Source organism: Sinohyriopsis cumingii, chromosome 11, assembly GCF_028554795.1.
Source record: "Sinohyriopsis cumingii isolate HCF-2022 chromosome 11, ASM2855479v2, whole genome shotgun sequence".
In the NCBI taxonomy this organism is placed as follows: Eukaryota; Metazoa; Mollusca; class Bivalvia; order Unionida; family Unionidae; genus Sinohyriopsis; species Sinohyriopsis cumingii.
Genome location: NC_142971.1, coordinates 87,813,341 through 88,057,245, shown reverse-complemented (window position 1 = coordinate 88,057,245; position 243,905 = coordinate 87,813,341). Strand labels below are relative to the sequence as shown.

At 36.8% G+C, this 243,905-nt stretch overlaps 4 protein-coding genes and 1 long non-coding RNA gene across 7 annotated transcripts; 3 read left to right on the top strand and 2 right to left on the bottom strand.

The window, feature by feature from the left end:
* The first annotated feature begins 13,627 nt into the window (after nt 1-13,627).
* Nucleotides 13,628-124,011, top strand: LOC149788929 (serine/threonine-protein kinase Nek4-like). Of its 2 annotated transcripts, none has more exons than XM_089975071.1 (11): nt 13,628-13,839; nt 86,883-87,152; nt 89,964-90,064; nt 90,687-90,783; nt 91,952-92,059; nt 93,971-94,108; nt 101,258-101,698; nt 102,115-102,148; nt 103,246-103,297; nt 111,636-111,726; nt 115,959-124,011. In XM_089975071.1, exons 1-11 carry the CDS (start codon nt 13,735-13,737, stop codon nt 116,103-116,105), a joined length of 1,584 nt encoding a protein of 527 aa, XP_089831197.1. In that variant the 5' UTR covers nt 13,628-13,734; the 3' UTR covers nt 116,106-124,011. The 2 variants fall into 2 exon arrangements, with proteins under 2 accessions (XP_089831197.1, XP_089831196.1); XM_089975070.1 differs by lacking the exon at nt 13,628-13,839 and adding an exon at nt 73,199-73,337.
* Nucleotides 124,012-148,803: 24,792 nt separating this feature from the next.
* LOC149788928 (serine/threonine-protein kinase nekl-3-like) lies at nt 148,804-212,767 on the top strand. 2 transcript variants are annotated; one of them, XM_089975066.1, is made up of 11 exons: nt 148,804-148,971; nt 171,405-171,674; nt 176,235-176,335; nt 176,978-177,074; nt 183,083-183,190; nt 184,397-184,534; nt 193,873-194,214; nt 197,681-197,714; nt 201,517-201,568; nt 206,968-207,058; nt 208,524-212,767. In XM_089975066.1, the coding sequence occupies exons 1-11, from the start codon at nt 148,867-148,869 to the stop codon at nt 208,668-208,670; spliced, it is 1,485 nt and encodes a 494-aa protein (XP_089831192.1). In that variant the 5' UTR covers nt 148,804-148,866; the 3' UTR covers nt 208,671-212,767. The 2 variants fall into 2 exon arrangements, with proteins under 2 accessions (XP_089831192.1, XP_089831193.1); XM_089975067.1 differs by having other exon boundaries at nt 148,885-148,991.
* A 2,984-nt stretch (nt 212,768-215,751) lies between these two features.
* LOC149788927 (uncharacterized) lies at nt 215,752-222,178 on the bottom strand. The gene is made up of 5 exons (XM_089975065.1): nt 222,090-222,178; nt 220,977-221,452; nt 220,472-220,639; nt 219,814-220,077; nt 215,752-219,575 (listed from the first exon to the last, which is right to left on the bottom strand). Exons 2-5 carry the CDS (start codon nt 221,424-221,426, stop codon nt 219,051-219,053), a joined length of 1,407 nt encoding a protein of 468 aa, XP_089831191.1. The 5' UTR covers nt 221,427-221,452; nt 222,090-222,178; the 3' UTR covers nt 215,752-219,050.
* Nucleotides 222,179-222,438: 260 nt separating this feature from the next.
* LOC149788925 (uncharacterized) lies at nt 222,439-243,530 on the top strand. The gene is made up of 3 exons (XR_016424459.1): nt 222,439-222,551; nt 231,981-232,127; nt 243,131-243,530. It is a non-coding gene; the product is annotated as an uncharacterized LOC149788925 (long non-coding RNA).
* LOC149788926 (uncharacterized) lies at nt 227,337-231,769 on the bottom strand. Its single transcript, XM_089975802.1, has 5 exons — nt 231,663-231,769; nt 230,581-231,056; nt 229,941-230,108; nt 229,309-229,572; nt 227,337-228,983 (listed from the first exon to the last, which is right to left on the bottom strand). Exons 2-5 carry the CDS (start codon nt 231,028-231,030, stop codon nt 228,462-228,464), a joined length of 1,404 nt encoding a protein of 467 aa, XP_089831928.1. The 5' UTR covers nt 231,031-231,056; nt 231,663-231,769; the 3' UTR covers nt 227,337-228,461.
* Nucleotides 243,531-243,905: the final 375 nt, after the last annotated feature.

Below are 243,905 nucleotides of genomic sequence, written 5' to 3'. Positions count from 1 at the left end.
TGTGAGTTTCAGATTCACAACAGAACACTTTTGACAATGATATAAATACAATGTTTAATAATGGATGACTTGAATGAGCAATTAATTGTGGATATGTGCATATAGTTATAATCCAAATATTGGATTTAATTAACATAAGAATGCACAGACTTAATGATGAAAAATACAAAATATATTAATCTAACAAATACATAGACAAGGGGTGAATGGTTCACAACGATTTGACAATGAAACAATGGATATAGTTTGCTCAGGTAGTAAACAGTGTAGAGTTTTACTCATGTAGTAAAATTAATTCACTCAGGTAGTGAAATTATGGTGATAAAAAAGGGACAGATATACAACTTAACTTTACAGTCCCGAAAGAGACACTGGGTTTTACGAACCCCAAAATTAGCCCACAGCTAAAGAATTATATGTAAGGAGATACACTCCATCATCAGCACACTTTATTTCAGCTCCACGGCTGCTACAGTTCAGCTTCACAGCTGCTATGGTTAATTCCTGTGGTTGGCTTTACAGCTTACAACACATCGACCCTGATCACTGATAACTTTGAACGCTCGGGTCACTCTAGACACCCTAGATACTCTGGACACTCTACACACTCCGGACACTCGGAACACTTTGAACACTTAGAACACTCAGAATACTTCGAACACTCGGAACATTTCGGACATTAGACACCCTGGACATTAGACAGCTGAAAATATATCCAATATTGTGTACTATACATAACATGGGCATATAAGGTCAAATGTAATGACGTTATACACAGTAAGTTATATAGATTACATTATTAGCACAATAATTACAAAATGACAGGTTCAAAAATAAACCTAACTCTGCTCGATAAGAATCCTACTATATTAAACAGTTCTTAAAAAAATTTAGATTTACATTACTAATATAAATCCCTTGCTAAGTTGTAAGCAAGAATAGAAATATATGCATTATACTGTGTAAACCAAAGCTACATAGCAAACATTCAAAAATAAATGTAATACAGTAGTTATAACTTATAGTCTAAAAATTAATAAACTTACATACCTCTACAGCTGAAGATGTGCAAATCCTTGAAGCAGACTGCAGGCTGACAAGACTTATCTGTATTGTAAAGAAATGTACGTACAGTGAGGTATTTATCCACAGACATAGTCTGTGCATTGTAGGCATTCAGTTTGTCCCATCGAGAGCATTTCACACGTGCGGCATATGATGAACCGAACTCACTATTATGAAATACGACACCACATACGTAAATCACCCTCGGGTATCGTTGTACACAAAAAACGAAACCCGAGTACATGTATTCAGTAAATAACAAAATTTAATTCCGTGACAATATGAATGTCATAGTTCCAAAGAGATTTCAATATACAGTTCATACTACTGGATATTCTTGTCATCATTGAGAATACATATTTTCTCATTACTTCATCAAAACTGAATACATTATAATTTACAAAGTTGATGGAGGCACTGTTCCATCTAGGAAGACCTAACAAAAAATGAAGACAGTTATTATAACCAGTAACTAGTTTTCTTTTCATACATTCACTAAAGTTTTTCCACAGAGGAGCACAATATATAGTGCAGCAATAAGATTTGAATAATCTAATTTTGATATTCAATGAACAGTTCTTAAATTTAGGTAGAAGCATGTTTGTTCGAGTAGACAAAAATTGATAATGTCTCATCATATCTTCATTATCTGACCGATTGGATTTCAAAATGTGACCCAAATACGTATAACTGTTGACATGCGTAAGAGCATTGCCTTTGAGATGTACAGGGGGAGGAAGAGGGTAATTTAAAAGAAGTTGGCTGAAAGACCGTGCATACTGACTTTTTTTGTTTTATATATCATTCTCAAATTCTTATTGTTTAAATTTCTTTAACAATTTCTTTAAACCTGTGATAGAGGAACTTATCAATGACATATCATCAGCAAATCTAAAATTGTTAAGAAACAACACATTTGGTGGCAGACGTAACACCACATAACACTGACCCAGCTTACAATTTAACTTGGTATATATATATTAAATAACAAAGGGGAAAGAATAACCACCTGCCTCACCCTATTGGTTACATGGAAAGCACTGGATATTACACTTCCCCATCGCACATATTACAACTGTTTGCCTTACCAGTTAACTAAAATATGGACTATGTAGACAGGTATTTTAATATCAATCAGCTTTTTAAAGAGTGTCCAATGATTGACCTATCAAATGCTTTACTAGCATCCAAAAAGCATGCAAACACTGGGTTGTCATGTTCTACATAATAGCTGACATTTTCCTTAAAGGCATATAGGCATAAATCTGCTTAATGCTGCTTCTTAAAACTAAACTGATTATGGGAGATTATGACTTCACATCTTTCAGTATGATGCATTCAAATATTTTTGAAATAATAGTCGTAAGAGCTATAGGTCTGTCTTTATTTTTGTCCACCAAGTAATCAATTTTGCTTTTTAGTAGCGGTGTAATTGTAACTTTTGTGAAATCATCTGGTACAAAGTTATGGACAAACATACAACTAAATAAAATCATCAATAGCACATGAAGTCTAGTATCTGAAAATTTCAAAATGTTCCACAAATAAAAATATCTGATCCTGGATATTTACCACCTTTTTGTCTTGTTATTGCACTTTGGATCTCAGATATTGTGATTACCTCAAGTACAAGCAGAAGGGGTATTCAGTGCTGAAAGCACATGCTTCTTATTTGATTAATTTTTAACACTTCTGAGTAAGTCTTCAAAATGATTTTCCCCACACGTTGCATATATTATTCTGACCATGGTTCCCATCAATGCAGATTGGTAGTTTATTGGAAGTTGTCATAGTATTTTGTTTAACTTGCTTCCAGAATTCACATTGGTCAACATTTTTAAATTTTTGTGCTAGTGAGTCTGCTCCATGTTTTACTTCCTCCTTCTTACATAATCTAAGAGTATACTTAAATTGTGCACTTGCTTGGCGCATTTGGTTACTGAGATGGCCATGACGAGGTTTACCGTTATTTTGCACAGCTGATTTGTGTTCGTAAAGTGTTAACACCTGAACTGGACAGAGTTGTTTATTAATGCTGCATTACTTGTAAATCCCCCAATAAACTTGAAAACTATATCTCCCCTCTCCAATCCCCCTGCAAATGAAACAGGTCAAAACGTGATGTATGTTCATTTTTCTAAAGAGGTAAGCATATCTCATGGTCAACCTCAATTAGATACAGTTCTAACAACAATAACATTGTGGTCATTAAGAACAACTCAGTTCTGACTTGGATTTGCTCAGAGAATCCAGCAGGGAAGTTTTAACAGTACCAACCAGTTGCTAGTGAGTGCAAAATTGAACACTAATGACACTTGTATTACCTTCAAACACTCTATTGAACAACCGAAGACAGCAAAGACTGTATCTAATTAAGCATATATTTCACCATCCAGTGGTTGTTGTTGTAGGGTTTAATGCCATTTTTCAGAACACGGCGGCCAGTATTAATGGTGGAGGAGAACCCGGAGAAACCCCAGAAAGAACCACCGACCCACAAGAAGCTACTGGGAAGCTTTCTCACATACCCACATTGGTTGAATCTGAGACTTGAACCCACGCAGGCAGAGGTGAGATGGCAGTGATCTGTAACAGAGAGTGCTTTATACCACTCGGCCACTCAGGGCCCCGACCATACAGTGGATTTTAGTGACTAAAAAACTTGGTGTATGATTTTACTTAAGGTCCGTGTGGTTCTGATTATGTGTTTGTACATATATGTACGTTGATAGTATTTGACAATGCTAAGTCTGCCAACTATTTCTTTCTTTGTAAGTGTGTGAAATGCTTTGAAGAAAACAGACAAGTTATTTTGTTTCATTCAGATTTAAATTTTCAGTCATTTTCTATATATTCTTAATTGATGACATCGCTTCTTTGGATTACAATCACTGACCCATTTGGGTTCTCAAAACACTTTTTTAGTCTAAAAAAACACCCTAACACTGTCTGGGCATGTGGCAGGTATGCCTTACGTAGACTAAACTGATTAAAATTCTTTTACTTAAAGTTCAACATTGTATAACTTTGTGCATCATAAACACAAGTGAATGACAATTAAGACTTAATAAAATGAAGAAATTTATCTTTCTATTGAATGATTACTGCAAATGGCATGATAAATGTTACATAATAATAATAATAATAATAATGAGGACTTTGTATAGCGCCTAATCTGTAGAAGCTCTAAGTGCTTTACAACATTAGACAACACCTATAAGATAAGAAACATAATAATTTTATTACAAAAACAAACAACATGAAGTTAGAAAAACATTAAACAATAAAAAACATGCTGAGAATATTTCATGTAGGAAACATTATTAGGTCTTTAAGTTTGTTCTTGCAGTCAAAATAAGTGAGTTTTGAGAGCCCTCTTGAATGTGATCACTGTGTCTTTGTGTCTAAGTTCAGTGGGCAATTCATTCCACGTTGCTGGGCCCTGGTATGCAAAAAAACGCTATCCATATGACTTTGTTTTCATAGTGGGAATAATGAGTATACGATTGTCAGAAGAGGAGCATAAGTATCATGCTGGTGTGTACACATGGGTGTACAGAGAACATGTTAAAACGAGGGTATTTCATATAGTATATAATAATTATTCCCGTTTCAACAACCATGAAATAGTCATGAAACATGCGATGTGTTTTTTTATATTGGGTAAAATAATCGTCATATGACAGCTATTTGGTCAATCGGAAGCTTCTATCGTTGATGGATGTGGAAATTTCTCTAATCAAAGATCGTATATAATAAATATGGAAGATTTCACAGTCAGAAAATAATCATGATATAACATTTATTTGATCACTAATTTTTCTATCATCGATATTGTTCACCGTCAAATATTTTGAGACTTATTGCTGAACGGAAATAACTGTTTCTAGCTAAGCTCTCTCCGGTAGAGTAATACAGTAAGTAGTTATTTCGCTTGCAACTGCGTAATTTACCTCAGTGATTTATTTATTTTTTGTGTTATCATAACTAATTATATAAATATACCATAAATTAACTATCTGCGTGATAATTAACACGAGATAGTTTAAGAAAATATTTCACTTACCTCTGTTCGCTCCAGAATACACTTCCAGACCTTTTATAGTCCACGCAGAGCTATTCTTAGTTTGTCCGTATTAAATCCTGGTATTATAAATGTTGCTAGGTCTGTTTCGGTTATTTCATAATGATTGAGAAATATTTCTTTATAACTAAATATTTTTTCTAGTGATGTAATTCTTGGATTACTTTTTTTAATATCAATAGTTGTTTGATTAATATACTCTCGGGCTGATGTAATTTGATTTAAATGTTGTATTGTTTCAACGATTTTGTTTTTAGATTGTCATTAGGATGCTCCAGAATATAATTTTTAAATACCCGCTCTAGTGCTGCTGATATAATTGCATGTTCATCTTTAATTTTACTAGATAATGATGTGAATATTCTTTCATTAACAATATACACATCGTTGTTATCTATGACTAAAGAACTATGATAGAGATATTGAAAATTAGGGTGTAATAGAGATTCTTCTTTTCGATATTGTGGTTCATTTATTTAAAAAAATTCGTTACTTGAGAAATCATCTCGTTGAGGCAGTCTTTTATACTCTGGTACTATTTCAGACCACCATAGCACACTTCTGATTGATGATTGATAAATATCTACAACATAATCTAGAGAGTTTATTTCTATTGCAGATGATAAAGTTTGTTCGTAAACTGTGATAGCTATTTTTTAAAATTCTTTTCCTGTTATAGATTTGCTTCTGCGCTAGAATTCATCGTTGATTTGTTCAGTCTGATAATTGCCTGTTGGAATTCCGACAAGTTGCCAGTCAGGAGTTCCTTCATCTTTATTTATATTTGCAAATACCAGTAAATTATTTGCTGGTAATCAACTGAATGATTTTGATCTAATATTTGGCCAGCTGTAATGTACTCGTAATTGTGCTAGCTCTATTTCTTTCGCTGGATTTGTAGTTAGAAAATTAACACTAAAGTTTGGATTAGTTGAGCTCACTGATATCATCGTTGTTTCTGAAGGAGTTGTATTAACGACAATCTGCTGAAGTAGCACGTTCGGAGTTGACATTATTATTTAAATCCTGATTTTCTAAATCAGGCGTGGATTCTATCAAAGTCATTACTTCCTTGTAAATTTTAATCATCTCCGTGAACTCAAAATCTGATATTTTCCCATCACTAAGACTTCTTGATAATAACGAGGATAATTTGAAATATGCGAACATCGCTGTGTGTAATTTTATTATATAATCATGAAATTTTATGTTTGTACACTTGCATATTTTTTGCGATGATATTAAGAATACAGGCAATTGTTGTTGCAGCTGAAACACAAATTGTTACAACTGCTGGTGATGTCATTGTTATTGTTGATAATAATACGCCGGTTCCAGCAAGAACAGCAGACGCCGAATATACAATTATGTCAACAACAATTACACGTCTGCGATATGTTTTTTTACTTTTACTGTATACTCGTCGATATTTTTTAGTTTTGTTTGCCATTCACGTGCTTGATTGTATCTAAAACGTTGAACGTTGATTGGGGAGCTCATTATATTTAAGAAGGTGGTAATTTACAACTAATTCAAGACACCAATAATACAACACGGGGTTGCCCTTTTCTTCAGGTTCCACCTCGAATATCCCCTCGCCGTTTTGATCTAACATCACTAACATACATCCAGAGGATCCAGTTTAGTGGAAAACGCCGTGAAATTGTAGCAGATATCGTATATAGTGTAGTGCCGAGTATTAAAAAATATGTATGACCCGGTAGCCTCAGCGCGATGTTTAATGGATTTGTTGAGTGGTGCCCATAATACTGATCCAGATGTTACCGTATATACTACACGATCGGAAATACTTTTTATATCAGAGAGTTTAATGTAGATGCCCGGTTGATTTATACAAAAAATCGTTAATGGCTCTATTTATATTTCTACGAAAATTTGTAAACGCTTGTACACGATTAGAATATTCAGATCTAAATGTGGCCATTCCACTATTGATTGTCATTAACAAGTTCATCATCGGAATGTTGCTGTCATCGACATGTTTCTTCGTTGCAGCGTCATGGCATGATTTTGGTTCTCCAAGACCAGTAATTGTATTATTAGTCATATTGAGAGAACCAGTCATTGTATCACCAGTGGTTAATAAACGATCATTGACCTCAGTTCTGATCATGTTGTTGTTGCTGTCTACGTATCTTTTTGTTACCACATCATCATCTAATTTTGCTTCTCTCATATTAATAATTGTATTTTTTTACTCATATTGAGATCGCCATACATAATATCTCCAATTCTTCTGATATGTCCAGGAATTTCTCCCATGATTGATAGAATTGATTCATCTGATTTTTTAATTTTACCGTTTTTAGTAAACACCACTAAGTTATCTTCTGTTGCATCTGGAACCCGCATAATAATATCTGTCAACGGGGTATTACTTGTCTTTAATCGTCCTTGTTTATCCTGAAAATCGACGACTTCATATTGGTCTACATTTGCATGACTCAAACGATTAGCGAGTTCATCCCTGACCTCGTCAAGGCTTGCATATTTAGATAAGTCGCCTTGAGGTTTGCCTTGAGGCTTACTCAGAGAAGATCTTCCGTAAATATCTACCATTATACTTTTATATCTGTTTACAGCGATTAGCGGCCACTTGTGTACTCGTGCACGACTATATGAGGCGGTAATGTTGATGAAGATATAGCGTCAGTACAGCAATGGCTTCACGCCCGCTTATTGACGGATCGATTATTGTTTGTGTTGGTAATATTGAATACCAGCCTGGAGTTTTTATTGTGTTTACGTAATTTAAAAATTCTTTTTGGTGTAGCCAACCCATACGAATCAAAATAAAAAAATTCCACGTGGATCAATTGCGTATGCAACCCAATGAGTGCCAGGACCAGAACTATTATCGAGATTGACAATACCTGTTTCAATATTATTTGGTTGTTTTGGTAATTGATCACGCATAAAACACACAAAAAAATTTATATTTAATTTTTAGCAGCATAAAGTAAATCAAATTTTGACATTGGAAAGATTAATGAACTGTTCTTGGAAGTCTCAAACATTTTCCGTATCGATGACGAGTTCCTGGTAATATTAGACCCCTTCTCCTTTTTTTTAAATCCTTGTCCTGTTGCTTTCTTTAATGCCACTCCAGCAGCATTTCCAACAGCACAAAGTGCAGCTGTTTTTTTGCTACAGCTGGTGCTGCAGCGTCTATTAACGCTGGTATAGCTGCGAGAAGTGGAAATATACCACCTGTTTTTATTGAGTTTTTAACATCACCAGCAGTAAGATTGAGTTTAATGCCTTTTTTTTATTGTTTGGCGCAATTGAAATGTATGAGTTGACGTTCTGACAATGACAGTTTATTTTGACCACCTGTGATCTGGTCTTTTTTTAGTGATATTTTTATTCCGCAGTTCTTTGATGGATTTGATTGAAGCTTTTTAATCTGACCAGGAGTCAGAGTAACGCAACATGATGATATGACTTTATAAATATCGTGAGCGATTTAATTACATATTTTCTACTGGAGCATCAATAACTCTCATTCGTCCACCAGTACCTTCAAGTATCATTGCTTTATCTCTGAGTATAACTGAAATTGCTCTGTAATTAACAACACCAGGGTTTACACGAGCTTTAAAATGAATATCAACGACAGATTGTTTAAATAATTCTATATGCTCCAGCAAAAAGCAATAGATCGGATGCAGTGTTGTAAAATCTAACTGTGATATTTGCAAACCAGTATCTACATTTTGATCACCTCCCATAAACATCATTCAATGAGTATATGCACAAGCTACATGATTCAGATCAAAATTTAACAATACATCTTCAGATGGTTCTTGATGTCCGTTTATCCTTAAATAAACTAAACTAAAATTAAATTATCAAATATCATATGGCTATGTGTTTGTGAGTTTACTCGTGCAGCATCTTGTAAAGCAGTAAATATATGTCGTGGTGCAGAAACCCCTTGCTGAGATGATATATGCCATGTAAACAAACCGTTAACATTACTTTGAACGCTATTTGTTGTCATTGTCAACCATGATAACAATGATTTTCCACTTGAATTCATAAAAGTAATTATTTTTTCTTCGTCAGAAAGCAATGGGGTCATTACTGGCATCCAGAACAAAAGTTATGTTATTAGTACTTTACCAAATTCACCGGTAGAACGCCAGAGTGCATCATCATCAGTAGCTTTTATCACAAGTACAATTGTGTGTTTCGCCCCAAAAATAAGTTTTCTGACATTTCTACAAAATCAAAAAATATGTGATTGTGGAATTGCGCATGAAAATCTTCTACGAGCACCTTTTAACATTGATTTATGTGCAGCAAATCCTTAAATTAAACTCTGTATTAGAAACATGAACCACCGGCCACACATCAGCGTCATTGTTGTCGGCAAAGTTTCTTGGTCGTCTTTGGTCAGAAGTGTCTTTGGCCAACGTTATTGACAGACCAGCTGATCTTGAATAATCATATAAATACCTTGCTAGACCCACTATCGTTGTAGCAACATCAACGTCTTTTTGGACTGTTTCAATATTTCTTCCGTCGATAATATACGTAGCGTTGTTAAACAATGTCATAATACCATTATTAAGAAAACCAACTGTAACATCAGCTGCATATTCAGTATCATCTGCTGTTATAATTTCTTCTTCTACTTCAATAAACGCTTCAGCTGTAAGAAATATCTGTTTGTATCTTGAACTTGCAGCTCAATTCGACCATACTGATTTGGTTGTCGTGCGTCGTAAGAATAATGTTGATAATCGCGTATAGATTCATCCTTAAGAATTGAGGCGTCTATATCAAACGCTGGATCGGATACACGTTTGAACATTTTTATTATAATTATTATCGTCTAACACGAAGACCACTTCCTACTATTAAACTTGCTGTTATATCTTTTTCCTTTTCTGACTGGGGTATATTCGCCAACTCTTTTAGTGTTTTATTTGCAGCTTGATTTTTTTCCACTGATATTTTCAGGTATAACTTCAGTGCTGGGTAATTTTAATGGCTATGGTTTTTTTTTTGGTACTAATCTAGCTAATCTTTCTTTGATTGATGAAAATGCTTTACCGGCAACAGTACCAACAGCACCAATACCTTTATCGCGATTAGCGTCAATAGCTTTCACTCCTAATTGTTTTACAATCGGTTTTGCTTTTGGAGCTATTCTCTTAAATAAACACTGAACAGCATCACCAAAGTCCATCTCCGTAAATCGCTTTGTACGTTGGCAATCGTGAGTTTGCTACCCTAACTATTACAGGCCTACGTTGAGCATTGTGTATAATCATTTTTTAAATTACATTTTGATTAATTAATTGTTTTCAGTCACTGTAATACTCATCGACAATTTCATTAATGAGAGAATGATAAACATTACGATCCATAACACCTACTGTAAACAATCTTCGGCAAATATCCGATATTTCAATAATAATATGTGGAGAATTATTTCCTGCACGTTTTCCTCCGATCAGAATTTCTAAGCGATCAACATCGGCAAGAACACTGTCATCACAAATTCCTAATCCACTTCCGGTTTTTGGTTCAGGTTTTCCAAACAGTTCAGTAAGAACATTTTCATCTTCTTTTTCCTCTTCCCTTTGTTGTCGTCTTTATTCTTCTCTCTTTTCTTTATATTTTTACTGCTTTTTGAAATTGTATTAGTTTTGGGTCATTCTAATTAATTTTATCTAAATCACCTAAAGCTCTATATACCTCAGCGAACCATTATATATTTTTCTTTTTCAACATATCCATATGAAGCTATATCAATTAATTTAGTTGGGTCTTTAAGTTCTTCAAAAATTTCAGGTTTAAACATCCTCCTAAAAGGACCTGGTTGACCATCAACTTTTCTTGAAATCTCTGATGCCATCTGAGCTTGCTTCTGCGTTGAAAATCCTCGCATATTTCTTTGAAGTTCATCTATATTAGTTATATATTTTATAAATTCAGGATCATTATCTCTAGCCTGGCTAGTACCTTTATATGCTCGATATACCCATTTTTTGTATCTATATTTTCATACCCTGGTTTTAAGTATTTTTTTCTGTAATAATAAGAATAAATTTAGCTAATTCAATGTCATTAAGTTTTTTTTATGTTATCAATAATTCCTGGATTAAATTTTTCACTTATGCCAGTTTTATCATTTTATGGTTTAGGTTCTGGTTCTTCACCAACAGCACCATCAAGTATTTCTTCATCTTCATGTTCTAGTTGTGGTTGAGCAGCAGCTATTTCACCTGGAAGAACTCTTAAAATCTGTTTTGTCTGTTTAGTTCTTCTTTCTATCTTTTCAGTTTGCTCAGCAGTTTGTTTTAACGCTGAAAGAAGACTCTCAGTAACTTCCGCAACCCTCTCATTAGCCTTTGTAACAGGTTTAAGAGATCGTTCTTTTTCTTCTGCATATTCAACTTGTGCTTCTTGACGTTCTTGTAGTTTTTGTTTAAGAGTGCCACGAGCAGGAAGATATCTTCTAATTGCTTATATCTTTCTCTATCTAATCGACTAGTGTAAGATTCCATTATTGATATTATTAATGATTTAATTACTCACGCATTTGTAGCAGCAAAGGATGTGCGACCACAAAAAAAGAGTACCGACAGGTAAACACAAATTTTGAAAAACACAAACGACAAAAAAACTAACCCAATTGGAGAAACTCTTGGTAAGTTAGATGCTTCGGTTTAACGTTATTGACCTTTTTGTTTTGTTTCGTTTTCGTAGTAAGCTTTATTTTTTTTCAAAAATGACGTTCCAGCAAAAAGGTCTGTTCACACTCTCTGCTAGGATATATTCAGCATTACGGCATCTCTCTCTCTCTCTCTCTCTCAACTAAAACAGAGAATGGTCTATCTAATCATACAAATAACGATTTCTTTTTTAACTTTTTCTAAAACACTTTTTATTGATTGACACAAGACCTTTTAGTAAATCATAAAACCTTCATGAAAACGGGACGAAAAATGTCTACGATAAAATATCTATAATAGCATGTTATAATGAGAAAGTAAGTACAAAACACTTTAGTAAGATGTAATTACGAGTCATATTTGTGTCGACTCTAATTCAGTTGTAGATCGTGCCTAAATGACAAAATCTCATTCTCCAATTATCAGAGTCGATTGGTCTCATGTGCGCCTAATGATCCATTGAAAGGACCTTTAAAATAAAATCCTGCGAACTTTTAATCTGCAATTCATCGGCTTGATTAAATGGGTGTAAAGGAACTCTTAAATTTAAAGGACGTGGGAAAGAAGACTAAACTAATCCTATTTTTAAAAAAAATAAAATATTATCCGCTCTTTTGTGGATGTGTTGTGATTGATGATTTCCGTCAATCCGTGTGTCTGTGCGTCTCTCAACGTTTTCCTTGTAACCTGAACTCTATCCATACTGATTGAATCATGGTTGTCACATCTGGTATTATATTTTTCAAGGGGGAGTAGATGACAACGAAGGTTTAGAACCATAGATGCTGCTCAGGTGGGAGGAGAAGATAGGTGTCAAAGTTTGAATTTCATAGGTAATTTTAAACTCTTTATATAACCTGAACTTCATCTATACCATAACAGTGGGGGAATAATAAATAGTTGTCATTATTTTTCATTACGATGAGTGGATTACAACAATGTTGAACCGAGGCTTAGGGGCTGGGGTGAATAAAACATAAAAAGAGCTGATATTGGTGTTTTTGCGTAAAGAAAGAATAGTTTTTAAATGTCTCTGATAAATGCAAGATAATGTATTTAAGCCACCCGAATCGCACATTATATCTATATTTAACTTGAACTAAATCTGCCTGGTCAAAGTCACGACTCTCTGGTAAGATATGTATGAGGTGTCGAGGATGAGGTGTCAGTGATTTTAAAATAAAATGTGTGTGTGTGTGTGTGTGTGGTTTGGATTTTTAACGTAGCTTTAAATATGTTCTTGTCATATCGCTACGATGTTGCAGTGTGATAGTTTACACTGATGTCTAGCACTGGGGCATCATGCCGCAAACATGTAGCATCATGTTCCACCCAGTCCCATAATCCTATGTTAGAAACTCTAATGCTAATGATTGTATTATTTATAAAGGTTTTGACATAAAATATCTTGTGACCTATTTTAATCAGTAACGGCCTTTGCAAACGCGGGGCCCGGCTTGGATCAATTTGGCTAGGCCACCTATATTTACGGGCTGGGCTGCCTGTGAGCACGACATGTGGAAATATTCTTTTAAACAAGTTTTATGATATTGAATTTAAAATTTTCTTCTATCGCTTTAAAATTACTTTCTCTCTATAGATTACTTTTTTTAACAATTACTATGGCGCAAGGCCCCTGTGAGCGCGGGGCCGGCCAAATCAGTCAAATCGGGCTAAGGCCGGCCCTGATCGTTTTCTTCAAATCGAAACATGCGAGTTTTGCGAGATAGCAAATGCGACAAAACGATTTCTCCCCGATACGTGATAAAACAGTTGAAAACGCGCTTAGTGTATTAAACCAGGAAGAAATAACCCCACCCTCAAAAGGATTTCCGCGGACTTGAGTGGCAGTGAAGAAATATTTACTCGAAAAGAATGGCAGATGATAAAGAGGAAGAATTTATGAGAGAAAGGACACTTGGTGAGGGGGCATTTGGCAAGGTGTATTTGGTGTCGAAATCTGAGGACAACGGCGACAAGGTATTAACTTTATGTACATGTACGCTGGTTTATATCCAGTGCAAAAAGCATACAATACATTATTATATTACGCCTGCACATCCATTGAACAACTAATTTATATTGATCTCAAATATCGAAAAATGTATTATGACATACCATTACTCGCTCAAAGCCTTTAGTAAACAAGAAAAAAGACGGCTATGTACTTTGCTTGATGTAGGCCTATAAATAACTCGACTCTACGATGTGAACTATGTAACTACGATAAGTCATCGCATCAAATGTATCGATCAAATTACAACTTACCTGGCTGGCCAGGGCTGTGTGTTTGGGTCGGGGTGTGGGGGTGGCATTTCCCAGGGACTACGTAAAAGGGAACTAATTTTTGATGCCCCTCTGACATATACCGTGAACAAAGTCATGTAAAACTCACGTGATACAGCTATAAGAAAAACTTGTATTTGCAATTAACCGAATCAAGCACTTCAACAAATATAATATGATGCATGAAATACAACTATATTACTTCATCAAATATAAAATAATGTATGAAATACAGCAGCAGGGGGGGGGGGGAATCCTACAAGCTACTTTTCCGAGACACCCCTTCCACTGAAACTTTTCCCGATAGAAGCGTTATTTCCATGAAATAACACTTTTATTCAGAAAACGAGACAAAAAAAAATGTCCCCGATCCCTCGAAGAGTTTTCGCGGGGAAATTAAATCGTGGACAAATAAATAATGGCAAATATTGGAGAAGCATTCACAACTAGATTGGCACGACAACGACTAGCCGCGATTAAAAAATTTCTTCCGGTTCGTGATTCCGTCAAAGAAAAATTAAAAGCAAGACAAGAAGCGCGAGTTGAGTTTGCAACATCTGCGGAGGAATTATTTAAGCCTATTACAGCAGCTACTGGTGAAGTTAAAACTGCAATTGTAGGAAAAACTGATCCTGCTGACCCTACCAAAACAAAACGAGGGTTACTTCAAGCAATAGAAGAACTTAAACAGCAACAGGCAGATGAAGGTGCTGTAGTTGATCCAGGTGCCGCCGGAGTAGTGACAGTTGCTAAGGAAACATTTATTAATAAATTTACCGAAGATGGTATTACTGAGATAAAAAATATTCCACTTACTAGCGTGGATGAACTTAAGGAGTTTTCTGCTTGGATTGTCTTAAATTATCCTAACCGGCAAGATTTTCTAAAACCAGGAGCTGCCTCGGGTATAACCCAGGCTGATTGGAGGGATTATGTTTACAAAGTAAACCGAGGTATTTCTCGAATATCTAGCACTGATGATACCTATAATTTTATAAAAACTGGCGTAATTGGGGTTAATAAGGAACTAAGAGACCAACAAATGAAGGCAAAGGAAAGGGAAAGGCAGGCAAAAATACAGGAAATGGAAATGAAAAGGCAGGAAAGGGAGGAAGAAAAGAAGAAAAAAATACAGGAAAAGGAAATGAAAAAACAGTCGAGACTACAGGAGAAGAAACCACCAGCTCTAAAAATAGACCCCGCAATGACACTGCCTGATCCAGTGCTTGAAATTTCATCACCTGAACAAATGGGGGCTAGCGCTCCTGATGATGATTTTACCACTCCTGTTTCGTCACCCATCCCCCACGATATATCAGAAGAGGAAATACTGAAAAGCAAAATAAAAGAATTACAAAATGAATTAAAAGATTTAAGGGAGGAAAGAGAAAAATTACAAAAAGGAATACCGAAAAAGGGTACCTACTCTAAGGTAGAAAAGATAGAAAAAAAGGAAAGATCTGTAACTGATGAAATTGTTAAAATATCAGCAAAACTAAAGAAAACAGGAAAAGGTTACACCGGTCGCGGATATAACAACCACATCTGTCCTGATAATATCATCAATGACGTATCACGGTTGGAAGTTCTCATAGGAGGAAAACGAGCCGGAAACAACTCTCGGGAAATTATAAATGAAGCCGCAGATATCTGTCAGAGACTATTTCAGCGTGGCATTATGGATATCGGCGTTTACCGGGGACTTATTGATGAACTCGCGGATGGTTACTACAGCGACTAGTAAATTTAGTTAGAGAAACAATAATTAAATAAAATGATCGTGCACAATTCTCAACCCGGACACGCTCGTGTGTTACAAGTCCGCGTAGTAAACTCGCGATTACCAGTCTACAGAGCAACCTACGGAGATGGTCTCGGTGATACAGTTACTGGTTTGTTTTCAAGAATAGCCCCTAAGGTGTTACCGATTGCAAAACAATTGTCGATGAAAGCTATTGATGTTGTCAAGGATAAAGCCCTTGGATCTGTTGGTGATCTCGCCGGGAAGGCATTCGCGTCAATCAAGGATAGACTGTTACGGTTAACTCGTAGATCAAAAAAACCGCCACCGGTGAAACTGGCCAGTACTGAACTTATGCCCGCGGACGTCAGTAAAGTAATAAATCAGGCTGCCAATCAAAAACTTGCAGAGCTTGTAACCCAAACACCCGAACAAATAAATACAAGCCTGATATCAGGAAGTGGATTTCGTTTTAGAAGACAATAATTTTATATAAAATGTTTAAACCTATATCTGATCCAGCGTTTGACATGGATGCACCAACACTAAAAGATGAGTCCGTGCGTGATTATCAGTATTATTCTTATGAGGCAACAGTACCTAATCAACGCGGACGAATTGAATTACGAGTCCAGGATACAAGTAGATATTTCCTGCCCGCTGAAGCATTTCTTGAAGTCACGGGTGAACTTGTAACAGATGTTGTCGCTAATACAGCATACGGAGCTAATGTTCGAGTTGGTTTTGTTAACAACGGTATCATGGCGCTGTTCAAAAGTGCTTCATACAGCATTGACGGAAGAGAAATTGAAATAATTCAGGATAATGTTGACGTTGCTACAACAATCCTGGGATTAGCGAGATACTCAGATGATTACACTAGATCAGCTGGTCCGACTATGATGTTCGCTAAGGATAATTCTGATCATCCTGAACACAGATCTGCTATTCAAGTACAAACAGCACAAGGCACTGCTGTAGACCCACAACCGGCTGGATTTGCGGCCAGGCCAGGTGCTGCATTTCCAATATTAAGGCCTAGTCCAGATTACAATTTAGGTTTTGCTACGCGTAAATTAATGTTATCAGGTGAACGTAGGAGATTTTCATGCGCAATTCCACTGTCTCACATCTTTGGATTTTGCAGACATGTCAGAAGGGTTATTTTTGGAGCCAATCATACAGTTGTACTTAACCGAAAAAGTGATGACGTTGACGCCATCTGGCGAGAAGACGGTGTTGCTGGCGGTAAAGTAATATTATTCAAGCTTGCTTTGTGGATGCCAGTGATGTCTCCATCACTCGTTGAAGAGCAACGGTTACTCTCTTTCATGGACACAGGTGGTAAATCACTGATATCGTGGTTAACAACATCAACAGATTCCATTCAAGGTGCCGGTCTCGGGCAGTTTACGTGGCATATATCATCACAACAGGGAATATCAGCGCCGCGACATATTTTTGTTGCACTCCAGCAAAATGCGAGGTTGACTTCCCAACTACAGAGTCATATGATATTTGACAAACTTGCTGTCTCTGAAGTTTCGCTGCGAATAAACGGACATCAAGAACCATCCGAAGATATAGTGATAGATTTTGAAAATAATCAAGTTGCGCGTGCGTATCATCGTTTGATGACATTTATGGGACGTGATCAAAATATTGATACCGGCTTGCAGATATCACAGTTGGATTTCACAACGTTGTATCCGATTTATTACTTTTCGCTGGAACATTTGGATCTAACCAAACAATCTGTCGTTGATATACACTTCAAAGCTCATGTAGGTGAGTTTCCCGCCGGCCCGCCTGCTGGTTTTAGAGCTGTCGCGGTTATACTCTCCGATAAAGCAATGCTGCTTGAAGGTGTTGGCGGACGAATGAGGGTCATCGACGCTCCAATCGAGAATATGTAACGCAATTAAAATCAAACTTAGGATATAATGTCATACAATCACGTGAATGTTACTTTGTCGCCGTCGCAAATAAAAAAATTACAATCAGCGGCACGCGCACGTACCGGTGTGACTATCACGCTGTCGCATAATCAACTCGGTGGCGGTACAAATAAAATATCACTGACAAATACGCAATTTAATCATGTCAAAAAGGCCCGTGCAAGTGGTTCAGGAGCACGAATAGATTTTTCTGCTGCTGCTGTCGCCGACATGAGTAAAGCCGGCGGAATATTTCCTCTCATTCCAATACTCGCCGCAGCACTTCCCGCAGCGTTAGGAGCAGCAGCAAAGGCCGCAGCGTTAGGAGCAGTTGGAACCGCAGCTGGTCTCGCTGTAAAGAAGGCCGTTGGTGGAAAATATAAAACTCGCACAGGCGGAAATATATTCCCACTCATGTCCGCGTTGACGGGAACTCCGATACCGATTAAGGAATTAGTTAAAAATATAATATTACCCAAACTTGCCGCGGCGAATATTCGCGCGGGATCCGGATACAAAAAAAAGGGAGATCCGCTCGCGGATCAGGGCTAAGACTACCAGGAACTCCGGCATCATGGTACCCAAAACGGGTTTAAAAACGCTTCGTCAGTCTCCAATGAGCAATTTTGATTTATTAGATGCTGTTAAAAAATTGCGTATAAAACATTTCAGAGGTGTATTCATGCGAGATCAATTACCGCAACAACCGAATAATCCAGAAACTGGCATTATCAATCTCGACAACAAAGACGGTCCTGGAACTCACTGGGTTGCTTACGCGATCGATCCACGCGGAATTATTTATTTCGATTCGTACGGTTTAGCACCGCCAACTGAGTTTCTCAGGTATGTCCGCGGAGTGCCTCGCACTCTCAACAGCAGATTTTTTAATGTTCCAGTGTGGCAGTCGACGTTACCAACACAAACATTAATTGATCCGCCCATTTGTGGGAGCGAGGTTTTAAATGTTCTTGATGCAATCTCAAGAAATCCAGCAACTCCTCCTCATAAAGTAGTGTATGAATATACCGCATCGAGAAATGCTAGCATTTGAAAAACAGCAATAAGAATAATGGTGGATATTTACGGAAGACCTTTCACAAGAAAAGTAAAACCAGGCACAGATGTTGATCTCTCAAAATATGCGACCCGAGATGAAGTCGATAATCTTTTGAATCTAGCCGGAGTTGACCCAGATGAGGTTGCTGTTTTTCAGGACAAACAAGGAAAACTAAAAACTAGCAACATCAAGTGGAATGATTTAATCCGTAATGTTCGTACAGCTGTCCCTGGTAACTTTCCCGTTTTTACTGACCGTGGTAGCATCAGGGATTCAAGTATATCGAACAAAATCATCAAAGACATCAACGATGAAATTAAAAATTGTGTGAAAAAAACCGGTGACACAATGACCGGCGAACTCAGCATGAGCGGCAACAAAATAACCGTTCTAAAAAATCCGGAAGGTCTCGAAGATGCCGCAAATAAACAATACGTCGACGCGCAGTACCAACTCGTTGCTGGCCTAGTCAGCGATAAAGTAACAAAATCCGGCGACGTAATGACCGGAGAACTCAGCATGAACGGCAACAAAATAACCGCGTTAGCGAATCCCGAATCCGACCAGGATGCGTCAAACAAACAATATGTGGACATCGTCAACGGTAAACTAAATACGCTGCGGTCAGAGTATGATGTTCACGTGAACGGGTTTAAAAGACTCCAAAGAAACTTCGTAAAAACTGATGAGGTCGTGGATAAGTTCTTTGGGACTCCTCCAGTCGTCGACACGAAACTTTCTGAAATCATACCAAATCTTACTAATAACGCCAACGATATCAACAAAATTAATACCCGGTTAGGTGTAGTCAGAACGGAAAAAAGTTTTTCAGATCAAGTTCAGATAATAGAAAATAACATTAACACGATCAAACAAACACAGCAGAATATAGTATCGGGTATTCCTGAGATCGTTAACAAAACCAGTCTGATTAAAGTTCCCACTGGAGTTACTCCCGGGCATATCACCAACATCGTATTCACGGTATCATCGGGATTCGCAACATGGTCACGACAAAATAACACTATCAAATATACAGCAACAGCCACCGGTGTTTACAGGTTGTCTGTGTTTTCAGCCGCTAAATTTGAAATCTTCACAACATATCCTTGGAGACATTCCACCGATAAGTATTCCGGGGTTTGCACTGTAATACTAAACAGCAACGCCGAGGAAACATTTATGCTTGAAGCCGAGGACGATAGTTTAACAGCAACATCTTACTGGTTTTGTTTGGAATTCGTCGCTGCAACGCCTCAATTGGTTACCGCGTAATTGAAAATCGGCAGCGATTTTTAAATAAATGTCAACGACGCCAGATGCTCAACAATATCGATACAATCAAGTCCGTGAGTGGCAATCTGAGTTAAAAACTGTCATCGAAGTAACCAGTCAAAAAGTAAAAAAATACCGCAGACGCATAACAGTGTTAGACGTTATGGTTTATTCAGTATCCGCCGTTGTTGCATCCGCGGGAGTAATACTATCAGCGGTCACTCCGGTAACAGCAGTAGTCGCTGCCACGATCTGTGTTTGTACGACCACTACCGCGGCAGGAGTTTTCGGCATCATAGCAAAAAAAATATCCTCGTGTGCTAACACAAAATTACACGATTACACGACAAAATTAAATACAGCCACGACCGCATATCAGAAATTATCATCGCTGATATCATCATCGTTAGACGTGCAATCCAGCGACGCTACGTCGATATCAGATTCTGAATTTAAACTAATGTCAGATGCGTACAATGACTATTTGAAAACTAAACAAATAAATAATGTCACTGATGGCAACGCCACAGGAACTGCTTCAGCAAATAGTCACAAACACAACACCGGTAAGGACCACAATGATCTCAGTGTCCTCGACGACACCAGAATTCAGCATTAATTTTCGAACTCCAATTGCCGTGAACGAAATCGCGTTGTCGAAGCTCAGTGTGTATCACAGCTGGCCCAATATCAGGTCGGAATCATTTTCCGGTCAGCAGCCGAATAATTCGTTTGTGTTCGGGAAACCCAGCGCGGACCCACAACAACGTGAACTTGAATGGGATACAATTACGCTACCCACTGGGAGTTATCAGATCGAAGAAATCAACAATGAGATACAACGCCAAATAAAACGAATCACCGGCAAGGAAGCCAAAATATCTGTGACCGCGCACGAACCAACGCTGTCTGCGGTCATTGAAATCTCAACACCGGGATACGCCGTGGATATTTATAGCAGCTCAATCCGAACAGTATTAGGATGGCCACGAGAACGACCCGAGGTCCCCCCGAGTCCACCCCCACCATCAAAGTCGGATTTTGAGACCACCAAGGAAGAAATACACGACCTCGCGTACAGCAATTATTTTTCCCTTGCAAATAGATTACTAACAAAAGAAGAGAAAAGAAAAGTAAATCTTAGACCACCAAATGATATATTTAATTTTTGGATTGTCCAGGTTCCACGTGATGATGGAACCAACATTGCAGATAATTACAAATTTGATGATATAGAATCTAAATTTTTTATTCCGATCAAGACCGAACATCAACAACAGCTACAATTGTTGCGGGGATATTTCCAAGATTATATTTCCGATTTAACAAGTGGAACTGCAAGCAGTTCGGGAACTGGAAACGCTAGCGTTTCTACAAGCAGTTCTCGCGATAAAATTATCACAACCATAGAAAAACTAAACAAACTCGCATCCGCGATGGAAATCATAAATCTAAAAATAATTCAGATGTTGCTGGATCTCGGGGATCCGGATGCGTTTAAGGAGGATCCTCGGAATGTCTTTGGGGAATATGGACAGCAAACTAGATTAGAATTTGCAACTAAATACGGTATTCAAGTGAAGGATATTCCAAATTTTAAATTTCCTGGGTATAACGCACCCGTGCTACGAAAATCAGTCCAGGATCTCATCGCGGAATCTTTCGAAGATATTTCTGCCACGTACACGCGAACAAAACCGCAGCCGGTTATTCTCAAGCACGACAACAGTACAGCATCCGATGGCAGACACATCTCACCCGGGATCGTTTCGATCACAGATGTGGTCGCGGTCAATCTTGTATGTGACGTCATCGACGGTAGCTACAGCGCTGGCAGCGCTAGCGCTGCCCAACAGGGGTTTATCCTATATACGTTCACACCAAAAGATCCACCGGGTTTTTTGATTGTGCAAGAACCAATCAATGTGGTCTATCTACGGTGTAATAATCCGTGGTTGTCAACGATAAATTTCAAACTCGTCGACCAACGGGGAAATTTGTTGGACCTGCGTGGCGAGACTGTGAGTATAAACCTGTTGGTGAAGTCTTAGGACTTCTCTGGAAATGCAAAGCATTTCTCACGCTAGCATTTCCACATTTAAAAAATTACAGTTGTGTATAATGCACGAGTATATCCATGTCCGAGTTCGCGTACATGACAAACAAATTCTCAACGCGGCAATCAGGACCGCATTTGGAACCGCTGGCGTTTCTGGAAACTCAAAGAGTTTCTCGGGACAGTATTCGGAACTTGACACTGTCGAGTTCCCCGTCGGAATAGTCGTTGACGAGTACGGCAACGAAGACTTCTTGTTGACACGGCCACAACAAGAACAGTTACAGAAGTATCACACGATCACAGTTTTTTGTGACCAAGAACACATCATGAACTATTCTCATTCGTGTATTGATGCTGAAACACTCAAGCAAATCCTGGAACTCAAAGAGTTCTGAGAAATCTAAGGACTTCCAGAGAAGTCCCTTGGACTTCCATGGCAATCTCAGAAATCAGAGATTTCCACGATTGCTCAGAAATGTTTCACATTTCCACAGTAGAATTTCAAAGACAAAAAAAAAATAATACTTTTTTTTTTACCCTTGGAAACTCACAATGGGGGGATCAAAGCATTTCTCAAGTCAAAGACTTCCAACGCTAGCGTTTTTACGTTAGACTTGAGAAATGCTTTGCATTTCCTGAGAAGTCTCTTGGACTTCTGGAAACACTAGCTTGGATGAGAAGTCAGAGACTTCCAGAGAAGCCCCTTTGACTTCTGCGTCGGAATTCTTTATTTGACTTTTTAACAATCTCACTCGGGAGTTAATTAATTTTCGAGTCTCATACTCGTGTGATAGTGTAAGACGAATACTTTCAACTGCACGCGTCAACGGAATAAATTCAGATACCTGTTCGTGGGTAACTGTGGCAAGTGATCTATAAATGCAATTTTGCAGCATTTTAATGAACCTGTATCTCGCAGGAAGAGTATTTTTCTTCCCTGATAGCTCATTCAAGGATTCAAAATCTGACATAATTGTTTCAGCGTCTGTTAAAATATTAAAACCCCGCTGCTTCAATTTTTGAATTTCATCAATTACGATATTTATATTTTCGTAATTCATATATTATAACCATTTTTTTTATCTAACTGAGAAGTCCCTTGGACTTCCAGAGAAGTCATTGACTTCCATGGCAATCTCAGAAATCAGAGATTTCCACGATTGCTCAGAAATGTGAAACATTTCTCATGTTTGCATTTCTGCGTCTTTGGAAACGCTAGCGTCTTTGACTTCCAAGTTGTCGACGTAACAAAATGAGATTTTTTGTTTTAGTCGTTTTGAAAATGCTGTTTTGCGGATCCCAGCTGCGACATTCTGTACAGAAGGTGGACAAATATCGAAATACCTACTGGCGGCGTTTATTGATGGAAATACTATTTCGTCACCGGTAGTTACGTTCATGGATTTGATAGCTCTTACAGTTTTTTTACCACGTCCTGTTTTACCCGACCGGCAGTTCTTGCGTTGAGTGACCACGCGAAGATTATCTATAGAGTTATCAAGTATGTTACCATTAATGTGATCAATGACAAAACCCTTAGGGATCACTCCAAAGAAACATTCATAGACGAAACGATGACATAAATACCTCCCTTTGGTAACAGTAAATCTTAAATAACCAGCATTATCAACTCCACCAACTGGTCGTCTTCGCGTGCAGTGTCGTACTATGCCATCTCGGTTTGCCTCATAATTTGGAATAGTTGGATGTGGAACAAATTCTTGTTCGGGGACGAATTCTTGTTCGGGGGCGAATTCTTGATTCATTATACTATAAGCAAAATCATTTGTCTAATTCATAATTTGTCTGAAAACTTATTTATATAATCACGCTCCGAGAGAGTGTTATCACAGTTTTTTTTATCATAATACCGTTTTAGTTCTCGATAGCGTTTTCCACCACACGCTGAACATAATTGCGTTTTTCCTCGTACTCCAATGCCGCATCTGATACACGGTATCGGTCCTAGACTCCCACCGCGGACCTGTTGAGCATGTTGTCCACAGTATTCGCCTCTGCAACGTCTGTTACACGGCGCTGATGAATTTAGTTTGATCCACTTGCATGAGAAATGCTTTGCATTTCCAGAGAAACTCTTTGAGTTTCCGTTCATTATATATAATATTTTTGTCTATTTAAATACTTGTCTTAATTATAATAATGAGTTTCTCAAGACTATCCAGAATAAAACCTGGAAATCTCCAATTTCCCCGAGGTCGATTCGATCTTGACCGGTTAACCACTGATCGTCGACGAAGAGAGTTAAAGGAACTGCTTGGTGTTATCAAGAATGCCAAGGAAGAGTTTCGTCGTGATGGTGCCGCACATGTGTGGTCGACATATAAAATTATCCCCGACGCGAGCGTTATCATTGATGCTACCATGAACGATACAATCGCGCGTAACATAATTGGGTATCTCGACGATAGAAGATATTTCATACAGATAAAATTTATTGTCAAAGTGGTCAACGAAAACGACGATGACACGTGGATTATCCGTGATAAAAATGATCCTATCCTTGACATTAAAAGGAAAACTATTTTGTTGAGCAATAATTCTAGACCAGGAATGTTGACGGGGGTTGATATACCGTATTACGCCAGATCGTATCCAGTAACTGCAGTCGTTTACGGAATATATCCGATAAAAAAACCAAGTGTAGATAAACTCACGCCAATGAAAACATCAGTAATGTTAAATTGTGTAGCTGAGCGAGTAATGGAACATTTTAAAAACGCAGCACGTGGAAATGGTCTAACTGAGATCAGAAAAAATAAAATAACAACATGGGCTAATCGAGTCAAAGATACAGGGGCTACAATTAAGGATGTTGCCGCGCTAGAAAAATTATTAAGATTTCCTATAACGGTATTATCGCTAACAGGCGAGGAATTGTATAAATCGAAATACAACCGTAGTGGAGCTTCAATAACAATTATTGATCATAACAGCCACGCCTGGACGGAATCAGTTAAAATATTTCCACGCGATCGTGTTATAAGGTATTATTCCGCGGGTATGTTTGATTGTATTTATCAAATAAGTAAAACCGATCCGGTATCGGTATGGTTGTTTAGAAGTTCTGAAGTTGGTGATTATGACCAGTTCGTGACCCCGAACGGAGAAATATATAGAACTGCGGAGTTACAAAATGAAATGAAAGCGCTCACAGAAAAATATTCAACTGAGCAAGTTGATCAATTACTAACTAATTGTTTTACTGTTCCAAGTGTTGCCGCACATATAGCACGACAAAAAAATAATTGGAAACCAACCATGAAGAGTTTTCTCGAGAATGTTCAGCAGAGTTGCATCGAATACGGACACGGCGGTTTATGGAATAGTGTATTTGTTAGTGATAATATGGTATCGGTGGATATGATTGCGTGCTATCCAGGAAGTTTTCTTGGCTATGGCGAATGCGCTGAATACTTTAAACGATTTGGACATCCCACAAATTTAATGACAAGAGTAGCTATTAACGGACCTTTACCTGATTTTGACCTGACTGGATTTGCTCGCGTGGAATCGTTCGAATTTGCAACACGGTTACATCCTATTAATTATGCTTGGTTTGGCAGACATTTCCACGAAAGGAAGTGGGTGCCGTTTCCGTTGTTGCGGTTTATGGTTGACAAAACAATACTAACATCTGTTGTTGTCAGTGAGGGGATTATTTGTTACTCAAAACAAACCTCAGTTTGGTTACCAACTCCAACTGATACTGCGTGTTATTCTGACTTAAAATTAAATTATCCTACAGCGTCTGAAGAAGAATTACGCACACTGGCGTATAAACATGATGAGCGCAACTGTAAAGATCTCGGCCGAAGATTGATAGGTAAATTTACTCAAGGTGGAGCATATGATCATAAACGACATCACAGTCGATTAATTATGGATGAAGAAGAATTAAATTTCATTATCGCTGATACTACTGCGAAAGATACATTTTGTAGCCGCGAGGATATAATAATATCATTGCCGGGGATGCCTGGAAAACGATTAGGAACAGTTGTTAGTTATATCGACGGTGATTCAGCTCAGTACACTCATTTGAGATCCTCTATGCTGGCTTATGTTTCTATAAATTTATTGTCGATGGTGAATAGAGTTCCCTTCGCGGTAAGGGTTGCAACAGATTCGTTTTATATTAACGAAGACGATTTAACAGCGTTAGATTTACCAACATCGGATGATCAATGGGGAACATGGCGAGTAAAAAAGGAAGAGTTGCACGCGTACTGTGAATCAGCTGATGTTGAAATTAAAGATGAATATCGTAAATCAACAACCTTGTCGTGGACAACTTTGTCGTTGCCTTCTGTGTACGATCCAATTGCTAGACACAGAACAGTTTATTTGAACGGACCTGGAGGCTGTGGTAAGACAACTCGTGCAATCGAACTATTTCGCGGTTCTGATTTGGTCGTGCTAACACCAACACACAGACTTGCCAGAGAAATGATACAACGCGGAGTAAAGGCCTGCACTTATCACGGCTTTTTCAAATACAGCGGCGGTACATGGACTCCTGAGCGAATGGGAACGAAGTATATCCCGGAGAAAATCATCTGGGATGAAATAGACACTGTGCCGCTGGATACATTACAACGGTTCCTGACGTGGTTGTTAACGAAAAATACCGCAGTTGTGATGTGCGGCGATCATGGTCAACCACCACCATTTGTCGGCGAATCTCCCCACGAATGGTTGAGAGGGTTTGTTGATTATTACGAGGAAATGCGTGATGACATCAGAGCGCTTGATGACACATTAAAGGAGTTTAAAAAACTAATTAGGCTACAAACCAATAAAGTCCAATGTGAAATAATGCGTGAAATAATTCCAGAGACTTCATTTGATAACTTTTTAACGGCGTGGAAACCAGATGATTTAATTGTTGCAAGTAGAAAATCAGTCAGAGATACACTTCAGCGGCGACTATTTCAGTTACAGCGGCAGAAATTTCCAACGTTGGAAGTGCCGTTATGTTATAGACCAGATGATACACGATTGCAGAATATTGATGTTGATATTCCCGGAAAACCAGAGAAACAAAATTTAGTATTGAATGATATAGTAACAGTTAACGTCGATGCGGTCGAAGATGCATTAGCAATAAATAAATCACCGTGGACACTAGGATATGCTATGACGATTCATTCAGCACAAGGATTAACTATTTCTGATACAACTGTTTGGATCGTTGATGACCGCATCGAATGGTCAAATTTAGTTTATTTAGCCGTGTCCAGAGTAAGAAAGATGGCTCAGTTACGAAGAATTGTATTAGATACGTCAACGAAGTCAGCCGTTGTTGAGTTAACGCAAAAAGATCAAATAAGAAAAAAATTAGACAGTTACCGACAAAGTGACAAGAAAAATAATAGAGAGTTTAACCTGGATATCAACGCTGTGTTGTCGTTACGTGAGCGTCAGAATAATCACTGTGCGAGTTGTAATTGTTTATTGCTGTGGCAGTATCCGAAAAACGACCCAAGACAATTTACCGTGGATAGAATAGACAGCAATCTCGGTCATACGCGTGAAAATGTAATGCTGACCTGTCTTGAGTGTAATCGACGCAGAGGTGTTGCTGCAGTTATTTAAGTGATCGAGGTGGTAATTGTGTATCCGTGGGAATCACCTGAAGTTGCTCGCGTGTGAATCCACGCTGAGGAGCAGTCGAATCTAATCTGTAGATTGCGTTTCTCCCAGTTGATCTGGTTATGCTGGATATCTTGTGTGTGGTAACACTCCATGTGGGATCGGTTGCTCTTTTTTTTCCTCCTTCGAGTTCGCCGGGTTCGTATAAATACCTAACGGTGACATTACCCAGCAACGGGGACGCTAGCGTCGTTGGCTGCGTTGAAACACGTTCACTGACGCGGGGTATATATTTTTTTGTGATTGCATTTACAGGTCTCATGTTTGTTGTTCTGGTAATTTCATTATTCAGTGCGGCTATCACGTTTGGCAGTCTTGCAACCCATTCACGAGATCTCGTATCGTAAATGAATTCCCTCGCGTACTGGTATCCGAATAATCTCTCAGCGAGTGTTCTATTAAATCGCTCAACAATTGCCTGATCCCGATGAATTTCAGTATGCCCTCGTCGTATAACAACGTTATGCTGCTTTGTCAGTGATGACACCGCGCCCTGAAATTCCTTGCCAGGATCAACTTGTAATAATCGTGGCCAGTTTAGAGGTCCTCGTTGATAAATTCGTTTAAACGCAGAGGCGACTTCGGACGCTGTTTTAGTCGCTAACGGTTCTGCTTCTTTGTATCTACTGGCAACATCAACTACTGTTAGCGCGTATTTGTATATTTTTCTACGGACAGTATCATGAGGCAGGAATAGTATGTCAGCCTGATGAACTTCATTGGGGGTACTAACATCAAAATGTGCAAAGTTGATTTGTCGAGGTGGTGGTAAGTAGATTTGCCATATTGCTTGTTTTGATAGCCAATTTTTGGCAACCTTGCGTGTTACTTTTGCTGCGCTGGCGAGTTTATTAATTGCTGAGTTACCTCTCCAGTATCCGATTGGGGAATAATAAATCGCTTCCATTGTTATTAATTATCCAGAGCCTAATGCTAATTTAGATTTCATCGCTGATCTTATTAACCAATTAGCGAGTGACTCCTTAAATGATTTATTTTTTATGGCGCTTAGTGCATGAATTAATTTCACATCCGCGATATGCCTGTCTTGTAGATCTTTACTTCGATAAGCAACATCATGTATGTGACACGCTGCGTCGATAGCGTTTATCGGATACTCTCCCGGTTTTGGTTTAGATTGTTCATCAAGTCTGATATCTAGTCGTGTCCCTGGACCGCAGTAATTGTATCCTGGGAGATGCTTTTCTCCGGGATATTTAGCCCAAGGGGTACCTGGAAGTCGTCCGAGGGTTGCTGCGATGTCACCTCCGCTGACTTTGTCAGGCTTTTTTTTTGAAATCTAAATTTTTTTGTGCCACATTGCGCACACTTACCAGAAAGTGCTTGTCTGTTATTTTTTGTTGTAATGGTTGTTATGTCGTTTGTAGGGGTTCGTGCCTTACACTTCACACAATATAGATCCATAATTATTATTCTTTATATACAAATGGAAATTACAGATTTTTCTGCGACGCGAAGAAAGGAGCCAGTTAAGCATAATTCAGTGCTACCAAACTCTATCCGCGCGATTATAATTGGGCCATCCGGTTCAGGTAAAACACAGCTGTTGCTGAACTTGATAATGAAGTGGATGAAATGGGACAAACTATACTTGATAGCTCCGTCTGTGGATGATCAACGTTGTTATGATGTTATAAAAGATTTTAATGAGAGGGCAAAAGCGCTGAGTGAAGACGGCGAGGATGTTGTTGAATTTATAACTGATATTGAAGAAGCTCCGTCCGTGGAAGACCTTAACGGGGAAATAAATAACCTAGTAGTGTATGATGATGTGATGCTGGACAAGCAAAAAAATCCTGCAAGAATATTTTCCCGGGGTCGTCATAAAAACACTGATGTGATTTATGTTACTCAGCGTTATACACAAATTCCTAAAGTAATCAGGGATAACTGTAATCTTCTTGCGGTGTTTAATGGAGTTGATGTTCACACGCTGAGAAATATTCATCAAACCTGGTGTAGCGGCGATATGGATATTAATAAGTTTAAGAATTTCTTTAGTCGCGCTCAAAGAACCCCGCATGGATTTGTGACAATAAATTTACACGATCCCAGAACAAGATACCGTATCGGACTTGATACATTGTATGGTTAACATAAAAATGTTTCCTTGGAAATCTTCGTCTTCGTAGAGCAGCAGGGGGGCGCAAACTACACCTGATTTTTCGATGATACCTCACCGTGGAAATTATGTCGGATACGAGTCGGATTTATTGAAGTAACTCGCGTTATATCAGCGGAAATACAAAGCATTTTCAGGGACATTTTTTTTTGTCTCGTTTTCTGAATAAAAGTGTTATTTCATGGAAATAACGCTTCTATCGGGAAAAGTTTCAGTGGAAGGGGTGTCTCGGAAAAGTAGCTTGTAGGATTCCCCCCCCCCCTGCTGCTAATACAACTATATTGCTTCATTAAATATGATATGATGTATGAAATACAACTATATTGCTTCATCAAACTTTTTGATAAAGAAATACCATATAAATGCTAAATAACTAAGACTGTAAAACTGCAACAAAATTCTACCAGAAATTTCGATCGATCGAGAGAGAGAGAGAAATTAGCAGCAGTAGATCAAGTTAAATAACTTCTTGTAGTTATCAGTCACAACTTGAACTAGAACCATCATATCTAAGGAATAACAACCCCGAATTTGAACATATAAACCATATGTTAACATACTTCATAAAGTAAATATATAAAACTGATAAAATAATCTTTTTCTTTCGATAGATACGCAAAATATTACGTCTATTATATTTTCCTCTCATTTTCTCTTGTATCTCCATAATATTGATAGGAATATCTCTTTGTTTTTCCTTATTTATCCGTTATGTCTCTACCATTAATAGCTTGTATTTTAACTTAACTTCACATGTATGTTGCTAGACCTGATTTGGCATTTAAGTTGTGTTCCGATCAGTTCTAATAGATAGACAGAGAGACAGGTGTAGATAGGTAGGTAAGTAAGTGGGCGTCGATAACTTAACGAAGATATCTCCAGATGAGTTAAGCATGCCTAAATACGTTTATGGGTTGTGTCATAAACGTTATTTCTCCTTTTTACATTACTCATTATGATAATGTGGCGAGTCCTAAAGGGACTCGCCTCTTAGTGGTCACACGGGTTTCGTTTACCAGTCGTTGTTAGAAGTAGTGAAAGGGGATACCCTACGGACAATGGGAATTAGCATTACAGAACCCCTTGGGACAATCTACGGACAATGGAAATTTAACATGGCGAAAAATCGTGGGACAATCTACGGACAAGGGGAATTAACATGGGAATAAATCGTGGGACAATCTACGGACAAGGGGAATTTAACATGGCGATAAATCGTGGGTCACTCTACGGACAAGGGGAATTTAACATGGGATTTTTTTTTAAAAAAAAATTTTTTAAAAAAAAGGGGTAGGCAATTCAAAGACTATCTCTTTTCGAGAAATATGGCTGGCCCTGAAAAGGGCCTTTGGGTTTTCTTCTTCTAATTTCTTCTTTTCCTCCACCAAGTTCTTATTTTATCTCCTACACTCTTCTTCTCTTTCTTTTTTTTCTTCTCCTCCTCTTCTTTCTTCTTCTCTTCCTCCTCTTCTTTCTTCCTCTTTTCATTTTCTTCTTCTTTTTCAATTTTTTCGTTCCAATTGCGTATTCTTATTCTTTCCTCTTCATCCTCCTTCTCCTCCTTGATCTCTTTCATTACACCACTAATCTTGTCCTTTGCTTTCCTTAAGTTATTAATTTCCATCTTCACACGATGGGGACTATAGGAATAATGGTCTTCAACCAGTCTTAATAGCATCTGTTCCATTATTCCTAAGTTGTCTAAAACGTCTTGCAAGGTTTGTATTTTGTCCATTTGGTTTGACGCCATCTTCTTTTTATTCTTTGCAGAATGGTTTGAACGACGAATACTGTGGGTTATTATAGTGAAAGCACGGACGTGATAGAAAACATCCCCTAAAAACATAAAATTCATCTTACCTTGATCATGACCCATCAACGCGCGTACGTGAAGGAAAACATCCCCTACTTTTCTCATTTCATATAATATAACCCTAACTATACTCTTCAGACACGCTAAGAAACCCATAATCTACTATTCACACAAACATACCTTAGCTCTTAATAACACAAACACACTAACACACAAACTCATACCCTCTCACTATCTTAAAAAAGAGTTAGTGTTTATATACACACTACTCTACCTACACACATTGGCAAATTGATCGTTATTTCTTTTCTAGAGTATTGGGTAGCCCTGAAAAGGGCTGTTTTTTGAACTCCTGATGCACCTATCTAATGGTTGCACCGTCCTGGCCTTGCGCCACACACGCATCTTCTTCCCCAGTCTTCTTTCACCTTTCTTCTGGGGAGCGCAGAGGGAGGATGATTCGCTTCAACACCCCAATCCTCTGTCTCGGGAATATTGAACGACATCCTCTCTTCTCTTTTCTTTTCCTCTTCTTCCCTCTCTCTTCTCTCCTCCTCTTCCTTCTTTACTCTTGCTTCTTCTACTATAGCCTCCGCTGATAGTTCGTTTACTATGCGTCTGGCATATTCCAGGTGCATCTGGAGTTCTAACAGTTTCACTATTCTGCTAGTCATTCTTCTGGCTGTGTTGATCAATCAACAAGGGTAGTTGGACTGCCGAACGAGTTTCAATTTATACTGAAAGCGCGGACGTGATGGAAAACATCCCCCTAATAACATAAAATTCATCTTACCTAGATCATGACCAAAAAAACAACAACGCGCGGACCTAAAAGAAACACTCACTCACTTTTTATGCTACCCATCACTATTTTAAAATTTTTTCATAAATCACTTCAATAGACTATCCACATACGCAAAGCAATCCAATCTAACCCCAAATATACACCTCTTACACCTAAAAAGACATCATTTTAATCTACTATCCACACCAACTTACGTTAGCTCTTACTAACACACCATCACACTAACACATACCCTCACATTTTTAAAAGCAAGAGTTAGTGTTTATTTTCACACTATTCTACCTACTCACATTGGCAAATTGATGGTTATTTCTTTTCTAGAGTATTGGTTAGCCCTGAAAAGGGCTGTTTTTTTGTTTTGTTATGGCATTCCTTTTTTAGTTTCTAAGAATGCGATGTCCTCTGAGGATAGACTTTCTGGCGATAGGTCTGCTTCTTCGGAAAGAGAAGAAGAACTCTTTGGTGTCGATACGGCAATCGACAAAGCCTCTGTCAGCTTCAGGTTGTTGCTGCTGTTGTTGTTGCTGCTGTTGCTGCTGTTGCTGCTGTCTCTGAAGTCTGTACTTCTCTGTCCATTCTTCTTTTTCCCTGTTCATTTCTTCTCTGAAGAGCTCTTCTATCAGGTCTTCAGTGATTTTTAACATTCTCACATTCTCTATTTCTTCTGGCTTCGGTATCAGACTGTGTCTGACCCTATGCAAATTCACGTAGGCTTCGTTGAGTTTAGCTAGTTTGGAGCACATCTTCGTAGGAGGATGAGTCTACAATGGATGGTTAGACTGGGAACAAACCGGTTCTTAAAGTCAAAGCGCGGACGTGAAGGAAAACATCCCCACACGGTTTTCTAGTCTCAACGTTTCAGTGAGTGTCATGAGAGGGATAGTAAGAAATGAAAGAGCATCAATTCAACATTCTTATAGCTAAACAAACCACAAAGGCATTTTTTTCAAAACACAACATTTTTTATTCAAAAATCACTTAACACTAAACAACAACAACTCTAACATTTTTTTAACAATAATCCAACACTATAACATTAAACAATTTTTTTTCAAATTACAAACATTTTTTTCTCAATGGACAATTTACTTTGAACAGGGCTGACAACGTTGTGAATGAAATTGTGATTTCCACTGTTGGAAATCATTAGGCCATTGATGGACACTACGTTTCCTAGCTTGAGACAAAAGATAAGCATAATGGTCACAAAACCATCGATCTACTTTCACATCGTTTCTAGCAGAAGAACGAGGATCGAAATGAGTCACTAAATGTTCTAAGGAATAGCCCAGGCTGCGATGATGCAGAAAATACACACAGTACTGTCCACACACCAAGGAATCTGTGCCTTGTAATTTCACGTTATTGAATCGGGTGGTTTGAGCATTTCTTCTCATAAAGTCGATGATATCGTCTTCCAAAGGGGGCAATCCGTACGAATCGAAATATTCCACACATCCTTCTTGAGGAAAGTAGACGGCTACCCAGTGGGTTCCTGGGAGATGACTGTCGTCCGTGTTGATTACGTAAGCTTGATGGTCTTTAGGTTTGCGATGAGGGAGTTCATCTTTAGCACAGACAACAGGATTCCAAGAAGCCGTATACGAACTGTGGTTCAAAAGATAATAAAGTTCCCAGGTATCCATTGATTTGTGTGTGTTTTTTTTCTTCTTCACAGGTAATAATAAGTCGTCAATTCGATCCTGACTTTTTGCTTGAAAATGTCTGACGAATAAACGGTTATTCGTTCTGTTTCCTCACTCTGATTCAGGACAGCTTCGATACGATGGATCTCTTGAGTGGTTAATGGTGGACAAGAATGTTCACGCAAGTCTTTATACCACTGGTGCAACACCTCTTTGTTCGAGATGAGACTCCAAGCTTCGTCCAGATACTCGTCCAATTTTTCTTCTTGACTTAACATCAGGCATTTATCGTGTTGAATTTGACTGGGATGATCGTTTTGACATCCATAGCAATTTTTCTTGATCAATTCCGTTATTTTGTCGACCAAGTGTTTGGCAAAACAGGAGACTAAATGGGCTTCTTGTTCTGGCCATCTCGACTTCATTATGATATCTTCTTCGTCTTTGTCTTGAGATTCTTCTCCTTCCACAGTCTCCTCACATTCCATGTCCAAAGTTTCTCCACTAGGTAAAGAGGGATAACAGTCTTCCATGGCTTTCTAATAATCTAGAATGACTTCTCTCAAACTGTTGATTTCTATGGTATTATCGAATTCTGCATACAGGATGACGTTCACTGTGTCTGGTAGAGCACTCGCAAACTGAAGTTCCACACGAATCTGGCCAGATTTTATAGGGTGGAAATGTCCCTCGTCGCTGCCCTGGTCAGGAGTGAAATCAAAAGCCCACAAAGCATAGCCTCCGTCATATTCGTCGTACGTAATGCCGTGACTGGTGTTGGTTCCTAACTGACCGGTGGCTTCGTACAGGGACAAGTACGATCTCAAGTAATTCGACTTAGTCCTATCGGCGGTATTAAAGACAGGTTCGAAAGGTCGGGTACACAAGGTCTTGCCGTCGCGACTGACTTCGATCTTGGACACTTTGTAATGTTGAAACTCAAAAGGATTTTCGTTATAGACACCATTGAAAGCTGAATTCTTGACGATACCAACAATCAAACGTTTGGGTAACTGTCCTTGGAACAGATGATCTTCGATCTTGGATCGGAGTCCAGAGGCAATGGTGAACGTTTTCACTTCCACGCGTCGTATGGGATACTTGGCGGTTGTTCTGCTCAATGTCTGACTGATGTCGTTACCTACTTTAGGCAACACTTCCACGCGACGCACGTAGAGCCTGGCTTCTTGGATGATGGTTTTGTAAGTGGAATTTTCTGCAGCCATCAAATGGAAAGCGGCACTGCTACGATTCAGTCTCAGGCGGATATCCACCCCGTTCAGCAAATACTTCTCTTGTAACCACATGTCCAAATGCAAGCGATCCATCAGTTCTAAACTACGACTTTTAGCAATTTTCGCTCGTCGGTCTACAAATCCCTTTGAATGTGAAGCATCCGTAGCAAGTACAATAGTGTTGAACTTAGTCGCTAGGTCAGGTTTCCATACCACGCAAGCATCCAGATGACTGTCCTTGGCGTTTTTTCCGTACGTCAAGAGATTTTCCAGGTAGGCTCGATAAGGGTAAGTATCCATGCTGCTGCTGACCAGTTTGTTATTCAAGTACAAGTCCACTTCGCTAAACAAGGAATGCATGAAATTATTGACGGGAGCTACTGCATCATCATCGGCTAGGTCATCGTTGGGTGATTCGATCACTTTCACTTTTAAGTATAGGTAACTGCTATTCAGATCGATGTAATCTTCGGGCTGTCCTTTGATTTCGAACTCGATGGGAGCAGAATCGGTCAATGAGGAGATGGGATTAAATTCCACCCACTGGGATTCTTGCATGGTCATCATGGTGGGGGGCATGGCAAACAGATCCAGTTCCGTCTTGGAACAAGCGCAAGACTCTCGGTGCATCATTTTTTTCTCTTTCTCAATAATCGAAAACGTCTAAGTCTCGAACGGTTCTTCTTTTCTTGGCCTTTCTCGCTTGAAGTCTGGTGAAAGGGTGTTTTCTTCGTCGTCTCTTTCTGCCTTGTCCTTGCTGAATGCCTGACTCGGTAGCGTGCAGGGCATTTATAGGTGTGTCTCGTCGACCCAAAATGTCTTTTCCCGTTTGCAGCAAGACATTTTTGCCAGCCCTCATGAAGGCTTCTTTAGGGTTTTGTTTGTCGATGATGACATTTTGGAGAAATTCTTTGCCTTGCGTCAGTGCCGCATCTTTCAAGGCGTGCAATCCGCGTGTCACCATCGGTTTCAACACCGGAGCCACCGAAAGAAAGGCCGATTTTAACATGTCTCCTAAACCGTGTCCTCGCTGTCGTGCAACCCCTCGGTACACTGGATACATGACTTACTTACGAGTCGTGAGAGAACCGTTTTCGAAAATGGAGTTTCACCGTGACTTTTCCTTTGGTGAATGGAATATTTTGTCCCAAATCTCCTTTTATAGTAATGTTGACCGTGTCCAAATATGACTTGTTGACCGGCAAATAGTGAGGATGGACAAATTCGCGGTGGACGTGGTAAGTGTTACCACCTTCCTCGTCAGCGTTCGTGGCAGAATCTACTTTGAAAGGAATGACACGCAGTAACGGCACGGAGGTGTGTCCCACCACGTTGTATTCCACCACATCGGAATACACAAACATCAAATTCAGTCCTTGGTTCAGTTCTACCGGGGTACGAAAATACTTGGCAAAAGAATCGTTGTCGTGAATGATGGCTTTTTCTTTTAGTGTTTGTTCTGTTTTCTTCTTCATCTTCACGTCACCACCCAACATGTCAAACAATTCATCATCAATAAAATGGAAACCCATGATTTTGTCCCCCTCAGGAAATTTGATCAGGAAGCGACGGGCTGTTTTGTGGTATTCCATGGTGACAGCTTTGGTCTTGACATTCTTAAAAGCTTCCCCAAACACGCCATTAAACCTGGTGGCTATGGTGTTGATCAAATGTTGACCACTAAAATAATAGCCTGAGGGAATGGACAACTCATAGTCGGTCCAATTTGGATTGACTTTGTTTTGTTTTTTATGGGGATATTTGCTATTGTCATTCATCCACTTTTTCAATGGTTCGTCATAAACTTCCACCACAAATTTATTTTGATTGGCAACGACATTGAGGACTTGGGTCGGGTGAATCATTTCTACTAAAGCCACTTCCCAATGGGCTTCGTGATCTAAGGGGATGGCCTGAGGTAATTTGGCCGTGTAACAGCACAACGTGTTGTTGGGAAACACCTCCATGGAACTGTCACTGGGTAAAGTTAAGTAAAATTGGTTTTGGTGACTCATAATTCTAGAGTTCTGTGGCTGTCCGAGGGGATATTACTGGACGTCAGAGGCGTGTCTCCGCCCAAAATGGGGTTCTGATTGTGGTTGGACTGGTGACTGGCACTGACACTGGCACTGGACACAACGTTCCCGTTTGAGGAGAATTTCAGGGAGGGATTGGGAAGCAGGTAACCGATGCAACTGCTCAATAAAATGGTCCACAATTGTTTGTCTCCTTGTTGCAAACTCAAATTGGCAATGGCTGCCCCGATGACACAGTACACCACGAAGATTTGGCAGAAAAAGACGATTTGCGTTTTAGGCACACGTTCTCCACACCACACCCACAAGGGTTGTTTTTGTAAATCTTGCACAGAAGAACTAGGGGAAGAAGGAGTGGTCGACGTAGCTGCATCTGCTGTGTGAAAGGGCATGATGGTCACTTCTTCTTTTTATAGTCGATGACTTGCGAAGCGTCGATCCAAGAATCGAAACTGGGTGGATATCCTTTCCAACGTACTTTGACTTCTTTGACACGTCGTTTGCCCACTTTACGGGTTCTGCGTTCGAGAATGCTTTCGATGTCGTACACGTCGTCTTCTTTTTTGGTGACACGTTGTAACTCGGGCAAATAAAACGTTCCTTTGAGCACTTCTCCGTTCATGTCTTCCAATTTATAGACGGCAGGACGACGGCCATGCACTCGTCCAGTGACGCGAAACAATTCGGTCGTCCAGTTAGGTAAGTAACCTTTGTCGAAAGTGCGTTTGGTTTTGCCAATGCGCACCCAATCTCCTACGACCAACTCTCCACTTTTCTTGGGGACAGCCCTCGTCGGGGACGTACCAAACAGGCGCTCAAACACCAACACTTCGTTGTCGGGAGTCACGTCTTGCGGGGCACGTCCGATGCTTCGATGGTAAGATTGGTTGTACGCTTGCACCAGGTGCGGTAAGATGTCGATGTACTTCAGAGTGTGGTGATGCGTAAAATATTTCCACATGCGTTCTTTCAAAGTACGTTGAAAACGTTCCACGATGCTGGCTTTGGTTTCGGGATTCTCGGTGGTAAAAAAATGAATGTCACGTTTCTTTAATTCTTTTTGGAAAGCTTGGTTCAGAAATTCGGTGCCTTTGTCCGTTTGCCATCGAAGAGGGTGACGACCGCTTTGTTTCAACACCCGTTGCAGGGCTCGCACTAACTCGTTGCTCGATTTGGAAGTCAAGGGCACGACCCAGGCAAATTTGGAAAAGACGTCGATGACACAAAACAAATATTTGTAACCACGATTGTAGCTGGCCAAATGAGAGACATCGGCTAAATCGGCTTGCCATTGATGATCGATGCCTTCCACTCGGGTGCGACTTCTGGCAAACTTGCGTCGAATGGGTTTGTGCAAAGTGTAGGTAGCTTGTTCTTGTAACCATCGTTGCACTTGAGGTAAACGGAGACTTTTCAGTCGCGTTTTGGCAGCACGATACAATTTTTGAACTCCTGCGTAACCTGCAGGATGCGAGGGATCGTAGTAAATGCTGGCTAAGACTTTTTCCATTTTTTTGTGTTGGTTGGTGTGTTAATAAGTCACCCACTCTTCGGTGATGCTACTTTGGGTGGGTCGAAAGGGTGGTTTGGAAACGGATTTACGTGTCCGATGGGCTACGGGAGTAGAAGTCGAAGGTAGTGGTGGTGGAGGTGGAGGTGGCAATGGAATGGCTTTGGTTTTCTTTTCTTTTTTCGCTTCTGGTTTCCCTTCTTTCTTTTTCACTTCTGTCGAAGGAGGTGTGGACATCATCTTTTTAACCCAAGCTTTCATTTCTTCTCGTTGGGGTGTGGGGGACGGGGTCAACAAGGATGCTGCAATCTTACTCGAAATGGGAGCTGCTGACGGTGTTTGAAACACTTCGCGCGTCTCTTCTTCCTCAGCTCTTTGTGGGGTAGCATCTCTGGTGACGGTTGGGGATGACAGTAGTGGTGGTAATGATGATGATGGTGCTGGACTTTTCATCAAGGTCTTAAAATCTTTCAGAGTGGGTAAAGCTGTTTCGTCTAAAGCTTTCTGGTGAAAGAGTTGCAGTCTTTGCAAGAGTTGACCGTACTTTTGCGATTTTTCTGTTTCGGACAAATCTTGGCGATCCATCAAGGATTGCAATTCGTGTTGTAACTGGGACATCTCGCTCAAATTGGGATTGGGAGGTAAATGCGGGGTGCGTTGTTCTTGCCACCGATGGTATTCCATCCATCGTTTGTAAGGCACTAAAGCTAGTTTTCGTCCTTCCATGGGGTTGTCAGGGGTCGATTCTGAGATCTTGGGACTTCCGAGGGCCTTTTTATCTTGCTCCCACCAGTCCTCCCAACATGGTTCCCAAGACTCCTTTCAGTATGGGGCCTAACAAGAGAGGTAAAATGCCTCCACGTTGGACCAACATCTTCTTTTTTTGACGAATGGGAATTTTCTTTTGAACCATTTTCCGAAGAACGTGACGATGTTTGCCTAAGCATTGTTTCTGGTGTTTGGACAAAGGGATCGTGCCTTTCAAGACGTTCAAACAACATTCGCACACGGTATCGATGACCTCTTTGGAGGCCGTTTGAATGAGTTTTTTTCGTAGGGGTGGAGAAGCTTTGGACAGGACAGATAACATGTCCCCATGTTTGGCTAAACGTGGTGGCAGTCCTTTCCTTTTCTTTCCTTGGGGTTTTCTGGAGGGTGACATCTTTGAGTCTTCAGGAGCACCAAAAAAACACTGATATCCTACTCGGTCACAGGCCTTTTTTATACTGGAACGCGTCGCCATTGATTGTCTTTACGTCGTATCAGTTTGAGGACAGGCATGACACGTCGTGCAGGGGTACGTAACGGACTAAATCGAGCCAGTTCTTGCTTGGACAAATCCAGTAAACTTTGTAACATGCCCGATCTTTCATGGACTTTGATTTTGGGAGAAGGTACTTTGTGAGCAGCAGCCACTGCCGCTAAATTGGAAGGTCCTGCCACTGGGGAAGTTCTTTTGGGGGTCATCAACGGAGAAGTTCTTGGTGTAATCAACGTCTCCAAGTACTCTTCAGTTCCTGGTGACATCAACGGAGAAGTGGACAAACGTGAGGCTGTCGGAGACGCTGTGGCAGGTCGTGGTTTGCGAGTGTAAGGCTGCGTCCTGGCCGCAGTGCCTCTCTTGCGACTAGTTTTCTTCTGTGGACTTTTCTTTTTCTGAGGACTTTTTCTCTGTTTCTTTTTCTGGGGGCTTCTTTTCTTTTTTCGGGGTGGTGTCTGGTAAGAGGAGGGTCCCGCCACTGGAGAAGTTCTTCTCTTTGGGGACCTGGTCTTTTTCTTCTTGGGGCTTCGTTGAACTTTTGTCTTAGGGATAACTTTGGGGGCATTAGGATCCCATCTTAAGAGTGAGCGAATGATGACCCCTCCTAGAGTACCGCTCCCTCCAGGTTTCAAAATGATTTGTTTTTTGGTTTGAGTGTCGACGCGGGGATCGGCCAGTTGGACCAAAGCGACTTTGTTTCGATCGAAAAAGCGTTGGGTTTGATGAGGAATCTGAATGATTCCTTGGAGTAATTGACGTGCCGTCACCGTGAACCATCGTAAGACTTCTTTGAGACTAGCTTCTAAGACACGAGCTCGTGTTTGTGGATCTTTTTCTCGACTGATGCCATACAAGGCACGAATCAATTTGACGGGAAGATGCGACTGAAGGGACGTCATGTTCGCACTGAGTGTGAGACAGACGAAAAAGGGTCTGAGGTTTTTATAGATTTTTTTCATGGGGAGTGAAATGAAGTCGAGGACGGAGACGTGTACAGGACAGGCCCTCCGTCTTGGCACCAGTGGTGAAACAAGTGGGTACGAAATCGCAAATCCTCAGGAGTCGTAGGTTTCAAATCGACGAGTAAATAGGCGTGTGGCGTTTGAGTGGCATCGTCGTACGCCTGAGTCAGCCAAGGCGTTCCTAACTGTTTGGCTAAGACTTGCACTTGCGATTTATCTCGAGGGCTTTTAAACAAGACCACGTAATGCGCATTGAGGCTGATGGTGCGATGGGCTTTACTTTGTTGAAACAAATTTTGGGTGATGTAAACGACACTGGCATTACGGTGATGCCCTTTGCGCGTGAACCACAATTTAATTTCTTCTTCGTCTTCTCCTAACATGTCGTCGAAAATGACCAAATGGGTTAGACGGGAGTCAGAGACGATGCCGTCGTCTTCTTTAGGAATGCCTTCCACAAACACGATGGAATCGCCTTGACTTTCTCGCAAAAGGCTGTACGCCGATTGCCACTCTTTGTAACACCACACGATCCGTTGAGGGGGCCGATCGATCAAATGATGTTTATGCTCGATCAAACGTTTGACGAATTCGGTTTTGCCTGAACCGCTAGGTCCAGCAATGAGCATGTTAAAGGGATGGCGAAGATACAAAGCCTCCCAACTGGCACGATCTAAGTGTTCGTCGATGACTTTGACAGTAGAGGAAGAGGGAGCAGAGACAGCAGAGGTAGCCATGGTGTGAGAAATGTCACTTGTGACACGAAAAACAAACAAGAGTTTATATACTTTTTTCAGAACACGTTTATTGAATGTTTCAAATATGAACACGAAAGACAAAAATACATACAACCCAAATAGTGATGTACAGGAATATAAAACACAGCAAAGCGATCAAAGTGGAATATAAACAAGTGTCTGTACAACATGTTTTGGTTAACCAAGATGTCCTAGGGACAGTGTGTAATGTTCTTACAGTCTCTACATGAGGTATTGTCACACAAGTGTCCTCCCGGAATGACCTTTCAGGAATGTCCATGACAGTCCTGTCCTGAAGCGAGTGGTTGTTCTCGGTGACGGGTTCTTCTGGCACCGTCACTAACACAGGTTGAAAAGTAACTTTTTTCCTTGAACAACTCTTGTGCATACTGGGCCACTTCTTGGGTCCAAACCTCAAAACCCCCCTTTTTCCAGTCACGAACATCTGTCCAATGAGGGTGTAAGTCACAAGCTACACACACATCGTCATACACGTCTTGGGTAGCTAAAAGTTGACGAATCTTTTTTTCCTGTTGAGGTCGAGAAGTATCCAGATGAAACCGCAAGGCTTTGAGCAAAAGGAGTTTTTCGTGACCATTTAAGGCCATGGAGGTGGTAAGTACTGATCGTAAAGAGTCCACAAAGAATCGGCTGGTAAACGAAATCCCAGAAAACAAGTCACTAAGACACACACCACTTGTCGTCCCAAATTGAATGGATACAGTTCTTGCAATAATCGATGGTAATGATCCACGGTTTGAATATGGTCATTGAGTTCCTTCCACGGAATCTGTTGGATTACATACGACATAAGTCGTGGCATAGCTGCCTGTTTTTATAGTCTCTTTGTTTCGAAAAGAATACACGTACTTTCTAGCCAGTGATGTTCGTTTTCCAGTGGGTAATGTAAATCTTGCATACTGTAACCGAAACGTCAGAGTTCGATTAGAAGTTTCCTCTTCCGCTAAGTAGATTCCACGTAAAATATGTTGGTAATCCTTTACCTCGTCTTCCTCAATGGGTTGCTCTAGGTGAATCTCGAAGTAACCAAAATGATCAACACGTGAATCATCGGGGGCCTGGAAGTATTGAACAAGGTCTGACCACTGAAACAATTTCTGACGAATCAGTTCTCTTATACCCTTCAGGTACCAGTGGTTAAAGATCTGGTGACGTAACGGATGCAATTGTTCTTTACGTTTCACTTGTATTTTGACCAGCTCTCGGTAAATGCGTTCTCTCAACTCCACAGGCAAAGCACGAATGTTCTCTTGTAAAGTATCCATGAATAGGTCATACTAAATCCTCTTTGGTCTGACACAATAAATGTACTCTTTGCACAAACATGGTTTCACTTCAGTGTCGAATTTAAATCGTTGAGTCACTAATCTACACATTACAATTCGTTCAGAAGTTTCCTCTTTCACTAAGTTGACATTGTGTTCAAGATGTTGGTAATTCGTTAACTCTTCCTCTGGAATTCGATGCAGTACGTTTACAATGATGTAACTACAATCGTCCCTACCAAACCAATCCTTTTGAAAACTAGAGGATCGTTGATCAATGTCTGTTCGATGGAACACTTTCAATTGAATCAATCCTTGTATAGCTTTCAGGTACCAGTGGTTCAAACACCGGTGACGTAACGGATGCAATTGTTCTTTACGTTTCACTTGTATTTTAACCAGCTCTCGATAAATGCGTTCTCTCAACTCGACGGGCAAAGCACAAATGTTCTCTTGTAAAGTATCCATGAACAGATTATTATGGTAAGAAGTTACTTCAATGTCTCGGTCCCACTAAGGGTAAGTAATGACAATTCGGTGACCATCGAGCATGTTCTACGTAGGCCGAATCTTGCGGTTCCCAGTGGTGAAGTGACACACCGCAACTGAAGCACTTGACTTTATCTCCTTCGCCCAAGTAGAAAAATCCGGCTCTGGCTAATTCTTCGGGGGTCGGTCCTCCCAGATACTTAGGCCATTTTCCTTTGAACGATTGAAGACGATTTTCAAAGTCACAGTATTCCGACAAACGCACAGGGAACGAATATTCGTCTTTCACAGGTTCGTTTCGATGAGGGTTGAGTGACATGGGTAGGAGTTTGCTCAGGGCTGGATGACATCCGTAGGGGGGTAGACGTGAAGGTGAACATTCCCCTTTAAAACGAAACCCAGTAAAATGTCCAAGAGGACGAGCGGCATCACTTTCGCATCCCACAGGTTTGACACGCACAGCATCACTTTCCATGATAGGGGTAGGGGCACTAAAGTTCCCATGATGCTTTACGGCATCGCTCAGGTCACAAGGTACAGCATCGTACCCATCGCAAGGCTCACAATCGCATTCCACTTCCGAAGCCTCACACTTGAATTGTGCCCTTCTAAACAACTTGTTCTGTGTTTCTCTGAAAGTATTCATCTTGTTCGCTCGGTCTTGGTAGTCACAATGAACTATCGATCTTGACCATAGCCCCCTTTTTATACTAGTCGCAATGCAGTCTCCAGTTTGTACATCTTTCCTTTTTTACGTTTTTTATGTCTTGTTTCGGAAGGTACCGTCTCTAAGGTACCGTCAACATTGTACCGTAGTGTAATGGGTGGAAAGGCCATAGAAAGGTAAGGGCAGTGCGGAGACCATCGAGTATGTTCCAGAATAGCTGAATCTTTATAGATACATAGATCCATTCGTAACTTCAATCCACAAGCGAAACACTGTACCTCGTATCCCAATCCTGACTCAGGTCCCAAGTAGACAAATCCTGTTCTAGCTAAAACATGCGAAGAAGGTAATCCTTCCCTATCCGTAGGCCATTTCTGAAACGTGTCCAATCGACGGGCACAATCACAATAGTCAGGTAAGAAGACTGGAAAATGGTAGGGTTTGAACTTGGAGTTCTCATCGGGTTTCTCACTCGATTCTTGCTGTGGCGAAGTCATCTTTCTGGTGGGTGGCTATCCTCTTACAACCAATGTTTTATACCAACGTGTCCATACGGTAAGGTGAAATGATTGGGAAGTCGAACTCGCTTCTGGTACACGATTTGATAAACTTTTTCCAAAGGTCGACTGACGATGTGGTGAGTGGGTAAACGTACAATCTTGTTCGGTTGGTGAGTGGTCACTTTAAAGTTTCCATCCTCTCCCGATTGCAAGGCTTCTTTCAATACCCCAAAGTTGACCACTCGACTGGTACGATAATTCAGAGTCAGTCCTTTCACTTTGCACGTCGTGTGCACTTCTCCTTGTTTGTCCCGGTATTCGTAGCCGTAATTTTTGGGACCGCCACTGACGAAACTTAGAATCTTGTCGTCGGGATGCTCGTCTGTCCAGGCTCCTAAACGGTCTCCTTCGATGTCAGGGTGATGTTGAATCGGGTGATGGATGTAAATGCAACTGTCCGTGTCAAAGTACAGGACGCGTTCTTCTAACAGTTCTAAAGCTTCGTACAATTTTAAGCGAGCATGAGCTGTCACGTAAGCCGCAATGATGACATTTCCAAAAGGGTCGTCTTGTACAAAGTCCAGATCTTCTTCGTAATTGACCAAGATCAAATTCTCTCGAACGACGTCCACGTGTTTCATGTATTTGGTTTTGTCGTGAATCATCTGGAAGTAGCGGGAAGGTTCTGTCAAATATTCCGTCTTGGGTAAACACGGTCGTTGTGCCATTTTACCCCACAAGCAATTTAACATCACTTTGGCAAACGATCGCCTGCCTTCGTTTTTCTCGATGTGGTCTAAAGTGATGCCTTCTTCTTCGTAGTATTTCTCTTTGAATTGTATTTGGTCTTCGGGAGTGTGACACCAGGAAGGATAGCCGCTGGCTTCTTGCTTCAGTTTCAAAAAGGCATCCACCTAGTCGGCGAAAATGCCTTTCTGACTGGGATCACCCTTGCGGTACTGTTGTGTCTTGGGAAAGTGGCAAATTTCGTACATTTCTAACAGTTGGTATCCCATGTCCAGAGCTTTGAACAATTCTACGCTGACCCAGGTTCCCGTCAAGGCCCGTTCTTCCTGGCTGTGATGGCAAGGTTGGTCTTGGTTGCACGTTTCGGCACAAGTACGGCACAAGGGAAACATCAGTTTGCCTTGACAATGGTGAGGTAAGACGGGATGGTATAGGTTCGTGGGAGGCAAAACTTTACACTTGATCAAGCCTTCGTATTGTCGAATGTTTTTCAGGTCGATGTGTTCCGTCAGCAATTGCGGGTGCCCTACAGGAAAGCGACAATATTTGCACACGTAGGGATACAGCGAACACACGTCCAAGTATTTGATTTCTTCTCCTATCTCTTCGTCGGCTTGGTACAGCAAACAGGTGGCATTGGTCCTTCCTCCGTACAAACTATCCCTCGGGTTCAGTGGGTCCATGAACTGGTAACTTTCCACGGCACGTTTAAACTCGGGATCGGTTTTCATACGGTGATCGTACTCGTGTTCCCACATTTCCACCACTTGGTATCCTTGCTGTTCTAACTTTAGGCGTCGCTGACAAGTGTCCTGGTACAAGTCTTCCATGGTTCGTTGCAAAAACTGATTTTTAGTGCCACGGTCAGGGTAACAGACGGGACATCCGTGAAATAAGCAACCGTTAAACTCGTACACGATCTTGGGGTTTTCTAAGTCCCAGCCATCGACCGAATACGTTCCGATGGTCTTTTCGCCCCCTCCGTTGCGGGCATGCTGAATCCACTTGTCTTCCTTGTCGCACAAGTAATGTAACCAACGTAGGGCTTTGACCGAGTATTGACGTTTGACAAAGTGGGTCGTTTGAGGACTGATGACAGCCACTGTCTTTTCAGGCATGAATCGTTGTCGATACACTAAGGAACACGCTTTGGCAATGGTGCAAGCTTCTTTCAAAGGATCGACCCCTCCGTGTTCCATGAACAGTTCTCGAAATTTTCCACAGCAACGCCGTAAAATGTCCACGTCGGAACGACAATACTTTAGCATTTCTTCCTGAAAGTCGAAAGGGTCCGAGGCGTGAATCTGGTACCAAGCGTAGAAAGCTTCTCGTTGTTCGGTACGCATGTTGTCGGGGTCGTAATAGTGAGCCTCTGGTAAATGGGGTAGAACGACATGTTGATTGGCTTCCGTATTGAAAAAGTGTGGAAAGTACCCTTTAGCCATTTCTGTCATTCCAAACGTTTTAGGCATTCGACTCAAAGGCATGGCCAAATAGCTCATCGAATCTTTAAACTGTACTTGTCCCACTTGCATGAAAATGATTTTGGCTCCGTTCAAAGTCACTTTAGGACGCTCGGTGCCTTGTTCCGTATAGTATCTGAGAAGAAACTGTCCATCGTATCCGGAGAAATTGTGAGCCATCACCGTGGCATGACGATGACAATCTCCGTAACGTTCGATGTCCTCTTGGCTCCACGTCTTGTCGACGGGGTCTAAGACCCATTGGGCAAAATCGGCTAACGTGTTTGGTCCCCGAAAGATTTTTTCACGCCCTCCGGGAATCTTGCTGCAGTGAGGGCAATGACTGAAGATAGGTTCTTGAATGCACTTCTCGCACGCTCGATGAGCCACGCAGAAATTAGGAATGTGAATGCCGGTCTCTTGCATGCATTCGAAATCGAAAAAGATGAAATTGCCTTTCTTCTTGTGACCGTCCTCTTTCTCTGGTGGGGGTTGGTATTTTTGCACGTAACATTCGTGTTCCAAGTCCACGATGTGGTGACAAATGTGACATTTTTTCTTTCCTGAACATACGTGTGCCTTGGTATTATTGGTACGTATGCCTTGTCCACACGTAGGGCACAATCTCAGGAGTTGACAAGCGCATTTCTTCTGTGAACCTTGCGTCTTCAAATGTTGTTGGTAACAGGTAGGGCTGACAAACGTGCGCAGACAAGTGGAACAAGGCACTGGTTCTTCGCTCAGACAGGGTGGAGAGGCCAAACATCCTGAGCATTTCCATCCACAATGTTTGTGTTGCTCTCGATTATTATAACCATAGTCACATTTCTCACAGTAATAACCGTATCCCAGGAATCCGGTGATACTGGTAATGGTATCGAAATGGTCATCGTGATGATAAACATGAATGTATTTTCCGTCCTTAAAATCTTGGCCTCGAAACAATAGAGGCCCGCGCATTTCTTGAGGGTGCACTTTCAAGGTGTATCGTGGAGCTAGGACATCTTGCAATTTTTGCATCTCAGGAATGCCGCAGGGTGTGTCTTTGGGCAGTCCGGCTTGTTGCAACAGGAGTTCTGCTTCGTTTCGTTGTTTGGCTCGGTCGGAACGTTGAATAGTGTCCCAGGTTCTTTTCCATTCTACCGTGTCGTTCTTGTTGGCATAGGTTCGTCCCACCACGATGGCACGGACTAAGCACATCTGGTCATGAGGGTTGTCAATTCGGACGAGACTTGTTTTGGTGTTGCGAAGGTCGTCCACCAATAACATCTTTTTGCGTCCTGTCCCTTGAGGAGGAGAGACGTGGGTCATGTCCAGTGTGGCTTTACCATCGGTGATGTCAAACTGGTCATTAGATTGTTGTACGTGTTGAATCTTGTCCATGACTTTGGAAGCAGTCAATTCTGCAGGGGTGCTAAACTCGATCCAAACAGGGGATTTCAAACCGTCGTGTTGTATGGAAAGTCTCAAGCGATCGTCTTCTTTGGGTTGACATTGTCGCTTGAGTGTGGTGAGCAAAGAATCCCACACCTCGGTGATGAACACTTCTGCTTTCTCTAACGGCACTTCAGCCTTGAAATCTTTAACCTTCACCGTGTATTTGTAAGCCGTGGTTCTAAATTTTCTAGAGGAGCGCTTTTCCGTCTCTCGAATGGAATAGTACTTTTCAGGGTTGACTAAGGGTGGTGAACTTGGTTTAGAGGTTTCGGATTCTGGTTCACTCATGTCCTCTTCAAAATCACTGGCATGAATTTGTGCCAAGATTTCAGCCCTGGTACGAGGCGATAGATCACGTTTCTGCCTCTTACTTTCTTCTTCTTTCTTCTCGAATGAATGGGATCGTTTCATCTTGAAAGCAAAAAGTCAAATGACTCAAGTTCAAACACCATAAACTACTTTATAGTCATAGCAGACCAGCGTATATAAAAGGGTGTGTGTCTTGTCCTTTCACTATTCATTTCACTCTCAAGCCGAGCACAACGATGGAAGAGACTAACCAGATGGAACGTTTCGTCAGAGCTTTGCGAGGGGTCATTAGAAAATTCTCTTCAGACCAGCCGACGGACTACTCTCCTTCCTTTAGAGATAAAAGTCAAGATACTTGCTATATCTGTCAGAAGAAAGGGCATTGGTCTTCAGAGTGTCCAGACCGTCAAAAAAGAACAAAAACAGGGACTAAAAAAGACAAAAGTCAAGATACCTGTTATTATTGTCAAGAAAAAGGACATTGGTCTCCAGATTGCCCAAAAAAGAAACAAGAGGAGTCAGAAGAAAAGAGGAATTCTTCGGAGGAAGAGAGGGATTCTTCTGAGGAAGAAAGAAGACAGGTGAAGGAAAAGAAACAGGAGAAAAAAAGAAGAAGGGAAGAAAGCGAGGAGGAAGAAGAAGAGGAAAAGAGTGTGACGGTGAAGAAATTCAAAAAACAGAGAGACTAAACAAGGAGAAAAGAAGAAATCAATGAACTTTTCATTAAAGTGTTGTGTTGTGAATTGTGAATTGGATTGTAAAAAAATGGAGAAAAGAATAAATGAATGATATAAGGTAAGTGTCTTTGAGTTTTGATTTTAAAAAAATAAGAAGCTACACTCACGCACTCATACATAGACACGTACTATAAGGGTAAAATGGGTGAGTTTTTTTGAGTTATTGGCAAATTGAAATTGTATTTCTTTTCGAGAAATGTGGGTGGCCCTGAAAAGGGCCTTTTTTCTTCATGGTGAAAGGGTGAGTTTAAGCAATCAACTTTAACTGCCTTATGCCTTTGCCACGGCCAAGGCCTACTTCTGGACTGCGTAATGTTGATGATGATTGAGTTGAAATCACTAAGGGTGGTACGGTAGGCTTAGTCACAGGGTTGACGTGTTTAGCTCGGGAAGGTCGTATTCTCTTCGGTCGTGATAAAGAAGTCTGATACATTTGTTTCAGACTTCTTAACTCTGCTAAAATGTCCAACAGTACCGTGACCGTTTGATTTTCACCCTCTTGTTTCTTTGCTGCTACTTCTTCTTGCTGTTGCTGTTGTTGTTTTTTTCTTACCTCTTCTTCTTGTTGCTGTTGCTGTAGGAGAAAAGCCTGTTCGGCTTCCTTTTGTCGTTGTATAAATTTCTCCAATTCTTCTTTCTGTCTCTGTCTAAAATTTTCCACTTGCGGTATTGAAGAAGGTAACGAAGGTTCCGGAACAAATTCTTGCGAGGAGAGAAAATCCACAAAATCCCAATTCACCTCTTCTGAAAGTAAGTCCGAGTTCCCTTGGGCAGTCTCCCCTGCTGGTGCACCCCAATGGATCGTTTTCTGAGTTTCCGTCATGTTGAAACCCTGTCGCATAGATTGACTGCACACAAGCGCTAGCGAATCTATATCGACTACGTGACGTCACAGACTGCTCTCTTCGGATTGGATGCGGGCTGACTGAATTCTGTAACGCGTGTTAGGATTGGTGAATGAACTCAATCCGTTTCAATCCTTCCTATCCCTATAAATAAGCGCCGTTCACTGCATTGATTCACCTATTCTCGGAGCCTCAACATGTGGACAGACGTTGAATCTTCAACCCTTGTGTCAACGATGATGTTCAGGACGGACATGCTCATGTATGTCCGATCCAAGTGGACCGTTGTCCACAGGACCAACAGCAGCCTGTGGATAAGAAGAGTCTATATAGAGAGACAAGGTTGCCTCAAGAGGACTCTGATGTATGGCCCTGCTGTAAGACGAAGTTTGAGGACAAGAAGATGTCGCAAATGCCCTTTATGTTAAGGGCATATTAACATAAACCCAAAGGCCCTTTTCAGGGCCAGCCATATTTCTCGAAAAGAGATAGTCTTTGAATTGCCTACCCCTTTTTTTAAAAAAATTTTTTTTAAAAAAAAAATCCCATGTTAAATTCCCCTTGTCCGTAGAGTGACCCACGATTTATCGCCATGTTAAATTCCCCTTGTCCGTAGATTGTCCCACGATTTATTCCCATGTTAATTCCCCTTGTCCGTAGATTGTCCCACGATTTTTCGCCATGTTAAATTTCCATTGTCCGTAGATTGTCCCAAGGGGTTCTGTAATGCTAATTCCCATTGTCCGTAGGGTATCCCCTTTCACTACTGTTAGAGTTTGTAACTGATCGCAATTAACTGAATGGTAGCTAACTTCACTTTCAACTGAAGCACAAAAGAACAAAGACTATTTCTTGTTTTTTGTTTTGTTTTGGATGGTCTGATGGGGGTGGGGTGGAGTTTGCTGCAGGTCATCTTTATTTTGTGGCAACACAGAGAGTTCTGTCTGAAGAAAAGCTTTGCCATTATAGTAGTAAGTTTACTGTGCCTTTGTATAGTTATTAAATTCCGTTTTATATCTACATGCAATCTTGATTGAACGTCACTCAAAGAGGCCCGCATTGACAACCTTGGTGTATGCTATTATTGCATCCTTAATTCTGAAGCTTATTTATCCTCAGCTTGCAGTTTCATTCTTAAATTCAATTATCTATCTCGCAGGTATTGTTGTCCTACCTGATATACACAAACACCTAACAATAAAACCACTGATAGTTGAAGATAGATGGACTTCAGAATTAAGGATGTAAAAACTGCATACTATATGATTGTCACTGCTGGGAATAAACAGAGGAAAAACAAAAACCCACACCGCTTTTTTTCCACGTGTCTCCGGAATGTGGTCATTTGTTTCTAATAATGAATGTGTTGTAATTAACTTCCGGGGGGGGGGGGTCACCAAAGTGGACAATATACAACTGGTATAATTGTTTAAAACTTTGTGATTGATATGTTTCATGCTTTAATACTTGGAACGTACGCTGTTGATTTTAATATATGCATACATGTTACATATTGAAACAAGTCAGGGGTCTAACAGGGGTTAGTACAAGTTTGAACATACTGCGCAAGTTTGGCTTGAAATCGTTATATCCTCTATTTCCAAGGACGCCAAGACAACAGTTATTTTCAAATGAAGGGTTCTTGAACGCACTAATGCCACAATTTATTTTTCCTGCATCAAACTAAGGGACAATACGTTCACGAGACACCCATTTACAGAATGTTTGTCTTGCTGTACACTGCTAAAGTAGAATTTGTTAGTACGGAGCTACGGTATTTGATGCCACATACAACGAAACATGAAGTAAACAACTAATACGAAGAAGTTATTCATATCTCAAACTACTAAACACTTACACATGAGAGTATCCCAAGAATTCATTATAGCATTATAGTAAGACGTGTCAGGGATCCTTTTACGAAACTAATCCATGATACCGTAAAGTCATGTAAATTCGGTTCAATATAAATGACGCCTCTACCCAACAATTAACTAATTACTCGGTTTGAAAAATATATTCCCAACACCGATTCTCCATAATGAAACACAGAGTCACTAAAATCTAACAAATCTATAAATGGAGACGTCAATAAAAAAGGACAACATAATTCAGTCTTGGTTTTTATTTGAACTCGTTTATTTAAAAGATAAATATATTGATGACGTCATGAAGCATACGTATCAAGAGATCAGTGTAAGAGGCAAAGAACGTTTTTTTAAAAAAAAGAAAACAACAACACACACACACACAAAACATTTATTTACAAATATACAAAAAAATTCTGAATACTAATATATTCTGTCTTTAGCAGTTTCTGACACCTATCTAATTAATGTTGTATTGAAAGATGCTATACAAGTTACTGCTGTACTTTTTCAATCTTACAATAGAACAATTGTACTTTGCTTATTCACCACTGCATTTATCCTAGACACACCATTTATATACGATTATTCACGTAGCAAATATTAGAAAACGAATGAATTTGTGAAATCACGCTGTTCGTATAACAGACATTGGCTTATGGTACATGTGAAGACGTTTTGGTACGCATGTTATACTGTTCATATAAAAAACGCTTTTGGTACGCATGTTATACTGTTCATATAATAAAATGTGCTTTTGCTACATGTTTTATACTGTTTATATAATAGAAATGGGCTTATTTGGGCTTAAACGTGTTATTTGTGATGAAGTGTATGTGAGAGGATAACAACATTAAGGAGGAAAGTAAGAATTTGAGCATAATGAAAAACACTGAAAACGATTTGTTGATGCAGGCCACATAAGTGACAATTGTATTGAAAATAATAATATATTCATATGACCTAACATGCATAAGGTTATTTACAAAATTACTTTAACATAGTATGTGATAAACTACATAGTTTAAATTCAGACCTGGATGTAAATTTGTAACCATCAAACCAAAAAACAATCCATTTGGGAGCTGAGACCGCCATAACACAGGAACCATGCAAGTCACCCACTTTGCATGGGGCCTGTGCAGAACCTCTACGAAGTTTTTTAATGATTGCAATAGCATGTTCCACAGTTTGATATCGAACAACACTTTTTTCCGGGGATATACCATCATTTATAGAAGACCCTTGAGGATGTGATAAATGGTGAATCATGCGAAAAGTACCAGGTGTTTTCTTTGGAACCAAGCCAAGTGGTGATATCTGAAATAGCGAGAAAGCGTGGCTCTTGAAAGGCCCTGCAAACCTGCCAGCCTCAAGTTCTTTGTCTATTTTGTCTTGCACGATCTGTGGATTTTGTATGGCTGATTTTAGATTATGTGATTGAATAGGGGACAGAGAACCCTCGTGCCCCACTTTAAATCCAAATGTAAACCCATGTATCAAAATTTGTATCATGGCAGTGTTGTACCCTTTCAACCAATGTTGTAACCTTTCAGCTTTAACAGGAGTAGGAAGCTTACTGTTTTCGCAGGTCCCCTTTTCCTTGCTGGCTGTGTTATAGGGAGTTTGATGTAGGTCCTTGGGACTGAGTAGGTTTGTAGCCACCACGAAAGGGCTGCATGCTGTCAGTTCTAGCTTGTTTTGGGGCATATTTTGGCAACAATTTGAATGGGTGTTGAATGGGCAGTTTGCATTTGCTGAAGGGATGGGCTTCCAAGCAATTGAAACAATTATGCTGGTATTTACAAGCTAGCCCTGCCAAACACTGCGGCCCCCTATGGTAGTTAAAGCAGGCCCCTTTTGGGGCATTTGATTTTGAGACTGAGGATGGTAATATGGCAGTGCTGGTGACCATCCTGTCACCAATGCTGTCCAGAACAGATCGCATGTGAAGTTCAAGGTGGGTGGAACCCCACTTTGCCTCTCCCCTCTCTATCATGCGCCGAAACTGCTCATCGTAGTATCTCCTATGAGCCCTGCGCTCTGACAACTTCATGACCATTTCCATGTGGTGAGATAGCACTGTGCTCAGCCTAGGGGATTTCATGCATATTATTGTAGCAAATCTGTTCTATGCTGTCAACCACTGATTGATCGAGAGTGGGGACTTCCTGGCCATGGGGACTAGGTTAAATTCAGATGTGTTTGAAGTGATATTGCACTGTAATCTATATGTATTGTCCATGGATGTCGAAAGGAGAGTTTGAAAATCTATGTATGAGCAGCAGGGAAGTTCTACAGACCAGATGTTCCAGACCAAATAAAGCTTCCTACGAGAACTTTCTCCGTAGAAGCCTCAGATTTCAAAAATAAGCCTTCCTACGAGAATTAATTTGCGTAAATTCACTCCCGACTGCAATTTTTTGTGTGCAAATTCAATGATTCCAAACAAGTATTTTAGGGGGGGGGTAGGAGAATTTTGAAGTTTGTGAAATGGAATTTGGCTGCTAATCCTAATTTTACCTCGCATTAAAACAATATAGTTGAAAATAATATGAGTCGGAAAGCTAGCAGAGTCGGAGAGCCTCATTCTGCCAAATTAGCGCGAGAACAATTAGCGGCAGTAAGGAAACTCATCCCAGCAAAACAATTATTTAAGACAAAGGTTCGTGATTACGAAGACTCGCAATATCATCTTGGTGAGATATCGTCAAAGTTGTTGAGTCCAGTCACTGGAGCAATCGAGCAAGTAGCATACGGCGATGAAAAGAAAGATAAGGAACTTAGGAAGCGCGGGCTTATCCCCATGACGAGAGATATTGAGCAACACACTCGATTATTGCCGGAGCGAATAGTGCAAACACAAACACGAGCACAAGCACGAGCACGAGCACAAGCACAAGCACAAGCACAAGCGCAAGCACAAGCACAAGCACAAGCGCAACGAGAGCAAGCGCAACGAGAACAATTACAGAAAACACAAACAGAATTGAAGATGAGTAAACTTATTGGAGAATTAGACGAAGATAAAAAATTACAACAAGAACAAACGCAACAAGAAGAGAAGGAGCGGTATGTAGAAAAATTAAGGGAAGAACAACAAAGGAGACGGGCACAACGAGAACAAATAAAAGAAGAGGAAGAAGAACAAGCACAAGAAGAAGAAGAAGAAGAAGAAGAACTGGAAGAAATACCAAAGGAAGAAAAGAAGGAAAAAAGAACTGATCCTGTTGCAAATATAAAGGATAAATTTAACGAAGGTGGAATTATCAAAATGAATTTGGAATTATACAAAATTAGTCATAATAATCTTGATGAACTCGGATATTTTGCGAGGAGCAGCTTTGATGATCGACATCAATATTTAACGGATGTGGGATCAAATTTTTATAATTCACGAGAAAAATGGTATAAGGCAATATACCGATTAAAATTTGGTAAATCTCAAGCCAGGGGGGATGATGTGAATTTTGTCCAATTTGAGAAATATGCATCTACTCAAATTACTGGACCGATGGAATTTTCTAATATCGCTGGAAGAAGACCCGAGGAAGATTTTACGAATACTGGAATTCAAAGATTAAATGAAGGCGACCTGGTCAAAATTGCAAAATACGGTTACGACGAAAAGGGCAAATATTTACGTCCCGCAGCCTTTGAAAAATATACCCGCGAGGAATGGGTTCCCGCTGTGTATTTTGCCTCATGGAGAGAGAAAATCGATCCTGATCACCCCGGATTCAAAAAATTTCAAAAGGCTGTGAGAGAATTACCCGATAAAGAAGAAGAATTCGAGGACGCGCCATCGCAATTTTTAAAACCAAAGATAGGAAGTGGATATACCGTTTGCCCTGACAGCGTTGTCAACGATGTATCTCGCCTCGAGGTATTAATCGGAGGAAAACGAGCTGGAAATAACTCTCGCGAAGTAATCAACGAAGCCTCAGATATTTGTCAGCGATTATTCCGCGGTGGTGTCATCGACTCTCACATTTACAAGGAACTTATCGATGAACTCATCGATTAAAACAACACAATTGAAATAACATGATTGTTCACAAATATCAACGCAGACCCAGACAGGTCCGCGTAGTAAACTCTCGATTGCCCGTATACAGATATATCCACGGTAATGGATTCGGCGATATTGTTGGAAGTCTCTTTACGCGAATAATACCTAAAATTGGACCCATGATCAAACAGCTCGGGTTAAAAGCAATAGGAAAGATCGGCGAGACTGCCGTTTCTGGTATCGGTAATTTGGCCAGCAAGGGCTTCAATGTTGTCAAAAGTAAAATATTAAATTTAATGCGCAAAAAACAACCCGTCAAATTGCCTATCACCAGAGAAATGCCGCCCGAAATCAGTAAAGCCATAAACGACGCAGCAAATAAAAAAATAAATGATCTAGCGCAGGAAGTCGCTAAGACAAATTTAGCGCAGGAAGTCGCTAAGACAAATTTAGCGCAGGAAGTCGCTAACACAAATCTAGCAAAGGAAATTGCTAAGACAAATCTAGCAAATACAAGCTTCATTTCAGGTAGCGGTCTTCGTTTTAGATGATATTCTTAATAATAAATGTTCGCACAAGTGTCAAATGAAGTGTTTGACATGGACGAGCCTGTAGGCAGGGATACATCCGTGCGAGATTTCCAGTATTTCTCGTACGATGCAGTTGACCCAAATACAAATAATCGCTTGGAAATTCAAGTCCACGATACAACAAGATATTTTCTTCCATCTGAGGCATATATCGAGGTTGTTGGGAGAATTATTAGGACAAACGATACCAACTTTGGCGAACATTTTAAAGTCGGATTCGTCAATAACGGCATCATGGCTTTATTCAAGAGTGCCACTTATATGATCGACGGAAGAGAAATCGAATCAATTACGGACAACGTTGATATAGCAACGACGATTATAGGCCTAGCGAGATACTCGGATGATTTTACCAGGTCGGCCGGTCCTAGTATGATGTTCGCCAAAGATAACTCTAATACCGCTGATCATGTCCAGTATGAAGCCAGGAGACCGAAAAAACATACTGTCAGTGCCGATGACGCCGACGTCGAAAGTGTGATGATAAAAGCAAATCCCAATTATAACCTTGGATTTGCCACGAGAAGAGCTATGTTGACTAAGAATGAACTAAGATTTTCCTGTGCAATTCCGCTATCTCACATTTTTGGATTTTGTAGGCATTTCCGAAAAGTTATTTACGGAGCAAAACACACGATAACTTTCGTTCGAGACGCTGCTGGCAGTAACAAAGCCATCTGGCGAGAAGCTAGTGCGGATGCCGCTAATGTCGGTAAAGTTGTCCTTGAAAAATTTACCTTGTGGATGCCAGCGATAGTTCCATCGATGCTCGAGGAAGAAAAATTATTATCATTCATGAATCAAGGCGGAAAATCCGTCATGTCCTGGTTGACAACGATGACCGACTCCTGCGATGTTAATATCAACGGAATATTTACCTGGCGAATTGCGTCACAACAAGGTGTTTCGGCACCTAGACACATCTTTGTTGCTCTTCAAGCCGCAAACATATACGATCAAGAACACAGTCATATGATATTCGACAAATTTGCAGCAACAAACGTTTCACTGAGAATAAACGGCCAGCAAGAGCCATCCGAGGAAATAGCCATCGATTTTGAAAATTTTTCGACGGCCCGCGCGTATCATTGCTTGCTAAGTTTCATGGGCCGCGATCAAAATATCGATACCGGATTGCAAATATCACAGTTGGATTTTAATACTCGCTATCCTATCTATTACTTTTCCCTGGAGCATCTCGATTTGGTAAAACAATCCGTTGTTGATATTCATTTCAAAGCCAGAATTAACACAGCCGGAGCAGCAAGAGCCATCGCGGTAATCCTCAGTGATAGAACAATGATCCTGGAAGGCCTCAGCGGTAAAATGAGAGTCATCGATGCTCCTGTCGAAAGAATGTGACAAATTCTAAATTTAGATTAAGTGATTATTAATATGCCATACGAGCACGTCAGCGTAACTCTGACCCCGGGTCAGATAAAAAAACTCCAAGCAGCAACAGCAAGGCGAAGTGGCTTGAATTTAACCCTGAAAAATAATCAAATTCATGGTGGGCCTAACAAACTATCGCTAACTAGAAGACAACGTGAGCGATTTACCAGAGCCAAATCAGCGAATTCTGGTGTTCATGTGAATCTCTCAATAGGCGCAATCAGAGACATGATCAAAACAGGCGGATTCCTTCCTTTTCTTCCTCTGATAAAAATGGCCCTTCCGATTATCGGAAAGACATTAGGATTAGGCGCGCTCTCGGGCATAGGTTCCAAATTAGGAGAGAAGGTGGTGGGAGGGAGATACGGTAAAAAAAAGGGAGGGCAATTTCCCTTCTACTCTCTCCTGTCGCAAAAACAACGAAAAGGATCCGGCCTTTATCTAAGACGCCCCCCATACGGATCCGGACTAAGTCGCGTCTACCAGCCTCAAATTTAGATCTAATCAATGAATCAAAGAAAAAAAAAATAAAATTTTTTAGAGGCGTATTTATGCGAGATCAACTACCGAACAAACCAAACCCTACCGAGACAGGAATAATAAACCTCGATAAAAATACCGGCCCTGGTACGCACTGGGTTGCCTACGCGATTAATCCTCGCGAAGTCGTTTACTTTGACTCGTACGGATTAGCACCGCCAAATGAATTTATCAGCTATGTGTCAAAACTAAAAATTCCAATTTGGTATTCGACACTTCCAACGCAGACATTAGCGGATCCGCCAATATGCGGCCGGGAGTCAATTAATGTTCTTGACGCAATTTCAAAATCGTCCGATCCTTATCACAAAAAAATTGTATTTGAATACACTGTAGATAAATATCATGGTTGACATTTACGGTAGATCGCTCTTCAGAAAGGAAAAGGCAGAAGTGACTGACATCGATACATCAAAATTTGCAACTAAGAGCGATATTAACAATCTCCTATCACTGTCAGAGGTGGATCCTGGCGAAGTTGCTGTTTTTCAAAATACCGAAGGGCGATTACACACCAGCAATGTCAAAATAGCTGATATAATCAAGCGAGAGGAATATAATGATCATATCAGTCAATTTACTCGCCAATCGGAGTTGGTATTAAAATCCATAGCTGATATTACTGATTTACTAGCGGTATTGCCACTAAAGGTCGATAAGACAGCCTATGATGATTTTCAGGATAGAGTGACAAAAAGATTTAGCAGGCTAAATAATGATATTAAAAAACTCGAGGAGGTATCAAAAAATCTCAATAAAAAACTCGACGAGGATATAAAAAAATTCATCGATACCTCCTCAACCACACACGGCGATCTCAGCGATAAAATAAAATCCATCAACGAGGAAATTACCAAAATCAACAAAGACATCGAAGCGATTAGTGGGGCGAATCAAGGCACCAACGGTGATTTCACCGAGAAAATCAAAAAACTAAACGAGGAAATTGCCCAGGCCAACAAAGACATCAACGCAATTCGTTTATTTACGCATCAGAAAATCGATGAGAAAACAAAATCCATCGACGATGAAATTAACACGATACGCCAAATAGTAAACGAAAAAGTTGATAAAACATCGCATAATGATCTCAGTGAGAAAACAAGAAAAATCGACGAGAATATTACTAAAATTAACAATGAAATTAACACGGTACATGAATTAGCGCGTCAAAAGGTCGATACATTAGTGTATGATGGAAAAATTCAAGAAATCAACGAGAAACTTCTCGACGCAACTACAAAAATTAGCGATATTAACACAAAAATATCACCACTGAATCTTCCAAAATTGGCGCGTTTTTCGGTACCTGATCAGGTGGTAACAAAAAATCTTAACTGTAATGTGCCATTTGTGCTGCTTACACATAATTATACTTGGGACCTTGAAAACAGTGTCGGGTTTATTTTCACTGTGCCAATTACTGGCGTATATCGAGTATATATTATCTCTGAGATAAAATTTAAGATACAAGAACAACACCATAAAAATCACTATTTTTATCCTGGATTTTTTATTGTTTCGCTAAGTGAAGATAGCGATATAGTATGCGAACTAGAACCATCAGACAGAACCAATACAGGACCAATTCCCTATTTTGTAATTTTCGAATATTTATCAAAATGGAAAACAGACGGTATTCCGGGATAAAAACAACAATTGGTAATCCGTAATTGTTATCGTAGATTAATAAATGACCGCATCGGATTATCGTTATAATCAGGCGCGATCATGGCAGGATTCGCTAAAAAAACTCCTCGACGAATATCAAACAAAAATAAAGAAATACCAGCGTAGATTAGTTATCATTGATGTTGCTGTGTACACGGTATCCGCGGTAGTCGCTGGTGCGGGGATAATTTTATCCGCGGTAACAACAATCGCGCCGATCGTAGCAACAATAATAATCTCGTCAACAACGACAATCGCTGGTGTTCTCAATATCGTAGCGAAACAAATCTCATCATGCGCGAATGAAAAATTATCGTTGTACAAAAACAAACTATCCAAGGTCAATGACGCGTATTCGAGATTATCATCGTTGCTTTCGGAGAGTCTCAATGATGGCATTATCTCCGATCTAGAATTTTCGGTAATGATCGGTATTTACTCGGAGATTGAACAAATGAATATTAATAATGTCCGAGCTAGCCCAGATAGTGACAAACACGACACCGCTGACAACGACGCTAATATCGTTAAGCTCAACGAAGCCAGAATTTAGCATCAATTTTCCAACACCAATCAGCGTCAAAGAAATTGCGTTAACACAATTGCGTGTCTACAATAGCTGGCCCAATGTTAGATCGACGTCATTCGGTAAATTATTATCAAATAATTCGCTTGTTTTTGCCAACAAAAGCAAACCCGATGGAACACCTGATTGGATCGTCGTTGGCATACCAACAGGCAGTTACGAAATTGATCAGCTGGATAAGGAATTTACCACCAGAATATCAAATATAACCGGCGATGCTACTCCGGGAATAAAAATATCTGCTCACGATCCAACATTGTCATCGATGATAGAAGTGAAATCGCCGTATATTGTTGATATTTACCAATCATCGATTAGGACCATATTAGGTTGGCCCGAAATTCCTCCTCCCGAAAAACCAATTCCCGCAGAACCAAAAAAGGAAGATTTTATCAATGACAAAAAAGATTATCACGGCGTCATTCCAGGTTACAAGGATCGTTTATCCGAACTTGAAAAAAATTCAAATTCTTCATATTTGTTATCCGAATCGGATGTTAGTCTACTTATGTTGCCAATGGTATTATTGTTATCGAAAAAAACTAAATCTCAAGTTTTCACTGTGAATGAAATTAACAATTGGCTAAAGGAAATTAATGATATTCATGAAAAACAACTAAAATTATTAAAACAATTTTTTCATGAATGTATTTTTGATGTGTCGGGCTCCTGCAGCGAAGTTATCAAAAACACAGAGCGATTAAATCAATTGGCATTTGATATGGAAAAAATAAACGAATTAGCGATTAAAATATTAACTTCCGTTAGATTTGGTGATATTTTGAGTAATTCTAATAGACTAACATTTATGAGAAACAACAAATTAACCGAGGAAACGCTACCAAATTCCAAATTTCCCGGTTACAACGTTGATAAACTGAGAAAATCCGTCGTTGATACCATTGATGAATTATTTCCGAAATTACACGCTGCGTGGACCAATAAAAAATCACAATCAGAATTAATTCTCAGACACGATAATGATCCGACCAAAGGCGGGCGACATATCTCGCCGGGTATCGTTAATATAACGGAAGTTATCGCGATTTATCTTCACGCGGATGTTGTCGAGGGAAGTTACAATGTTGATTCGTCAGAGTCAAATCAAGCACAACAGGGATTTATCTTGTACTCGTTTTCACCTAGCGCTTCTCCGGGTTATTTGATAATAAAGGAACCAGTGAATCCGTTTTATCTGCGATGTCATAATCGATTGTTGTCAAGGATAAATTTCAAACTGACGGACCAGAAGGGAAATTTGCTTGATATACGCGGGGAAACTGTTAGTATCAATCTGCTGGTAAAATCATAGATTTTCAAATCGTGAGAGTCTCTGACTCTTGAATCTGTACACCAAGGAAAAATGGGCCAAAAAAATAAATAAAATCCAGGGAAATTTTCATTTTTTGTTTTTTTTTTAATTTTTTGATGGGGTAAATACCCGTCAAATCAAGTAATTTATGTAAATTTCATGAATCTGCTGGGGTAAATACCCGTCAAATTGTGAAATTTGGATAATTTCGTGAATCTGCTGGGGTAAATACCCGTAAAAACAAAGAAAATTGGATAATTTCATAAATAAATTTATTTTGGTAAATAATAAAAAAAAATAATAAAAATCAGAAAAATTAGGAAATTTGCGTAATTTTATGTTTTTTATGGGGTAAATACCCGTCAAATCAAGTAATTTATGTAAATTTCATGAATCTGCTGGGGTAAATACCCGTCAAAATTATGTAATTTATATAATTTCGTAAATCCGCTGGGGTAAATACCCGTAAAAACAAAGAAAATTGGATAATTTCATAAATAAATTTATTTTGGTAAATAATAAAAAAAAATAATAAAAATCAGAAAAATTAGGAAATTTGCGTAATTTTATGTTTTTTATGGGGTAAATACCCGTCAAATCGAGTAATTTATATAATTTCGTAAATTTGCTGGGGTAAATACCCGTCAAAATTATGCAATTTATGTAATTTCGTAAATCTGATGGGGTAAATACCCGTCAAAATTACAAAAAAAAATAAATAAAATCCAGGGAAATTTTCAAAATTAATATTTTTTGTTTTTTTTTTGTTATTTGTGGAATTTTTCAGGAGGATATTTCCTTGGCCTTGCTCTCATCGACAAGTTTTTTCAGTTGTCTGATGCGCGAGCTTGTAATTTTTCTTGATTCATATTCGTCGGATAAAATCAATCTAGCTTTTTCTACCAGCGTCGATAATTTAACGAAATCCTCGATGCGATCATCGCTGACTGTTGCAAGCGATTGGTACATTGCAATTTGGATTTTCTTTATTAATTTATATTCGGATGGTAGCGTGTATTTGTATTCAAGTTTCCCTTGAATAATCGTCTCGAATTCGGATCGGATTTTACTCGTGTCCAACTCCGATGGGAGATTTATATTTTTTTTCTTAAGATCATCGATGGCTTCGATAATATTGCTTATATTTTCCTCGTTCATGTATATTAATTTTGTAATATTCAATTAATTTTCGTCGAATATTATTGGAATATAGGAGAATTTGAGCCAAGTGCCGAGATTATATGAAAATGTTGCTTTATGTTTTTTTTCTGCTGCAAATTGCACCGATTGTGAGTTAATTTCATAATATTTCGCAGCTGCGCTCATCGACGTGAATATCATCTCCTCGCCTGTTTCCTGATTTATCGACTTGACGGCCTTAGCTGGTCGCCGTCCGCTACCGGTATTGCCGGATCTACAATTTTCACTCTGTGTTACTGCGCGAAGATTGGAAAGTTTATTATTGAGTTTGTTTCCGTCGATATGGTCAATGACCAAATTATTCTTGATAAGTCCGTGATAACACTCGTATGCGAATCTATGATTGGAATACGCAATTCTTCTCTTTACTGGACCGAAGGTGAACATGAGATAACCTGAATTACAAACGAAACCAACACGATTCTTCGTTTTTGCATTTCTGACAACACCATCCGATGAAGCCTCGTATCCATCGATGGTTGGATGAGATCTATACTCGTGTGTGATTTTCATTGCAGGAACCATTGATTTCATTTCCATTATATAATAATTATCTGTCTAAATCGTAATTTGCCTTGAATCGATTAATATAATCTTCTTCGCAAGTTATTATCGAGGAAGATTTCTTTTTGTAATACCTGAGTAATTCTCGATAATTTTTCCCTCCACAGGATAAACACAATCGGGTCTTTCCTCGCGTGCCAACTTGACAAACTAAACACCGCTGTGGTCCTTTACTGCCTCGTCGAATCGCATATATGTGAGCACCACAATATTCGCCTCTGCAGGATTTGTCGCATGATTTTGTTGATCCGATTGGTATCCACGAACATTTATTCATTATAATTTAAATATTTGTCTAAAATATAATAATGGATATATTTGATCTTGATGAGGTAGAATATATTATACCTGAGGTCGATCGCGCCAAGAGAGAATTCCTAGATGATGGAGCGATTCATGTTTGGTCAACTTGGAAAACTAACGCTGTTGACGCTACGATGAATCTGGAGCGGGCCAAGAAGATAATCGAGCACATAAAATTCGAACACAAGGAAGAGCGATTTATCTTTGGAATAAAATTCATCGCACAAATGCCTGATGACACTTGGATTATTCGCGATAAACGAGATCCCGTGCGTGGCGGTAAGAAAAACGTCATCCTTGATAAAAATTCGAAGCCAGGATTATTATTGGGAATTGACGGTCCTTATTATGCCAGGGCGTACCCATCTAGCGCTGTTGTTTATGGAATTTATCGGCTAAATAATAATCCGGATGTGAAAAATCTACCTGCGATGAAAGAATCACCGATGATAAATTGCGTGGCTGAGCGCGTTATCGAGCATATGAAAAACGCTCGTCGTGGATCCGGATTGACTCAATTGAGGTTGGATAAAATTAACGCGTGGGCGAAGACGGTTGTTGATGGCGCATCGATTGACGATGTAGCTGTGTTGAGCAGGAAACTTAAATTTCCTATCACGGTGAAAACGCTATCAGGAGAAATATTATATTCGTCGCCATATAGATCTCGAGGAGTTCCAATCGAAATTGTTGATCATAATTCACATGCGTGGTCACAGTCGGTAATGATATTCCCGCGAGATAGGGTTGTTAAATTTTATCCTGTGGAAAATTCTGCGAAGGACAATTCCGATGCAATGTTCCAATATATCAAAATATTAGCCGCGTCTGATCCGATATCAGTTTGGTTATTCTCGAGTGAAGAAAGGTATGATCAGTTTATCTTGCCTCGAGGGGATATTTACCGAGATGAAAAGTTACATGAATCTATGAAAAATATCGCGGTGAAATATTCGTCAAATCCTGATCAGTTACTGACAAATTGTTTTACGGTTCCGTCTGTTGCTGCTCACGCTGCCAGAGAGAGAAATTCGTGGAAACCTACAAGAAACGAATACCTCGCTGATATTCAACTTAGTTGTATCGAATACGGCCATGGCGGATTGTGGAATACCAAGTATTATTTCGAAGACATGATCTCCGTTGATATGAGCGCGTGCTATCCTGGAAGTTTCCTCGGATATGGCGATTGTGCGGATTATTTTGCTAAATTCGGCCATCCCACCAACGAAATGACAAGGGTAGCAATTAACGGACCGTTACCTGAATTTGTCATGACGGGATTCGCTTGTGTCACTTCATTCGAGTTTGCTGAAAATTTACATAAAATTTGCTATATTTGGTTCGGTCGGCATTTCTCTCAACGCAGATGGGTCCCTATAGTGCTGTTGAGATATATGCTGGATTCGTCAATGTTAGTATCGTTGACGGTTAGCGAGGCGATTATATCATACAGGAAACAAACTGAAGTGTGGTTGCCGACGGATTGTGAAAACGCGAAAGATATTGGAGGAAAAATAATCGGCAAATTTACTCAAGGAGGATCCGTTGATCATAAACACCGACACGCTAGGTTGTTTATCAACGATGCCGAGATGGACTTTATTATCGCCGATACAGTATCGCGAGGAATATTCTGCAATAGAGAGAATATTATCATTGATGGAGTAAAGTTGGGTACCGTAATTAGCTATCTCGATGGAGAATCAGCGCAATATACTCATTTGCGATCGTCGATGCTCGCTTATGTGAGCATAAATTTACTGTCGATGATAAATAAATTTTCTGATATCGCGGTAAGGGTAGCAACGGATTCGTTTTATATCGATAAGAAATATCAGTATAGGCTAGAAAATTTAATCTCCGATGGCTCCTGGGGCACTTGGAGGATAAAAAACGAGGATATTCTAGATTATTGTGAGGACGCCGATGTCGAAGATTGCGATAAATTTCATCGAGATAAATTTGAGGAAATATCGACGGCTGCATCCGCATTTGACCCGATTTCGCGTAACAAATTCGTTTACCTAAATGGTCCTGGTGGTAGCGGGAAAACAACGCGAGCGATAAATTTATTTGCGAAATCTGATATGATAGTATTGACTCCAACTCACAGATTAGCGCGAGAAATAAGGCAACGCGGTGTTGATTCTGGTACTTATCATAGTTATTTCAAATACAGCGGTGGATTATGGGATTCGGCTCGCATGGGAAATAAATATATCAACAAAATTATAATATTTGATGAAATTTGCACAGTAAATTTAGTTGTATTACAATCGTTCCTGGCATGGCTGGAGGAGAAAAATACCGCCGTGGTAATGTGCGGAGATCATGGCCAGCCTGATCCTATTGATGGAGAATCTCCTCATGAGTGGCTCAGGAACTTCGTTGACTATTATGAGGAAATCGACGCTGATTACAGATCCGATGATATTTTACTGACCGAATTTAAGAAATTAATTCGATTGCGACCGAATAAAATTCAATGCGATGTGATGAGAAAAATAATCGACGAGACTCCGATGGATATTTTTCTTAATTTATGGCGTCCCGATCATCTGATTGTTGCTAGCAGAAAAATTGTTCGCGATACTATTCAGGAAATGTTATTCAAACTGCATTGCGAGAAATTTCCAACATTACAGGTGCCGTTGTGTTACAGGCCCGCTGATACCAGGAAACAAAATATCAGTGTTACTTTACCATGCGGAGAGGAAAAGATCTTAGTCTTGAATGATATTATTCTTGTTGATATTAATCTTGTCAATGATGCGATAAACGCAGAAAGATCGCCATGGAAATTAGGCTACGCAACAACGATACACTCGTCGCAGGGATTAACCGTGGATGGCCAAGTTTGGATTATCGATGATAGAATTTCCTGGTCAAATTTAGTTTATTTAGCCGTGTCGAGAGTAAGAAAATTATCTCAGTTAGGTAGAATTCGATTTCACATTAATGACGTTGGCGGTAGTTGAGTATCTTTCGGTATTATTTGTAATTCTTCTTTGGTAAATCCGCGCTGTGGCGCTAGTGAATCTAGGAAATAAATTGCCGGTCTCCCTGACGATCTTGTTACGGCTGATATTTTGTGTGTTGTTACGCTCCAGGTTGGATCGGTTGCTCTTTTTCTTCCTCCTTCGGCCTCGCCTTCCTTATATAAATACCTGACCGTGACGCTACCTAACACAGGTGAAATTGTGGAATCTCGCTTTAGTGGTATTTTCGATCTTGTAATCGCAATTGCGGGTTTCATTGCTATCGTTCGAGTTACTTCGTTATTTAGCACGTTAATCACGTGAGGTAATCTTGTTACCCAATCGTGAGATCGACTATCTTGAATGAATTCACGCGCGTACTGATATCTGAATAATCTTTCCGCTAGTGTTTTGTTGAATCTTTCGACGATAGCTTGATTACGATGAACACCAACTATGCCACGTCGGATTTTGACATTATTCTTCTTCATCAATGTAGTAACCGCGCCGAGGAATTCTCGTCCTGGATCAATTTGAAGAAGCCTCGGCCAGGTCAGCGGAGATCGTGAGTAAATTTTCTCAAACGCTCTTGAAATTTCTGTTGCTGTTTTATTCGATAACGGTTCGGCCTCTTTGTATCTGCTAGCGATATCAACAACCGTTAATACGTATTTGTATGTGACTCCGTTGACGGTATCATGAGGAAGAAACATAAGATCAGCCTGATGAACTTCATTAGGGACGCTGACAGAGAAACTCGCGTACGGTATTCTCTTAGGCGGAGGAAGATAAATTTGCCAAATTGCCTGTTTCGATAACCACGATTCAGCGGTGGATTGTTTTACTTTTGCTGCTTTGGCGAGTTTGGCTATTGCTGATTTTCCTTGCCAGAATCCTCGCGGAGAATAATATATCTGCTCCATTATTATTTACCAGCGCCGAATACTAATTTACCTTTCATCGCGCCTTTTACCAGCCAAGTTGCCAATTTTTCTTTGAAATTTTTGTTAGGAATTGCGTCTATTGCATGAATTAACTTGACATCAGCGAGATGCCGTTGTTGTAAATCCCCACTGCGATACGCAAGATCGTGATAGTAACATGCGTTATCGATGGCGTTTACTGGATCTTCGCCGGGATTTGGTTGATTTTTATCGTTGAGTCTTATATCTAGCCTTGTGCCGGGTCCGCAGTAATTGTATCCTGGCAGATGTTTTTCTCCGGGATATTTTGCCCAGGGAGTTCCGGGTAATTTTGACAAGAGGGATGTGAAGTCTCCTCCGATTTTTCTACTTTTTTTTTTACAAATTTGAATTTGCGTGTCTTGCAAACTTCGCATTCTCCTGTAATTGCGTTCCTGTTATTGCGTGTGACGATTTCGGTTGGATTTATCGTAGCTGTGCGCGTGCGACACTTAACACAATATAGATCCATAATATTCTAGTAACATGAATGTAATTGATTTTTCGGCCACGAAGAAACGTGAGCAAGCGAAACACAACGCGGTATTACCGAATTCGATAAGGATGATAATTATCGGCCCATCCGGTTCTGGAAAGACGCAATTGTTATTAAATTTGATAATGCGATGGTTAAAATGGGATAAATTGTATTTGGTTGCACCGTCCGTTGATGATCAGCGTTGCTATCAAGTACTAAAAGAATTTAGCGACAATACCGACGAAGGCACGATAGAATTCATCACAGACATCAATGATACCCCATCCGTGGAAAATTTAGATGGCGATGTTAATAATCTTGTCGTTTTCGATGATGTTATGCTGGATAAGCAAACTAATCCGGCTAGGATATTCTCGCGTGGCCGACACAAGAACACCGATGTGATTTACGTTACGCAGCGATATACGCAAATTCCAAAGGTAATTAGGGACAATTGTAATATCTTATCGGTGTTCAATGGCGTCGATACTCACACGCTAAGAAATATTCATCAGACTTGGTGCAACGGCGATATGGACATAAACAAATTCAAAATTTTCTTCAGCCGCGCCCAGGCAACACCGCATGGTTTTATCACGATTAATCTTCATGATCCGCGTAGTAGATATCGAATCGGTCTTGATCAAATTTATTCATGAGACTCGCAGCCAAATTCCATTTCACAAACTTCAAAATTCTCCTACCCCCCCCCCCCAAAATCATTGTCTAGAATCATTGAATTTGCACACAAAAAATTGCAGTCGGGAGTGAATTTACGCAAATTAATTTTCGTAGGAAGGCTTATTTTTGAAATCTGAGGCTTCTACGGAGAAAGTTCTCGTAGGAAGCTTTATTTGGTCTGGAACATCTGGTCTGTAGAACTTCCCTGCTGCTATGTATGTCCCATCCCAAATCTGCTGCTTAATTTTATTAGTTATAGAGGCAGTTATATTAATTGATGTGCTTACAAAGTTGGACTGACTGTGTGTATCTAATATATTAATAGGTGCTAATAAATCACTCAGAGTACCTATACCTGTATGAGAGACTCCAGTTAAGGCTGAAGTAGCCTGTGCAATGCTTCCCCCGACGGACGTTTCAACATTTCTTTCTGTTTGGGCTCTTGAGGAGGCAGATGGCCCTTGCTCTGTTTCCTGCGACAACATGGCAGGTTGTTGTGGACTAGTGGTCCCATGCAGCATCTCCAGGATGTGGTCCAGCTTTCTGTCCACTTGAGCAGTGATCACAGGTGTAATCTGCTGTACCACCTGCTGTGCTATCCGGTCAACGGTAGCTTGGTCTACTGTATCTGCATGTGTTGCTCCCGCTCCATGCTGCTGTTTTTGGCGATCAACTGCTCTAATCCGTGAACCAGATGACTGAACCCTCTTTACAGCCCGTTCAACCCCCTGCTGATGCTTTGCGCTTGGGTGGCATGATCTGGTTAAGTTAGAAAAATTAATGTATTAAACATAATAGTAAATAGTAAGAAAGAAGTAATATGGACTACCTCGTATGGTCCTATGCACAAGGCATGTTATTATTTAATGAAAAATGCACAAACATATTGTCATTGGCAAACCAATGCATGCAAGGTTACCTGATATAATTTCTTCATTGACAGACACAAATATACCTACATATATATATAAAACCTTTTGTCCTTAGCAAAATGGCTTATGTATAGAAGGTGGCGGTCTGGTATGCAACCAGACCTGTTATCAGGCCAACAGGCTGATGCAAAAGTGCAAAAGAAAAAGAGGACAGGTACGGGACCTGGTCTGTTATCTTCTAAAGTGAGCAGATAGCAAAAGGTATTGAAACATGTTCCAGGAAGCCACTCATAAAGGACCCCTTGTGAAATAATTAATACTTAAGAACAAGGATTTGGTATATAATCTTTTAACTTGAGGGTGGGGGGGCACCAAAATTATTATGGGGAACCCCTATTATGTAGACCAGAGTGGCTTGCCAGGAACAAGTCCCAAAAGGATCAGGTACCGGACCTGACCCAGTGCCTCCACAATGGCAGACACTAAGGTTGTTTACGAAAAACAAAGGAACAGGTACGGGACCTGGCCTGATATCTCCCTTTATGGGCAGATACAAATAAAATTGAAAGCAAAATTAGTATAAGAGCTAACCTACCCAAGTTATCGTTGAATGATTGTGCGTTATTTTATAACATGCATTGAGAAGAGCTCCCCGAAGTGACTTATAAAGGTGCCACTGTCCTTTATGGGACAAATGAATGCCATCTGAGCGAAACTTCTCCCTCACATGAGGCCTATCGAAGGCAAATTTGCTATTATGGTCCCAAAATGTTAAATAAGGATAAGCAGACACTTTAGATCGCACAATATCATTGACTTCCTTTGCTAAGTGACAGTACATATCCTTATAGTTTTTATCGGCTGCTTCATTGTTATGGTTTAGTATTTCCGCGACCCCAACTTGGTGTAACGTTGCCGGGAATCTAGGCATAAGCTGACACAGAATGATCTGTTTAACCTTATATTTCTTATGTAAAAGCGTAGCCAATGCGACCATCTTATGTGCAATTACCTCTGGCGATGTCTCTGCGTTTACATCGTTGTCCCCAATCAAAGAATTACAATATCGGGGCTTCTTAAGCGGACTTCATTCATGTCAAGGCGCAAAAACTTGTCGATTGTGCGCCCACCGATACCCTTCATGTTTATATTACAAACTTCCGTTACATTAAAAGACGGACTTAGTTTAAGATCCATGGGGGTAATCTAGGGTATTTTTGTCACTCTGTATGAATTTTTTTTCTTTAGATTATTATTTTTTTTCTTAACATCAAGCTCGCGTCGAGCACCTGTGATAATAAGTGCTTTTGTCATTGTCTTTCCAAAAAATAAACGATGGCTATGTACATAAAGAAAATTCTACTAACCTTCTTCTTTCCAAAGTGCGAGCAAGAAAATGATCCTCACAATTATGAGAAATAATTGTGCAAATAAACAAGAACAATTAAAAGGATCGAAAGGAAAAAGAAGAAAAATGTAAAATTTATGATCTCTAAATATACTACCCGTATCTCCAAGAATTCTTTGCAAGTGACGCTAAGGATGCTGACCCATATATTCATACTCCTAAACTATCTTCCATTGGCTGAACGAGTCATGTGACCTCATTCCTGGGTTCGGCTGGCCCCCCAATGGTCAATATTGCTTTGTTTCAATTGCATAACAAGGCCCATTTACCTCTCATCACAAATATCCTTATTATCGGTTCATATCGTAGACATGTGCTTATAAAATTATGACGGTCAAGGAACAGTAATCAGATTAATGAATTATATGTTTTATTAATTTTTAATCTCTATTTCTTCCGTCAGGCACTTTAAGAAAACACATACATACTAATATGATGAAGTATTGTTGTTGTTGTTGTTGTTGTTCTAGGGTTTAACGCCCTTTTCCAGCACAAGATAGACTATACATGGCGGCCAGTATAACTGATGGAGGAAGAACCCTGTAAAACCCAGGGATGAACCACCTACCCACAAGAAGTTACTGGCAGGCATTCTGACGTACCCACGTTAGCCGAGCCTGAGACTCGAACCCACGGAGACAGAGGTAAGATGGAAGTGATCCGGAACGCTTTAGACCACTCGGCCACTCAGGACCCCATGATGATGTATAAAGTTACACTTAAGTTCTAGTATCATATGTAAAACATTTCTGCAGCAAATTGCAATATGCCTTTTCAAATGCATATAGGTGTGCACACTAAAGAAACAATGACAAGTGCTATGTTCCACATTTATTGTGCCAGGTAAACAGTCATTTGGTAGTATAAATAATAACACACTCAAATTCCACATTTTGATGGGACCAACACCATGTTTTACAGCAAAAATACTTTGAATTTCAATGTCAATAACCACAAAAGGAAACAATGCAATAGGAAAATAAGGTTCCAGGGAGGCACTACCTTACTGAACAATAGTGCTGATTAGTACAATGAAGACATAAGCCGTGTCGTTGAGATACAATATATCAGTGTGGTAATATAAACTAATCTTGGTCACTTGGTGCAATGGATATGTCTTAATAAAACCTTGGTATCACAACCTGACAACTGGAGAGCTTCCAAACCAAAACTAATCCAACTCTTCCACCTTGTTCCAGATACCAGGACAGACCTGAATAAATATAGCATTTTCACTTGATCATATTCATCACTAAGATGAAGGTAAAAGATGTTAAAATGTGATAGATATGGAAATTTCAAAATGGGATTAAGAGCACAATTCAGGGGGAAAAACACTCAACTTGACATAGTGACACTCAGAAATGTGAAGCAATGGGTATGTATTGAATTGACAATTCATCCCCAAAATATATGAGGTTTATATGAGAATGTTTATCAGATTATGTTCAGCCATTTACAGACTTAATAATTAATAAGGAAGAATATTTCTGATTAAGTTTGACCGCTACGGTGACCAAATGTTTAGAACGTCCGCCTCCGGAGGTCGCGGGTTCGATCCCCGGCCGAGTCATACCAAAGAGAAAAATGGTAATAACAGTTGCCTCGCTAGGCGCTGAGCATTAAGAGGTTAGTGTTAGGGCTGGTCGGCCTGTTGTCAGGATAATGTGACTGGGTGGGACATCATGCTACATGTCTGCGGCATGATGTCCTAGAACTAGACATCACTAAACACTGGCACACTGCAGATATCGTAGCGATATGACTGAAAAATTGTTAAAGCTACGTTAAAAATCTAAATCACACGCAGTCACATTCTGATTAAGTTTATGGTAATGTTGGGATGGTGAGATTTGACCATCGGTACAACAATTATTACTTAGTACAGAGGACGCTAGGTACCAATGTACTTAAAAGATATTTCCACAAGTAAGCTCATTCATGATGGAAATAACAATTTTGGATATTGCAAGTGAATACAGCCAAGTATATGCCCCACAGATCAACTATTGGAACCAACAGATGCTATATCATTCAACTAAATGCGAAATTCTGATCCATAACACATTTGCCTATGTGGGACATGTACCGTGTATTTATTAAGATCAACTCTGCAAACAGAATTCAGATGGTCTGTTTAAACACTTCTGTTATATTTTTAAGAGTGTCGGTTAATACTTATTAAATTGAATGGTTCATTGGGTTGTGATATCAGGTGACGCGACAATACACCACTCTGTCAAAGTATTAAAGAAAAATATATTGCCATACATAAGCATATGCACGATGGAAACAACATTTAGGATATTTTAAATGCATGCAGCTAGATATGTGCCTAACAGATCAACCATAGTTACAGTGAAATTCAGTATTATGTATTGAATGTGAACTTCTGATCCCAAACATTCTAAAATATATGAACATTTGCTCATGTGGAACTGGTAACCATGTTAACATCAATTGTACAAAAATTAAATTCAAATAATCTGTTTGGACATTTCTGGTCTAATCACTAGAGTGTCAGTTAACAATTATTATTAGTAATTAATAATGCATAAAGTAAAGTGGTTCATTACATTGGGATGTCGGTTTATGCCATAATACCGAACTACGTCAGTCAATGTCCTAAGCAAACTAAACAATAAAAACGAATGTATTTTATATTAAACATCATTTTGCTGTTTTCCTACTTCCAAGGGTACATAGACTTGGGGAAAGTACATTGTATCCCTTTGAACTATATTTATCTTGATACGTTTCATTCGTAAACAACTCAAAATGGCTTAGTAGCCAACCTGAGTAGGTTGTTATAGAGTATTCATATTCATCCTCGCAGTAAGTACCATATAACTATGTTTATAAACAATTACTGAAAGCCGTAAAAAGCATATATGTGTTATTCATTTTGTCACCCCATTATAAACACATCAATTAACTATTTTTTAAAGTCAGTTTACACGATATATCGGAATGTCATGTGTCTAGCATTAACAATAAACATTTGGGATACCATTTTATGGGTATGGAACAAAGAGGACCCATATCACAATTATTTTGCATATATGGTTTCTACATTTGTTTCTATGTACTAAACTTTCCACTGTGTCCAAATACTGTCAAAAGCACCGTGCACGGGGTCACAGAGTTCACTTCCGGATCAGCATCAGTACCTCATTACTCACTGTGCACACAGGCAACCACACATTCATTCTCAAATTCTAAAGAATGAACAATTACCTTTAAATCAACACCAAGAATGCCCAAATCTAACTCTTGTATCACCACCACAATGAGAGGAAAAACTGCTCTAAAAATAGACTGAGACTTTATTCGGGCACTGAGCCATTAGTCCACACCAACAAAATTCGTTCAGATATAGTTATCTGAGGCGGCGATTTACACCCGAGGTTTCTTTCTCAATTTGGAAGAAATTGCCGAGCAACTTCCAGTTGTGTGTTAGACCGTGTTTCAATGCAAATTTCATAAGTTTTCAAAACTGATTACTTATATTTAGGCATACTGGGTCTGCCTGGACCTATGGTAAATATTATAAATGACCTAACGGCGCAGTACACATTTCTTTTACTGACCTTTATAAGAGCTTGACAACGTGCAAAACTTACGCATCTCCGAAACTGAAGATCTGACACAGGAAGTGCTCCAACGAGCATGGGCAAGTTTACGTTTTGCCCCCCAAAAACCCAACAATACACGTTAGCACATTTTTACAAAGAAATTTGCTTAATTCAAATTAGAATTAATACATACAGTAGACTGACTTTAACATGTCATCACAGCGAAATATGTAAAGGGATCACGTGTTTCGGACAGTTTGGTTAGACTCTTAATATACATGCGTGTCGACTCTTAATATACATGCGTGTCCGTCAAGCTGGTCGGGAACAATATCCGAAATTGGATAGTAAATTTCCAGACACCAGAGGGGCGATGGTGCATAGTGTATTCCGCTGTGATAACACCATAACGTAAATGTTAAAGGGTTTTGACCAGGGAGCAACTAATCTTCCCCCATAAGGTGCTACCACATTGGAACACACGCGTTCTTATTATCTTACTGATTAATTGGAAAGCTGCACCGAAATCTAGTGAAAATAAATCATAAACAATCATTTTTTATGACGAGAGCGTCATCTACGGTCAATCACATTTCCCCCGATGGAACTTAGTGGACACATCTCCATTTCTTAGCCAATCATTGGATGCCGCGCTCGTGACAGTTTATTCACGGTGTTCAGTCAGCCCCAGTACAGGACATGTCTGTGTTTGATAAAGTGGACGATCTAATCACAGGGTCTTCACTTAACTGAAAAATCTTCCAGAGAAATGCTGTCCAGCGTTTCAAACATTCTGCACCCCACAGGTCAAACGTTTAAAAAGGAGGAAACAGGTCCGTACGTAGTGTCGGAAACAATTGAGAAAACTATTATGACATTCATTGACATGAACACTTAGACTTGCACGACAATCAAAGCCCAAATTGCAGAAAGTGACAGAAAGACAATACTTAAAACTTCATTTTTCGAACTGTAAGTAGGATAAATGTTGAACTCGCGTGAAAACATCGTGGATATATTTTTGCCGACAATTTCAATTATGAATTTAGAAATATAAACACTGGATAAGAGGATACCTTTTTCCCGCTCTTTATATTTTAGAAGAAAATGGCAGTTCTGCGTGAAGCTAATTTACAATATATACGAATAAGAATGTCATAACTTTCATTGCTTTGCTAGATCACGATATGAACCAATGGATAACTATAATTTGCAAGGTACTTGCATATAATTTGCTTTCATTCCTTTTACATTTTTTTTAGCTTCGGAACGAAATCTTTATCAAATATTTGCCTTAGATTGGTTTATCTTGAACATCTGCTATCCAAACTTCACAAGTTCCAGTGTTTTAAGAAAGCAGATCACTTCTGTTTAGACATTCTTGGACTGTGGACTAATGCAGGATAGCATGGTACCCTGACCTCCCATGATGCTCCGCACACGAGACCAGGCACGCACAGTTGACTGGCCAATATGGGTAGAGAACATCAAGATGGCGAACTTAGTACAAAAATACGTTGGCAATAACAAAAATGGCATTAAATCAGTTATTTCCAGCTGTATCTCCACCGGCCTTTTCGTTGTACTAGTCACAATTTTGTCAATTAAAGAAGCAGACCTAAGTATTTGCTTAAAGTGTCACTATGCATTACTGTAATTTTCTGCCATTGTGTAGGCCTAAGTCTTAAAGTGGGGTACGGTAAGAGATTGCGCAATTGTATATATGTTCTTTGTAGTGTAAGAAATGCTTTATTCAAAAAAAAAAGTTTGAGCGACTGTGTTTTACCTTTATTTTACTTCAAATTTAAACATTTTTAATAATCCGATTTTCATGTCATTGAGCATACATTTCTTTTAGAATAGATAACGTGGTCGGGTGTATGGAATTATGTTTATAATACAATTGATACCTATTTATGCAGTGTTCGTTTTGGAGAAGAACGCTTGGTCAGAATCTTTGCTGGCAAGAATATATATGCAGTAAAAAAAAATGGAATAATAGCGCTTTAAAACATTCAACACCTGTTGAGTTTCAAGAACATTTATTTCATACGTGGCATACCCAAACAGAAAAGATCATTAATTTAGAAACCGTACAGGTACATTTGGTAGCAGCACTATTTGAGTTATAATTTGGGTATAGATGGATATATTTTGTATACATTTTGTATGGTAACTGTTTATACAGGTTAAATGTTGCACCTGCAGAATTGTGCAGTTGATTCATGTAATTTGATTTGTTCAGTGAATTGTGCAATTGATTACTGTAATTTGATTTGATCACCTTTAACTCGAAGAATCAATGTTACCATGACGATAAAATACCCCATCTGGCAGGAATAATGAATTAATAGCCATCAACTTTGCTCATTTTTTGGTACATATATTTAGCAGTAGTTCCAAAAAGACAATGTACATATGTTAACAACAAGCAATATTTAAGCTAGCGAACTGAGCCTTAGACGCTAGTTGCATTCTTTGAAAATTCTCAGAGCTGCATGAGTCATTTTGTGATACCTGAGTTATCAGACCTTAAGCAGCAGTAGTTCTAATACATCATAGGCATCCGTAAGATTCCTGTATATTTGACTAATTATACATTATACTGTCGCATTTGCAAAATTTTGCAATTGATTCGTGTCATTTGGATTTCATAACCTTGAGCAATTAAAATCAGTACATCTATGATGGTAAAATGCACTTTTTAGCACAAATGATAGCCGTCAGCTTTCTTCTTTTTTTTGTACATATATTTAATACGTACATATTTGAACAACGAGTAATATCCAAGTCAGTCGATTTACCCATAAACACAAATTTTATGGTTAGGTGTTTGTTTATAGCCCGAGGGAAAGCAAGACTGTGGACACAGATAACGGAATCAGGAATGATACTGCAAGGCGAGCGTGTTTAGTGTTCGGCCCCAGAGTAGAAATAATAACATACTTCATGATTGTTGCTGCAGGCCACTTTTGGTGGCTTCAGTATAGATTTTCTATAGAAATAAACATAATTCAAGGCAAAAGATATACAACTGCAGATCAAAGTTACTGCTATGATGGTTTACATACATAATGAAGCTCAAGTGCTTGAAATTTGGGGCTCAGACCGCCACACAATATAAATAAAAACCACGTGAAATATCAATAATGAAATACACAATGCGAAAGAACGATTGACTATTGAGCCAGACGATTATATTAATGGACAGTAACAAAATTCGTTATTGTTCATGAAGTATGATCCATAAAATTCACCGTATCTCTCTCTCTCTCTCTATATATATATATAAACACATCTATATATGCAACATCATAAAACCTGAATGCCTACACTCCAATAAATACACATATATATATATATATATATATATATATATATATATATATATATATATATATACACGCAGGATTCACATCCGTATGAATGAAGAAGAAAACAATGAGAGAAAAAAGGGGGGAGGGTGTAGGGGCAGCGGTGGGAGTTAAAATTCCACACCAAATATTTTCTGAATCCAGGATTGCGTCTCTGCTCTCCTGCAGTTCAGTTGAAAGTGACCATAATTACCATTCAAGTAACTGTGCGCAATTGCAAGCCCTGACAAATGATTGGCCAGTGAAGCCCATGTGATCACTCCGGGCAATTCAATTGGCCCTTCAGGGCTATGTTCACTGTCATAACAGAGAAAGGTAAAAAAGTAGACCCAACCTCCTCACACCATTCATAAATGTACTTACGCAGGCGTAAGTAGTTTTATGGTTAGGTGTTTGTTTATAGCCCGAGGGAAAGCAAGACTGTGGACACAGATAACAGAATCAGGAACGATACTGCAAGGCGAGCGGGTTTAGTGTTCGGCCCCAGGGAAGAAATAACATATTCCATGATTGTTGCTGCAGGCCACTTTTAGTGACTTCAGTATAGATTATCTATAGAAATAAATACAATTCAAGGCAAAAGATATACAACTGCAGATCAAAGTTACTGCTATAATGGTTTACATACATAATGAAGCTCAAGTGCTTGAAATTTGGGGCTCAGACCGCCACCACACAGAGAGTGCCCGCCACATCTAGCGCTCTGTGTAGCCCCAAAATGAATAAAGGAAGCGGAAAGAAGAAAGAAAGAAGAAAAAAAAAAGGGGGGGGGGACTGCAGCAAACACGCGAAGAAAACATGTAATGAAAAAAAGCATAATAAGAAAACAAAATAATTCTTTATTCCAGACTACCTAGGCCAAACGTCTAAATCACGATATAAAGTAACAACAATGTAAACATAAATGAACATATATCCCATGTACCAGTATACAGATAATGCCGAATTGTGCACCCGCCAAAAGGTGTTTATAACCTGTGAGAATTGCTCTTCAATGAACCCATATGAAGGGCAGTGCCCACATGATGTGGATGGCTGTCTCGGTCTGTGCACGTACGAGACCTAGACGAAGAATTGAAACGCAGAACCATGTAGTAGTTAGTGATATGATAACGTGTACAACAACGGAAATCCATAAATGAAAATTAAAATAAAAGTAAAACATTGTAAACATATCGGAACAAATATATCATGTGTACAGGTATACATATAATGCCGAATTGTGCACCAGCGAAAATGGGTGTATTACATGTGCGAAATGCTCTTCAGTGAACCCATATGAAGAGCAGTGCCCGTATGATTGATAACGTGTACAACAACGGAAGTCCATACATGCAAATTAAAATAAAAGTTAAACATTGTAAGCATAATGGAACATGTATATCATACTTACAGGTATACAGATAACGCTGAATTGTGCACCCGCGAAAAGGGTGTGTATTACATATGCGAAATGCTCTTCAGTGAACCCAATATGAAGAGCACTGCCCGTATAATGTGTATTGCTGTCTCGGTATGTGCACCCACAAGACCTAGACGAAGAAATGAAAAGCAGAAAAAGACAGTAGAACGTGATTAGAAAATATGTACAACAACGGAAGTCCAAAAAATTTCAAATTAAAAGTAAAAACATTGTAAACATAATGTAACATATATAGCATGTGTAAGGTATACAGATAATGCAGAATTGTTAACCCCATGTCGCGAAAAGGGTGTTATCCAAGTCAGTCGATTGACCCATAAACACAAATTGTATGTCTTTGAAAATTCTCAGAGCTGTTTGACTAGCAGCGTGATATACTCTTGTGTGTCACTCACGCAGAAACAGTTCTAGTAGACCATATATAACTATAAGATTCCTGCATATTTGAGCAATAAACATTTGAAGTCTCAAGTAAACACAAAGTTAATACCTAAACACTTTGTTAAATATTGCACCACAAGTCTTTGCATGGTGAGTTAGCTCAGTTGATTCATTGATGTCGTAATTTATTTGGAAGAGTTTTTAATTTTGCACTACGAGGGGCATATAGACATTCATGTTTCATAAAGTTTTAACCAGGGCCGACAAGGGATATTTCTCCGTGGCCTGGCCCTTAAAGAGTCCGGGCCGAATAACACCTTTTAAATTTTGTTTGAACAAGAACTAGGAGAGGCCCGGGTGTTTCTTACCCCAGGACCCTTGATCGCTCCCTACGGCCCTGGTTTTAACTGCATTGACGCATTTTGCATCTTGATGGTTTGTCTTCAACATACCATATTATCCCTATTCGAAATTGCATAAAACTCTTGGCATTGCTTTACATCAAGTAATATCTATCCTGAAGTCAAAATATCATCAATGCCTGGCCAAAGGGAAAAGGAAAATATTCAGTTATTGTAACAGAGATCAGGTAAGTCTAGAATCTACCTGACAGCTGTATTACCACCTTAATCTCACCCATCCCTATCCCTCTATCTGTTTCAATAATGCATTTTAAAATACAGGTATGCTCAATAACTTGAAAATAGGTAAATTCGAATATGTAGGAGCATAATGTAAAATCACGATAAAACACAGTCGATAAAACTTTCATTTAAATAATGCATATACAAATAAAGTACAGCCATACAAGTGCGTAATCTCTCACCGTCCACGACTGACAATGACTGTACTGCCGAGTGACTCTTAAAAAGACCCAGTGAAGTCACAGCTGGAAATAACTGATTGGATGCTATTTCTTTATTGCCTGCGCAGTTTTATACTACTTGCGCCATCTTGACTTTCTCCACTGGTATCGGCCATTAAATGCGGTGTGCGTGGCCTAGTGTGTGGAGCAACATGAGAAGTCAACATACCATGCCATTTTGCAAGATTTATTGACCTCTGAAATTGAAGAGTTTGAGGACGTGCAAAACCTAGGCGCCTTAGAAACTGAAGATTTGACGACGGACATGGGCAATTTTATATTTTATAAAAAAAAACTCATGGTAGCATATTTTTGCGTAGAACTTTACTTGGTTTAAAGTACAATATCAATACATATTATTCGATTGACTATAGCAAGTCATCACATTAAAATACATAAAGGGCCAAGTGTTTAGAATTATTTTGTTAGACTCTTGACATACATACGTGTCAGCCAAGCTGGTCGGTGTTAGGATAATATCCAAAATTGGATAGTTAATCACTAGATAGCAGACCTTCTTACTTAGCGACGACGGTACTGAGTGTCTAGCATCCGCGGATGTATCATGTGATTTTCACGTTATAAACATTTTATCATGTGACTATTGTCACGATTCAACAACGCGACAAATTATAAAATCGATGGATCAAATGACAGCGTTAAAAGCAATGCAAACCAACAAAATAACATTACAGAATTGGGGGATGATTTATCAGACTAGTCCTTCACAAGAAGCTTGTTAGCAAAACTGAAGGAAAAAATAAAAAATAAAACAAAACAACAACACCCCCTAACCCCAACCCCATCAGAAACCCGCCTTATATTTGTATGCTTCGGTTGGTGTTTTAGGACACGGCAATACAAGTAGTTAGTGCCGAGGCAGTTGTAATAAATGGCCTTGTTGATCCGTTGCAAGGAATCGAATAAGCATCCATGTGGTGGTGATTTCCTACATGCAAACCACTTGAATGAAACCAACAAGATCTCCGCTTTTTTTTTTTTGTTGGTTTTTTTACATCACTGGTTGCGGAGACTAAACGGGCGAGGCAGTATTTCACATTGGATCTTTCCGCAGAAATACTTTGATTATATACTTTTTAAAGTAAAGCGACGGAATACTATTCACACACACACACACACACACACACACACACACACTATTATATACTACTACTACTGCTATTAAAGACATATGCGTTGATTCTTTTTATTTGTTCAATTATTATAATGAATTGTTATTGTTGTTGTTGTTATTGTTATTATTATTATTTTATTATTATGTCCTTATATTATTTTTTATTTGTCGTTTATTATTTTATAAAGTCTATTAAACTAGCATGAATTCGTTTGTAATGCTTTATTTAATGATAACTGGAATATTCAATCAGAACTGTTTTATTTCTCTGTGGTTTATCATTGTGATATTTTATTCTATCGTTTATTCAGACGTGTGTATATTACGAAGTACATATATATTTAGATATCTGGAATATTTTTTTAATATTATATGTCCTCAAGGCATGTGACACGCTTACAAGGAAAGAAAATCACTATTTTTTTATAAAGTATATCTGAAAGTAAGTTCAAATATATTTTAAATGGTGCAAATCATTAAGTAGTATGAAAATAAGAGATTTGGCTCCTTTGGTCATGCATTCGTCACAGGCTCTATTCCCGCTGACTTTTGCCCATTTTAGTAAGCAGCCACACAAGTTGTGCAACTTGTGGATTATTAGCATTATTAATCAATGAAAGTGAAGTGGCCCAAGGAAGAGCCATACAGTGATGCAGGCAGTGTTATATATATATATATATATATATATATATATATATATATATATATATATATATATATATATATATTTTTTTTTTTTAAATTATAAAGTCATTTAGTTAATGACATTTTTATTTTTAAGATCATTTGAATGGGTTGTGTATATGAAAAGAGTACATGTGTATAACTAGTACTATTTCAATTCCTAAAAGCTCAAGGTTGATGCACCAAGTTAAAGTAAATATGATCACTTGGTCTATATAGGCCATTAGCGGCGCGAATGAGGTCAAAATAACATCACGTGGTCCAAGAGGGCATTTTTACTATAGGAAGATCAAACTGCCATAGTTTTTGATTGGGTAAAAACTTGAACAACAGTTGTTGATGTGATCATTGAAAATGTATTTCATAATATTAAATGATTAATTCTAGAAAGTCTAATTATTGTTTTTCTACTGGGTATTAAGTGATTATATAAAGAGATATTTGTGCAGCATTCCTCATTCTGGAGAATTATATCTGTCTTGTTAGAGATACATTGAGAGCCTTGATTGATTTATTTATTTAAGCTGATAACCATTCATTGGAATTGCAGAGTTTAGAACATTTATTTTAAACAGACTTTAACAAATACTGGATTATTGTGAAATTATTCAGAGACTTGGATATATTAATATCTTTGGATTTTACTGTGAAGCATTCAATAACATTTTTGAAACTTAATATTCTTTGGATTTACCTTGAATTCAAGTAAAAACTAGCACATAAGCACATTAAAATTTTCATTTGGAATACCTTTGGAGGATATTCAGACTACCCTGGAATTGGGAGAAGGTTTGGAAATTTTAGGAATTTATACCATGCTATTTAAAAAAAAAATTTCACTTTATAGTTTAGGGAAATAATTTATATTTTAAATTATAGATCACTTGTTGGCTTTGCCCTTTCTTGCTATGTGGTTTAAGCACCTATGACAACAGAGCAGTAACCAGCCAAAAAAAACAAACAAACAACCAACAACACCCCAAAACAACTTTTGTCACTCCACTCACATTCTCAACCATAATCCACTTCCTATTGCCAGATTTTCACTCACTGAATCTGACAGTCATTGCTGAGTGGCTTAATTAATAATTTGACTAACTGCAGTCAGCATCATTTCTGTTGATGTTAGCATAACTGCTTTTAATAATAATAATAATGAGGACTTTGTATAGCGCCTAATCTTTAGAAGCTCTAAGCACTTTACAAGATTAGACAGTACCTATAAGATAAAAAACATATAATGATATGATTACAAAAAAAACAAAACACCATGAAATTAGAAAACATTATATATATATATAAAAACATGCCGAGAATATTTAAGGTAGGAAACATTATTAGGCCTTTAAGTTTGTTCTTCCAGTTGAAATAAGTGAGTTTTGAGACCCCTCTTGAATGTGATCACTTTTGACATGAGGATTTCACCACAAAAGACATCTAACGATGTCTAATCAGTCCTGATTGAAAATGATGTCAATATGACATCCAATTAATCCACAACAGCAGCTAAGTTGAATATATTATTGTCACTGAAGAATATAAGAGATGGTTTCAACACTCAACAGTTAAATGGAACAAATAGTCATAGTTTGATTTTCTGGAAAAGTTTTCCACTTGGTTAATCATCAGTTCATTTGAGGGACTCTTGTTTTCTTTTGTTTGTTGCTTTTATTTTCAATTTTTTTCTCTTTTATTTCATTTTTTAATTTACCTTTTAAACTTTAAGCAAAATCCACTTAAGGTAGAAATGAAATTATATATGCATGTTTTTGTCTATTTGTAGATGGCAGCATTCAATTGGCAGGCCATGAAAGCATTTTTTTCCACATATTTTTTAAATAACGTTTTGGACCTTGTTTGTGTCTTTGTGTCTTTGCTCATAAACACCATTTTAGCATGATTAAAAAAAGTCACTCAAAGAAGGCAAATTAAATTTTATATTTGTTTATAGATGTAGGTTATTTGATTTAGTTTTCAGGCCATCATAGCAGCTTTTCTCATCTTTAGACCTTTTAGTTAAAAAATCATGGTAACACAATTAAACGAAAAGTACATGAGACAGAAATATGTAACTTTTTTCAAAGTCTGTATGTAGTTGTATGTAGATGACATGATTACATTTTTTTAATTATTTCTGCAATGTCTGAAATATATGTTTGCATTTTTTAAAATATTTTTGGACATCATTTGTTTTAATGAAAATGTTTTAGCATGATTAAACAAGAACATCATCAGGTAGGCTACTGAAATTTTGTATGTATGTTTGAACTTACTTGTGGATGACCAGATTGATTTCATGAAGATATTTAAGTATTTCCCAAAAGAATTTTAATCTGTTAATTTGTTTTACATGAAATTCTAGTTCTGCATATCTACAGTTTGGGTATATATGTTTTCCAAACATAAATCTATTTCAGGTTTTTATATACATTTTTGAAATGTATGGATTTTGTAACCAAAACATTTGATTAGCACCATTAAGCAAAAAAAATATGAGGTTGAAAAATGAATTAGACATTTGTTTTTATATGTACATGATCTGATTAGTGTTTTGACCATTACAGCTAGCTTAAACATTTTTAAAAACATTTTTTAAAGACTTTTTGACATTTATTTTGCAACTTTAGGGGCAACAACCACTTTAGGTGGAATAATTAAATTTGGCTTGCTTGCTGGTACATATACATATCTAGATTTTGAGGCCATTTCAGAAATGGATTGATTTTTCTACACATATTTTATGTTTGGTCTTTGACTTTATGACAAAAACCTTGTTACCTTCATCAAGCAAATACCTCTTGTGGTCAAGAACAGGAATTTAGTGTTTTTTTTTTGTGTGTGTGTGTGTGTGTGTGTGTGTGTGTGTGTGTAGACAACCTAATTAAGACTTTTATATCATTAGAAGAATTTTTCAATTTAGAAAAAAATATAAAAAAGCCTTTATGATTTACCCGTTTTAATCTGCAAGGCTGAAAGTGGGTTTAAATGTTTAAAGAAACAAAAATGTAATCATATGTTAATAAGATGATCAGGATCGTATTTGACTGAGTTTGTTGTCACTATGATGATAACATATTGTTGAGTTTCATGGAAAAAAATGGCCTATATTTATTTTGCAATCAAATGATATTTTTAGTTACCAATTTACCCTACATATTAATATGATACATTTCCATCTTAATGCCTTTATCACAGTATAGAGTTCTTGGTCATAAATAGGTCACATTATAGAGTTCTTGGTCATAATTAGGTCACATTACAGAGTTCTTGATCATAATTTAAGGTCAGTTTATAATGACAAGATTTAAAAACTGCAAGGTAGTTTCCACGGATATTTGTTAGTTACATTGCCAGCTGCATTAAAATTGCCCATGCTAGTGATACCAGACATACCTGTTCCGCATTTTAAAAATCATTAATTTATTTTCATAGTTGAATAGATCTCATTAAAAAATATTCAGCAATATATTTGGACTATTTTTCCAGTATGCCATGAAAGTTATGGACCTCACAACAAGTAAACCAGAAGAGAGAGAATTGGCTTTGCAGGAGGCAGAAGTATTGAGGAAATTCAGCCACCCTCATGTACTACACTACATCACCTCCTTTGAGAAGGCTGGGTTGCTGTGCATTGTGACAGAATACTGTCCTAATGGTGACCTTGCAGGGTATCTAGAAACTCAGCAGGACAAAGGTGCGAAGTTGGAGGAAAAACAGATCCTTACATGGTTTTTCCAAACAGCCCAGGCTTTGAAGGTTTTTTTCCTGTTCTCTCCCTCTTGCTCTCACTCTCCTTCCTTCCCCCTTTCTCTCTGTCAAAATTTTCATAGCATGACCAATCAAGTTGATTTTTAATCAATCATTGAACCAACTAAAGGACTGAGAATGAAATTATCTTTATTTTTTGTACATTGTTTTAAAATAAGTACTTTTTTATTGCCATTTCATTGATAGAATACTAGTTTGATAGATAGAATACCACTATATAGCTTCATATTAATGGGAAAAATATCTTCATATATATTTATATTTTAATATACAGTCCATGAGAAAAGTTTGGATTTTTATTGCACCAAAATATTCAACATTTATTAATATCTTTAAAATTCCAAAGAACTGAATACTTTATGGTAAATTATAAAACATGAATCATATATTATTGAAACAAATTATGTCTATGATGACATCAACACATGAGAAAGAAATTGACATGCATTGACCTGAAATTCAGAGGATATGGTTCATTTCAAAGGCCACAAAAGAAATTGACATGCATTGACCTGGAATTCAGAGGATATGGTCCATTTCAAAGGTCACAAAAGAAATTGACATGCATTGACCTGGAATTCAGAGGATATGGTCCATTTCAAAGGCCACAATAGAAATTGACATGCATTGACCTGGAATTCAGAGGATATGGTTCATTTCAAAGGCCACAAAAGAAATTGACATGCATTGGCCTGGAATTCAGAGGATATGGTTCATTTCAAAGGCCACAATTGACATGCATTGACCTGGAATTCAAAGGATATGGTCCATTTCAAAGGCCACAAAAGAAATTGACATGCATTGACCTGGAATTCAGAGGATATAGTCCATTTCAAAGGCCACAAAAGAAATTGACATGCATTGACCTGGAATTCAGAGGATATGGTTCATTTCAAAGGTGCTCGAAGAAAAATTGCTGCTGATAATATTCATGAATATTGAAGAATGTTGGGGCATCTTGATGTTTATCAAATTGAGAAAGACATGAATTGTTTGTGTTTTAGACTTTAGTTTCCTTACATATTGAAATAGATTATATCATTTGCATGCCATGCAAATTAACATAAATCACCCCTGTCTCTATGTTATGATTGCATCAGGCATTTATTTTGTTTGTAGTATAGTATTGTGATTTTATATTTTGCATGGACTTGGTAACTATTAACTGTATGCAGTAACATTTTTCAGCCATTTTCCTAACTTTGATTTTGCTGTTATGACAACCCATTATGTACAAAATATAAGCATTTTGTTTTATCAGAAAATTAGTTTATATTTGCATATTAGAAAATTGATGTATTATATTAGAAAATAATTTATAATATCAGAAATTGATTTGCTGAACTAAGCAAATCTTAGCAACTTTTGTCTTGTATTAAAATTTGATTTTCTTTTATTAGAAAATGATGCCATAATAACAGAAAACCATTTTCTAAGATTGGAAAAGTTACTCTGATTTTGTTTTCATATTTCAAATTATTTTCAATGACCAGAAATCATTTTCTTATATAAAAAATACATTTATGGACCTTTTTCAGGTGAATATTAAGTTTTTCTAATCAGCTGTAAATCTCATATGGACCCATGCAAAGTAGAGTTTAATATAAAAAAGTTGATTGGGTCATACACTCATATTCTCCAAAACAGAGGTATATAATTGTTTTATTGTATTATTCAAAAAGTTGTGATTCAGATTGCTTTGGAATCCTTCAAATGCTTAATATAAATTACGGACTTTGCTTGAAGTAAATATAAAGTTTTATGAACTTGTAAACCTATTATTTACTGCCACAAACTGGATGTCAATATAAAGGTCTGTAGAATTCCATATTCATTGAAACAATAGTATGTACTTTGTTTTATTACATGATCGAAAGAAAACCTTTCAGTTTAATTTTGCAGTTTCATTTCATCTGCATGATACTAAGAATTTAATGTTATGATGTCACATAAAATTAATGATGTCATGACTATCCAGAATGTATAATGTTTGACACTGACTTAATGTAAGATGTTTTTCATTTGACTGTCAATTCTTAACCATGGCCATGATCTTGATAGTACATAAATGTCTCAGTTGATCCAATACCTTGAAACATTCCCATATTATAGTCCATTAAGAATAACCCCACATGTCCAGCTTATCTTCGTTTGTTTTGGACAGTAGCTTCAAAGTTTATTTCAATTGGTCAGGCCAATGTGACAGACCCATCATGTGAATATTTCTGCTTTTAGAAGCAGATGATATTTCTAAATAAATTTCTGTATTGCACAATCTGCATACATGAAATAATAAACCATTATTCTCATTTACATAACCTGCTCATCTGCATAAAATGACCATCAGTAATATGTTAACAAATAAGCAGCTGGATTGGATAACTTTGCACTCAAACAACCAGTGGGCATTGATGTTACAACCACAGCAGTGCATCTTGGTTCACAAGCCACTTGATTGGTAGTCTAGTGAACTTGAGGCAAGCAGCTGGTTGATCATGATCCAAATTTGCATATACATGTACATGTACAAATGTTATGAACTTTATCAATTTGTGTGAGAAATGTCTTTGAAGATCTATATTTACCTAAAAATGATATGTAAAGAGCTTACCTAATATGTATTCTTTGATTTCTATATGTTCATGCATGTAGTCATTGTTAGAAATTGATGCACACATGCACAGGATTTGGTATGTGAATGATGTAACATGTTACTTGAATAAGAATGCTGTATAATATTAAAATAATGATTTTTTAAAATATGTTTCAATATAGTTCTTAATGTCATTCCATTTTCAGTATCTGCATGGACTGAATGCTCTCCACAGAGATTTGAAGTGCCCTAATATTTTCCTTGATGCCAACTATGATGTTAGACTAGGGGATATGGGTTTGACAAAGTATGACTGTATTACTTTTGTTATTAGGTCCTATTTACAGTTAGCTTCTTAATCTGATTACAGACTTATTTAATCACGTATTCATGTTCAATGGAAGTAGTTCTTGTTAATTGTGACTTTCTGGTTCATTCACCCCTTGCAACAAGTTAATATTTGTATTGTTTATATTGAACACTATGTCCATTATGGAAGTTTATACAATAGTTACCACAGAACATATCAGCTAGGACTGGAGTGTTCATTTACATGTCAGAAGGGATGCATATGTGTGTGGTGTGTGATTATGGTGAAAATATTTCCTTAAAAAGAGACAAACAAGAGAAATTTACTAGTATGTGTTACACTATGTTAGCATGGCTTATGGTGTACATCAACACTAAAATACAGTGATGCATGTTGTCATGTACTTGTTGTGTGATTAAGGTAAAACATTTCTGTAAAAAAATGCACTGACACCAAAAGATTATATTTATGTTAGTGTGCATAATGTACTATATTTTGAACTGGTCGTTATTTTTCATTTTCTTGTTACATACATTCTGAAAACAGTATTCACTTCACATAATCGGCAGCTTGTTTATGTAAACAGATATGTAAAATTACTTTTTGTATTTTATTCCAGAGTTCTAGAGAAACCTAATGCCAAGGCAGTAACATTCTGTGGAAGTCCATATTACATGAGTCCAGAGATATTTTCTTGCAAGCCCTATGACAGCAAGGTATGTATAGTATCTCAGGGCATTTAACTAGTTTTTCCTTATAGATGGTGGTAAATGGCTAATACTGTTATTTTTCCATAGTAGCTTTGTATATGACCTATTTGTATAGTAATAAGCTGAAAATACTTGAATAACAGTGACTATTTGACCTATTTGCAAATTAATGACTTTGCCATGCTGGGCTTGTTCAGACTGCATCTCATATTTTAAATTCTACAAAAAAAACAATGATGACAGATCACATCCATGATGGAATGTAAGGGGTGTTATGGTTAGACTACATGTAATGTCATAACTTTAGCAATTTTCTGAACGGGTTGCCACTTATGTGCTGGAATCCATGGAAAATCTTTGTAGTCTCTATTCATTTCACAGTATGGATTTACTCAAATTATGGATGAAATCTCTTATAGTGGTACATGTAATTACTTTGGAAAATATTGAGTTTTAAGGTTTACAAATTGGGATCAGGATTTTTATTAAAAAAATAAAAAATGCCTGTACATGTACTAGCTTGTCTTGCTTAAACTTTAGATATCTCAAATGTGATATGAGATCTTATTTACTATAAAGTACATCTCATTTGACATATAAAATATCTCGTTTTAAAAAATTAATATCACAGTTTTTAAATTCGATATCTAATATAGAAAATAATGTAAGATATATGTTATAATAAACAAGATATCTCATTTATTTAAGATTAACTTAGTTCTACAAGTCCCTGGTGGATATCTTAGATATCATCTAAAGATGCATGAAATATAAAATGTTACAACTCTATGGTCTCAAACTAAGTAACAGAAAAAAGTACAACCAGCAAGTTTAGTAAAATTCAACAAATAATTTATTTCCCTAGAATACGAATTGAAAATTTACAAGGAACTTAACACTATAATGAATTAAGTCCAAAATGATCCTAAATGTTTTATCAAGTCCAAAAGTATAGTGTTCCCAATAAATTGCAGCATTTAATGCACTGATGTGTCTGTAGTCTTGAATGTACTAATGTGTCAGCAGTCTTGATATATCTCAATGATATAATCCAGAATGTCCTTGAATAAATTCACAATAATTCCAAAGTAGCGATTTTGTCCTAAAATCAATGAGCACTTTGTATGTCTGATGAAACTGTCTAATATGTTCATACAATCCTGTACTATTTCAGAGTGATATATGGGCCCTGGGAGTCATTGTATATGAGATGTCTACCCTCGAGAGGCCCTTTGAGGCGATGTTGATGCATCAGCTTGTCTTCAAAATCGTCCATGGTTCTGTAAGTCTCAATGTTTCCTTCACTCTCTTTCTCTCAGTCTTCTTGAAAATATTCAATTTGGTTCCATAAAGTCATTATTGCACAGAAAATGGATGGTTCTGCTGTTTGCTGACCATGCCACAGTCATTTACATAAGAAAATATTTCCTTACTGCACAAGCTTTTACAGACTTCTCACTATACTTCTTATCAGGATAACACAGTTTATGAATTCAATTGCCTTCCAAATGGTTTGTCGTCTGCTCTTATATTCATTGTTATTAAGGTCAATAATGAAACCAAACTATTTTTAACTGAAAGGTCCCTTTTCAGGCAGAGAGCAGGGATGCTAATTTTTCAAGATTGCTCGAATCCACCTTGCAAGCTGCTGGCATCACCACAGGTCTTTTTACCCCACATAGCACAAGAATGGCATTCACTAGTCCTACTTTTTTCAGACAGGTTACCTGTGGCTACAGCAATAAAAACAGCTAGCTTGAGCAAAGCTTCTATGTTCTGGAAATATCGGAAACCTATAACATCAGACTTGATATTCAGTGAAGAATAGTTAGAATCAGCCCCAATGTATTGCTAGCAAATTCATTACATGCATTTACCATGCGCAGCTAATTTTTCTGCATAATAAAAAATTCTCATGATGTATGATGCATTCTGATTTGCCACTTTAACCTTCTATACTTCTGTCACAGGACACACTCAAAAGATCTCATGGGGTCCCTTAGGGTACAGAAGTTCAGTAAAGTTGGAAAATTAAACCATACTTACCAAATTGAAGTTTAATGATAATTTTGTTGATCCTGCAGAACCCTGGGGGAACACATGCCCACCCACCATCCCTGGGTCTCATTTTGTATCCTGTGACCTTCTTAAAGACTTACCAGTCCTATCATCTATGCATCATCATGTGTGATCCCTGTGTGATCCCTAAGGGACCATGTGTCCCTATGATCCCTAAGGGACCCATATGTTAAATGAAATTATCATTAACTTCTGTGATCCCTAAGGGACCATATGTTTAATGAAATTATCATTAACTTGTGTGATCCCTAAGGGACCATATGTTTAATGAAATTATCAGTAACGTGGTAAGTATCCATTACATTTTCCAATTAACATCTATGATCATTTTCAATATTCAACATTTTCCATAACTGATTTACAGAGGTACATGTAATAACATTGTAAACTTTTAAGCAATGAAAGACATTATTACGGCAAGGTCATACATTAAAATTACATCACAAATTATGGGAGGGGGAGGAGGGGGATGTAGAGTAGGGGGATTCTCATCAACACGTAAAGCTATGTCATGCTGAGCCAAGTTAAGAAAAGTGCTTTGCCCAGTGACATGCCATGGCAGCTGACCTGGATTGATCTGATCGCAGGATTCAAACTTGAACCCAACTAGTCATGAGTCAGACATGCTAACTACATGATGTCTAGCTACCACAGTCCTATTGTTGAACAATATATACTAGTGCTTATTTGCAGTGTGATTAACTGAAGTGAACAATTTTATGTGTTTTAATTTGGTTGATAGCACATAGGCAATAGCTGAAACTTTGGTTTTTAGACACAATTATATTCAGTACCAACATTATTATTTACATTACTTGCTGACACCTCAAGGTCATCAGTTACCCTCTGTAGTACACAAACCATTTTTATCACTAGAAGGGGAACCCCTAAGTCTTTTTCTTCAAAAATTCCAGTCTCCATTATTCTTAAAAGTCATTTTTCTTTCTTTTGTATAGCAGATCCTGGTTTGGTATTATGAAGCTAAATTTCATTCTTTAATGAGGAAAAAAAATCTAGGACTTGAAGGAAACTCGCAGCCTTCACACATGCCCTCCCTTCCCCCTTCCTGAGATTAAATGCTTCATGTTGATATATTTTGTTTTTTTTAACCCAGCTTCCAAACATGCCAACAGGATACTGTAAAGGTCTGGTGGACCTGATTGCGGCCATGTTGAGTAAGGAGCCTGACAATCGGCCAACCGCAGCTCAAATTTTGGAAAATGCCATTTTCAAGAACATGAAACCCACTAAAGTAAGTGATGTTAGAAAAAGATCAAGTAAATCTTTTTTCAGATGCTGTGAAAATTCAAAATATGCAAAAGTGTTATCTGAACAGTAGCATCTGTGTACACCCAGTTAATGGGACTTTTAATGTTGGCAATATTTGTCATAAACAAACTTTATGATTACATTTGAAAAAGTTCTTGCCAGAATACTGTATAAAAAGCCAGTGCCAGTGCTGAAAGAAAACAATACCAACACACATGCCCAGGGTCAAACAAGCACATAAGAGGGCCTGGGCTGAACAACACTTTTTAATTTTATAAAAGACAAATTTTGAACAAGAACGAGGAGAGGCCAGGTTGTTTCTTATTCCAGGGCCCATGATCACTCTCTGTGTGATTGCTGTCTACAGCCCTGCACATGCCCAGGGCAAGTGGCTTTAAAAAAAAAGTACTTGTTCAGACACCAGTCCCATCTACCCGAAAGTCTACCTTCCCATTCTTTTACCTTGTACTCAGAACTTGAGTACAGGCAGTTTCCTTGACTGACCATCTAAATGAACACTCCAGAAATCATCATATCATATTAAAATGAACCAAGGTTCACACATTTTAAATATTTTTCAATCATCTAACATTAAGATAACTCTCTGCTACCTCCAAATCCAGTCCTCCCTGAAATATGAAAAAATATGGTTCAATCTGTTATATAGAACAAGACAAGCAACTCTTATGCATTACCCAACCACCATTGCCACCTCTGCATTCTACCTGCTTGGTGTCTACCTCTATACAACAATGTGTCATTGACCAGATTTTAGTTTTTGCTTAAAACTGTAAACTTTGATCATCAGGAATCCAATTCTGTTTTTAAAGTCAGTTTTCTACATTTTTATTTCAATGGTATAGTAAGTCAAAACAGTTATAAGATACATGCAACATTTTTGTAAATTTTGTAAATACATTCATAGCTTTGCAGTTATCATAGCTTTAATTTTGTGTCCCAACATTTATTGGTCATAAAAATATTATTTTTGATATAATTTAGGATGTCCTAAGACTTATGGTATCCCAAGACTTACAGTATTAACAGTAAGTCAATGTTTTATAGGATACATACAACATTTTTGTAAATTTAGATAAATTCATTCATATATTTTGCAGTTATCATACCATTTTATTACTGTTACATGGTTTTGATCAGTAATATACAATTTTTACTGCTGAAATTGTTTAGGTACTATGCTTTTCAAATATTACACTTTTAAGAAATTTTGATAATGTGTTTTACAGTTAGTACAATATTTGTTGCATGCACTTGTTTCTTTTTCTTATTCGTTACAGAGATGACATCCAAGTGCAACAAGTGTAGATGATTTAAAGTTGTCGAGGATGGACAAATACATGTAATGTGTATGCACTTTAGTCATAGTCGTATTTGATCCAGCATTTAGAAGAAGCTCAGGGCTTCAAAAGGGAGTACACTCTAGTATGTTGGAGCAAGAACTTTTAGACATATACATCACATCCAGATTCTTGATTAGTCTCATGGGGGATGTCAAGATGCCCTTTCCACCACCCCCAACCCCACACACGTTGATGATGCAGTAACAGCACCAGATCATGTTGCATCCATGAATACCGCAGTTTATTAGATAATGATGAACTGCCCTCTCCAGATACCCCATAAAGGTGCAGAAACAGCACTAGAACTTACTGTATTTATATTCAACTGACAGGTAAAAACTCACATACTGAGATATTTTGTCCAGATAGGACTGTCTTGATGTGATAATGTGTACAGACAAGTCCTTAATGCCATGTCAAAGACAGCCAGGAGCTTGACTTTACAGATCTGAATGATTTTTCATACAGCTGGAAAGGCTGCAAATGATCATAGCTGGGTTTCAATGCACTCCCTCCCTTTGGGTTATCCACTACCATTTGGGCATCAAATAACAGTGGTGAGAAAGCAAAAGGCACTAAAGTTGGCCCAGTTTAGCTTTCAGCACAAGTTATTCTCTTTGTGTGACCCAATCAGGAACATAGAAGAGATGATTCTCAACAGATAATTTACTGGCACAATTTCTTAGGGCAGTTTAAAAAAATGTTAATGCTATTTTCACAGGCAGACATGGAGGGGTGAGAGAAATGCAGTTACTCCTTCCCCAGGCTTTCTGCTGATTGTCAATGACACACAGTAATCCACATCATTTGGTGACTAACCTGAGGTGCTAGACCAGTGGTACTCCTTCTTTGTCAGTTTTAGCTCAAGCATTCTTGTAAAATGATTGGGTGATGCAAGCTGTGTCAGAGGGTCTCTGGATTTCTGTTTAAGACCCTCCTTCCACTTTTGTCATTTTACCTTCATAATGGAACTTCCATGTGATCCCATGAATGGGTATGCTTTACAGAAGAAAATATAGTTTTTGCAGATCTTGTGCTCCAGATGGTAATAAAATTGAATGGCAGATTGAGACCCGATTTTGAAGCTGGCTCAACTAGTTTATTCTCTGCCCCATTTCAAGATGGAAATGAGAAAGTACGTTCATCATTCAGTGAGACATGATGAGTACATGATCAGTCTTGGCATGTCTGATGCAATACTCATATAATGATTCATACAGCATCATGCAAAGACTTCACAGTGATCAGTACACTACAATAGAAAATTCTTCATGTTATCCTCTTGGAAATGAAAGCCATTCATAATGCCTTCCACACTTGGGTGGAATGCACCCAAAATTTTTTTTATTTGTAGTGATAATGTTGGACAATTTGGTTGAGGTGATGTACCCATTCAAAAGGGGAGACAAATCACTGGATCTTTGACAGACAGCATTGGAATATCTTTGTTGTTATCCAAGTATCAGGTAACATTCTCGTCTAAAACATTCCTTGCCAGCTTAATGTCATGGCCAACTCATTATCCAGGAGAGGACAACTGTTCCTTGTAGAGCTGTCCCTCCATGAATCTTCTATTGGGTCTGTGCCCTATGGGACCATCCATTACTTGAGTTTTTCTTGAGACCCAGAAGCATGGGCCATTGATACTCTTTGAATCAGCTGGAATACTCTTGCCACCATCAGTCTTGACAATGAAGATAATTCAGAAAAGGAGGGGCACTGACTGCAAATAGTTCTAATTGACCCCTCCACTAGTGAACAATGTTTTTAAAATATTCTGGGTCAGCAATATGCTTGATTTAGCAACAGATGGACCACATGCAGACAAATCTCAACAACCTCCACTCTGCTCAAGCAGTTGAGATGGCCACAATTTCAGCCATATCCAGAGAAACTCCTTCTTCATGCTTGACTCTTTTCAGGGATGTCCTGATCAAAAAAATAGAGTTTGGAATTTCAGTCGTAGAGCAAGACGCAACAGCTGAAGATCAGCTACTCTGATGACATATGAGGGGAATTGTGTATTATCAGTGACTCCCAGCATTCATTCTCTGACAGCTAATATTTGTTTCATTCTCTCTGAAGACAAGAACTTAACCCAGAGATACAATTCCATTATCTCAGACTCATTCAAACTTCATGGAATAAACAGCGTTGGCCACAACAAGGAAATTTCCAACTTGCACTCCAGTTTTGACATATCTGGACCACACTGGCTGACATTATTCCCAGATGAAATCTCTCCTGGGTTTTTGACATGGTCAAACTCATCTTAACTTTGAATGACCATCTTCAGCCCCACTAAAGCTGGACTTGCAGTTTATGGTAAAGCTATCTTCAACACGCAGAGTCTGTGAAATACATCTGATATGCAGTTCTGTTCTGTTATTCCAACTTGGTTGCTTTCCATGAACATATTGCTATCACTAGTTGACCCAAAAAATATTCATTTGTCTCCTTGATTGACCTATCAAGAGAAGTAATGCTGCAGGACCCTGTATGTATCCTCAGATGCTACTCTGGAAGCAGCTGTAAAAGACTTAGCACTACTGAAGGCAGGAATGCAAGCCATAAACCCCACATGCACTGGTCACTTGGCTAATGGGAGTAATTAAATCAGTATACCCTGAACTTGTTCATGAAAACAAAACGTTAGACCCAGGAACAAATTTGCCTCTGTCAATAGATTTCCCTGGGAAACTTTTGATGGTGAGACAATGATGAAGTGTAGAATCCCACAGGGCTCTCCCGTGCACATTATAAATAAATTGTCTCTTGTTGTGCTAAACTAACATTAGGAAATAGAACAATCATTCTCCTCTTGGGTGACACAGGTAGAGGTAGGATTCTTAGCATTTCCTCTCCCTCTGATGGAGAAAGCAAATTTTTTTTGTATATTATGTTTGTCTGATATTACTTGATCACGTTACTAAAAATCCCTCCCACCCTTTCCCACAATGTGAGCATCTTATTATACATTTTGCATAAGTGAAAACTGGCTACATCCAGACATACTAGTAGCCACCTAGTGGGTAGAAAGGAAAGTGTACCCATAAGAGTTTCCTCCCATTGTCTATAATATATATACATGGGGTGAAAGTTGGGGAAAAACACAATAATGAAAAGTCAGGAGAAATAGTTATGCTTTGAAGTTTGAACTCAGGAGAAAGGAGTGTGCTGTCCTTTTATACATTTGTAACTGTACTAAATTAGAGAGAAAAAAATAAATGCAGTTCTTGATTTTAGAATTTAGCATGAGCAAATTTCCAATCATCGTGAATGACAAACAACCAAGCCAAGATAATACAATTTTTAAAAAAAAAATCTTTCTATGAAGTGAAGTGGATGGAGTCTGAGGGTAGGATAGAGAAAACAATGGTAGTATGATATACATGAATGTATAGAATCAACCAAGGTGTCTCATGCAGCACCCTCTATCCACTCTCATTCCTGTGAAGCAAATGAAGGAATTGAATAACAGTGGAATAGGGTTTCCACAGAGAGCACTGAATTTTTGGAGTGAAGAATGAATTTCATGATTCAGCAGAACACATCCGAAGAGCCTTGAGTTATGCCACATGAAAACTTCCATTCGCTCATATATACGGTGACTCAACTGTAAATCATAAGTTTAAAATGTAGTATCCATAAGCATTGTTATTTCCCTAATAATTACTTTCCAACCACTTTAACCACCTATCCTCCCCCCCCCTTTTTTTTTGCTTTACAGATTTGCACGATTTGTATGATCATCTTGTGTGGATATTCTGACAATGGAATTTCTGTCACATGATGAAAAGTTTCACCCATGTATATAGACAGAAAGACATTTCTCATCTTTCAGGTAGGGCTGGATTTGGAGGTAGCAGAGAGTATAGTAGAAGTTGTACATGTGCATTTACACATCATAAATATAAATTGTTGTTTTAAATTTTAATGCTAATTTTGATTATCCAAAGTCTATTGAATGCTCAGCACCTTAAATGTCATCAAGAAACTTCCAGACAAAAATTACTGATTGGTGGTTAAGGTACCAAACTTGGTCAAGAAAAGAGTACATTGAGTCTAATCATTACAATATAGGATTGTATGAATTTGATTATCAGCATACATTGCTTTCAGTTCGACATCACAGCACGAGACAGTCAATCCGGGTTGTACTGGGTCACACCTGTATGTTGATCTTGTCCAAAAATGTCTCTATATTTTAACATTGATTTTACCATAGATACTTCTTGAGGTGTGCAAATATTAACCTTCCTAAGGAATATGGAAGTATGGGAATCCAAATACAGTGATTAATTGCCATTTAAAGGCATGTAGAGTCAGATTCTAAAAAAAGACACCTATTACTGAAATAGTTGATGTTGAACACATACATGACCTGTATGAATTTACTATAATTGTAATGTTAGTGTGATCAGACATTACTAAAAGATTTGCTTTTCATGAAAAATAAGTTTGGCTTTTATGTTAAGTTTCATAATGTGGACCTATAAGAATTAAAGAGAATATGGTTGTACCCAATTTGTATCAAAGGGGAGATCACTCAAATAGCCACCTAGGTGGGCAAATAACTTTTAGCTTTTTAGCTAAGAAGTTCTCACCTGGGAGGGCTGGATTTGTTATGTAGTAGTAATTCTCATAAGGTATTTTGATTGGGTAAGTATTGTTGAAGTACATCGTAGCAATATGACTGAAACATTATTAAAGCTATGTTAAAAATCCAAATCACACACACAAGTACACATTGTTGAAGTAACATATTTTACTAGAAACAAATTGGTTTCATAATGTCATGGTATAGTGGACTCTTATGAAATAAACAGATATGGTCCTACCCAGGTCGTATGTAAATGGAATCAGTGGCCAGGACTTATATAAACCAGATTCATTAAAATAATGATGACAGTTGTCTGTATTGTAGAACATTGCCACTAGTGTTTTGACAAGTTTCTAACCCCCCTCCAGACTAGCTATCATAGAGGAACCAGTACACAGCCATTTCATATTTTCACTACCTTCATTTTCATTTCATTATCTCTCAGATTTTAGGAGAATTCTTGCCACCTTAAATTAGCATAGCCATTTATTTTAACTTTGCATTTGTCTCACTGAAAATAAAATCATGGTCATTGTCATAATAAATTTAATCAAGTTAAAAAATTTGAATGAAAAGTATAAATGTTATAAAGATTTAAAATTATATGCAATATAGTAAAAATGCATCAATGATGCATTCTAATGACAAACTCTGATCTGGCCACCATAAAACACTGTAAAGGGGCCCCGAGTGGCCGAGTGGTCTAAAGCATTCTTCGTTATGGATCACTGCCATCTCACCTCTGCCTGTGTGGGATCGAGTCTCGGATTCGGCTCATGTGGTTATGTGAGAAAGCTTGCCAGTAGCTTCTCGTGGGTCGGTGGTTCTTCCTGGGGTTTCCCAGGTTCTTCCTCCATCATTAATACTGGCTGCCATGCATAGCCTATTGTGTGCTGAAAAATTGCGTTAAACCCTACAACAACATAAAACACTAAATGAATTCACAGTGGTCAAATTCTCTTGTTTGTTGCAGAGACATTGAAGAAGTCATGACAATCAGCATTAATACCAGCATTTTGTCACATTTGGGCAATTTAGATGAAATATCATAAGTACTTTATTTGCTCTACATCAAGGTGTGTTCATAATAGGTACAAAGTAAATATAACTTAAGTTCATGCTTTGCTGCCTGGTCTTTTTTTTCTAAATTTCTTTTCTTTTTCTGTAGCCATCTCTTCCTCCAAAACCAACTAAAAATGGAGCCAAAACTGGTGATAGAGGTGCCTGGGAAACCGTCATTATGGGGAAATCTGCTGCAAAGGATCGAGATGCAGACTTCCATATGGCGGACCTGCTGAGTACCCTTTCTAAGAAGGAACACCAAGAACGCTTCAAACCTAAGCCAGAAGAGAAGCGCAGGATCTCTAAGTATGAAGATGATGATGCACTGGCAACTATAGCTGCAGATAAATATAAAGCTGCTGGAAATGACAAATCTAAGACTGTGAAGAGCACTAACTGGAATAAAACATTAACGTCGTCTCAAGTTGGATTGGAATTTACAGAGGAAGATAAGGAGAGAACTCTAAAAGCCAATCAACAGACAGAAGCCCAAGCCATGGATGTCCTGGCACTGGTCGTAAGAACCCTTACAGGAATCTTCCCCAAGGTTAGCCAGTCAATATTCAGTCAATGAATTAATGAATAAATAAATAAACAAAATGGAATGGTGAGCAGTTTTCTCACATAAATATACCTCCACCTTTCAAACCTCCCACATCAACCCGGATGGTGGAGTTGAGTATTAGTAAAAAAATGTGTATAACTCTAATGAAAATAAAACAACAACAGTGATTGGTTGCTTATGTATCTGATATGTTAAGTTTCACAGCAGTAAATTGATAACAGCAAGAGTATTTTTTTTGGTATTAAAAAAACTTTTTGTTAAATTTTAGCTCATTTTTTACACATGAAAATGTTAATTAATTTTTTTCATTTCAAATATTTGTAAATATTGAATAATATAATGAATAACATAACATGTGTATAAAACACTACAGATAATATTCTTTTTTATCATTGTAGGGATACCCAGGTAGTCAACCCATGGATGCAACTCGTAAGTATTTTCATTATTACCTGTATAAAATGCGAACAATTCTTTTGCCATGCCACTTCACAATGTCAAACTGGACAATATACCACTTGTAACCTGGATAGTTAAGTGGCAAAACAAGTACACTTTATATTTCTGCAGTCCTGGGCTTAATTCCTAGTTTTGTCATATGCTTGGGTCAGTTAGGTTGTCCATCCTGTGTTGGTCATTTTTTCAGTATTTCTGGTTTCGTCCAGGACAAAAGACTAAATTGTGCTGATAAACGAGTTCATATACATCAATAGAGCTTGCTGCACAGTTAAATAAAAAAAAGCAGCTTTAAACTTGCCATTTGTACCTTGAAATTAAATTAGTCATGCTTTAAACACACTTTTGAAATAAAGGTAAAATCTGCATTTTCAACACCTGTTGCCTTAATAGTACTACATGACAACTACCACTTTAGCATGGAGGGTGTGTGTGTGTTCATGTGTATGTATATGTGTGTGTGTGTGAAAGACCAATGCTTACTAATTACATATCCTAAGCAGGAAAGCAACTTTTTAAAAGATTAGGGACTTCTGACAATATCAAAAGACTGTAAGCAAAACTGTAACTGATGTTGATGCCTCGTCTATCAACATTATAATGAGTGATCACATTCTGTCATTGGTCTTGTAGATCACTGAATCTAAGGAGGGCAGATTGATTCGAGGCAGCAGGGGGTATCCTGCCCTGTAATTTTCTTAACCTTTATAATTCATATAGCCACCTAAAGATGATGGGCACTGGAATAAAAAAAATACAGGTATCTTTTTTTTTTAAAGGAAGGTAACTTTATTTTATCTTTACTCAAGGAAATTTTTCATCAAAATTACTTTCTTCCCCAAAATATTTGTCACTGTTTTCTTATGTATGACATAGCTTGCCACATATGTTGAATTTCTTTCTCAAATTTACCTCTGAGCCCAGTATAGAAAATACATAGAATGTACAGTGCTGGAATATTTGCAGAAAAACTAGAAACAATGTTTTTTTTAAAAAAATTTTTTATAAATTGTAATTTCAGCGATATATTTATGGCAGGATAAATTAAGTTTTCTGCTATTAATTTTGTACAGGTCCACATGAAAAGGAGGCCATGTTGCTAAAAAACATTGAACAGCTCCAGTAGTGAGTATTAGAATTTTTTTCTTTAGTTCAAAGCAGGTATGACAGGGTATTTTGAACCTTCAGTGACAGGTTAAAAATCTAGACTGCTCCATTGCTATAGCACACCCGATAGCTTGTGTTTTTTAGCATGTAATGCAAGGGCAGTGTAGATCCCATTTTTATTTAAATGCCAAAAAATATGTCCCTGTTTATTGAAAATAAGTAAATATTGCAATCAAAATTAGTAATCAATGCCTTGAAATGTCACTTCTTTTTGTAGTCAAAAGCTGGAAATTTGAACATCATCAAACAAATAACTTTTAATAAAAATTCTATTTTTTGTTAAGTTTTGTTAAAAATATTAACTGTCAATACACAGTAAATAACAATACAGTGAATATGACAACATTTTCATGAATTAAAAAGTTAGTAATGCCTACTGGTGGCAACATTTTAATAAATAAGTAAAATATACCAATTAAATTTTGTCAAGTGAAATTCGTGTTTTAGTTTTATTTCTTGTTCAGTTTCAGTGTGATTATCATAAAGGTGATATGCCCTTTTGTAGTCAGACACGAAAAGTGTCAATCAACCATCAATGCTATATTTTTGAGCATTTCCCTCAAAATCTAATTAATTTAGTACCAGTTGTACTTTGATCTCTGACTAGCAAGAGTGTTTCATTGTTGCAATCAACTAACGAGCTGGACTGCTTTTGCATTTTCGCATTTGTTACATCAAGTAAATGGGTTAGAATAAAGTTAAAAGGCATGCAAATCCTACAGTGTCAGGTCATCACATTTAAGTTGACCAATCAAGCACTGTTTTAGATATTGTTATGCAATAAACATAATAACGTATCTGTCATTAATCATTTGTTTATGCTACTCATTTGGAAATGTGATAAAGGGTAGCAAGGAACCAAGTGAAAGGCATAATCGGTGCATGAAAAGACAGGTATGGTTCGTTATGTAGAAGTAAATTCAATATTACTCAAAACTTTGATTAAGGATGAGTGGAAGTGTCACTATTACTTGCAATGAAATCAAAGCATCAGTAGTTTACTAATAGAACAATAAATAATCAAATTTCAAAATTGTTTTTTTAATGAAATATATGTCCATCATATCTGAAAGAAAATAACCTTGTTTTGCTGTGAATTGACAGTAACCTTAGAATGTATCCACATACAGTTAACTTCATTCTCAGCGTATACAAATGAGACATTTTATGGAATCACAAGTTAACTTAAAGATATTTTTAACATCTACCTTAAAAGATCAACTCTAATGTTAGAGCAAAATTTAAATCAACTCCAGTGTAGCAACAACAACTCAGTGGGCAGTTCATCAGAATCCAAATCCAAAGATGTGGGTTGGACACATGCCTAGGTCAGCTGCTTCTGCATTCTTGAGAATGGCACATAGCTCTAATTTTCTCTGCATGATATAGCCAATAATGTTTGAAGGTACTGTATAAAACAAACAACCATAAATTCAACCACTGTCAATCTCAACAAATTCCATATTACAGCAATGAAATTTATGTAATGTTGCTTGCATTTCTTAACACATGTAAGAAACAAGTCAGTTAATGAAATATAAACCCAGATTTGTCAATAAATATCCTCCGTGGGATATTTCCACAACTAAATATGGCAGCTTTTGGATACGCCAGAAGTATCATTCCAACAAAATGTACGCTTTATTCCAATTTTGACAGGTTTAAATTATTCCCATTTGTTTCCGCTTATATAATTATTAGTAGTAAATATAACTTGACTCTTTTTTATATATAAATTTTGAAAATATTTTGTAGCGTGGTAGTGATATTTATTGCTAAGAAAATGCAAAGTCTAAGTAAAAATAACCAAGTCCACTGGCTTAAGAAGCATACCAAAATCCTAGCAAGAATCAACCTAGATGCTGGAAGGAATGTAGACAGAATCCACCTGAAATTTTATTTTCCATCAGTAAGGTAGGAAACTCCTGCCAGGAAAACAGTTTCCTGCTTGGCCAAAATCCTGCCAGGGTAAGCGGAATTCAGTTATTAAGGCAAGAATTTTGGGTTGTGGATGGATTCTGGAATATTAAACTTCGATAGAATTTGAACAGAAATTTTATGCTAAGAACCAGACGGGATACAGCAGAATGAGAACATTTCAGAAGGAATTAGTTATAATGACTTGAGTATGGTACGTTGAAAACTTTCAAGCAAGTCAGTTTTTGAAACTTAGGTAAAACAGCTAATAGATAGTGGACAACATTGATTAAATGTTCTTAGAAAGAAATAGAAATGTGTTCATGGAATATTGTAATGTGTCAAGGTCAAATAAATGGAATAGCTGGATAGCTCATGCCTTTTTCAGTTACTAGATCTCTGCAGTATATTGTAGTGTCAAGAAATGGTGTGTTCACCACAAAGTTATTATTTAGATGATAAAAGCACAAAAGAAAACAAATATAAATAGTCAACACAGCTTATTATATGACTTCCAGGCTTGTATGTGTTTTCTCACAAAATTTAGTGCTCAAAATGGTAAAATAGAATGTTTGCAAATATGCAGAGCAGATGTTTGATAAAGCATGTTGAAATGACAACAATAGTTTCAGTGGTAAATTGCATGAAAAAATCAGCATAAATGTTCCATTTTTCCAAATTCACATAATCTCTAACTCATACAATCCCAGTTCCCAAACTAATCTTACACAGAAAAATAAGTTAATAGTACTCAAAATTTGTTCATATGATGTACCAAAGTGGTAATGATTTTCTGCATCCAATCAAGGTTTGGAACTAACTGACTGACTAATTGGATTTAAGTGGTTTTCATACGTAAGTACATGTACACTGATTTCTGCCTGCAATGCAGGCTATTTAATTACTCCTGGGGGAAGGAATTAGTGCCACATCCCCCAGGCATATTTGTGCTTACAGAGCACTATTTAATTTTTTATCCTTCAGGATGTGGGACTAAATATCCCTAATAAGCTGAATGAAGGGCTTTCATGAATGGGAATGGACCCAACACACACTCATGTTAAAGTTAGATGAATTTCAGTCTGCTATCGACTTGTCCAGGTGTCAAGCAAAGGAGTATGTGATGCCTGTTGCAATTGGTTGCTACTATGATGTCACAATGGCACACCTGGGTTTGACTGGTGGAAATGGTTCCACATCTTTGTCATGGTACAGGAGGTCCAGGAGAGGCAAGGGAGGAAAGGTACTCGGCAGCAGGTGCCAATGCACAGAGCCTTGAAACGCCAGCCTGTACTTAACCAAATTTAGTCCAGTTATTTTAATGGACGATAAAAATATCAGAAGTGTGTAAGCCACCTGTGCAATTTGATCAAATGAAATGAGCCATAAAATTTTCTTACATCCTGACTGCTCTAAAAATTCTAGTACATAGTGTACATTATAAATGCCCTACAAATTTCTAATTACTTTAATGTCAAAGTGACATAAATAAAGTTTGGTCAATATTAGGTTAAATAAGCCTTTAATATTAAAGCAGTGGATGAAAGGATCAAGTCAGTGTAATGGTTTTATGGAATTGCGATACCAAGCCAATATGGTTCCCTTAATAAGAGGTAATTTTGTAGCCCTAAAAAGGGCTTTTAGGTCAGCAGCCTGAAGGTATTCCAGTGGTTTTCATAGTCCCATGTTTCTGCCGCCGTGTGCTGTTCCTTATATGTTTCAGTGGGAAATGCCTCATACCCGGACATTTGAGACATCTCGTTGGCATAGTCCACAAGGACAGTGAGCGGGTATTCCTAATAGTCCTTTGGGTAGTACTGTGAGAGGATACGCTATGCAAATAGCCATTGCTGGGTGCTAGGTTTCTTCTTTGCCCTTAGTGACCTCCAGGCTATGTACTTGATTGAGCTAAAAAAAATCTTGGCCTTTTTGGGGTCAGTTAGGGTTTCCTGTATTCCTTGTTCTTCATAGTGCAGGTCTAGTATAAACTCCAGTCACTTTTACTGGGCTCTATAAAATCATTCTCTAGCAAATGCTGAATTTCTTTTTTCAAGTATTCCTGTTTGAGAGGGTTCATCCTGTATGGGTGTTGTTTGACAGGTTTGGAATTTACAATTTTGGCGTCATGAAAATTTTGCTCTTTCTTGTAGGAACATCTGGATATAAGTGCTCATATTCAATTAATAACTGCTTACATTTATTTCTTTCTTGCTCTTGCAAATGTGGAAGTCTCTGGTCCAGATCTTTCATCATTTCTGAATTCCAAATATTTGACACTCCAATATCAGTAGAATCTGATGATATTCCTTCACTTAAATCTTCACTGAGTGGGACAGGTACACCTATACTAATTGCATGTTTAACCTGGCTCTCTGTTTCAATATACTCCTTTAGCATGTTTATGTGGTAGAGTTGTTTTTGCTTTCACCTCCCATGAGTAAATATGATGTAATTTAAATCAATTATTTTCCTGTCAACTGTGTAGGGACTATAATACTTGGCCTGAAGAGGATTTTGTGGTATGGGCAAGAGAGAGACAGGACTCTATCAGCAGGTTAAAAACTCCTTTCCTTTGTGTTTTTATGATATCTTGACCTCAGTTTTGATAGAGTGCAGATTTACTCTTGTGACCTCAAAAGCCTTTGACAACGTAAAATTGGAAACATAATCAAGAAGATTAATTTCAGTATCTTCATTAGAAAGAAGTTCCTCTTTCAACAACTTAAATGATCCACACACAGTGTGTCCAGAAACCAGTTCAAAGGGACTGAAGCCTAAAGATTCTTGAATTGATTCCCTAGCAGCAAACAATAGTAAATGAATGCCTTCATCCTAAGCTTTACCGGTATCAAAACAATATGATCGAATCATATTTTTCAAAGTCTGATGAATTCTTTCTAATGCTCCTTGACACTCAGGGTGATAGGCAGAAGATCTGAATTGTTTGATGCCTAATTCGTACATAACTTGCTGGATAATTCCAGACATGAAATTTGAGCCTTGATCACACTGGACAGATCTGGGAAAGCAAAACTGAGTAAAAAACTTTATCAAAGCTTTTACTATTGTTTTAGATTTAATATTCCTTAAAGGAATTGCCTCTGGAAACCTTGTTGATGCACAAACACATAATGGTCAACAGGTATTGGTTACCTAACTTAGTCTTAGGTAAGGGACCAACACAGTCTACCATAATTCTACTAAATGGTTCATCAAATGCAGGAATAGGTTGCAGATGAGACTTAGGTACCTTCTGATTCGGTTTTCCAACCATTTGACAAGTATGACAAGATCTACAATATTTACCATCACTTTTGATTTTTGGCCAATAGAAGTGATTCAAAATCTTGTGAAAAGTCTTATTAATCCCTAAATGACCAGCCAAGGGAGCTTCATGGGCCAGACTAAGTATTTCCTGTCTGTAAGGTTTTGGAACTACAGTTTGATAGTTCACTGACCACTCATCACCAGCAGGTACCTCGGGAGGTCTCCATTTTCTCATTAGAATTCCATTTTTTATGAAATAACAGACAGGAACTTCAGTGGTTTTGGTTTCACTAATGGCCCTTTGAAACAAACAGGAGATCTCGGGATCTTTTTTCTGTTCGATGACAAATGATTGTTGTTTATCACCCTGATTAGAATAAAGAGAATGAGTAGTTAAAAGAGGATCACTGTGATCAATTCCTTCTGATTGATCCAAACAAGGAGTGAAAGTGACCTCATCAAAAGCTGACCAATACATGTGTCATGTAAAGGAATACTTTCCTTATCAACATCATTCTCAAGAGCTTTCTTTGCCTTAGCTGCACGAAAATAATTCTGGAACAAACCTGCATACACTTTAGACACATACTGGTAATTGGTAACAGCCATATCAAGCGTGAAATTCAAAATGGCCACAGGACAGATGGTTTTGCTATTCCAGGCGGATTTACAAGTCACCAAATATATGATTTGCTCAGGAAATATAATCTACCTGTCACCAAAAGAACTCTTCAGCTGATGGTAGCTGCATAGCCACGAGAAATACCAGTAAGTGTATAAAATATAACAGATGTGTGCAGCCAAATTTGGATGCAGATAATTGCAGCTTTTAAAGAATAGGCGATATCAGCCCCTCACACAAAAATCAATATCATCAGGAGTGAAGGGCTGATATATTGGCCTACTTTCCATCATGAAGGGAGTGTGTGTATGTGTGTGTGTGTTTGTGTGTGATTTGGATTTTTAATGTAGCTTTAAAAAAATTTCAGTCATATCGCTACGATGTCTGCAGTGTGGCGATTTATAGTGATGTCTAGCACTGGGGCATGATGCCACAGACATGTAGTATGACATTCCACCCAGTCACGTTATCCTGACACCAGACTGACCAGTCCTAACACTAACCTCTTAATACTGAGTACCATTTTTATAAGTTTTTGGTATGACTTGTCTGGGGATTGAACCCACGACCTCCAGCATCTGAGGCAGATGCTCTAACCACTAGGCCACTGGAGCGGTCCCAACATGAAGGGAATCTAAACGATAAAAGATTATAAATTATCTCCAAGATTGATGCACTTTATAGGAATATAAGTTGACAGGTAGTCAGGATTGTTTCATTATGAAAGCTCCACAACATTACCAGAAATGACCTAAAATTAAAAACGTAGCCAAAGTGTGATGAATGGATATACAACTGGATGAATAAAGGTAACTATATAAGCCCAAGAATTTATGGTGTTCTTTCGATGGCATTAAAATTCCTGCATGAGGACTGGAACAATGCTGCATCAGCCAGTTGGATAGGTTGTTTTACTGGCTATGACAATAAGAGATATGAGTATTCATGGGAAATTTAAGAACAGTGCAATGTCCTACATCCATAGTATCATCACTGGAATGTTTAGCTTTTTAGTACCACATGTCTAAATGAATTTCTCATTCAGCATTTCCAGTATAGCTCTGTATTGTATTTTGAACCCATATTGATAATGATCTGTATTTATGAGGCTGTTTATAAAGCCAAACATAAAGGTAATCTGCATTATAAGTAATGGAGTCATCACAAATGTTGCATCCTGATTGTAAAATGCATTAAGCCAAGAATGTATAGTATATGATGAGGTGAAATTACATTATAATTAGTTCTTATGACCCAGTTTCTGAAATAAAGTTAAATAAAATAATTAGCAGTCCTAATAGACAATCCTTGACCAATTCATTTTGATCCATGACCATACCTGATCCATAACCATACCTGAATTAAATGATCCATGACAATACCTGATCCATGTCCACACCTGATTTATAAAATCTATGACCATACCTGATCAATGACCATATCTGATCCATGACCACACCTGACTTATAAGATATATGACCACACCTGAATTATAAGATCCATGTTCATACCTAAAATACAAGATCTGTGACCATACCTGAATTATAAAATCCATGACTATACCTGAATTATAAGATCTGTGACCATACCTGAATTATAAGATCCAAAACCATACCTGAATTATAAGATCTGTGACCACACCTGAATTATAAGATCCAAAACCATACCTGAATTATAAGATTCATGACCATACTTGAATTATAAGATCCATGACTAATCCTGAATTAAAACATCAATGGCCATACCTGATCCATGACCATGCCTGAATTACAACATCAGTGACCATACCTGATCCATGATCACATCAGAATTATAAGATCCATGTCTATACCTGAATTATAACATCAATGACCATACCAAAATTGTAAGATTAATGACCAAACCTGATCCATGACCATACCAGAATTATAAGATCCCTGATTATACACCTGAATTGTAACACCCATGACTATACCTGAATTATATCATCAATGACCATACCTGATCTATGACCATACCAAAATTATAAGATTAATGACTATACCTGATCCATGAAATTATAAGATCATTTGACCATACCTGAATTATAACACCAATGACCATAACAGATCCCTGATGGTTTTCACCATACCTGAATTATATGAGGGACAGCAGTATACTGAGGGGCTTTATAGTGAGGAAGCACTGTATGTGTCACATGTAATTTCCTCCATTATAGCTTTACTGAACGCATACCATATATGTCTGTTTATAAGTCCAGTGGCAAGTGGTTAGCATGCCAGATACACTGGTCTGTAAATCTGAATGCTGCTCATACCAGCCTGTGTCGTCTGCTTCAGTGTGAGTCTTGGGAGTTAATGCATTTTATTAACATTGCCTTAGCGCTAAATAGTCTTTCATGTACTGGTGTGCTCCTTATTCCAGAAGATAAAATGACCTCATAAGAGTAAGGTACCACTGCACAATGATGATGTTCTTTTGAAATAATCCTGTATTACAATTCCTTTTCAGTTACTGTATGAAGGTACTGGATAATGACCAGGCTAAATTCCAGAAAGCATATGATATTCTTGGTACAGAGAAACAAGAAGTCAAACTAGAGGTAAAGAATTCTGACACATAAGAGCCAATACAAGTCTAATGATTAAGATTAATGAGAAACAATGAGAGAACAATTTTCTTTTTTCTAAATTTTTCATTGTACAATAGAGTTTGTTCCTAAATACTTCACCAAAATCAAATGAAATGTAATATATTGAAAACAAATACAGTAGTCTCAAACTACAGTGTTGTTTATGGGAGTCATAAATTGACCCATGTTACAAGTGAGATCACCTAACACTAAGGTATGTTGCAACAAGACTGTCATTACAGTACAAAACGAACTATACAAACAGGTTATTTCATGATGTGAAATGATATTTTGTTCACTATGGCATGGAACTGAAATGAAGTGAAATAAATTCAACCTGACAATGCAACCAAAATTTAATTAGTGTCATGTGATCCACAACCATACTGAATTATAAGTATTGGTACTTGTGGACAAACTGCATCAGACCATTATAGAACTTCATGAAACAGCAGTGGAATTTAATGTTACGATTCCTCCACGGGCCACATGGGCCAAAATTGCACGTACAATTGCTGATGAACCAAACCATTATCATATTGCATATGTTATTGCCAAGGAGGCTGTTGTGTGTACGGTCCTTAAAATATCAAGGTTCTAGAATTCAAGTTACACAAGCACACTCATACTTGGGCAGAGACATTGTGAAGCTTGTATTGAATATGCCTCTGGGAATCATATCAACCTGAGCAAAGCCATGTAACCCTTTCATGAATACTCTCTACAATCCAAAACCACACGCTTATGATTCATCAACAATTTTTGCAGATACTGATCCATGGATAATTGCTCCGCATGTGTACAGTTGAATCATTCCACGATGGCCTGATGGCAATGCATGTTGACATGTCCATGACATGTCCATGATGCACCAGTACATGTTTTGTCAGCACAGCAATGGCTCCAAAAAAATTTCTCTACCTGGATCCATGCTAGAGGCAAACATGCATAGATGCATTTGATTGCGTCTTTTGCACTTGACAAATCTTTGGATGTCAATAACTCGGCATCCTTGTACCTACTTTCAGAAGTTAATACATATTGTATGTATGTAGATGTACATGATCATGTGGGAGAAACATGATATACACCAGTTGAACTTCACTCCTGGGGTCCTCACATCAAACCATCCTCTGGAAATTTGCTTTAACAGTGGTATTGAAATCTGCCACAACATTTGTTTGATGGCAACACTTGAGAGTCTCAGTAGGTAACTTTTGCCACACTTGCTAACTTTCAATGGCTGCTTCTCCCTTCCAAAAACCGTGGAGACTGTAGTATGTCACAGTCAGTTTCTTATCCATGTTTATTATATTGGGATTTTACCTCCAATGAATTGACTTATCTGCCTAAAAGTGACATGCTAGCGACCATCAAGTACAACATTGGCCTTCATGCCTCCTTTGATGATCTTTCCTCTGGCATTGGATTGATCAGATTCACCTCATGGTTGAGACCCACACTGGCACGTTGACACACTTGATGTTTTATAAGTGAGGTCATCTCAGTAACATCAACATTGTTTACAAGTTTTTCTCTGGGCTATGTTCAGTTATTGTTGTCCACTAGTATATCCAGCCATGTTCCAGGCCCACAACAGTTGTATCCAGGGATATATTTTATAGAAATTTAGAAAATCGAAGCATGTTAAAACAATGGTGATATTGCCATGAAAAATATCAGACTTGCTATATACAGCGGGAATTGTGCAAAATCCACTGGCCCATCTATGATGACCCACAAGGAGGTAAGCAAACATACAGATCATGTACTATGTATAATACATTGACATGTACACTGCTTATATATAGTTCCACACCAGGTTGCTACAACCGTAGAAGCTTTAGCATTTAATAATCCTAATTACAGTCTTGGATTTCAACAGAATACAAGGACAACTGCATGCAGACTCACTGTTGTTTGAATGTGTAATTCCTGTCAGTCACATATTTGAGTTTGCAGGTTTGCAGTGATGTTCACAAGGCTATTTTTGGAGCCAAGCAGATAGTTATGTTATACCAAAAGGACATCATGGCTGATGTAGTTTATGCACTGATGGTGTTGTCAGTTGTTAAATCAACATTGTAGATGCCTTTAATAACCAATTCAATGGCTGTAGAAATACATTGTTGTTTATGGTGTCTGGAGGCACATCACCTCTGTCATTTCTCATCACAAACTCATGATTGCACTGTTATGGCAAATAACTATCCTAAAAGTTGTCAGTCCACCAAGACGTTTTTTGTGGCATTTCAAACTATGGCTTGAGTGTGTGATGGATGGATCATTAATAAAATGATATTTGACCAGTTTGGAGTGTCTGATGGTTATAAATGGTCATGTGGTTAAATGGTCGTAATGAACTGTCTTAAGAAATTTTGCTTTACTTTGAAAATAACAATCATGACACTTGTATATCACAAGCAGTGGTTGGACATGAGCCAATATAAAAACACTGACACAGGTCTGCAGATCTCCCAGAAAGATTTAACTAGTTTTCATTGGACTACCTGGACCTTTCTAAGTAATCTGTGGTTGACATACACTTTCATTCACATGTTACATGGTGTTCTCTCTGGCAGTTACATATGCATTGCTATGATTCTTGTAGACAAGATGTTGTTGGATGGCATAGTGGCCGGATGAGTCATTGATGCCAGTGATAAACTTGAAAGGGCATGATTAAAATTAATATCATTTCATGAAGTTAGTCAAAGAGAGCAATAAAAAAAACTATTGATGGCTCACATTGAGGCTTTCTCTGATAAAGTTGACTGTATATGTTCCCTTGTGGCTAACTCAAGCACAATTTACCATGCTGACAAAAGAACACCTCAGTAACATTAAAGTTGTTAATGTCAGAAGTGACACAAGTGCAAAATTGTAGTTGAATATTTCCATTCTTTGTGTTGATTCCAGCGCTATTAGTAGCTGTGACACAGTTGCAAAACAAGCTGTGTTAGGTGACATCGGAACCACATCTGGTATGAATCTGAAAAAGCTGTCAGTGGAATAAAATCTATGATAATTCTCAAGGCTTCATATTCACCAAAGACACACTTGTCCGTCTAACATTTTTTGGATGAAAATATTAGGCACTATGATAAGGAATTGTTGACATATGTCTCTGCGTACATGGTGCCAAACCTCTGGAATGCATAATCACCAGAGACTTAAAAGACTTTGGAAATGGATTCTAGCTTCATTTTGTCATGTTTGATTAACAATGATTCTTTCAGGATTACTTTGGAACTATGATCCTTAAAGTCATGTTACCAGGATGGATGAATGATTAGCATTCATTATTTTTGGGGAAGTATAATTTGTAACAAAATATTTGAATTGCATCAAAAATAACTGATGAATTTTTAAATTCATCCCTACCTAACTAGGGTCTACATTGCCAATCTTTCTTTTAACATGTATGTATGTATGTATGTATGTATGTATGTATGTATGTATGTATGTATGTATGTACGTGCCTGTGTATGTGTGTGTGTGATTTGGATTTTTAACGTAGCTTTAACAATTTTTCATATCGCTACAATGTATGCAGTGTGACAGTTTATACTGAGCACTTGGGCATCATGCCGCAGACATGTAGCATGATGTCCCACCCAGTCACAATATCCTGACACCAGGCCGACCAGTCCTAGCACTAACCTCTTAATGCTGAGCACCAAGTAAGGCAGCTGTTAGTAACATTTTTGTAAGTCTTTGGTATGACTCAGTTGGGGATCAAACCCACGGCCTCCCACATCCGAGGCGTACGCTATAACCACTAGGCCACTGGAGATGTCCATGTATGACGTTCCTACTTCCCTCACTATTCTGCCATTTTCTTACTAGAGTGATAGAATTTCAAAGCCCTGTGCACCAAGAAAACTGTTTCACTCACAAAATACAAAAATGTGTGTTTGGTCATAGATAGTATTTACCGAATCGACCAGGGAAAATGCTAAACAACACTGTTTATTTAGGCAGTAAGATGTCAACCAAAGCAAAATAAATATCAAGGTAGACATCTTGCAATGTAGAACTACCAGTGTCCCCACCCCCACAAATTCATCAATCATTATCAGGAGACTGAGGTACATAAAATACCCCTTATAAGCACCTCCAAGTACAACACTGTATATTTAAAGACAGAAGTGATTATAAATAAGAATGACTTCATATTTGTTCTTCTACTTGTATTACAGGAAAGTCTTATTAAACTCCTAGGAAGTGAGACATGGGCCTTAATTGGAGTGCAGCTGATGTACTTGAAAAATTTTGAGTACAATATTCTGAAACTTCAGCAGCAAAAGAAACCAAAACCAGTAACGACAACAAAGAAGGGCAAGTGAGATGACGCAGATACAAGATTGATTCAGTATATGAAATACATTGTACGATCAAAAAGTAATGGATAGAAGAAGGAGAAAAAAATGACAAAATATTTATGTGGCTTAGAAAAAAGACATTATATGAACAAAACAATAACAAAATTGAAAGATGAGTCACAGCAAATATTCATGGATCATTTCAAAATTTTGAATGAGGTGAGAAAGTTCAATGATACATCATTTTGTAAACAAGATAATAATACAAAAAAGTCCAATAAAAATGGATGATACACTATGGAGATTTGAAATTCCTAAATTGACACAAGATGAATCAAACCAATTAGAGGGTGAAATAACTCATTTGGAAGCTTCAAAATGCCTAAAGAATACAACTAAAAGTCCAGGAAGTAGTGGCTTCACTATTGAATTTTATAAATTCTTTTGGAAGGATTTATGACATTTTTTGATCAATTCAATAAATCAAGGATTCAAACAAGGGATTTTTTCTGTAACACAGAGGGAGGGAATTATTATACTATTACCAAAGGCAAATAAATGTAGGGAATTTTTAAAAATTGGAGACCAATTACTTTGCTAAATATTTCATATAAAATAGCATCATCAGTTATAGCTTGCAGAGTAAAGAATATTGATCAAAACTGATACATGAAAGTCAAAAAGGCTTTATGAAAGGTAAATACACTAAATGGGAGAATTAGTCAGACTGATATATGATATTACGTGCTTTACAGAAGAGAAAAATATGAATGGTATTGTTTTACAGGTTGTTCAAAATGGATTTGCATCACATTTTTTATATATTGGACATGGTGTTCAAGGGGATCAACTCTCTCCTTATTTGTTTTTATTAGCAGAAATGTTAGGAATTATGGTTCAGAACAATAATGATATTAAATACATATGCATAAATGTATATGAAAATAAAATGGCACAATATGCCAATGACTAATGACGTATCATTTCTGTTAGATGTTTAAGATAAGTCATTATATGCTATTAGATGAATTTGCATCAATGTTGGGACTGTAGGTGAATATTAACAAAGCATGTCACATGTATACAGTTTCTGAGATGAACCATTGTTCACAGTTATCACACTTTGCTCTTCTCTGTATCCTTCAGATCTTCCAAACCTTTGCAATTATAACCAGGTTTGAGTACACTGTAACCAATTTTGAGTAAATTGTAACCAAGTTTGAGTAAATTGTAACCAAGTTTGAGTAAATTGTATCCAAGTTTGGGGTGCCTCAGGCAATTATCTATTTCAAGAAACAAATGTGATTCAGGTGGCCCTGATAAACCTGCAAAAGAGAAAGCACCTTAAATCTGACAGTGTCCAGGTGCCAGAAGATGGACAGGGCCCTTCCTTATTGTCTTGGTTTGAGTTCTTTACTAGAACAGTGGAAGTCTGCTGACATGCTTATGGTCTCCCCCACAGTGGTGTGGAACAGGGCCCAGCAACTCTTATCACAAAAAGCAGTTTTCAGATATGCCAGTCCAGCTCATGTATCACCCACAGGATACCTGGCACTAAAATATCCTTGTTCCAGGGACCACTGAGCAGCAGGAGCTTCTGCTAAACAGTATCATCGAAGTGACAGCTGTAGCCATTGAGCAAGATGTCCTTGCTTCAAAAGACTGGCATTTTGGCTATGCAATTACTTTCCACAGCTGCCAGGAATTTACTATCAGAATCCAGCGTACAGTATGGATTATTGATGTACAGTGGTCCAGTCTCATATACCTGTTTTAACTGGACACACATGTGTCTCTGTGCCACTGGCTTAGGAGGATGGGGTTAAATAGGTCCCAACCAAGCAGCACTCTGCAAGGCTGTCCAGAAGAAGCTTGTTGCTTAAAGGCAGCACAATAAGGCCCCTGTCACCTTGGAGACTTTGTCAATGTCAATGACATACTCCTGGTCCTTATGCATTAGCATAATAATTGCTGTGCTGCCTACAATATTGAATTGCTCTTAAAGACACACAGCAGTTTATGTTCGTCAAATCGACAATGTGTAGGTGTACATTAAAAGCAATGTGAGGTTGTCCTTTTTGGAATGCAACTGCAAAGGTGGGGCTGTGCTGCTTTCTCCCACAGCCAGGAGAATATGCAGGTTAGTAGTTTTTATCTCATCAATGTGTTTATTGGCTAGCAATTATAAGTCAGGGGACACAACCCGCAGCTCTTCACACAAACGAGTGCTTAGGCCCTGCACTGTCCAGATAATATAGTGCCAGCAAGCTGGCCTAGCAACCTTATGTCCTGTAGACCTTTTGTGACCACACACGGTCAGTGACACGGCGTTGCATGTCTTCAAGCTTTTCCAATGCATATAGATAACAAACCAAGCTATTTGAGTGCAGACATTTCTCTTCCAGATTGACTGGTCGCAGCTCTGATGTTGCAGACTCAGATAGAAGCACCATTTCATGAATGGCATCAATACTTTTTTGCCTGTGAGTAACATTACCTCACTGTTTAGGGATGCCATTGGCAGGCAAAAACAAACCCATTCAGTGCTATGCTTGATCCTGGAAGTCAGAATGTTTGATCTTGGAACAGAATCCAGATACAATTTTGAAAGTCCTGACTACTACTCATAGAAATGATACTTTCCTGCGTTTTTGATAAGAGCTTAATTTACTGGTGTCATTTCTGACTTTTGTAAAAATTAAACATCGTACGTAAAGTCTGGCTTCTTCAGTGTTTTGTATTGGTTAACATTTGCTATCAAATGGAACACTTTACTACTTCGTTTAACTCTCAGATGTAAATCCACACCATTCACAAAATGCTTGTCTTGAATCACATGCCCATGTGCAAATGATCCATAATTTTTAAACTATGTACTTCCTTCATTCATTTTGTTGTTGTTCAATCGATCATTAAATCCTACATTGTGAGGATCATCAGCATCTGTTGTTGGTGATTCTCTTCACTGAAGGCATCCAAGGTACCAGGTTTCCACACAACTGATGCATCAGGATGTATGTTCTTGACTTCTTTTCTGTGAGTACCATTGGAGTAAGCTTGGTATGGGTAAGTGTCAATGCTGCTGCTGAACAGTTTGTTTTTTTAAGTACAAATCCACTTTGCTAACATTGTCAGGGGGGCCCCGAGTGGCCGAGTGGTCTAAAGCGCTCACCGTTCCGGATCACTGCCATCTCACCTCTGTCTGCATATGTTCGAGTCCAAGGCTCGGCTAGCGTGGGTACATGGGAAAGCCTGCCAGTAGCTTCTCGTGGGTCGGTGGTTCTTTCCTGGATTTTCCAGGGTTCTTCCTCCACCAGTTATACTGGCCGCCATATATGGCCTATCTTGTGCTGAAAAATGGCGTTAAACCCTAAAACAACAACAACAACAACATTGTCAGTGCTTGACATGGCTGATGTGAGCCACTTTGACATTGACACCATTTTGAGAACATTGACTTTCAAGTATATGTAACTGTTATTTAGATCAACGTTCAGTTTGTCCTCTGATTCCAAACTTGATGTGAACTGAGATGGTCAAAGACAACACATGATGAAATTCTACGGACTGATTTTTGCATCATCCATCATCATCCTCATCATCTGAAGTCAACAAAATAGCTCTGTCTGGAACATTCACAAGAATTTCAGTGCATCATTTGCTTTTTGTCATCGTAATGTCCAAATCTATGAAGATTCAATTCTCATTGTTTGTCTACCCATGTCTGTAAGGTATGATGGATTTCCGATGTCTCTTTATGCAGTTTATTTGCTGTAGCTTGGAGGATGAATCATTGCCTTCAACATGAGCTATCAAGGAGTTATTTTCCTGTCTGGATGACAACATTTTTGGTGCCATTACTGATGCTTGTCTGGGACATTGTTGGTCAATAAGTAATTTTTGGAGAAATTCTGTTTTTTTTGTCAAGGAAGCATCTTTGAAACCATGCAGTCCTCGAGTCTTGATTGGTTAGATGATGGTTGCACTATACAAAAAGCCAAATTCAACATATCTCCTCAGAGCACAAGTTACATCAGTTACAGTTTAGTCAAGAATCGTTTTCCAAAATGTAGTTTCATAATGACTTTTTCTTTAGATAACAGAATATTCTTTGCCAGATTTCTTTTAATACTAATTATTCACACTGTCCAAATACTAATTATTCACACTGTCCAAATACTAATTATTCACACTGTCCAAATACAATTTACTGACAGGAAAATAATGTGGATGCACTAATTCTCTGTGAATGTGATACATGTTTCTTCCTGCGGCATACAAAGCTATATTACAATCCACTTTGAAAGGAATGACCCCCAGCAACAGAGGGCTGTGTTTCTCTTCTCACTGCACTGTACACGATGATATTAGGCTACACAAAGATCATGTGCAGTTCTTCATTCAATCTGATTTGGTATTACAAAATTCTTGTTGTTCTCAATGATGTTGATAGGATAGTGAGATGTATTTCCACTCGAGAAGGGAAAGGAAACTGGACAGATTTTTGCCATCGGAAAAATCTAACTTGAGATGATGCAAAAAGTTGGATGATCTGAAAGAGCACACTTGGTGATATTTATTGAGCACTTTACCAGACTCAAAATAGCTGAAATAGTTTCAACTTGATGTCAAGCATTAAAATAATGTAATGAATTAATTCTGGTATAAATAATCAGTTTCGAAAAGCCAGGAATATTTTTGTCAAAATGTTCTTGATCTTGATCGTTGTGTATATATACAAGAAAACTTGTTTGATCCTCGGCAGTATTCCAGGTTTTTGAATAGGATCAAAGCATCTTAAGGATGATTTCCGTGTATGGACAGAGGTAGTTTGTCCATGAAACATTAGGACAGTCACTGGGTAATGTTAAATAAAATTAATTATTCATTATTCAATGGCTGACCTGTTCTTAATCTTCACAATATATCGTTAGGTAGTGACACATTGATCCACTGATAAACCCTGTTGGGTTTTCTCCTCCCTTTTAGAGGTGAAACGTGTGTTATGTTCATTCATTTTAAGTTTATGAAGATGGAAGAACCACAACAGATCACACTTACGTACAGAGACTTGCAGAGTCATTTAAAAATACACCTCCAACAAGGCTAATGGAGAGATAAGAGTCTAATCCTCGTAAGATGAAAATGAGGATACCTGTTATGTCTGTCAGGAAAAAGGACATTGGGCTCCAGAATACCCACAACATGAAAGACAGAAGAATTTGGTTCCAAGATAAAAGTAAAGACTCCTTTATCATTGTCAGAAAAGGACATTGGTATTCAGCATCCCATTAAAGTGAGAAAATGAGAATAACGGGGTAGCATTTAGAAGCCAGAAGCAGCAAAATAAAAGAATCCACTACACTGAATACATTTAAAGTAATACAAGCAGAAGGATAAGCAGAACCCATACCAGTAAAATGATTTAAAAAACCAGGAGAGCAAGAAAAATAATTTGCGAGGTTAAGAAATCGCAAAATACTCAATCCAAATCAAATCTTTGTGTGGAATTATACTCGCTAAAGCATACATTTGTTGGGTCTAATAAACCCCAGTCTGATTTTATTATGGAGAATTATGAACCATTCATATCGAAGGGTTCTATATCACTCTTTAGTGATTTGGCCAATCCTATCCTTATTAATATTTTAAGGGATACAGGAGCCTTTCAGAGCCTTTTATTGTTAGGTACCTTGCCTTTTTCTGAGAAGCCTTCTTCTAATGAGTGTTTTTATTCAGGGAGTAGAGTGCGGCTTTGTTAATGTTCCTCTCCGGTAAAATTGACTGGAGTTCACCATGCATACTTGTTCCAAAACGAGATACAACTTTCCATATGTGTACTGATTATAGGAAGGTGAATAGTATGACACAATAGATTCATTCCCATTACCAAGAATCGATGACTGTATTGATGAGATCGGGAATGTCAAGTATGACACCAAATTTTACCTGAAAGGATTTTGTCAAATTCCACTAATGGAAAGGGCAATGGAAAATTTGGCTTTCGTGACTCCAGATGGACTTTACCAATATAAAGTAATGCCGTTTGGGATGAAATGGTCGCCAAGTACATTTCAACGGGTCATTAATATGATTACTTCTGGTCTAGACAATGGTGATGCTTACATCGATGATGTCATCATCTACAATGACAATTCGGAAATTCTTTGACAGACTCACAGATGCATGTTTGACAATTAATTTATCTAAAATTGAGGTCTGGCATGCTAGTGTAACTTTTCTAGGACATATTGTGGGACATGGACAATTTAAACCAATATATGCTAAGGTCAAGGCTATCTCTGATTTCCCTACGCCTGTAAATAAAAAGCAGCTGATGTGATTTTTGGTTATGGTTGGCTACTATCGAAAATTTTGTTCCAATTTTTCTATAATTGCTGAACCCCTGACAAAAACGTTCGTTTGGACTGAAAAATGTCAGGAGGCTTTTGACAAGTTGAAAGCCATACTTAAAAGTGCGCTGGTTCTTACAGCTCCAAATTTCAGCCAACCATTTAAACTGTCTGTTAATGCAAGTGATGTTGGGGTTTGAGCAGTTTTGATTCAAGAAGATGAAAATGGTATTGATCATCCAGTGTGTTATTTTTCTAAGAAATTAAATAAGCACCAAAGAAATTATTTAAGAATCAAGAAGGAATGTTTGGCTTTGATATTAGCATTGCAACATTTTGAAGTTTGCCTTAGTTCAGCTCCTTCTTTGATTATTGTGTTTTTTGACCACAACCCCTTTACTTTCATCGGCAAGATGAAAATGAAAATCAAAGACTACTAAGGTTGAGTTTATTGTTACAGGAATAAAATCTTGACATCAGGCACATTAAGGGAAAAGATAATTTAATATCAGATGCACTTTCCCTGTATAACAATGTATTATTTCATGTACACTGTGTGTAATTCATAAGAGTTATTCTTATGTTTTTCTTTAATGTATGGTATAAAAAAGCTTTATTATAAAAAATCCTTCTTTTTCTTTACGGGGTGGGTGCGGGGAGTGTTACATATATTTGATTTCATTTATATTTGATTTAATTTGTATTTGATATTTTGTTTGTTGGTTTTGGAGTGTTTTTATTTTCTTTACTTGTCAATATAATGTAATTTTGTTTACTAGGAATTTATATTTTCCAGAAAATTCAGTTTAACCTGAGTTTTAACTTAGATACCTAATAATAGAAACAGTTGATTCTATTAGTGACCTAGTTCCTGGTCGTGATTGAAGGTCAAGTAAACAACGTTTTCTAGGAGTAAAATGATTGGTTCTTATCAAGGACTTGCAGTAGCTATGTGACTTTTACATGTAAACATGATAACGTAATCCACTATTTCGCAATATATTTCGCAAATAAGCATTTCCGAAATTGCGAAATACTTAGTATTTAAGGTGATGTTGAGAGAGAGAGAGAGAGAGAGAGAGAGAGAGAGAGAGAGAGAGATCATAGTCCAGGGCTTTTAAACAATTGATGTCAAGTTGTTTTCTTCTATTGTGACCAGAAATTAACTTTTGTGTTTTTGAGTTATTAGTTAATTTTTCTCCAGATTATTTGGACTCTCAAAGATTAATTAGTTTCTCTGGAAATATTGTATTCATACAGAATTCTTGAACAAGGACATTTATTAACAAATCTGTTTGATTTTCCAAGACCGGAGGATAAATTATGTGTTTGTACAAGGAACGGTAGACATCAAACTAATACAGGCTACAGGATATGTCATCGCCATCCATGTTGGAATCTTCGTCGGAATTCAAACTTGAAATCATTAGAACATTTTAATATTAGGACTGCAAAAACTTTATTCGTGGATTATTCTAGTATTATCTTTGGATTTGACTCTGGAAACCGTAAGTCCTCATATCTTTTTCATTTTTACAGTATTTTTCCAGGGAAATAAATTATTTATATTTTTCAAAGCTTGTTGTTTTCACCCTTTCTTGTGTTACTGTTTATTCGAGCCTAAACACGTAACAAAATCGTATATTCGAGAATCGAAATTGCCTATTTGAGCCTCAAGTAATGTGAATAACTCGACGAATATGCGATCTCAAGAGAAATCATGTGATAAAATACATTTCTGAATGGTTCTCTTTAGATCACATATTAGAGTTTTGAAATCTCAAATTTATGCTATCTCAATACATGCGTGAAGATAGTTATGGATGGGGTGGGGTACTCCCAGTATTTTTTAAAATTATTATGGAAGACTCAGAGAAGAAATAAGAAGATTCCAGCTCTTTGTTTCGCAAGGTGGAAGATCAGGACCATGTGTCCTGGATTCACTGCTGACCTGCAGCAGATCGACAATGCACGGAAGACTGCCGTCATTGACAGAAAACTCCCCTGACTGAATGTCAACATTGCCTGCCTCTGCGAGACCCGACTGGCTGGTGGCGGCACCATCAGGGAAGTCAACTACACCTCGGGCCCAGCCAACACCTTTAGCATGCACGTCCCAACCCTCTGCTCACCCACGAGGAGAAAGACAAGTTCTACGATGCTCTGGATCAAGCAATATCCAGTATTACCAACACTGAAGGCCTCCACCTACTTGGAGACTTCAGTGCTAGAGTGGGAGCTGACCACAAGATCCAGTCCACCTGTCTCAGTTCTCATGGAAGGGGCAAGATCAACGAAATTTTCAGCGACTGCTGAAGATGTGCTGCTTAAACAGACTGTGTGTGGTCAGTGTTCACCATCGTCTCCTGAAGACGGACGGATGCCGGATAGCGTGTAGCGTAATCTACGACCGTTAAAATATACCAATTTCCTTGCGACGACGCGTGTTTTATCGGTCCGATCGTCTCCTGAAGACGGACGGATGCCGGATAGCATGTAGCGTAATCTACGACCGTTAAAATATACCAATTTTTCTTGCGACGACGCATGTTTTATCGGTCCGATCAAATCCATCGCGACGCGTTGAAATGGTTTGTCGATAATGGGTGTACTCCCCAAGGGGACGGGTCGATGATCCGTTTTCGGTGCCATTTTCTGACACCTGTCACAGGTGAGACAGAACGGCTTAACATCTCCTTGGACCCCTGGCCAGTAGAATCCCTTGACAAGACGATCACGTGTCTTGGCAAATCCCATGTGTCCTCCCATGAGACTCTCATGCGTGGGTTTCAACACTTCACCTCGCTTCTCCTTGGGCACGACGACGTGCTTGAAGTTTTCGTGTCCTTTCATGGCGTGGCGACACAAGATCCCATTCTTGTATACGAACTTCAATGCGCCATTCGGAGTTTCTTTCTCCGTTCCCGCTGCAGGGTATTTATGCAACTGCGTCAGAATTGCTTCTTACTACTGAAACGTCCTTCACTCGGCCTGAAGTACAGTACTGACCTGTGTTGACGTATCTTCCATCTGCGTCGGTTTCTTCTGGCGACTCTTGGTTCTGGTTTCCACAGCACTCACCGGCGTCAGTGTGCAGGTTTCGGAGTTCGGTTGTGCAAACAACAATATGACTCATATTGGATGCATTCAAATGTTTTCATTTGCTAGGTTGAATTCGGTTATGATATATACCAGCTCTAACAAGCTAATGTCAAGGAACAAATCTACACCACTTCCAACTACTTTCTCTCCGGTCGACCTTCCGGACATGTTTGCAAATTTCTTCCGTGACAAAGTACAAACCATTAGAGATAAGCTTGACATCACAATTTCAATTGACTCGTCGTCACCATATAGTTGGGATACAGAATTTGAGCGGCAACCATTAGCAGCGTTTGAACCTGTCTCTATGGATTTCGTACGTAGAATCCTGATGAAGAGTGCACCAAAGTCACGTGAACTTGATCCAATTCCAACATCACTGCTGCTTGAGTGCTTAGATCCAGTATTGCCTTCACTAACTGATGATATTAATACCTCTCTCTCATCCGGGGAATTCCCATCATTTTTCAAAACTGCCATCGTAAAGCCTCTGCTGAAGAAACCAACACTTGACCATGACGATTTAAAGAACTACCGCCCAGTTTCTAATCTCCAATTCATATAAAAAAATCTTAGAAAAGGTTGTTCTATCCCAGCTTGTATCTCATCTAAATTCAAACAGTCTTTATATCAATGTACAATCTGCATATTGCCCTTGCCACAGTACTGAAACTACTCTTCTAAAAGTAGTTTATGACATTCTCTCTGCGTTGGATAGCGGAAAGATGACAGTCCTCACCCTCCTTGATTTGTCTGCAGCATTTGACACAATAGACCATGATACATTACTTCACCGTCTCCAGCATGTATTTGGCATTCATGATACAGCCTTACTGTGGTTCAAGTCCTACTTGGTCAACATGACACAAATTGTATCTGCAAATGGAATACACTCCAGCCAGTTGATCTATGTTGTGGTGTTCCAAAGGGGTCTGTTCTTGGACCTGTTCTCTTCATTCTGTACACTCAGTCGCTTTCAAGTGTCATAGATCATCATCCAGTGTCTCACCAATTGTACGCTGATGACACCCAAATATACAAATCTAGCCACACAACTGAAGTTGATGCTAACATCCAAGGTGTAGAGAGGTGCATTTCCGATGTGAAATCATGGATGACATGTAACAAGCTGCAGATGAATGATGATAAAACTGAGGCCATTCTGATCACAACACAAAAACTTTCTCATTTACATCCTTTACCTCAAACAATAAATATCAGCAGCACCAACATTAAATTCACACAATCAGTACGAAACCTAGGTGTTACTCTGGACAGTACTCTCATATTGCACCACCATGTCATGAACATATGCAAGGCTGCATATCTTGAGCTGAGACGCATCAGCTCAATTCGCAAATATTTTTCGCTGATGCCACTAAAACACTTGTGTGTTCAGTACTTTCAAGACTGGACTATTGTACTCAATTCTGTCTAGTTCATCTCAATATCTGCTCCAGAAACTTCAAAAAGTTCAAAACACAGCTGCTCGGAACACACTTAGATCAGAGCACACCTCCCCGCTGCTCTGTACCCTACACTAGCTATCCATTCGATCCAGAATCAAACACAAAATTTGTTCTCTGTGCTACGTTTCACTGTCGGACTCTAGTCCAACATACCTATCCGACCTCACCCATGTGTACACACCAGGAAGATACTTACGCTCCTCTTCTGACAATCGTATACTCATTATTCCCACTATGAAAACAAAGTCATATGGATAGCGTTCTTCTGCATACCAGGGCCCAGCAACGTGGAATGAATTGCCCACTGAACTTAGACACAAAGACACAGTGATCACATTCAAGACGGTTCTCAAAACTCACTTATTTCGACTGCAAGAACAAACTTAAAGACCTAATAATGTTTCCTACCTTAAATATTCTCAGCATGTTTTTTAATGTTTTCTAATTCCAAGGTGTTTGTTTTTGTAATCATGTCATTATAAGCTTTTTATCTTATAGGTGTTGTCTAATGTTGTAAAGCGCTTATAGCTTCTAAAGATTAGGCGCTATACAAAGTCCTCATTATTATTATTTAGTCTGATTCTTTTTAGCATTCCACTCCAAGCAAAATATCGGCGATATAGTAGATATCAACTCTTCTCATTTGGACCATATTTGAAATGGACATGAGAGAAATATATTATGAAACAACCGTATGGGGGAGGGGAGAGGGATTAGGGACAGTACTACCAAACTACTGAAATCATTAAAGCCTGTTTTCAGATCTGTTATAGCCACCTAAAGCAAACAATCAATTAAAATAGAGTTGGTTCATTTTTCTTTTAATTTCATGTATTTCCTTCATTCTTTCATCTAGAAGTATCAAGGTCACGCCCTTCTCGGAATTACACACGGCGAACGCGTTGAACCACATGACCTTACCAAAAAAAAAAAAAAACACACACACACAAAAAAATCATACATGTATAGCTAATGTTTTCGGTCCCGGTGAAGAGTTAGCAGAGATCGAGATATTAAATTGGTAACAAGTAGACATGCGCAGTTGTTATTATTCACGTTTCTTTCATATTTCTATATCTATTTCTGATGCTTGTTTCGAAGTATCTCTTGTTCTTGAACATTTTGCGAGATGATTGACAAATTACAGAAAAATATTTTCAAAACTTTTGAATACGTCATTTAATTATATACTTAAGCGTGAAATAGTGAGGCATATTGGTGAAATAATTTTCTAATTTTTTTCATCCCTACAATTTCATATGTAAAAAATATATTTATATTTTCACACGTGAAAATATGATTTCCCATCATGCCATGCGACCATTGCTATATGTGCCTACCAAAGTTGTGCATGCAGCAACTAAAACTAGTTCTTTGTGAGCTAAAACAAATAAATAGAAGCTGCCTTACATTACGACGTGAAAATTAATCGTCGATATAGAAGTGTGAGCAGACGCCGTTCGCGTCTTTCTGGAGTTATTTCACTTACTTCTTTGACAACAACGATAAACCAACTTTGATGTACTGCTGAATCGGGCTTTGTTTTCAGATAGGATCCAATAGTTTACAAAATAAAAACAAATGTAATTTACTGTGACAGATTAGGTCAGCCCAATCCTACCGCTTCTTAAGTCACGTATGTTTTATATGATCAGCCGGGGCCCTGAGTGGCCGAGTGGTCTAAAGTGCTCTCCGTTACGGATCACTGCCATCTCACCTCTGTCTGCGTGGGTTCGAATCTCTGATTCGGCCAATGTGGGTATGTGAGAAAGCTTGCCAGTAGCTTCTCGTGGGTCGGTGGTACTTTCCGGGGTTTTCCCGGGTTCTTCCTCCACCATTAATACTGGCCGCCATGTATAGCCTATCGTGTGCTGAAAAATGGCGTTAAACCCTAAAACAACAACAACAACAATATGATCAGCCTATGAAAGTAAGGCGATTTTACGAAAAGGGGCGGGGACGAGCTTTCTGTGCCGAAGAATGATTTTTAACAATTGACCCCAGATTGTATTTATTTATTTATTTATTTATTTATTTATTTATTTATTTATTTATTTATTTATTTATTTAAATATATGTGCAATTACAATGATTTAGCTTACCTGTCCTCGAGAAAGTTTGAGAATGAATTCCACTCTCAGCATATCAGAAGCTATTCCAACAAAAGTATAAAGTTATTTTGCTTCAATTTACAATGAGTTTCAATCTCAGCTAAAGTTTATAGCGGCTATCATGAAACAAATGATATGCATTCAATTTTATCTGACATATTGGAGTCTTCCTAAAAACATAAGTAGTATATGAGGGAATGATAAAGCCCTATGGAGAATATAGTATGGCAACTTAGGGACGGTATAGAGCCCAATGGAAATTTAACATTATCGGTTTTGCGCCTGTATGGTGATATTTTGGAAATATTATCGAAAATCAGAGACAAAATGTTGACCTATGGCAATTTAATATTTGTGGTTTGGAGCTGGTATGGGACAAGATGGAATTTAACGTGATCAGTTTTGTCCCGTTATGGGCCACCACGGGAATCTGGTGCTATTGGCCTCTGCAGGAATTTAACCGAAATGGGACGGTATGGGGATTTATTGGTGGTTAATGGCTTCCTGTGGAAATTTAACATTAAGATAATACCATCTGGGGCGGATATACTACAACAGATGAACGTCCCTGGGTGTGATAAATACGTAAGTTGTGACAAACCAGCATATCATTGTCACGGTTATGGATTCTATGGGAATTTAAAATTATTGCAAAATTTGTGGTAGTTTAGAGTGTTCGGGAATTTAACATATGGTACGTAATAATTAAAACATTACGGGAAACTCTCTTTCTCTCTCTCTCTCTCTCTTGGACGGTTTGACTTAACTTTACCATCATTCATAAGTCCAGAGACATCGTCGAATGACACAAACGAAAATCCCCAACGATCGTATTTTCGTGGATTTTCGCCCTTATCTAGCTACTTGAATCGGGGGGGGGGGGTAAGACCAACTTCAGCGCATTAAATACGTTACAGGATGTGTACCTCGTAACCGACAAATTTACCTTAAGGTATCGACAGGCTATTGGAACTATTTATCATTCATACTATGAACGCTGTAGTTAGATCCAAAGGAAAATGAAAACATACGGTTACGACAAACCATATTCTTGTAGGTTACTTGGTGGGTGCAAGTTCAGTTTCATTATTTTCGTCCAGTGCAATTTGTTTTTCTCTCTCACTCCAGATTTTTGCATAATTTTTCCCTTACGTACGAAATATTTGCGGGCACCATCGCGTCTATACCAACTGAGAGGAAGTTCTAACTGGTGGAGGAGAGTGTAATACAGTTTTGCCACTAGGATGAATAGATGACAATGGTTTCGGATCCTTCATCAAGCCCTCAGGAGTGAGAAGGGGTACAAAATATAGAAAGTGATCTAGTCTTGTTCGTATTTCAGCCACTCTTTCGTAGGAAGCATTCAAATGTGCATCAACGAGAAGTTTAAATGGCTAACCATACATTCTCCATACTCCGTCTCAAATCAAAGATGAGAAAAACTTTTTTCGTTTTTTATTTTGCCTCTAAAAACGCGTTTTTTAAAGTTTTTTTTATTTTTTTGCGTTTTTTATATTTGGTACTTCCATTTTTTTATCATCGGACATACAGGTTATAATATGGAGGAAACCATAGAGTGGTCAGATCAGTCAGATGGTGATAGCGACATTGAGTGAAAAAAATTTAAATGTTATTTGGACTACGGTTTAAAACTTTTGACATTTTTTCATATTTGTATCACTGAAACTTTAAAACTGGTATGTAGCGTGTAAATAAGTAAAATATTGATTTTTGTGTTGCCTAAAAACTACTTGAACGCTTTTTCTTTCGTTTTTTATTTATTGAGAAAAAAATGCGTTTTTTTACGTTTTTTATTTTAATTTTAACGTTTTTAACATCTATGTCTCAAATAAACAGGTAGCAGCAGAGAGGGTGAACAGACCACTTAGGGGAATGGTCACCCTTGTGTTTTACCAAAAAAAATAGTGACCACTCATAGAGGTCAATTACCACGTCTACGATTATTGTTTGTCCCAAACAGAACCGTAGACGCCCCTCTCTGCTGCTATCAATATTGTGAATCATCATCTGAATCATGGGAATCTTCATCTGTTTCATCTTCATCTGAATCTTCGGAATTTGTTCTATGTTTCAAGTAATATTCAAGTTCTGATGGTGGTTTTTCTATTTTTGGATTTATGTTCTTTCTGTGTTTATAATATATCATCAAACTTCTGTATTCCTCTTCTGCTGATATTAATTAAATTATCATGTTATAATAAAATGATACATCCAGAACAGCTCGAGAACGATTAGAAGCAATTAAAAAATTTCTTCCTGTCAAAGACTCATTTAGAAAAAATCTACAAGCGCAGCAAGAAGCAAAAGTTGAGTATGAAGAGGACACTAAAAAACTGTTTAAGCCCGTCACTGCAGCTACTAAGAAAGTTAGAACTGTCATCAAAGAAGATCTTCTTCCGGTATCAAAACAAACTGCAGCGCTGACTGAACAGACAATGGAGATTTTACGAAATCTTCCAACTAATATAGCTGCGGCTCAGCCTCCACCTGTTGGTGAGGAAATACTTGAAGGTATTGGAAAACTTCGTACTGAAGTCGCCGATGTGAGAAAAAAACTTGCATCTGAACCCAAAACAGTAGAAGAGAGCTTAAGATTAATTGCAAGATTTAACGAAGGAGTTGTTGAGGAAATTAGAAACACTGAAAGAGAGAGATTACCTGAGTTGATATCAAAAAATATATCTAATAAATCTAATTTTTTAAAACCCTTTTATGGAAAAACAACTGATGATGATTTCATTAAATGGATATATCGCGTATATTACAATAAAAAACAAGCTAGAGGTCAAGAATTTAAAAGACTTAAAGAAGAAGTAGAAAGATTTAGAGGGGGACGGGAACAACCAAAACAAGGAGAGTCCTCCCAGTATCAGCTTCCTCCACCTCTGCAACAAATAGAACAACAACAACAATCTTCTTCGCCACAGCAAAGGTTGCTGTCGAAAATTAAAAAGGCTAAAGAGTCACTTAAATCACCCTTCTCGAAGAAAATTTCTGCACCGAAAATGACATTTACACCGACAGGTTCACCACATGGATTTCGAGAAGGTGAATCATCCCCGGACACCACTGAAGTACCTACTCCGGTAATGCAACCACCACCCCAAGATGAACCTAAAACAGGATCTGGTTTATGTCCTGATAATATCATCAATGACGTGTCACGGTTAGAGGTTCTCATAGGAGGAAAACGTGCCGGAAATAATTCACCAGAAATAACCAATGAAGCAGCTGATATTTGTCGGCAACTATTTCAAGGTGGTATCATGGATATTGGCGTTTACCGAGAACTTATTGATGAGCTCGTTGATGACTAGTTGTTAGATAAATGGTAAATAAAATAAGATGATTGTGCATGATAATCATCGTAAACCCACACAGGTTAGAGCGGTAAACTCACGATTACCAATCTATGAAGCAATTTACGGAGATGGACTTGGTGATGTCATTCGAGGATTATTCACGAGGATAGCTCCAAAAGTAGCACCCGTCGCAAACAATTATCGATGAAGGCTATTGATATTGTTCGTGATAAAGCTCCTGGTGCAATTGTCAATGTTGCTGGTAAGGCGTTCTCGGCGATCAAAGAAAGATTATCACGATTATTGCGACGAAAACAACAATCACCGGTGAAACTGGCAAGTACTGAGGTGATGCCTGCAGATGTCAGTAAAATAATAAATCAGGCTGCAAATCAAAAACTAGCGGCGATATCTGAAGAAGCAGAAAAAAATATAACAGCAAATTTAATAGCAGGGGGCGGTCTTCGTCGACGATGATCATCATTTGGAAAAATGGTAACTATAATAAAATGTTCAGGCGCGAATCAGACCCAGCATTTGATATGGAGGCACCTGTCCTTAAGTACGAGTCAGTACGTGATTATCAGTTTTATTCTTATGACGCAAGACAACCAAATCATCCGGGGAGAATCGAATTACAGGTTCATGATACAAGTAGATATTTCTTGCCCGCTGAAGCGTTTATTGAAGTAGAAGGTACACTTGTAAAGGGGGATAATACGGCATATGGTGCCAATCTGCGTGTTGGTTTTGTCAACAACGGAATTATGGCACTGTTTGATAGCGCCACATACATGATTGATGGAAAAAATATTGAATCAATTCAGAAGGATGTTGATGTTGCTACAACAATAATTGGTCTGGCGAGATATTCTGACGACTTTACAAGATCAGCTGGTCCAACAATGATGTTCGCTAAAGATATCACCGACAACGCTAACCATAATCAGTATATCAAGTTATACACGCCAAGGGCTACTGCAGTTGATAATCAGGCAGAAGGTGCCAACCCAGACCGTGAAGGTAGACCAGCTGCTGAATTTGAAATCATAAAAGATATTGCCCCGACTTTCAACCTAGGATTTGCAACACGCCGATCAGCGCTGTCGGGAAATAATAGAAATTTTTCGTGTGCAATTCCATTATCTCACATCTTTGGATTTTGCAGAAATGTTAGAAAGGTCATCTTTGGAGCTAAACACACAATTGTGCTCGTAAGAAAAGGTGATGATAATGATGCAATCTGGCGAGGTGCTGGTGTTGCTGATGCTGGTAAAGTAGATATAACAAAACTTTCATTGTGGATGCCAGTAATGACTCCATCTATTACTGAGGAACAAAAATTACTATCTTTTATGGATCAAGGCGGCAAATCATTGCTATCATGGTTAACAGTAACCACAGATGCTGCTCAAAGCAATATTAATGGTTTATTTACATGGCATATAGCATCACAACAGGGTGTTTCTGCACCACGACATATTTTTATTGCACTACAAGATAATGCTCGGACGAATAATCAACAACGTTCACATATGATATTTGACAACCTTGGAGTTAATGAAGTTTCCTTACGGATAAATGGACATCAAGAACCAACAGAAAATATACAACTAAATTTTGTTCAAAATCATGTAGCGCGCGCATATCATCGTTTAATGTCATTCATGGGACGTGATCAAAATATAGATACCGGCTTGCAAATATCACAACTAGATTTTACAGGTCTATATCCGATTTATTATTTTTCACTAGAACATCTTGATTTATCCAAACAATCTGTTGTTGATATACACTTTCGAGCTCATGTTACTAACCCTCCTCCTGATATAGCTGGTCCGCCAATTGTTCGCGGCGCCTACAAAGCGATCGCGGTCATACTTAGCGACAAGGCCATGTTACTTGAAGGTGGTAGTGGTCGAATGAGAGTTGTTGATGCACCGGTGGAAAATCTTTAATCGTGCTATTTAGAAAAATATATTTTATATAAAAATGTCGTATGGTCATGTTAATGTTACTCTGACCCCGGGTCAGGTAAAAAAGCTTCAATCAAAAACCGCCAACAAATGCGGAACTAAAATATCACTAAAACGAGATCAGATTGGTGGTGGTCCAAACAAATTATCGTTGACAAATAATCAGATTAAACATTTCAATAAAGCCCTAGAATCAAAAACTGGAGTTCAATTCCATCTCTCCCCGAGCGCCATCAAAGACATGGTTAAAACGGGTGGTATATTTCCATTTCTTGCGGCCATTCCGGCATTAATAGCTGCAGCTGCTCCAGCCTTAGCAAAAGCGGCCGCGTTAGGTGTTGCTGGAGGTGTTGCTGGAGCGGCGGGTAAAAAAGTTTTCGAAAAAGTTACTGGTGGACGATATAACAAAAAAAAGGGACGCGGTCTAAGATTACCGGGATCTCGTTGGGGGAGAGGCCTAAGGCTTCCAGGGTCACTTCGTTAGACGCTCCAGCATCAAATTTTGATTTACTTGATGCTGCTAAAAAATTAAAAATATCTGCCTTTAGAGGTGTTTTTATGCGAGATCAATTACCGAAACAACCAAACAAACTAGAAACAGGTATTATTAATCTTGACAAAGGTTCCGGACCTGGTACTCATTGGGTATCATACGCGGTTGACCCGCGTGGAATTGTTTATTTTGATTCGTACGGGTTAGCTCCACCTGTTGAATTTATCAAGTATGTCGCACCACTCCACGCAACAACTAGCGGTTATAAAGTTTGGTATTCAACGCTACCCACACAAACAATGACAGATCCGCCAATATGCGGCCGTGAAGTAATTAATGTACTCGACGCTATATCAAAATCATCCAAGCCGCCACATAAAGTCGTGCACGATTATACAAGCAACCGATATGTTGCGCGTAAAGCATTTTAAACAACGGATCTTATTATAATGGTTGATATTTACGGAAGATCTTCTACTGGTAAGAAAATAAAATCCGACGTTGATCTGTCAAAGTATGCGACTAAAGATGACCTCGATGATATTATGAACCTTGCTGGAGTTGACCCAGATGAAGTTGTTATTTTTCAAGATCGATATGGTAAACTAAAAACCAGCAATATCAAATGGAATGATATAGTCCGGCGAGTACTCGGTGCAGTTACGGATAATATTCCCGTGTTTACTGACGGTGGTAGAATCAGAGATTCAAGTATGTCACTTAAAACCATCAGAGATGAAATTGCAAAAAGTGTTGCTAATCGCGTGAGAAACACCGGTGACACGATGACAGGTGAACTCAACATGAGCGGGAACAAAATAGTAGCTGTAACAGCTCCAAAATCTGACAACGACGTCGCAAACAAACTATACGTCGACGACGTGGATGGAAAACTATCCACGCTACGGGCTGAGTATGACGTTCACACGGGCGCGTTTACAAGGCTTCGAAGAAATTTTCAGAAAACCGATGATGCCATAAATAAGTTCTTTGGAACTCCTTCCGTCATTGACATGAAACTCGTTGATATCAAAAGTAACCTAGACACGATCAAACAAAGACAGCAAAACATCGTAGCGGGAATTCCTGAGATTGTCAGCAAAACCAATTTGATTAAAATTCCAGCTGGAATAACTCCCGGGCATATTACAAACATCGTATGCACGGTATCATCGGGATTTGCAACATGGTCAAAACAAAATAATACCATCAAATATACCGCAACAACCACTGGCGTGTACAGGCTGTCTGTGTTTAGTGCTGCAAAATTTGAAATATTTACAACGTTTCCATGGCGTCATTCCACCGACAGGTTTTCCGGGGTTGTATCTGTTGTATTAAATAGCGGAACCGAAGAAATATTTATCCTGGATGCAGATGATAAGACATTAACCGCAACATCTTACTGGTGGTGTTTGGAATTTGTAGCTGAAGCACATCAATTGGTTACTGTATAAAAATATATATGGACGGTGCACAATACAGATACAATCAAGCGCGTGAATGGCAGGCGACGCTAAAAGATCAAGTCGATCAATATACAGTAAAAGCAAAAAGATATCGACGACGATTGGTTATCGTTGATGTGATTGTTTATTCAGTATCCGCTGTTGTTGCTGGAACCGGTGTAATATTATCAGCGTTGACAACGATGGCACCAGTAGCTGTAACTATCTGTATTTCAGCAGCAACAACTATTGCAGGTGTGCTTGGTATCATCACAAAAAAAATATGTACTTGTACGAACGAAAAATTATCCGATTACAAAATAAAATTACATACAGCGACGGTAGCATACTCGAAATTATCCTCGTTGTTATCAGCAAGTCTCAGTGATGGAATTATATCTGATTTCGAATTTTCAATGATGACCAAAATATACGATGAAGGTATTAAAGATACAAGTATCAATAATGACAGAATTACTCCAGCAGATCGTGACCAACACAACTCCGCCAAAGATAACGATGATCTCGGTAAGTTCAACTAATCCTGAATTTAGTGTTAATTTTCCTACTGCAATTCCAGTAAAAGAAATAGCACTAGCACAATTACGAGTATATTACAGCTGGCCAAATATCAGATCAAAATCATTTCATGATACACCAGCAAATAATTCGCTTGTATTTACTAACAAGAACAAATCCGATGGAACACCTGACTGGGTTGTTGTTGGAATACCAACCGGCAGTTACCAGATTGAAGAGATCGGTGAGGAATTTGCGCGTAGAATAAAATCAATAACGGGAAAGGAATCAAAAATATCAATAAACGTTCATGAGCCGACGTTGTCCTCGACGGTTGAAATAAACTCGCCTGATTATGCCGTTGATATTTATCAATCTTCAATCAGATCAGTGCTAGGATGGCCTGAAATTCCCCCGGTGCATAAAGGACCACCAGAACCAACTCGGGATGATTTTACGTCAAAGACCAGTCTTCGTCATGATATTAAAATGAATTCAGAATGGCTAGATTACATAGAAGTAAAACCAGGATGGAGGGGGGGAACACCTGTATATGATCCTAGAGCTCTTTTGTATAATCTTAATGAACGTGTTATTGCTTTGAATATTGATTCTATATTTGCTTCAATAAACTTAGACCATGAAATACAGGTAAATAATTTACGTGATAGTTTTCAAGAGTATTTATTTGATTCAACATCCGCGCGCGATAATATTATTAGGTACATAGAAGTTTTAAATTATATAGTTAATTCTTCTGAAGTTATCTATAACAGAATTAGAGATATGGTTCTTAAGTCATCAAGCGATTATAAAAAATCCTTCGCAGCCAAGTACAAAATACCCGAAGCTGACATTGTAACGTTTAAGTTTCCTGATTATAATCCGGATAAATTAAGAAAATCTGTCAATGATGTCATTGATGAGTTTTTTCCTAAAATACTCGATGCATGGAAAAAACTAGCACCATTAGCAGTTGTTCTTAGATATGATAATGATCCACATGGCGGCGGAAGACACGTATCCCCGCGGATCGTTAATATAACACCGACGGTCGCGGTCAATCTAGTTTGTGACGTAATCGATGGCAGCTATCAAATAGATCTCGGAAGATCTAATCAGGCTCAACAAGGATACATCCTATACACGTTCACACCACAAGTCCCCCCTGGAAATTTAATCGTGCAAGAACCAACTAATCCCGTGTATTTGCGGTGTCACAATAATATGTTAACACGAATCAATTTTAAACTCACAGACCACCTTAATCGCTTGATTGACATACGTGAAGAAGAGCTTGTAATAAATCTGTATGTAAAGTCGTAAAGACTTCCGTCTTAAGGATTTCTGTCGTAAAGACTTCCGTCTTAAGGATTTCTGTCGTAGATCTTCAGAATCAAATTCGATCAACTTAAAAAAATATTTTATTATTACTGGCACAAATTTGTGTTTGGTACAAATTAATCGGCCCAGGCAACTAAAAAAGCTAGTCGATGAAAGTAAAATTAAAATTTCTATCACAAAAAAAATAATATTTATTAATTTTCCTGATTTTTACTGAAATTGTACAAATTACTTGATTTTGACTACCAACTACCCCGTCAGAAACATAAAAATGCACGAACTACTTGATTTTGACTACCAACCCCCCCGTCAGAAACATAAAAATGCACGAACTACTTGATTTTGACTACCAACTACCCCGTCAAAATCAAGAAAGTTCTAACCTTGTCAAATTTGTTCCTAATAAATTTTATTTATTAATAATATTATTTTTACTGAGATTTTTATTTTTTTTTACTAAAATACAACGAAATTGCTCAATTTTCCTGATTTTGACTACCAACTACCCCGTCAGAAATCAAGTAATTCGTGCATTTTTCTTTGATTTTGACTACCAACTACCCCGTCAAAATCAAGTAGTTCGTGCATTTTTCTTGATTTTAGTAAAAAAAAAATAAATTAATTCAGTAAAAATAATATTATTAATAAATAAAATTTATTAGGAACAAATTTGACAAGGTTAGAACTTTCTTGATTTTGACTACCAATACACGTGGTCAGCGTTGACTTGGACCCCAGTTACCAAAACTTTCATTTTCATTATCACCAGTAACGAAGTTACCTTGGATCGTTTCACCAGTAACGAGGTTACCTTGGATCGTTTCACCAGTAACGGGGTTACCTTGGATCGTTTCACGATCTGACATTATTTTTCTTAATAGTCTTATGCGAGTACTAATCGTTTTCTTTGCCTCATACTCGTGGGATAATAACGACTTAATTCTTTCTACGGCGGTAGAAAGAGGAACGAACTCCTTCACATGATCATCTTCTACGGTAGCTAGCGACTGAAACATTGCCGATTGAATCCGTTTCATGAGCCTGTATTCAGATGATAGTGTGTGTGTCCCCTGGGTTTTACGTTCTTGTAAAATCTCAAAGTCAGAAACTATTTTTTCAGGATTAAGTTCATCAGATATATTAATTCCATCTTTTTTTAATTTTTTAATAGCGACAATTACATCATTGATATTTTCATGGTTCATTATATAATATATAAATCTTTAAAATAAAAAAAATATCCCTAGAACACCTATCGAGTGTATTAGCGAGTTCGTCGGGATGTTTCAGGGACAGCACAGCCAAGAACTCGTAGCTTGCCACCGCAATCTACCAAGTTCATTAGGCAAATATTCCCTCTACGAGAGCCCCTAACCCGCCAAACAACGGTCTAGAGGCCCAAGAGGGAGGACAGCACAACCCTCATTAAACTCGTAGCTTGCCACCGCAATCTACCAAGTTTAGAGGATATACATATAACATATAACTAACTAAGGACAGCACAAGGACAGCACAGTCCTCATTAAACTCGTAGCTTGCCACCGCAATCTACCAAGCTTAGAGGATATACATATAACATATATACAATGAGATGGTTATATACAATGAATGAAGAGCCCCTATCGAGTGTATTAGCGAGCTCAGATTATGAATGAAACGGCACTAACTAAGGACAGCACAAGGACAGCACAGTCCTCATTAAACTCGTAGCTTGCCACCGCAATCTACCAAGTTTATCGGACATACATATAACATATATACAATGAATGAAGAGCCCCTATCGAGTGTATTAGCGAGCTCAGATTATGAATGAAGTACAAACATATAACTTAACTAAGGACAGTACAAACATATACGCTCAGCAAAATCACACCCACAATAATTAATCCAGTGGGTGATACGAAAATATGTATCAACCACAAGTCAATATTGTGGTTTGTGAATTTGCTGAGCGGAGGGGTTCTTGCGGTTCCCCCCACTATTATAAAAATCGCAATTATGCGCACCACCGACAAATTGTCAGCCATGGGGGTTTGATCCTGGACCGCGAGCGCCACAGTCCAATACCATACTGATCGAGCTATCAAACATTGTTACGAACATATGTTTCGGAAGTTAATATATAGCTAAGGAACCAATATTTACAGTAAACAGCGGTTTCTGAATAATAACAGTTTCTGAATAATAACAGTTTCTGTATTTGTAGCGGTTTCTGAATAATAACAGTTTCTGAATAATAACAGTTTCTGTATTTGTAGCGGTTTCTGAATAATAACAGTTTCTGAATAATAACAGTTTCTGTATTTGTAGCGGTTTCTGAATAATAACAGTTTCTGAATAATAACAGTTTCTGTATTTGTAGCGGTTTCTGAATAATAACAGTTTCTGTATTTATAACAGTTTCTGAATAATAGTTTCTGTATTTGTGGCGGTTTTCCTAAGTAGACTGAGAATCAATAAACAACAGTTTCTGTATTTGTAGCGGTTTTCCTAAGTAGACTGAGAATCAATAATAACAGTGGCATTAATGCACCAGTCAAAGAACTTTCCAGAATGTAAGTTCAGTGAACACACAACTGCAGGTCGATTACAATGAGCAACGGTTTCTGTTTCACACACAGCTTCCTACGGATCAATAACATTATCATGTGTTGTATGATGTGGAAATATTTAAAAAACATAAATAATACTTCTACGAATAATTAGTTACGATGTAATTAGTTACGATGTAATTAGTTAAACTGACTAATTACGATCATAAAAAACCAACCATCTACGAAGAAAACTATATATTACAAAGTAATCTCCCCTTATGTAATCAAAAATTCAGTAGTGTATGGAGGACCTACTGTGACATAAATTAAAAAAATTAATTCAATGTGGTGATGATAGTTAATAATGTGGTGATGATAGTTAATAATGTGGTGATGATAGTTATTGATACTTAAAGATAATTTTCTGTTTATATTTTTTCGATAAAGCTGTTTTATATATATTTTCTGCGACTTTTTGTACTGATTCCGGGTGAATATCAAAATATTTCGCAGCAGAAGATATTGAACGAAACATAATTTCTTTGCCAGTTTCTATGTTTGAGGAAATTACCGCCCTCTTTCCGATTGTCTTACATCTTCCTGTGTTACCGCGTGTATTATTCTCGCTGTGAGAGATAGCTTGTAAATTGGATAAATTATTGTTTTGAGTGTCCCCGTCAATATGATCAATAATAAGACCATCATTGATCACTCCGAAGAAACATTCATACGTAAATCTATGACACAGATAATGTTTCTTTTCCCCCCCCCCCGCATGTGAACATTAGATAACCAGCATTAGTAATATAACCAACTTGTTTCTTCAACTTGCAGTGTCTGATGATACCATTAATATTTGATTCATAGTTTGTTATGACAGGATGTGGGACAAATATATTTTGCTCCATTATAATAATATTATATGTTTAAATCATTGTTTGTCTGAAATCTTGATATATAATCCCTCACGGATTTTATAGCGTTTTCACCGCTATTATTTTTTTTGTCATAATATCTTTTAAGCTCTCTGAACCGTTTCCCGCCGCACTTCCCACATAATTCTGTCTTTCCTCGCACTCCAATACCACACCGTAGACATGGTATTGGTCCTAGACTTCCTCGTCGTATGTTTTGTGAGTGCATCCAACAAAATTCCTTTCTACAGGATTTGTTGCATCGATTTACTGAGCCGATCATCAACCATCTGCATTGGGACATTGTATATATATATATAATTTTCTTTATTTAAATATTTGTTTTAATTATATGAACGAGTTTGAGAGATTATCCCAAACTAGGCCTGTTAAGTATAAATTCAACTTTGACAGATTATCTTCTGACTTGCCAGTACGAGATCTGGTTGATCCGAAAAATAAAAGTTTGATCTCGAAAATTCACGACGCCAAGAAAGAATTTTACACGGATGGTGCATCTCATACATGGTCAACGTTCAAGATTATACGAAACACTGACTTTGTCACGGACGCTACAATGAACGACAAACGAGCGGCAACTATCATTAACTACATCGCTGAATACGAGGGCAATCAAAAATATTTCTTCAGAGTAAACTTTATTGTATTAACAGAAACAGGTAGTTGGATTATCCGTGACAAATATGATCCTGTCCTTGGCAATAATAAAACTATCATATTAAGTAAAAATTCCAGACCGGGTCTACTGACAGGTATTGATAAACCGTATTATGAGCGAGCGTATCCTGTAACAGCAGTTATTTATGGAATTTATGAGATAAATAAAAAACCTAACGTTGATAAACTAGCGCCGATGAAATTTTCAAGGTTAAATTGTGTAGCTGAACGAGTAATAGAACACTTTACAAACGCGATGCGTGGAAATGGATTAACTGATTTAAGGCGTGAAAAAATAAACTCGTGGGCTGATTCAGTTAGGGATACCGGTGCTACAATAAAAGATGTTGCTGAGTTAGGAAAAATATTAAAATTTCCAATAACTGTGGCGACAATAACGGGAGAAGTACTGTACCAGTCGAAATATAAATCGAAAGGAGCTCCAATAAATATTATCGATCATAACGCGCACGCATGGACTAACGCAGTAACAATATTTCCACGTGATCGAACTGTTAGATTTTACCCCCCAGATATGGGGGCAGATATGTTTGATTTTATCAACGAAATAAGTAAAACCGATCCTGTATCGGTATGGTTATTCAAAAGTAATGAGGAGGGTGAATTTGATCAGTTTGTCAAACCGAACGGTGAAATATATCGCACAGAATCCCTCCATGACGAGATGAAAAATCTCGCGGATGGGTTTTTAGAGTGCAAACACGCGGAAAATACTGACAAATTACTAACTAATTGTTTTACCGTTCCATCTGTTGCGGCTCATTTCGCCAGAGAACGAAATTCATGGAAACCAACACGATTTGATTTACTCGAGGACGTACGCGCAAGTTGCGTCGAATATGGACATGGCGGATTATGGAATACCAAATACAATTACAATGATGTTATTTCGGTTGATATGGTTGCATGTTATCCAGGAAGTTTTCTGAGATACGGAGATTGTTCTACGTACTTTGAAAGATTTGGTCACCCTACAAACGAGATGACGCGTGTGGCAATTAATGGACCATTACCTGATTTTGATCTGACTGGATTCGCCTGTATTGAGTCATTCGAGTTTAACGAAAATCTTCACAAGATTTGTTATGTTTGGTTTGGCAGACATTTTTGTGAAAAACGTTGGGCACCTATAGTCCTGTTGCGATATATGCTAGATTGTATGATACTGACATCGTTGGTGGTCAGTGAGGCAATTATATCATATCATGCACAGACCAAAGTTTGGTTGCCCATGTCAGATTCTGAAGTTATCAGCGAGTTTAAGGATGATATTCCTAATAAACTCAAAACCGCAAAAGATCTCGGTAGAAAAATTATAGGTAAATTTACTCAAGGTGGTGCATATGATTATAAAAGACATCACGCACGATTAATTTTAGATGATGCCGAGTACGATTTTATAATCGCTGATACAACGGCGAAAAATACATTTGTAAATCGAGAGAGTGTTTATTTATCCGACGGAACAAAATTAGGTACGATCGTTAGTTACATAAATGACGTATCCCCGCAATATACTCATCTAAGATCTTCCATGTTGGCTTATGTTTCTATAAATTTATTATCGATGATTAATAGATTTCCTGAGACCGCAGTCAGAGTCGCAACGGACTCGTTTTATATTTCAAGTAAATATTTAGAACCTGTTATGAAATTTACAAGTAATGATGAACGATGGGGTTCGTGGAGAATAAAAAAGGAACTATTACACAATTACACAGAATCAGCAGATGTTCCAATGAGAGATGTTTATCGTGAGGGTAATAAAATATCAGAAATGTCGAAAGCACCATCGTTGAGTGATCCAATAACTAGATATAAGACAGTATATCTCAATGGACCTGGTGGATGCGGCAAAACAACTCGAACGATTAATGTTTTTAGAAATTCAGATATAATCGTGCTGACACCCACACATAGACTTGCACGTGAGATGAAACAGCGGCAAGTACAATCGTGTACGTATCATAGTTTCTTCCGATGGCGCGGAGATACATGGACTCCTGAACGGATGGGAGAAAAATATATACCTAAAATAATTATTTGGGATGAGATATGCACGGTGTCATTGGATACATTAAAAATGTTTCTTGATTGGTTGTTGACGAAAAATACCGCCATAATAATGTGTGGCGATCATGGTCAACCGCCGCCTTTTGTTGGACCATCTCCACATGATTGCTTAAAAAATTTCGTTGATTATTACGAAGAAATAGATGATGATCATAGAGCTCTTGATGCAAATTTGAAGGAGTTTAAAAAATTAATCAGATTACAATCAAACAAAATTCAGTGTGAAATAATACGTGGAGTGATCTCAGAGACATCAATGAGTGATTTTTTGAACTCATGGAGACCCACCGATTTGATCGTAGCAAGTAGAAAAATAATCAGAGACGCTTTACAACAACAGTTATTTCAACTACATAAAGAACAATATTCAGAACTACCCGTACCGTTGTGTTATAGACCATCAGATACACGAAAACAGAATATTAATGTTGATATTCCAGGACCCTTGACAGAGTCAAGGAAACAGAATCTCGTATTAAATGATATTGTCGCCGTTGATATCAGTGTGGTCGAAGATGCATTACGCGCTGACAAATCTCCATGGGTGTTGGGATACGCTATGACGATCCACTCGTCACAGGGATTAACTATTTCTGATACACGAGTCTGGATTGTAGACGATCGCATCGAGTGGTCAAATTTAGTTTATTTGGCGGTATCGAGGGTCAGAAATATATCTCAATTACGTAGAATTATAATTCCTGAAATCGTTGATAAATTTAACATCATCGATGATGATATAATAAGAAAAAAATTAATCGGATACAAACAATCTGATAAAAAAAATAAACGTGACTTTGATCTTGATGTTGAATTTATTATTGAGTTAAAACAGCAGCAGAACAATCATTGCGCATGTTGTAATTGTATAATGTTATGGCGGTATTCGAGTAATGATTCAAGACAATTTACCGTAGATAGAAAAGATAATAGTCGCGGTCATACACGAGAAAATACCATGTTAACCTGTCTTGAGTGTAATCGACGTAGAGGCGCTGGCACTAGTGCTAGTTAAGTGATCGAAATCACCGGAGTGATCGCGGCGGTAGTTGTGTATCCGCGGTAATTATTTGTAGTTGTTCACGTGTAAATCCACGTTGAGGAGCGGCCGAATCTAATCTGTAGATTGCAGGTCTGGAAACGCCTACATTTCTTCCAGTGGATCTTGTCACGGTAGATATTTTGTGTGTGGTAACACTCCAAATAGGATCAGTTGCTCTCGCTTTACCACCTTCAAGTTCACCAGGCTCATATAAATATCTGACTGTGACATCACCTAATATTTTTTGTTTTCCAGCATCTTTTCGTTGTGTTGGTATATTTATTTTTGTGACCGCGCTAATGGGTTTCATGTTGGTTGTTCGTGTGATCTCATTATTTAATGCAGCTATCACGTTTGGTAATCTTGCAACCCATTCACGAGATCTCTTATCCTGAATAAATTCCCTCGCGTATTGATATCCAAATAACCGTTCAGCAAGTGTTCGATTAAATCGCTCAACAATTGCTTGATCACGGTGAATTGCAGTATGACCTCGTCGTATTTTGGTATTATGTTGTTTCATCAGCGATGATACTGGACCAAGAAATTCCTTGCCAGGATCAACCTGTAGCAGCTGTGGCCATCGTAGACCACCTTGTGGTCCACCACCTCGTGGTCCGAGTCCTCGTTGATAAATTCGTTCAAACGCATCGGCTACTTCAGATGATGTTTTCGCCGATAGCGGCTCTGCTTCTTTATATCTACTTGCAACATCAACTACGGTTAGCGCGTATTTGTACGTTTTTCCACGTACAGTATCATTCGGTAAAAACAGAATATCAGCTTGATGAACTTCATTAGGAACACTGACATCGAAATACGAGTACTGAATTTGTTTAGGACGTGGTAGATAAATTTGCCATATTGCTTGTTTAGATAACCACGTTTTAGCAGTAGAATGTTTAACCGATGCTGCATCAGCAAGTTTACCAATTGCTGCTTTGCCTCTCCAGTATCCTCTCGGTGAATAATAAATTGATTCCATTATTAATTACCAGCCCCAATCGCTAATTTACCTTTCATCGAGGATCTTACTAACCAATTAGCTAATGATTCTCTAATATTTTTATTTTTTATAGAATTTAATGAATGAATTAATTTTACATCTGCGATATGCCTATCTTGTAGATTTTTACTTTTATAAGCTACATCATGAGCATGACAAGCTCGATCAATAGCATTTATTGGTTCCTCGCCTGGTTTTGGTTGATCTTGATCATCGAGCCTGATATCAAGTCTGGTACCAGGACCGCAATAATTATATCCTGGTAGATGTTTTTCCCCGCTGTATTTAGCCCATGGAGCACCTGGAAACTTTGACATCAAATTAGCAATATCACCACCGCGCTTATTAGGTAAAAACGAAAATTTCTTTCTACCGCATACAGAACATTTTCCACCGTACGCTATTTTTTTGTTTTTTGTTGTAACCGTAGCTAAATCAACAGTTGGAGTTTTAACTCTACAGCGTAAACAATATAAATTCATGTTATAATATATATGGATATAATTGATTTCTCAGCAACTCGGCAACGAGAGACAGTTAAACACCATCCTGCGCTACCGAACTCCATCAGAATGATTATCATAGGACCATCTGGATCGGGTAAGACGCAATTATTACTTAATCTGATAATGAGATGGTTGAAATGGGATAAATTATATTTAGTAGCACCATCCGTTGATGATCAACGATGTTATGATGTACTTAAAGATTTCAATGAAAACGCGCGATTACTGGATGAAGATAATGATGTCATAGAGTTTATAACCGATATTAATGAAGCACCATCCGTAGATTCCATAGACGGATTTATTAATAATTTAGTTGTATACGACGATGTGATGCTAGATAAACAATCAAATCCAACCAGAATATTTTCCCGAGGGAGACATAAAAATACAGACGTGATCTATGTTACTCAACGATATACACAAATACCAAAAGTGATCAGAGACAACTGCAACATTTTAGTTGTGTTTAATGGCGTAGACATACACACGTTGCGAAATATTCATCAAACTTGGTGTGGTGGTGACATGGATATAATTAAATTCAAAAATTTCTTCTCACGAGCGCAAGCTACTCCGCATGGATTTATAACAATAAATTTACATGATCCAAGAACAAGATATCGTGTGGGTATTCATAAAATATTTGGGTAACAGGGGTGATGATAAAATTAAATTTAATTAAACAGATATCATTAATATAATGAACAACTGTGCGTGGCTGCGTCAAGGAACAACAGATAAATGCAACAAAAGGTGCCGTGGAGAATATTGCAAGAAACATAATTATCTTATAAAGAAAAATCCTCATGCTGGTCCACGAAGATGTGTTGGATGTAACAACGGCGTTAGAGGATTATATCAGATTTGCAAAAATTGCGGTGGAGATCGATACAGAAGTTTGATGATATATTATAAACACAGAAAGAACATAAATCCAAAAATAGAAAAACCACCATCAGAACTTGAATATTACTTGAAACATAGAACAAATTCCGAAGATTCAGATGAAGATGAAACAGATGAAGATTCCCATGATTCAGATGATGATTCCCAATATTGATAGCAGCAGAGAGGGGCGTCTACGGTTCTGTTTGGGACAAACAATAATCGTAGACGTGGTAATTGACCTCTATGAGTGGTCACTATTTTTTTTGGTAAAACACAAGGGTGACCATTCCCCTAAGTGGTCTGTTCACCCTCTCTGCTGCTCAGGTGTTTATAAATACGCGTGTATTTACGTGTAACTTCGCGCACAAAATTTCTATCCCAAATAATCTGTGTTCACCTAAAATTCCCAAACAAATTTCAGATTTTAGAAAGGCGAGGTGTGTGTGTGTGTGTGTGTGTGTGTGTGTGTCAGACAGACCGACAGAGATTTTCTCATATTCACACTTAAGTCACATGAGTCCCACATTAAATACATATATATTTATCTTGAACTAAATATTAGCTTCAGTTTATGATTTGGTCAAATTTATAACTTTATGGCAAGATATTTCCGATTAACTTAGAGGATGAGGTTTCAGGGATTTTTGTAAAGGTTACGCTATTGAATTGAATATAATACAACATATGGTGTGTAATTTTTAAAGGTTTTGATATTAAATCTCTTGTCGTCAGTATATTACTATATTTGACATTGTTTTATAAGACTTTGTCTATTTGATTCCTATGGTGCAATCAAAACCAGTGACAACTGCTTTTTTTAAAATAGCAAAATGCTGTACAAAGACCCACCCACTCACCCGATACAAGCTAAAACACAGCTAAAATCATTCCTAGTATTGAACCCGGAAGAAATAATCACACTTATCAAATCAAGATTTTTACGGACTCCACTGGCAGATAAGGAATCTTTTAGTCGAAAAGAATGGCTGGTGATAAAGTGGACGAATTCTTGTATGAAAGGACTCTTGGTGAGGGGGCATTTGGCAAGGTTTATTTGGTGTCGACATCCAAGGATAACGGCGACAAGGTATTCCTTTTATCGTTCATGTACGTGGTTCATATTCAATACACAGGTATACATTTCTCCTTACACCTTCACAACCGTTAAACGGTTATTCGATATTGACCTCAAATATTATAGAGTATGTTAAAACATAGCATTACTTGCTCAAACCCTTTCTTGAACAAGAAAAAAAATGAGGATGCATTTTTAATTTGCTTGACATATAAATAATTCCAAACACATGTATTTACTGATGTAACTGCGAAATTGAAGTCCAATATGCGGATAATGAAGACCACGAAAGTAGACTAAATATTAATGATCGCGCACAAAATGTCTCAAGCAATTATAACTTACCTAGCCAGGCCAGAAGGAGGTGTTATGTGTGTGTAGTTGGGGTGCAATTTCCAGGGTTGCATGTCGGAGGACAACTCTCTATTGACTTTTCTCTGGCATATACCGAACATTGTACCTGTATAGCACTCCAAATCTTTAGAATGATGTTTAAAAACATGCTGACTTTTTAGGACCTATTCTGTGTCGGTGGTAGGTTGTAAATATATGCTCAAGATAATAATTGCAATGCAGTAAACTAATACCAATTTTAAAAAATTACGTGCATTGTATGTCAAATTTTGAAACTTATATTTGCAATTAATTTAATCAAACATTGCAACAAACATAAAATGATGCACGATATAGAACATAAATTCCATGAAAAAAAGTTCGTACGAAGTTCAATTGATACAAGTCGGAGAATTAGGTACATGCCTGCCATTCATAGGGTCATCTCTGACATCATATTGTTTCATGAAACTGTTGATAAAACCAGTCACTTAAGACTGATTTATAAATTATTCCAACATGGAAGCAGCAAAACTCAACCCCTAGCTGAAGCTTTCATAGAACAATGTAGTCAGACAGTCAGTAAGGTTGTTATTGTGGGGTTTAACGCAATTTTTCAGCACACGATAGGCTATACATGGCGGCCAGTATTAATGGTGGAAAACCCAGGAAAGAACCACCGACCCACGAGAAGCTAATGGCAAGCTTTCTCACACACACCCGTTGGCTGAATCCGAGACTCGAACCGACGCAGACAGAGGTGAGATGGCAGTGATCCGTAACGGAGAGCGCCTTTGACCACTCGGTCACCCGGGTTCCCCAAGTCAGTAAGGTGAATCCGCTTATAAAATATCAGAACAAAAGTGCTGTGAAGTTCATTTCCTGGTTCCATCATGTTTCTTCTATACATGAATATGAATGAACGACCTAAAAATATTAATTCAACCATAAAGCTGGTTGTATATAATACAGCTCGATAAATCACTGTTAATAATAACCAAGGCTGTAAAACTGCAACAAGCTTAAAAAGACCTTAGTACTTTTCAAAAATAGCAGAAATTGTAGGAAATATATTTTTAAGTCCCAAGTGCGGTGTTTTGCAGATCTCTGGATTTTTCTTATATATATATATATATATATATATATATATATATATATATATATATATATATATATATATATATATATATATATATATACACACACACACACACACACACACACACGATAGGCTATACTCTTAAATTACGTGTTTAGGCTCGAATAAACACTAACAAAAGAAAGAGTGAAAACAACAAGCTTTGAAAAATATAACAAATAATTTATTTTCCTGGAAAAACTCTGTGAAAAATGAAAGAAAGAACTTACGGTTTTTTAAGAATCAATTCCAAGAATAATCCACGAATAATCCACGAATTAAATTTTAGAAGTCCTAATAATAAAATGTTCTAATGAATTGAAGTTTGAGTCCCGACGAAGAATCCAAGTTGTAAGGCGTTGACATATACTTATCCTTTGTGGTGTTGGAATGTCTACAGTTCTGTGTTGTTCACAAACAATAATCCGGTGTTTGAATTAATGAAATGTCTTTGTCCAAGAATTCTATATGAGCACTCATATATTTCCAGGAAAGAAATTAATCTTTTTGAATCCAAATAATTCGAATAAACATTAAAATAACTCCAAACTGATACAATAAAAGAATATCTTTACGTCTCAGTATTTTTAAGCCGACTGAGAAAAATCTCTATAAACAATGATTACAGAGTAACTCGAAACGCAAAACAAATATCCGGATGAAGGTCAACTGTCCAGAACCTTCGCAATGTATTTACGTATAAAGCAAGTAATCCTAGTACGACCTTGACAAAAACCCATCATTTTACTCAAAGAATAGGATAAAAATAAAAAGTTGTTTACTTCTCTCATTGATATCTGAATTAAGTTCGGGAACTAGGTCAGCTTTTAGTGTTCACAACTGAAGAGTCAAGATCAAACTATTTTCTGGAAAATATCAAACACTTAGTAAACAAAATTACATTATTTTGGCATACAATAAAATTAAAAATAAAAATATTTTATAACTTACAAACAATTAAATTAAATCAAATCTAAATTAAATCAAATATACGTAACAATACATATCGGCCAATATGTTGCGGTGGTGGCACTCAGGTAGACGCTGATAAGAACCAACGGCCTGTGGGATGCCGCTGGCAAGCTTCCTCACATATCCTTGTTGGCCGATCCGAGACTTGAACCCACTTGGATAGAGGTGATATTTCAGCGATCAGTAAAAGAGGTGATCTGTTAGTTTTCGGTAAAGGCGAACGCAGAAACGTATTGGTTACCAAGTGCCCATCTATCTATCTATCTATCTCTTTCTCTCCTCTTATATATATATATATATATATATATATATATATATATATATATATATATATATATATATATATATATATATATATATATATATATATATATATATATTCAAAAGAACTATTGTTATTATATCTTCATCTCATTTTGTCATGTATATCCGTAATATTTCATAGAATATCTCTGTTAATACCATTTTCTTACATACATGCATACGTACAGACAGACAGACACGTTCGTACGTACATACATTTGCTAGGAAGGGTCATGTGGATAGATGGATATATTCATCAGTCTGTTTCGACATTTGAGTCTGCTTCGAATGGTTAACGTAGGTATCTCAACATATACAGTACACTAATGACGGATCTCATAATAAGAATGGCTATTTTATTTTGGTCATGTGCTCACAACATACCTGCATCACTACAAAAAAGATATGGATTTTAAGCACAGCTTATCTGTTTTACCTGTTACGAGTCTTGGATTAGGTCTGTTTACACAGCGTTGTAGAGAGCTTTACCTGTTTATTGTTTCATGCTATATTTTGTATAAGTAGTAAATATTAGATAGTTTAGATCAAATACGATATAGACTCGACTCTACAGAATTTGAATGTGTCTGCATGTATAGTCCACTGTCATTATTCAATTTAGCTATCATTGTTATACGTCTAGAATTAAAAAATTCTTAAATGCAGATAAGGCATAAAACCCAATAATTTATTTGCAGCTGGACTAGACTGATGAGTGAGTATATAAAGGTCATAATACCTAGTATGAATATATGAATCAATCATTCATTCTATATATTGTTTTTATCAGTTGACTTTCTATTTCCAACTATCAATCATGTACAGACCCGGCCCTAGGATGTGCGGTGCCCAAAGCAGCATGCTGGGCCCTAAACAGCAAGCGATGAGCGCGAGGCCCCAAACAAAAACATTGCATTGCCTGAAAGCGTGGGGACCAAGGCGGTTGCCTCGTTCGCCTTGCCCTAGGGCTGGGCCTGATCGAGTACATATTGACGAACCATCTTAAAATTTAATTCGCTTAAACAGATTTCGCGGGAAGTAATTAGTACTGTCAATTACCTGGGGAGCGTTGACCTTATCGTTTATGGGGGGGGGGGGCGGGGGGAGGGGGCTATAGTGGACCAACGCCCAGCAAGATCACATATATCCGTTAACATATTGTGAAATTAGTGTTTCGTGAATGCGGGGCCCTTAGTGTGATTATATACTAAATGTGTGGTATTAGTGCGTTGAAGAATCCTTGAGTTGACAACAAAATATTTGTCTCGACATCCATGGAGGACACACGGTACTAAGAGACATTGTTTGTTTTTTTTGTGGGGTTTTTAAATGGAATTTCAGTCCTTTAACAGTCTTGAGTTTGGAACACTCATTACTAAAATTAGCACCTTACTCTTAGATGCGGAATTGAAAGCACATGTTTCAAACACATGCAGGTCCAGAAAATGCCGTGGCTCATATCACTGGTCAACAGTGAAATCATTACTGACTTGAAAAGGCCCTAATCTGTAGTATTTTGGTGTGCCGAACACGAATATAACCGTGAAAAATTTGTATTGGCTCTCGTTTTGAAGATATTCATATACCTCATTTTCTATGTTTCACTGTGTAAATTTCTCCAGTAGGACTGCAGCAACATCCGGAATAATGATGTAACATTGCATAATACCATCATGCTCACATCATCCACAGTTGATTGCATCATTTTCTGATGCAATGCAATACTAATGCCATGCGGCTGCTGAAGTAAGTTGACGTCAGCAGTGTACTATACATGTGTAGGCCTATTATACTAATGCCAGGCGGCTGCTGAAGCTGACGTAAGCAGTGTACTATATAAAGCCCAATCAGATAGGTTCAGCATTTAAAATATTTTAGACGTTGTGCGAGACAGTTCAAGCTACTGTTACATAAAACTTATTATTTTATCCATTTACGTACAATAAAGAACAGTAATGCCTCGAAAGTGTGTTAATACCGCGGACAATTTTTGCTATATTTGTGGGGAAGTGACATTTGCCAACCAGAAGAAAAGTATCAATTCTCAAGTGAAGAAGGCATATCATCTTTACTTCGGATGCAAGGTTGGTGACCAAGACAAGCCTTGGGCTCCGCATATATGCTGTGCTACATGTACAACACAGCTTTCACAGTGGTTGAATTGCAAAAGGTCATCAATGCCGTTTGCAGTCCCAATGGTGTGGAGAGAGCCAAGCAACCACCTAAATGACTGTTACTTCTGCTTGGTTCCTCCTCTTTCCGGCGGAATAACGAAGCGAAAGAAGTCGAGAATAGTCTACCCAAACATTCCGTCTGCATTGAGACCAGTTCCACATGGTGAGGGACTTCCTATTCCAGAACCTCCAGCAGAATATTCTCTTGATTCATCTGACGAAGACAAAGGTGAGTCGACCTGTTCTTCTCCTGGTCCATCAGCATGCAGTGATCCAGATTTTCACTGTGGTGCATCATCAACCCCACACAGAATAACACAGGAAGAACTAAATGACCTGATTCGTGATTTGGACTTATCAAAGAACAAGGCAGAATTGCTAGGATCAAGACTCCAACAATGGAATCTTCTAGAAGAAGATGTCACAATTACTGCATATCGAAAGCGCCACCAGCAATTGGAGCCTTTCTTCAGAAAGGAAAGTAATCTGATATTCTGTTCCGATATTGAGGGCCTCATGAATGCTTTAAAAATCACTCATGACCCACAAGAATGGAGACTATTTGTGGACTCTTCGAAACTGAGTCTCAAGGCTGTGCTTTTGCACAATGGAAACATTCTTCCATCTATTCCAGTAGTGTATGCTGTCCACATGAAAGAGACATACGATAACTTAAGGCAGCTACTGAATTCCATTGAGTATAACAAGTTCAGCTGGCACCTCTGTGGTGATTTGAAGGTAGTTGCCCTTTTAATGGGACTGCAGCAAGGATATACAAAATACATGTGTTTCTTATGCGAGTGGGATAGCCGAGCAAGGGAAATGCACTACATGAGGAAGGAATGGACTCACAGGCAGAATGTAGCCATTGGAGAGAAGAATATCCAACACCCAGCTCTGGTTGAGGCTCAGAAAATCTTGCTACCACCCCTTCACATCAAACTAGGTTTGATGAAGAACTTCGTGAAAGCCATTGACCGGACTTTGCCAGCATTCCGATACCTGCATGAAAAATTCCCTCGACTCAGCGAAGCAAAGATTAAAGAGGGAGTTTTTGTGGGTCCTCAGATTCGAGAGCTTTTCAAAGATGACCGGTTCAACAACTTGCTGGAAGGTGACGCGAAACAAGCATGGAATGCTTTTCGCCTAGTTTCTACAAACTTCCTCGGAAATGTTAGGGCAGAAAACTATAAGGAACTAGTAGAAGACATGTTGATGAAGTATAAGAAACTTGGCTGCAATATGTCTCTAAAGATTCACTTCCTTCATTCCCATTTGGATTTCTTTCCTAGCAACTGTGGTATTGTTAGTGATGAACACGGCGAACGTTTTCATCAAGATATCGCAACAATGGAACAAAGATACCAGGGAAAATGGTCCACTACAATGCTGGCTGACTACTGCTGGACACTCCTCAGAGATGCTCCCGAACAGCTGTACAAGAGACAGGCGAAGAAATCTAAGATGTAGTCAATGACTTGATTTTTTATAGGTAGGCTATTACAGTTGACCTTTTACTATTGGAATGCATTTCGTTATGTAAACATTAATTTCTTGCAGATTACAAAAAAACTAGAGCCAATTTTGTAATTTGACTGTCATATTCGTGTTCAGCACATAAAAATTGATAAGAATTGACTAATTTTATTTCAGTAACATGACTTTTGTAAAAATTTGTTGTCCAGTGTATCCTTTCCTCAACAGCGAAGCTGGCATCTAGGTTTCATCTGTACTGATAAATATAGGTTTGATCATGAGCACTCAAATTTTTTTAAGTTATTGAATTTTTTAATATCATAGTGTTTGCATAGGTTTACTATGGATACTGAATTAGATAGCCACAGCAATACAGTGACTCCACATATGCAAGTGCAAATAACTTTACTATAAATGCAATCATATGGTTCTATTTGTGGATAACAAGTAAAATTACTACCTTTTGTAAACCACAGCGTGACTATCAGTAGGATATTAAACTCATATTCAGATGTATCAACTGTTGCCAAGAAGTGGGGAGGGGGAATATTGTGTACATTTGACTATGTTAGGTGGAGTGTATAGCGATTTGGTTTATATCTAAGCGATGCACATATAAAAATTTATACAATTTAACATTTACTTTAGTTTTAAATTATATGTCTTCTGGGGGAATTTTAGGTAATTTTTGTCATTTAAATCTCTTTTTATGTAAGAATACATGTACATATAGATGGTCACCTTGACCTTACTCATTAATTACATAATATTACAAGGCTGGTAATATATTTCAGCATTAAATTGAAGAGCGATAAATGGTGATATTAAAATAGATGATTCTTATTAGGCAGCTTTATTTTTATATTTTTTCTGATTTTCTTAAATAAAGCTCAAATATTTAAATGTTGCCTGAAATGCATTGGTCTTTAGGGGAAGATGAACTTGCAATATAATGCAATATTCACAAATGTAATCTTTGACAAGCAGAACTATTCACCTTGTTTACTTATGTGTTGAACCACTATTCCTAGGACAATCAAGAAAATCAAGGATACATATAGGACACACGGTATTAATGATATGGACAAATGGGAACCAGCCTGGAAATGGGTGAACCTAACATAGAGTATATATGGGTTTGGCTGACCAGGATTGGTTAATAATGTACGTTATATTTTAGGAAAAAGATTCTTTTGAGAGCTTATCCTAGTTGTAACTGAATGTTTTTTAGAGACATTGTTTTATTGATGGAATTTCAGTCCTTTAACAGTCTTGAGTTTGGAACACTCATTACTAAAATTAGCACCTGACTCTTAGATACGGAATTGAAAGCACATGTTTCAAACACATGCAGGTCCAGAAAATGCCGTGGCTCATATCCTTTCCTCTACACAGAAGCTGACATCCAGGTTTCATCTATGCTGATAAATATAGGTTTGATCATGAGCACTCAAAAATTTTAAGTTATTGAATTTTTAATATCATGGTGTTTGCATAGGTTTACTATGGGAACTGATTTAGTACCGTGAGTCCAGGAAGTATTGGAAACAATGACCTCAAGCCAAACTCGCGCAGCGAGTACAACATTATTTATAACAGAATATTTCGCTCGGTGTTTAAGTGAACTTACTGCTGTTAGACCCCGAACGTGTTACAATATATGTTATATGTAAACCTACGTTAGGATAAAGAGCATACTCCAGCTTAAATCAGAATTATTTTGTTTGGAAGCATGAAAGTAGGAAGGAAATATCAATTACGAATTATTATTATTATTATTATTAGTTAGTGTATATTGCCCACTTTGTTAACCCTAAAAGGGCATGTGAACGCTCTCATTATGAGAAACTCCTTACCGAATTCTAGAGATTGTGGATGAGAAAAGAATTGTTCTTGTTTTTTCCTTTTTCTATTCCAAACATTCCACTTTGCATGCAATAAAATGTCAAGGAATTGCCCAAAGAGGTGTTAGCAGTGTCAATTTACCAGATAAGCTGTAAATGCCATCCTCTTCGCCACCCCTCGCATTCCCTACTCCACCTCTGAGGAACTAGGTTTCTAAACTATATAATTTTAAATGATAGTACTAAGTTAACAGGAAAGCAAATTTAGGCTGCCATTGTTAGACTTCTGTTAACCATCCTAGGTTTTTATCAAGCTTAGCTTTTCTAAAGTGCTGTGGCTATCATTTCTTGTATAGTTGTTTTACAACAAATGTTGTCATATAAATTTTATTTAAAATTGAAACTCAAGTTTGATAAGTTCATCAAGAACATTTTTTAAGAACACTTGTTAAGTTTTACTATCATTCACATCTGTAGGATATTTATTATCTCAAAATACAGAACTGTATTAATTGATTAAGGACGAATACTATCATCTGCATATCTTGTTCGAGGCTTGTTATTTTTTAAATTTATAATGATTGTTTTAAAATGAGAAATAAATACGTCACTTACTTATCTGTCTAAAGTGCAAATTAAATGAAGTAATGAATATACTACATTGGCAGTTGTGTGTGTTTTACATGTGAAATATGTTTTGTATCAGCATTGTTCATTTTTACGGGAATAGTTCCATTCTGAATATTGTATGCAAGACATAAGACTAGTGTTTTTCAACCTCGAATAACATATATCCGTTATTCGGTTGAAACAAGCAAATTTTCTCTCATGCTCAAACGTTGTTGGCTAGTTAATGTGTACGGCAGCTGTTTATTCCCAATGTTATGCCGTGTTTTGTGTACATTTACATAGAAAATATGAGAAGTAACATAATTCTCTTTAATAAATTCAAATTTTGAAGAAGAAAAAAATACTGGGATAGAAAACTGAGAAATAAAAATCGGAACATCGCTTGGCCATTTCCGTCAAGTCGAGAAATAGACCTTGATGTGGTTGTATGGATACATATCAATTTGATGGATTTGGTGGTTTGCATTGGGCGGAGTGCATCACAAACGTTAACACAGAAAAGGCCAACGGTGTTCTGATGGCTGTATAGTGCCTTGTGAACAAAAACAATTAGTTCAGAATATACTTCTAACGACGGCGAATTACATCTGAGGTTTCTTTTTCGACTTGAGGGGAAATACCATATATGTTCCGATTTTCATTTAGAATGTGTTCCAATGTGGTTACACCACTCTTGAAGGGTTTTGATAATGGAAAATTATCTTACGACGTTGGAGAACACACGCGAACTCACCGTTTAACTTTTGCATAGCTGCGACGAAATCAGTTGAAAATAACTAAGTGGTAACACATATGTGTATTTGAATGAGTTTTTCTTTCACTTCTACTTCCCTATAAATTGAAGCATATTCAAATGGTAACCAGACAACCTCAGTCACGAGGTGCTTTAAATTGGCTTCATTATGCAATACAATTTATCTCTGGCTACGCCTTGAATGTAAACAGAATGTGGTGATACTGAGCGTAACCCATAGCAAAAATTGTGATCTTTAAAATTCAGTTTACTGTTATCATCCAAGGAATTCGCAGAAAGGAAAATTATATATGCACTAGATTTCCTTCCTCTAATTGGTTGATTCTAGTTTCTAATTGTAGTTACACGTTGGGACTAATCAGGTGTAGAGGAAATATAATTCTGACCAGCTAAACCAATTTTGCAAGACACAAACATGTCTCGAGATATGATCCATAGGACTGACCTGGACGTTTTGAAGGGGGGAAACCTTTTGAATGGGGGAAACCTTTGCAGATGTCAACCTTCATCTGTTATCGTATTTAGCTACAATGTTGTGTCTCTGACATAGCTGAGCGAGGTTGAGGTACTAATATTATTACTAATATCGTCTTATTTGAGACGATGCATAGTTTACGCAGTGGCATTTATTTATTTATTTAAAAATGTACGTAGCTTAATACGCCAGTATGTACATACTGGAGCAGCAGTCAAAATGTAGTATACGTGTTGGATTTAATCTATAAATATGTGAAAGCTTTAAGTGAGAATTATCATCCAATATGACTTGACAGAAGGGAAGAACAGAATCAATTGTCGTCCTTGTCTTTATTACGAGGATACGATGGAATAAAACATTTTAGCACTGCCTGTCGTCAAGCTATATGACTGACTGATCTTGCTACCGTCCTTACATATCGGTGCTCATTTCACCAGCATTTTACTTAAAGCCGGGATCTCACGCAGCTCTCGAGTTACGGTCGACTGAAAGGGCGTTTGACAATCTGTAATGAATGTTTCCTCATTAAATCCGACATTTCACAGTGGAATCACATAGGTCAACTGCCAGTTAGCCATTTTGAACTACACGGTTACATCGTTAGATAAATAGCAGTTCCATTAATAACGAGCGACCAACTAAATGCAAGTTGCAATCATTCGAAATACTTTGGTGTCTTGGTTATGTGACTCGTTTATTTATGGATTTGTCACGTGATTTTCAGGCTCGGTCGCTTCTGTGATGGTGATGATCTGGATTGACTTCTACACTCAATTATGGCTTTATGTTTTTATTTGGCAGAGGGAAGCAGACGTGGTAGGGAATGGCTGATATTTTAGCTTCTGAAATTTCAAGGTGCATTACCATAACTATCAAAAACTATAGCTATCAAAAAAGCTTATCAGTCCCTTACCGATAGGAATCTTTCATTCATGAAGATTAAATCACACGAGGTAAAAGCCATGGGTACATCATGAGTAGATTTTATTCGTCTCTGGAGGGTGCCATGAAAGCCGCGTTTTGGCGGTCGCCCACAAATTTGTCCTCCTTCTACCTTCGCCCACTGGTTCAACAAAGCGAAGGCATATTTTCTTTGGTGGCGATAGTAGTGGCAAAAAACAGACCCTTGCGGATACCATCCCGAAGTAGACTACACTTAGTAAGGGTGAATATTCCTACCTTTTTTCTTCACCAGTTTGTGGGATTATCAGCACACACACACACACACACGCACGCACACCAGACTGGCAAATTCAAGCTACACAATAACAATAGATTATGTACTACTGATTATTACAATGTATTTTTTTCCGGGGGGGGGGGGTAACTTTATTGATGTATTACATATCTGAGGTTATTGCCAGATTCCCTCTCATCCCGCACTGTTATCCAACTAGCTTTAAGGCTACGTCCTGAAAAAAGAATGATGGGTAGTGCACATGGGGAAGTTCACTTGTTAGATATGAAATGTCTCATTCTAAAATGGGGTTTTCACCGAAACACTTCTTATGATGTCTACTTGTTCCTAAATGAAAATAGGTTGATTTAATGTCCATTTTGGCCGCCAAAAACAGCCACCTTGAACATATTGGTATCGCTACTTCTGATGAACAGAAAATCATATTGACATTGAGTTTTCTGCAGAAGACTTTTTATGATGTCTAGTTAATCCCAAATGAAAATGGTGCCTCTTGCACATCCAGTATGGTTGCTACTGATTTCATTGTGAGAATATTGTAATCGGTACTCCTCCTGAAAAGATGGTAGTATCAACACAGGTCTTTTAACTAACAGATTTCTTATCTTTCTGCTTGGTCTTAAATGAAAATGCTGCTGCTCACACATCCACTATCGCCACCACAGTGGCTCTCTTGAAACTCCTATTTTACTACTTCTCCTGAATAGATTTTGATATCAGCATGCGATTTTCACTCAATGACATTTTACTATATCTATTTACTTGTAAATAAAAATGGTAGTAGTCTGACCTCCAACATGCTTGCCACTATGTCCACTGGTTCTCCCATATGACTGGTTTTATGGACATTGTGCCGTCACCAAAAGACCTCTTAATATACTTAGTTGGTCCTAAACGAAAATGGTGTTTATCTAATATCCAATATGGCCGCCAGGGCAACACCTTGAAAGTCTTGGTGTTATTCCGGCAAAACGGAAAGTCACATCAGGATAGAATTGTCACTAGAGGACATCTTATAACATATTATTAGTCCTAAATTAGCATGGTGTGACTCTGACATCCAATATTCCCACCTTGAAAATCTTGCCATCACTACAAAAAGTTTTTACACTGGGGATTTTCAAAAGAAGAGTTATTATGGTGTATAGTTAGTCCTAAATGAAAATGGATGCAAACTGACTCTCAACATGGTTACCATATTGTCCATCTTTAAAACAGAGTTATCTCTACTCTCCCAAGTGGTTGGATATATCAACATTGTTTTTGTTTTTTTACCGATAGACTTCTTATGCTATTTTATTGGTCGTGAATGAAAATGGTGCCAATCGTACAATCGTCCAATATATCTGCAACAATGGCAGTTACGAAAATCTCGCTATCGCTATTTCCTTGTAATTAATATTGTTATGTGCTTTTCACCAAAAGACTTATAACGATGTCTGCTTGGTTCGAAATGAAAATGTTGCTTATGTGACATCTTTTATGTCAACCACAGCACGTAGTTTGAATAGCTGCTATCAATGAAGAATTTCAGAGATGGTTCACCACTCATCTGTTAAAAGGAAAATTGGTGTTATCTTGATTTGCTGGAAATTATATTTGCCCAGTAGAGTGTTAGTCCCTTTGAAGGATTAGAGCATCACTCCCTTAAAGTTATTCTTGTGTTATTTGTTTTTCATTATTTATTTTTTAAATTTACTTTTTAAACTGTATGCAAAATTCACCTGAGGTAGAAAAGTAGCTATATAGGCATATTTATTGCTCTAGATAGATGACCTCATTAGACTGTAAGGACGTTACACTAATTGTATTTTAGACATATATTTTTTTCAAAGACATTTTGAACTTTGTTCTTTTATTGGGCTTTTTCATTTTACAGGCACCTTTTAGCTTGAGTGAGTAAAAAACAATTAAAGAAGGCAAAATAAATTGTATAGGCTTATTTGTTCTCATATGTAGATTACTTGATTTAATTTTCAGACCATTTTAGGCATATATGTACATGAACTGATTACATTTTTGGATGTTTTCAGTAAAGTTTCAAATTTGTTTTATAGCTTTTAACTATTTGGACTACACGTTTTAACGAAAACTTAGCATGATTAAACAAAAGCAACATCAGGCAGACAAATAATATTTGGATTTTCATGAAAATATAGCAATATTTCCAATTGTTGTTATATTTGTTGCACATATATAACACACACATATGCACGCACATGCATACACACAAACATACACGCAACATGGTATCAGGGTGTTCCAAGTCACCGACAGTAACCATGGGGAAGCAGACAGAGAAAACCATCGCCAAAAGTTGTCAACAGGAAGAAAGTTTATATTTGGCAAGTTCCAATCTACCTGAATATATTACCTATAGTTACATTTGATACGACTCAAGAATGTCCTGAACAAAATATTTTAGTTCGGTGTGTCAACGATAAGTGTGGGCATTACCATTTTGCCCAAGTCACTGAAATAACCAGTGTATTTCCCTTATCGGCACACCAACCCAAGTCGCTGAAATAACCAATGAATTTCCCCTATCGGCACACCAACCCAAGTTACTGAAATAACCAATGCATTTCCCTTATCGGCACACCAACCCAAGATATTTTGTCTAGTACAATCTTAAATCATATCAAATGTTAAGAAAATAGGAATGTGATATATTCCGCTTGATTATACCCTGCTTAACATAAATTTACTTCCCATTAGCAACTTATTGACAAATTAAATTTTGGATCCTTCCCAAAGGTGAATCGAAATACCTTGAACTTGTAAAAAGGACATGAAATTTTGCTTCTATACAGTAAACAAGGCATATCAAGCTGTAAATAATTATCAATTTAAATTTTTTAAAATCAAATTTGATTTTATTTTTCTTCTTTTAGTCTATCTAAGTTGATAATGGAATGCCTAAGGCCTCGTAATCAGCATAAAATGTACGGACTTTGGTTGTTAAAGAACTCGATATTGTGGCAAAGCAAAGGTTTGTTTAAACAAATTGTATTGTCACAATATGATGCAATGGGATTGGGCACAATTTCTAACAACTTAAAATTAGCCTTCTCCCTACATAATACAAGTATTGCAAGTTATTTCAAAATGACAACAGTGTGTGTTGGGTTTGTGTGTGTGTGTTGTGGATTTTTAACGTAGCTTTAACAATTTTTAAGTCATATCGCCCCAATATCTGCAGTGTGACAGTTGATAGTGATATCAAGCTCTGGGGCATCATGCCATAGACATGTAGCATGATGTCCCACCCAGTCACATTATCCTGACACCAGGTCGACCAGTCCTAACACGAATCTATTAATGCTGAATGCCAAGCGAGGCCGCTGATAGTACCATTTATATAAGTCTTTGGTATGACTTGGCCGTGGTTCGAATCCGCGACCTCCCGCATCCGAGATGGATGCTCTAACCACTACGCAACCGAAGCGGTGATAACAATGACTAATAACGAAAAATTATTAGAGAGAGAGAAAGAGAGAGCATCGATGGCATTCACTCGGCCGGGGTTCGAATCCGCGACCTCCCGCATCCGAGATGAATGCTCTAACCACTACGCACCCGAAGTGGTGATAACAATGACTAATAAAGAGCAATTATGAGAGAGAGAGAGAGAGAGAGAGAGCACATCGATGGCATTCACGAGTTATTTAAATCGTCCGGTATTAGTTATACATTTGCATACATTTTGTAGAATTCTATAGTATTTATTTGCATCGCCCTTTCCCCAGAGCAGTAAATCTAAGCTAATAGTTGCGTATGACATCGAAAATAATTTTCTCATCAGCTCAGTTCATTGTCTATTGTACTTGGGACAAAACATAAAGAAATGCATAGTGGTTCCAATCCCACCGCAGGAACAAAAAGCTATGTCAACTAGTTGAACAATTTATGGATCGGCTTTTAACGAGCTTACATTATGTCGTAATCTAGTATGGATAAATCTAGGATTTGATGACTAAAACTCGGAATTAATACGATATTTCGACATAAACACTTTTTCCAAAGCACTGTAAGACATGCTATGCTACATTGAGTGTCTTGTTAAAGATTGTTTCTCAAGGCCACTTTTGAGGGTATGAAAGATAATTTGACAGAATTTAGCAACAGTTTACTCTGCACTATTAAATCTTTAGAAAAACCAAAAATTTATCAGATAATTTTTTTATTACACAGATTCAAGAATGATCTTGAATCTTTTGAAACATTGTACCAAAGAAATCAAGAGAGAGAGAGAGAGAGAGAGAGCATGTATGGAGAATTGTAGGATCACGTTTCCGCAACATAAACCAACTGAATACCAAATTGGTAACTGTTGAAACTTAACCTTTTTGAAGAAATTTTGATCCGTACAATGTTAAACTATATGGTCATAAATTAAATAAAAGAAAACAGCAAAAGCAGCAAGTTTTGTAAAACTTAACAAACAATTTTATTATCGATGTTATGAAATAAAACTGTAAGTGGAACGTACAGTATTATGAACTGAATCCAAAATAATCCTGAAAATGTGCATTTAAAGTCCAAAAGAATAACATGTTCAGTATAAATTTAAAATCTAAGAATATACTGGTCCGCCAACAGTCTTGACATGTCAAAATGACATCATCCATAACTCCTTCTAATACCTGACATAAGTTCCAAAATAAAATATTGTCCAATGAGCACTTTCTTTTTTCCCGGAATAATCCAAACAAACGTCTTTCCTCTCAAATAATATATAAATACAATATAAAATATGTTTGTAGACTTAATGTTACAAGAACACAGAACAAGAAAACTGCCCAGTCCGAGTCATGTATACACAGAGGAAAGGCTCGACGCACGTATATTATCACTATTCCATCGTGATAAATCACAAAATTCCAACATCGTTAAAGAACTCAAATGATTTAACCCATCCAATGGAAATTAACTTAATTCTTGTAAGATACCACCTGGCTGACCTGTCCAATGGGAAAAAGCCAGAAACTTGTTGATATATTTGCTAATAGTTTTATCGTTAATAACTCTCAACACGTGCGTAAGCATCTATTTACAGATCCTATGCAATTGTACCTTCTTTAGTATCTTAATATATGACCTATGCACGTACGAAATTTAACTAAAGATAATCACAATTTCCAGCCATGAATACAATTTTAGGAACACAAGATATATTGCGATCGGCATATAGTGGATATGGCATGACCAGATATCTTGCAGTCGGCATATAGTGGATATGGCATGACCAGATATATTGCAATCGGCACATAGTGGATATGGCATGACAGAAGTGAATGGGGTCGGTCTAGGGACAAGGGGACTTGCCATTAAAAACAGGGTTGGGTCACTCTGTGGACTATGTAAATTTAACATGGGAGATATTGTTGGATCACTCTAGGGACAATGGGAATTTAACATGGAAATAGAGTTTGGGCTTGTCTAGGGACAAGGGGAATTAAACAGGGGAATAGAGTTTGGGCCTGTCTAGGGACAATGATGGTAGAGGGCCAAACACAACAGAGACAGAGACAGACATACACTAGTACAAGCCTGAGATTTATATATAAAGGATTACCAAGACCTGAAATTTTGCTGGGGTGTTCAAAAATTTGCATAATTGTAATGATGCTGTAAATAGCTATAATCAAGGAAAAGCTCAACGCCAAAATGGATGTGAATAAATGTAACGCTAAAATGACGAAATTGTCCCAGAATTTAAAGGAGAATAAACATATCCCCGAAAATTAAGTTATAATGGTTTAGACTAAAATGGATAAAATTAGTAACTACTTACAATATCAACTTGTGTGACGATCGTGGATAAACACCCATGTATCTTTTTATAGCTATAATCAGCTGAAATTCCTATGAAATCTCACTATCTATTTATAGCTACAACTTGCGGGTTATTCCTTTGGAAAACCCCATTATATTTTTATAGCCTCAGCTTGAGTGACGTTCCTGTTTATGAACTCTAGTACATATGTATAGCTACAACCTGTGGAAAACCCCAAGTCCATATTTATAGTCTCAAAATTTCCAGAGTTAGTGATGTCACTGTACTGGAAACTAAGGGATAAATGGCAAGAGTGTTGCAAGTGGCTGACCTGAATACGCGTTACTGTAGGTAGGTAGGTAGAGTGTATTTGATAGGGATAAAGTGAGTTTTATAGGGACAAGCAGAGACCAATACACACACACACACACACAACGTACGCGCAGACATACGCACACACACACACAAACACACACAAACAACGTACGCGCGCAGACATACGCACACACACACACGCACACACACACACACACACACAAAGAGGGAAGAGGAAAAAACAAACCCCAAATATACTATCTACACATGAAAGAGGAAGAATACAAATCCTTACTACTATCCACACAGAGGTGAGATGTAAAAACATAAACCCCATACATAAAATCCACGTAGAGGGAAGAAGAAGCTGCTTTCTTCCCCGCCTTAGATTTGTGAAAGCTCTTCAACATTGTTAGTCGCGTGTGCTACGAAACACAGGACATCTCTTAAATTTGAGATATACAGCAAAATGTTAAGCAGTCAGTTGACAATAGATATCACAATACCTTTTTTTATAAAACTGATGAATGAATGAAAACAATGAATGTGAGGATGTCTTAGTTATCTTTGTCCTATAATACCGCAAAAAATAACAAACCAAAAATGGTGACCTACGTTTTTTTCTTTACCATTCTTTCTTTCTCTCTCCAATGTAATGTTAAGTCTGCCAATTTCTCAAAACACTCCAGACTATAGTACTGCCCGTTCTATTGTCACCCAATGCAGTAACGTGTGTGTGTGTGTGTGTGTGTGTGTGTGTGTTAGTTTCGCTTACATACATATCGTTTGTACAAAAATTTAATTACAAATAGAAACCATTGGCATAAACCATTAATTTAACCGTGCAGATCGCTAGAACAAACCTCTAATAATACATTTTGAAAAGTGTTGTGTGACACGGATCGCCATTGTCGCTTGGTGTCTACCATCATTGTCCCTAGACAGGCCCAAACTCTATTCCCCTGTTCAATTCCCCTTGTCCCTAGACAAGCCCAAACTCTATTTCCATGTTAAATTCCCATTGTCCCTAGAGTGACCCAACAATATCTCCCATGTTAAATTTACATAGTCCCCAGAGTGACCCAACCCTGTTTTAAATGGTAAGTCCCCTTGTCCTTAGACCGACCCCATTCACTACTCATGACCATACCAAATACTATTGCAAACACTTCAATTTATCATTAATTTGGAGACCAAAATTGGCCCTTATTGAATCCTGTCCTTTCATAATTTGTTTAAAGTACACTGTTACGTGTTTAGGCTCGAATAAATAGTAAAATAGAAAGAGTGAAAACAGCAAGCTTTTTAAAATTTAACAAATAATTTATTTACGAGGAAAAATTCTGGAAAAATGAAAAAAGCAGAAGAACTTGCAGTTTCAAGAATCAAATCCAAAATTAATCTAAGAATAATCTACGAATAAAAATTCAAAAGTCCTACTAATAAATGTTCTAATAATTTCAAGTTCGAATCCTGATGGAAAATCCAAGATGGATGACGATGATGTATGCTGTAGTCAGTACTGTGCTTATCTACATTTCCTTGCAGAAATACAAATAATGGCACTCTGGTGTTGGAAATCCAAATTAAATTTGTAAGCAATGTCTTTCCAAAATTTCTGTTTGAGCACTTCTCAAAATATTTCCAGAGAAAAAAGAATTAATCCTTTTTAAATCCAACTGATCTGAAGAAAATTATAGCTCAAAATCTGGCTACAACAAAACTAACGTCAAGTGTAAAAAGCCTCAAACTGAGATCTCTGTCTCTAAAACAAAGGTTATATTGTATTATATGATGCAGTTTCAAAATTGCAAAAACAGAAGGGGGGGGGGGGCACGTGATCATGTTTACATCACGTACACAGAATATGACCTTGATTAGACCAATAATTTTCTCTAAGAAATAAAAAATATAAAAGTTGTTTACATCTTAAACCCAAAGCCCCATCATGACCTTGACAACAACCAATCATTTTAAAATAAAAATAGAACTTTGTTTACTAATTTTGAATCAAGGTCAGCATCCAGGCCAACACCTGGTGTTTATGAAAAGAATGATTCAGGTCAACCAATTTTCTGAAAAAATATCATCTCCAGTGAATAAATTTACATTATAATAGCATATAATAGAATACAAAATTTAAAACTGACAAACAATTAAATCAAATTAAATATGAATTAAATCAGATATATGTAACAACACCATTTGGTATATCTGCATATATGTAGCGGTTCCTGCTGGGTGGTGGTGGTGAGGTTGTTCTTTCTTACAAGGTGTCTGATCTATTTTGCTATCATTATATAGAGGGTGATTGCCCTCAGTATTGTTGCCCGGATCGAGTAAATATTAAAATAAAGGGTGAAACTTACAGATAGAATAAACAGAGATCAAATCAGACATATAGAACAAAATGACACAAGACCCCATACATGAAAACAAATAATTTAATCAATTTCATAAACAATTGTGATATTACATTAAATTAGGAAGATAAACTTCTTATTGAAATAAATCATTCAGCAAATTTCAAACACATGTATTTATATAAATAGCCAATCTCTCTTAAACGATAGGATTGGTTCATCATATAATTGAGTGAACAACCAAAGTCATTGCCTTGGACAACTTCATAACCTGCTTATTTCTGGTTCACTCCAATGTCACTGTGTCTGTTCTTCTCTGTCCTTTTGCTTTTTTCCTTCTCCAAATTCCCTATTGTCTCGCCTCTTTTCGGTCCTCAAACTCGGTGTGGGTAGGTGGATACATAAGTATGTAGATACTTATAAGTAGGTACATGTATGTGGATACATCAATGGAGTTATTTCCCCTTTCAAAATAAATGGAGATGCAACCTAAATCTTCTGTCAGATAACCTAATGGGAATAAATCATTACTCCCCTCTCGTTATGTCTGTTATCCTTTTATCGAAATTCAAACAGATACCAAAGGCTATCTGGTCAAACTAAACATAGCAGACCATAAACAAACCCAGTTTCATAAGATTAGCGTACTTCTTAATGGCTGTTCTATCCTGACTCACATTAACATCACACGAGTTAACAGTTCCTTTCTCATCTCAATTACACAAATGAATCAATGAAATTCATTGTATGGCTAAACTACATTATTTTCAGCAAATACACACATTCAAGTCTTTATCATACGTGAAATCATCTAAAATCGGAGAATTCACATGGATTCTTGTAACTCATATTAACTAAAGTAATGCATGAAATTCTTAGATTCCTATAACAATCAAGATGACAAATTGAAACAATTCGTCAAACTTATACAAAGAAGATCATTGTTCGAATTCAGATAGATGAACTCAAACACAGTTATACTCACATCAAGAGAATTGATCTAGGGATTTAAACTAATAAATTCAAGCAAATATAAGTAAATAAATTTAAGCAAATCATTATAATGGTATCAACAAATTACATGAGCTTGACGCAGATACCTTGTGCTTTCAAGCTTTGTTCACTTCTACAGCTGAATTGTGTCCGTTGACTTTCCAGACATCCAGCTCATTTGACAAATGTTTTACGAGAGAATTTCTTCCAAATTCAGTCTTGGAGTCTTTTATATTTTCACTCTTGCAGGAAAAATGTAGACTGACCAGATTTTCAATGGAGCAATATTAAAACCAAGAAATTTCGTGTGGGAAACATGCCCCTTATTTAGCGTAACCAATCAGGATTAAACGTCTCTACCGCCTTTTATAACTCGCCATCAAAATTGAAGTGAACCTGACTTCTAGATTTCCAAACAACTGATCTGGAAAAACTCAACTCTGACAGTTTCGATATAAAATCAAGGCTAACCTTCCCTTTTCTAATCTGTCTGACAGTTAAATAAAGGAAGGCTCAATTAAGAATCATTTTCCCTTAGGACACAGACATTAGAAATCATTGCAATATAGCAATTTAATGAGGACCTGTCCCCATAAATCTAATTAATTGTTCTCTTGTCCAAATTAATGTGCTCTTTATAGATTGACATAAATTTGCACTCTTATAATATCTTTAGCATAGGCATACATGTTTACACACACAAATCTATTTCGGGTTTGATGCACACTTTTGAAAATGATGGACATTTCTTTTGCCCCCCCTCACCTATTCTCACAATTAAACAAAAAAATAGTATTAGGTAGACAAATTAATTTGAAAGACTTATTTGTATTCATAGGTAGATGATCTGATTATTGTTTTGATCATTACATCCAGTTTTAAATTCTTTACATATGTTTTAATAACTTTTATACTATTACCATTTTGACAACAGTTATTTTAGCAACTTTAGGGAAAACTCTTGAGGCGGAACAATTCAATTTGGCTTGCATACTTGTATGCATATGTAGATATGCTATTTAGATATTGAGACCATTTCAGCAATTGTTTATTTATTTTTTTTAAACATTCTGTCTTAGACTTTTGTGGGGAAAAACATTGTTAGCTTTACTGGGCAAATACCACTTGAGGTCAAGAAAAGAAATCTGGTGTGTGTATAAAAATGTACATAAAGTAATATAGACTTTCATATTATTAGAGGAATTTTTTTTTTTTTCAAGAAATAAAAATGTATTTTGACCTCACTTTTGATCTGCATGTTTGGAAAGGGGTTTATATGTAAAACAAACAAAAATGTAGTCACATATTAGTGTGATCTTCATCATCATATTTGGCTGAGTTGGTCACTCAGAAAATGATAGAGTTTCATGTAAAAAAAATGGTAAATATTTGATTTGCAAATAAATCATAATTTTCATAACCAATTTACCCAACATATTAATACAGTATTGACTGAACTCATTTCCATATTAATACCATGATCCCAGAGTGGATTTCTTTATCATAATCAAGTCAGATTACATTGACAAGATGTAAAGATTGCAAGTAAGTTTCTATAGAGATTTATCAGTTATTTTGTTAACTGCAGTAACATTACCAAGGTGAGGGATACCAGGTCTACATATGCATAAATCATTAATTTATTTTTCTAGCTGGTTATATTTTATGAAAAATTTAGTTTGAATATTTTTCCAGTATGCCATGAAAGTTATGGACCTCACAACAAGTAAACGGGAAGAGAGAGAAATGGCTTTACAGGAGGCGGAAGTATTGAGGAAATTCAACCACCGTTATGTGCTACACTACATCACCTCATTTGAGGATGAAGGGATGCTATATATTGTTACAGAATACTGTCCTAATGGTGACCTTTCAGGGTATCTAGAAGCTCAGCAGGACAAAGGTTCCAAGCTGGAAGAAAAACTGATCCTTACATGGTTTTTACAAACAGCAGAGGCTTTGAAGGTCTCTCTCTCTCTCTCTCTCTCTCTCTCTCTCAAATGTTTAAACATGATCTATCAAGCCAACTAAAGAACTGAGAATGAAACTATACATTTTTTGTTTACATTTTAAAAAACCCTGCTTAATGCATGGCCCCATTGAATATAACATGCAGCTTCATATTAATGGAAGTGTGTGTGTGTGTGATTTGGATTTTTACCATAGCTTTAACAATTTTTCAGTCATATTACTATGATGTCTGCAGTGTGAAAGTTATAGTGATGTCTAGCTGTGGGGCATCATGCTGCAGACATGTAGCATGATGTCCCACCAGTCACGTTATCCTGACACCAGGCTGACCAGTCCTAGCACTAACTTTTAAATGCTGAGTGCCAAGCAAGGCAGCTGCTAGTACTATTTTTATCCATTTTTGGCATGACTCAGCCAGGGTTTGAACTTGCAGCCTCCCGCATCCGAGGCAGACGCTCAAACCACTAGGCCACCGGAGCGGTCTATTAATGGAAGAAATATGTGTAATATATAGTCCTTGAGAAAATGTTGGATTTCATTTAATCAAAAGTTCTGTTCTGCATTTCTAAACAGTTTTTGAATTCTAAAGAATTTTTATTCTTAATGTAAACAAAAATGACCTGAATCATCTCTGCAAACAAACTATGCTTGTCACCATGAAGACATCAAGACACTGGGAGAAAAAAAATTGACATCATTAATAATAGTCCATTTCAAGGGTCAGTGAAGAAAATGATTGCAGATTATATTCAATAATATTGAAGGATATTGGAACATTTTGACTTTTATCAAATTGAGAAGGATATGAATTGTTTTTGGTTTAATAGTATTCATATTTGCAGAAAACAGATTTTAATATCTTTACATTTTCAAATAGATAATATATCATTTGCATGCCATTTGAATGGACATGAACCTTTCCTGTGTCTCTATGTTGTTATGATTGAATCAGGCATTTATTTTGTTCATCGTATTGTGACTTTAGCTGTACTGAGTTTTATCTTTATATGGATTTTAACTATTTTGTAGTAAAGGCTTTGAGTAGTTTTCCTAAACTTTGGTTTCACTTTTATAACAATCCATTATGTACAAAAATAAGCAGTTTATAATATTAGAAAATTTTCTTCTACTATAATATTAAAATATCATTTTATGGTATTAATAATTGCTTTGCTAGTATATAAAAAATGTTAGAAAATTTTGCCATGTATTAAAAATTGATCTTCAGTTATTAGAAAATCATGCTGAAAAAATAGAAACATTATAACACTAGAGAATTATGAGATTTTTTTAAAAACAAAATATTTGAAAAGAATTTCTTCAATCAAAAATTATTTTCTAATATTTTAAAAAAAACCCAACAATTATTTGCCTTTGGTAAGGTGAATATTAAGTTAAAAATCGGCTATAAACCTCATATTGACTGATGAAAAGAAGAGCACAGTATGGTATTTTTATTGGGTCATACAACTTCATATTGACTGATGAAAAGAAGAGCACAGTACAATATTTTTATTGGGTCATACAACTTCATATTGATTGATGAAAAGAAGAGCACAGTATGGTATTTTTATTGGGTCATACAACCTCATATTGACTGATGAAAAGAAGAGCACAGTTCAATATTTTTTATTGGGTCATACTTATAGGTTACTGCATTTGTATGGGAAAATATGAACAAGTTTTTTGGATGGAATACTGCATGACTATAGGAGTGATGTATATCCATCTGACAAAACGAGTTCATATTTTCCCATACAAATGCAGTAACCTTTTTATTATATGCTCATTTTCTTATTCTACTAAGGTTTAATTATATAAACAAAATACACTACAATAAACAACGTAAATGAATGTATGCCACATTCCAAACTAATTACACAAGTGCAGATTTATCAATACACAACAACATTATTAATGCACACATAACTCCGCCCAGATAAATTTCAACTTATTCGCGTGCTCGACATAACTTTCGAAAGAAAATGGCATGTCTAGTTAAAATTGAAATTTGCAGTCATATTGTGAATGAATGTGTATTGCAAAAACATTTCCATTTGATCTGGAATGAATAGATTTTGGTATTTTGTTTCGATTTGATGAAATTTTGTGATTTTGGACTGGATTCATCTGTGCAAATTGTACATGAAATACATCAGATTGAAGCAGCGAGGGAGAAGTGTGTTTACATCTGCAAGTGTGTTTGTTCTGTCATTGACTATTTGAAATCATAATGTGGGGAAAATATGAAGTGTTTCAATTGCAGTAATCAAAAAGACACTATTGAATTTAATGTTCATTTTTAGTACAGTAAGGAAGATGTAATTGTACTTGGAATATAGTTGAAATTACAGTACAGTTTTGAAATGTTTAATCGACTTGATTATCAAGCTTGAGAACTCATGACATGGCTCATGTAATTCGAATTTGCAGAACTAAGAAAGTACATTTTGTGGACATTTTGAATGTAAAACTGTAAGTATATTTTTTTGCCATTTTTATTACCAGATGAAGGAGACAGTTTATGCCTTTATAGCTTGCATGTTATTTGTAGGTACCAAGCAATTTTATGAAATCTGGTGTCTATCACAAAATCTGAAACAGTGTATCAAAAAGTTAACATGGAATGTAGCAAAGCAGGTGGTATGTTGCAGTCCACGAAACATCTGCTTTAGTTCATTCAGAAACAAATTTAATCAACCAAAATGTATTGCACCTACTATGCGAATGTACATGATTTGTTTACAAAGTAGTTCCTGATACATTATTGGGCACACATGTCCTGCGTGTGGGTGCAATATGAAGGTGTGCAATATCGTAAAATACTGAACGATTATGATAGTGTAAAGTTAACGGAGACAAAAATGAGCATATAATAAAACCTCATATTGGCTGATGAAAAGAAGAGCACAGTTCAATATTTTTATTGGGTCATACAACCTCATATTGACTGATGAAAAGAAGAGCACAGTTCAATATTTTTATTGGGTCATACAACCTCATATTGACTGATGAAAAGAAGAGCACAGTTCAATATTTTTATTGGGTCATACTCATATTCTCTAGAACAGAGGTCTAGAATTCTTTCATTACATTATTAAAAGAAAGTTGTGATTCAGTTTGCTTTAGAATCTTACAAATGTTATACAATTATTGATCATGATTGAGATGACTATCAAAGTTTATGAACCAATAAATCTGATATTGATTGCATAAAGTGGAAGTCAGTATGGTAAGTTTATTGGCTCATAAGGCAGCACATTCATCAAAACAAAAGTCTATAATTGTTTTATTCAATGATCTATAAAAATATTAATATAATTGCTTTAGAACTGTGCAAACTGCATTTTAACTGCATGATGATAAGAACTTAAATGTTATAATGTAATGTTAAAGTCATATGACTATGAAGAAATATTATAGGTATCATTTGAAAATTCAGTTTCACAACACTTGAACTAAATGTTATGATATCATGTAGAAGTCAAAGATATCATCACAGTACTTGCAATATGAAGAAATATCACACATAAAATGAGGCAACATCAAATGAAAAATCATTTTTAATGACCACCAGATATAATATTAAAAAAATAAAAAGCATTTTCTAATCTGCATTCCCACATTATTTTGTGGTTGGGGGCACATGACATGCACCAACAATGGTCAAAATTGAGACTTCATAGATATAATTGGATGTACAGTGGTTTGGAAACCAAATCTATTTTGGTAAATAATGACGTTATATGTTTAGTTTACACGTGGCTCATCATGTATAATGTTCATGACACTGGTCAAAATCTATTAATTAACCTAATATCAGATTTTTTTTGTTTCATTATTATTTAATTGTTAATTGGACCATGATCTTGATAATACATAAAATTTAACAATAGAATAGAAACAATTTTAATTATATTCCAAGAATAACCAATGCTAATTCCTGCTTGTCTTCACTTGTTTTGGGTGTTAGTTTTGATTTTGTTTTGGTCACAATCTTTGGTCACAGTCTTCACATCTGATGCATTGTATGTATAATCCTGCTTTCAGCAGTAGATATTTTTAGATAATTTCTGTATTTGCACAGAGTGCATTAAATAATAACCATCATGGTAATCTACTTCACATGGCTTTCCTAGGTAACATGTTAATGATCAAGTAAAATGATTGGATAACTATGTACTCAACAACCAATGGTCATTGCTGTTACTTTCACAACAGAGTATTTTGGTCAACAAGTCACTTAATAGGTAAGTCTAGAGAAATAGAGCCAAGCAGCTGATTGACTGTGATCATAATTTGCATATGAGTGAATTTCACTAACAGAACTATCTTACTTCTGTGTTTACTCCAGAAATAATATGTACAGGACTTACATAATAAAAGTGCTTTTTGATGTCAGTGTGTATTTGCATTTAGTCAAATTTAGAAATGTATGCAAATGTTAAGATTTTGTATGCTAATGAAAACTTTTGTTACTTGAATGGGAATGCTGTATAATATTAAAAATATTGATTTTTTAAAATATATTTCTTAATGTTCTTCCATTTTCAGTATCTGCATGGACTGAATGCTCTCCACAGAGATTTGAAGAGCCCAAATATTTTCCTTGATGCCAACTATGATGTTAGACTGGGGGATATGGGTTTGACAAAGTACATACATTACATTTCTAATTAGTAGGTCCTATTTACGGTTAGCTTTTTTGTCTGATTACACACTTATTTACTCATGTATTCATGACTCCATGGAAATAATTCTTGTCAATTGTGCCTTTCTGGTTCATTCACACATTGCAACTAGTTAATATTTGTATTATTGGTATTGTACTCTATAATCAATATACAGTAGAAGTTTATACCAAACATATATCAATTAGGACTATAGTATCCATTTACAAGTCATAAGCAATGCTATTATTTTAATGGTAGACAGGTAGAAATATTTCTGTAAAAAACACAGACAAAATAAAATGTTATTTACTAGTATGTTTCTGAACTTGTTAGCTTGTCTTAGCGGTATATATTCATTCTAATAATACAGCGATGAGTCTAAACATGTACTTGGTGTGTGATTTATCATTAAGTTAAAAATATTTATTTTTAAAATAATTCTAGACATAAAAGCAAACTATATGCCAAATTGTGTGCATATATACTGTACTAGTTTTTCAACTTCATCATCATTCTTCATTTTCTTGATGCATACATTCTGAAAACAGAGTATGGGCTTCACTTTAATTTGCAGGTCGCTGATGTAAAAAGAGGTAAAAAATTAGTTTTTATGTTTTTTCCCAGAGTTCTAGAGAAACCCAATGCCAAAGCTGTAACATTCTGTGGAAGTCCATATTACATGAGTCCAGAGATTTTTTCTTGCTTGCCCTATGACAGCAAGGTATGTATGGCAAGTCATTTAACTATTTTTCCTTACAGTTAGTGGTAAACATCATAAACATGTCAGAAAATATATCACTACAAGTTTGAGGAATTTTTCACTTCTTATGTAAGTATACTCTATCTATATTTCCAATTTTTTCTCTCTTTCTATCCCGACAAAGTTCTGCCTTTACAAGCTGCTACACTTTGTCATCTTCACACATTTAGGTACTTGCATGTGGGGCCTAACCAACTTCACAGTCAGTTGATGCTATACTTATTTATACGTGCAAATTTCTAGTGCTCATGTAACTCCAATATATGTGTACTTCCTTTACTAACAGGTACATATTGTTGAGTTTCTATCCAAGGCTTTCATGGTCCTAGGCCACCTTCTACTGCTTTGCTACTGTTTTTTCTGCACAAATGCAGTTCTCAGGTTTGCCTACTGGACCACCCTCTCAACATCTGCATCCAACTGAGGCAACATCAGCGGAATTATAACGGGTTTCTTCTATGCGTCCAATAGCTTGAGATTATAGTCATTTACCGATGCAAATACAAATGGCTGGGAAGTCCACCCATTGCCAGCATTTTGGGACTCCAGTGATGCATACACTCTCCTGGAACATCTTCATATCCATAATTCTGGAGTGGATGGCCACTGTGAAAGCCTTTCACTGGGGACAAGAATATTTAGATGGCAAGAGAGTTCTCATTCTTTGTGAAAACTCTACAGTGGTGACTTTGCTTAACAACAAGGATTATCTCAATCCTACAATGGTGGTATATCTTCTACAACAATAAGGACCCCAGTCCTGAGACCTTTGCATTATGGTGTGGGGCTTATCTAAACAACAAGGAGGAACTCAATCATTCAGTGGTGGTTTATCTTCAACAACAAGGAGGACCCCATTACCCAGATTTTTGCATCATGGTGTGGGACTTATCTCAAACAACAAGGAGGAACTCAATCCTACAATGGTGGTTTATCTTCAACAACAAGGAGGACCCCAGTACCCAAAGCTTTGTGTCATGGTGCGGGACTTTCTGAAGTGGTGTTGTTATCAACAAGCCATACATATTCAACATATCAGGGGCTCCTCAACACACTAACCGACCCTTCATTACAGAACAATCAACTAGTACAGAAGTAATGGTCTCTCCATCCCTTGGTTCTCACTCAGATCTGTACGCAATGGGACCGACCGTTTGTGGGCCTGATTGTGACAATAGGGAATGCCAAAACCCCATCCTTTGTCTCTCCCATCCTGGATCCAAAAGCTTGTGCAGTGGACATCCTATCATTGGATTGGACCAACATGAACTCGTACACCTACCCCCCCCCCCAACACATCTGATTCCAAACTGATACAGAAAGCAGTGGAATCAGCCTGTAGCCTCATCCTCATAGCACCACTCCACCGGGAGGAGCTGTGGACTAACTACCTCATCAGTCTTGCATTGGAAACCCTGCACAATTCAGGATTTCCTTCATCTACTCATATAACCATGACAGCAGTTATTTCATCCTTTTCAGGAGCCCTGAACCTGCACGTCAAGATCATCTCAAACAGGCTTTCAGAATTAAACTTTTTTGCAACCTGCCATGGAGAGAATCGCTCAGGTGCAATGACCCTCCACTCCAAAAGTATATGAAGTCAAATGGTAGATGCACCCAGTGCAGACAAACATATTATGCCTTTCCAGGCATCAATACAGCAAATAGTTAACATCCTTCTCTGACTCTTTGAAGTGAGCAAGTTAGCACTGAGTACGATCCAAGGTTAATGCTTCATGATCGCCGACACCTTTCATCATCATCGGAAAGAAGATATTGGACAAACCCAGGACTTATCTGACTTTCTCACCAACATTGTGTATACTTGGCCAGACTTTCTCACCAACTTTGTGTATACATGGCCAGAAACATTAACCCTGTGCCCAAAGCAGAACCTTTCAACTATTTTCAATGGCATCTCTGAAGCTCCTTTTCATACATGACCTGCTTCCTCAAGGCATTAGCAACTGCAGGCAGAATTCTTGAAATACATTCCCTATCAGCAGACCCGATTTACATGCCACTAGTTCAGACAAGATGGGTCAGCCTTATTCATGATGGCATCCTCTTTCATTGCCAAGAACTTTCTCTCTTCCAAAGGTATCTAAACTTTTGTCATGAACTCTCTGTCTCATCTGGACATGCCAACTGAAGGCCACTGACAAGTCCAACTCTGGGATTTCAGGTGTTTTGTTTATACAAACAGAATCATTGAATCGAGAGAGATCATGCCTAGCTAAGTCTTTCTACTTCTCATGAAAGGATAGGAGTATCAATTGGAACAGAATATCACATCCTAGAGTAAGGGGGTCACTCACTCAGCATGTAGGGAAGTAACCCCAGTTCAATGAACCTTTACATACTTTGGCTCAAGAGGTTAGAGCGGTTGCCACCAACCTAGCAACAGACTGGAATTGTTTGCTAACCGATGTCAGTGTGGCTATGGGATGGAGATTGGAGTCCACATTCTCTTGCTTTTATCTCTGAGATCTGTCATTCCAGAGAGGCCAACTCAATCTGGTCAGATGTATATCTGCAGCACAACAGATCTCCCATCTTCTGACATCTAGACCAATTGAGAGCTTCTTAAGATGTGGCCTGATGACCTCCGCTGGATTTGCAGGGGGAATTTGTTCCCTTTTGAACCATCGCCCAAACAAATGGAGTCTCTTCCAGTATGGTTACCTAGAAGCTGTCTCAATAATTTAAAGGACTGGAGATGATATCTGTGGGGTAAGAGGATGCACCTCCTTCCACCTCTTACCTATTCTCCTAAGGTATTATGATTGCGTAACATATTTGAAGAAGAAACAAATCTGTTTCTTTGAAAATACTTACTCAATCATAATACGCATACACCCTCCCCACAGTTACATCCATAGGGAGCATGCCCTATGCTCCAGTAATAACTGGGATATTTTTATACTGTGCTGCCAAGTCTTATAAATAAGAGGAGATCACTCTGCCTGACAACTTTGAGCTCCTTTTAGGTAAAAGTAGTATCTGTTAGGGCTGGATTTGTGAGGTAGTGGTAGTTCTTCTATGATTAGATAAATATTCTCAAAGAAACATATTTTACAAGAAAAAAATTAGTTTCCATGATATGTCGAGCAAATGTTTTTTCATCATCATGACAGTAGCCCAAAGTGATAAAGAGTAAACTAAAGCTTTTGGATGGCATATGTTAGGGTGTTGGCTTGACTCTGGAATTAAGTGATCTAGAAATTGTTCCGGACAGTTTGTTGGCAATAATTTACTTATGTGGTGGTGTAATGCATGGCATTATAATGGATGTACACTGTAAATATATATCTTTTTTGAAGTGAACATGAAATTTTATGAAACATTCAACCTCGTATTGACCAACTCACAATAGAAGTCATTATAGGTTATTTTACTGGTACATCAAAGTTTATCTTGATCTCAAGTATAATTATTTTATTATTGTTCATCAGGAGATACTTCATTAATTGTTGAATGGAAGATCAAGCATTAGAGATGTCTGATTAAGCTGACAATGGTCAGTCTCACAATCCTCTACAATTGATATCTAAAACTGTCTATGGTAATAAAATCCCATTCAGTTGATGTCTAAAACTGTCTATGGTCTTAAAATCCTCTACAGTTGATATCTAAAACTGTTTGTGGTCATACAAACCTGTATTACAGTTGATGTCTAAAACTGTTTTTTGGTCACACAATCCTGTACAATTGATGTCTAAAACTATCTATGATCATGCAATCCTGTACAATTGATGTCTGAATCTGTCTATGGTCATACAATCCCATATAATTGATATATAAAGCTGTCTGTGGTCATAAAATCTTCTACTATTGATGTCTAAAACTGTCTTTGGTCATGCAATCCTGTACAATTGATGTCTAAAACTGTCTTTGGTCATGCAGTCCTGTACAGTTGATACATAAATCTGTCTTTGGTCATGCAATCTTCTACTATTGATGTCTAAAACTGTCTGTGGTCATGCAGTCTTCTACTATTGATGTCTAAAACTGTCTATAATCATGCAATTCTGTACAGTTGATGTTTGAAACTGTTTATGGTCACACAATCCTGTACAAATGGTATATAATACAGTCTATGGTCATACAATCCTGTACAGTTGGTGTCAAAAACTATTTGTGGTCACATAATCCTGTACAATTGATATATAATACAGTCTATGGTCATACAATCCTGTACAATTGATGTCTAAAACTGTTTATGGTCATGCAGTCCTGTACAGTTGATACATAAAACTGTCTTTGGTCATGCATTCTTCTATTATTGATGTCTAAAACTCTGTGGTCATGCAATCCTGTACAATTGATGTCTGAATCTGTCTATGGTCATACAGTCCCATAAAATTGATATATAAAGCTGTCTGTGGTCATAAAATCTTCTACTACTGATGTCTAAAACTGTCTTTGGTCATGCAATCTTCTACTATTGATGTCTAAAACTGTCTGTGGTCATGCAATCCTGTATAATTGATGTCTCAAACTGTTTATGGTCATGCAATCCTGTACAATTGATGTCAAAAACTGTCTATGATCACGCAATTCTGTACAGTTGATGTCTGAAACTGTTTATGGTCACACAATCCTGTACAATTGATATATAATACAGTCCATGGTCAGACAATCCTGTACATTTGATGTCAAAAACTATTTTGTGGTTATACAATCCTGTACAGTTGATGTATAAAACTGTCTGTGGTCATCCTGTACAATTGATGTCTGAAACTGTCTATGGTCATATAATCCTGTACAGTTGATGTCTAAAACTGTCTGTGGTCATATAATCCTGTACAGTTGATGTCTAAAACTGTCTGTGGTCATGCAATCCTGTACAGTTGATATATAAAACTGTCTATGGTCATACAATCTTGTACAATTGATGCATAAAACTGTCTATGGTCATATAATCCTGTACAGTTGATGTCTAAAGCTGTCTGGTCATGCAATCCTGTACTATTGATGTCATAAACTGTATGGTCGAACAATCCTGTACAATTGATATATAAAAATGTTTGCGGTCATACAATCCTGTACTATTGATGTCTAAAACTGTCTTTGGTCATGCAATCCTGTACTATTGATATGTAATTGTTTTCTGTGGTCATATAGTCCTGTATTATTGATATATAAAGCTGGTGCTAAAGTCCTGTACTATTGATATTGAAAGTTATGGTCATACAGTCCTGGATATCTTAAACTGTTTGTGGTCATGCAATCCTGTACATTTGATCACTAAAACTGTTTATGGTCGTACAGTCCTGTACTTTTGATGTCTAAAACTCTGTGGTCATGCAATCCTAAACTGATATCTAAAACCAGGGGTCTCAAACTGAAACCACTTTGAGGGCCGCATGAGGGCATTTTCGATGGCCCAAGGGCTCCAATACCTTTGTTATCTCTTATGACACCTTGTGATGCCAATCATTTTGCGGGACCACGGGTTCGGTGTTTGAGACCCCAGTCTAAAATTCTCTCTATTCGTGCAATCTGTATGTTGGTATCTAATTCTGTCTATGGTCATAGATTCCTGTACTGTTGAAATATAAAACTGTCTATGATCATGCAATCCTGTAATATTGATATCTAAAACTGTCTGTGGTTATACAGTCCTGTACTATGGATATCTAAAACTATCTATGGTTATACAGTCCTCAACTATTGATATATAAAACTGTCTGTGCTCATACAGTCCTGTACTATTGATATCTAAAACTGTCCATGGTTATGAAGTCCTGTACTGTTGATATCTAAAACTATTTACGGTTATACAGTCCTGTATTATTGATATCTAAAATTACCTGTGGTCATACTGTACTGTACTATGATATCTAAAACTGTGGTCATAAAATACTGTACTATAGATAACATACACTGTTGATGGTCAAATAAGCCTGTACTATTGATGCCTGATTCATTGTCTATGTTTATACAATCCTGTGCTATTTCAGAGTGATATATGGTCCCTGGGAGTCATTGTATTTGAGATGTCTACCCTGGAGAGGCCCTTTGAGGCAATGTTGATTCATCAGCTTGTCTTCAAAATTGTCCATGGTTCTGTGAGTCCCAATGTTTCTTTCTCTCTCCTTTTCTCACTCTTCTTCAAAGTATACATGCAGTTTGGACTCATACATTCAATATTGTACAGAAAACATAAGTTCTGTTGTTTGCATGTGATGCCATCATTGTTTACCAAGGAAAATACTTCCTCATTGCACACAAAGTATAAGATTTTACAGACATGCCAATATTACTTGAATAAAGGCTACAACTTCAAAATTGGAGCTAAATTCTTTTAATTTAATACATTTTTATGTTATCGAAGTTCAAATTTACTATACATTCTCACACTGAAGTTTAGCATGGCTTGTGGGATCACTTGTCAGTTCTTGGTTATCTCAAGCTTACCTGTTGTTATGTAATATTGTACAGGCCTTAGCTATGGCCCTGCTATTATGTAATATTGTACGGGCCTTAGCTATGGCCCTGCTATTATGTAATATTGTACAATCCCATATGTCAGGCCTTAGCTAGTGGCCCTGCTGTTATGTAATATTGTACAATCCCACATGCCAGGCCTTAGCTAGTGGCCCTGCTATTGTGTAATATTGTACAATCACATATGCCAGGCCTTAGCTAGTGGTCCTGCTATTATGTAATATTGTACAATCCCATATGACAGGCCTTAGCTAGTGGCCCTGCTATTATGTAATATTGTACAATCCCACATGCCAGGCCTTAGCTAGTGGCCCTGCTATTGTGTAGTATTGTACAATCCCATATGCCAGGCCTTAGCTAGTGGCCCTGCTATTGATCATAAGTGATGAGAAAAGTAGGTGATAAGTAATGTTGATTTATAACATAGTGGAACTTTGAATTTATTTAAGATTTTCACCAAATGCTTAATTTCACTGATAGCAATAGTTTTCATGTGTAAATGTATACATTTTTACAATAATATCTATATCAGTTTTAACATTCATCTTTTTTCATAATTGATTTACAGAATTTAATGCTTTTTATGATTTTCTCCTATGCTGCAACAAAGTGTCTTTTGTGAAAAATTTCAGTCTCCATTTTTCTGAAAAATTGATTTGCTTCCATTGTCTATCATATTAGATCCCAGCAACAAAATTTAATTTGTTAACAAGGAAAAAATAAATCTGGGACATGGAAGAAAATCACAGCCCTCCCCTATCCTTTCTCTATGCCCTCCCCTTTCCAAAACTAAAATGCTTCATGCCTACATTTTTTTTTATATCCAGCTTCCCAAAATGCCAGTTGGATATTCCAAAGGTTTGGTGGACCTAATCACAGCGATGTTGAGCAAGGACCCTGTGATGCGACCAACCGCAGCTGAAATTGTCAATCATGCCATTTTTAAAGACCTGAAATTCGCTAGAGTAAGTGGTGTCAGATCAATATCGATGATATCTTTTTCAGATGCTGTGAAAATGTCAGACTGTGACTAGTGTTATCTGTTCAACACATAAGTTTACTCTCAGTTAATGGGACTTTTTTGAAAAGTTAGCAATAAAAATTGTCCTAGACAAACTTTTGTTGTTGGCACTTTCCTATTTGATTACAAATGAAAAAACTTACTGCCAAATACTGTACAAAAGCCAGTACTCACAGAAACTATTACCGAGGTACAGGCCATTGGTAAGTGGCTTTTAAAAAATTACTTACTCAGACACCAGTTCCACTTGTTCCCAAAGTGTCCATTCCCATTCCTTTAGCATGTACTCTGGAACTTGTCTGACCATCTACATGAACGTTTCAGAAATCTTCACATGATATTCAAATGAGCCATGGTTAAAATACATTATTTGTTTTCAATCAAACTCTGTGACCTTAGAATCCCTCCCTGAAAAACAAAAACAAATCATTCTGTCTGCCAGCGTGTGTGTGTGTGTGTGTGTATATATATATATATATATATATATATATATATATATATAGTATGTTCACTGTATCAATGATATACCATGAGAAGTATAAATATTTCATTAAAAGGAAACAAGCCTTGTCTATCTAGTTTCCTTTTTCATGAAAAATTTATACAAGTGGTATATCATTGATACAGCATACATACTATACATATATTTTATTTATATCACATACAAATTCAGATATTTGCCCTTTGAACAGAGTTAAGATTTACTACAGGCAGCTGTGTATTGACTAAGTGAATGAACTCCTCACATCACCCGAGTGTGTCCACTACAAAATGTCATTCTATGCCTTTTGTGGCTATTCACAATCACCATTGCATATTGATAAGTTGATTGTTTTCTTTTTTTAGTTTCAATTTTTTTGACATTGTTTAAATCAATATAATACACACTTGTGATTTAAACATGAAACATGGTTTTAATGATGACAGTAGAGCACTACAAATACTTGGTTAGCTATGCCATTGACATGAATGCTTAGCCATCATGTACTGGCGCATGGAAATTATTATGAAATAGAAACTAAGTGAAATGGCAAGCCAAGAAGAGATAATTCAAATATTTTAATGTATTTACAGTTGATCTAAGTCATTATTCTGCTTTAGTAACAGTACCACTGACCATAAAACTCTCTCTCTCTCGTTGGTTTGACATTAAAACTCTCTCGCTCTCTTTCTCTGTGTTCAGTGTGACTTTAAAACTATTTCTCTCTCTCTCTCTCTCTCTGGTCGGTTTGACTTTCAAACTCTCTCTCTCTCATCCTTTGGTCAGTTTGACTTAATGTTTATCATCATTCATAAGTCCAGAGACATCATCAGATGACACAAACAAAAATCCTCTATGCTTGTCATTTCATTGATTTTAGCTCGTATCTTGCTACGATGGTCCAGAGAGAGAGGGAGACAGAGAGAGAGAGAGAATGGCCTTTGGAAATTTTCAAATTTGATTAATAATAATCGATTTTTAGAACACTATAATATGTTTAAGAAACAACAACAATAAGAAAACATTAAATACATCACAGTATATGTACTACATAACTGAGAAATTTACCATATAATGTCAACATGGTTTGCAACTTTGTGTCAATGATAAACACTGTTGATAAATCCCAAAGAAAGTGCACACATATCATTATGACAAACCAAATTCTTGTAGGTTACCAATGGTGTAATTTCTATTTTAAGGTTTTAATCCAGCCCAAATTCCTTTCCTCTATCACTTCACATTTCTGCATAGTTGTCCATTATGCATGCTAGGGGAGGGGGGAACAGAAAGCAGAAAGGATTGCAAAGTAAATGTGTACTATATTAAATTCATTTAGAAAATGGGGATTATTAATACTTTTTATCGTTATTTTCATATGTCACTACTAATTAATGTGTTGAAATTCATCATTGATCTAGAGTCAACTGCGGACAGTCACGAAAATGTTTATATGTGCGTATTATTGTGCGATGGGTGGATCACAATTTGATATACCAATAGTATTGGTATGTCAAATTGCTTTATACCAACACATTTCAAAAGCCATGTTTTTATGTATGTGATATATATATATATATATATATATATATATATATATATATATATATATATATATATATATATATATATAACAGATGAAGGGAACCAACTCTTATATGTTAACTTCCCTTCGGAGAGAGAGAGAGAGAGATAGATAGATATGTAGTAAAACCTGACCTGAGTGACCACTGCAGTAAGTAACCTCTTGTCATTTATGACAATAATCATAATGCATAGATCAATTTTACTATATAAACATACTTCCATGAGCAAGCACCTGCGGAACACAACCAGTGACTATGTTTTTAGACAAAATATGCATTTGAAACTTATGAATAACCACATCACAAAAACATACACAAAACCCAGTGACCTTGATTTAATATTTGGTCACTTTGGAGGGTATGCTGGCAAAGAGCATATTGTTCTAAACAACACTCTATGAAGGAACATATCACAAAAAATTGAGATAAATACCACTAATCTTTATTTAATACTTGCTAACCATGACCACTGAAAAGTAAAGACTGTTTTCAAAATATGTGAGTCTGGATAACAATTTGCTATATTATAAATGATTTGTACCTAGTGCCATTTGCTATAATATCTGTATTGCTGTACGCTATATAAATGATATACCACAAGATGTATAAATTTGTCATTAAAAGGAAATTTTCCATTTAATGAAAAATTTATACAGTGAGTGGTATATCATTGATACAGCATACACTCTATATATATATTTTATTTATATCACATACAAATACACATATTTGCACTTCAAATGGAGTTATGATATGCTCTGGGTAACTTTGTATTGACCGAGTGAATGAACTTTTTCTCACACCCCTGCGAGTTTGTCCGCTACAAAATGTAGTTCTATGATTTTTCTTGTTCTTCACAATTACATATCAAATTGATAAGTTGATTGTTTTCTTCTTTTTTTTGAGTTACTATTTTTATTCAGATTTATTAAATCAATATAAGATAAAAGACACACTCATGATTTAAACATGAAATATGGTTTTTATGAAGAAAGTAGTGCACTACAAACATGGTTAGCTTCTTGTACACTGAACCTGAATTGTCAGGCATTCACATACTAGCAAATGGAAATTAGCGTGGAATAGAAACTAAGCGAAATGATGAACCAACAAGAAGTAATTAAAATATTTTAATATATTGATAGTTCATCTAAGTCATTATTCTGCTTTAATTAATATTTCTAAAATTAGATCAATAGTGCAGATTTAGCATTTGGTTGTTTTTTCATTTTTCAAGTCCTAGGCATTTATTAAAGGCTATGTCATAGAAATAATAACAATAAAAGTGTGTGGACTGGTCGGCCTGGTATCTCTCTCTCTCTGGTGTCACTAGGGTTGGTATCACCCAGTGTGGTAACTCGTGTCACCCCATGGACCTCCTTCCTGCACAAAAATTCAAAAATGTATAGACTTATTTTGGTGTCACCCTATGATGGTGTCACCCAGTGTGGTCCACACCCTCCTAGTGACACCACTGCTCTCTCTCTCTCTCTCTGTCTGCTTTGGATAGTATTGGTATATCAATTTGCTTTATACCGACACTTTAAATGCCATGTTATTTTTAATGTATGTGGTATAAATAAATAAATAAATAAATAAATATATATATATATATATATATATATATATATATATATATATATATATATATACACACACACACACACACAGGTAAAACCCGTTATACAGTAATTCGTTATAACACATTCTCCTTATAATGCAACGGCAGCATGGCTCCATTTTTTAAGTTAAGGTGACCTCTCTTTTTAACATCCTAAATACGTGCTCTCAGAAAAGCTGATTATTTGTATCCCTAGCTGATTTTGTATCCCAGCAATGCGTTTAATAATGCCTTAACTTCACTGTGCACCATTTCCGCCATATTAGCATGTATGCAATTCAAAACTGAAGTATATCTGATGAAACTCTGTGAACAAAACAAACAATATATGATCAAGAGGTTAGTTAAAACTGATGACATTGAAATTTCAATGCACATTTTCTATGGAGAAGCTTTTCAAAAATTTGTTAACATGATCCCACTTATATCGCGTTATAACAGGTCTTACCTGTATATATATATATATATATATATATATATATATATATATATATATATATATATATATATATATATATTTTGTTTCATTGTTTATTGTCTTGTCAGGCAAATTAGATCAATAGTGCAGATTTAGCATTTGGTTGTTTTTTCATTTTTCAAGTCCTAGGCATTTATTAAAGGCTATGTCATAGAAATAATAACAATAAAAGTGTGTGTGTGATTTGGATTTTAAAAAAATTTAGTTATATCGATACGATGTCTGCAGTATGGCAGTTTATAGTGTGTCTAGCACAGGGGCATCGTGCCTCAGACATGTAGCATAACTACCCACCTAGTCACATTATTCTGACATCAGGCCGACCAGTCCTAACGATAAACTCTTAATGCTGAACGCCTAGCGAGGCAGCTGCTAGTACCATTTTTATAAGTCTTTGGTATGATTCGGCTGGGGTTTGAATCCACAACTTCCCGCATCTGAGGCAGACACTCTAACCACTAGGCTATCAAAGTGATAATAACAATAATAATAATACTTTATTTACAAGTGGTGACTCATTTACTCAAGGACTATTCTCCCTTGAGGCCTTCTTAAGAAGAGTACAATAATGTGCCTTACATTAAAGATAACAGTAATTACTGCTCTTGTTAATGCGTTCAGTATTAAAATTCTAAATTCCATCATAATCTATTTGAAACATACAGAGTGATATCTCTTCTTAAATACTGTTATATTTTCAGTAGATTTTACATGTAGTGGAAACTTTTTCCACAGAACAGTACCAGAGTATCGGAAGCGTTTTTAAAATTGCTCTGTTCTTGGTTTTGATGCTTGATGGTTTCTGTGTGACGTTGATCTCAACTGGTAGTGTTGACAAAGGCCTGAATAAGTACTGAATATAATCTGGTGCATTTCCATGTAGATATTTATATACAAGAAAATCTATCCTTTCATATATTGTGAACCATTTTTGTTCTGTAAACAATGCTCTTAACGGATTATCATAGCTGCATTTAAAATACCGTATATACTCGTGGATAAGCTGAATAAATTAGGAAAAATTAAAGGCCTCAAAGAAGGGGGGGGTCGGCTTATCTGTGGGCCAATGTCTAAACTTGACAGTTTTTACTTAAAGGTCTTTTTGTTGACTACTGTCATGGCTGTAAATCTTGAGACATGAAACAATAATTTTTTTCATGTCCTAAGACATAGGCATGTAAAGAAAAATAACTTTCAGTGACCCGACAATTATTAAACTGTTATAAAGTACTATGATTGATTTTGTTATTATTTTGCATGTGCATATTTTCTAATTTCTCCAACATGAAGTTAAATAAAGGTAAACACAGACTTCATAATTCGTGTGCCAGTTGAGTTTAGGGAGACCATGCTAAACTATAATGTAAAGTACTTACACTGTAGTGCAAAGCGTGCATAGCGTCACTTAAATCCTTACTTATTCCCAAACTTATTTTATGCAGATTTTGCTTTATTCATTGTTTCGACCAAATTGCTTTCTTCCAGATAACATTTCAGCTAGTCCTTAATAACTGTTTCATTTACATTAAATCACGCGCTCACAAGTTACTCAAATCAAGGTAATATTTTTAAAAGGTACGCACATTTAATTGTACAAGGCACATAACCATCATAATTTACATGTTCATGAAGAGTGGTAAAAATAAAGTCAAAATTTCTCATATAGATCAACTAAGATCAACATCAATTTTAGTTTTTTATTTAAGCTGAACATACATCGTAACATTCCACACAATGGAAAGCTTGATGTTTTGGCGTCTCGTATATTGATAGTCGTGAATTTGTCTTTTGTTTTGCGACAGCAGTACAGGCCAGTTAATCATTAAAATCCTGAAACTGGCTTGTGATAAGAGGGAATTTTGACCGGTAACTATACAAGGACATTGATGTGTAATTGCCTTTTATTCCATAATATTAGCATGATTATTATAGTTTTGTAAAACGGGGTGTAAGGCATACTTATGAACTTTTCAAAAGCCAAGTAAGGAGACTGAATAAAAAAAAAATAGAGATTAGGACCTAAAATCAGGAGGTTTTTCGTGGCATTTTTAAGGCCTTGTTTTCAACAAATATTGATCGATCTTCCTGGTCTAATATGCATGAAATTCACAAAAAGACTCACTGTTTCTCCCTGTCATGCCCTATTTTACCCCAAAACGTGCCCTATTTTCATATTCTGGTCAGCTGTGGTCAAACTGCACAATAGCTAAAGATTAGTCTTAACACATTATCCCCTAGTGACGAGTTAACATGGCAGGAGGTAGTAGCCTACTGCAGAGCTCTGTAGCGTCGTGGTCATGCATGATACACTAAGGTGGGTGGTATTATAGAAAGGTAGAAAGATGTAGCTCTACAATGATACCAAATAATCTGGAATATCTAGTTGCACTACAAAATACAGATAAAAAAACTAATTTGTTGGACCTGACTTTTTTATACCCAAAATTTGCCCATGGTCGGAATCCGATTTTGTGTTTGGATTTTAGACGTTTTGGTCTCAAATCTAAGGCAAACTGGTATGAACTGCAAACAGACAGATGAGCCTTTGCAAAAAGTAGGATAAGATGGGCATTTGGAATAAAGAGTGGTCTCGATACAAAAGTAATGGCTCTGTTTAGCAAAAAAAAAAAAAAAAGACCTCCAACTTTTATTCTTCTGCTCATGTGTGAGTCAAATAGCCAATGAAAAATGATGTTTCTAACACAACTAGGCAATATGTTATTGAAAGATAACTGGGGATTTGGTGTTTTTGGATTTATTCAGAAATAGCTTTCAAAATGTGTTTCCTACTTGATTTTCAGGCAAAAATGACAAAAACCTCCAGGGCTTAATGTGTTAAATAAACAAGCAAGAAAGCCAATGTGACTAATTAAAAGTTAATCCTATTCATGTAATAATTTTGTGAAAACGACTGGCCCTCCATGGTAATTCAAAGAAACCATGTTCTACACTACTGTGTGTTATGCAAGCACCAGCAACTGACTGGCAAATAAAGGATTCACAATCTTGTTGAACATAGGTACCAAAATAGCCAGCCTCATGGTACCGTACATGTGGCAACTATTTTTCCCTCTTTGTATATCTGACCTTATTCCCTTATTGTCAACTCATAAAGCATTTAGTATTGTTTATTATAAAACATGTATTCTAAATTAGTTTTTTGAGGACACATTTGCTCCGTGGTATGTATTTTCATTCCTTCTTTTAATTTAATGATGGTAATTAACATTGGTATATACTGTATAAAAATGCCAGGTGTTCACTCGTATAAGTATCTTTTGTGGGAATGGCGCTATAGCATATAGAGTTACAGCATTCGTAGTGATCATTCTTGGGATTGAAATTATATGTGGATGATTTTACTGTTGTGGTTTACTTTTTTGTTCTGGTTTATATTTTTATATTTATTATTGTAGAGGTAAAAAAAAAATCATTAATTTACATGAATAATGTTCAAACTTTATATTATATTTAGTGAAGAAGCGAATTCTTTATAGTAAAGTAATTATTTCATCACAACAATAATTCACAGGTGATACAACAGAACATGTAGGACTTTTCTTGTCTAGAAGAAATGAAAATCAAAAACAATGTAATAATCAGGGGTTCTCTGCAAAAATTAGAAGATATTATGAAATCGGGAGGTAGGTGTGGAGCGACCACAAAAATCAGGAGTTTCTTTTACCCTCTATGCATGAAAGTTGACAGGTATGGTGTAAGGTCGCTTACATCAAAGCAAACTTCACCTCAGCTTTTACGGTATTAGCGTCGAACCGTATTGTTTGTTCACTGTGTTGTAATACTGGGATTACATTTTAATGAGCTAGATATTTACAATTTCAAAGTAAAGTAAAAACATTATTACCGGTACACTGATATAAAATGTCCAATACAATAATGCATAAACAAACAATAATCGATTCAAAAGGGAGAGGTAGTGTTACAGCAACTCACGATTGCTAAATTCTTGTCATCGTTTGATCAAATTATACACAAATCTAAATTAGACAGAAACAATAAGAAAACAGAAAATTAAATAAATTAATTTTCAAACAAGTTTATGCCATTTCTTTTTATCATGGCAAGCTGAGATTTGGCACAGTTTCACCATACAGTTGAACAGTATTGGAGTAATATATGTTCCAAAGATTTGAAATTATACATAATATTATAAAATGTATCAATGACCCACTTTAACGACAGACTCTTATCTGGCCACCATAAAACACCATAAATCAGTTAACAAGATTCAAATTCTATTGATTGCTGCTGGAATAAAAATGAATTCATGACAATCAGCATTACATGTAACACCTGCATTTTTTTATATAGCTTGGAAATCAGCATTATATGTAACACCAGCATTTGCTTGTATAGTTTGGTAACCAGCATTTACCTCTAATACCTGCATTTTTTTGTATAGCTTGGTAATCAGCATTACCTCTAATACCTGCATTTTCTTGTATAGTTTGGTAATCAGCATTACCTCTAATACCTGCATTTTTTTGCATAGTTTGGTAATCAGCATTACCTCTAATACCTGCATTTTCTTGCATAGTTTGGTAATCAGCATTACCTCTAATACCTGCATTTTCTTGCATAGTTTGGTAATCAGCATTACCTCTAATACCTGCATTTTCTTGTATAGTTTGGTAATCAGCATTACCTCTAATACCTGCATTTTCTTGCATAGTTTGGTAATCTAGATAAAATATCCTAGGTAGATTACTTGTGTTGCCCTTCATCGAGGATATTGGTACTTTTTTGTGTTGCCCTACATCAAGAATATTGGTAATTACTTGTGTTGCTCAACATCAAGAATATTGATAATTACTTGTGTAGCCCTACATCAAGAATATTGGTAATTATTTGTATTGCCCTACATCAAGAATATTGGTAATTATTTGTATAGCCCTACATCAGGAATATTGGTTATTACTTGTGTAACTTTCATCAAGAATATTGGTTATTACTTGTGTAACCCTACATCAAGAATATTGATAATTACTTGTGTTGCCCTACATCAAGAATATTGGTAAATTCATACTAGGTTCAAAGTAAACAAACTGAAGTTCATGCTTTACTTCCTGGTTTCAATTCATTTTTTTTTCTGCAGCCATCTCCTCAAAAAACCCCAACTAAAGATGGAGCCAAAGGTGCTGATAGAACCCTCTGGGGATCCATCATAATGGGGAAATCTGCTGCAAAGGCCTCAAAGTATGCAGATGATGATGCACTAGCAACTATATCAGCAGATAAATATAAAGGTGCTGTAAGTAACAAATCCAAGACCATAAAGAACACTTGCTGGAAGAAAACAGTAACGACATCTCAAGTTGAATTGAAATTTACAGAGGAAGATAAGGAGAGAACTCTAAAAGCCAATCAACAGACACAAGCCCAGGCCATGGATGTCCTGGCACTGGTTGTAAGAACCCTTACAGGAATCTTCCCCAAGGTTAGCCAATCAGTATTCAGTCAATCAATCAATCAGTCATTCAGTCAATCTTGAGGAGTGGTGACCAGTTTGCTTAAATAAATATACACCTACCTTTCAAACAAACCACACCTAGCCCCATGATGGAGACAAATTTATTGTAAAAATTATGCACAACTCTAATGAAAATAAAGTGAAAATGGTCAACATGCATATCTTCTGATGATAGTATCTGCTAAATTTCATAGCAATCCAGTGAGAGCTGCAAGACTACCATAGTATTTGTCAAGTTTCACAGTGATCCATTGAAAACTGCAAGACAATTTGCATTTGTAATATGTTGTCTTACCATTACATTGCTGTCTTACCATTACATTGAATTGTTTCAGAACAAAAAAAGACAATAATTCTGCAAAAAAATTGCAAGAATTCACTGACTTGTCAAGTGCACATATTCAGATGATGAGGCCAAATGAAATAATATGTATGGTTCTAGTTACATTGAAAAAAAATTATGGTAGGTAGGTAATGGTACAAACTTCTTTCAACTTTTTTTAAGAAAATAAGTGTCATGCATATCCTGAATTTAGACGAGGTTTTAGTTACATCCCTTTGCTAATTGTTTTTTGCCTGAAATTTCTTGTTTCTTTTAGCTCTTTTCTTATTTTCTTTTACTACTCCCCCTCCTCCCAAATATAGGGTTGACAGAGAAATAATATGGTCAGTTGGGTAACCAGAAACATGTTATTTGACCGGACAATATGTAAGACTTTTCATGGTGATCCCTTCAAAACTGAGACTAGCAATTTGTTGATATGCACATCTTGAGTCTATAATAAATACCAAGTTTCACAGCAATCCATCTGCATGACTGGTTGCATGCACAAGATTCTGTCATACACATTGCATTCAGCAGCCAGTTTAAAAGGGAAGTAACTCTTTAAAAAATTGCAGGAGCAAGATGATTTGCCCAGAAACTGCTTTCCTTGTTTAATGGATTCCCTAGTAGGTCTAAACAAATTAGGTTCAGTACTGAATTTAGTTACCCACAAATATTTCATAAGCAATACATTTTTTACACATTTAGTAAAGTATCCGAATTTGCCACAAAAAAAAATTCTTGTTGCAACAATTTTAGGTATATAATATGGACACTGAAAGTGGGCAAATTGTACAAGTGTAAACTTCCAGAAATGCTGCATCTATAGAGCAAATTATAATCGTATAAACTTCCAGATATGCTGCATTTATGAAGCAAATTATAATAGTATAAACTTCCAGATATGCTGCATTTATGGAGCAAATTATAATAGTATAAACTTCCAGATATGCTGCATTTATGGAGCAAATTATAATAGTATAAACTTCCAGATATGCTGCATTTATAGAGCAAATTATAATAGTATAAACTTCCGGATATGAAGCAAATTATAATAGTATAAACTTCCAGATATGAAGCAAATTATAATAGTATAAACTTCCAGATATGCTGCATTTATGGAGCAAATTATAATAGTATAAACTTCCAGATATGCTGCATCTATATAGCAAATTATAATAGTATAAACTTCCAGATATGCTGCATTTATGGAGCAAATTATAATAGTATAAACTTCCAGATATGCTGCATTTATAGAGCAAATTATAATAGTATAAACTTCTGGATATGAAGCAAATTATAATAGTATAAACTTCCAGATATGAAGCAAATTATAACAGTATAAACTTCCAGATATGCTGCATTTATGGAGCAAATTATAATAGTATAAACTTCCAGATATGCTGCATCTATATAGCAAATTATAATAGTATAAACTTCCAGATATGCTGCATCTATAGAGCAAATTATAATAGTATAAACTTCCAGATATGCTGCATCTATAGAGCAAATTATAACAGTATAAACTTCCAGATATGCTGCATTTATGGAGCAAATTATAATAGTATAAACTTCCAGATATGCTGCATTTATGGAGCAAATTATAATAGTATAAACTTCCAGATATGCTGCATTTATGGAGCAAATTATAATAGTATAAACTTCCAGATATGCTGCATTTATAGAGCAAATTATAATAGTATAAACTTCTGGATATGAAGCAAATTATAATAGTATAAACTTCCAGATATGAAGCAAATTATAATAGTATAAACTTCCAGATATGCTGCACTTATGGAGCAAATTATAATAGTATAAACTTCCGGATATGAAGCAAATTATAATAGTATAAACTTCCAGATATGCTGCACTTATGGAGCAAATTATAATAGTATAAACTTCCAAATATGATGCATTTATGGAGCAAATTATAATAGTATAAACTTCCAGATATGAAACAAATTATAATAGTATAAACTTTCAGATATGATGCATTTATGGAAATGTTATATATGATTTATAATACTGAAACATGTGTCATACCCTGCTTTGAATTAAGAAAAGAATTTATATGGAAATACAAATAAGAAACATGTAAAAAATGTATAGTGGAACATGTCTATTGAGGCCACTTCTACCAATAAAAATGGATCTTTCTGAATGGATGGTCTCTTCTTGCAAATCATCACTACAGTTGTTGTTGTTGTTGTTGTTGTAGGGTTTAACGCCATTTTTCAGCACAAGATAGGCTATACATGGCGGCCAGTATTAATGGTGGAGGAAGAACCCGGGAAAACCCCGGAAAGAACCACCGACCCTCGAGAAGCTACTGGCAAGCTTTCTCACATACCCACATTGGCCGAATCCGAGACTCGAACCTACGAAGACAGAGGTGAGGTGGCAGTGATCCGTAATGGAGAGCGCTTTAGACCACTCGGCCACTCGGGGCCCCTCATCACTACAGTAGAACCAGTCTTGAAAGACCAGTCCTTCTGCCAAAAACTAATGGTATTTTGAGGCAGGTGGTCTCTCATGACAGGTCATAAAGTTATATTATCCAAAAAAAAGCAATGGACAACCCGGTCTTAAAGACAGGTGGTCTCTCATAGCAGTGGCCTCTCAAGACAGGTTTAACTAGATGATCAATAGATCAATTGATCAATAGATAGATAGAACAGACAGACAGACAGATAGATAAATAGATAGATAGACAAAAAATCTGATCATTTCATCAGATGGGGCCTGCCAAAAATATTGGGCCTTTCACTAGTCAGGTTTTCTATTATGCATTAAGAAAATATTATCAAAGTTGGTCTACTATAGGAAGTTTTCATAAATCTACCCCAAAACAATTATTGCTTTATAATGCCTTAATTTTGGTACAGAAAAATTGTCTCTTGTTAAAATTGTGCAAATTGTAAGTACCTAAGAAAATGATATAATTTATACAAAAATTTATTATTGATAAACATAATAAAAATGTGTGTAAAATATTAAAGACTATATATATATATATATATATATATATATATATATATATATATATATATATATATATATATATATATATATATATATATATATATATATATATTGTTGTCATTGTAGGGAGACCCAGTTAGTCAACCTATGGAAGCAACTCGTAAGTATTTTCATTAGTACCTGTATAAAATGGGAACAATACTTTTGCCATGCCACTTCACAGGGTCACTGTGGTGATGTACTGGACACTAAAATACTTGGAATCTGGAGAGCTAAGTGGCAAAACAAATATCTTTATATTTCTGCAGTCCTTGGTTGAACTCCAGGTTCTGTCATATGCTGAGGTAAAGTAGGTTGTCCGTTCTGTGTCGGTTATTTCTTCAGTTTCTCTGGTTTCCTCAAATGACTAAATTATTTTGATAAGTGAGTTAGTGAAATAAAAGTGTTTAAACTTTTACCATTTACACCCTGAAATTAAATTAGTCATTAGTCATTATACATGAAACACACCTCGAAATAAAGGTCAAGTCTGCATTTTCAACAACTGTTACCTTTAGTACCACATGACAACTATCACTTTAGCATGGAGGGTGTGTGTGTTCATGTGTATTCATGTGTATGTGTGTGTGAGAGAGACATGACTACTGCCACTTTGGCCATATTTCCTGATTTTTTCTCTTTCTGAAGCAATAAAGAGAAGATGCAGGCAGATTAATGAATAATTCATTGTGGGAATACAGTCACTGTTTTCATTATAATTATTTTTTTTGACAATGTAAAATGTCAACAATTAGTAATTTTGTTAAATCTATACCCATGACTTTTGTGTGATTACATGTACATGAATTAGAGCCATGCCAGGTAACATTTCTGTCAAATACATGTACATGAATTAGAACTATGCCAGGTAACATTTCTGTCAAATACATACTACCTGCACATGTTCCAGGCTACCTTAACAGGAGAATAATTCTGTAATGTTTTTTTTATCTACTGCCTTTTCGTTCATATAGTCCTCTTTTTTTTATAAACTTGCCTGACCAATTGACCATGTGAATTAATGGTATGGTAGTGCATGTGTCCTTCATAATCTGTTATTCATCTATTAAAACATTTTGTTTTCAAATTTATACTGGTTGACCATTTTTGACCTACCACATTTATTATAGTAAACTACCCAGGGGAGTTTTAATTATCTAAAAGAATAATAGCTGATAGAATTGGAAATTGGAACAGCCTAAAAATTAATAACATTTTATGCTGTCTTTATCTCAAATATAACTGATGCAAATATATGTGTGAAAAGAGAACAAATAAAATATTTGATTTGTTCTCTTTTCACATATATATACAACAGTTATATTTGTTATGATTTTTTTTTGTTTTTATTTTATTTTTACAATGGAAATGCACAAGTTAAACTAATCTTGTCTTATCTGCATTTTGAGCTTTAATTTCCCTATGCATAAAGAAGAATGACATTAATTGGAGAACGGACATTAAGTAAATGAAATATGGTATCTTTTATCCAATCTTTTCAATGTATACAAATGATCTCAGCCAATCAGATGATGCTATTTTTACTGAAAGAAAGCTTAAGCTTTCAATTAAAAAAATTATTTTAACCAGTTTTCATCACAACTGACTGATAGCATCCCAGTTGATGTATGTACAAAGGTTACAGATCTGCATTCAATTATCATCAAAGTTGGCAAAATTTACAATGACTTTTGTTTAAAAAAGAAAAATAAATACTTTAATTCTGACAAATTTGACAAAATGCTTCCTGACATCAAAGCTTTGATATCACAAATGAGTCAAACATATTCTGAAAAATAGTAAGACTCTATAGGTGGAAAAGGTCAAACTTTTTTATAGCAAATTTGATTAAAGCATCCTGCCATGAAAGCCATTACTGTTGAATAATCATGACGATTGTTCTGCAAAGATGGATCTAAAAATATCAAAACCTTGAAATAACTTCTCAAAACTTGCTTTACCAAGTTTGCTTGTAAATAAAGTAATGTCTAATCCAATTTAAAAATATGGCAACTATGAATCAGATTGGTTTTTTTTATATACATCTTTCCTGCTCCCCTGATTGATACCAATGTTTTTCACTTTCAAAATGACCTTGACCTTGTATGATGGTGAAAGGACTGGAGTGGGTGCATGAATATTTGAAGTACTTCTGATTTTGGCTTTGGGACTTATAACCATAAAGAAAACTTGATTTTTCAAAAGATTTTGACCTTGTCAGAGGGTAAAAGGAAGGAAAAAACTGTATGGATATGAAACAGCAGAGCTTCCTGATTCTACAGTCCAAGTATAATAGCTGTCCCGTTCAGGGTATATGACCATATATAAAAGCTTTAACGAAAAATTGAACTGAAATTTTGACATAATCATGACCATCCCAGAGTATGAGAGAGAGAGACAGGCATACAGACAGGCAGGCAGACAGACAGAGAAGGGTTGCATAGATATGAAAGGCCAGAGCTCCCTGGTTCTAGATTCTAAGTATGATAACAACCCTTCCATGGTTTGACACTGAAAACCATACAGAAAAAAACTATCAACTTTTGTAAAATTTAAAAAAAATGTCATGATTTATACTTTTAACTTCCATTTTTAACTCTACAGACCAGAACTTATGTTACAGACACTCATATGTTGTCCATTGTCTTCTGCAGACGTCAGATATGGCCACCATGGCAGCCATTTTGGAAATCTTTTATCATTACTACTCCTAAGCACATATTGTCATGGGATTTTCACCAAAGACTTGTTGTTATGGCTTGTTGATCCTAAACAAAAATGGTACCATTCTGAAATCCAATATGGCTGCCATGCTGACTAGCTATCTGGTCTAGCTTGTCCTAAATGAAAATTGTGCCAGTCTTACATCCGGGGCCCCAAGTGGTCTAAAGCGCTCTCTGTCACGGATCACTGCCATGTCACCTCTGTCTGTGTAGGTTCGAGTCTCGGGCTCGGCCAATGTGGATATGTGAAAAAGCTTGCCGGTAGCTTCTCATGGGTCGGTGGTTCTTTCAGGGGTTTTCCCGGGTTCTTCCTCCACCATTAATACTGGCCGCCATGTATAGCCTATCTTGTGCTGAAAAATGGCGTTAAACCCTATTACAACAACAACAACCAATCTTACATCCAGTATGGTTGCCAGATACATATTTGCAACTCTCATCAGGTAAAAAAAAGAAATAATCTTTGATTGCTAGAAAATCTTTTTGACTCGTTTATTTGTTTATTCAAATTTTCATGGTTTTCAAATATTGTGCATTATTCATTGTTATCCCAAGGGTATCAGGATTTAGATTTCATAGTTTCCATATATAAATACTTTAAAAACATTTCTTTGTATTTACATATAATATAGAGACAGTGTCTGATGATGTTATTATTGGCTTAAGAATTGATGGCATCATTCCTTTCTCCCCTTCATCATGAAAGAAAATGTTTATTTTTGTACCTGAGATGTTAATGTATTAAGTTTCCCATTATTGCAAATTTGTAAAATCTGGTACCTTTACAAAAAGCAATAATCAGTTCCAGTATCTGTAGAGTTAAAACACCTTTCATTCAACTTGTATTACTTATAAACTCAAACAACAAATCAAGGGAGGTAACTTATCTGATATCTACTCTGGGGAATCTTGCAAGTCAACAGATACATGTACTTACAATTAGAGTTTTGCATCAGAGTTCCATTTTTTACCAAACTGTTCATTCATTTTCTTTTTACATGTGATAAAGCTTGCGACAGATTTTGGATCTATTTTTAAAATTACCTCTGAGCATTTTGTAGAATATAGTACAAAGAATGCTGGGATTTTTGTAGAAAGACAAAAAAAATGTAGGTTCTTTTTCTTAAATTTTAATTTGAATGTGTGAAAGGTATAATTAAGTCTGGGTAAGCTAAGTTTTCTGCCATTAATTATTTACAGGTCCACAGAAAAAGGAGGCCATGTTGCTAAGAAACATTGAACAGCTCCAGCAGTGAGTATTGAACTACATTTTAGTTCAGTGGGGAATTAATAAGGATACAAATCTTGAAATCAATAGTTTAAACAACTGAATTAAAAAATTGTATTTTGATTAGTATTTTACTGATGTAACAGTACAGTTTGTTTTATCCTGAATGTACACAAAATGATACATTTTATGGAATAAAAAAAGTTAACAAAAAATTAACTAAAGTTATTTTTTAGGGTAAAAGTTACATTAGATGTATGTAGCAACAGTAACTCGGCAGGTAGAGCATCAGACTTGCAATCCAAGGATATGGGTTCAATGCCTGCCTGGGTCAGCATGCTTTGTGCATTCTTGGACAGTGGCTTTCAATTCCTCCATATGGTAAAGCCAGTAATGTGTTGTAATTACTTTCAAAACCATCAACTATCAGTCCAACCCCAGTCATGAAATTTACATGGTTTTGCTTGCATTTCTTGAATGCATGTAAGTTAATGAAATCGCAATCCAAATTTGTCAATCAAAATCATCCATGGCTCATAACCACAACTTAAGATAGTAAACCTCGGGATATATGTCGCTAGTAACGTGTCATCAATATTCAAGTGTTATGAGTCTACTATCTTATAATAAGTAACAAAAAAGAGTCAAAACAACAAGCTTTGTAAAATTCAACAAATAATTTATTTTCCTTTAATACAAAGTAAAAATGAAGAAAAAAAAATTTGGTACTTCAAATTCAATCCTAAAATAATCCTAGAATTAAAGATACAAGTCCTTATAATAAATGAAGTAAATAGAAATCCAAATGAAATCCAACCCCTAAGATGTTGATGTGATTGTGGCAGCCTGTATCATGTTGTTGTACCAACAGACTATTGTTGAAATTCAGTAACATTTGTTATGAGCACTCTGTATTTCCAGAGAAAAAAAAATCAGTGAATTAAATAATTTGAAGAAATAAATTTCAGCCCAAATGAACTTTTGGACACAACAATAATACAAATTGTTTCTGCTAGATCTTACAGCATGAATAAATAATTTTTCAGGTGACAAAATAAAGTTCTCAACTTGACCTCAGGAAACAATTAGCATTTTCTAAAACTAACTACTATCTACTGGAAAATAACCTTGTAGAAACTTCTTAGTGTTTACAAAATAAAATGTTACTTATAACTAGAAAGTCTGTTACTAAAATTATAACATACAACCTGGACTATGTTAGGTACACTAAGAGAATCCCAGTAACCTAAACCCAGACCCAAATAAACATTTTTACTTTATTTAATAATGATCCTAATAATAAACCCATACACATGGAGAATATTTTAGCTATGCTGTTGTTGTTGTTTTAGGGTTTAATGCCATTTTTCAGCACAAGATAGACTATATATGGTGGCCAGTATCAGTGGTGGAGGAAGAACCCTGGAAAGAACCACTGACCCATGAGAAGCTACTGGCAAGCTTTCTCACATACCCACATTGTGAGAACCTGAGACTCGAACCCACACAGCCAGAGGTGAGATGACAATGATCCATAACAGTGAGCGGTTTAGACCACTCAACCACCCAGGGCCCCTTATTTCAGCTAATGTATTAGCTGTTTACAGAATTTTTAAAATCAATAATTTAGGTCAGGTGGAAAATAAACTTGATTTTGGACAAGATCTCATCACACATATGATGTTGCAATGCAATAGCATATAATACAATTTTAAAAACATTAAAAAAATAGCAAATAATGCAAATTAAATACACACAGCACAAGCTTATCTAACTTTTGGTAGGTTCCATCTTTCTTTTTTAAAATCAATTTTAAAAATATGTGGTAGACTGGTAGTGATATTCATTACTTCAGCTACTAAGCAGAGCAAAGTCTTGAGATGCATCAAAGACATACCAAAGTTATGCAGGAATCCACCTAGACACTGGCAGGAAAGTAGGCAGAATCCACCTGAAATACTATTTTCCAGCAGTAATGTAGGCATACATGGAAAATCTTTGAAACTCCCGCCAGGAAAACAGTTTTCTGCTTGGCCAAAATCCTGCCAGTGTAAGCAGAATACAGTTATTTTGGCACTTTTTTTGGGGTTGTGGCAGTAATATTGAACTTTAATGGAATTCAAGCTGGCATCTGAAACTTAGAATCAAATGATATACAGCAGAATTAGTTATAGTGGCTGGAGTATGAAACTTTGAAAATTTTCAAGCAAGTCATTTTGAAGCTAACAGATAGTGGACAACATTGATGAAATGTTCTTAAAAATAAAATGGAACATGAAAGCCCTGCCACTATACCTGAAATGACCTAAATTCAAAACTTAACCATGATATCACAAACAGATGTACAACCCGATAAATAAGGGTAACAATTTATGGCCAAGAAGTTACAGGTTTCTTTCACTGGCATTGAAAATTACCTTGTTAGTTGGAGAAGTGTTCTTTCCCTATCACTAAATTTGCCACATTAGAGTTTCCCTATCATTAATATTGCCACATTAGTTTCCTTATCACTAAAATTGCCGCATTAGAGTCTACCTATCATGTTGTTGTTGTTGTAGGGTTTAATGCCATTTTTCAGCACACGATAGGCTATACATGGCGGCCATGTATAGCCTATCGGCCAGTATCAATGGTGGAGGAAGAACCCGGGAAAACCCCGGAAAGAACCACTGACCCACAAGAAGCTACTGGCAAGCTTTCTCACATACACACATTAGCCATATCCGAGACTCAAACCCACACAGAGGTGAAATGGCAGTGATCCATAATGGGGAGCGCTTCAGACCGCTTGGCCTCTCAGGGCCCCTTTACCTATCATTAAAATTGCCGCATTAGAGTTTCCCTATCATTAAAATTGCCACATTAGAGTTTCCCTATCACTATAATTGCCACATTAGAGTTTCCCTATCATTAAATTTGCCACATTGGAATTTCCCTATCATTAATATTGCCACATTAGAGTTTCCCTATCATTAATATTGCCACATTAGAGTTTCCCTATCATTAAAATTGCCACATTAGAGTTTCCCTATCATTAAAATTGCCACATTAGAGTTTCCCTATCATTAAATTTGACGCGTTAGGAGGAATGTTAAAACTGTCAGTTGGATAGGTTGATTGACTGGTTGTAACAATAAAAAACCTGAGTAATCGTGGGAAATTTAAGTACATCAAAAATATCATCATTGGAATGTTTTAGTTTTTATTGCCACATATCTAAATGAGTTTCTCATTCAGCATTTCCAGTATAGCTCTATACTGTATTTAGAATGCAGTGGTCAGCTTGAACCCATACTGATAATACTCTGTCTTTATGAAACCATACATACTAGTAACCTACATTTTTAAAAATGGAGTTTTAAAAAAGGCTGTGTCCTGATTATAAATTCATTAGGCCAAGAAAATTAAGCATATGAAGAGGTGAAATTAGTTATCATGAACTAGTTACTGGAGTAAAGTTAAATAAATTAAGCAGCAGTCATGATAAAACAATATTTAACAAATTATATATGATCCATGACTATGCCTCAATTATAAAATTCATGACCATACCAGAATTATAAAATCTATGACTATGCCTGAATTAAAGATCCATGACTAAGTATGAATTATACAATCCATGACTGTACCTGAATTAAAGAGCCATAACTACACCTGAATTATAAGATCATGACTAAGTATGAATTATACAATCCATGACCATACCTGAATTAAAGATTCATGACTACACCTGAATTATAAGATCCGTGACTATACCTGAATTTTAAGATCCATGACTATACCTGAATTAAAATATCCATAGCCATACCTGATCCATGACCACACCTGAATTATAAGATCTGTGAACATACATCAATTATAAGATCCATGACTATACCTGAATTAAAACATCAATGGCCATACCTGATCCATGACCACACCTGAATTAAAACATTCATGACCAGACCTGAATTATAAGATCTGTGACCACATCTAAATTATAAGATTGGTGACCATACATGAGTTATAAGATCTGTGACCATACCTGAATTATAAGATCTGTGACCATACCTGAATTATAAGATCTGTGACCACACCTGAATTATAATATCTGTGACCATACCTGAATTATAACATCTGTGACCATACCTGAATTATAAGATCTGTGACCATACCTGAATTATAAGATCTGTGACAACACCTGAATTGTAATATCTGTGACCATACCTGAATTATAAGATCTGTGACCACAACTGAATTATAATATCTGTGACCATACCTGAATTATAAGATCTGTGACCATACCTAAATTATAAGATGTGACCATGCATGAATTATAAGATATGTGACCACACCTGAATTATAAGATCTGTGACCACACCTGAATTATTAGATCTGTGACCATACATGAATTATAAAATCTGTGACCATACATGAATTATAAAACCTGTGACCATACCTGAATTATAAGATATGTGACCGCATCTAAATTATAAGATATGTGACCATACCTGAATTATAAGATTTGTAAACATACATGAATTATAAGATCTGTGACCACACCTGAATTATAAGATCTGTAACCATACATGAATTATAAGATCCGTGACCACACCTGAATTATAAGATCTGTGACCACACCTGAACTATAAGATCTGTGACCATACTTGAATTATAAAATCTGTGACCATATATGAATTATAAGATCTGTGACCATACATGAATTATAAGATCTGTGACCATACATGAATTATAAGATCTGTGACCACACCTGAATTATAAGACCTGTGACCATATATGAATTATAAAATCTGTGATCATACATGAATTATAAGATCAGTGACCACACCTGAATTATAAGATCTGTGACCACACCTGAATTATAAGATCTGTGATCATACATGACTAATAAGATCTGTGACCACACCTGAATTATAAGATCTGTGACCACACCTGAACTATAAGATCTGTGACCATATATGAATTATAAGATCTGTGACCACACCTGAATTATAAGATCTGTGACCATACATGAATCATAAAATCTGTGACCATACCTAAATTATAAGATTCATGACCATACCTTATAATAGGGATAGTGGTATATTAAGAGGCTTTATAATAAAGGACCTTACTGTATTTGTCACTTGCAATTTCCTCCATATAGCAGCATCTGAAAGCATACCAAATATGCTTGCTTACAGGTCCAATCCAACTTCAAACAGCATAGGCTCTGGTCTGCCATACCAGCCTGTGTCAGTTGCCACATTATGTCTCTAACCAGTTCAGGCATTTTATTCACATTGCCTTGGCAGTAAATAGTATTTCATGTGCTGGTGTGCTCTTTATTGCTGAAGAAAAATAAATGGCCTCATAAGAATAGGGTACCACTGGAGAATGATGATGTTCATTTGAAATAATCCTGTATTACAATTCCTTTTTAGTTACTGTGTGAAGGTACTGGATAATGACCAGGCTAAATTCCAGAAAGCATACGATATTCTTGGTACAGAGAGACAGGACTCCAAACTAGAGGTAGTGTGTGTGTGTGTGTGTTTATGTGTACATGTGTCTGAGAGAGAGAGAGAGAGAGAGAGAGAGAGAGAGAGATTTGGATTTTCAATATATCTTTTTAAAAAATTCAGTCATTTTGCATTGATATCTGCAGTGTGGCAGTCTATAGTGATGTCCCACCCAGTCACATTATTCTGAAATCAGATCAACCAGTCCTAACACTAACCTCTTAATGCTGAGCGCCAAGCGAGGCAGCTGTTACTACTATTTTATAGGTCTTTGGTATGACTTGGTCAGGGTTTGAACCCATGACCTCCTACATCTGACACAGACATTCTTGCCACTGGAGTGGTACTAGAGGTAATGAATTCTGGATGGTTTACCTTACCCATTCCACTGATGCATAAGAACTAATACAAATCTAAGGATTAAGAATAATAATTAGCAGTGAGAAGACAATTTTCTTTGTTCTTTTTATTTAATGAGGAATATTTTCTTCTTATTATTATTATTCTTACACTTTCCTTATAGTGTGTGTAGTTTAATATTTTTGATATATGCCAGCATATTAACATATCACTTTCTGTGAATCTGATTGGTCCAAATAAGCCCATGAAATTCTTGCACAGTATTCTCTTACTGATTGGCTGCAACCATGGATATTTTTCCATACCCCAACTTATAGAACTTTTTTTTAAACTATTACTATCAACATTTTGATGGCCATTTTGTAAGATGATGTTGTCTGTGTCAAATGTTTTAATGATAATTTAAAGACATTTGCTCTGCGAATTATGACTTGTAAAAATAATCTTCTTTTAAATGTTACTGGTTATAGAACCGCGCATTATTTATTCATCTAGCGTTTGAGACTACATTATGTGCAACAAATGAAAGGTGCATGTCTGAGACTTAGATTTATTCTTTCTCTCTCAACTTTTCCATTAAAATAAAAACTCAGTGATAAACATAATCTCAAATTTGTAATGATTTAATATTAACTTTATGAGACTCATTGATTTGATCACCAAGGCTTGTAGAAGCTGGACATAATTCAACTTGTCTCATAAATTCAGTCTTAAATCATTACCCATTTGAGATCCTCTATTTATTGAATACTTCACCAGATCTGTAGGGTGCAAGGTCCTAGATATATTGTACCAGTGAATTGAAAAGAAATTTTCAGGCCCTGGTTTCAAGGACTGGTGGTGTAAAAAGTTACACTGGCTTTGATTTGTAATATTATCTAGTTGTGCACTTTGAGTGAGCACAAGGGAGAGAATCTCACCTCAGACTGCCAGTTTCCCCCAGAACTGAACATGAAATCCCCATATCTTGATCATTATAGGGAGAACTGAGGTACAAAAAATGCACACACACACCCAACTCAGGTAAAGTCCAATACTACATATTTAATGAAGGCAATAACAGCATTGATTATATATATAATAAAAATTTCACATTTGTTCTTCTGCTTGTATTACAGGAAAGTCTTATTAAACTCCTAGGAAGTGAGACATGGGCCCTAATTGGAGTGCAGCTGATGTACTTGAAAAATTTTGAGTACAATATTCTGAAACTTCAGCAGCAGAAGAAACCAAAACCAGCAACAACAAGAAAGAAGGGAAAGTAAGATGACACAGATTTTGGACTGATTCAATATGTGATAGAAATAGTAATCATGAGTGTATAATTCTGATGTTACTTTAAAGTTAATGGTTGTGTAACTGTTTATTCAGTACTAAGCACTAAGAATGATGTCAGAAATGAGAGTATATCATAAATGTAAAGCATGCAAAATGTATGATAGTCAATTAGGACAAAAAATAACTGACCGTGATAAATTTGTTAGTTAAAGTACAGCATGTCACTATTGTCTGTACTTAATGTACATTATATTGTTTATATATAGTTATACCTCTCACAACACATTCACACTAATGCAAGCCTCTCCCCATTCATTCAGTGGTCATGTCCTTTCCAAAAACAAATTGCAGCATCAGTACAAATGGAAAAAACCCTAAGAATTATGGAAATACATTTAAACATGAGCTGATTTAACTTAATTTGTTTCAGTTAGACAGTTTTACAAATTCAATTATGAGGGCAAATTGGAAATAAGTTACATTTTGCTATCTCCTCTTTGTTACCGTAGTTACAATTTTAATTCATACAAGCTTTATCCTAGTAGATAAGTAATAGATTTCAATGCCAATTGGTTAAAGATAAAAAAATCTAATCATATTTGGGACTCAATATTATTAATTGTGGAGGGGGGAGAAGCCTGTCACTTTAGTTTGAACCAGAATATTTTCAACTAATATTATGGATAGAAGTATTTAATTTTCTTGAACTTTGAGCTTCTTTCTGTATTCACTTATGAGGCAAACTGCAAACAGCAAAGATCCTGATTTGCAATAGTATATTGTGCCTGTAGATCAGGGTCTACCTTGTTTGTTCAACTGATTACTCCTAACAAACTGCACAGACCCAGATCTGCTAGTGCATTATGCAATGGCATATCTGGGTCTGTACATTTTGCAGTTGGACTCGACTTATAAGCAAGTACATACAGTATTTGGGAGCTTAACATTTTTTAAAACATTTTCACAGGCACCACTCCTCTAACGAAAAATGAAATTGTCTTTCCATTATGTGTGATTACTTAGGACATTAAATACATGTTGGGTTGTATATATTGTGTTGGGTTGTGAATTTTTATCAGTCATTGTATGTATTTGGAATATGTACTCTAAGTATTGCATAACAGTGTGGATTTTCTGCATCCATAAGGTTTACATCATCATTATTGGCACAAGATGCGTACTGAATTCTACCAATATACTATAATGCTTACTTTTTTAAAAACAGATATTGTATGAATAAAATTATATTGAACATAATACTTGTTCTGGACCCATGGGATGTTACTCATTTATTTTCATTACAAATAATTTGTTGGCCTATTCTGTGCATGTGCAAGAAAAAAATGCAATATTTATATATCTAGCTATGGAAGTGAATGCACCAGCTTTGTCTGTTTCTGTCAGCTGTTCAGGTGAGGAACTTCATCAGTTCAATTGTCATTTTTAGACAGTCACTGTAACAATGATCTTAAACATGTGATAGAAATTAAAAATTAATTGCATACAGTGTGATTGCTTGCAACTTCTACATTATTGAAAATAATCAAATAAAATAATTTTAAAACAGCATGGAACTTTAAATTTTTAGACAATATCATGAGTTTATTACAGAATGCAGTATGGTGTATCATGAGTTTATTACAGAATGCAGTATGGTGTATCCTGAGTTTATTACAGAATGCAGTATGGTGTATCATGAGTTTATTACAGAATGCAGTATGGTGTATCATGAGTTTATTACACAATGCAGTATGGTGGCAATCTGACAAATTAAAGCAGATGACAAAATGTTTATCAAAATTAGCAAATTGGATTAAGATGCAATATTATTCTAACATAAATACGTCTTTAAAATTTAATTTATATCTCTTTGTATGATTTTAATTGATAAATACCAAATTGGTTTTGATCAATGAGAGTATTCAGCATGAATTTTTGTCACAAGTTCAAGTGGTTGGTTGTGGTGGGGGGTTATGCCGAGATTTGGAAGGCACATATTCACATGCATTTAGACTTGAAGTGTGGGGTATTTTAAAAAAATTATGAATATTACTGACCTAAAAATTAAAGGCTAATCTTTTCTTTTTTTAGAATTTTGACCAAATAAAATAGATGGACCTATGTTTTTGGAAATTGTGCATCATAATTGTGTAGTAAAGTATGTCACACAGAAATGCCAACATGGCTGTATAATAAAGGTCTGCACTGTACTTGAGAGGTAGCTTCAAGTGTATAACATTTTAAACACAAACTCTCATCTTAGACTTATTATCTAGAAGGTCTACGTTTATATATAGGATTAATATATAGGATTAAGCAAAACTTAAGCAATAATTCCTTTTTTGTCCCATGTCTCCTTGAAGAAAATATTCACACATCTAGCCATTGTCCAACAAAAGCTCTTGCCAATAGTATCTTGTATTTGTTGTCTTTGAAACTCCCAATCCCTATATCCATTTACAGATAGTCTTAATTTTGTTTGTAATAACCCATATGGTGCCATTCATAGGTCTGTGTGCACTGTTTTTTAATAAAAATCATGTGTTAAAAGCTGTAAGCATGAATGGGGGCTCCAGAGTTGGTATCTAAGTGTGGATGGGGGTCTAGAGTTGGTATCTCTTTAAAAGAATCCTCTGGTTTAAGTTTCCTTTATTTTAAGTGAGGGAAATAAATCATATTGTTATGAGTAGCCATGTCTGTAATTAGAATAGCCATGTCTATAATTAGAATAGCCATGTCTGTAATTAGAACAGCCATGTCTATAATTAGAATAGCCATGTCTATAATTAGAATAGATATTTCCTTTTAAGTCCAACTGTAAACTATTTAGACTCATCATGTATTGTGCTGTAAGATTTGTGTTATAAGTTTATAAGGAACACTCAGTAGTACAAACAAAATAGACCCTGATATGCTGGAGTATTATGAGATGGCAGATCAGGGTCTATGTTATTTGCAGTTGGACCTAACTTTAACTTTGTACAATGACTGAATGGGGGGGGGTAATTACCTTTGCACGGCTGGAGAAAATATAATCAGGTAGCTATGTTGCAACTAAATTTACAAAACCAAGCAAGACCACTTCGGTTGCCTAGTGGTTAGAGCATCTACCTCAGATGTGGGAGGTTGCAGGTTCAAATCCCGGCCGAGTCATATGAAAGACATTTAAAAATTTTACTCCATCTGCCTTCAGGATAATGTGACTGGGTTTTATATGATGATGCATGTCTGTGGCATGATGCCTCAGTGCTAGACATCACTATAAACTGTCAAACTGCAGACATCATAGTGATATGACTGAAAAATTGTTCAAGGTAAGTTAAAAATCCAAAACACACACACACACACACACACACACAAAACCAAGTAGGCTGTTACAAAGATCTTATAGCTTTTATCTCATGATATTAACACAAATAAGATAACTGACCTTAAAAGTTGGAATTAATGGGATATTAATTAATGGTAGCAGACTGGGCTTATAAGAGAGGTCCATGTGACCTAAAGTTGGCACATTTCAAGTTGTATATTATATTTTTATAGTATTGAAATAGAGACTAATGTGCATATATTGAGCTTACAGTGATTGCAAAGAGAATAATATATATATATATATATATATATATATATATATATATATATATATATATATATATATATATATATATATTAATACAGACAATATAAAACTATGACCAATGATGCAAGTGTTGAGAACATGTTCTTCTTAACTTTTGCATCTTCAATATTTGGAATACATGATAGAAGAGTTGTTTTAATTTGACAGAGAACAATTGGAGAGGATAGAAGGTCCAACAGATCACCAAGTACATTTTTCCATTTTTATAAGCTCAAGAAATAAACCTGATCATAATTTTTTTTATCCAGTAAGAGATGTGATCTATGATTCTGATTCCTTTTCCTTAAAATTTGAATAAATGTTTTATATGTTTTTGATACTATGTCGTTGTAAATATTGTAGTATTTATTTGAGAGAAATTCAAAATTTTATGATAATTATTCGAACTAGTTTGATAAATATGAATTTATTCATGTTTCTGCTTTAATAAAATTATTAAGATAATGTTATTCACTTATTATTTCTTGCAAGCTTTTTTCTCATCACTCATTAACAGTGCATTTAGAGATAAGTTTGATATCAATAAATCAAATAGTTTAATTAGCTGTTCTCTGTCATTTTCTGACTGTTCCCGTAGTCAAAGTGATTAGAGCATTCTCCTCAGATGTGGGAGGTCATGAGTTTGAAACCTGGTCTTGTCGTAACAAAGACTTATAAAAATGGTACTAACAGCTGCCTCGCTTAGCGTTCAGCATTAAGAGGTTAGTGTTAGGACTGGTTGGCCTGGTGTCAGGATAATGTGACTGGGTGGTACATCATGCTACATGTCTGTGGCCTGATGCCTCAGTGCTAGATATCACTTATAAACTGCCATACTGCAGACATCGTAGCGATATGACTGAAAATTGGTTATGTTAAAATTTCAGTTCCAACACACACAGACACATACAGCACACACACACACACTTTCATTTTCAAGCATAGTGAATCCTTGTATTCAATAATAACCATTCTCTTATTTTTCCTGCCATTTTGTTCTATCCAAAACCAGAAATAAGGGGAATTATGAAAAAAATATAATATATTGCTCACATTGAAATTTAGCAGTTAATTTAAACATAATTATTAATGTTTAAAAGTGCTCTATATTATCTGAGGTAAAAAATTTCTAAGGTCTGAATTGTTCTTCTGTTGGGCTTTCTCCTAGATGTGACTGATAAGTGCAGTCCACTACAAGATTTTTTATTTGAAAAATATTCAGTTACTGCAGGTTAATTTTCATTTTCATTTAGCATTGATTTCTCCTGCAATGATTCTACATAGAGAAAACGTAAAATGGACTTCATCTGTTAGTGATGGAGGTGTTGCACTTGTTCTCTACAGTTTTCTCCTTAAAACCATCAACATAAGAACCTGTATTAGGAAACCAAAGTTTTGGAGAAGATGAACATTCAAGAGAGGGCTTTCAGCAGTACTTATGTATTAGGAGTCTGGGACTCTCCACCATCAGAACTCAAGCATCCTCAGTCATTTTTTAAGGTCACAACCTCAATCTATGGAGTCCACACCTTTTCTTTTATTTGATGATTATTGATTTGTAATAGATGGTATGTAATGCATGTATAGAATTCAATGGCACATCAACACAATCCTGGCTATATGGAGCAGAGTAGGTTTGGTTATCCCAAAAAAAAGAGAAACGGGTAAAATGCTTAAAATATTGAATCTGGTTTTACATATAAACTGCACTGTTTTAAGAAGTCCAAGACATCAGGTGGTGCATCATCATGGGATGCATCATAGGGCAGAAAGATGGCCTCCATTTGTTGCCTCTTTGGAAATGCATGAAGATGCATTAGGCATATTTGACAATGTGCAGTAGGGCATATTGGGCATATTTTGCAATGTTCAGGAGGTGCATTGGGTACATTCTACAGCATGCAGGAGGGTACATTGGATACATTCTACAACAAGCAGGAGGGTACATTGGGTACAGTCTACAACATGCAGAATGGTGCATTGGGTTAATTCTACAACATGCAGGAGGGTACATTGGGTACATTTTACAACAAACAGGAGGGTACATTGGGTACATTCTACAACATGCAGTAGGGTACATCATGCAGTAGGGTACATTGGGCACATTCTACAAAATGCTGAAGGCATGTTGGGCATATTTTACAACATGCAGGAGCTGGGTGCATTGGGCACATTTTACAACATGCAGAAGGGTGCAATAATTGGACATATTCTACAACTTGCAGGAGGACTCATTGGGAAATGATCTACATTGTGCAAGAGGGTGCATAGGGTATGTTTTACAACATGCAGGAGGACACATGAGGATAAATAAAGGGGTAGGCAGAGGAATAGTATCTGAGAACTGTAAATCACTTACTAACACATAAATACATGCACACAAGTTAACCCATAACATGTTAATAATCCTAAAAACAATTTTCCAATCATTTGTTAATGGCAATGTGCACATTGCAAATATTATATTTTTAAACACAATTAATAAAAGAAATTACCACTTTTAATAGATTCTTTGCTGTTTACATTTAATACTGTACTCGAGACAAGTCATTCACTGGTACGAAAATGACTACCATGTCTCCTCAAAAGTGTTTGAATTATCGGAAATGTTTAATGGGCTTCAGGAAAGAGTACACGGGGAAGAATGGACCAGGAAAGATTACATGGGGAAGACTGGACCAGGAAACCTTTTAGGTACCAAATGATGGACTATAGTGACACAATTACGGATTTTCCAATACTCTGCAAAAAATGTAAGAGTTATAAAATTAGGTATTTATCAGCTTAAATAACCTTGTAGCTACACAATGGAAACATTCAAAATGACAATGAATCTTCGAGATTCATGGACAGTAAGAAAGTAAAGAAAATCTAGGTTTAGAATTCAGACACTTATTGGCAAAGCAGTACAACCTATGGATTCAGTATAATAAGAAGAGGAGTGAAACATGGACAGGTCTTAACTGTGGTCAATAGTGCAGCCAAATAAACTGTGGTCAACTGCAGTCAATAAAGAATGACTGAACTGTTTAAGCCACATCTAAATGGGTATTTGTACTGCTTATTTTTTTTCCTTCAGTTTTGTTTACTATTTATCATAAATGTTTCTATTATTATAAAACTTTACTGAATAATTAGGGTAATAAGAGCTAGTAAAAGGAAAGTTGAAGAAGAAAAAAAAACGAGTTTTTAATCTGTCGTTTTATTTGTCATGAGGATTATTACGATATCAATTTTAAAAAAATCTACAATGATTAGGGATTTGGTTAATAAAAGAGGATTCCATGTCGAAGGAATTATGAAAGAAATACAGGCCTAATTAACTACATTCTTTAATTATAGAGAATTAAAAAAACAAGGTCTATTAGCGGTTTGAATTTCTTTATGTCGGCCATACTGATCTGGCGAAAAGCATGAAAGACATGTTAAAAGCCACACAATCCCGCAGAGAACTTCCAAATTGACTTTATTGTTTTAACAACGTTTTTCTTACAAAAACACGAAATAACGGAAATACAATGTAGTAGAGTTAAGATTTGAAAACATAAATTGAAACGCAAGTGGCATTTTCCAAAATCTGTTGTGGAGAACATCCAGTTAATTAAATCGGGTGGATGTCCTGACGAAATTATGAAACAGGTGCGAGAACAATTGTCGTCGATCTTAAATAAGAATAAATATGATACCGCTCCGGTGGCCCAGTGGTTAGAGTGTCCGCCTCGCATGCGGGAGATCCCAGGTTCAAACCCAAAGACTTATATAAAAATGGTACTAGCAGCTGCTTGGACGAGTCATACCAAAGACATAAAAATGGTACTTGCAGCTGCCTCGCTTGGCGCTCAACATTAAGAGGTTAGTGTTAGGACTGGTCGGCCTGGTGTCAGGATAATGTGACTGGGTGGGACATCATGCTACATGTCTGCGGCATGATGCCTCAGTGCTAGGCATCATTTTAAACTCACACACGGCCGACATCGCAGCGATATGACTGAAAATTGTTAAAGCTACGTTAAAAATCAAAATCACACACACACACACACACACGCACACACACACACTAAATATGAACGTCAAAATGTTGAATCAGGCACAGATCAAAAAGAGGATAAAACTATTGAAAGTGTCACAGAAACTGCTTAAAATTTCTCCCTGATTTAAGTTGTAACGAAAATGAAGATAATTGTAAAATAAACAATTTAAATTTAATGGACAATGATGAAAAAGAGAAGAAAGATTGAGAGAAATGGCTTTCGCAACAATTTCGTGCTTATAAACTTATTAATGAAATATTCTTTGTTGCTAGAATCAACGTTTTCTTAGTAGAAGGAGTTAGAGTAAGAAGTATGTTGTCACTTTAGATCCAAAAGACAGCTGCAGTTGTCCGTCCGTCGGAGCCTGTACCACATACTCGCAGTAAATGAATTGCTCGACAGACAAGTAATAGACACTAAATCAAAGAAAGTTAAAAACTGACCGTTGCTATGAAAAATATAACAGACCAAAGGATGCACAAAGAAAATGGCCAAAATAAGCCACCCACGTAAGACAGAATTGGATGTTATTCCAGCACGCGACTCGACGGAAGCGTTGACACCAAAACGTATAGTTACTTCGCCGCAAATTGAATCAAATGCCAGTGACCATAAATGTTTCTCGCTTGTTTTTTTTTTTTTTATGCGAACTATGTCGAAAGACACGAATGTAACTCAAAAACGCCGAAAACAGATTCAAAATTAGTATTAAAACTCCATTAAAGGAAAATAAAACATGAGCGAACCAATCAGTAACTCAAAGAAAATACGTTTTGATGATGATTTATGTAAAATACAACAAGATCTGGCCAGAAAAGATGAAAGTTTGGATTCGCTTGATTTTGGTTCAAAACAGACAAGGAACTTATTACAAACGACAAGGGCTTGTTAAATGATAGTTCTTTGACTGGAGTGTCTACTTCACTGAAAAGGCAATTCCGAAGTATCCAAGGACTTCAAAGTATTTTTAATACGTAAGATTTCAACGATAAAATTAAGAAGTGGAATTTAGACACACGAATGAAATCTGTAACAGGACCTTCCGCCCAATTTAATTTTGATGGGTCCGATCACTGGATCATCTCATTCAGAGATGCTGAAGATAAGGTGTATGTTTTGGATAGCTCAAAATCAAACAAAACAGTAAATTTTCCCACGACTATTCAGCTTGCTCAGGTTTATGTCAATTATGAATAAATAAAAAAAATTGTGTAAGCATTCCCCATGTACAACAACATTTAAACGGTTATGTTTGTATTTGCTATTGCTTTTCTAACAGAAATATACTTCAGTAACTATAGTTTTAATAAACATGATAGGTTAGATCTAAATAAATTGCAACAGGATTATGTACGATGATTAGAGAATGGATATCTTGAACCCGTTGCGAAAATTGCAAAGATGCCAAAAATGCCCAGTTATAAAAATAAAATTCACAAAATAGTTTTGTACTGTTCATGTCGTTTATGTTCGTGTGCGGACGATTATATACAGTGTTGAAGTCAAAAATGTAAAATAGATTGGTACCATAAAATAACACCACAGAATCATTTAATGACTGCGAAACGTGGGTTTGTAATTCTTGTAAGTGAACATGACTTTGGTCATAAAATCTGCATCAAGGAACAAATCGCACAGCTACAACAAACAGTATGTTGATGAAAAGTTACGACTTACAATACCATCTTTTCGCGTTTCTTATATACTTATTATTTAATGTTAAAAACCTTTACCACACCTTTAATTCTTTGAGAGTGTGAGAATATTTCTGCTGTTTTCGTAACATGAAATTTTTAAAAGGTTTAGTATTTGAGCTTTGATTTCTTTAAATCGATAAATGAAGTGTGGATTAGTTACCACCATACCAGTCTATGTTTTGTTTTAATATAAACATTAAAACATGGTATTCGTTGTTATATACATTCCTAATCAAGATTAAAACATTTTATATGTACATGTGACTGCATATGTTCCCATTCATTGATTTATTGGTATCATACTGTACATATTAAAATTCTTTTTCTGTGATGACTTTGAAATATTCATTATATCTGTTGGACGAAATAAATTATAATTATCAAGGGTGATTTGTAGTGTTCGATGCTTGCTTTAGTGTTTTAGGGACTACTATAAATAGTATATGACCTGTTTCATGGAAGACAACTCTGTGTTAGTAAAAAGTCTAAACTCTTGACATCTCAAGCCATTCTCACCGCATGGAGAGAGAGAGAGAGAGATAGAGAGAGAGAGAGAGAATTATATTTAATAGCCCAAGTTTTAAGAGACTGTCAAGACGTGCTGAAGTAAATATTAGAACATAGTTCAGAAATGGCCAACTGCTGAAAATTTCTGGTTTAACTTATCTCAAACAGTAAAATATATTAATTTAAATTTAATGACATAACAACGTAGATGAAGATAATACTTTAAACTTAACAATGTAACAACAAGTTTCTACAAATTATATCCACGATATATGTAAGAAATGTCTTTCATTCACTATAATGATCTGTCCCTCTGGCAGGTACACATGGACAGATTATTTGTACAATTCCATTTTGACATAAAAAGTGTATTAAAATTACCCTCCAGTGAAATAACTATCTAAAATGTAGCTTTCCTATTTGAATAATTTTCTTCTACAGTTTGAATCGTATCAACAATTAATTTGTTTCAGAGATTCTTTGTATAATACCACAGTAAACAGATCATGCAGGTCATAACAGGACGTCATGTGAAATACGGACATTAGCCTTTGTGACCGTTCTATGTCCCAGTCTCAGTCCTGGGATCTTACTCCAGGCGTAGTCATAATTCTGAATGTCCAAAATTATTTTTTTCTGAACTTGTCGTCTTTTCAACACAACTCGTCTTATGTACACCTTGCAGTTCTTTTTAATAACGTCATCGATTTGTGCTTTCATGTCAGGCTTCCCTACCAATTTCCTCTCCCAATTTCTGCAAGATTTCACAAATTTGCTGAAAACAACAAATTTCTTTGAGCGAAATTTCATTTGGACTGCCACTTCGTAAAAGGCCGGTACGTTCATTTTCCCGCCAAACAGCTGTCGTCTGCTGTATCCACTTCCGTCCCCGCATCTCTTTCTCCATCTTGACGCAGAGCATTCTACTACACCGGGAATAATAGCCAGTTGCCATGGAGACCAGTTCAGATTCCTCAGCATGAAGTTTGTCTCTGGTACATTTTCTCTTTTCAGGTGTGGGACAATTTTATGACTTTCCTATTAATAGAAAGCAGCATGTGACTCATATGCAACTGAACTGAGTCGATACAAATTGTTAATGGAAACTGTTTCACTTTTCTAATTATATCATGCAATCGTATTTTAAATTTAAAAAATAATGTTCAATATAGTCCATCCACATTTTAATAAAAATGACTCAGTTTGTAACTTTTGATTGTGTGTGTGTGTGGGGGGGGAGTGTTCTTGTTCTTCTTAATTAACAAGTTTAAATTACCTTTCTTAGTTTCTTTCCCTCATTTATCTTTCCCCGTTTTAGTCTGCTAGATATTGTTTTCTTCACGGGATACTTTTTTAAACCACCCTTTTTCAGCATTAGTGGTTTTGACAACTTCTTTGGAGCAAACGTCTTTGCAGTGGGCAAGATCACTGTTGCTTCCGATCCCGTAAATGAGGCATTCCGCAACATTCCGAACATTGTGTCCAAGTTTTTGTGCATTCCATCCCTGGCACACCTGTCTCTTACTTCTTTCTCATACATCTATAAGAAAATCATCGAAACAACCTTATTTTTTATACATTGGCTTACGTATAATACATACGTGACATCATGTGATTCCGCAGAACACTAAATATATTTCACTTTCGGTAATTAAGACCAATCTTTCTTAAAATGCTAACTATACATAAATAGTAACACGCAAACTGAATCTGATTTTAGTAATAAATGCTCTTAAATAACTTTGACTGGCGAAATAGATACCCTCCTCTTCCAAAGGTTCATGTTTACCAATAAACGTTTATCGATTTATAGCAAAGGTTAATAATGTATTAGTGTTCAGAACATTTTGTTGTTGAAACAAAATGGGATTTTTTTTTAAATGCAATGTAAAAGAAGATACCGTAATATTAAGGAACATAGGAACAAAACCTACCGACAAAAAGTCTCCACCCTTTTCTCTGTAGCAGACGGCCATGATGAGGTCAAATATATTTTGGAAATCGTTCAGTTTCAGATAACGTCCGCTTGTTTTCTCAGATATGGTTTTGTAGAAATCACCGTCGCAGTTGGATCCACAGTGTACACCATAGATGTGCACTGACTGTACGCGGCAAGACACAAAGAAAGAATTAGTCAGGATTGATTAGTATCGCATGCAAATATTCAGTAGAACTTGAAAAACTGTAACTCTCTGTCACTCATTGTGTCATTTGGCGATTAACTATTAGACCTATTCGATCCGATTCAAGTTTTGTTCCAAAAGCTACTTTGCATTTTGAGCAATCTAATCAAAAGAAAGGATTTTGAAAGCGAAGGAAACAAGCACGAAACCATCGGTTAACTCCTAGCGTTTTTGGAATATTTTGAAATTCATTTTATATGCGACCGGTTTGGGCTCATTGATCAATAACGACAATTAAAGTTAAATATGTACACACCCCTTCCGTGAGTTTGTCTGCTTCAACTCTCCAGTCCAGTTTCATTGTATTCTGTGGATAGTTTGGTTCATGCGGATTTGCATCTCCAATCAGTACCAACAATCTCTGCGAGCCAGGTGTCCATGACAATTTGGTACGGACTTCGTGAAGAACGAGTTCGTAACATTCGTCAGCATCCCCACCTCCAGTCGACCCGGCATTTTGCACGAATTCGCACAAGTCGGCTACATTATCGGTGAAATCCACGTACTTTGTGACATAAGTATGTGCATCACAATAATCTCCGTGTGCAAAAATTGCAATCCTGATTCCGGGAATATCCGCCTGGAGTCGCTGCACCATGTCTTGGAGACGACCTCTAACCTCTTCAAGATATGACGACATGGATCCAGTGGTGTCGAAAGAGAACACGACTTCCATGGGTCCTGCAGGAGGTAATATGGCGGCCATGATCCTTCCTAAACGAACCTTTATTGCTGTATAAATGTAAAAATCTTTTACTTTAAACATATCCACTTATTCTCAACACAGAAAATGCACTATGCATAATTGTTATAAGAAATCGAAATGCAATGGTGAAAATGAAGAAAAAAATGGGGAAAAATGTCGATTACAACTGACAGAATACGAAATATATGGATTCAAAATACGTTACTAGGGACTTTACACACTGTGTGTCATATAGAAAAAGAATAGGAAATTTGGTATAGACCTTTAAAATGGAATATTCTGTGTTATCCATATATATATATATATATATATATATATATATATATATATATATATATATATATATATATATATAACACAACTTCAAAACCTTGAAAGTTTCTCTAGGCTGAAAAATCATATTTTTATGCACGTCACTGATAGAATTAGGCGTTACTTTTGGGCTAGGAAAGCAAGAAAATGTACATATTTTTTGCAATAATTATTGTTTTAATATTCTGTATAAAGCCGTCTTTACTTTCTTCCACAAATATTCCTTTCTTAGAAGTTATTTTCTGTAAAGGAATCACTTTGTTCAGAGAAAATATTTACCAAGGTTTCTATCTCATTATCTATATTTCATGTATTGACCTTAACTATTATAGCCATGATTGTAATGACTACCTGTTAGCTAAATCCTCAAAAGAAGAGATATTCCTCTCACCGTAGGTAAGTATTCTTCGCTATTTAGATGTTTACTTGTTTCGTCGCTTGAGCTGTATGGCATGCCAGTGGTGACTGCGGGTTTATATACGCCGATAATGCTGACGAAATAGAACACGACATAACACGTACAGACCTATAACAGGCCGAAACTTGTACTCTGTTTTGTTTACGTGACGGTGTCTATCTAAATATAGATCATGTGTAACTCCTATTGATCTACGTATGTAGCCGACAATGTTTGTGTATTGACTAATACCCTGATCTATGTTTTCAGTGATCGATAACTACCTCTCGTGCAGTATTCCGTCGAATATATGCTTGCTTGTGATGAAGATTTTTTAAAATAAGGAATAAAGAGCAGTTGAAAAGTTTTCATGACGCAGTTTTGTATTATGTATTTTAAACTGACACAAGACATAGGTAAGTATTAAGATCATATATTGTATTTATTTATCGTTTTATCTGTCTCAAATGGCAAATTTTGAATTTCATTTTGTCTAGAAGATATTTTTTCTAAACCCTTTGTAAAGTCGTTTAAAACTTTTTTAAAATCCGTTTCAACTCTTTTCATTCGTTACGTATCAGTTATTGTTGCTAACTGAAGCAAGTACATTAATAATAATGTCCGGAAGGAAGAAATGTGTCGGAGGAAGATAAAGGTGGAGCACTGAAGAGAGGATAAGACAATTGGAAATGTAAAAGAAAAATTTAAATGTAAAATAGCCCTTTTTTGGACCCCGCGAACGCGTAACAGCAACGTGGTAGGCCATTGCCAGTCGACAAGCATGATAGTTTAACTAACTGACATTAAATTTTTACATAACATATCATTTTGTTTAAATTAATAGCATTGAGCATAGAGATATAACAATAAAGCAAAATGCCAGTTCTTGAAGACCACGTTCCGACCTTCAGAAGATGGATGACATAGATACTTCACAGATGAGCAAATAGAGGGAGCTCAGCGAATACACTTCGAGGGGCAAACCTGAAGCTAGTGATGTTAATCATAGCAGTATCAGCGAATAAACTTCAAAAGGTAAAACTTCGAGTTGGTGATGTAATCACAGTAGTAATAGCAAATGGAGTCTAAATGAAAGACATAAAAGCAATCATCTCGTTAAACAAAGGCGCATATGTATTATACCTAAACAGGGTAAAATAAGTCCCGAAACCAGAATCACATTGGGGTGAAAGAGGAAAAAGGTGAGGTAAACACACGACCAAAAACCAGACCAAAAAGAGGTGTATGTACATAACAGTGACACTGTGTGACTTCCCAATAGGAAATAACAGCGCAAAGAGTTTTAAAATATTTGGTGTAAAAGTACAAAAATACCAAATGGCCAAATACAATGATTCCGATGGAATCCTAAAAGGACCACGAGCTGAGAAAGAGCAGGCTAAATATTTACCAACATTGACCTATAAGCAGGGATTTAGAGTAACATCCTGGTATGGAGGGTGTATATGCCATAGGAAACGTAGCAAATATAGCACTAAAGGCCTTGACATCAGTAATGGTTAACGTTAGGACAAGGAAGCAGAAGAAACCGAACAAAATCCAGGTGGGAATTTTCCATAACCTGTACCAGATAAGCAAAACATACAGTATATCGATGAGCAGAAACGATGGTAAGTAAGAAAAGCGAAGGAAAAAGAAAAAGAGGAAATGAAAGCAAAGGAAAATGCAGAAAAATACACGAAAGAGAAGGAAGAGAAAGCTATGTAAGTAGCAGAAGAAACAAAACAAACGAAAATGCAGAAACACCAGAAAAAGAAAAGATAGGAAAAGAAGAGAAAGCTACGAAAATAGCAGAATAAATGAAAGCAAAGGACAATGCACATCAAGCAGAAAAGGAGAGAAAGACAGAGAGAGACAGAGAGATAGAGAGAGAATAGAAATTTACGAAAATCCTAAAGTATGCCTTTTTCAGGTTAATTATCAATGATGTTTTCTATTTAAGACAAAAATGACGAAAAACTGGCACGTTTTAATTTTTTTCTTTTTTATGTGATGTGTTTAGGCTATTACAAAACGTAACAAGAAAAGAGTGAAGACAACAAGCTTGATAAAATTAAACAAATTATTTATTTCCCTAGAAAAACTTGGTAAAAATGAGGAAAAGAACATACGGTTTTACAAATCAAATCCAAATATAATCCAAGAATTAAAACAGTCCTAGTAACAAAAAGTCCTAATGAATCCCGATGAAATCCAAAATGGAAAGTGATGACGCATGATGTGGTCAGCGTTGTATTGATGTGCCAACGGTTCTTTGTTGAATCACAGAAAATAATATTCCAATGTTTGAATTATGTGTAAATTTCGATAACTCTCTTTGTCCAAGAACTAATTTAGAGCACAAGTTTTCTCAGGGAAAAATAATCTCTTGGAATCCAAATAATTTGAAGAAAAATAATATAATTAGCCCAAAAACTGGTCACAACATAAAACACTTTAACTTCTTATATGTTATGGCAAGAATGACAATTATTTCTCAAAACGTCAACAATAAATCTACCTACAAAGCAAAACAGAAGCTAGGATGTGGGTCAATCCTCTGGAAAAACCTAATTGATACATGCTATCTGTCAGGTACTCCAAGTATGGCATCGATTCCACTTTATGTATATTACTCTGAGAAAGAATGAAAAAAATATGAAAAAGGTGTATACTACAACTCTTACTGGTTTCTGAATCACGATCAGGAAGTAGGTCAGCATTAGATACAAAGTTTCTATTCTTAGTTGTTTACGTCAAAAACAGACAGAACTTAATTAAATCAAATCCATTAAATAAAGTTACATTACAATAACATGTAATGGAATAAAAATAATATAAACAAGCAAACAAACAAATCGAATTAAATCAGATATAAATTAAATCAAACATACAGAACACCTATTGTTATATTCTATATAATAAATCCTTTTCAGATTATGCAAAATCGCCACGGAGGATCTAGGCTACGCGATATTTAATACTAATGCAAAAGTTTTAAAATACGAATGTGTTCCATCAAGTCCATTTATAATACTAAGACCACGACAGTTATGCCTGATGTGACAGCTTTTAGAACTTGAATTTACAGCTATAACATATTATTAAAAAAGTAGTGTTAAAATATTTAACAGACTAATCGTGTTTTCTATTACTTCCGCGTGCAGGATGATTTCAGTCATTTTAGACCACCAAGCTAGAGCTGCACAACACAGGAGGTACAAATCATATAAATCATGGAAGACAGGCAAATCTCCTACAACCTATCCAAAAAACTGAGCAAGAACAACAACCCAACGCAAGCAGCGACACAAACAAACGAAGGGAACTTTACAACAACAACTGGATCACACGCTACGCACAGTCGACCTCAATTACCCACAACCACAAGCTCTATCCCCACAACCCTAACTCGATCCTTTGTATACCATCAAAAGTGAAAACCGAAGGTAAACACAGCGTGACCCAAACGTGTATAGGGTGCCTGACACCAGCTGATTGACAACATTTCGGAAAATCAAAAATACACCATGTACACTAAAATCCAACTTTAATTAAAAATAGTAATGAAATTACACAAATCGAAGGATTAGGAAAATTACACGAGTGGCTTACACACCATTAGAATATATTTCTGTCCACTAGTACAACTGACCTGATTTGATCTTACGCGCTTTGCCGTTTCGGGGCGTACAGCTTTTCTGTGGCGTTTCGCGTTCCGCGGGTCCCTTGCCTCCTTTCCTCGGCCGAACATGTTCATGAATTACAACGTGCGATATTCGCACATAAAAGCGGAACTGTAGTAGCTCCATTCCTACAGTTCCGATCAACTGAAACTCTCGACCATCTAGACTTAACCAGTCGCGAAAGCATTCGTTGCGTAGGCCACTTAAATCTTTTAATTGATTGATTGACCAAGCTAGCGAATAAAACTAAATAGTGCAAATTCAAGATTATCATATTTCTATCACATACGCTTCGGAGATAACTTCAATCCACTTTTTATTCAAGAACAGAACTATGATAATTACATTTAAATAATATAAAACACCACAAGAAAGATAATAATAGCAATAAATAATTAAATGAATTAATAGGAAAGTAAAAAATGGACATAACATCAATAAATACCATCCATGCATTAACAGAATATATATCCTAAAACCTAGCCATTCCCATCTATCCTACAACCTAGCCATTCCCATCTATCCTACAACCTAGTCATTCCCATATATCCGACAACCTAGCCATTCCCATATATCCTACAACCTAGCCATTCCCATCTATCCTACAACCTAGTTATTCCCATATATCCTACAAACTAGTCATTCCCATAGATCCTACAACCTAGTCATTCCCATATATCATACAACCTAGCCATTCACATATATCCTACAACCTATTCATTCCAGACCTTGTTATCACTTTTTCCATTCTCTTCCGCAAAGGTTAAAAAAGAAAAGACTACAGATTTCAATAAGAATTTCACTTAGATAAGCACGCCCCTAGCAACAATGCAGGACTTAAAGCAACAATTGCTACACCAACACCACCACACTAAGGGAACTAACTAGATCATTAATAGACCTTCAAAGCAGAGGTCGCTTTTTGATCTCAAACTTGGAATTTAAATAAGGGAAAGGCAAGGAAACCTGCCATAACAGCTTCGTGCATTAATGGAAAGGAGTATAAACCTGGAACTTATTTTTGGACTAGCCATAAATCGAGACAAGACAAAGAATAATCTTATTCCAAGAAAAACCTAAATCCACCCAAAGAAATTTCCATATGTATGTTGTTTTCTTTTTATGGATAATACCCAATCAAAAGCGAGGGTAGGGAAAGCACATATAAAGTCTTTTATTTTAGAAAATATGAAATTCCATTCCCAAAGTTCCAACCAGTTCTATGTGTTGTGACACCAATGCGGGATGTCCACAAAAAATAGTATTGTTTTTATATGCCAATATGCTTGAAATTTGTCAAAGCATTTTAACAAGTTGATTATATAGCGGTGTAGAAAGAGACCGCTGGTTTTGAATTGGAATACGAGTTTTAAAGCAATACGAGTTTTAAAGCAAGTATTCATTCAGAATATAATAGAAAGAGTGTACGAGAATCAACGTCCTAGTTAATGGAGTGAACACCATTACAATTCATATATATATATATATATATATATATATATATATATATATATATATAGCGAGAGAGAGATCGAGATCTTGATCTTGGTTGGCAGAAAGGGTCATTAATTCCTTCAATATATTTATGAATAAGTGAGACAGAACTTATAATAACTAATTCCAATCAACTATAAACATTATTATAAAATAATTATAAATTTCATATGTTATAAAGTATCAGACTTGTATGATTTTAGCATCAAGAATAAAGTACTTAATTCAACCGAGAGAATATTTAATTTAGGTTTATAAATTGCGATAATGTAGAAATAATTTTTTTTGGAGGAAATACAATGCAATGAATACGGAACATAAATGAAGGAGAAATCAATAAAACTACGAATACAATTATAGTCTCAAACATATTTTTAGATTGAATTTGTCCCCATTGTGAAAGAATAAAATTTCTAGTAATCGAGCAATGGGTTAGTGCACCTAGATAGCTTAATCTCTTAATTTCCTTAATTTATCGGTGATTCTCATTTCATGGAGAGAGAGAGAGAGAGAGCATATTAATTTACAGGAACATATCTTATAATAAAGACTTCTTCGAGAGGAAGTCTCAAAACAATTATAAACTTGTAAAATAATATTTCTATACATGGATGCCTTTATTTTTCTCATAGAGACGGAAATATTATTACATTAACAACCACAAACCAGACCATAATTCTTACTTAATGGGAACATAATATCCAAAAACGTGGTAATACGTGCTATATAATGATAACAGACAAAATGTACGTCAAGAAATATTCATATATGTAATAAATATATGTAATGCAATACAATCTCTCTCAAACACGCCACCACCACCCTCTCTCTGTCTCTCTCTCACACACAAAATTAATTGTATAGTAAACGCCTCAATTCTTGTATGCATGAATAACACTATTTTCTATGGTAACCACACCAACAGACCAGCTATTGTGCACATCAAGCTTAATTAAACAATACACAAAATAATACAAATTACCTGTTTACATAAAACATGGTGGAAAAGTAGTGTGTATGGAACTAAACCTCAAAACATAATCTGTTACTTTAGTAATTTGCTTCTACACTTTGAATTGTTCGAACAATTTACTCATTTCAGAGGATCCCTTTAATATTGTCACGGTAAAGAGCTTACGAATAACATTAGAGCGCATCATATGAAATCCTGACATTAGCCTTTGTGACCGTTCTGTGTCCGAGTCTCCGTCCTGGGATCTTACTCCAGGCGTAGTCATAATTCTGAATGTCCAAAATCATTTTTTCCTGAACTTGTCGTCTTTTCAACACAACTCGTCTTATGTACACCTTGCAGTTCTTTTTAATTACGTCATCGATTTGTGCCTTGATGTCAGGCTTTCCTACCAATTTCCTCTCCCAATTTCTGCAAGATTTCACAAATTTGCTGAAAACAACAAATTTCTTTGAGCGAAATTTCATTTGCACTGCCACTTCGTAAAAGGCCGGTACGTTCATTTTCCCGCCAAACAGCTGTCGTCTGCTGTATCCACTTCCGTCCCCGCATCTCTTTCTCCATCTTGACGCAGAGCATTCTACTACACCGGGAATAATAGCCAGTTGCCATGGAGACCAGTTGAGATCCCTCAGCATGAAGTTTGTCTCTGGTACATTTTCCCTTTTCAGATGTGGATCACTTTTATGACTTTCCTATTAATAGAAGGGTACATGCATTGCTATATGACACAAATGCAACTAAACTGACCGACAAACTTTGTCAATGGACCGTTCTGATTTTATCTTAATACATAACATTACAAAATGCAATCGTAATATAAAAAAACATATTCCATCTACATTTCGATAAAACTCACTGAGATCGGAATATTTTATAGTGTGTTGTCTTTTTGTTCTCGTTTTGTTCCCGTCAGGGATTGAAATACGAATTCTAACCCAATCAAATAACCTTTTTTGTGGATGAAATTCCGAAATTAAGTTTAAATTTGGAAATATTAAAGTCACAAGTTAGAATTACCTTTATTAGTTTCTTTCCCTCGTTTCTCTTTGCAAGTTTAGGACGGTTGGTTGCTTTTGTCTTAACAGTATACTTTTTTAAACCACCCTTTGTCAGCATTAGAGGTTTTGACAACTTTTTCGGAGCAAGCTTCTTTGCAGTGGGCAAAATCATTTTTGCATGAGATTCCGTAGATGAGGCCTTCCGCAGCATTCCGAACATTGTGTCCAAGTCTTTGTGCATTCCTTCCCTAGAACATCTGTCTCTTACCTCCTTCTCATACATCTGTAAGGAATGCATGTAAACAATGTTGTATTTTTATACATCGGATTATATATAATTCACACTTGACATCTTATGATTCCGCAGATTAAAAAATATTTCATTTTCTGTATTTAACATCCATCTTTCTTAAAATGCTAACGGTATCTAAAATGTAACGCGCACTAATCAAAATGCCATATAAGTAATAAATGCTCTTAGATAATTCTCACTGTTGCTTTAAATACAGCCCTACTGAAAAGGTTCATGTTTACTAATAATCGTTTGTCGATTTATAGCAACTGTTAGAGTATTAGTGTTTAGAACATTTTGTTGTTGAAACAAAATGGGATTATTTTTATAATATTAAGGAACAGAGGAACAAAACGTACCGACAAGAAATCTTCACCCTTCTCTCTGTAGCAGACGGCCATTATGAGGTCAAATATGTTTTGGAACTCGTTGAGTTTCAGATAACGTCCGCTTGTTTTCTCAGATATGGTTTTGTAGAAATCCCCATTGCTGCAAGTTCCACAGTGTACACCATAGATGCGCACTGACTGTATTTGCCAGACAAGAGGAAAGAATTAGTCAGGATGTTTACTATAGCATGCAAAAATTCAGTAGAACTTGGAAAATGTTAACTCTTTGCCAGTCATTGTGTCATTTGGCGATTATTAATTATTAGGCTTATTTGAAACGTTCAAGTTTTGTTCCAGAAGCTATTCTGTATTTTGAATAATCGAATCAAAAGAAAGGATACTGAAAGCGAATAAAACAAGCATGAAACCGTCGTTGAAATCTTTTTGGAATATCTTAAAATATTCCACAAACAGTACAAGTATGATAAGTATAATATCACCACTAATTTGTAACACAAACTTGCAAGATGTTTTGATATTTGAATTATAAGTAAACAGGTGTTTACGTCTGGAAATGTTGAAGCAATATATATCATACCGTTCAATTTATATCCGAGATGGTTTCACTTATTAGTTAATAACGGCAATTAAAGTCAAAATGTGTACAAACCCCCTCCATGAGTTTGTTTGCTTCAACTCTCCAGTCCAGTTTCATTGTATTCTGTGGATAGTTTGGTTCATGCGGATTTGCATCTCCAATCAGTACCAACAATCTCTGCGAGCCAGGTGTCCATGACAATTTGGTACGGACTTCATGCAGAACGAGTTCGTAACATTCATCAGCATCCCCGCCTCCAGTCAACCCGGCATTTTTCACGAATTCGCACAAGTCGGCTACATTATCGGTGAAATCCACGTACTTTGTGACATAAGTATGTGCATCACAATAATCTCCGTGTGCAAAAATTGCAATCCTGATTCCGGGAATATCCGCCTGGAGTCGCTGCACCATGTCTTGGAGACGACCTCTAACCTCTTCGAGATAGGACGACATGGATCCAGTGGTGTCGAAAGAGAACACGACTTCCATGGGTCCTGCAGCAGGTAATATGGCGGCCATGATCTTTCCTAAACGAACCTTTATTGCTGTATAAATGTAAAAATCTTTTACTTTAAACATATCCACCTATTCTCAACACAGAAAATGCACTATGCACAATTGTTACAAGAAATCGAAATGCAATGGTGAAAATGAAGAAAGAAATGGGGAAAAATGTCGATTAGAACTGACAGAATACGAAATATACGGATTCAAAATACGTTACTAGTGACTTTACACACTCTGTGTCATATAGAAAAATAATAGGGAATTTAGAATAGGACTCTAAAATGGAATATTCTGTGTTTTATATATATGTGTGTGTGTGTGTGTGTGTGTGTGTGTGTTTGAAACTTCAAAACCTTGAAAGTTTCTCAAGGGTGAAAAATCATATTTTTATGCACGACACTGATAGAATTAGGCGGTATTTTTGAGCTAGGGAAGCAAGAAAACGAACATATTTTTGCAATAATTATTGTTTAACATTCTGAATAAAGCCATCTTTACTTTCTTCCACAAATATTCCTTTCTTAGAAGTTATTTTCTGTAAAGGAATCACTTTGTTCAGAGAAAATATTTACCAAGGTTTCTATCTCATTACCTACATTTCATGTATTGACCTTGAGTATAATAGCCATGATTGTAATGACTACCTGTTAGTTAAATCCTCTAAAGAAGAGATATTCCTCTCACTGTATGTAAGTATTCTTCTCTATTTAGATGTTTACTTGTTCCGTCGCTTTAGCTGTATGCCATACCTGTGGGGACTGCGGGTTTATATAGACCGATAATGCTGACGAAATAGAACACGACATAACACGTTCAGACTTGCAACTGGACTAGACTTGTTCTCCGTTTTGTTTACGTGACGGTGTCTATCTAAATATAAATCATAGTGTAACTCCTATTGATCTACCGTATGTAGCCGACAACGTTTGTGTATTGACTAACACCCTCATCTATATTTTCAGTGATCGATAACTTCCTCCCGTGCAGAACTTCGTCGAATATATGCTTGCTTGTGATGAAGATTTTTGAAAATAAGGAATAAAGAGCAGTTGAAAAAGGTTCTTGACGCAGTTTTGTATTCCATTTTAAACTGACACAACAAGACATAGGTAAGTATTAAGCTCATATGTTGTATTTATTAATCGTTTTATCTGTCTCCAATGGCAAATTTTGAATTTCTTTTTGTCTGGAAGATTTCAACTCTTTTCATCCGTTACGTATCAGTTATTGTTGCTAACTGAAGCAAGTACATTAATAATCATGTCCGGAAGGAAGAAATGTGTCGGAGGAAGATAAAGGTGGAGTGCTGAAGAGAGGATAAGACAATTGGAAATGTAAAAGAAAAATTTTAATGTAAAATAGTCCTATTTCGCACTCCGCGAACGCGTGACAGCAACTTGACAGGCGCATGCCAGTGGACAATCATGATAGTTTAACTAACTGACCTGAAATCTTTAAATAACATATCCTTTTATTTAAATTAATAGCATTGAGCATAGAGATATAACAACAAAGCAAAATGCCAGTTCTTGAAGATCACATTCCGACCTTTAGAAGATGAACGACAGAGATACTTCACGACTGAGCAAATAGAGGGAGCTCAACGAATACACTTCGAGGGGCAAAACCTGAAGCTAGTGATGTTAATCATAGCAGTATCAGCGAATAAACTTCGAGGGGCAAAACCTCGAGTCAGTGATGTAATCACATCAATAATAGCTAATGGGGTCTAAGGAAAAAACATACAAGCACTCATCTCGTTAAACAAAGGAGCATATGTATTATACCTAAACGGGGGGGGGGGGGGAATCCCGAAACCAGAATCACATTAGGGTCAAAGGGTAGAAAGGTGAAGTATACCCAAGACCAAAAACCAGAGCAAAAAACGGTGCATGTACAGAACAGTAATACTGTATGACTTCCAAATAAGAAATAACAGCGCAAGGAGTTAAACAAAAATTGGTGTAAAAGTACAAAAGTACCAAATGGCCAAATACAACGATTCCGATGGAATCCTAACAGGACCAACATTGATCTATAGGCAGGGATTCAGAGCAACATCTTGGTATGGAGGGTGTATATGTCATAGGAAATGTAACAAATGTAGCACTAAAGGCCATGGCACTAGTAATGGTTAACTTTAGGACAAGGAAGCAGAAGAAACCGAACAAAATCCAGGTGGGAATTTTCCATCTCCTGCACCAGATAAGTAAGAAAAGCGAAGGAAAGAGCAGCAGAGGCATTGTAAGCAAATGAAAATGCAGAAAAATAAAACAAAGAGAAGGGACAGAAAGGTAGGGAAATAGCAGAAGAAATAAAAGCAAACGAAAATGGAGCAACACCTGAAAAAGAAAAGGAGTGGAAGGAAGAGAAAGCTACGAAAATAGCAGAAGAAAGGAAAGCAAAGGACAATGCACAGCAAGCAGAGAGAGAGAGAGAGAGAGAGAGAGAGAGAAAAGAAAGTTATGAAAATACTAAAATATACTTTTTTCAGGTTAATAATCAATAATGTTTTCATTTAAGACAAAAATGACGAAAACCTGGCAGAAGATTTTAATTTTTTTCTTTCTTATGATACTGTTTAGGCTTTACAAAACGTAACAAGAAAAGAGTGAAGATAACAAGCTTTGTACAGTTTGACAAATAATTTATTTTCTTTGAAAAACATGGCAAAAAGGAGTAAAAGAACTTACGGTTTTAAGAATCAATTCCACAAATAGTACAAGAATTAAAAAAGTCCTAGTAATAAAAAGTCCTAATGAATCCCGATGAAATCCAAAATGGAAGATGATGACGTATGCTGTGGTCAGCGTCGTACTGATGTGCCAACATTTTTTTGTTGAATCACAGAAAATAATATTCCAGTGCAATGATATTCACCCCCAAACGAAATAACAACCCAGTCTATCCAAACTTCTATATACAAAATCAGTTAATCAAATACGTAACAGTAGTAAAATTCCTAGGAATGTTCTTTGACAACCACCTCACATGGAAACAGCACATTGAACAACTCACCCAGAATTGTAAAAAAAAAAATTAATTTACTCAGGAACATCACAGGGACTGACTGGGGATCCAACCAGGAAACCCTCCTCACGATATATAAAACCCTAATTAGATCAAAACTGGATTGCGGTTGCCAAGCATATAACTCGACTAAGCAACCTGTACTACAAAAACTTGACACTATCCAGAGAAAAGCCTTACTATTATGCACAGGAACACTCCCCTCAACATCATTAGAAGAACTACAAACACTAACAGGAGAACTACCCTTAAAATTACGTAGGCAAGAACTGCTCCTCCGATACTCCATTCGATTAGATACCCACCTAGACAACCATCCCACCAAAATAGCTATAAACAAGTGTAAAGTTGTCTTCAAACCCAAAATCATACCCACCACACCAAGTGGCAAAGTAATCCTTGAACTAAGAGAAAAGATACCTCTACTAAAAAAAAAACAGGTAACAAACAATACAGACCAGAACAAATCACCATGGTTATAAAAGCCACCAAGGATGAACATTGAAGCAACCAAATTAGGCAATAAAGAAGGACAAGAAAACTTACTAAAACCTGTACTGGTAAACCAAATGAACCAAAAATACCAAAAATACACGGACTATGTTAAAATATATACCGATGGATCAAAAACAAACAACCCACCAAGAACAGCAGCAGCAATAGTCATCGCTGAATTCAATATACAAACGGGATCCAGATTACCTGACTATTGCTCCATTTACCCACTGAATTCTGGGCTATACTTGAATCACTACAATGGATCAAAGACAACCAAATACCTAAAACAGTCATTATAAGCGATTCCCTAAGCGTTATCAAATCGATCCAAAATCGCAATACACACTCTAGGGAACAATTCCTCGACAGATCATGCCAATTAATCGACGATATCACCACAGCACATCAATTAGTCGAGCTCATGTGGATACCGTCGCACATTGGAATCTCTGGCAACGAAACAGCAAAGTTGCACAAACCAAACTAGGAGATCAAAACTCTATCAAGCTTAACTATTGCTCTACAGAAGCACTAAGCTTCGCACAAATATATATATAGACCAAACATGGCAAGATTTTTGGAACTCCTCCACAAAAGGTAAAAAGCACCATGAAATCCCAAAAACCGTAGATAGGAACATACAGCTACCTAAGGGTACCTATTTAGAACAGAAAGCCATAAACAGGATAATAACTGGAAAAACTAAACTAGCAAGCAGTTTTGGAAGGTTTATAGGACCCAAACCAGCAACCATTAACTGCTTTAACTGCCACACCACCGAAGATCTACACCACGTATTCAATATGTGCCCAAAATATCAACCCGCTCGGAAAATATTTATCAAAAACCAAAAAGTGATTGGATCACCACACACATACCCAGAGTTACTTATGGACTCTAATAAAAATAAACAATCAGCATATAAAAATATAAATAAATTCATAGACTCAGCAGGACTTAGGAACAAAATATAATTACTATCCACACAAAACCAAAAGACCCAGTAACTAGCTAAATAAATTTAGAAGCTACCACATAAAAACCCATAACATACAATTCAATTTTATAAAGATATTAATAAATAATTCACTTACGAAGCACCTATAAAAAAAACTAAGGAAACCGCAAAATCGGATGTCCTAGATGTCCTTAACGAACCGGGTAATCAGCTAGGACTCCGGTCCTAGATGTCCTTAACGAACCGTGTAATCGGCTAGGACTCCGGTCTCTTGCAAAATAAAGTATAAATAACATTCAGTCTCTAAAAACATTAATAAATAAATAACTTAAAGAGGCACAATATCTAAAAACGTATAAATAACATAATGTAGGAAGCACACACTAAACACCTCGACTAGTAATACCATAATAACCTTGAAAATCTATCTTCATACATGATTTCTACTAACAACCTCTATAAACAGCATAGAACACCCCCCTTTTTAGAACATTGCGGGCGGGGGGGGGGGGGACCGCAAGAAACACCAGGCAAATGCAACAAGAAACCAGCGATGTGAAGCAATCAGGACCGTTCCCGAGCTCTCCTTCCCACTAATGACAGCCAACCATTCAACTGTAAGGGACCTTTATGGACCCACAGATTTAGGCCAAACGATCAGGGTTCCTTGAACCCATAAAAACCTGGAGTAGGTGGCACCATTCCCTTCCCCAGGAACAACTAGCAGGCTGCGGTGCAGTCAGAAAAAAAAGTGGTACATGCACAAGTGTGCGCACGCCACTATAATTAAACTCAACAACAATAACAGCGTTTGAATTCTGTGTAAATTTCGATAACTGTCTTTGTCCAAGAATTAATTTAGAGCACAAGTATTTTCAGGGAACAATAATCTCTTGGAATCCAAATAATTTGAAGAAAATTAATATAATTAGACCAAAAACTGGTCACAACATAAAACACTTTAACTTCTCAAGTGTTATGACAAGAATGACAATTATTTCTCAAAACATCAACAATAAATCTACATACAACTCAAAACAGAAGCCCGGGTGTGGGTCAATCCACTGGAAAAACATATTTGATACATGCTATTTGTCACGTACTCCAAGTGTATGGTCTCGATTCCAATGAGAAAGAATGAAGAAAAAAATATAAAAATGTTGTTTACTACAACTCTTACTAGTGTCTGAATCAAAGTCAGGAACTAGGTCAGAATTAGATACAAAGTGTCTATCATTAGTTGTTTACGTCAAAAACAGTCAGAGCTGAACAAAATCAAGTCCAGTAAATAAAGTTACAATACAATAACATTTAATGGAATTAAAAAAAATAAACTAACGAACAAACAATTAAATTAAATCAAATATAAATTAAATCAAACATACATAACACTTATTTTTATATTTTATATAATAACACAAATCCTTTTCAGATGATACAAAATCGCCACGGAAGATTCAGGCTACGCGATATTTAATACTAATACAAACGTTTTAAAATACGAATGTTTTCCATCAAGTCCATTGATAATACGAAGACCACGACACTAACTCCTAACGTGACAGCCTTGAACTTGAATTTACAGCTGTAACATATTATTCAATAAATAGTGTTAACATACTAATCGTGTTTTCTATTACGTCTGCGTGCAGAATGATTTCAGTCATTTTAGACCACCAAGCAACAACATACTTCCTAGGAACGTTAATGGATGAGACCCTCACATGGGAGAAACACATTACAGAACTAACCAAAAAATGCTCACAAGACCTCAATCTACTAAGAAACATCAAGGGAACAAAATGAGGAGCTGATCAAACAACAATGCTCATTCTCTATAAATCGCTAATCAGAGCTCAACTTGACTATGGCTGCCAAATATATGCGTCAGCTAACAATACTCTGCTCCAAAAACCAAACAGCATACAATACAAAGCACGCAGACTTTGTACCGGAGCCCTACCCAACACCTCAATGGAAGAGCTACATACATTAACAGGGGACCTACCATTACATCTGAGACGAGAGGAACAAATACTAAGATATGCCACCAGAAACTCAACCCATAACAACACCAACCCAACTAAACTTACGATCGAAAGATGTAATACCCCGTTCAACAAAAAACTTGTACCCCACCCACCAGCAGGCCAAAAAGTACATACACTCTGCAAAAAAATGGAACTTCCAGCCATCCAAGCAGAACGATACAAAATATGTGATCCTACCCCATGGAAAAACAACATCCCCAAAATCAATCTTATTGCCCAAACATTTAGATCCAAACTGCATAACCCTACAGGTATATTATCAGAAATACACAAGACCATCGAAGAAAACTACTCTAAACACCTTAAAATTTATACTGATGGTTCCAAATCCCAAGAACTAAAGAGAACGGCAGCGGCAATAATAATACCCGAAAGCAGGATAACACTCGGAGACAGACTCCCAGATGCATGCTCCATCTATACAGCAGAATTTTGGGCGATAAACAAGGTACTCCAATGGATAAAAACTCAACCACATAAACAATATGTTATCATAACAGACTCTCTAAGCATATTAAAATCCACAGAGACTGGTACAACAAAAGGCAGAGGTAACATGCTGGAAGAAACACAAATGTCCACTCGAGAGATTGAAGGAAAACAACACAGCCTTGAATTTGTATGGGTACCATCGCATATCCATCTAATAGGAAACGACAAAGCAGACCAACAAGCAAAACTAAACCTTATGAACACCTCAGTAACACATCTTGACTATAGTGTACAAGAGATATACAGCCAAATAAAAACTAAAATAAACAACAAATGACAACAACTCTGGGAAAATACCAACAAGGGCAGACAACTATTCCAACTGCAAAAAGAGGTCAGCAGAACCATCATAACACCTAAATACATAAACACCACTGACCTCCGTGTTACCAACATATTAAAAACAGGAAAAACCTTACTTTAAAACAGCTTTGGAAAGTACCTCACCAAAGAAACAAACCAAAACATAAACTGTCCCCATTGTCCAAGAATAGAAACATTGGACTTCTTTTCAACACCTGCCTCAAATATCACAGTCAACGAAATAACTTCCACAACAAACAACATAAACTAGGATCACCTACAACATACCCAAACATGTTAAATAAGATACATAACAAAAATATGGAAAATACATACAAAAATATAATATGGTACCTAAAACATATTGACAAATATGACAAAATTTAACAAAACAAAATAGAAATTATTGGATATACAAACACACAAAACAAAGAAATCAAAACTAACACAATTAGGAAACCGGCTAATATATCTAAACATTGGGAGAAAAAAAAAATTATACAAAAAGTGCTAGATGTCCTTGAAAAGTCTTAATGACCCGAGCAAAGACAAATGTCTTAATCAAAATGGAAGTAGCCAGAAAGTTAACACTATATAAATATTCAGCCTGAAAATAGAAATAACTAAAACAGATTAATAAACCTAAACTTATGGAATAAAAAAGACCGGATGTCCTTGAAAAGTCCTAGGACCCGATTACTCGGCAAGGACGCCGGTCTCATCAAAATAAACTTAGCTGGAAAAATAAACATCGTACAAATAAATTAAAAATAATAAATAAAAAAATAATAAATAAATAAATAAATAAGAATATATATATATATATATATATATATATATATATATATATATATATATATATATATATATATATATATATATATATATATATATATATATATATAATAAATATAGGGTATTTAATCTAAAATAGGGCCAAATAAATCTAAACAAAAATAGACCTAAAATCACAAATAACACAAAATTAATCACATCCACACTGAACTGGACTAAAGAGATAAGGTAAGATCCCTAGCCAAAAGGCAAGCCCATATCACGCACCCCCACCCCTCACCCCCAAAATAAAATATATATATATATATATATATATATATATATATATATATATATATATATATATATATATATATATATATATATATAATAAAAAAATTACAATAAAAAATAAATAAATAAATATATAATAATTCTGTATTAAACAAAAAAAAAACAAAAGCAAAATTATTTACTTCATTGTTCTTAAAGGTGTATACGAACATGTATGTCTGTTTATATATAGCAATAACTCTCTTCTATTGCATGTCAGCATGTGCACTCCAAACTAACATAATAATAAACACATAGGTCTGTAAGAACCAATTCCAACCCAAGGAAATAGTAATATATGAGGAGGTCAAATCCTCGCCATCAGGTTCGGTCGCACAAGGCGACAAAGATTGCCAATACGTACTCAAACAAACCATCATTTAACCATAGGGCCCAATAAGAAATCAGAATATAAGGTGACAAAGCCCAGTCATCAGGCTATCTAAAGCCCAACATTACATAAGTTTAACATTTTCACAAAACTAATAACACTTAGAGGCACAATGTAATTCCAAAACTCCATCAAGTAAATGAGAACAACGGCGTAATAACCAGAGAGACCAGTCGCAAACATCATACCGGATTACAAAATTGAAAGTCGAGTCGGAACGAAAAACATCCCACCTCAGCAACAGAAAGCAGAAAGAAGACAGAGAAGTAAGAAAAAGAAGACCGACATCGACTTTCTAATTGCCTTCTATTAACGAGGTTCTTCCTTTGGTTTATGAAGTCCTGTTTTGACAAAAGCTCTATCCACAAAATCCTAATCTGAACCTTTGATTACCAGCATCAAAATTCAAAACCAAAAAAACCTAACAGGATACAAAAAGTATACAGGGTACCTGATACCCAGCTGATTGGCACCTTTTCGGAAAAATAAAGGTACACCATATACACAAAATTACAATCTTTTGTTAAAAATAATACAGAAAATTATACAACTCGAAAAATTTGGAAAATTGCATAGGTGGCTGACACATTATTGGAAAAGTAAGTGTCCAATAGTAAAACTGGACGAAAATTCGATCGTACGAGTCTCAGCGTTCCAGGGCGTACCAGCATCGAATGGCTCACAGCGTCACAGGGGTCCCTTTCCTCTTTGCCTCGCCTAGACATGTCCAAAATTTCAAAATTAATAAGTGCGACATTGCACATAAAAACGGGGCTGTGGTGGCACAATACCCACAGACCCGAATAATTAAGAATCCTGACCTTCAGGACTTAACCGGTCGCGCAAGCACTAGCTGCGCATCGACCTAAATTTATTATCGTATAGAGAGATACACACGACAACACGAGTGGCAAGATATAAACAAACACAAAAAAATATTAGGCCCCAACCATCTTAAGACTGTAGGGTGACCTAAACCCAGTCATCGCCCCCCCCCCCCCCCCAAAAAAAACACATATACATAAGGCGGAACTATATAAACAACAACACAATCCACAATTATTAAAACATGTAAATCAAACAATGATATTCAGACCAAACATACTTATTTATTATATTTATACAACAAAAGGGGCACAATATACCTTCCAAATTCAATATAGCTATTAAACAAAGAATCATGGCGATAAAAGACCAGTCGTAAACATCAAGATCTAAGGCAATGGAAGTCGAGTCGGAGCAGAACAGCAAACTCTAGCAAAACAGTCAAACACTACAACAGCACGAAGAAGAAAGAAAGAAGGTAACACAGGATGAAGAAGGAGTAACGATGAGAACGGACATCGACTTTCAAATTGAGAATTTATATGAGGTTCTTCATTTGGCTATGGCTATTGAAGACCTCTTTCGATAAAAGCTCTATCCCCACAACCTTAGCTCGATCCTTTGTATACCATCAAAAGTGAAAACCGAAAGTAAACGCAGCGTGACCCAAACGTGTATAGGGTGCCTGACACCAGGCGATTGACAACATTTCGGAAAATCAAACGTACACCATGTACACCAAATTCCAGCTTTAATTAAAAATAGTAATGAAATTACACAAATCGAAGGATTAGGAAAATTACACGAGTGGCTTACACACCATTAGAATAGATTTCTGTCCACTAGTACAACTGACTTGATTTGATCTTACGCGCTTTGCCATTTCGGGGCGTACAGCTTTTCTGGGGCGTTTCGCGTCTCGCGGGTCACTTGCCTCCTTTCCTCGGCCGAACATGTTCATGAATTATAACGTGCGATATTCGCACATAAAAGAGGAACTGTAGTAGCTCCATTCCTACAGTCCCGATCAATTGAAAATCTCGACCTTCGAGACTTAACCAGTCACGAAAGCATTAGTTGCGTAGGCCACTTAAATCTTTTAATTGATTGACTGACCAAGCTAGCGAATAAAACTAAATAGTGCAAATTCAAGATTATCATATTTCCATCACCTACGCTTCGGAGATAATTTCAATCCGCTTTTTATTCAAGAACAGAACTATGATAATAATATAAACAACACCTGAAGAAAGATAATAATAACAATAAATAATAAAATGAATTAATAGGAAAGTAAAAAATGGACAGAACATCAATAAATACCATGCATGCATTAACAGAATATATATGCTACAAGCTAGCCATTCCCATATATCCTACTACCGAGCCGTTCCCATATATCTGTCATGTTTACCCCGACCCAGAGTAGCCCAGTTTGAAACATGTATAATCAAGGTAATTCTGACGGGTCATTGTTTGATGTCCAACATTGCCGAAGGCTAGCACTAATCCGTTACGTAAGACTGTTGTGGCTAGAATCGAAAAACCGGATATCGGAGTTGCGAGGCGCCCGATAGCCAGTTATCACCTAGGTGTCAAAATGTTCCCAGATCAGAAGAAATTGCATGAAGAAGTGGGAGTGTCCTAACTTCTTTCCCCTGCAAACAGACAGACAGGTTGAACTGGCCGCTAAGACGATTGGACAGGGGCACAGCGCCACCCAATCAGAATCGAGATGGGGGGAGACCTTGATTTGGGTAGAATGATATCCCTGCGTTTTCCGGCAAAAGTTAGTTCGCTGAGAGAAATTACCCAGAGAAGAGGTTAGCGTAACTCCGAATAGCCATTCGTTATTGGCGGGAAAATCTTAGAGCGGGAAATTCTAAGTACAGAAAGCTTCAAAAGGTCAGTAGATATTTGTTCGGTCTTTGTGGAATGCGACTGCATTTTAATTGTAGGTCGTATGTATACTTTAGTAGTACTAGAATCGTAGTACGAAGAATTACTTTGTTTTGTTAATATGTTTGCATATTTTGAAGAAATGAGTTGATATTTGTAAAGAATTATATAGCTTGCCAGCCGTCGTAAGAGTTAATATTGTAATTTACTATGTGGGTATTTTATAGTAGACTAACACATATGTTCATATGATTATAGATTTTGCCATTGTTGAATATTTGTAATGTACAGACATGCATCTGATTTTGTCAGATTGTAGTACGATGAGATTAAATATATATGTGTATATACTGACGTGACGCAATGTATTGATGTCTGTATAACAATTCGCTGATACTGTGTTATTACGCCATTGTTTACCCTGCAAGAAGTGTGTGGGAATTTCGATGTGTATGCATGCGTGGCCGAAACAGTGACAGCTATCTGATGGTTAATTGTCGTTATAGAGTGAGGTGAGGTTCGATAAAACATTTGTTAACGCCTTGTGGTTTTTCACAGGAAGCTTTGAGGGACAGACCAGTTAAAGTTTGGTCCCGTTGTCTCGGATAGAGAGACGGAGGAAAGGATGGAAGGAGAAGAAGGTGGAGTGAAGTCTGGGAGCGGAATTGGAGGAGATAATAGAGAGGGAAAGGAGAAGAAGGGGAAGTTGAAGTCTGGAGCGAAGTTGGAGGAGGAGATAGTAGAGAGAGAAACAGAGACAAAGAAGGAGTTAGAGGAACGGAAAGAAGGAAGAATCAGCGGGAAGAAATAGATGAGTAGATGCAAGGACAGGGGGAAAATCGAACTCACACTGTAAATCATGGGATGAATTAGGCTGTCACTTGGTCGAGGGAAAGACGAGTGATTGGAAGTTATCGTTTTTTAAATGATCACATTTATTAAATTGTTATTGATTGAATTTCATCTTCGTGTTCTCTATAATTTAACCGTCGGCATTGCTGACTGGGGGTTCAGAGCTGTAAATCTACATCATCACTAATTTAACTTTCTAACCTAACGAGCCAGGGTGGAACTTTCATCATAATTTAATTAAATTATATTGGAAGTACCCCACCCCAATACGACAGAACGCCACAATATCCTACAACCTAGCCATTCCAGGCCTTGTTATCACTTTTTCCATTCTCTTCCGCAAAGGTTAAAAAAGAAAAGACTACTGATTTCAATAAAAACTTTCACTTATATAAGCATGCCCCTAGCAACAATGCAGGACTTAAAGCAACAATTGCAAGACCAACACCACCACACTAAGGGAACTAACTAGATCATGAAT

Excerpts from the sequence above, each read along its gene's own strand:
- LOC149788929 (XM_089975070.1), top strand. The coding sequence starts at position 73,230 with ATGTTAAAATGTGATAGATATGGAAATTTCAAAATGGGATTAAGAGCA. Across the intron at positions 92,060-93,970 it reads TCAAAATCGTCCATGGTTCT|CTTCCAAACATGCCAACAGG; the intron begins GTAAGTCTCAAT and ends TTTTTAACCCAG. Across the intron at positions 101,699-102,114 it reads TTACAGGAATCTTCCCCAAG|GGATACCCAGGTAGTCAACC; the intron begins GTTAGCCAGTCA and ends TTATCATTGTAG.
- LOC149788928 (XM_089975066.1), top strand. The coding sequence starts at position 148,867 with ATGGCTGGTGATAAAGTGGACGAATTCTTGTATGAAAGGACTCTTGGT. Across the intron at positions 183,191-184,396 it reads TCAAAATTGTCCATGGTTCT|CTTCCCAAAATGCCAGTTGG; the intron begins GTGAGTCCCAAT and ends TTTTATATCCAG. Across the intron at positions 194,215-197,680 it reads TTACAGGAATCTTCCCCAAG|GGAGACCCAGTTAGTCAACC; the intron begins GTTAGCCAATCA and ends TTGTCATTGTAG.
- LOC149788927 (XM_089975065.1), bottom strand. The coding sequence starts at position 221,426 with ATGGCCGCCATATTACCTCCTGCAGGACCCATGGAAGTCGTGTTCTCT. Across the intron at positions 220,640-220,976 it reads CAGACAAACTCACGGAAGGG|TCAGTGCACATCTATGGTGT; the intron begins GTGTGTACATAT and ends TGCCGCGTACAG. Across the intron at positions 219,576-219,813 it reads AGGGAAAGAAACTAAGAAAG|GAAAGTCATAAAATTGTCCC; the intron begins GTAATTTAAACT and ends TTCTATTAATAG.
- LOC149788926 (XM_089975802.1), bottom strand. The coding sequence starts at position 231,030 with ATGGCCGCCATATTACCTGCTGCAGGACCCATGGAAGTCGTGTTCTCT. Across the intron at positions 230,109-230,580 it reads CAAACAAACTCATGGAGGGG|TCAGTGCGCATCTATGGTGT; the intron begins GTTTGTACACAT and ends TGGCAAATACAG. Across the intron at positions 228,984-229,308 it reads AGGGAAAGAAACTAATAAAG|GAAAGTCATAAAAGTGATCC; the intron begins GTAATTCTAACT and ends TTCTATTAATAG.